We start from the raw sequence: 279,847 nt of genomic DNA on the forward strand, positions 1-279,847 counted from the left end.
TCGGGTTGTTGTTGCAGGAGATGTGGAGGTCAGATGCAGACGTGGCTGCAGGCGCAAAAGAACAGCTGGACAAAACGGGATACCGCCTGCAGCTGGAGAAAGGCCAGGCAGTTAGTATGTGAGTGCACATATGTTTGCACCATATTTGTATCCTTTTGTACATGGTTAGGCACAGCTTTGACTTCATTTGCATGTAACCTCTGTTCTGCTTCTTGTGAATCGCCAGTGACATCAGTTGGGCTTTGAGGATGGGATGACAGCTGCTGGTTAGAGGAAACCTCCTCTGCTACACATCAAGTAGTCATTAAGTCTCCAGCAGAAGCCCCGTATTTCCTGATTTAGCTGACATATCAATGGCAACAAAGCAGAGGAGAGGAGCAGAGCCCAGGGGGGAGAGGAGATAGCAAAAGGTTAAAAAGAATCAACATTTTAAACACAACGTTATCAAAAGAAAGGCAGCACGAAAACAATTTACTTTCTGTGACTTCTGGGAGAAGGAGATTGTTATAGCATTTAGTGATTGACTTAGATTGCTCCTGCGCTGTGTTTCGATGGCCTCTTTGTAATTGTACAAGCGCACACACAATTCTCTCAATTGGGCCAAAGATTGGGCAAGTGCTATGGGAGGAATTGTGTGGAATGAAAGTCATCTATTTGTGCTCATCGATTAAACATTGTTCCCCGGGGTCTTTCAATCTGCAGATTTAATTAACAAGTTTCACGGGACTAACAGGCAGCAGGGGCCTGCAGCTGGGAGAGTGTGAGTGGATTATGGTGGTGGAGAAGCAGAATATGAAGGAAAATGAAGGTGCGAGAGACATAAAGACAATTGGTATGAGAAATGTACAAGGCTTTGGGCAACAGTAGTGATGGGGAAAAGAACAGGTACAAGATAAGGAAGAGTTAGCATTAGAAACACACTTATTTGATAAGAAGATTCAACCTTATCAATACGATTTTACATTTACATGCAACTAACTTGCCACAGCAAATAGATTTCAAGGGAAACTGATAACATTTTCTGTCATTTTCTCAGGAGGTTGGACTTCAGCCTTTGTGCTGGAGGGTTGAACCCTCAATTCCAAGACTTTCCAAAGCCTCCAGACCTCCAGAGTCCTCAGGACCTGAGCTTTCGCACAGTCTGAGGGCTGATATTTTCTAATTTATACAGTAGTTTTCTGTTAGATTTAACTTTCAGACAGTCCAAGGACTGATATCTGCTAAGTTCCTGAGTAGATCTCTGTTAGTTTGAACCTTTAGACAGTCTGAGGACTGAAGTTTTAAAAGTTTCTCAGTATTTCTGTGTTAGTTTGAACTTTCTGGTTAACAGAAGCCTTAAAACTTGTGACCATGAGTCTTGATTTCACATTTAGACCATCCATCTGAGTTCTTCTCAGACCTTCACCTGTGGGTTCTTTAGAAATCCTGAACAAACTTTGATCCAAACTAAAGCAATGGAGCCAAACCCAGCTCAGTGAAGAGAAGCAGAGGAAATGTTTGACTGCAGACATAAAGCAGGAAGACACTGAGCTGCTCAGGTGTTCCTGATAACACCAAGCAGCCACCTGGACAGCCAATAGGAACACAGCTTAGTTGCATCCAGGTGCTTGTGAGGCTGTGATAAAAAATCAAAAGTAAACACAGACTATGGAAGTGTGGTGAGATTTCTGAATGAGCATGAATGAAGAGAAAAGAATATTTCATTGCCCTTCCCAACTCTTTTGTCAGAGCATCTGCTTAAAATGAATGAGAGCAAAGTGTATAATTAGTGAGTGATTGTGGCACTTTGGGTCTAAATGTGGTGTAATTATACAACATGTGATGCTTCATATACTTCGGCCTCCATAGGAGTAAAATTTAATGGGGCCATGTTTCTTAGCCTCACATGCAGGCACACCTGAGCACCCTTGCACACATGGATGTACATTTTCCTCATAAACTCTGCACACAGCGAGTTACTCCCTGTCAGTCCTGCCAAGGTGGAAGGGAGGTCTCGCTTTAATTGCTCAACAGATTGACAGAATAAGGAGAACCCAGGTGCAGAGGGTCCAGAGCGAGAAAGGTGTGACCGTGCATAGAATGCATTACTTATGCATGCCAGCTCCTGATACATTATTGAATGTGTGCCTCTATTTAAAGAGAACAGCTTATCTGCAACTAAGTGCAAATTGCAAGATACAGTACATCCCTGCAATTGGCTAAAATAATCATTTCATTGTGCTAATTCCCTTCACTCCTCCTGGGAAATACAAGTGGCTCTGTCTTGAGGGATATTACCTCCATTGAGCTTTCGGCCAGTGAAGTGGGAGAGGTGATTGCTCCTTAGATTAATCTCGATAGGCAAGGAGGGGTTGTTCTGCCTCTATCTTTGGCTTACAGTTCCCCTCTGCTCATTAACTCAGAAAGTAGCTCCATGGTTGAGACCTGGCTTGTTGATAATAATCACATGGCCACATTGTGATGGTAATTCTCGGGGCAGCAGCATTTACCCTTTGATCTCTTGCACAGGAGAGGATCTGAGGAAAACCGAAACGATGCACTCGCCCCGAACAACTGGAGTAAACTGAATGGTGTGCAAACCTTTGAGTGTTTAAGTGCGATTTTCCATTTGTAGAAGCTGTGCGTTGTGGTTTCTCAGAGGCTTACCAGGTGATCCATCGGTGCAGGGTTCGTAATTGACTGTTCACACAATGGTCTGTCAATAGAGTCTTCACGCTGCATCTGGGCTGTTTTTCTTTTAATATACAAGAGGTTTCCCCAGTTTCATGTCCACATCTTTTTCTCAGCAAAGAACATATTCATTCGGTATATACTGATTTTAAAAGTGTGTTTGCTGAAGTACTTCCCTTTGAAAAATCCTTTGGCTCATCCCCTTTTCCTCTCTTGTTTACCCACACCGCATAACTAGCCATCTGGAACTAATTACACCTAATCACACTAAATGGTTACCACAAATCCTTAGCGCTGCTTATGAATGTTGGTCACGAAACACAGGAAGATCATGTTCCTCAGGAGGCCCCCGATCCTCCTCTTGTTCAATGCTTATCACAGGAGTGAGATAAATACGGCTGGGGATAGCATTAAATTTGACTTTTAAAGAAGAAATTCAAAGCCAAAACCCAATGACAGTAACCAAAATGCACAGAAACATGTTTCTTTGCCTTACTTCAAGTCAAAATGAAGCTAGTAAAAGAAACAGATTGTTTTGTCAAATTTCCTTAAGTATGTTGCTGCATTGGGTGAGTAAAACATCCATCCATCCATCCTCTATTCACCACTTTATCCTCATTAGGGTCGCGGGGGGTGCTGGAGCCTATCCCAGCTGACTTGAGCGAAGGCAGGGGACACCCTGGACAGGTCACCAGTCTGTCACAGGGCTACATATACAGACAAACAAGCACACTCACATTCACACCTACGGGCAATTTTAGAGTAACCAATGAACCTCAGCATATTTTTGGACTGTGGGAGGAAGCCGGAGTACCCAGAGAAAACCCACGCATGCACAGGGAGAACATGCAAACTCCATGCAGAAAGATCCCAGGCCCAACCCAGGATTCGAACCGGGATCTTCTTGCTGCAAGGCGAAAGTGCTAACCACTACGCCGCTGTGCAGCCCGTGAGTAAAACAGTAAAGTGGAAAGTATTTTCATTATGCAAAGTAAAACTGATTCTTAATACATGTAGTTCATTTTGTCCCCAGAAGGTTTCTTGGTTTTCACACATAAATTAACATAAATTTATCTGAATAAAACCATCCTGTTTTGAACCCATCAGCCTTACTGTGATTATACGTTATCGTCCCTGTATGTATACAAGCACATGTAAGTGTTTATGTATGCATATGATTCATTTAATCACTTGTTTGATGTTCAGTAGTTGGTTTACATGTTCAGATGGCTTTCACATTCCCCTTTTCCAATTATGCATTCATTAGATTGTTATGGCAAAAATCTGTTACTGTGGCTTGCACACACAAACGCTCACATGCACATGTGCAAAAATGTAGGTGTGAGTCTGTGTTTGGATGCTTCAGTGTGCCAGATTTAAAAAGAGGATGCATTTGAAGTCAGGGCAACACCTCTTTGATATATATGTAATGTAATGACACTTCTGCTTCCAGGCATTGCATTCCATGTTGAATTGCATTCTTTCTTCTTGATATACATCAATATCATAATGAAACACATTTTCTGTACTCCCTCATTGCTTAGATACCCTCGGTAGTATGAGTCATGGAATGCTTTGAATTTAAAAAGCTATTTCGAGATGCAAAACGAAGGAAGCATTTGTTCGGATCAGGTGGCAACCCCAGAGGCTGAAAAGTGAACCTAACACAGAAAAGCAAAAGCTGTAGTTCCTTGAATAGCCACTAGAGGCTTGCTCCAAAAGCAAGTGTGTCCCCATAGACTCCTAAGTTAAAATGATCAACTTCAAAGTAGAAATAATCGTGTTTATAATGTGGTACAGAAACAGTTTTGGTCTCTATAGTTACTTTTCCTGATAGTGACAGTTGCAGGTCGGCGAACTTTAATACAACTCAACCATTTAAATTGTATTAAGGCTTAGATTTATGTTTAATTAAGGATATGGTAGCTTTGGCCATGGCATGGAGATGTTTGCATGGCTTCAGCTTAAACAAAGAAGTTTCAATGTTTTGACTGTTTACCTTTTGGAGATGCTAATATGCATCCTGATGTGGTTTGATGCTGCAGGTATTTAAGGTGTTCAGAGGAAAGACTCATACAAAATGCTTAAAGCAACAAACTAAACCGTATGTGACAACTCATCTGTCTGTTGTGAAAAAAAAGGACACCTGACATTTCATCCTGACCCGGACCAATCCTGTCTCCATGTCAGGGATAATTTATGATTAGCAATACTGAAATAAATTACTGCACTGTTGGAAACAACAAACTAAACTTTAGCTTCTGTTAACATCTTGTGGGAGAAAAAAATACAGATTACATTTGGTGAGTATCATTAACGTAAACTCAAAGTGTCTGTTTTTATTAGTGTGGATATTTCAATTTGTAACCTAATGGGGTTGAAATTATAGAGCATCTGAATGACAAAAATGATTTATGCTGTTACTTTTGTGCTCTCTGCGATGTTTTTGAAGCAATATTGGCACTGAAATCATTCCACACATTCCGCCAATCCCATAATAAAACTGGGCGCACTTCAGAGGTATGCCACAGATTGCTGCTATGTTGCCGTTAGTGACCAGGGTGCTAATTCAGAGAAGAAGAAGAAGAAACTCTTCCAGTTGACATCAGATTAATAACGGAAAGAGGCTATATTTAGTGAACAGATATGAGAGAGGTATCGATATTCTCATCTATCTCTGATCAAGAGAGTCATGTTATGCAACTCTTTTAACGTTGCAGGAAGGAAATCGTTGTCCCAGTTGACAGATAAGCCTCTATGATGTGACTGTGAACACATTTTTTGCCTCCACGCATGACAGAATGTACTCACTAAAATGATAGCAGTGTTCATGATGCGAGTGTGTGTTGCTACATCTTGACTAGTCCAACTGCCAGAACTCATTTCCCACCATTGCAGGATCAGTTTCCTCCTCACACATGACCCCTTAACCCCAAAATGGCATAAGGTGAAGTGAAAAGGCAGCATGTGAACAGCAGGGAGAGACTGAGAGGGGAGGATGATTATCATGCTGCTTTGACACACTGGTGGCAGGCAAAAAAATAAATAAAATGGGAGGCTGTGTTGAAAGAAGACAGGGGCTGACTAGTGTAGCCACTCCTGACTGTAATCAGCATCTTTATCCATCATCATTAGCCACTGCTAAACGCTGCAAGAGGCTTTCACATCCGTTTTCCACCCCCAGAAATGCACAAAGCCTCTCAGAGCCAGAAGGAAAGAAGCAGGAGCGGGAATGGTGGCGCTCTCGGTCACCGATTTATTTTTTGCCCCGTGTGTTTACCTGCTCAGTTGCAAAGCGGCGGCTCTGTGGAAACTAAAAGTTGGAGCTTTCAAACACGTCGGCGTAATTAGACAGTGAGCTGCCATCACTCAAGCAAGCATCCGCTTGCTTCTGAGACTCGCTGATAAACATGCAAACGCTGTATCGCATTCATCTTTTCCTTCCTCTGTGCCATCCTCAACTCGCAGGAGCGCACTGAGCGGCGCAGCAAAATCCTCCCTCTGCCTTTCACTCATGGATGGGCTCTTTCGATTGCGAGCCTCCCCCCTCATTTAGACCTGTTTTATCATGCACACCGCATAAATGCATGGAGACGGAAAAAAGAAAGCACCTATTGGTGCTTGCAAATACATGCACGCGTCAGACTCGTGTGAATAAGCCCATGCATGTGTTCACCCATGCATGTGTGACCGTAGCTATCCAGCATACATACAGACATCAAGCATTGTGCACACATACAAAGAAGCGCAGCATGAATTGGAGATTGGAGAGTAAACTCTGTTTGCATAGCATTTTATGCCACTAGAAATATTCGGAGGTGTTTGAGAGCACACGTGTCGGGCGTGTTTCTATTTTCGGTCCACTGGCAGCAGCAGTCTGAGGAGGGTCATGTATGTTTGTTGGCTGCTCACTCTGCTACTCCATCACTTTGGTTCAAAGAGTGATTCATCAAAAGCTGCTGGCTAGATCAATGCTTGTCTAACATAATTAATTATGATCACCCATTAGGAGAGATTAAAAGCAAATTAGTTTAAATAACACCATCAAGGACAAGGCATGTATCTTATCTTGAGCGCTGTTTACAATTCACAGCTTAAAGTTGAACCAAACTTTCAGAGATTTTTGAAAAACTCTCTCTCAGTACTGACGGTAAACTAGAGCACGGCGGCTTTGTCATACATGAGCTTGGTCCGTCTTGACACAATCACAAGTTACTGCTTCTCAAAAAAAAAAGTAAAAATACTTTACTTTTTTCCGAACAACCCCACTCTCGCTGCAGTGAAAGCACTAGTCTGGTAATGAGGTTGATTCAACTTTAGTTCTCCTCCATATTTTGCTACCTTGCCATTTGTGCACCACCACCCCTGCATTGGGGTTAGTCTTAAAGAACACAAAGACAGAACTGACAGAAAAGTCTTCACATTCGATGGCTTGGGGCTTCACTGGGAGGTTTCAGAGCACACAGAGGTTTATATGAAATCCGTGCAGCTCCATGAAGCATTCCCATGAACCAGCAGCAGTGCAGCAACAAGGACTTTGAACACTGTCCAAAGTTAAGACTCAACCTAAGCTTTGATGTCTACATTCATATTCATACTAACTTTACACTGTTTTTCCCAATGTGACAATTTGATGTAAGTCATGTAAATGGCATATTCATTTTGAATAACCTGAATGAAGCATTTTCCGATAATAGATGCGCAGATATCATTTGGATTTTACCCTTTCTTACCCTCTACCCTTTCCTTTCCTTTATGTATACAGCACATTTGGAAAAATCTGTTTCAATTGTTTTTTTACTGCAGCAACTAGTCAACAGTTTGAAGGCTGCTGTAGAGATGAATGCCGAACAGAAAATCCTACATTTCTGCCTTCAGGAGCAGAAATGTGAGCAAAGAAACAGCAGAAACACATCTACTTTGAGACATTATGAAAGACTGGGATATTAACAGGTTTGTCGATAATGTGAAAATGCACTGCCGACCTTTTCCAGAAGGTGTTTAAAGGAATGAAAAATGAAAGCTGTGTGCACTACCGGTGGGGGGAAAAAAAATCCTATTCTGATGCTGGCACAAACAGCTCCAGTTCTCTGTTTTAGTTTAATAAACACCATGTCAGGGCATGGACCTCTGTCGTACACAACAAGTACAGTGTTAATGTGGGACATGGTGATGCTTCTAATGATGCACACCTACATGTAAATAGGAATATAAGTGGAAAACAAATTTGAAGTTGTCAAGTAAACAGCTGAATTGAAGTAGCTTTTCTCAGATGGACAAAAATTGGAACATTCTGTGCATATAAATGTAGTCTGTGATGAGTTTTTCCTCTGCGCCTGTGTGTCAGACATGTAAGGCAAAACATTTTTATTTCATGCAAAATACATTATTTTACAGGTGTGTACATTTTGTTATAAGTTCATAATGGCTAGTTTCTTTGAAAAAATATGTGATTTATTACCAATTAGATTTAGATTTTGTTGAAGCGCAGTGATTTGCTTCATTCTATCTCAGTTCAAAATCCAACTGGTTTGGAGAACGCTTCTGATTATGATGTCAGGATAAACATTGTCCACGTAATTACAGACGCTCACTAAGCTCTCATTCCTGCTTTGCCTCCAGGACAAAATGTCTTCTGATGTAAAAACAGATTGCCATGAAATTGGATGAGCATGTCCATGATCCCAAAGGGGTGAACTCTTTTGTTTTTAATGACCCTGTAACCTTTCCTCCAGCAGCACTGAACAACAAATGAAACATTTTTAGTGTCACTGCTGATAAAGAAGCATAGCCGCATTGTTAATACATTTGTTCCCTGCAGTCGTTTCACATTCTTCTGTGTAATGAACATCGCACCCTTTAGAGGCTTCTCAACGGACGCTCGGACTTTGGGGCTTTAATGAATGAATGTGTGCTTTTTTATTGTCTCTGAATTAGTGGGAATAATTTAGTGGCGCGCAGCTGTGCAGTATTTACACCATAAAATATATCTTTAATTAAATTAATTCATATTCAGATTCAATGAAAGAACAGAGGAGCAAATCCCCCGTGTGATCACCATGCAAGCTCAGCTGCAGTTTGTTTTATGTCCTGATTAAAGCCCTGTAAATATGCATTTATTTAATTCATTACACTGAATTATATATTGATTTCAGCTGCATGAGGACAGATGTTTTTATTTTGATTATTATCATTATTGTTAAAAGAAAGCATAAATCCACGCTGTGGGTTGTTGATGTTTGCATTATGATGATCACAAACTGGATGTTGCTCTCACATCACAGCTTGCTACCACACACACACACACACACACACACACACACACACACACACACACCTGGTGCGTCATCACCATGAGCAGCCTCAATGGAACGAGCTGATTCAGTGTCAGGGGAGCAGGTGTTTATGCCTCTCAGAGAAACAAGAGAAGCTGAGATGTAGGCTGAGAAAGACCAGCTCTCCCTTTTCTTCCCTCCTGCACCTATCCACAATCCATCAACCTTTCCCCCCCACTCCTACAGTCATTCATCTCTTACCCATTTTGCTTCAGCTCTCCCATCAACCCTTATCTCAGTTTTTCTCACCAGCTTCATGCTCCTTCTGTTTCTAAATCTCCCCAAATCACCAGCTTAGCTCCTCTGTGGTCTTCCCAACACTTTTCTACACCAACATCTAACAGCGTTTTCTTTTTTTAAAATCACAAAGCAGCATTCAAATGCATACATGAGCCTGGAACATGCTTCATCTTTTTTTTCTTTTTATTTACAACACAATGCAGTAAATGTTCTGCCCATGACATACCTGGCCACTTCATAATTTACAATCCTGCTTGATTTGTGAAGACCGCAAAGCTTCTGCCTACATCCAAGCAGCCAGCAGGCAGCTCTAAATCACGGGGAGGGTTGCCAGTAAACAGACAGTCCCTTTGAAAAACATTGAGAATTTTTCCACTGTGCATTACATCAAAATCTCACACTTGTTTAAAAATTCTAATTAAGACACACTGAGCACAATGCCTCCACATCAATATATGTATGACAATCTTTGAAATGATGTGAGTCTTGGCAGGGAGCGGTACGATCATTTCGGTATAATTCAAGTACACGGTCGTGAATTTTGACTCGCGCGTGCACCGGTGAGTAACTGATGGTCATAGCGATGAGGGTGGGGGTGCGTGGGGGAGGTGAAGAACATCAGTTAATGCACACAGTGCGGTGGCAGTGGGCCTCCGGACGAAGTGGCCTGCAGCTCTACGATCAGTTTGTCAGCCTTAAAGCTCCATCTTTTCAAAGAGCCTTTAAACCATATTGACCTGAAAGTCCTGAACTGAGGAACTTGTGCCAATGAGCAGTACACATACTGTACAAGACATATCCACGAGCAAGCTATCAATCAGACCGTGTGCATGTGAAAAGTCTTATTCGAGGAGTAACACTGTTCAGTTGTAATCCCAGCCCTGTTGAGAAAGAAGAAAGTCTTTGTTGGAGTCAGAAAAGTAAAAAATCCTCTTTTGTTTATTGCACAATGCAGCGTTGGTCCGTTTCCATGCTTCACCTTGCTGCTACCGTTTAGCTCCTGCAGGATACAAAATGAGTTTGCTCCATTTGATCGTGACCTTCTGTGGTCACTCTTGACTAAATGTGCTACGCCTGAGTTGGAGCACGAGTGCACAGCCTCATTTCCACGTTAATGCGCTGCCGTGTCTGCTTCCTCAGCAGCTGAGGATCTTGATGAAAGCCCGCCTGAACTCGATGTTGAAGGTCGTGTAGATAACAGGGTTAAGGGCGCTGTTGACATACCCCAGCCAGGTAAAAGCACTGTAAAGTGCAGGAGGCACGTAGCATGTCCTGCAGTGGGTGTTCAGGATGTGAGTCACAAAGAAAGGCAGCCAGCAGATGAGAAACACCCCTGGAGCAGCCAGACAGCAGAGAGGTATGGAGAAAGGACGACAGGGAGTTGCAGTTGTAAGTAGGACAGAGTGGAGGGAACAGTAGAGGTAGCAAGAAAAATAAAGCAGGTGGAACAGAGAGTAGATGGAAAAACATGAACGTGGAATGGAGGGAAATGTGTTTGAAAAGTGGGAAGAACATGGGGAAAATAGAAAAGGAGAGAGAAAAGAGACACTTCATGTTAATCATGGTCACAGCTCTTGTTCATTAAAAGCTCCCCTGACCACTTATCGTCTAATCACTGCTCAACAACCTTACAGTTTCAGAATATGACTGCTGGGCTGAATGGTGCAGCAGGAGTAAGAATCTGGAGAGTGGTGTCTGCTTTTAGCTTTTCCAAACCCAAAATACTGGTTTTATCTGTTTCAGAGTAAGCTGTAAATGCTACTATCCCCAGTTTTCCTACCTACAGAGGTGACTGCAGACGTATTATTTCCAATGCTGCCTAAAAATGTCATTATTTGTAATTAATGTGATCATCAACTAACTACATCAGCTGTAAAGCAGGTGGCATTAGAAAGACACCGCCATTGTGTGGGAGAGCAACAAGCGGTTGGATTGCTTGGTGCTTTTTAAACCTTTCCAAAATGAAAAACCGTGTAAGTGTTAAAATGTGTTTATTTGCTCTAACATAAGCTGCAATCAGCAGGCCCAGATAACCAGCCTATTAAATGAGCACTGCATCCAAAGCCCGGATTAGTTACCACTGTAATGTGCAATAATTGCTGCAGTCAGAAGTCAACTACATTAATAACTATGTGGGGCTGCAGGTGATGAACCAGCCCAATTAGAAACATTTGTAATCATGTACTGAAAAACATTAATGCTACTCTGCAATACAAACAATCTACTGTTTGTTTGTTTTTTTTTTCTAACGTTTCCATCAGTTGGTGAGAAATCTGATTTTCTTTCAGTATTGTTTCTTGTCTGTAGCCATCGTATTCATGTTCAAAAACTATGCATATCAGATAAAAACATTTTAAAGTCTGCCGAAGAAGAGAAAACCAACAGTTGCTTGCTAACAACGAGAAACCTGCTTTTATTTCCTTCTGTGTTCTATGTCGCCATTATCTTTAGCTGAAAATGTGTTTTGCTAAAAAGAAACACTTGCTAAAGCCAGTTAATACATTCTCAACCTTTGCTTTTTGTGGTATTCATATGCACGTCTAACCCATCAGCAGGACACAGTTTATTATGTATAAACAAGACTACAAACTGTAGCTGTAGAAGTTGCAGTCGAGCTCAAACGCTCATTAAATCCAAGCCCTATAATTGGGGTCACAGCATCACGGGGAAGCTGCGGTCAGGCGGCTGAAACGCAGGTGGGAAGCTGGCCGGACTGCGATCACTTTCTGTGTGTGCACCGCTGTTTTCACTGACACCAGTGTAATGTAATCAGACACCTCTGATTACGACTTTTGTCAGTGAGATCTGTGCTGTGCCAGCGCTAAGTCGACCAGGCTTGAAGAAACCTGGCTGATAACTGGAGCGTGGGCAAGCTGTGTCAGGAGCTACAGGCACACACTGCGAACATGACTTTTCCTTATTTTGGCACTTCAGCTTGATTTATTGTAGCTCTGCAAAATTTTCAGCAAATGCAGTCAGAGTAAGTAAATGTAATGGTATTATCATGGCCAGGCAAGAGTGCAGGTGGCCGGGTGTACGTGGCCGAAAAAGTTCATCAAAAAATGTTAAAGGTGTTGAGGCTGACTAAGCAACTCAGTCATATATTGCATCTCTAAAATTGCCTGCATTATAAGCTGCTGTGACATTTATAGTTTTATTTCCTCTGCTTATCCCACTTCTACTCACCAAGCACAATGGCCAGCATCTGTGTGGCCTTTTTCTCCCGAGCGTGCATGCTCCTGAATCGGGGATTGTTGATGTGAGACATCGGCCGCAGTGACGTGTGTGTCCGTCCATTGGACAGGTCCTTCACCTCGCAGCTCATCCTGACCGTTGGACGCTCGATCTGGTTGCTCTCCTCTGCGTCCTGCCCCCCCCGGTCCTGCTCCAGATCCAGCTCGGTGCGGCCGCAGGAGGCGTGGCTGATGCTGCAGTAGTTCTGCGTGTCCACCGGGGGCAGTCCTGAGTTCTCCACCGGTCCTGTCTTTGGGCGTTTGCGCCACAGACATCCCGAGAGCAGGTTGGGCTTAGAGGGACCCGTTGGTTCTACACTCTGTTGGAGCGATCAGTCACACACAATTATCCACAACTTGGAATCAATAAAGACACTCAAAAATGTAATGTGTGATATGAATGGTGTCAGCTGTTCGAGAAGCATCTGAATGCCATAGCAACTGTTAACATGGTTTTTCTCTCTACAGCTCTTCAAATATTCAAATTTTCTTCCACACAGCCCAACAGCAAAATCTAGAACTGTATTCTCTCTTTACAGCTCTTCATGTGTCACAACATCACGTTTAACCCTGGTCTTTCCCCCAGTAATGTTTTTGAGTGCGATAACAGACGTGTGTACATTATCCTCCATGCCATACCTGTACATATGTAACTTCATTAAGTCATATATGTAAATATCCATATGTTCACTCATCATGTCATAGCTGGACTTCTCCATATGAATTCACTATGTCGTACACATACACTACCAGTCAAAAGTTTGGGCACACCTTCTCATTCAGTGGTTGTTATTTTACTATTTTATACGCTGTAGATCAATACTGAAGACATCAGAACTACAAAAGAATACATATGGAAGTATCTTGTAAACAAAAAAGTGTTAATCGTCAGTATTAGCCTACAATGGAGAAAATAATACGAATAAATGAAAAGCATTTCATGAAAAGGTGTGTCCAAACTTTTGGCTCGTAGTGTACATATGTATATTCATTTTGCCTTATATATTACCTCTATGAGACCTTTATTACTATATATTCATTTCTCAGCCCTATTGGTGATTCTTATCCTGCTAATTTCAGGTCTTTTCTGTATCCAGCTGCTGTAACATAAATTTCCCTGGTGAGGGGTCAATAAAGTCTATCTTATCTTATCTTAAATGCAGTTCCCGCTCAGCTCTAAGGAGCTTTTCGTGTCTTTTAGCTCATTGTTTTGGTTTTCTAGCCTGCTGTTTTAGTGTTTTGCTTCATTCTCAGCACCTTCAAGAACATCAACTGCAACAGGAAGCAGCTTTTCAGAAAACAAAAGCTCTCTCTGCAAGTGTCTATGTCAGACAAAATCAACAGATTTTCTTGTAAACAGCAGAGCATTTAGCAGCAAACGAGACAGATATTTTCTTCTGGAGCTGATGATGAAACAAAACAAAGCTTAAAGAATAATCCTAGTCATTTGGCATGCATGAAAAATAGAAACACGAGTACAAATGTTGTTGTGCGAGTCCTGAAAGTGCAAATTGGTGAAGGGGATGATGGGTCTGTTTGGTGTTTTCAGTTTGCTCTGCAGCTCTGAAAACAAAATAACCGCACCTTTAATGTTTGAACTAAAATGGATCACATTTCATCACTGTAATGTTTTTATTCCCTCAAATCTGCAGTTTAATATCTATTGAAAGATTGCCTTTAGCTTATCCTCCTTAACTGTCACAGTTCCGCTCCTCTGTCCTGTCTGTCTGTCTGTCTGGTTGTCTCCCATCCGCTCCTCTGCCCTGTCTTTCCCCTGCAGCTCGGTGCCTGAGTGGAGTCTAGCTTCTCAAGCTGACTCCACTCAGGCAATCAACTATCTCCACGGCTCCCGGACAGCTGATGATCATTCACTAACGACTCACCTCTGCAATAAGTACCGGCTCAGCCTTCCACTCCCTGCCAGAGTGTTAACCAAGAACCACGCAGTTTGGTTTGCTCTCTAGCCTTTTGCATTATCTGTTTGAGTTTCTACCCTGTTTTTCTCACGTTTGTTTTCTCCTGCCTCCACTCAGTCAGCTGTCCGGGATCCCCCGCCATCCTCCTTCCGCTCCGGCTCTCCCCCAGACCAGCCTTCACCGGTTTCCCCATCCTGGACTCCCACTCCTGCCTGGACCCCCCACTCCTGCCTGGACCCCCCCATTCCTGCCTGGACCCCCCCCCATTCCTGCCTGGACCCCCCACTCCTGCCTGGACCCCCCCATTCCTGCCTGGACCCCCCCATTCCTGCCTGGACCCCCCCCATTCCTGCCTGGACCCCCTCATTCCTGCCTGGACCCCCTCATTCCTGCCTGGACCCCCCACTCCTGCCTGGACCCCCCACTCCTGCCTGGACCCCCCACTCCTGCCTGGACCCCCACTCCTGCCTGGACCCCCACTCCTGCACCCTGGTTTTCCCCCACCTAGCCACCATTACTCACCCCCGCACAATAAAACACTTTCTCCTCAACCAGCCTTGGTAGTGTGGCTCTCTGCTCGGGTCCACCAGCTCAGATCGTGACATTAACCTCAAGTGGAAATTATTCCAAACTAAGTGCCAGTCCACTAAGCCGACAAAGTGGTGACTAAGGCTCAGAAAACTGGAAGTTACAGCCAATTCATGTTAGAAGTGTTGTTCAGACAGGCTAAAAGCCAACCTCACGCAAAGTTTTTAAAGCTCCATAGTCTCTCTGTCGTATCTGTGATCTTTCATTTACCTCTTGAAACATTAAATACTTCTACTTTCTAAAACTCCAGTGAACGTTTTCTTTCTTAAGTCCATTTTAAGTATTGTGCTGTGTGCCACAAATATGAATATCCATGGTTTTCTCCTACTCATCTCACCATTTACCTCAAGGGCAGATTACAGATTGTTACTTCCTCTGCCTTTGTGGATTATGCAGGTGCTGCAGTGCGTCACCCTCAGACTTTGCTCAGCTGACTAGTGACCAGGTGACACAGGGCACGGTTCAGAATCACGATTTGCGATCTCGTTCTCAGACCTCTGGCCTGGCCGAATGAAAAACTCACGTTTGCATGAACATACAGATGGACAGGCCCCCAAGAAAAGCTAAAAACAGAATCTCCTTGCGTGCCACCACGTCACAAAACGCCAACTCAGTCATAAGGAGACTCAGCCAGGCATTAGGCTGTGCTGCAATCTGCAAAACTAGAGCACTAGAAAAAAAAAACTATTCACAATTCTCACAGTTGTTTAAAATAGCACCTACCACTTTAATCCTTATAGGCGACAGGTCTTGCTTCGTCTTGGGAGTCTCTTCTTGCAAACAGGTCTCCTAGGAGATCAGAGGGAGGTTCAAGACAGAAAACATTTTCCAGAGAAATGCTCAACCCCGTTTATCCCCACATCCTTAACTCCATCAGTCTACAGGTGAATCATTTTTGTGCCAGTCATTTGAAACTCAGGATTCATCTCAGGAGAGGCTTTTATTCAAATTCAAACAACTCTCAAAGAGTGTCCCTCACACACAACAAATCGAGACAATTAGGATTCATGTCTGTTATGTTTCAGTCGCTCTAACTCCTGAGCCAAACGCTGTGCAACTCAATTAGAGCTCACCACAAAAATAAAGATAGGTGTCTTTGAAACACGGTGAGGCAGAAATGAAAGACTCCTCCTTCATATCAAGTGTTCCTTCACTTGACTGAGTGAGAGTCCTATTATGTTATTTCAAAACACTTTTCCATTATTACTCTCTGCCTGAACTCCTCCAGAGCTCTGCGACTGCCAATTATCTATAACCTGGTGTTAAAACAGAGGACCTGACTATAAATTTGTGCGCATTGAAGGGGAAAAACAACATGCAATGAATCTGGCCACATTACGCAGGAGGCTTGTGCCAGAGTTGGTCAAGTTAATAACTAGATTTATCTAACAGTGTCCCCTTATTATTTTAAAAATAGGGCAGATACAGATGCACAGAGCATGACCTGGTGTCTCCTTGCCCATGGTTATTAAGACAAAGCCATCATTTGTACGATAGATGTAACTGGGACAAACATTAGAGTGACGGATCTGATCAAAGAACTGACAGCTCGTTGAGGAGCAAAAACTCCAAAACTGCATTATAATAAGAGACCAGCATTTTAAAGAACAATGTCACTCTGGTCACAAAATCACTAATAGTCGAAAAATGAGACGATGTTACGATCATTTTTGAAGGACTAAAATAAACCATAAGCTTGTTTCTCAAAATAAAAATGAAAGATTATGACCTTCGTACTTGTTTGATCTATCTATCTATCTATCTATCAGCATCCTAATAACAACCAGGTTACTTTCTTATGTTCTGCCTTGTGTTAAAGTGTTTTATACTTCATTTTGCTTCTTATATCCCACACTGTTCCATTTCTGTTTGCTTCTACTGTACTTTGCATTCATTGCAACATACCAAACGACCAATGAAGACATCAACCGTCTCAGGATCCTAAATCATTTTGTTATTTATCAGCTGTTTATAGCCCTGAAAAAATACGCAATAGAGCCAAAAGACTAAATGCAAATATTACTTTTGTGAGTCTCTGAGGCTGTAACTGAGGCTATTTGTTTCTCTCAGCGCATATTGTAGCTTTTCTGCATTATTTTTTTACTTCGAAACTGACAATGTGGTGCAAAGCTTACAGACAGAAAAGAGATGTAAGCATAGAATGTGCTGTCATTAAACTCTATTTTTAACTCAACATTTTAATTAGGAACTGCCTTAGTTTTGCAGTGACAGCAGGTTCAGCTTCATATGAACACCTATACATTTATATTTCATCTTTCACCTGTGTTGTCAGGACTTCCTGTTGCACTTTACAGCGCACCCGAACACACAAATCACATCATTTTCTCTCATAATCCTGTAACACTACTCGCTATTCCAGCGCTTCCTCTGACACTGGCTCTGAACCCTTTTACCTGCAAGTGATTCATAAAATAAAAAAAGCAACTCCTGCATATCAGAAAACAGCTTTTACTGAGGCAATTTCTCACCAGCAGTGTTCTTGTCTATCACTCTGTCTACATTTTTTGCAACAAAGAAACCAGTTATGAGGTTTTTAAAGGAGCTTTTGCTTAGGATGTTCGTGTACATTGTGAGTATATCAAACAGAAAAGGTCCATATAAAGGTGAGCTGTAATTTGCAAGTTATTATCAGTGTGCATAAAGTAGGAGAATGTAAATGAGGGAGAGAGGCTGTAGCTACACGGGAAATATAAAGTCGCTGTCAGGGGAAGAGGGAGCGAACAAATAGTGGAATTATTCAGAACTGGACCAGGAGGAGTTTTTAACTTTACACAATCACACGCAAAAGGTTATAAAAGTGGTGGAAGAAAAAAGTCGCGGCGTTTTCATTAATATATTGTCAAGGACGTCTCACTTTAGGATAAATCTGACACGTGAGTGGTAAATGTTATTAAATCAAGGATAAAAATTTATGTTTTAACATGTACATATGTAAGTTAATAATGCCATGGATGAGCATTTCCACCTAGAAACCTGACTGTACCATCCAAAAACACAGATTTGGCTTCATTCAAGGCAAACATAAGGAACAAATCTCATCAACTTGGGATTTTCATACCATTATTTGTCTTCAGATTCGGATTTCATCTCACTGTTTCATCTCATATCTCACTGTTTCCTATTTGCATCAAATCTTACACTTTTATATCCCTTTAGAAACTCCATTGCCTGGAAAATCCAGACTGACTTTATTTATGTATTAATATAAATATAAATAAAGCCAGTCTGGCATTGCGATGATACGAGACGATTTCAAAAAGGAGGGGCTAACGAATGCAGCTTAAACGAGAAAGAACCAATAAGCGTAACACGGATGTGACGCACAAACAAATCGACCTTGTAGTCGTGTAATGGGTCTCTTCTCACAATGTGGCACCATAAATCAGTAAAAGTGAAAACAGGAAGCAGCATCAAGGTGTTGGTCTCACCGCAGACGTGGGTGTGGGTCCTGGCTGCACCTTTCCGCTGGCCTGTCCGAAGGTGATCCTCTTCCTCCTCATCCTGAGGAAGACGTAGATGCGGATGTAGACCAGCAGAGTGACGATAAACGGCAGGTAGAACGACACCACGGAGGAGTAGATGACAAAGTCGGGGTTGGAGATGGAGCACACCATAGGGTCGTCTGCAATCATCAGAGAAAAAAATCACTGTGCAAAACGGAGCTGAAATCACGACATAATATAAGAGATGGAAGGAATAATTTACAGACAACCTCTGACCCTGGACCAGCTCATCCGTTTCCATATTCTGCACACAGACTAAGCTGTACATGCACTCACAAGGATGGCTGAAAAAAAAGCTCTGACAGCAGCTGTTGACATGCCATATGTACATGACAAGAACAAACTGGAATGGTTTGCCTCTCTGTACCTTCTCCTCGATCAATACCGCATATACATAATGCACAGAGAGATGGATACAAGGACAGGCAGACACAATCTATTTGTAGCCACTCTCCAAGCTACCTTCTCCTTCTAGGATCACATCATTTAGCAATTTTGAAAGGCACTCATGCAGCTTTCCTCTTTACCAATCCATTGCTTTTAAAGAAGTTGGTGATTTGGTGGCATTGGTGGTGTTACACAGTGACAAAACAGCTGGATTCAAACAATCAGTAGCTATTGGTTTACATTGATTGCAAGTGGATGAAACTAAATGACTGTATCCGAGTGGCTCTATATTGTGCTTTACTAACGCTCTTAATTGTGTGTGCAGTCGTGCATCTGTGTGGCTGCCTATTGAAGTTAAAATAGCTACTGGCGATGTCCATCACACGTCCTTGTTTTGTTGTGGATTTTTCTTGTTTTCATGTCACAGAATATGTTGTTTTGTCACTAAAGAAAACATGCACTTTTGTGAATAATTCCGAAAACATTCCTTCGGAAGCATCAAAGAGACAAGATGACACTTTCTCTCCACCCATTTAATTGGAATACAATGCAAATTTAGGAAGAAGTCATTTAAATGTTTCTCTGCTGCTCCAGCTGTCCCTCTGTCTATACATACAACATAATACACATTCATTTAACAAATAACTGAAAATGAAAGGGTCACAGCTGAAAAGTACAGAATGAGAAACTGAGATAAATGTGACAAATTTTGGGAAAGGCAACCAACCATCACTTAAAGGTTTAAAAAAATCCCCAGCAGTGCACCAAACCTCACAAAGAAATGATCTAATGTAACATTGCAATGTAATATTGCTCTTAGATCTAGACAGCTTTACAAAAATTGTTAAAAACTGAAGTAGCAAAGACAAAGATATCTGGACATTTAGTCCCTAGTGTGGATCACGCCTCGAACTCACTGGATCTTACATTTCCTTTACACGATTCATGGAGCTAATTAGTTCTGCTGCAGAACTGAAAGAAACAGGAGAACCTGCCTTACACTAATTTATTCCCACCATGGTTGCCCACACTGCTAGTCATTTAATTAGTCGAAATTAGCTCATTTCCAATTAGCTGAATTGAATGAAAAAGTGTTCATATCTGATCTTATTAAGCTGCAGTTGCCACCCGTAGTGGTTTTACAGCACTGTAGCCTGCGGTTTTTAGAGGTATTGTAGCTGCTAAAAATTCCCCATATCTCAAACAATGTGACAAAGATGACATGAATAGCTTTTAACAGTGAGCTGCTCGTGATTACGGCCAAATTCATGTCATGCAGAAGTGCTGTATTAGATGCTCCCTGGCTGGTAAACATCCACATCCTTCCAACTCAACATGCTGTAACATTAAAAAGTTAACCCTCTTTAGTGGCTATTTTCTCAGCTTTGACAAAGCCAAAAACAGAGTCCCACCGCACATCTTGTTCTTACAGGCTGAGTGCATCTTCACATCATTTCAAATCCCAATTAAACCCTGTAAGCAGCGAGCAGACTTGAGTTTGATTCTGAATTTCGGAGCGGCACGCTGTCTCCCACCATTCTGTTTTGAACCCTGCGCTACTTCTCCACCAGAAAAACATCAACACTGGAGAACAAAATGCTGTTGACCTGACCTGTGGTGTTGAAGCCAAACAGCAGGGGACAGGAGACAGCGAAGGCCAGGACCCACACGGTGGCAATCATAGCAAAAACTCTTTTCCTGGAGCGATGGGTGGTGTTGTACAAGACGGGCATCACGACTGCTGTATACCTGCAGAAACACACACACATAATAGAGCTTTACAAGCGTGTGTGTGTGCACAGTGGTGACATTTGAATGAAGGCAAAAGTGCTGATATAGTACAGTAGAAGGGAATAATTAGGAGGAGAGAATGAGCGTCCTTGGAAAAAAAAAAAAACAGTTCTTATGGGAGAAAGCAGATGACAAAAATACCAACAATGGAGAAGCAAACCAGGCATATTTAGAAACAATTTGGGTATTCAGCAATAACTCTAGAGGGGCTTTGATTTAAGAGTTAATCAGCACACTATATGCCAAGAGAGTGTATAATAAGCCTGGAAAAACTACGTTCAGCAGTGGCTCTGAAGAAGCAGCAGTTATGTTGGACTTCAACCCAATATGGATGTAATGTTACGTTGGTTAGAGCCAGATAAATGCCATGATTGTTTATCCTCATCACACTAATTACTCCGGTTCTTTTGAGGGCAAAATGCAGAGTAAAACCCGGAGCCAAACAGGCACAGACGTTCACTAAAAATACTCTGCTCTCGTCGCTTTGCTCGGTCTTTACCCTCCTGCCACGGCGCTGTCTGTTTGAATGAGAGTGTGGAGGAAAAAAGCAGAGTGTTAAAAAGGAATATACATAGTTTATAGATCAAGTGCTGCTTTAAGTTACTGTTTTAGTTTAGAATGAGAACAAGGCTCATCGGCTCCGAGTCACTGCTTAAAACATGACCTGCACTGTAAGTACTTTCACAAAGACGATTCACCTTGAAGTTCGATGCTGAAAGTTCTTTTCTGGCGTGTTTATGCAGCTTTTGTGCATCTCAATTTGACTCTTGCGTTTAAGAGTCAGCAAATCTTCCATCTTATGAAAGAAATATTTGCTATGAACTTAAAAATAAACAATGCTGTCACAAAAGCAATACAGGTGTGATATACACCATCAGCGCCACAGATTGCCCCCGGCGCTTCACGTTAATATAGAGCCTCACCAACATGATGCTCTGGAGGACTCGTGTAATAATCAATCACAAAGAACCACGGGGCTCTGAGTACCTTCAGCGCTTAGGTGCAAATTATGTATCGTACAAAGAAAAGCAAGCATATAACAATAAGCAATTAGAGAGACAAAAGATATTACAGGTGCTCAGGAATTTTTTGTTGGCAAATCAGTCCCAAGATCAGCTCACAGGCTGCTGCTGAAGGGTGTTTAAATTGTTTAGTTGTGACTGTCATGTACTTGAGAAGGCAGGAGGCAGGCAGATGAGGCCAAGTTTGCTAAATTCCCTCAACACACAGAGTAGCAAAGCCTTCAGCAGGACAAAAATAAATGAATAAATAAGTAAGCACATTTAAAAATCTGAAGAATCAGGAACCTTTTACATCACATGGCCACTGCTAAACGTTTCAAAGCCATTTGCAAGAACTTGCTTTTGGACCTCCCACTAATCTCTGCATTGCCTCGGGGTTCATAACTGCAGTTTTTCCACTTTATTAATTAAATTCTAATCATTTTTTGAGCTGCTTAGTGATAGCTGACACATTTGTTGAACCCCACATTGACAGCACACCATCTTTTAAGTTTAAAGGATTCCTATTGTGCTCATTAACAGGTTCATAGTTATATTTTTGAGGTCTACTAAAGTATGTTTGCATGCTTTGTTGTTAAAAAAACATGCTATTTTCCTCATACTGTAGTCTGTTCTTGTCTTTTTATTGCCCTCCTCTTAAAAAGTCCAGTCTGCTCTGATTGTCATTTGGCCCGACAAAAGCAAGTCAATGTTGGTTACGCTCCATAACCCCAGACCTCTGAGTAGAGAGGCAGAGAGGTATGGCTCTAGAGAGGTGTGACGGCCCCCATCCGGCTGCTAGTGTGGTGGTCCTAATGTCTGCTTTGCCTTTAAGGAGCTGACAGCAGGAGGCGACCGAGGACGGCTAAGGGTCCAGCTTGTCTTCCGGGGCTCGAGTATAAAAGCTGGCTTCCGCTATCGAGCTCGGGCTCTCTCTCTCCTTGCACTCACTCTGCGGCTGTTGGGGCGAAGCCCACATGGCTGGGTTGTTGCTGACAGCGGCTTGATCTTGCACCTTATAAATAAATGCTCTGGTAACGGCCTTTAAACTTGCTCGATGGTTGTGTAGACTTTGTCGGTTGCGGCCTGTCGAGCCGGGTCGTAACATGAGGAAATGGTGCGAGGCAGCTGATCATTCTTTGTTTGAAGCCATACTAAATTAGCCACTCGTCAGATTTTATGCAAATGTGGTACCTGGTAACATAGATAAGTAACCGAAGAAAGCCTGAAGTTCAAACAAGGCATTTCAGTCAGGTACAGGAAAAGCTTTCTGTGGGAGAGAATAACTCCCTTTGGTGTGGATTTTGTGCTTTGCAGACCTTTCACATGCACAAGAAAAATAAGCAACACACCAAAAGAAAGGAAAAAACCCAAAACGCACAACGTGGGCCCTTTAGCAAAGTTGCTCGTTCACAAATCCAGCAGTTATATCTGGTTCTCAATCTGCCACTTTCTTTACTAGCAGGTTGTCAAATTTGCTATTTGTTGCTGGGCTGCTACTGTATAGGAAACTTCCAGAGCTTTATGAATGAAAACAGCTGAATCCTCTTGCCTGAAAGCGATGCTACGAATCTAAACAGCTAAATAATTACCTGCACTTCACCAAAAAGCTCTGTAAACATGAGTGCAGCTCCAGGTTTCTTTGCGCTCCTCAAGTTGTCACTTTGTTCTCAAATTGTCATTTGTTATAAAGATATCTGGACCCACTCTCATTAATCAGATGTATTTTCTGTACAATGAATACAATAGAAACCGAAAAAATACGTTTTGAACCTATATTTTGGCCATTTGCAATTAATAATATCACTGAAAATATACACAGACACACAGTGAAGCTGGGATTTATGGAATATTAATCACTATGTGATCTTAAGAAAGCATTCATCTCTCTCTGAAGCCTTACTAACTGCAGAGAAAGACAAATGCCTCAGTTACAGCCCATACAGGCAGCCCAAATAGATCCCCCTGACACTTCTACTTCTTATGTACTACTTTCTTCATTCTGCATTTGAACTCTTGATGCCTGTGGGTTACAAGTTCAAAGACCATAGAGAGATATTAAATATTAACGCTGACACACAAAGACGGCAAAACAAATAAATAATGTAAAACACTGATGCACATCTACAGTAAAGATTCAAACTCGTGCACAACACAGTCCCTCCTGCATTAATGCAAACAAGTGTACGGAAATTAGACGAAAACAACCAAACCACGCAGTGTGCAGGTAACCTGTTCTGTCCTGTCATTTCCTCGAGGACACTCATCTGGCAAAAAAGTATGAACAACATAGGACAATACTGCCTTCCTGCACCCAGCTTTGAAATATCTATGAGATGAGGTGATGGGAAGAAAGCATCTGCAAAAATGAAAACCCTACATGGATGACATTTACACTGGCGATGTTATGGCTGCATTAGTAGTCATACAATAACTCCAGCAGGAAGGCGAACACTCGTTCTCACAGTTGTGTATCTACGACTTCAGTGGACACTGAATTGAGTGACATTATTTTTCATATCTCCTACTACCTTAAAACATATTTTCACCTTAAAATTCAATAACTTGCAATATGTGGATTTGCTTTTTGTCCCTAGAAGGAACACACTTCCCCATAATGTGACTGCAGATTCAAGTCCCCACAACGTGAATAACACCTGGAGCTCGCTCACACACACACACACACTCACCTGTCAATGCTGATAGCACACAGGTTGAGGATACTGGCGGTGCACATCATCACATCCAGCGTGACAAAGATGTTACAGTAGAGTCGGCTGAAAAGCCAGGCACCGCCGACCACCTGCACAGGACAGACAGGCAGATTAACAAAGCACGTTTCTCTTCCCCTTCTTCACCGTGAAGTGTGACGCACCTGTGAGCGCACACACTCGCACAGGTGACAAATAGGGCAATGAAGGCGATAAAAGGGCACGTAAGCGACGGTTTGGAAAAACAGGCGTGAGCTGCCAACATCTGCGCCGTAGTCACGATGATATATTGAGCATTTATGTCTATAGGGATATCAATTAGGCTAATTTATGCGTGTGTTTACGTCCTCAGAAAACATTAGCATCAAGGTGCTCTGACGTAGCCAAGTGTGAATGCTGTGTGGCGACGGTGCCATGATGGACGACACGCAAGGAGGGAACCTGTCTAATGCAGGGTCTAATTACCTTGAAGGCGGTTTTCAATTTTTCAGAGAGTACATAAACCCCCAGATAACCCAACAGTACCACAAACTCCCACATCTTCACCATCAAACCCCGCCCTCACGGCACAGTCCTTCTCAGGCTGACAGCCTTTAACTTAAGCTCCATAATGTCTGGTAATAACTGTCTGACAGAGATAAATGGGATCCAAGCACCACTGCCTGACTACTGAATCTCTCAAACCCAGGATGAGAATATACGCCTACCTACAGAGGGAGGCGGTGGGCACACATGGGAACAGCACAGACATACAAAGATGTAAATAGACAGCATTTTCTCTCTTGTATGGGCCAGTTTTACGAACACACTGATGCTTTTAACATACTGATGTGGATATATTTCGCTGCTGATATTCACATACCTCACCTTAGTCCAATTTATTGTAAAGGCACATTCCACCAATTTTCCACATAAAAATCAGTTTACTTGTCCTTAATAGTATCTCTCAGTCTGTGAAAATGGTTGTCTAAAATCTATTGTGTCTCAGAAAACCAATCCGAGTGATTTTGTGGTGATGCCATGGAGGCTGGTTTGGGTTCTGGGACAATAAAGTTCAAACACAAAACCTGCAGGAAACTGAATAGATGGAGTTTGAAAGATGTAGGTGTTCAGCAGATGGGGAAGTTGGAATGGAAGATACGAGTGAACGTAGAAAATGTGCAATCCCGTTTTTTTTCTGACCCATAGGAGCAGTGTGTTCTAGTTCCCTGCTTCAATACTACAGGCCGTTTCTGAGCAGGTTTGGGGTATTCTGCTTGTTTACATGGGAGAAATGACAAAACAGTGACACTGGCTGCAACATTTGCACTGCTTCCTGCAACTTTAAAATGGTAAAGTTATCAATTTTTGCACAAACTAAATGAAAACCCAGTACACTTTGACCATTAGGCATATCTAAACTGCATACATTTAGCATAAAGTATGCAGTTGGAGGGAAAAAAACAAAATATCTCAATCTTTGCTCCACACACAATATACTTTACATAATGCATGCATGCAGCACTTGTTTGTACTCAGTCACCCCCCACACACAAAAAGACTGAGGCACATATTTAATACCGTGAGCACAATGTGTGATGGTGACTCAAATGGGCCTCTGTGGATATGCTCACTGACTGTGTTTGAACATATGTGATGTATTCTCAGAAGTAAAGTGTCTTTGGAAAAAGATCGGGTGCAGAAATAGTTGAGACACGGGGACGGAAGATCAGTAAATGGCAGTTTGATGAGATACCATGGGTAGAAATTTGGGTTTAAATGTCTTTTTCAGGAAGTAAAATCAGATAGATTTACAAGAAAACTCAATTTTGTACATATGTCATGCACATTTCATTCTACTTGAAGGTCTGATGAGGAATAAAACACATGACTGACTCGGAGAAGGATGACATACACGCTACACATGGGGCTGTTTCTAAAGTGAGTCCATATGTTTCCTGAGGTTGAGCACCATCACTGAGGATGAATTGTACAAAGTGAGCACTCAGTCAGTGTTGCCAATACGACCACATTTACCTCAAGTACAAGCAATGGATCAACTGTACCATAAAGGAAAGAGGTGACTTGCTCAAGGGCATGCACTGCAAAAACTCTAAATCTTACCAAGTCTATTTGTCATATTTTTAGTCAAAATGTCTTTGAACATGTTTTGGTGGAAAAAAGGAAATGTTAAAAATGTTTCTTTAAAAACATTCACAAAAAATCAACCAAAATCCAGCGAAATTCGCTGGATTTTGGTTGATTTATTAGAAGTTTTACTGATATATATGCAATCATTTTAGATATTTTTTTAAAATTTTTTTGCAGAATTTTACTCTTTTTAAAAAAAATATTTGCAAGAACGTTCTTGCCAAATTTGTAGGATTTTTTAAAATAAAACATTTAAGGAATTATTGGAATTTTCTTCTTGTAGGTTTTGCAAATTTTCAGAAATTTGGAGAATTTTTTGCTGATTTTTTGGAACAATACTTTTGGTGTCCGTAAATGAAGACAGCAGGAGGGTTAATACATCTCAAATTAGTTACATGAAAGCAAAAATCTATTTTTGAGTGAAAAACTGCTTTTTTAAAGCATATCTTATTTTAAGACACCTAAGCTTGGCAATCCTGGTAAAATACAGCTTAAAATAAGTTTTCCCAGCAAATTTTAAGATCTCAATATTCTAAACATATCTTACTTCATTTTTCACTTGTTCTATTGGCAGATTTTTTTTCCCCACTTCTTTCAAGGTAAAAGTTCCTAGAAATAAGTTTTTTATTTTTGTTTTTAAGAGGGGCATGTTTTCCAGTGCACTACTAGTACCTACTGAGGGCAGGGACAGCGATACTCAGTCACTGTTTAAAGACAGAAGCAAACCAGCAACCTCTTCACAACCAGCTAATCCTACGTCCTTCAGATTAGAGCTCGCAGGGTGATGGTGCTCACAGTGCCAGTCCTCAGAGTTCAAAGTCTTTGCTGTTGATGCTGAACTAATATGTGTTTTTTTACAGCGTTATCCAGGATATTAATTACTATTGCACTTTTATGTCACACTATCTTTTAATGACCCATTCCTTATGTATCTCTTCTCAAATGAAGAGATACACATTGAAATGAAAAATGTAGCACGTGCTCTTACAGCCTGACCATGGAAGTTAAACTCATGACCGAATCAAGCTGATGCTCCGGGGCGACATGAATTTACCTTTCACAGGCTGTAATCAACTTTAATTTGTCATCTTCTGTTCACTGGGTGTGCTATTCTTCCTCTGGTTGATCTGCTGTTGAATCTTCAGTGAGAAAAGTGTGACTTTTTGCTGGCACTGAGCAAAGTTTGGGCTGCAAATTAAACAGAGCTCGACTTTCATCAGATGATTTTTTGGGGTCTGTGGGCAAACACTTGCCCTTTAGTAACACACTCTGTCCTTCCGAGTTTCAAGAATCCATCATGAGCACACTGTGTCCGTATGCTTATACAAACAGAATGCTGCTGCTGTATATTTTCAATGTGCTCTATATTAAACTGATGAAATGTAGATGCCCGAGGATCAAGTCTGTCTGTACACTTAAGAGAGTTGCTGAACAGCAAGTGGTATGAGTATATAGGCTGGGGAAATGAATGAGCAGACTAATTATGCTACACAAGTGAGAAACCTGTAAAGAGCAAATAAACTTTAACAGTACGGATAAATGGCTATTTACTCTAAAGATTTGATAAAAATGAAATTCAGTTCACAGGTTGCTTCTTTGTCATGTGAAATCAGCTCCTGACCTGAAGTAGATGAAGTCATTATTTAATATTCAATATGTCCTTCAGCAATTATGTATAATCTACATGAATAGTGAAGCACTATCTAAAATATCTTTCATCTTCATTACTGTCTTCTGATCCCCCACACAGTTGACACCACATAATAAGCTGCAAACGACTCTCATCCTTTTTCTCTTTGACTTTCGTTCCTTTTTTTGTGCATCTCCCACACAACTTCCTCTCCAGTGGCAGATCTTCACTCACTGCCAAGCATCTGTATTTCATTTCCTTCCGCATCCTCTGTAGCTCGAACATTTCCTCTCCACTTTCTTACCCTTCTGTCCTTCAGAGCTCTCTGACTGATCAGCTCTGTTAGAGGCACTTGCAGCACAGGGGATAGATTTACTTCTGCAGTTGTCGGGGAAGTCAGAGGAAACATTGTGGAGTAGCTGATAATTACAAGCAATTGATAAATAGTGGTGTTTAGGATTAGGAAGAAAAGTAAACATCCAATTAGGATGATAAATGATTGCACTTCTGATTGTAAGCAAATTTATTGTCTCAATAACTGGTGAAGTAACAGCTACACAACTTTTGCTTGGAAATTAGTTTTCAAGGGAAAAGAAAAGATGATATTGTGGTGCACATTAGATTTAGGTCTCACACACAAAGGGCAGTTTTATTGTGAAGGGGAAAAACTGGGTTTTGAACCTCCAGGTTTTGGCGGAGGGAAGTTGTTGTGTCCCGCCTGAGTTGTGGCAAGAAGCAAGAGTGGAGAGTGGAAAATAAAGTTGTTGAGACTCTTGGCGATTTTCGTCTCCTTTTCTCCAGCCTCCACAATATTGTACCAATCATTATTCATCCAACAGTAACAATTAAGACTGATTTATAGACTACCTCAACTTTACAGATTAGTGTTTGAAATATGTAGAAGTGGTTCAAGGAAAATCATTAAAATTATAAAGTCAAAATAATGGATTTTGTGATAAAATAATTAACTAAAATAAGAAAATGGACACATTACAGTTGTGCGTGAGCTAAAACTAAAAGATATATGTTTTTAAAATACTTAGTAGAAAGCAGTGAATAAATATATTAAATAGTTAGACAGTTTTCAAGTACATTATAAGCTGTGGAAATTTAAATCAGCCAAAGGCAAACAGTTAAATAGTTAGCTAAAGGATAAACAATTGACAGAGTAGGCAAAATGTAATGATTCAAACTGTTATCTAGAATTGTAAAACAGTTGAAACAGTTATAAAAAAGTAATGGATTATTCATTAGCATAACATTAGCTTGAGAAAATAGTTGAAAAAGCCTCAATTAAAGAATAAACAGTTGCATAGTTAGCACAAAATAAAAGATTTGGAAAGATAAAACTGATAAACTGTTCGCCAAAACTACCGGATTACTGATTGAAATATCAGTTTTATAATGTTGGGTAAAACAAAAGTTAGGTCGAGAAACACTAGAGATAAAGGAAAGCAATGGAAATATTTAGTCAAAAGTAATGGATTTTTAATTAAATAACACTAAACTGCTGTTAAACAGTGGAAATAGCTCAAGTAATGAATGAACAGTTGAAAGAGTTAGCTAAAACCACTAGATACCTGCTATCTGTAATTAGATGAAAACATGAGTAATCTAGCATTAAAATGGCTGACAAAATAGATAAAAAGTGGAAATATTCAGCTCAAAGTAATGGATTGTTGATAGAAATAACAGCTAACTAGTGTTAAATGAATAGTTAAAATAGCAAAAACATGAATTGTAAAAAAATAAAAGATTTCAAAACTTAGCTAGAGCTGAGATCATAAAACAATGGGTAGTGGAAATTACTAGCTAAAACTAACGTATTACTGATTGACATAACAGTTCAGTAGTGTTAAATAAATAGCTGAAATAGCTAAAGCAATGAATAGACAATTTAAAGGGCTGAAATAAAGGTTAAACAGCTAGCTAGCATTAAAAACCATTCATAAAAAGTTGAAATAATTTCCTAAAAGTAACAGATAAATGGCTGAAAGTTCAATAATAACTGAAAAGCTGAAATACAAAGCTAAAGGTAATGGATAAATAGTGTAATAATGACCTAAAAGTACATGTTGTCAAGTTTCTGTCACTCTGAATACTGGTAGTAGGAACGCAACGTTGACCAAACCAACCCAAACACCGAGCCAGTTCAAGTGTATGAAAAAACTTCTTCACGTCACTGGTAAAGAAGGGCCATAACTCCCATTTTAGTGGATAACCATGTACAATAAAGCTTTATATCACTGTCCACAAAAACTAGGGAAGGGGAAAGCTTCGACCTGGTTGCTGTTGCTACAGGACAATACGTCTGTCCACACAGCATCAGGTGGCAGAAGCCATTTGAACTATTGTCCCATGAAGCTTACTTACACGACCTGCACCATCTGACTTCCAAAACTGAAATCCCATTTTCCCGCCATTTTCAGGCGGGAAAATGGATGCATGAATTCATGATGAATTCATGCATGCTATTGAGGAGAATCTGGAAGCTTAAGATGTTACCTTCTTTCATAATGCGACAAAGAAGCTTCAACATCAGTGGACCAAGTACAGTGATGTTAAAAGAGAAAATCTTTCTCCTGTGAGGTTTTCTGGTGAGGCCGAGAACTTTGTGAAGTGCCCTCATATGTACGTTACATTAGGTTTCAAAATCTATCGACATGAACAGGTGGAACATGAAGAAGTGAGAGGAAAGTCAATCTTTCCATACTTTCCTTTCACGTCTTTAAGAGAACAGATACTCGCCTCCAGGTACACAGCCCAGGGCATGACCAGCGAGGCCACCAGCAGGTCAGCGACCGCCAGGCTGACCACCAGGTAGTTTGTGGTGGTCTGGAGAGAACGTTCCCTCAGCACAGCCAGACACACCAACACATTCCCAAATACGATAGCCAGGATGAGCAGGGAGTACAGCATGGCGTAGTAGTTGCGCTCGTCCTGCCCTGTTGCCTCCGAGCTCTCGTTCCTCTCGTCCCATCCGAGGCGGTCTGACTCGTTCCAGAGCCGCTCAGCGCTGCTAAACATCGCCATGGAGACGTCCCGGTGACATGGGAGGTGAGATGTTTGGCAGACCTACCCAAAGAACAGATCATATTTCATGTTTACCCATTACTTACATCACTTCCTCTCTTTTGGATTTGCGTGTAAACACAGACCTAACATTTTTCACATCTCATCAGTCGGGTTAGTAAAACATATCAGCCCTCGGATGATGTTGCCATGCAGCATTTCATGCCAGAGGCCTGCTGGGAAACATCCCAGCTTTTAGCAACAATAGTCAAATTAACAAATAAATAAAAGATAATGTCTGAAATGCATCCCAGCAGTAGTGCTCTCTGGTGAGCATTGCTGCCGCTTGCTTTCACAAGTGCTTTATTTTTCCTACTCAATGAAAAATGGAAGCACATATTGATATGGCTGTGTGGTTCCTATCAAGACAATCACCTCCATAAAGACTCAGCAGAAATCCATGCTCTTAACAGCGAACTTTGACTGCGCAGTGCATTTATGATCGTTCCAGTCAGCCTTTCAAATGAACCCCCTTCCTTCCAGTAATGGCATTTAACACAACTAATAGAAACCGAGACTACAAAGCAGAGATGGTACCTTTAATGAGGGGCTGGCTGTGTGCCTTTGAGCAGTGTCAGTGAGGCTAACTCATTGGGGAGGGCTAATAAGTCTGTGCTGCCACCCTGAAAGGTCCTGTTGGCTCTGGTCCCATTCTCTATTCCTTGCACTCCATCCCTGCTCTCATTTATCCCCAAACCTCCCTATCTGGCCGGAGTCCAGATAACGGTGCTGTGGTAATGCTCACACCTGTTTCTGGATGGTAAACAAACTGATCCATCTTATTCCTCTCTTGCAGTGACGGAAATAGGTAGAAAGACACTGAGAAAAATGGATCATTTTTAGATTTGGCTCCAACCCAGGAGGCTTTTAAAGATTTCCTCAGTCTATAATTCCACTCAGTTCCTCAATGGCTTCGGTATCATATTATTGTCCACAAGAGGAGCTGGAGAAAGCTGAGGAAAACCAGGCACCAATACCGATCACCTTGAAGTCTCCTCAGGAGGGAGTGCAGCAGGAAGTTCATCACAAAACTGGAAATGCAAATCATAAAACATTTGAGGAAAACCACAGATATGCACACACAGAAGGAGAGGCCCATGAACCCACATGCATTTTTAATCTGAGGGCACTGATGGTGTGATGCAAGGTTGCACACAGCTCCAGCGAAAAGGTTTTGTTTATACTTGTGGAACAAGTGCTAATTGAAACAGATTGTCCACTATTGTTCTTCAGCCTCCCTCTCATGTTAACCACTGATCCTGCTCATTCAGTGTGCCATTGTGCAACACACTGACCTCCTACAAGTGTGTGTGAAATGGGCATCAGCAGACTCTTCAGTGCACAGGAACAATCGTGAATCCCCATATGCAAACAGTTCAATCCACATGCTCTGGACTCATTAGTGCACCACAGTAATGGGGGATGGTTTCACCGTGTAAGACTGCATGTAAGACTTCAAGAATTAGAATTTATTGTGAATCAATTATCAGGAGGTTGCTGCTAAATTGCACTTAGCTGACAGCTTCTAACTGATTTTTCTTATGTTCATTTGTTATCTAGAATTTATTACAGCTGTCAAGGAATCTTAATTTGCCAGAGTTTAACCTTAATCAATTAAATCCTCTGATTGGTTATCAGGCTCTGCAGCCAACGCTTCGAGAGGGGTTGGGGTCAAATATAGTACAGGAACGCAGAGGAGAAATTACGCAAAAAAAAAAATCATTTTCCCAATACATGCAGCATATCCACAAAGAAACACTAAAGAAACCAAAATATTCACCACAAACACATGAGCGCAAAAATCATTTCAACAGCACTGTGTTTTTTCCTCTCCAAACAAAACGCACACACACCTACGTACCTGTTACTGTGTCCCAGTGAAGGATTCATCAGATGCCATCGAGGAAAAGCACCACCCGTGCGGAGTTAAAACTTGTCCGGTCACTGCGTCCTGCGCTGCGCGGCGGAGCGGGAGGAGCGCTCGGTGCCATTGCGCGCAGGCGAATATGAATGTAGGAGGCTCACAGATGAAGCGCCTGCTCTGCCAACCGCTCTCACTTACTTCATTCAGCCCCAAATCTCCGAGGATCCGCGAACACGCGTTGAGCCAGAGGCGCGCGTACGTGGTGGAGACGTCAGGTGTCTCCCCTTTCTGCGCGTCTAGCGATCTAGTTACGCTAAGTAAAAAGCACTAGTTAGTACATTGGGGGGGGGGGGGGACTTCAGGATTATGGTATTTTACGCATTTTTTTTAATGAAACAAGTGTCTGCATGTGTTGCGTAAAAACTCGCCCAATGGCTGCATTCCCCGGTGTGACCCTGAGCCAGTCTGGGTCGTGCTTTCCCAGAAGTGACATTCGCGTAAAAATAGCCCTTTGGTGGCCTCATGAAACAACCAGATGAGAGAGCCAGTGAGATCTACAGAGCGTAAATTAGGTCAGTGTGAGTATATTGTGTCTCCAGCATCATGTGGGCCATTTCATAAGCCGTTCACACAATACATGCCAAGAAAAAAAACTGCAGATAAGAGTACCTGGAGCATGTATCATATCTCATGTTCCCAGCCAGTGTGCTTTGTTTTGCTGTCTTCTACATGGCATTTTAAGATAGGAGCACTCGGCCTTGGAGGAGCCCCTGCAGAGCACAACAAACAAGTGAGATCTGGACCAAACCATACAAAGAACAGAGAAGGAAGGTGTTATTTTTCTTCCTATTATGATCAAGTTCCAACTCAGGATTGAATTTATCTTAAGAATGAAAACCTAGAAGAAATTCAGTAGATGCTGATACTTCATGTGGGTACATTTTAGTACTGCAGTCACCTGAGAGCCACACGATGGCCATAAGGTTCACATTTCCAGATATTTTTTATCTTTAACTAATCACACACAACAAAAGTCCACCCATGCTGCAGATTTTATTACAAAGCCTTGAAAAAGTGCATTTTTAAAGAAAAAAAAGCACTGAGCAGCGGGACATTGATGGCCTGTTCTATGTAACCGCAGTAGCTGACAAACAACCTCTACCTGATAATTTTTCACTTCAAACCACACGTCAGTTTGTGTTTTAACTAATGTGAAAGTCTCCAAATGCCCTTGGTCCGCATTGGAAATTTGGCCCATCCTTCTTCTCCACAGCGGCACGCTTTCAAATATGTCTGGCTCTGTGCAGAGCTGGAGAGATTCCTAAAATGTAGGCTACCGTAGCTGGCATGGAACTGAAACCTGACGGAACTGATGGTGTGTGACATCCATAACACATGTGAAATTTTGACTTTGGTTGATATTACATTGCGCAGTGATTCCTCCATTCGTTCATAGCCAGTATCCAATAAATTTTGATTTCCTTTGCACCCCATTTATGTATATTACGCAGCATTCAGGGAATCAATCACTGTTTCTCCTCATATGAGTAGCAGCTAGTGGAAGTGTGCAATATTTCCTGGAATGAATACCGCCTCTTTCACCTGGTGATTGATGACAGAGATGGACAAAAGAAAGGTGTTTGGGATGGAGCCTACTCCAAATTCATGACTTAAGACGTGTAAACCCACATCACAGCCTTCTCTGTCCTTCCTGCAGAGATCATAAAGGCGACATTGATTTCTCCACCTCTGCAAGCACACACAGACACACACAAAGCTGCTGTAGTGATGCTTTGCAAATAGCCCTGATCACAGAGAATGAGAGTGGAAGGTGGGGAGTGAAGTGCCTTCTGCTTTCCCACGTGCCAATCGAGCTCCTGACAGCCGCTTGCTCACAGAATCTATACCTGCCTGGTGTGAAGGTCAGGACTGAGAGGGCATCGCTGAAATAATGATAGAGGACAGGACAGTGGTGGTGGGAAGACGTTTTTGAGAGTTGGTTGAAAGTTTGCTGCCATCTACTGGTTCACATGTTGAACTGCTTTTACCCCACAACGAAAAAGCTGCTAGCTGAGTTCCAAATCCATAAGCCTGTATGTAGGGGCCTGTTCACACCGGGAAAGTGGCAAAGAGAATTAAGCTGAAAAAATAACAGTGAATGATGGTGAAACAGCTCCACAAGATTACATTTTAAAAAAAAAAAAATCACTGTGCTGTTCAGGTTTAACTGGCTGTTTGACAGTATAAAAGAGTGAAAATGTTATATTTACTATTAATAAACACAACACTTTTGTTTTTGCTCCCATTTTTTTATGAGATGAACTCAAAGATCTAAAACTTTTTCCACATACACAATATCACCATTTCTCTCAAATATTGTTCACAAATCTGTCTAAATCTGTGATAATGAGCACTTCTCCTTTGCTGAGATAATCCATCCCACCTCACAGGTGTGCCATATCAAGATGCTGATTAGACACCAAGATTAGTGCACAGGTGTGCCTCAGACTGCCCGCAACAAAAGTCCACTCTGAAAGGTGCAGTTTTGTTTTATTGGGGGGGGGGGTGTCCACTCCTCTTCAATGGCCGTTTAAAGTTGCTGGATATTGGCGGGAACTGGTACACACTGTCGTATACGCCGATCCAGAGCATCCCAAACATGCTCAATGGGTGACATGTTCAGTGAGTATGCTGGCCATGCAAGAACTGGGACGTTTTCAGCTTCCAAGAACTGTGTACAGATCCTTGCAACATGGGGCCGTGCATTATCCTGCTGCAACATGAGGTGATGTTCTTGGATGTATGACACAACAATGGGCCTCAGGATCTCGTCACAGTATCTCTGTGCATTCAAAATGCCATCAATAAAATGCACCTGTGTTCTTCATCCAAAACAGACACCCGCCCATACCATAACCCCACCGCCACAATGGGCCACTCCATCCACAACATTGAAGCCATCCATGTCAAAGTAGAGAAGCCATCTCTGAACAGGGGGGGTGGTCTGCGACATCATCTTTCGCCAATTTACAATCAGGTCCTTTCAGAACTGCCTAAAAGAACTACTCAGCAGACTCATGCTAATGACCACCATTGGCACACGAGGGCTCAGGGACATCTGTGCATTTCAACGACCCCCACCGATTCTCACAATGACCATCGTTGAGTAGTCAGATGAGTTTTGGTATTGGTCGTTAGAATAATAGCCCTGGACAAATCTCACAGAGGTTTAAAAGCTGAGGCAACACCAACCACCACCAGAACTGAAGAAGCCTCTTGGATGAGAGGTGAAACGTCTTCAAGGAACTTTCTTCAAGTCCAGTGGATTGATTTAAACTACTTTGGATAACCATCACCTGGATGTATGAGAACCTACACAGACACATCAGAAAACCGCTCACCCACACGATGCCACACACACTGTCTGCCATCTGCCCTGAACAGTGTAAACCGGGATTCATCAGTGAAGAGAACACCTCTCCAACGTGCCAGATGCCATCGAATGTGAGCATTTGCCCATTCAAGTCGGTTACGACGACACACTGGAGTCAGATCGAGACCCCGATGAGAACGACGAGCATGCAGATGAGCTTCCCTGAGACGGTTTCTGACAGTTTGTGCAGAAATTCTTGGGTTATGTGAACCGATTGTTTCAGCAGCTGTCCGAGTGGCTGGTCTCAGACCATCTTGGAGGTGAACATGCTGGATGTGGAGGTCCTGGGCTGGTGTGGTTACACGTGGTCTGTGGTTGTGAGGCTGCTTGGATGTACTGCCAAATTCTCTGAAACGCCTTTGGAGACGGCTTATGGTAGAGAAATGAACATTCAATACACGAGCAACAGCTCTGGTTGACATTCCTGCTGTCAGCATGCCAATTGCACGCTCCCTCAAACCTTGCCACATCTGTGGCATTGTACTGTGTGATAAAACTGCATCTTTCAGAGTGGCCTTTTACTGCGGGCAGTCTGAGGCACACCTGTGCACTAATCATGGTGTCTAATCAGCATCTTGATATGGCACACCTGTGAGGTGGGATGGATTATCTCAGCAAAGGAGAAGTGCTCATTATCACAGATTTAGACAGATTTGTGAACAATATTTGAGGGAAATGGTGATATTGTGTATGTGGAAAAAGTTTTAGATCTTTGAGTTCATCTCATAAAAAATGGGAGCAAAAACAAAAGTGTTGCGTTTATATTTTTGTTGAGTGTATAAGCAAATTAGTGCATACATTTAATCATGCATTGGAGCTAGGAAATGACAGCGGTCTCCTAATTCCCATGATTCATTGTACAAAAGACATGAAAAAACCTGAAACTATTTTTGAAAAGAGCTAAAACATCTTTGTGAACACTCCACAAAATAAACAACAAAAAGCAAGCAAACTGAAAAATCCCCAATAAATTAATTAAAGGAATAAAAAAAATAAAAGGCCTCAAAGTGCTGGGGGGAAAAAAGCAGCAGCTCATTAGAAATAATGTTTTAAACCCATGAAACACATTTATTTGTCTTTTCTAATGAGCTTCTCTCTGTTTTTCATTTTTAGATTTCTTTTTTTGGCTGATAATTTGGGCATGTCTTGTGTCTTTGCTTGTTTTTCCAAACTGCTATGAGGTATTTCAAAAAAGAAATGGCGATAAAGTGATTTAATAAGTTGTTTTTTGACATATTGCTGCTGTGACAACTGTAAACAAAACAGACTACGCAAAGATGTGTTTAATCTTTATTCAAATTTATTTAAAAGCGTTTTCACATTAACCAGTTTGCTGCACATTCTGTTTCTATGCAGAATAAAAGTACACCTGTGGTTGAACAGCTGATATAAATCCAGTGTGAAACTTAGAAAGTCACAGGAAATGGTTAGTTTAACTCAGAACTTGAAGAGCTTGTACTTTGGTCTCCTCTTACAGTCCAACAACATTCATTGCAGGTTAACTAGAGATTCAGAATCACTGATGGAAGGCGAGAACAACTTGTAACAGTCAGTGTGATATAAAATCGTACTACTGAGGTTGCTCAAGTGTAACATCTGTTATGTATATTGTGTAGTGTTGCGTCAGCTGTGTGTTTCTAAAGACGAGGAACCTGCCGTGCAGATTTCATCCCGGGTTCACTTTCCTTCTTTCTCGACCCACTCAGTGTAGCCTCCTTTGTAATGTCTCGCCCTGAGAACAGGAAGCATCGAGAGAAGAACTTAGCTGCTGTTTGTTTTTTCACTAAAAGGCCATGCAAACACACGAGAGGCCAAAGCAGCCTCTGAGGACTTTGTCTCCAGCTGCACAGCAGGACTGACTTAATAATTAATTACTGGCACACGCCATCTACGACTCGTAGCTGTAGGTGAAGTGATAGCTGGACCTTTGGATGCTTCTTGCGTGCCGTTTACCTGCTAAATCCCAGCCGATGGGCGATGTCCAACGCTTTCAGGCTCCTGTTGCCCTTTACGCAGTGAAACACAATGTTATCGTCGTCCTTTTGAGGCGCCTTCACTTCAAACTTCTGCTGAAAGAGCTCGGGGGAAAGCTGCAGAGACTCCTCCAGGGTGCCCACTGATACAAACGCACACGAAACATTTCAAACACAGAAGAGCTCAGGACCAGACTGCATGTGTGTTTTCGCTTACGTGGGATGTTGACAGCTTCCAAAATGCGTCCTGCCTGGTGTTCATCAGGATTTCTCACGTCAAAAAGCTGAATGTCACGGTTTGACAGCATGGTCTTCAGCTGCGAGTGGGTCACCACTGAGGCTAATGGAGAAACACAAAAGGAAGCAAACACTTTAGCGAAGCAGCAAAACTGGACCCCCACTGTAAAAATAAATACAGCTAAAATCTTAGAGTAGTGAAGTGGTTTTTTTTTCTTCCAAAAATAGGTTTAATGCCATAAAATCTGACGGTTTTTAGAGCCAAAAACAAGAATGACCAGAAACAGCAGCTCATTCTCAACACACTGTTTAGACTAGAGGCCTGATTTAAGCAATAAGAATATCTATAACTTTACACTGATGCCCTAGAAAGGTCATTTTCACATGCGATTACATTAAGAGAAATTACGTTTTCTTGTTTTCGAAAATATACTCAACAGATTTGAACTTGTCACCCATTATTGCCTTTAAAGAAATGTCCCCAAATACACCGATTTAATGCTCCTTCTCCTTTATTGTTCTACCATCCACCATTTACTTTCGTGATATGTGCATTTTTAAATGTTAAACAGACTTGCTCGATGTCAATTTTTGATCACAAACATTAAAGGCACATTGCTAGTTATGAAATATGTCTGCCATTCACAGTAGACAGGTTTTAACAGAAGAAAATGTCATTTACAGACAACCACAGTTATGGTTAATAATTGAGTCATGTGGCAACACTGCATAAAAATCGTAAATTATTCTTAGTAAGTCTAGATACAGCATTTAACAGTAATATTCTACTGTGGAGTGCTGAAATCAATCCATAAATTCCACTAATATTGGTAACCACTGCCCCACATTCTACCTTAGAATACAGTAATAAATTAACAGCAGGCTAATGAAGTGTTTAAAGAACCCTTAAAGTCTAACAATTGTGCACCATGTTTCCAAAAAAAATAGGGCTAAATAATGTAACACGGGATGTTTTTTGGAGCCATACATAAGAATGACCATCAACAGCAAGGTACTGTAAAACTGACAACTGAACAATTAAGCAGCTATGAATATTATTGCTATCTTTATTATGATGTGCTGAGATAGGACCTTTACACATTTGTTCTACAATAAGTGAATTGCTTTCCCTTGGTTTCTAAAATATATATTTAATAGGCTACAATTTGTCACACATTGCTTTGTGTATGTAAATGTAACTTTCTTTACCCTTTATTGTTTTAGCTTTTTTGGTGCTACAAGCATTTTTAAACAGAGTTGGTAGATGACAATTATTGATAATAAACATTAAAGACACATTATTAGTTGTGTTATCTGTCTGCGATTCACAGTTTGTAATTTACAGACAACCACAGTTCCGGTTAATGATTGATAACAGGGTCAACACTATGTTAATATATTGGGATATTACCAGAAAGTCTAGACACAGTATGAAACAGTGAACCTCATTCTGCTACGTAAATTACACTTATTCTGGCAACCACCGCTGCCAGCATTGTACTGTAGAATTCACACTGTACAGTAGAAGAAAGTAACACATCTTACAGTTGCTTAATAGAGTGTTTAAGGAACTTATAATTGTAGCACTGCAAAAATATGAATACTACAATTTACAGCAAAATGGCTACACTGTAGGCTTCTAACGCTTTTTAATTTGTAAAATCGTATCAACTTCACCATCCATTGCTTTAACTAGAACCACCAAGTCCTCCTGCTGCTGAATGCTGTAAGTATTTCCCTGCTTTAGGCCTAAACTGAACCTGAACACAGTTAAAAACCACTGGCAGACTATTGTTTTCCATTTCAAACAAAAATGCCAGAGTCAACCAAACTCTCACAGGTTTCCAACAATCACATGAAACCCCTGAGTGGGCTGCGCAACCTGCAGTTCATTCAGCTGGAAAATGCTGGCAGCAACTTCACATAAAACCATAAACGCCTTCAGTTATCGAGGCAATAAATATCTTTATGAGCTCCCCATTAGGCTTCAGAGCAACAGTTCCTCTGTGTTATCGGTTTATTAAGACAGCCAGAGTGCTATAAATTCATTATAATGAGATAGAAACATGTAGGTCTACTCTGGCACCCGCTCACGACACCACGAAATGCATATATCTATGGAAGTTTGATTGTGTTTTATTACCATTTTCGGATGCTTCTCCGCATTTGGGACTTGAGGTTGTAAAAGCTCGAAAAACCAAACCAAGAGTCGGATAAAGCCTGCTGTTGGCTTCAGTAGCAACCTGGCAGAAGGCTTGTGCCAAAACACAGGACAGCATGATGAAGACGCCGGACACGCCGTGAACTGAAAACATAACCTCCAGCTGCTCCGCACTACCGCAGACGTGTTCTCTCCTTCTTCTTCAGAATTTCAACCCCAAATAAATCCTGCATTTGTCGCCATCCTCAGGTTGGAAATGTAATAGCTCCAGATACGGCGCAGGGTTTTGATGAACAGAAATTTTGGGCATCACTCTCTTCATTTCTTGCATTCTGGTAACGTTTACGCACCAATTCATACCTTTTCGGATCAAATTTAAGGTGGAAATGCCTTTTTACATGTAAAAGAAAGCACAGAAAGCTGCTGGGATTTTACTCTTGTATCTCTTGCATTCCCCTGACATCTACACTTTTACCTCCAAACCTCATTTACCCCGAGGAACAGAAGCAAACAGCAACCGAATGAATGAATCATTTTCAAATACGTGTGTTATTTAGGCTATATTTGACAGTAAAACTAAATATTTCCTCATTCAGTCACATTAAATGCAGTAGAAACTGAAATAATATGTATATTTTTAATCTTTAACCCCAACCATGTATTTTAAAATGAATGGAATCCCTGCAGATTGGTTAAAAAAAATAAATCAACCAGAATCAGCTAATGAGAAAGACTTATTTTCAGTCATTTTTCATGTTGCCGCCTGGCTCCATGTAATACAGAGTCTAAATTCTGAATGCTGACACTTTATTGTCCCACTGAAGTCCCTGGAGCTGCATTATTTCACACACTGTGCAGCAGGAAGCAAACATCAGTGTGAGGAGTGGGCAGCAGTTCAGCAGGCTCCGAGCGCTGCTAGCAAGTGTTCGACAGCTGCTCTCTCAGACTATTTAGAAAAAACAAATCTTGTTTGTTTTGTAGTTTAAAACAGCCTGAGATTTGCTGGTTAAGCTCCGTGTCCTTGGAGTTTGGTTTCACAGCTTAAAGCCAATTTCATGTATCCACATCTCGACTGAATTTGTGCGTTTCAGCAGCCATCAGCCGGGACTGAAGTCAAGCAGCAAACGTCACAACAAGCACTGAAGGCTGCAGCTTACAGTTCTGTCTGCAAATCCTCCAAGTCAGTTTTTCATCAAACAAAGCCCACTGATTCGGTCTTAGATGGGACTCAGATGCCACAAATATTCTTTGAGCTGCATCTGTCTTGTCAACTCACTTTACATCTTTACACACTAAGCTCTAGTGCAGTTTCCTTGAAGGGTAATATAAGATACAAGGTGAACATTTCAACTTTTTAAAAATTCAAACAGTCCAAACGCTTTGCAGTGCGCTTTATATTTTCTAGAGTCATGCTTCTTGCAAGGTTTTTTCTCTGTAAAAATTGCGATACACATGCTTCTTTATTTTCCATTATTTATCTCAGTGTAGCCTCCATTCTCTTGGCGTTTTTTTAAACTATCGATAAAAAGAGAATTGCTTTTTCCCATCAGGGCACAATCATTCTTTGTGTTTCTTCCTGTTTTCGCCATCATTACATGCATTCATCTTCTTGGCAGCTTCCAAAGTTGTAACAGGCAGAGAAAGCAGCTCTCCAATGACCACCCGCCTCCTCCCGATGGAAGACGATTGCACGTAGCTGAACTCATCGTCCCCTTGGGGAAGTTTTGTCCACCTGATGGCATATTGGTGAAAGAATATATTTGGTGCGGCTTCATTATCAGAACTGAACTTTGTCTTTTCACTGACCCTTGAGATCCCAGGATGCATATTACCGCAGTAACAACCTGCAAAGTCTCCAATACTGTCAGTTTGTGTGTATATCAGCACTGTCAGATGATGTATAATTGCTGAAACATATTTATCTTTGCTGTCAGATTTTTGCAGACCACTATTTTTGCTGCTGTGGACAGAATACAGCCAAAGCCGATTCTATTTACAGTCTGTATACACAGTTACATACATGTATATTATATATACAGTTTATATACAGTTTCAGTCCTGTGGTCAGGCAGTTTCAAGATAAATCGGAGAATTTGTGAGCTAATTATTGAGATTGAGAAAAATATTTCATTTAAAATGCTCTCTCAAAGAGACTTCCATCTGTACACCAAATATGTTTTTATATATTTACCAGCTGACAGATTTTAACAGGGAAGTACACTTGGCACTAACTGAGGTCCTGTTTTAAGACAGGACCAACAATATATAACCATCCCAGCAGCTCCGTGAGATTAAATTGCAGCATTAGCATAAATTGTAAAAAAAAAAAAAAAGTATAAAAAAAAACAAAGAAATGAAAAAAAAACAGCAAACAACGATTTAAATCTCAACCATCTCACACACATTTAGTGATTTTCCATAATTAAATACATTTTTTTAGCCCTAATTCTACATGAGATGAGTGTTTTTTTTTGGATTTTTAATGTTTAATGATGATATTTATATGTGTAAAAAAAACTTTGAAATTGCCTATAAAAAAATCATCTATCTCCACAGAAAGACGGATAGATCTTATATAATAATTAAAACATATTTTCCTATGTACTTATGCAATATATCTTTTATTTTATAAAGAAATCTATGTGAAAGTACAGAACCATTCATTCTTTTTCTTGTCTCACTAATTACATTTAATTTATATATACATATATATGTACGGTATTACACTTGAATTTAATGGTTCAGCCTTTAAATGAAGAAAACAATTATAATAGATTTGCAAATATATTTTAACGGTCTTTTTAGGGGGGGAAATGGTTGCAAATATGAAATTTTAACATTATTTGCAGTCACTTGTTTTAATTTTTTACATTAATCAACGAAATTATTGGTCTGTTTTTTGTCATTGTATTCATATTATGTATTTCAGAAATACAGAAAAAAGAATGAAAAACTATAAAATCACCTTTTTTTCTTATATAGTGCTAACATGTTGATGCTTAGCAGGAATAATATAAATTTGTCTTCACTGTTTGCTGGAACTGGTTGCAGAAGAGGTACATGGCTAATAGTAAAGTTTGTTTGACTATAAAAGGCTGCTGACAGCTACCTGCTCTTTGAACAAGACTGCTGATGTCTCCTTCGGGGATTTCCTCCAGTTAAATTTAATCAAAACTGTCGGTTATTCTGAATCCTGACAAGTGTTCTGTCTGTTCCGCTGCATGTTTTTGTCAGCAAATCTTAATTGGCATCAGCAGGAACTGAACACAAAAAGGCTGAACACCGTGTTGTGAATCTGGGTCAGGTGGCCAAATTTAGAATAAGAGGTCTTTTATTCTATGTTACACCAATGGATCTGCTCGTCCATATGGAAGAAAATCTGGATTATAATCATGGTAAGTAAGAGTTAAATTTCTCCAGCAGATGTCCTCATTGTTGGTCCTGTGTGGGTCTGAGCTGTCAAATTCTCTATACAAAGGGGGTGTTAAGGTCAATGGAAAGCTTGGTATAAAGGAAAGATTACTCGGTTGTATGGCAGTACACTCTGTACACAGACTTGTGGGAAAAGTTTCCACATCATTTACTCCCATTAGGCCACAGACTCATTAGTCATGTTGGGTGAGAAGGTCGGCGCACAGCTGCTGCTGTTTCATTTCATATCTCAGAGGGTTGAAGCTCAGGTCAGTCAGACTAAAGAATACTGACCGTGTTACAATCACACTGTTATGCTAATATTGTACACTGGAGCATTAATAACTGCCCTAATTAGAGCCAAAAGTGCTACAATTACACACAAATTACATATGACGGTTTACGTTTTAGCTGATTTCTATTTTTGGGGAAAGACTTTAGGCTGTATGTGTTAAATAAACGATCAAATCAAGTTTAGAAAAAAATAAGTGATCTGTCTTAACATACTTGTATGTACATATTCTGTGTAATTTAAAAAACACCACTATAAGTCTCTACGTTCCTGTAAATGTTTATCAGTGCTCAACATCCAGGAGTGCAAAATCAGTTAGAGTATGGTTGCTTTAGAGATCGTACTACATATGACAGTTTTTTCATTTATATTTGCACACCTTATTTCACCTTTTTGTAAATTAACTGTTGTCTAATTGTGTGAAAACTCTGATTAAACTGATAAAACTAAAGTTAAAAAAGTGTAGTTTCCATTTCTGTCTGGCAGCAAATCTTTTAAAGTTTATGCCTTTGAATGTTTGTGGAAATTTATATAAAGCAATGCACAAGACATTAAGAATATTTCTGTTTTATGACACACACAAACTTGGGGCTGACGTGGAAAAATATATAACAGCTAGCTAAGTGGAACCCAATAAAACGCTCTAGTTTTAACAAGCTGATGCAGTCAGATTGTGTGGGAAAAATTAAAAAGTGTTCTACTATAATAAATGTCAGAAAACAGGAAAAACTTTGTTTTAATCTTAAAATCTGACTTTTACCAATTATGTTCCAATAAATTATCAAAATATCTGAGCATTGATGCAGTAGTCCACGATTTACGGAATAACTGTTGCAGCTCAATTCTTTCACAGGAGCAGAGGTGAGTTTTTCTCTTTGGAGTTGTCACGTTTTGTTTTTAATGATATACTAACTTCCCCCTTAACCTCAGCGTAAATCTACAAAAGAGGAAACAAAAGAGGACAGCTGTATGTCACAGAGTTAACACAGCATTTATACACATCTGTATGACTTTGAAATGGGGATTGTTAACTTGAAAAGAGTACTAATTGTGTCAGTGAATTCAAAGTTATTCGACAACATTGCAAATAGTGGAAATGTGTATAAAGAAGTGAAAATAAATACATTCCTGTGGCCTGCCTATTAAAATAAAGGAGTTGGAGAAACATAAATTGTAGAAAGCTTATTAAACGCTGATTGCTACGTAAACAGTGAACAATTACAAAGTTTTTAAAGTCATATTTAGCTACAGTGAGAAAATTAATCCTACAATAGTATCAACTCTGTATTTTTTGGAACTGTGATCATAATCTGCTTCATGGCTAAGTAGGTTTTCATACAGGAGTGAACACAGTGAACACTAGCATATGGATAACAAAGCTTTTTTTAAAGTAAAAAGTCTGGCAAGCTAGTGTCCCCAGACAAATAAGAAATCAAATCAACAGCAAGTGCAGCAAATCCAAGTAAATGACACCTAGTTATAGCAATGCTTCCAGGGTGTAGGAATGTGCAAATTAAACAGCTGACAACGTGCAAGTTTACATGAGAAGTGTTCGGTCCGGTGCAAACGGAGGAAATGCAGGAAAGACCGAGAAAAGCTTACGAAGTTGTTTGACATGTCAGTGACTCATCTTTATTCCCCCCTCCAGTTTTTCTAGTCTGGTTTCCCAGCAGTGTTTTGAACAGGAGGCTCAGCTGTCACCTGGTAACACAGCCGCTCCCCGGACTGACCCACATGCCAGTTAAAAAACGAGAAAGAATTAGATGTAAATATTTGAAGTTCCTGACTTCCTAATCATTCTCAGAGTTTTTAACTAGATATTTAAAATGAATTAATACTTTTTTCTCCTTACAGCCAGAAGCATTTTGTTGTTTTTGTGTTTGTGACGTCGTTTAACATCCTCGACCACCCCTCCGCTCGCCACGCTGATGGTACGATCCAGGAACTCATGTGATCCAGTGACTCAACCTGAACGCCGCCTCATATAAACACTCCGTTTCGCTCATTTCTTAGTTGATTTGTGCAACTAAAACTGTCACAATGCTGTGTGGAGGAACCTCCGAGGCAAAGGAAGCCGACCAAGAGATCCAGCAGCTCTGTGATTCAGTGAGTAGAAGAAGGATTATTTCTACTCTTTGACTTTGTTCCGTCAGAACTATTCACACTGGGCCTGTGTTTCACTTTCATGTTTCTGTCTCCTCATTGTTGCTCAGGTGAAGCCTCATGCAGAGCAACAAACAGGGAAGACCTATGATGTTTTCGCTGCCAGGAGCTACAAGAGACAGGTGGTGGCCGGGACCAACTACTTCATCAAGGTAGTAATTGTTTTTATAAGGCAAATAACCCCAGAAGTCTCCAAACATGATGATTTCTTAATAGTGTGCACTCATGATAGTATTAGATCTTTTTTGGTGGTGGCTCCCAAGTGAACCAGGACTATACACAGCCTTTATTCTCAAGTCAGATTTAAAGCTGCTCTCGGTAGTTTTTATGTAGACAACAGATCGTGTGCCTCTTATCACTGGACTCTGTAGTTGCTCTTATTTTTGTGGAGGTTGATTGCAGTAATTTTTTATTTCCAGCATGCATCTTTAAAGTTATAGTTCACCTTTCTTCCTTTCAAACCAAATTCACTCCAAATTTACCACAGATGTTTAACAAATTTCCTGAAATTGGTTAGAAGAAACTGTATTTTTATCCAAGGAAAGTTGTAATCTCTTGCTGCAATTACTTATTATTCTCCCTGTTCAGTGATCTGCTGATTGTTTTCTTGTTTGATCAATTAGTTGTGAGGTCATAAAATTGCGCAAAATGGTGAAAAATATTGATCAAGGTTTTCCAACGTCCAAGATAACATCGTCACGTGTCTTGTTTTGTCCACAACCCAAAAAATTTCAGTTTAAAGTCAATTGCAGAGGGGTAAAGAAACAGGAAAGTATAGAAATTTTAGAAGTTAGAATCAGAGAATTTTCATTTTCATAGCCGTTTTCACAAAAAAGCTCTTTAAATCCACTGAAAGTCAAGCTTCAGACTGTCTCTCGAGCATGATTTAACATTAGGTCCACAAAGAACAGAATCTTTTTTTCTTTTTGTCAACAGAGCTAAAAGAATAATAAGTTAACTTTGCTTGTACATACTTGCAGGTCCATGTGGGAGGAGACGATCATATTCACCTCTGTGTTCACAAAAAGCTGCCGTGCAATGGAGGAGAAACTTCGCTGAGCGCTCTGCAGGAATCCAAAACCCATCAAGACCCTATCGAGTTCTTCTAATGGAATCGCAAACCAAGCAAAGCATCAGTGCCTACAGGCTGCAGTCTCATTATAATCCTGGCTCTTTATACAAAACAATGCAGTTACCATTGCTTACATGTAATAACATACTGTACATGTACTGTACAGATGTCAAAATGGAACATAACAGGAAATGGAACTATTTTGTATGACTAATAAAAAAAAAAAAAAAACAGATTTGTTGTGTTTCTGTTCCAGCTGCTTTTCTTTCTGTTGTAGTTTCTGATTCATAAAATAACCATACACTATGCAATTAGCTAGGAGACAATCTGGTGAAAATGGACAGTGACACAGAGGCAGTGAAGACAGACAGACATGTCTTGCACAAGACTTTGTCTCTACTAAATGTGGCAGCATGGCTACAGGCACACGATTGACTTATTGATCGTAGGATTACAAAGTCCTTTCTGAAGCTGTTCCAGTTCGTCTAGTGTCACATGAGTGTTCAAACCCGCAACTCTGAAATCACAGTGGAGACAGCAAATTTCTAGAGATACCAAAGCAAACTCTTCCTCAGCGTCCTTTAGGATTTATACAGCTTTCATGCAGGACACATTTTAGCTTGTCATGCATGTTTGCTGCTTCACAATTTCATGTCTTACTGACCCCCTTCATGAACATGAGCCATCTCAACTGGAGACCTATCTGACCCTCTTTTTTTTGGATTCAACCAAAGAGCAATGCCTTCTTTTTGATATTTCACCTTGATGTGATCAAGTACAAGACAGTCCAATCTGCTCTCCAGGACATCATGTACATATGCCACTCAAGGACCTCCTAATGCTGGTAATAAGCGAAGGCCATGGATGGAATCGACGCCAATCAACACCCATTTCTTCTACTTTTACACATTCAGCAGCTTTAACTGTCACTTCCTTGTAAAGGTCTTTGAAATGCAATCATTTTTAGGGTGTGTATCCAATCTACATAACTTAAACAGGCAGTGTAACATACTTGTGGTTTAGACTTCTTGATATCACAAAGCTTTCAAATGAGACAAGCCTCAACTAATACAAAGTACAACACCAAAAAGAAGAAGAGTAACAATGTCACAATTTAACAGATTATGTTCATTCTTAATATACGTCCAACCACTTCATATTATAACAGATTTGTATTGATAAATAAATTACTATATGCTATACACACACATCACATTCATAAATGTGGCCTGCAGTGGTGATACAGTCATGGTATGTTGTCTTATTCTACAGTATTGCACTATAAATTGAATTATAGCACAAAAAGAAGAAAAAAAACTGCATAAAGTCTTCTGACAAAGGTAACAACTGAATAATTAGGTTATCTATATAATTCTATAAGAAAAAACGGAATAATTTAAAGGTAAATTCAATCAGTTGCACTATAAACTGTCATTCTGTAACGTGTGTGATAGTTAAACCCCATGTTTTGTATGAGAGCAATGAGCTGTGAAGCGCACCACACCCTGAAGGTTACTATAGGAGGTACATAAGTGCATATATTATTCAATTTGAACAAAAGTAAATTGTGTAAGTTAAACATGCATTTATGAATCACACCCACTGCACTGGACGTGAACCATGAGATTGATGACTAACAGGTATGTAACCTTCCTCTTGTGTTAGCTTTCTGTTACTCTCTCTTATGTTAACAAGCGGCTTTTGACCCACGTCTTAAATCAGCCATAAAATACCCTAAACACAATGATTTACTATCCAGTTTTTTTTTCCGAAGCTCTTGGTTGCCCCCTGGGCCTTTCTTTTGACAGCATACACCTTGTTTCCAATATATAAAAAAAGTCAAATGAATCTCAAGAGAATTGTATGAATAAATAAAAGGTTGTTATGTTACCTCACTCTTACAGAGGGGTATTAGAACACATTTCTTAAATATTTGACCCCCAATTTTTATTTTTTTTTTAATTTTTATGTTCTTAATGATTGTAACATCTATGGTGTTACGGGTCAATTTCGACCCATGTTCGTATGCGTTCAAATCTACATTTTAGTGACTTTAACGGCACATCTCTCAGAAATTCAAATGATGATCAAATTTGAAACAAGGGAAACTTTTACAGAAACAGATGACTCATCAAAATCAGCATGCCAGGTCACCTTAGAGGAAAATCTGCAGATACAAGTATGAAATAAAAAACCCTAGGGTTTCAATAGGGTCTTCGCACCGTTCGGTGCTCGGACCCTAATAAGCGTACCTTAGTGCAAATAAGTCTTGAGGAGTCAGACACAGACTGCTGGGAGTCACAGTTTTCAGCTGACTTGAGACTGTTTTCTTGAAAAACATAAAGAGCGAAAGAAAAGAAAGCAATACAGAAAGAGCATTAGCGAAACATATAATTCTCATGTTATCACAGGATTTGTTTAGAAAAGCCGAAATGCAACCCGCTGTGAATTTTTTACCTTCAGTCGTTGCTTTGTCTGTTATTTGCTCTGCAGGCCCAGCACAATGTTCTCCTTTCCTACCGGGATGATCTTCAACTTGTGCTTTTTCTCTTTTGCTGCTTTTCTTTGTAGACCACACTGCAGGCCAGCAGACTCACATCCAGCAGCAGCATCTGCTCTTTGGAGCTATTACAGCACTGCGACAGGCAAAACCCACATGAAAGCGACAATCCTAGAAGTTCTGATAACAGGTATCAGGTGAGCAGTTTAACATGAACTGTACTTTGTAGAATTGTATTTAATTCAAAACCTGTGCTGTCATAATAGAGCCTTTGATATTGGTACTATCTACAGTGTTTTTAAAAATACCTCATAATCCATTATTATTCAGTGCTTAGCAGATATTAGCATTCTTTATCACAGAGATAAATGATTTCAACCTGATCCTCCTGTGATTTTCTAAAGTAATAGTTTCAAGACAAAGATGAGAAGTCTGAGACGTTGCTAAATGGTTCAATAGTCCACTTCTCAAACCAGCGCTTCTCCAGTTACTGACTAATTGATGAATAAAAGGCTCTTGGTGATGGAGGCGCAAACCTACCAAATCACAGTCAGGCAGAAAGAAATTGAAACGAATCATATGTTTCCTGATCTGAATCCTGAACAATCCGCTTTCCCAGCCGATATTCGATCAAGTAATAAAACCGCAGGTGTAGTTAAAAACATTAGAAGAACAGTGCAACATTACAAGAAATGGAAACATTTTGTTTTGCTGTAGAAAATTACATTAGAATATGGATACCACTCATGCCTACTATTTGCAAATTAACTGAAACCGAGAAGTGAAAACAAGAAGTTACAGTCTGACGGAGTGTTATGAGTTGTTAGTGGCCTATTTCTTAGCAAACAGTCAATGAAATCATCTGTTTTCTATGCATCTCTGCTGATTGCCAGGGAACCTCATTGGTTTAAATAGTTACAGCACATAATTGCTCCTAAAACCACAAATGTGTGAGTTGCCCAATAACATGCTTATCGGTCATGTATACGTCAATATTGCTGTACATGTTGCCCAATATATGATGATACGAAAATTTTCTTTTACAGAACCTAATACAGAAAAAGATGCCTGGCGTATGTGTTATCAAGGTTTGTCCCACAGAACAGGTCTGACTCCATTATTTACAACATTCACACGTTATGTTGGTATTTTGAATGCGTTTTCTAACCCTTAGGCCATGTCCACACGTATCCGGATATTTTTAAAACCGAATATCCGCCCCCCTCCGTTTAGGAAAAAAATCTGCGGCCACACGTCTCAGTTTTCTACAAAAATCTCCGTCTACACGTATCCGGATACATGCACGTATATATCAAGCTTATCCAACCAGAAGGACGTAGACGTGGAATGGTTGTCAGGTGCAAAATAGCGGAAGTCAGAGCAGTCCTCCTTCTCCGATGCTCTTCGAGCTGAAGCAGTAAATGAGATTGTAAGATCAAACAAGCAAAAAGCGCCTGTAGTATTGTTGAAACCAGTACACTTTTGAGCGCGTCCATTCTGCTCCGATTGTCTACAAAGGTCGCATGTCTGACATCACAGCAGTTTTGTCTCAGGCAGTGTCGTCCGCACTCCTAAAACTCCGGTTATGTCTGTCCACACGTAAACGCATACCCGGGGTTTTTCCCAAATCTCCACTTTGGCCGGAGTTTTCAAAACCTCCGTTTTCAGAACCAAAAACCTCCGGTTACGTGTGGATGACAGGCCGAATCGGAGAAAAATATGCGTTTTCAGACTTATCCAGATACGTGTGGACAGGGCCTTAGTCTCCGTGTAGTTTGATGTATGTGCTGTGAGGTTTTTGGTTTTCTGTCAGCTCACCAAGCCAATCCTATCAAATATGCTGAAGTGACAGTTAGCTATTGAATGTGTAGATGTTCTGGTATGCAAGAAAATAATCTACAGCCTCATTTCTACTCCGTCCCTGGGTGGTGTCCATGAACTAAAGTGCCTACTTTACTGTCTCCGTAAAACATCTGATCTAAGCAGTCCTACTGATCCTAAAAATCCTGGTACTTTTTGGTTAACCACCAGTCTGACTTCACTGTTAGTCACAACTGTTAGCTACATCTTGTGACTCCTGTTCCTCTTTGTCAACCACGTGCAGCATGATTTCCATTAGTAAGTGAAATATCAAATATTTGACCTCTGTCTCTGCAGTCTCCATTCATAAACACATTTTAACATGTGGAGGACCTAAATGCCCTGCTCAGACCATTTCCCTGTGAAAAATGTTTAATTCATTCCAACACCTCAGTGAAAAATCTGATGGTAACTCAGACTTGTATTCCACACCTAGTGGACTCCACTGTTTTACTGTAAATCACACCTCTGCAACATTATTTGTTTTTCGGCCTGACTCCACAGCCTGACAGTGGTGCTTTAATCAACACAAGAACATGAAGACAGAGTGGTGCGCTGAGCTAAAGACTAACAAGCTTTTGATGACAATGAAAATATGCGCATATTACGCAGATTTACAATCTTCATTCATTGTAATTGCGCTTCATTATTGGTACAAAGTACATCTTCGGCTGAGGCAACCATTAGTGTTACAAGTTAAACTGATTTTTGGCCTCATGATGGCGCTAGACACAAAGTTATGAATTACAGCAGCTCTAGCAATTCATCCTAGAAACATGAACATCAGTAAGAAATGTTAATGAACTGGGCACAATCTCTGCTTTTCTAAGGATTTGCATTTAAATCTGTTGACAAATGTTCTTACAGAGCTGCTGTAGGCTGTCAGTCTTGTTAGTCTTTTCTGTTTTTGCTTAATTCAAGAATTTTAGAGGAAAGAATGAGAAATAACCGACACCAAGAAAGTGTTTTAAGACAGAAAATGCTATTTAGCACCACCACTAATCCCTTCAATTAACCTATACACAAAAAGAATTTTAAACTTCTGATATCTTGAAGTTTTATACTGTTAATGTGAATGTGTTTCGTTTACTTTGTACGGTTTCCTTGGGTGTTTGGAAAGGCGCCTATAAATAAAATGTATTAGTATTGTTAGAAATTAACCTGAATCAGTAGACACACTAAAATCTGTGTCCTCAGTTAGGGAAATGCTAGTCTACATAAACACAGTGCGATTATAATTAGATTTTAGAGACCACGAAAAAACACACAAATGTGCAATTTAACCTTCATGTGGTCTTAGCATCCTGTACACTCGCCTTGTCCTAAGGGTCAAAAATGACCCACTTCCACTGAACCTCTAAAATGAAGCAGCTTCATTAATTTTTCAACCAAAAATCTATTTTACTTGAAAAAACAACCTGTTGTGCATCACACACTTTGTGAATGTCTGGATTTTCCCCCGCAGTGAGATTTAGGTTTATTGCATTTTTTTTACGTTTTTCACACTGACGTCTGTCCATGACTTAAATGTGCAAAATGAATCGGAATAACGAGGACACCTTGATATCTTTCCTGGAAACCTGACATTAGCGTGGACTTTAATATGTTTATATATTAGTGGCAGATAGTAAACAACGATATAGATCCACGGATCCACTCATACATCGTTTGATTTAGCACCTATCCACTCGTAATGTCTCATACGATAGCCCATAGACATACCTTAGGGCTGCAGGAGGAAGTAAACAAAGATACACAACATGGGGATTGGTGGGAGAGTTTTCAATTGGGTGAAGGATTTTCTGTTTGGACGGAAAATACAGGTACGCATAGGGTCAGATTTGTCAAACCAGTATGCAGTGGGAAACGGTACACCACAAGGGAGTGTGATAAGCCCACTGCTCTTTATTATCATGATAAATGATGTATTTTTAAAAGTTCCAGTAGATATAGGGAGATTGCTCTTTGCAGATGATGGGGCATTATGGAAAAGAGGAAAGAACATGGAGCACGCAATAAAGAAAGCCCAAGGTGCAATTGACAAAGTGGTAGAGTGGGGGAATGAATGGGGGTGCAGGTTCTCGGTAGAGAAAACACAAACACTCCTTTTCACTAGGAAAAGGATTGAGGAAGGGATGAAGTTGAGGATGTATGGGCACATGTTAGAAAGGGTTAAATCATTTAAATTTCTGGGTGTTTTGTTTGACGCACGGCTGACATGGGCAGAGCACATCAGGAGAGTTGAAGGAAAGTGTAAACAGGTAATTAATGTAATGAGGTGTTTGACTGGTAGGGAATGGGGAGCAAGCTGCTCAGCATTGAAGCGGTTATATGTAGCGCTGATAAGATCAGTGATTGATTATGGCAGTGTGGCATATGGTTCTGCATCTAAGTCCCTATTATGCAAACTGGATGTGATTCAAGCGCAGGCTCTGAGGGTTTGTAGTGGGGCAGTCAAAACATCACCGGTTCCTGCTCTACAGGTGGAAGTGGGAGAGATGCCTCTAGAGATTAGGAGAAGGCAGATAATTGCTAACTACTGGACTAACTTGCAAGGGCACAGTCAGTCTCATCTGACAAAGGGAGTTTTGCAGGGGTTCTGGGAGGGTGGAAGGAGCCGGAGGCAAAACTTTGCAAAAGAAGCAAATAGCATCGCAAAAGAATTTGGAATACTTAACCTCAAAGTTAGTCCTATGGTAGTCTATCCAGGTGTGGCCCCATGGATGCTAGTGTGGCCTGAGGTTGATTGGGGTCTATTAGAGGCTAAGAGGAGGGGAAAAGGCATGGTTGATTTGGTTGGTGAATTTAAGTGTCACATATTAACAAAGTACAGCAATTTTACTTGCATATATACAGATGGGGCAAAGCAACCTGAGACAGGGGTGACAGGATTCGGGGTAACAGTACCGGAAAGAGGAATTGGGATCAACAGGAGAACATCTAATAATCTTGCAGTATACACAGTGGAAATGGTGGCGGTTTTGGTTGCGCTACAGTGGGTGGAGAAGACTGGTCTAGGAAAGGCGTTCGTGTGTTCAGACTCATCATCAATGCTAGCAAGCCTCAGGTCGTTTCATTCAAACAGCTGTCAGGACATCCTATATTCAGCCCTTGAGTCACTAACAAGAATTGTTCACCAGGGGGGTCAGGTAAAGTTTCTGTGGGTACCAGCACATGTACACACGTGGACAAAATTGTTGGTACCCCTCAGTTAAAGAAGGAAAAACCCACAATTCTCACTGAAATCACTTGAAACTCACAAAAGTAACAATAAATAAAAATGTATTGAAAATTAAATAATCAAAAACAGCCATTACTTTTGAATTGTTGATTAGCATAATTATTTAAAAAAACAAACTAATGAAACAGGCCTGGACAAAAATGATGGTACCTCTATAAAAGATTGAAAACTATTTGACCAGAGTGACATGATTAACTCAGGTGTGTCATTTAATTGACATCACAGGTGTTTCCAAACTCATAATCAGTCAGTCTGCCTATTTAAAGGGAGACAAGTAGTCACCCTGCAGTTTGGTGAAAAGGTGTGTACCACACTGAACATGGACAACAGAAAGTGAAGGAGAGAATTGTCCCAGGACATCCGAAAAAAAATGATAGACAAACATCTTAAAGGTAAAGGCTATAAGACCATCTCTAAACAGCTTGAAGTTCCTGTGACAACAGTGGCTCATATTATTCAGAAGTTCAAGACCCACGGGACAGTAGCCAACCTCCCTGGACGTGGCCGCAAGAGGAAAATTGATGACAAATTGAAGAGACGGATCGTTGGAATTGTATCCAAAGAGCCCAGAGCAACCTCCAAAGAAATTAAAGGTGAACTCCAAGGCCAAGGTACATCAGTGTCAGATCGCACCATTCGTCGTTGTTTGAGCCAAAGTGGACTTCATGGGAGATGACCAAGGAGGACACCACTGCTGAAAAAAACTCATAAAAAAGCCAGACTGGAATTTGCAAAAATGCATGTTGACAAGCCACAAAGCTTCTGGGAGAATGTCCTTTGGACAGATGAGACCAAACTGGAGCTTTTTGGTAAGGCACATCAACTCTATGTTCATAGACTCAAAAACCAAGCATACGAAGAAAAGAACACTGTCCCTACGGTGAAACATGGAGGAGGCTCAGTAATGTTTTGGGGCTGCTTTGCTGCATCTGGCACAGGGTGTCTTGAAAGTGTGCAAGGTACGATGAAATCTGAAGACTATCAAGGCATTCTGGAGAGAAATGTGCTGCCTGGTGTCAGAAAGCTTGGTCTCAGTCGCAGGTCATGGGTCTTCCAACAGGACAACCATCCAAAACACACAGCCAAAAACACCCAAGAATGGCTGAGAGAAAAGCGTTGGACTATTCTAAAGTGGCCTTCTATGAGCCCAGATCTGAATCCCATTGAACATATGTGGAAGGAGCTGAAACATGCCATTTGGAGAAGACACCCATCAAACCTGAGACAACTGGAGCTGTTTGCTCATGAGGAGTGGGCCAAAATACCTGTTGACAGCTGCAGAACGCTCATTGACAAATACAGAAATCGTTTAATTGCAGTGATTGCCTCAAAAGGTTGTGCAACAAAATATTAAGTTATGGGTACCATCATTTTTGTCCAGCCCTATTTCATTAGTTTGTTTTTTTAAATAATTATGTTAATCAACAATTCAAAAGTGATGGCTGATTTTGATTATTTAATTTTCAATAAATTTTTATTTATTGTTACTTTTGTGAGTTTCAAGTGATTTCAGTGAGAATTGTGGGTTTTTCCTTCTTTAACTGAGGGGTACCAACAATTTTGTCCACGTGTGTAGGGGTGAGGGGGAATGAGAGGGCTGATGATCTGGCCAAGAGAGCTTTACTGAAAAGGGAAGTAGAAATGCAGCTGAGGATTAGCAAGAAAGAAATCAAAAGTATTATCTGGGAAAAAAGCAACTCAGTGTGGCAAGAAAGGTGGGATGGAGAGAAGAAAGGGAGGCACCTGAATCAGGTACAAAAGAGTGTCAGAGATGGGAGGATGAGTAGTGGACACAGGAGGGAGGAGAGTGTGATGACCAGGTTAAGGTTGGGGCATAGTGCACTAAATAAAACACTGAAACTGATTGGGAAGCACCAGACAGGTTTATGTGAGGGTTGTCAGGAGGAGGAAGAGTCAGTGGAACATGTAGTTCTGAGGTGTAGAAGATATGAGGTGCAGAGAGGGGAGCTGATGGATAGGATAAAGGAGTTAGGGGTGCAGGAATTTACACTTAAAGAGTTGCTAAGTATGGAAGAGAGGGCACAGGTTAGGGCACTAATGGATTTTTTAAAGGGGACCGGGGTTTATAATAGAATATGATGGTTAGGTAGGGATAATGATAGGAATAAGGGGTTGTAGTTGGCTTGGGTGTGGAGAGTGCAAGTTAGAGGTTTTTTTTGTCTTTGTTTGGTCTTTGTAGTGTGCGTGTGGGTGTGTGTTTGTAGATATGACAGTTTGAACTAGGTCGGGTAAAGGAAAGTCTGTAAGTCTACTGTCTGGTCCACACTCCGGAACAGAAGGTGGCGGTAATGCACCTAGAAGTTGGATGCCAACTGCCGTAAAACAAGAAGAAGAAGAAGAAGAGGAAGTAAACGCGCGTACTTCCTGCATTCAAAACAGAAGAGCGAGTAGTCAGCTGCGTTTTCTCAACATTTTCCCCTCGGAAGTCTTTTTAAGGTATTAGCAAACGGTGTGAAACTAGAAAACATGTTGGTGACATCTTCACTGTGTCTTAGTTTGCATGTTTGCATATTTTGTTGTTTTTGTTATCTGAAAAGTTTACAGTAACTCGGTAAGTAAGTTTGTTACTGGCGACCTCGTGGTTTAGAGTCTGACTGCTCAGCTGTTGTTTGTGTTTGTATGAGTCGTGTTTATGGGCATCATTGTTAATGTGCTCATTTTATCATTTTTAAAAACTCTGTTCCCATACAAGCCAAATAATTCATATACATTTTGTGATATACGATAAGTTTTATGATAAAAGCTTGACAAAAAACAAGTTTAACAATTTGGAAAGAATTGAAGAGATAAGTTAGACGGCACGTATTAGGACCGAATGCATTCGTTTGAGAATAATTGTGTAGTTCTTCAATGCGTTTGTTGAAAACGGAAGATTTTCTCTGCGTATTAACGCAGACTAGCCAGTGGGCAGAGAGTGTGCTGTTGTCTTCTCCCTGACCCCCTTTTAAGGGGCACATCATATCCAGTAATTATATGTCTGCATTGAAATTCAGTTAATCAAAAATGTTAGTGCAGTTGGACTTAACAGAGCTAGCTAACCACTAATAAAACGTACCGACTGGAGCTAGCTAACTAGGTAATAAAATGCACTGAACGGAGCTCGCTAACGACTAACAACATGTACCGAACGGAGCTAGCTAACGGCTAACATGTAACGCGCAGTTGCAAGCTGAGTAAGTGTCTGTTAGTGTCACACAGACAACACTGACTGACTAAACTACGTCTATTGAACGTGCAGCTATAAAATGCGGTCTGACTCTCCTTGTTGGAGAAATAGCAGAATCTGTCGGTAAGAAATATGTAAAGTAAACCAGCCGCCATTAGCACAGTATCACTGGTCAGGAGAATAGAAAGCTGCCGGTTCCTCCTCCGTTTATAGCAGTAACTAATTTGGAGAATGCAAAACGTAGGAGGAAAACAACCCAAATTCACTGTATTGTGATTTTCAGGAAGACACCTACTGTAACTTCAACCTCTCAGTGACTTTTGATACATCGCAGATCTCCCGCAACTTACTGTAAACAAGTTCTACAGTAGATTTTTGGCCATTGACTGTACTGTTGCTGTAAAAACTGCATAAATTTGTGACAGTGTATGAGTAGAGTATGTCGGTGTTGTATAAAAGGATTGGACACAGCATGTCCTCTTCCAGAATGAATCAGTCCATCTTCCTTCAACATATTTCCTGGTTCCCCCCTCTAGATCTGCACTGTGAGGACTGGTGGAACCAGCGTAAAGTGGAAAAGCTGAAAGGCCACATTCACTGCAGGATCACACTAGTTTCAGCTGGAAGAGAGAGAGAAAATGGCTCAGGAAGGAGTTCAGCTGGACCAAGAAACCTTCTCTTGTTGCATCTGTCTGGAACTACTGAAGGATCCGGTGACTATTCCGTGTGGACACAACTACTGTATGAAGTGTATTAATACCCACTGGAATGAAGAGAACCAGAAGGGAATTCACAGCTGCCCTCAGTGCAGGAAGACTTTCAGACCGAGACCAGTCCTGGAGAAAAACACCATGTTAGCAGCTTTAATGGAGGTGCTGAAGAAGACTGGAGTCCAAGCTGCTCCTGCTGACCGCCACTATGCTGGACCTGAAGATGTGGCCTGTGATTTCTGCACTGGAAGGAAGAGGAAGGCTGTCAAGTCCTGTTTAGTCTGTCCAGCCTCTTACTGTGAGAATCACCTTCAGCCTCACTATGATGTACCTCCATTAAAGAAACACAAGCTGGTGGAGCCCTCCAAGAGCCTCAAAGAGAACATGTGCTGTCGTCATGATGAGGTGATGAAGATGTTCTGTCGTACTGATCAACAGTGTATCTGTTATCTCTGCTCAGTGGAGGAACATAAAGGCCATGACACAGTCTCAGCTGCAGCAGAAAGGACTGAAAGGCAGAAAGAGCTGGAGGTGAGTCGCCTGAAAATTCAGCAGAGCATCCAGGGCAGACCTAAAAATGTGAAGCTGCTTCAGCAGGACCTGAAGGACCTCAGTGTCTCTGCTGAAATAACTTTGGAGAAGAGTTGGAGGATACTAGAGACGCTGGCTCGTCTCATCCACAACAGTGACAGTGTGCTGCATGGGCAGATCAGATCCCAGCAGGACACTGAAGAGATTCAAGTCCTAGAGCTTCGGACGAAGCTGGAGCAGGAGATCAGTGATCTGAAGAGGAAAGACGCTGAGCTAAAGCAGCTCTTAGATACACCAGATCACACCAAGTTTCTCCACAACTACCCCTCAGTGTCAGCACTCAGTGAGTCCACACACTCACCCAGCATCAACATCTGTCCCCGGAGACACTTTGACCACGTGCCAGTTGTTCTTATAGAGCTCAAGGAAGACTTACAGAAAAGTTTGAGGGACGCCTGGAGAAGCATCTCAGAGATAATCTGTCTGCCGGATCTTTTAGTACCAGAACCACAACCAAGGGCCATGCATGAATTCCACAGATATTTACGTGACATTACTCTGGATCCAAACACAGCATTCAGATCATCGGTTTTATCTTGCGGAGACAGAAAAATATCACTAGTGAATCAAGATCAGGGTTATCCTGATCATCCAGACAGATTCACTGAAGAGTGTCAGGCTCTGAGCAGAGAGAGTCTGACTGGACGTTGCTACTGGGAGGTGGTGTGGACAGGACAATGTTTAATGGCAGTCGCATACAAAAGTATCAGCAGAACAGGACATGACAGTGGATTTTGGTACAGTGACAAATCCTGGGCATTAGAATGTTTTGCTAACCGTTTTCAGTTTTGGCACAACTGCAAACAAACCCCCGTCTCAGGTCCTCTGACTGGCAGAGTAGGAGTTTACCTGGATCACAGAGAAGGTATTCTGTCCTTCTACAGTGTCTCTGACACCATGACTCTCCTCCACAGAGTCCAGACCACATTCACTGAGCCGCTACATGTTGGACTCTGGACGGAAAAATCTGTTGAGTTTTTTCTGCTGACTCGTTTTTTAGGATAGAAGACAGACTACTTCTCTCCAATTAAGCTGTTTATTTAGTAAATATCAGTGTCTCAAAAGAATCTTCTACTAGGACATTTTCTGTTTGGAACAGCCTTCCAGAAAGTCTGCTGTGAACAGAGCATTTTATTCAGTATGGTGAAATATGATTGGTTATAGAACACAAATATTGAAGTGCGATTGGCTAAAGGTGGGGATAACTGTGGTTTAGACTCAGTTCTCCCATTAGCTGGTGCACAGATATGTCCATATCTCTTGGTACACGATTCATCCAATCAGCAGGAGCCACACCCTGTGAAAAGAACCTCCTGCACACTTTTTCCCGTTTTCTGCCAGTTTGTATTACTCTATTGTTAGCTCAGATATGATGCAGCCATTAGTGTTATCTCATAGGAAAGATTATTATGGCTTCCTCCCTTAAACAACATTGAGTTTGCAGTTCCACTCAAATTAATTGTTGCATTATGAGAAAATAAGAACGTGCTGTGTATCAAGGCCAAAACTTTATCTTTGTTAGTGTGTGTGCCCTTGTAGCAGAAGCTGTAACTTTCAAGCCTGACCTGTCTGTGTCCATCATGTGTTTTACCCTTCAGAGCCAGGGGTTAATGCTGTCTATTCAGGTCAACACAACTCATACATTAATTACACAGCAAATGGTTAATATCAATATTGTAATACTTATATGTGATAGCAATTTCAGTGTTCAGTTAGTATGTTAAACAAATCTAACAAGATCTTTAAACGGAGATGAACTCACATCTCTCACAGATTAGGGGGTTAAATCAGAGATTCGGCTCGTGATGACTTATTTTAAACATGAAAACATCAGCTTCTGTGTTTTGAATGTCTGATGAACATTTGTATGGATCTGTTCGTATGCTGCAGTTTTTCTTCCTCTTCATGAACCTCAGCAGAGAACTCAGCAGACCTTCTTCCACCACAGATATTTTATTTGTAAATTTGTGAAGAAATCTTGAATTGCATTTGTTTTGAATGATTAAAATGATTACGTGATCTACAGCTGATATGTTTTCAACCTGTAGTTATTCTGTTTGGTTTTTTTTGACGAAGAAATCGTTGATTAACTGAGGTTCTGGGTTTAACAGACGGATTGTGTTGAGAATTTTACTGTGAAATCAGCAAACAGTAATGTTTTTACGTTTAATGCGTGAATAAACTGTTTTTATTTATGAATAAAGCTGATTTGAACCTTGGTCTGTTTAGAAAGCCTTTATAAAACCCTTTATTGGTGTTGGTTATTTCTCAAAGAAGTAAGGGCGCCCACCTCTGCTGGCTGGGCGAGCGGTTCATGAACAGGGGCTGTAGTTCCAGCTCATGGCAATTTACTTTATGTTGTTTCCCCCATTATTCTACCCATGTTTCCCGTCTCTCTCACACTGTCCCAATAAAGGCAAACATGGCCAACAAGTAATAACTTTAAAGGTGGAGAAGGAAAAGATATTTCAGGCAATGCAGAGAAACTGAAGTCTTTCCTCTAAATATCCTGAATTGCGCAAAAACAGAAAAGACCAACAAGACAAAGTCTGCAGCAGCTCTGCAAGAACATGAAGACGGTGGTGCCCTGAGGTGAGGACGAACAAGCTTTTGGTGACAAAACATTCACATATTAATCAGGTTTACGATCTTAATTCATTGTTACCAGTTAAACAGATTTTTGGTTTCATGATGGTGCTAGATGCAAAGTTATGAATTATAACAGCTCTAACAATTCATCCTGAGAGAAATATGAACATCAGTACAAATTGTCAATGAACTGGGCACCATCTCTGCCTTCCTTTTCCATTTAGACCAGACTTATTAAACTCCACCGTTTTGAGTCAATGAATGTGGAAGAAGCACCAAGTTGCAACCGACTGAAAGCGCAGACAAGATGCATCACTCGAAAACGTTTTATTGTCTTTTTAAAAAATTCTTTTTGTACAATAGTTCTCAATATTTCACAAGGGTGACTGTTGGACAGCGGTGGCAATGCAACACAATAATCACAATGGAATAGATGGAGAAGAGGTCAGAGAGGTCTGGATGCTGAACCGCCTGCAGTGAAGTCAGGACTCAGCAGCAGCTCACAGCTTCAGCTCCAGTCTGGATTTCAGCCTCGAGTGGAGTCGCTCCTTTTGTCAGCCGGAGCTTCACTTCACCTTCGGAGGCGTGTAGTGGATTCTGCACCTTTCACTGAAAACCTGAACAAAGGCAACGAGCAACATTTAAGATAAAGACAACATTGTGGGTAAATTGCCAGTGACACCAGCAGGCATACTGTACCTTCAGACTTCTATCATTGACGACCTCCTCAACATTCAGCTCTGACTGCATGAGCTTCAACTGGAAACAAGACAAAAGATGCATTACTTTGCTTCTCATGTTCGCTCAAAGTAAACAAACATATTAGTCTTGCAGTCTAATTATCTGCCACGTTTTCTGTCCCTTATGAACTAAAACAGACATGAAATATCTGGATGTTTCTTTCGTCATTATGGGTAACCCTGGATACTTCATTACCCATAACGCAACTAGAGTTTATCACTAGATTCCCCACACCACCTCAATACTACCTCTGTAGTTCATAATTCAGATGCTTCGTTAGGCTGAGTTCAATGTAACAATGTGAGGGTTGTAACTAAGTAGATTTACTCAAGAACAGTACAAAACTTTGCTGTACTCGTACTTTGCTTAAAGACCAACAATAAATGTGTTCTTCTAAGTTGTGTGCAGGAGTCTTTTTGAAACTTTTGGCATTACTCATCACTCACATGTATCAGTCCTGTGAAAAAGATGTGTAATGACTTCTGTCTTCCACTTCACAAATACTGTACTTTGTTCTTCGCTACATTTATTACAAAGCTTTATTTTTGAGTTATTTTGGACATTCAAAGTATTAATATAAAATACAAACTGACTAATGAAATATGCGGTATTTCTGCAGATTGAGTCATCTAGTAGTATAAAAGTGATTAAAATTAGCTCCACCTGCAAAACTGAAGTGATGCAAGGAAATTGATCAACAATTATAATCCGATAAAATACTATATAAAATTCCCAAATGGGGCATTCTGGATGATGAGTATTTTCACTTCAGGTACTTCAAAGATAGTATGATGCTAAGGATTGTCATTTTTACTTAAGTTTTGAATGCTAGATTTTCACTTGAAACACTTTTTATGCTGTAGTATTGCTACTGTTATTTAAGGATCTAAATATTTCCTCCATCTAGATTTTTTCCAGACTTCATGAATTTCATTTATAAAACCAAAGAATTGCTTGTTAAAAAAAAATATACCAGAAGTGTCCTCCTTCCTTTGGAGAACACGTTGACTGAGCTGTGGTCGTTTTCACTCAGACTTTCTATAGAAGAACTACCCCATGAAAACAGCCCGCAGTGAGATCAGCATATCACACAGTATTGTGTTTGTAAATATGATTTTGATTAGCAATTATAATACAAACATTAAACACGTCTTTTCTTAGAAGTATCTAGTTCTTATTGTCTTCTCTCCTCATGTAAGACTGATCTGCAAGATGATACTGCAGCACATTTACTTTCTTCACAGGCTTCAATTCTATGGAGCTGACAGAATGTTCATCTGTTTTAAAAAAATCAAGTGTTTCAGAGTGCTGTGTTGTAATGCAGCACTGGCTGGTCATACCAAATCTGTATTTGCTCAAGGATTATTGACCAAACTCTTTTCAAACACTAGCAAGAAGCTCAGATTTGCTTTCTGAAGTGCCAAACATCTTAAACAGTGAGGACCAACGTCTGCCCTCAAAAAAATTATTTAGAGTCCTTCAATTTGAATACATTTGGCTGAAGCGTATTCTGTTGCTTAACCAAGATCAGCGTGATGCCAAATGGGTTTTTTTTTAATCTAATTTGGGTGTTACAGGACTTACTTTGGTCTGCTCCTTCCTGAGCTGTTTGATGAGTGCCAGGTTTTCGCTGTCTTTTGCCCTCTCTTCACGCAGGTGTCCCACCACCTCAGATGTTTGAGCTATACAGGCCTTGATAGCTTTGTCTCTGCTCAGATGAGCCTCCATCATCTGTGGGATGCAACCGGAGACGTATGCGGCACACGCGTTATTATCCAGGGAATCCAGTGTTTGCAGTTGTGACAAACATATTACAGTCAAGAAAATGGCACTCACAGATTCGTACAGCTGTTTGCAGGTTTGTGTGGCATCCACTTTGCCTGAGAAGGAGACTGTGGGCACGGTGGTGTTCAGGGCATGGACGATGCGGTCATCTATGGTGCGCATCACCTTCAGCACCTCCTGAAAAACACAAACAGATACACAGTCAGAACCCTCACTTCAACTGAAGCCATCAAAGCAATGAACTGTAGAGTATACTGCAATAACTAACCCTTTTAATTCATTTGCCCAGTCAATGAATAAGGCTGTCCTTTGTCATAGGTTCAGTTTACGACTCTCATGAAATGAATCTCTAGAGGCACCAGAGGAGTGAAGTCGGATACCCTGCCCAAAACTTGTTGGAAGAGAGTTGATTCCACAGGTATGTAAGCTTAGAGTTTAGGGATCTTATTCATGGGAAATGGGAAGATGGAGCATTAGATCAGCAGGTTGACTGGCATAATGTTTCCAATAATCAGTAAACTGCATAGTTATGGTGAAAATGTCATTCTAACTGCTGATATGCCTTCCAAAGACAATCTGAGCTACTTAAGTCTGCTACCAATACACACAAATGTTCACATAAAAGTATTATAAAAAACAGTTTGATTATTTAGTCAATTACATGTCAGAAAGTCATCACTATGGTCAGACATTAAACCTCAATGGTTTTATGGTATGAGTTAATATAAAAACACCAAAAAACATTCAAGAACTACTTTCAAGTAGTATCAAATTCATAATGAATGTCCAGTCAGAATCCTAAAGTTGTTTATTAAATTCTGTTCCTGATGATAAAAACACAGTTGTAGATACTTCTATATGAGCAAAGATCCTACAGAGCTGATTGTGTGTAAAACGTTTGAGAACCTTTTTTTAAAAATATGAAAAAGGAGTTTTTGGGGTAAAAATCTTGTATTAATTCTCGAACTGAAAATTTTAAAATGATACCCAGTCCTATTTAGCATAGCATGTTTTCTTAGTAACAGTGTATTTTATCTTGTGAACAAGTAAAAAATGAACGTGTTCAGATATTTAGGTAAAGCTCTACAATACCACTCATGCTGCACATCAGAACTGGAATTTCGTATTCTTTTATAAATAATTTTAATCAAAGTTTTTTGTGTCCCAATGCCTTCTTGGTGCCCGCATGTACTGTGCAAATTAAGCATACAAACAAAAATTCATCCATTATCTATACACCGCTTAATCCTCATTAGGGTCATGAGAGGGCTGGAGTCTATTCCAGCTGACTTAAAGCGAAGGCAGAGGACACCCTGGACAGGTCACCAGTCTATTGCAGGGCTACACAAAGACACAAACAATCACACTCACATTCACACCTATGGACTATTTAGAGATATCAATTACCCTCATCATGTTTTTGGACTGAGAATTAACTCAGTGATTGAGGATTTGGCTCCAGTTGAACAGCTCAAAAGATGTTAGTTCAAAACTTGTCTAACCAGGATAACAGACTTGTTGTACACTGCATAATGACAATAAAGCACATTCTGTTCTATCCTATTCTGGATACGAGATTTTCAACTTTTTCTCAAATACCACTTGCATGTTGCAATTTTTTTTACAGGTCCCTTTTCTACACTTACAAATCCTTGTTTCCTCCCCACAGCAACCTTTGAAAGTAAGTTCGGGACCCTCGCTGCGCCGCCATATTGGAGGTACTCACTGTAAACAATAGTACTGAAAGCAGTGGCGACTTGTATTTTTGGGAAACGTTTTTTAGTGCGTAATGCCATGTCGAAAAGACTCAAAAGCTCGGCAAAACGCATCAAAGATGCACTGGAATATCGGGCATTTGACAGAAAAATAGCAACAGGGAATTTATATTTTTGTGTAACAGTGACGCTCATTGTATTCTAATCTTTTTGACCAGCTGGAGTCCCCTCGACAGCCACAGTTTTACACAACAATCGTGTGATTTTTTTTGTTTTATTACCTAGAAATAAAAGTATGCCAGTAGTTTAGTTGGTTAGTTTTCACGTGTTGCCCGGGTTTATTATTTTTGAGTCTTGCGACAGTCGCTCTTCGCCCACATGTGGCCAGTTTTCCCTGAGTTCATCCAGTGTTGCTCCTTGAACCTTTGCAGAGCAGCCTTTTGATCAGCAGGGTCACCAATTCACTGCAGAACACGGAAAATACACAACACAGCGGCCCAACTTTCCAGAGGCCACGATTCGGATGGCTGTCAATCCGTGACAACTTTGCACAGAGCTGAGAATGTTTGGTTAAAATTACCTGAAACATTGAAAAGTCCTCACAGTTTAAAGTTCCACCGGGCGCCGCCATAGTGGGCTACAGGGTCCTCCGCTGAACGACGCGGGGTGGCTGTTCAAGACGGTGCCTGAATATAAATAATAATGGAAAGGTCAAAACACCGTTATTTACGCAACACATTTAAAATAACAGCTGCTGTGCCAAAGTGCTTTCGAGCAGAGAAATCATACTGGCGTTAGTTGTTTACGTTACAGGTTTAATTATTGACAGTATCAAAAAAGTAACTTAAACTTAAGTAACTGAAATTAAACAATATTATATACTTTTTATATTATATTATATTAAATTTAGAGTACATAATATTATATACAATATTATATATTCTGAAACATTGCACCAGTCATAATAATACACATTTTAAAAAAATGCAGTTAATACTGTACAAAATTCAAAATGATGCATGAAAAACTCAGCAAATATTAGAAAGAAAAAATCCCTTTTATCAAGCATATTTTCGGCTGTCAGGTGAGGGTAAATATAGAATTACATTACATTATATTTACTGAATTTATTCCATAAATTAATCGAGAGTACTGTAACTCAAAAGCGATGTCTTGGTAGAAAAAAAACGTAGATACTTAAATTTGTTAGAGACCGTTATATAACGCGATTTTGTACCATGGTGTTGTGTCGAAAACGATTCACCCTTTACTGATTTTATGAAATGCTCTCCTAAATTCAAGCTTGACTCCAACCAGATTATTTTGGTGAAACATAACTATAAACGAAGCGTGCAGCATCAGTCTCAAAGTACACACAGCAACGAGGGAGCGGACTTTAATGCGACATATTTGGTTTTCGATCAGGCAAACTGCGCAGCCTCCTGTGATTATCTGGCGGGTCCTGGTAGTCTGTGTGTTTAGTTGACTTTCAGCAGCTGAAGGGAGGCTGGAAGTGTGTTCACGCACTTTGATGGCTTTATAGACACGCTGGATCTCAGCCACTTCTTCAGAAAACATGAATTTCATCAGGTCTCGCCTTTCCATCGGCAGCCTCCTCGGTTCGTACAGCTAACTGGAGTTTCTGTGTTGCTTTCGGCTAATAATAACTAGCTGGCACTGTGTTTTCTCCCACCTAGCACTCAGAGTTAATGTTAAAGTAGCTACTGTGAGCCAGCTGTAATTTTACTTATCTATATATGTAAACATTTGATTCCTTTTACCTCTTGTTCTTTAATTTTAATAATACAATCCGATTGAATGTGACCATTAGAAGTGTGTTTTTTGGCACGTAGGTTATGGTGACGGGTATGTTGACAGTAAACCTGTTGTGAAATTTGGTTTTCTGATTTAATGTAATCATAAAATCTTTTCTTGCCAAGACTTTGACCTCGTTAGGCGTACACACCCACTGAGTCCATATTGTATGTAATTGTGCATCTTGTGAGTATTTAGTGATGTAAATGGATTCTTAGTTGTAATGAGTTGTGATTCTGTTTGTCTTATGAGATAGAAAATTGAGTTTGTCTGGATTGGGGTTGTTGAATGAATAAAGTAAGCAATTTAAAATAAGGCTTTGGGAATTTCTCATAACTTGTCAGAATTGTCTGACATCTCGCAGAATAAAACAATGAAGAAAATAATCACCAGCGTAATCAATCTTTAATTGCCTCAAGTGTCCAAGGTTTGGGTTCAGATCCGACACTAGAGTTGAAGTGATTAGTTGATGAATAGTTTTGTTGCTACTTTTATAATCGATTCTTCCGTTTTCTTTCTGGCATTTTTGGTTTTATAGGATAGTTGCAGTAGAAAGTGACCTTCAATGTATAAAAGGAGAGCAGAGAAACAAGCAGTCAGGTTCCACGTATCAAACCAGAGACTACAGATAATTTGTATCCATGTGTTTTGAGCTCTAATAAATTGAGCTTTTCTCTGCTGATCCTGCTTCACTAATGTGGTTTATGTGCTTTTGTTGTTTTTATATAATATAAACTAAATATCTTGGAGATTTGGGTTAGTCACTTGATAAAACAAACAGTTTGAATGAGTCACTTGCACATTTAGGAAAGTCAAAATCTTTTTTTTTTTTTTTTTTTTTTTTTTAGATAAAATGATTAATCAAGTACAATCTGTGGATTCCTCAAAAATAATGATTGGTTGTATCTCTGCAGTACGCTTACTGTAGTTTTGTTTTCTGCCCCAACAGGTCAAAGGTGCAGACAGGTCACTGTGAGTCACAGAGGGATGTGCAATAAACTGCCAGATGCAAAATCAGAGCCTTCACCTCCAGCACCACAAGCACAGGGTAAAGTTTTGTATCATACACAAACTGTCCTGTCCTTTTTTTTTTTTTTTTTTTTGCTTTTTCCAGGGATGTGATTTTTCCGCGAATTCCGCTTTTTTTTCAGGGATGGGAATTTACCGCGGATCCGCGGATTTCCGCCGATTTCACAAGTTTGAACATTTTATTGTCGCTGATACTCCCGCGCGATGGTAACGACGTTAACGATAGCTTGTTAACGACGATTGTAAACGGCCCAGCGATTGGAAGTCGCCGCCCCCCCCCCCCCCCCCCCCCCCCCCCCGTCAACAACTTTCCGCTAGAATCAGAACTTGCTGATCCCATCCCTGTTTTTCTCCCACTTGCACAGCTCCCCAAATCACGGCAGAAATCCACCGCCATTCCCTTGCTCTTTCTGCTTTCAATGCAGAATACCACTGAATGTCTGATAAACTTCAAATTTATTCATTACTAGCTTTCAAATTTAAACTCACAGCTTGAAGGGTATGGATTAATTAAACAAATGACTACAAACTACTTCTTAAATAGTAGCTAATTTCTCAGATGAACCCTTTTAGGAACTGTTGAGTTGATTTTTAATATATGTAATATATATATATATATATATATATATGTAATATATTTGTAATATATAACAGGTCTCAGGGTATTTGCAAAGTGTGAGAAAGTTTTCTTTAGTCCCAAAAGTAGGGAGACAGGAAATGGGGTCACAGTCAGCGGGCGACTTAGCGAATCAATGTTTTCATTGAGGATGTGAATTTTGGGACTTGTACCCTGTTTGTTTGTTCATCATCATGTGTGCTTTGTTCTTTCATACAGCTCCACGTCCTCTGTTCAGAATCCCGGGACGCAGACCCTCGGACATGGACAAGAAGATTTTGGTCTGGGCAGGACGCTTTAAGTCAATAGACCAGATACCAGAGACTGTGTCGTAAGTAGCCTTTTCCTGTTTATGCCAGACCTCCCAGAACGCTGGTGTCCGATTGGCTGTGTGCATGATTGAGTTAAGTTACATCGCAAGAACAGAGCTAGCTAACTGGATGAGCAGCGGTAGCGTGTGTAGCTGGTCCTCTTACAGTTCAAACAAAGCGTCTGTTTGTGGCTGGAGGTAATTACTTGGGCTCCTGACATCAGGGTGGAGATCACATCTGATCTGCTGCCGCGATAAAACATCTCCTTGTCATGCACAGAAGCTGCAGTCCTCCCACCTCCTGCTGTCTTGTCTAAAACAAAACACAAAGGACTTGTGTTATTTTAAATGCTCATATAAGATGTTGAGAAAAGCTTGAATAGCTCATGATGATGCTGATGTGTGCTGAGCCTAAAAAAACGCACAAAGATCAAGACAGAGCTTCAACGCTGATGTTGGAGTGGGTTAAAGAGAATATGTTCTGATGAGTGTTTGTACACCTGCCTTTTCCACAGGTTTGAGATGATTGATGCGGCCAGAAACAAAATCAGAGTAAAGGCTGCCTATTTGATGATGGCAGCCACAATAGGGGCCTGTTTGGTGATGGTGATTTTGGGCAAAAGGGTGAGTGACAAAGTAAAAATGCATTTTGTGTGCACACATTGTTTTTCTTTGGGACTTGATAAAGAGAGAAATGGATGAATGATTTACAATAGTGTCAAGCAGCAGATTTTTCCCCATACTTACCATTAAGTCTGTAGGCAGTAATGTAACCTAAAATTGCTATTTTGATAATTGATGCATTTGTTTCACTTGGAATTCTGCTTGCAACATCTTAAAACGGATTATTTTCTGGATTCTTTCCACCTGCATGACAGTAAACTCAATATCTTTGTGTTGTGGTTAAAACAATACAGTTGAGGATTTCAGTTTGGCCTTCAGGAAACACCGATTGCCATTTTCTCCTATTTTATGAACCCAACAACTAAATAATCTAAAAAGTAATCAACAGATTAATCAGCAATGGAAATACTAGTTAGTTGATGCCTTTTAGAAAAAACTACATGTATTATTTATTAGAGAACTGTGAAAGCAGAAAAATCACTTTTAGCTCGCAACAACCAGAGAATCTCATCCTATTGTTTTTAAATGTGAACTGATTGCTTTAATTCATGTTTGCGCACATATAAATATTAGGACCTGCATTTTTTCTTATTTTTGCAGGCTGCACGAAGGAATGAGTCTCTGACCGCTCAAAACATGGAGAAGAAAGCCAGATGGAGGGAGGAAGTGCAAAGAGAGAAAGCTGCTGCCCTGTCTGAGAAGACCCAGTGATCGAAGACGTCCAGACTTGATCATATTTTCCCCAAATACTGGGCTCATAGTGTCCCTCTTCCTGCTGTTTGTACCACGACTTCAGGGCTCTTCACTCCCATCCCTTGGAGAAGTAGCACGACGGAAAAATATCAGAGCAGCTAGTAGTTACAGACTGGCCTTAACACATCCCATTACGACTTATTTAAAAAAAAATCTGACACCTTAAGAATAGTTTACTGACTGAATGTATAACATTTTCAATTATGAAACTGGCACCAATCATCTTTGCGGTGGCAGTATTTGGTTGTCTCAGAGGAGCATGGAAAGCAGGACTGAACCCGGTACTGTGACAAATGATTTAATAGACTATTTTAATTTCCCGTTGGGATCAGTCAAGTTTTCTCATCGGTGCGTCTACTAAACTTCAAACACTTACCTCTCATTTATTATTGCCAAAGGCAGCCTGTTTTTTAAATTTGCATCAGATGGAAAGCCACTGCATTAAACTGCCTTTTGAAGACGTGTCAAGTCTTCAGTTTTTTTTGGAACTTCAAATTGCGGATCAGAAACAAACTGTCCTGACCTGATACTCATGTAATTATGCTTGTTTGTTCACAGCCGGTGTGGCATCTCTTTGTATATAGTGACCACAAAAAAGAGAAAAATAAAGAAATTCTTCTTGGGACGTCTCATCTGGTTTAATGATCACATCTGGTTCTGGCTCATTTAAACGCCACAGCTCAGCTTAAACACTGAGTGTTTGGGTGGTATTTTCAAGGCTGCTGGATTCTTAAAGTCATAGTGTCCCCTGTGTCCTCATAAATGCAGCACAGCTAACTCTAATTTACCTTCTCCAATGAGAACATTAGTTTCTTAATTTTATTTGATAGTAAATTATTTAGTTCTTTGTACGGCTTGAAAGCAAAACCAGCACTGTGACCTTTTTTCACTATTGTGTATCAAAACACTTGAGAAAATGATCAGAAAAATAAGATTGAAAACAACTGTTACTTGCCGCCTTGCAAATAAAGTTCATGATTCTTTTATAGCTGTATACTTCTCATAAAGAAACTTTCCTGTGTACTAACTACAATGAAACCGATTCACTGAACACAGCAGTTCATGAAACGACTTTTATGCAAATGGCATAACGGGACAGACGCACAAACCCAATACAACAAACAGTAATGAACATGTAGAGCTGGTCATCTCTTGCTGAGATATCGACAAAAGTAAGCAATTTAAAGAGGACTTGGTAAACAAACATTCAGCTTTGCTAACTAAGGTGATCACCAGGATTTTCAAGTTTTAATCTGGATTTTCATTGAAATTATGTGGAAGGATTTCTGTAGAAGGAGGATTATGGCACCATCAGCTACATGACAGATGCTAACCCCAAATTAAAAAAAATCATGTTTTCTTCTTTTAAAAAGAAAAAAAAGACCAACGCCAGGCCTAACAGCTGATATATGTGATAATGATTTGGCATGATCAAATTGAAAACGCACTACCTGAACATGTGTTGGAAAGTCTCGTTTTAGACTGCTCACAGCTAAACAGCCAATTTTCCAGATACAGTCCGATTGGTAGAATAAAGTTCTCCTAGCTTTGCCGAGGCAGAATGATCCTCTGATTGTGATAAGTGTGCTAAGTTTCAGTCCACAATCTGCTTGCGTCCCTTTGTGGGAGGGGTAAACAGTGTAATCCTTGTCATACCAGAAGGGGACCGAGGATAGAGACCACCCCTCGTTACACCTCGCTTCCTGAGGAGGGAAGAGCCGTGTCATCAACCAATTAAATAGCTAATGTCAGAACTACGGTATCTGTCGACGAGCAGGCATCAGTCCTGAACTAAAGTGCTGCAAATGAAATGAAATGAAATGATGGTAAGATAAGAAAAATTCCCGCTGGTCTACTGCTGGACAGAATCCAGCGTTAAATAGTCTGTTTTGTCTTGTCCAAGTCTGTCTAATTGTCTCAGTGCGAGGGAAGACTCCAATTCCCATGGTTCCATGGGATTATTCACATCACACCAGAAGGCAGGAGGCAGTCGAAACTCTTCGGGATGGAGCCTGTGCAGGTGGAAAAGTCCCGTTACTGGATAGAGGAATGCAAGATATGAGATCCAGGAGGGAATGCAAGCAGCCTGGTTTGTCACTGACAAGCTCCACCCTTCAGCCACACAGTCAAGTTTCTAATTTGTCCATCTGTGGTTGGAGACGGGATGTGAGGGAATCCGGCCTCCATGTTTGAGTCATTTAAGTGCCTTTTGTAGAGGTCAGTTCAGTCCTTGGTTCGAGACTGGCCACATGGCCCCGCTGTGGGCAGCTCAGTCCAGTGACCACAGTCAAACATGTGGTCAGTGTCTCATGGTCAGTCCAGTGTTTAGGTTAGATCATTCTTCTCTATGTGTGTGGGAAAGGGGTACAAATCACGTCCATGTTTGTCTGTCTTGCGAGTCCTTAATGCTTCAATCAGACAAGCAGTGCAGTCCGAACGCTCACACCGACTCACAGATAGCAACTGCCAATCCTACAGGAACGTGGAGAGGTGCTTTTCATTTGGGATGAGTCCAAGAGGAAATCCAAAACAAAATACGAGGATGGCGTTACAGGGACAATCTGCTAGTAGGAGATGCTGGGGCCTGAGCAGGTAGGAGGGGTTCAGTTGCTGAGGAAATCGGCGCAAGACAGAATGATGAGTGAAAACCTTCACAAACTGGCTGACAAGACTGCAGAACTTGACCCAAGTTGGACGTACGCACACACATGTGCTCCTGTAAAGTTACACTTTTTTATAATCATGATGATGATTAAATCAACCTCTCTGACAATGAAAAGGGAGGCCGAGGGCTGTTGTCACCCTGGATCATGGCAGTGGGCAGAGAGTGAGAGAAGTGAGCATAGGTAAGAATGAAGGTGGAGCACGGGGGGGGGAGAGGGAGGATTTAGCATTATAGCTGGAAGCCCTCCATGGGGGCCTCGCACTGCTGGAAGAGGAACTGCTGCTGCTGCAGGTCGACGGCCGGAGCCAGAGACGGGTCCTCGTCTTCAGTGTTGAAGTAGCGCTCGATCAGGTCAAAGGCTTTCTGGTAGATCTCCTGGTTCTCGTGGCCCTGCAGGAACTCCAGCTTGTCCAGACCTGAGAAGAAGAAAAGAAGGCATTAATGAAATGATTACTCCGACCACAAAAAGGGCCAGCAGTTATTGACTCATCATTTAGGTAATAAGTGCACTAACTAATTAGTTATCAACTGAAATTAATTTGTCCTTTTGAGATCTGTGTAAGTATTTTTAAACAAAAGATATTTTTGTGATATTAAGTTATCAAATATGATGATTTGCAGCATTTGTTTGTCGTATTTTAATAGTAAATAGAGGATGGCTTTTAAACAAATTTTTTTCCCCCTTTCGTTTCCTAAAAGCTTTGATTGCAGCCTTTAAACTGTTAAACATAATTTGTTTTCAGCTTCTAAAATATAAAGATTTGATTTTCTTACACAATGCTCAATTTAACATGTTTCTGTTTGGAAAAACTGATGTCACCTGGGACTCAGGTAAATATTTCACTATTTTTCTGTCAATTTAATTGGAAAAAACACACACACATCAGCACATAAAACGGTAATAAAAATAATTAGCTGTAGTTCAAGATAAGCATTCAGATTTACTGAGGCTACAATACAACTTATGAGGATTATTACTGATAAAATGTTTCCCAGTTTTCTATGACATGCATGTTGACAGAATTTTTTCAATACGTTTCCGAACATAAGTGTAACCACAAAAGTCAAAGTGTCTCTGCTTTGTTTATGAAGCCTACATAATACACTATAGTGGACAAAAGTGTCTCAAACCAATTAGGTGGTACATCGGTTGATAAGCTGTAAGAGTTCGGGCCTTTTTACACAACCTCATATCATCACTGACAGGAAAAACACTCAACAGCTTATTTGGCATTTTCTAAGACGTGCCTTCCTGATTAGAATAACTAGACTTAGAACAGTTCTCCTGTAAAGTGAGAAAAATACTTCAAAAAAAGAACGATGATTGTTTTTGCTCTGCACTGTTGCTTCTCTGCAGGGTTACCAACATGTAATATTGCTTTGTTTCCTGAGTAGAGAAACACATTTGTTGTGATGGAGCGCACGCTTACCGTAGGCCTCTTCGATGAGTGCACAGTAGGGGTTGATGCCTCCTCCCCTCTTGGCCTCCAGCTCTCCCAGTCGCAGGATGTTCTCTAGGCCGTTTAGAGCCACCTGAACTATTTTGGAGTCCATCAGTGTGAGCAGGTCACACAGAGGTTTTATACAGCCGAGTTCCACGAGGTGCCTGCAGGAGGCAGTGAACACACACAGACAGAAGAAGACTTTCATTACTCATGCAAAACAAACAGTTGCTTTTGGATTAACAATGGATACAAAGCATTAGTCAGTAAACCACACACTGCTTCAAGAGATACAACTACACTTGAGGTCTGAGTACCAATTCATGAAATGTTTCCCTCATCCCACTGCCTAGAAAGATGAATAGCAGGATTCAGACTAATAGCTCATTTCCTATTGTCTAGGTCACATATCCTGAAATCATTTTATAATGGAGTTTTGGGATTTTATTTGTGGTTATTTCTACATTTCCTAATTTTAAAATAACTTCTGAGAGTTAAAGTCGCATTAAAATTGTACAGCAATGCCATGAATAAGATGCAACAGAGTTAGGATGTCTTTTTATGGGTATGAATTCTGCTCAGAGGAGCCAAATGTTAGCACTGTATTACTGATCTGTTACATGAGTTCAACTATTACCCTGGCACTGAAATGTGTCAACTTTTATAAAAGAACAAGACACATTTCAGTGAATACACACTGTGTTTCGTGCATCAGTGTCTTACCTGATCTGCTCTGCGGAGCCCCCCGAGGTGGCGTTGGTAATGGCCCACGCTGCCTCCTTCCTTGTGCGAAACTCTGCTACTTGCAGGATACTGATGAGAGGAGGCAGCAGACCTGCATCAATCACCATCTACAAAGAGAGAAGTCTCATTACACATGTTAAAAAAAATACTCAAACGATCAACTTCCAACACTCTGTGAAGAAAAATAGCTATTCCACAGGATGCCATGCACACAGACACACCTGTATTTGTGCTCGGTTCCCTGCAGTGATGTTGGAGATAGTCCAACAGGCTTCCTTTTTGATGGACTCCTTGGGGCTGCTCAGAAGGTGAAGTAGGGACTGCAGTGCCGAGCAGTTCAGAATCACCTGTAAAAAGGCAAGTTACACAAAGTTAGAAAAATTCAGCCACCTTCTGCATAAGTACTGTACGTCTGTTTGTCTCGATGCTGCTGCTACCTGTGTCTGTAGATCATCTCCAGTGACTATGTTTCCAACAGCCCGCAGTGCAGGAGATACCACTTTATAATCATTGTGCCTGGAGGAAAGCAGAATTGCAGTGTGTGATCACTCAGACACTAGATATGAAGCTAAAAAAAAAATAAAGGTTTAATCCCCAGTTTCAGGGTGGTTTCATTAAATGTGAAGCCATATTATCTACAGTAAACACACAACACTGGCATGGTCTTAGTACAATTACTATAGAAACCTTTTGAAGTGAATCTCTGTGAATTGTAATTATATGTGTTTATGGTCTCACATCAGCAATTCGACCAGCCTGCGACAGACTCCTGAGTCAATGACAGCCTGGATTTTGTCATTCGGGCCATCAGATAGGTAGGAGAGAGCCCAGCATGCGTCAGCCAGGATGTCTGTGTCATTGACAAACAGCAGCCAAGACAGCACACTGAGACAGGGGGACACCTGGAAGAAACAATGCGAGACAGAGAAGTGGTGGGAGAGCACGTGTTGTGTTAAGATCTGTGGGCGCAACTGTTTTCCAGTTCAAACATAAGCAACTTTATCCAGCGTGTGACCTTGAAAAGTGAGATATAATGTACTTTAGCAGTGTGAGAGGTGTACAGTTGCCATAGTGATACGTTTATCTTGGCAAATTACCTTAGTAAAGTCTGGAGGTGGGTTCTTTCCTCTGCACAGGTTTGAGAGCGCCCACACTGCATTCCTCATCATCGTTAGGCGATTCTGTTTGGCCAGTAACCTGCAAGAGGAATCATACCATGTATAATTTACCATGGATATAGGATCAGAGCGCTGTGTTTTTAAAAGCATAATAAGAACATTTAGGAAGAATACAAAGCAACACTGAGCTGCTGCTACTTACTGCACCAGTGAAGGCAGAATGTTGCAGTCTATGACAAAGTCTCTGCATTCTGTGCTATCTCCTGCTATGTTTCCCAAGGCCCACACTGCCTGAGGGGCGAAGCAATTACTCAAGTCAGACAATAAACAACATTAAAAATGTACGATTTCTAATGATAGGACTATGCCTAATTCAGCCTGATTAAGACATGCAGGCAGGAAAAGAAATAGCTGACAAAACGGTGCAATGAAAGTCAAGAAATCCTCCTTACTTGTTCCTGTACATCTTCAAAATCTGAGCTGAGCATCTCTATGAAAATGGGCACAGCTCCCGCCTGGATTACCACGCGTGTCTGGTGGGATGTACCTGAAGCAATGTTGGTCAACACCCATGCAGCCTCAAACTAAAACGATATTCAAAAGGCAGAAAAGTTATTGCACCACACCTGCATACTGAAATGAAATGTTAGGGCAGGAACTGCACACAATAAACAACAACAAAACTTGACTGTAAACTGTAATAAGCATATGTACCTGCAACGTGCAGTTTTCTCTTCTCTTCAGGAACTCAACAAAACGCTCCACCACGCCTGGAGTGGCAATGACTTCATCAATAGGTGGATTGGGTTCTGTGTGGAAAAATAAATGAGGGGAAGGTGACAAGGAAGGAATTAACTTGGTGTTATTCTTCAGGATTTTACAGAACATATTATGCTATTTCCAGAAATGAAAATGTAGCACAACACACATGAAAGCTCTTCCAGCAGTGAGACATTAGTCACAGCAGCAGATTTTGAACATTGTGTATGTTTTATTGTACAAAACGCCCATGTAAGTTAATTAGGTGATTTATTAAATGTGTACATGAAACAATGCATAATTTCTTGTGCTGAGGGCATTCAATGATCATCCAACCCTTGTAAACCATCATGCACTCCGATTAATCAAGAGCACAGGCGAGTCTCATGACCAAGTGAGAAACATATACATACACGAAATAATGACATACAGCCAGAGCACCCTTACCTTTAGAAAGAAGTTTCCTAAAGCGCTGAGTACCTATTAGCTGCTGCTCAGGAGAGCTGGAGAAGATCATTTGAGTCATGTCTTCAGAGATGACCCCGCCCTGCGCAGCAAAGTGATGGAGAATTGACAGAAGACACATGAAATGCTGTCATATCTGACTGTGTATGTTTAGTGAATGATGGCATCGCATGTATATGGATTGCAGGGATCTTCTTAATGGTATAGTGGACTGCCTGATGAATGACTTCTAACCATGAGAGGGTCCATGTTGTTAGCCTGTGACTCCAGGTAGCCGCTGTCGGCCATTCCATCGTCCTCCAGGATGCCATCATCTTCCACAGTGGCGACATTCCTCCTCTTAAAAAGCTGTAAATACATAACAAATATATATTTAAGTTAATATTGTCATTAAGAATGCTACAGCATTTCTCTCTGACATTAGCATTTCAGTATCAGTAGGGCTGTTGATGTTTGACGGTGGCCTGTAAGGAGCAGCCACAAGTCCTTCACTTTTACATCCCACACAGGACTTTCTCTGCACTTTACTCACCTGTTCGTCCTTCTTCTGTTTGCGGAGCTGCAGGCCTTCCTCTTCCCTCCTTCTTCTCATCTCATCTGTGTTGAGAGACTTGTTCTTGTAGCTCTTGAGTCGTGCATTGTCCTTACCCTGACTCATTGTGCAGCCTGAGAAGAAGCAGAAGTCTATTATCAAAGCAAGTTTAGACATTACTAGGGGGGAACTCTTTAATTTCCTAATTTGCAGCAGAGCACCGTGATCATACACAGCAAAATCCTCTTTTACAGCGTCAACAGCATAGCAATACATGCAGGGCACCTTTCACTTGTCGATTATAAGAATTAGCGGGACAATCACTAACTAAGGTAACAACGTGTACATAAAACCTTCACATGTAGTTTACATAACTAAAGGAGTTGCTAACACGCCATTTTGCTCTAAACAAAGACTGTTCAACAAATGAGGGCATTTAAGGATACAAGCTAGCAGGTTAGCATTCTGTGACTTGACACTGCGTTATTAGTAAGCAGCCAAACATATCATTATCTACCGACTTGGGCAAATGATAACTATTACTGATTCACAAATCAGCATTTGTGGATCGATAATGGATGTTTCTTTGCACAAGGCAAAGCCATATTGTTCAACAACTGGTCCGCAGGGAGGCTACACTTGGTCAGCTGGCTAATGTCAAAGCCGCTGTTAGCCCCATTCTACTCCCGAGAGCTAGCAGGCAAACAGCGGCTAGCTGCATTAGCTACTGTTAGCTTAGCTCTGAAATCCAACGTTAACGTTAGCTCACGCGGCAGTCCAACGTTTCCGAAACGTTTCTGACTTTAAGAAATCAATCCCCCTCTCTTTATAAAGCGTTGACAAACATAAAGTGCAAAAATATGCGCATTTATTGTTATCTGACCTGTCAGATTGGACTCCGTAATCCCTTTAGTCGCTAGGCCACCGTTTGAACAGCCGTCGCCGGTAAGATACTGCGCATGCGTGATACTCAACACAACCCCCCTCTCCCCCGTAGTTTTTTGCACTCCGCCCCACCCACGCGATAAGAAACCAGCTTTTTCATACAAACAGAGCGTAACTGGTGCCGTGCACTTAATCGATACAATATTTAACAGTTTTCGCTGCACAGCCTAGATATGGAGCCTGCAGCTCAGACTTTTTTAGAGCCTGCGCCGGAGATGAAAGGCAAAGCAAGGCAAATTTATTTCTATAGCACATTTCAACAACGAGGCGATTCAAAGTGCTTCACAAAGACATTAAGACAGAAGATGACAACAGTTATCAAAAGAAAAACAAAAGAAAACATCTATGAAATCATTAAAAAAAGGAAACCATCCATCCAACTTCAAGGAGACGCATCCAAGTCTGGGGCTGGGCTGCAGGTGTGAGACACTTTTTGAAAGTGGACTAGACACTGCGACGCCAAGAGGTCATCAGGAGGACACATGGATCCTCTACGACAAATAATACCACACATCATCGTTTTTACAGACGATCACTCACATAGACACAAACAGCAGTGATGTTAGACAGCAAGCACATTGATCAGAACTGAGATGACAACAGCAACAGTGCATACTTCAATTAAATGAAGAATTAATCACTGTATAATGACATTTGACCTTATCTTTTGGTTCACTTTAAACATGTTCTTTTACACATATATCTGCCAGAAGACCCGCGGGTATTGTTCTATTTGTTTTCTTGCATTTTTTTTCAATGTAAAGCACTTGATATGTACGAAAAATACCACAAAAATAAAGTCAGATTTATTGATTAATATACTTATACATAATCACTCCTTCTTTAAATGCATGTTTTTTTGAAGTTGTTAGGAAAAAAACAGTCACATTCCTTGTATGTGCACGCATATTTGACCATTAAAGTTGATTCTGATCGTAATTAATGTCATTACAACACATCTACCCCAGCAGTATACCTGTTCTTGCAAACAATTTACAAACAATTCAAGCTTATAAACATAACAAACAAACAGATAATAGGAAAAAAAATTACTTAGCATACTTATTGTACACTTCATCATTTAGGCTATAATAAATAAAAAAAAGTCTGTATTATTTTACATTTAATTACTCTTTATTTGTGGCAGAGCACATTCTATAATCTTCAAATCAAACAATTAGGGTAAACATCAATGGATATGTTTAAAAGAATGAACAAAGTCTTCATATACAGTCTAAATAATGAATTCATGCATAAAACCAATTATGATCCACAGCGTTTAGAGTTGGTGTTTGCAGCACCATAACTTTATAGCTATTACTATCATTATTATTATAAATATAATCGGTTTTATTGCTGAATTATCTAAATTATAGCCTATTTGAATTCAGTGTGTGTGTGTGTATTTGAGATGTGCTGACAGTCACAATCATAGGCATGACCTCTGTTTGACCCTTTGCAGCTAAAGACAGATTGGTGCATCTTCTGCAAAAATTGGAAACCACATATAAAACCTATTCGCTACACATGTCAGACCTCTGCGCATTTTTGTTTGTTTGTGTTATTGTGCTCCATGCCATGCTTCAAGAGTTGCTTCAACTGTTCTGAGAGAACTTTTCATGTTGATCCATCCATCAGTGGTGTCTAAGGAATACCTGTTTATTGTCATATTTCAAAATTTGGTGCCATACAATATTTCATTTGTGTTGTCTAAGATGAGTTCCAGATCCATCCATTCTCTATACACAGCTTTATCCTCACTATGGTCGCGGGGGGGGGGGGGATGGAGCCTATCCCAGCTGACTCGGGCAAAGGCTGAGTTCAAGATGTTACAATTTAAAAATGTATGCACTTGTTTGAAGCAGAGGATTTTCTAAAAGGGCAGAGGTTAAAAAAAAGGTTGATGGGTCATAAAAGGATAAAAGGCAACTCCCCAGACTAAAAAAAAAAAAAAAGAAATCTCACACCTGGCACCTGTTTGTTCATTCCAACACTGTTGCACTTTAAAGCACCCTCCTGACATCTATAAATATAAGACCATCCAACACAAACCCAGCAGGAATTTCGTCCAAAGACACAGAGAAGGATGGACGCGCAGCGCTCTCTCCTGACTGGCGTGCAGTATTTTGACATGTGGCACGACTACATGAACCTGTCCAGGCTGCTGGAGAAGCTGTGCGGCAGGAGAGAGGTGAACACCAGCGGGGACACCGAGAGGCCGAAGAAGGAGCCTGCAGCACTGTGGATCCAGAGCGCACCGCAGGGCCGGGAGGGCAAGAGCTCCGCGGAGACCAGCTCCTCCAGCAGCCTGTCGGACTCCAGCTTCAGCTGTGGGGCCTCCGCAGCGGAGTGCCGCTTCTGCCGGCAGAACGGGGAGTCTGCACGGGTGTACCGGTCACACAGGCTCAGATCGGACGACGGGAGAGTCACCTGTCCCATCCTGAGGAATTACACCTGCCCCATCTGCGAGGCCACCGGGGACCAGGCGCACACACGGCGCTACTGTCCGCAGGCGCAGGACCAGGAGATGGCCGGATGGATGCTGCCGGTGGCCAAGTTCTGGTAACTCACGATGATGGCCAGCTGACAAAGACTGTACATAATTAGAAAGAAAAGAAGTTTTTGGACATATGTTCCATGTTTACTGAGACTGTTTCCCTTCCAGAGCTGCTGTTTGATTTTACTGGAGCATCATTCTGCTGCAAACAGTCTGCTTTCATTACGAATCTGTTAAAAAAAAACAACATGTTTATAACAGTTCAATATGTGTTTTTAAATGGCTTTTTGTGCAGCCTAAATGAATAAAACATGAATGTAGAAAGAGTTACTGTTTTGTTGTTTGAACTGAGGTTCAAAACAGAATGAGGTAAAGTTTGAATCATTTAGAGATGTTGTTGGGCTACAGAGAGACACAAAGCAGGTAAAACAGATTATTATTACTAGAATTCTTATTAGATTATTGACATTTCACTTCTTATAAATACTGAGATTTCCCAATAGTCAGGAGACATCCAAATAAATAAAATGTTCGTAACATTTTATCGAACTGTTTAAACATAATTTTTCTCTGAAATATGGTGGAGTAAAATATAAAGTGCAGTCAAATATGAATGCTATTCAACATTTTTTTTATCATAATTTCATGAACAAATTACTGTTGTACAGATTGTCTTTGTTTTGCTAAATTATAGATAACTCGTAAAAAGTACAAAAAATGATTAGCTTACATGTTCACCCTGTAAAAAACAGAACAAAACTGTAAATAATGTCCGAAACTTCCAGAAATTTATATTTTTACAAATTGTAATTTTTTCTTTTGGAACGCTAGAGTCTATTTTTACTTTATTCAAACCAGTAAAAAAATTTAACTGTAATTTTAGCGATTTCTTTCCAGTTTGTTAAACTGCAGATATTAAAATCACATTTAAAAATGTATTAACTTACACAGTAACTTTAAAATGAAAGAATGAATAAATAAATAAATAAATAAACAGGACACTTTAAAACTACAGTGTATTGGTAAAAACAGTAATTTGCTCCTTATAATGTGTGACTAAAACATTATACAATTTTTATGAATTGAAATATATATATATACACACACACACACACACACACACACACACACACACACACACACACACACACACACACACACACACACACACACACACACACACACACACACACACACACACACACACACACACACACACACACACACACACACACACACACACACACACACACACACACACACAGTGGGGCAAAAAAGTATTTAGTCAGCCATCAATTGCGCAAGTTCTCCCACCTTAAATGATGACAGGTCTGTAATTTTCATCATAGGTCCACTTCAACTGTGAGACAGAATATGGGGGAAAAAAATCCAGGAAATCACATTGTAGGATTTTTAAAGAATGTATTTGTAAATTATGGTGGGAAATAAGTATTTGGTCAATAACAAAAGTCCAACTCAGTACTTTGTAATATATCCTTTGTTGTCAATGACAGAGGTCAAATGTTTACGGTAGTTCTTCACCAGGTTTGCACACACTGTAGCTGGTGTTTTGGCCCATTCTTCCATGCAGATCTCCTCCAGAGCAGTGATGTTTTGGGGCTGTCGCCGGGCAACACGGACTTTCAACTCCCTCCACAGATTTTCTATGGAGACTGGCTAGGCCACTCCAGGACTTTGAAATGCTTCTTATGGAGCCACTCCTTTGTTGCCCAGGCGGTGTGTTTAGGATCAATGTCATTCTGGAAGACCCAGCCACATTTCATCTTCAATGCTCCCACTGATGGAAGGAGATTTTGGCTCAAAACCTCCCGATACATGGCTCCATTCATCTTTCCTTAACACGAATCAGTCGTCCTGTCCTCTTTGCAGAAAAACAGACCCAAAGCATGATGTTTCCACCCCCATGTTTCACAGTAGGTATGGTGTTCTTGGGATGCAACTCAGCATTCTTCTTCCTCCAAACTTGACGAGTTGAGTTTGGAGGAATGACCAGGTCATTCACCAGGTCCCCCGTGTAGTTCTGGGATCTTTGCTCACCGTTCTCATGATCATTTTGACCTCACGGGATGAGATCTTTTGTGGAGCCCCAGATCGAGGGAGATTATCAGTGGTCTTGTATGTCTTCCATTTTCTAATAATTGCTCCCACGGTTGATTTATTCACACCAAGCTGCTTGCCTATTGTAGATTCACTCTTCCCAGCCAGGTGCAGGTCTACAATTTTGTTCCTGGTGTCCTTTGACAGCTCTTTAATCTTGGTAGAGTTTGGAGTCTGTTTGAGGCTGTGGACAGGTGTCTGTTATACAGATAACGAGTTCAAACAGGTGCCATCAATACAGCTAACGAGTGGAGGACAGAAGAGCTTCTGAAAGAAGTTACAGGTCTGTGAGAGCCAGAGACCTTGCTTGTTTGTAGGTGATCAAATACTTATTTTCCACCATAATTTAAAAATAAATTCTTGAAAAATCCTACAATGGGATTTCCTGGATTTTTTTTCTTCCCATATTCTCTCTCACAGTTGAAGTGCACCTATGAAAATTACAGACCTCTGTCATCACTTTAAGTGGGAGAATTTGCACAATTGGTGGCTGACCAAATACTTTCTTGCCCCACTGTGTGTATATATATATATATATATATACACACACACACACTATTTTTATTGATTTTTTTCATAGTGTAGTATAGATTGCACAATATACATGATATGTAAGTGAGGTAATGTTTAACAAGCGTATCAACATTTCATGACTCATGTTGTTCATAAAAGTACAATCTCTGGTTGTGCTTTGATCAGGTTATGAAGTGTTGCTACCAGACCAGTACAGTATAAACAGAGACACTTTTACAGAGAGAATTATCATACAGATTTATATCGCAACTGCCACTTTAATAGAGATTATGTATTTTATTGCTGCAATTAGCTGAGGAAGCGGGATTTATTTTGTCACATTGTGGCCATCATAGGCTTTCTATTTGAAATCCTGAACTGCAGCCTCCATACGGGATTATTGTCTTTATAAAAGTGTCCCCATCAGCATAAAAGTCTGCGCTCTGTCATCTCAGTTGTATCTCAATACCTCTGACAAGAAAACATTTGCTGACTACTGCAGGTTGCATTGGCTGGATTGTGCAGAAAAGTGCAGAGAGAGGTGGAGAAATAAATGTTCATTTGTATTGCACTTATTGAAGCAAATTTGCAAGAACAAAAGCAAATATCACATTCAGCATAACATAAAAACTCAGTAAAAGAGATTAAAAATACTAAATAAGCCAAAATAAATGTAAAAATGAGAATGAGATGCAGTGGAAGAAGTGCTTAGATCCTTTATTTCAGTAAAAGGGAAAATGCTTCACTATAAAAGTACTCCATTACATGAAAAGGTCAGTCAAATCAGCCTAGTTAATCTGCTAATCAACTTGTTAAAACAATTTTAAAAATATCGAAACAACAATAAATACAATTTTTGAAAACGGCTTCAAACATTCCTACCACACTGAGAGATTTTGACAATGTTAAGGCAGCAAAACCACACTAAAATTACTTTCAAAAAAGAGGGGGAAATGTGTGTTCTGTGTTCATTAAATATACTGTGTAAAATTATTACTAGAGCAACTACACAAAACTATACCGCAGATTATTTACTGCAACATTTCCTGAAGATGGAGTTAAAATGAGCACGTGAGTGAAAAAGACGAGACGGAATTAAAGACAGACACAGAAACGGAAACCCAGCAGGGGCCTCACACATGAAACGGTTTGATTTCTTGTTGGTAAAGTGAATCAATTAACTTAAAAAAGAGACATAAAGCAACTACAAATAGACTCCAAGTGGCATAAGACACTAAAATCAGCAGACAGGAATGCAAAATTACCACAAATAGACCACAAACAGACTTTAAATGATCATAAACTTTCATTCATTTCAATAATAAGGTAATGCAGTGAGTCACTTGCTGTTATTTTGCTTCTTTTTCCCCTCACATGCTGAATCTTGTTCTGGTGTAAATAAAAGAGTGTGAATCCTTCCACGTATTTGTGCCCAGTGGGGCCATTGTCTTACAACAAATCCATGATCTCATGGTTTTATATCTACTCTGTGCTTATAGAACCTTAATCCAACCATTTTGTTATGTCACCCAGTAGCAAGGCCGCCATTGGCTGTTTTTACTCACTCACAGAAGATGACAAACCACAAAACATTCCTTTCGTCTGGCGACAACTCAAGTTCTCATAACCTTGAGCTTGTGTTGCTGCTCCCACCTGTAGGCCTCAGACCTAACGTGACCTGTTACCAAACAGAACCCCCGGGGCAAAGTCTGGTTCTGTGATATGAAATCCAGCTATAAAACCGAGTCAGTTTAGGTGACAGACCGTGTTTACATTAAGTCCACCATTTTCACAGTGAAGCATGCATACAGGAAGTCTCTATGCGCTGATGATGTAAGCTACAAGTACACGTGCACACGTGTCATAAAAGCCGACAATTACACAAGCAGCTGCTTTAAATAAAGAAAACCGCTCCCAGACAGCATTCTTTGTGTTCGTTGCGTTTTCTCAGGCACACACACTAAATGATAAGTCTGAGGCGTCCTCATGCAGGCTTGTATTGATTTTATTCATGCAACTTCTTTTTAAAGCTAAATCGTCAACATCGTGCTTCCAAAACTACAGCAGAACTTGCTAGTTTCTTTAATTCTAAGCTGTGTTGATTTTTAATACTTGTGTTTTTCGATAAGCTGGCTCATCAATAATGGCAAAACACAACATTACCCTCGCGACCGCCATGGTGCTGGCACTGGTCGTCTTCATCATCACAATGGTGTTCAGTGCTCTGGCAGCATCAGGAAAACGTAAGTCTGACTTTTAATGCTCTGTTTATCTGCATTACTTTGTATTCTAAGCATTAAGTATTAAAGTGGCTAAAATGGAAATGTCTCTTCTGCTCTGTAATTGTTGAATTTCTGACCCCAGAGCCATTTTTGGTTAGCACTGGGAATATTTCAGATGAGTTTGTGACAGAGATCACACCTTCAGGATGGACCTTCGCCATCTGGGGCATCATCTACACCTTTCTGGCCTTAGTCCTGGTGTACGTCCTCTCAGGCTTCTTTAGGAAGTAAGAACAGGCACAAATGAAGCTTCTTTTTCTTTAAACAAAAGCAAATAACCAGTCTCATACACTGTATTTGGATGGTTTGTGTTTACTTTGATCTCTCTGTGATTTCCTCTCTGTAGGAATGAGTATGGTTACGTCTACTGCAGCCCTGCTGTTCTGTCACATGGATTTTTTGTTCTTTGGTGCCTTAATCTGATTCTCAACATTGGATGGCTTCTTCTTTGGGACAGAAAGTGAGATGGGAACTTTTCTTCATGTGCAATATTTTTGAGAAACCATGTTTAGTTACTTGTTACAGGCAAACATTTGACCATGAATGTGTAAGAAGCACAGCACATTTAAAGAAATGCTGTTTCTATATCATTTTAATGTGCTAAGAAGAAGAAAAAATGACTACTGCATTTAGCTAACCCCATGGCTGACACTTGGATCAGTTTTATCAGGATTTGGGGTCTCTAGACAACCTAAACTGCATGTATATGTCATATAGGAGAAAATGTGAAACTGTAAACGCAGGCCATCAAAAATTATGATTTTTATTGAGAATAAATGAACACATAGAGGAGAAATTGGGCAACAAAGTCAATGAGTATTACAGGAATATTATACTGTATATTTCAGACACAATTAGGTATTTTTCATGCTGGGATTTTACCGTTTCCTAAGTACACATCACATTCATTGTGAGAAGGATATATTCTTCAAAGGTGTTTTTTTCCCCCAATTTCAACCAAGCGCTTGAAGATAGATGTGATACAGATTGTCAAGACCTATGATAGATTTGTTGTGTGTGATTTGGGGCTGTATGCGACCTGCCTTCATGAAATATCAGAATTTAAGTAACATGTAGAACCATTTGCTAGTATGTCGTTTAGCTGTGTCACAAAATGTACTTTTATGCATTTTATTAATGCATTCTGTTTCTCTCTCTGTCAAAGGATCATAGTTGCTTCACTGATTTTCCTCATCTTAGTTGCCTCGACTAACTACGGCGTGATATTCTTCTCCTGCTATGGTCTCCATAAATATGGAGCCTGGCTCAACAAGTACCACAAAGTGGACCTGTGGCTTCACCGTGTGTTGGTCGGTACACCAGCTGGATGACAAATTCTGCCACCGTCTTCTTTTAAAAGATACGCTGCATTCATTTCTGTGCGTTTCCTGTTTGTCTGTGTTGCAGATTCAGAACGGTGTTGCCATATATGCAACCTGGACAACCATCGCCACCCTGGTTAACTTGGCTATTGTGGTTAGTTATGATGGAAACATGTCCCCTCCAGATGCTGCCACTCTCTCACTGTCTATTCTGACTGTAGTGCTGATTGTTTGGTAAGTGCAAACAAGCAGACAAACTGTGGCAACTTTAATAAATGAAATGAAGCAAACATCTGAAGAAAATGCGTTTCGCAGGTTCGTCCTGGAAAACTTCCTGCTCGACAAATACGTGAGGTTCATTCTCTCCATTTACCCTGCTGCGATTTGGGCGCTGAGTGGAGTGTACACCAAAAACTACAACCCTGCAGCTCCTACTCGCAACAACATCTTCATCGGTGAGGAAAAGTATCCAACTCAGTCTCAATTAAACTACTGCACTGACTGCATGTGCTGAAAAATACTTAAAAATCCTCTCCCCTACAGCTGCACTGCTGGCTATAGCCTGTGTCCTGTTTGCTGCACGGATACTCCTGGTCGTCTGGAGGCAAAAGAAAAGGCCGTTTTACAGAGATGTAAACCCGGATGCAATGTCTCCAATGGAGATCGCTGAGAAATTGAAAATAATATATAAATGAGCATAGTGATCATATATATTTCTAATAAACCTTTTGTGGAACGAGGTGGCATGCTTTTTGTACGATATGCACCTCTAAATGCTTTGTATGTTTTAAGTTAATACACTATACCAGTCACTACACTGTATAATCATGTGCTTCACTGATAGATCTGAGTTGATAAAAATTTGCTTAATGTACATTTCATGTGTTAGCTTATCTACTGTCATTGGTATATTTGTGTTTGTACAATCTGACTTTTTGTTCAGTTTATATGTAAAACTGTTCAAAATAAAGATCGGTGTTACTTGTACGCTTTTGTGGAATAATTTCACAGAAAACAAACAGAACACTGTTGAGGGTAATGACAATATAAGGAATAATGAGGATGGATGATGGGACGAAGCACTCTTCTGGGACTAAGCTGACAAACAGACAGGTTGGAATAAAATCAGGCTACATTGTGTTGCTACTTGTTTGCTCCTGCTGCATATTTACCTGCAGAATAGTATTACAAATACCTGACTCTTTCCAGCAATAAAACATTTCATGTTTTTTTCCCCTATCCACTCCTTTTCACAGTGACTTTCTGTGTTTCAAATCTTCTTCCTCTCTGCTTCTTCTCCTAATTTGATCAGTCATTCTTGGCTAAATGATCCATCCTTCACTGACTTTCTCAATATTAAGAGCTTCAGCCCATGTAAATAAAACCAGTTGAGGCTTCACATACATCTGCTGTTGTGAAAAATATCTGCATGTTTCATCCTTTTCTGATTTCTTTGTTGCTAACTGCAATAACAAGACAAGATTAAAGGTTTACTTTGGATTATATCTAGATTAGTGGAGTCACTTTCTGCTTCAACTCCACTTGCTACAGACCACTTGTCCGGTGCGTTGCCTATTTACACAATTTTGTTTAAGCCAGCAGTTACAAAATTATTGCACTAGCAAGTTATTTGGCAGAAACATTAACAAAAATAATACAGACACAGGCAAACACATGCAGGGACTCGCACCTATATCTGTTCAGTGTGTGTGCATTTCTAAACCTGCATACATATGCAACAACAATTAAAAAAATAATAGGCAAAACAGAAAGAAGGGTAGTTTGCACATCAACCAAATCAGAAATATTGTCCTGTACAGTGCACCATCCAGCTGCAGCAGTGGTCACATAGATCAAATCCCTCACCATAAGTACATGCATACAAAAGAATAAATACAAATTTAGAGTGCAGAGGACTTCCATTGTATCAGAACTAAATGTCTACCCAACAGAGTGGTAAAGGCAATTACATCTTTTTTTTTTTTTTTTTAGCCAATTGCATTGTGGGAGAGGAGATCCCAAACAGTGCAGGTAGAGGGTAGGGTTCAATCAGTGTGCCAGTTATTTCTGATATTGTGTCAGAAATATTTGTCCAATAGTCCATGAGTGATGGGCAACACCAGAACACATGAATATGATTTGCTGGAGACTGGTTACATTTTAAAGAATTAGGTTCCACCTCTTGATTTTCTTTAGATAATCTTACCTTGGTTCAGTTTACCCTATGAATGGTTGTACATTGTAAAAGTCCATGGCAGGCATAAATAGAGAAAGTGTGTACTCTAAGTGCCTCTTCCCATTGCTCTCCAGTCATTTCCTTTCCCAACTCCGTTTCCTATGTGGATTTAGCATTATTTACACAACTATAAGGTTTAAACTACTTCTTGACTGTCAGTGATTATAATAATCTCTGCAATTTCAAGTAATCAATTAATATTGTGTGGTTTTTGCAGTTTTGCAGGTGTTACCTCGGGTTTTTCCCAAAGTTTTACTATGCTTGACGCTAAGAATTACAAATAAACTCTGATCCAAAGACCTCGGTCGCCTCCACCCACTGATAACATTATGTCATCAATTACACAGTGTGGGAGTTACATGATCAAATGCATGACTGCTTACATGACTCGCCCAAAAAAAAAAAAAAAAAAAAAAACACAAAATGCAGGACATACAGAAACACACTGTAAGATAGCTTACAGGAAGGCAAACGCACGGTGGAAGACAAGGGGAGAGCTGAACGTGGCAACCTGCTCACACAGGCTGATAAGATAGATTCTGTGATGCATGTGGTGGGGAATGGGAGCTGTGTTTATGAAAATGCACGACTCCTACGCTTCAGCTGACCTCAAGAATAACTCAGCTTTTTTGTACTTTCTGTGTGGTTTACAGTAAGTGAACTGTGATCTCATTTTCAGATTCAAGAAGTACTGCATAATGACATGCCTGCTGTATATATCATGTACACTTTTGCTTTGATTTTGTCATATCTGAAGAATAAGTCACTTAATAACCAACAAGGTAATAAATGAACCTATGTAACATAATGAAGCTACATAATTACACGATGATATAACAGAATGACGCTGTGCATTTTCTAATCATGAAACGTATGGGGAGACGTGGTTGCCAGGGTTTTATGATCTACTGCACTGGGGGAGAAATGCATACAAGATAAGAGATGCACGTGAGGCACTGAATGGTCGTAAAACATTCCTGTTGCACAACTAGTTATTGTATATAACAGGGCCCAGACCCCTGTCCTCTGCACAGTTAGTCTTTTACTCCATGCTGGATCGCATAAAGAGAAGCAAAACAAGGTATGTCCTGTTTTTATTCTGATCGAAACTCGCAGATGCTGTTGAAATTATGTTGCTCATATTTTATCGTTGGATGAAACTCAGTCGCGGCTTGTGGATGTTACATGTAATGTTACAAAAGCAGCTTTGAAATTTGAGTTTTCAGTCTTTTATTAGAATGTCTGATTTGTTTGGCTTTTTTAAGGTTAAATAAAGATTGTTAGAAAGCTGGTGATTTATGGTAAAAGTTGACCGATTACTGACTTAATGGGTTCTTTGCGAGTTGTATAAGGTGTTTGTTATCAAGCTCATCACCATCTAGCTCAAGTACACTTCAGCACATTTCAGTAAACACATCCTGTCTGTCTTACTGTAAATAACTGTGATCCCTTTTCCACACCCATTGTCAAGTGTCCTCCCACTTTCAATGACAGGTGATTCTCATTGATGATTTTTCTCAGAGTTTGTGCAGTTTCCCCACTTGAAAAAGGCCGTTTCATCTACCCAGGGTTTGAGCAGGACTCCACTCATGAATCAGACAGTTGGCTTTCTTTTCCCTCTTTATTTTGCAGTGGTCACAAATTCATGAGATACAGAGGTGGCAACTTCCATAAGTCGATATGTTTAGTTGATGGGTTAAGGTGAAAAGCCTTTAAACAAAACACAAAAGAACACTGTTCGCATCACTGTATTCAGAAAATAGTAACAACCATTCCCTTTGTACATTTTCACCACATTGGCAAATGCTACTCCACTCAATTTATGTTTGTCAACCTCAACACCACCTAAACTGAAGCGACAAACCATGGCATGAGCAATATTCAACCCAATACTATACCACACATGAATTTATCTGCATTTTAAAGAGTTGTTTTTAAATCAGTTTAACATTATTCTTAGCATTTTTAATCAGAATTTAACCATTTTATACTTTTTACTTCATGTTTTTAAAATTATTTAAAGTGCATAAAGTGACTTTTAAAGTGCAATCCTTTCCAGATTCAATAAATAAATCAAAGTGCATCGTAAAAAACCCACCATTACAAACAGGATGAATTCACTGGACTTAGCTGGAACCCTCTAATTAGCACCAATTAGCCTGCAATCTTATTTTTAGCTAAACAATTACAAAACACACGGCAAATTATTGGTAAGCAGACAAAGTTGACAGCAAGCCGCTCGTGGCTGACGCCGATCTCCGTGGCTGACGCCGATCTCCGTGGCTAATGCTAATGCTAATGCTAATGCTAACACATACTGCAGTGGCACACATCGGCAGCTTAAATCTTAGAGTCTCCATAATTCTGTTCTTACCGGCTGCAACCCGGATTTTGTAGATGAAAGCAATCCTGCACAGTTTGCCGCAGAGCTTGATGCTTTTCCCAACAGAAACTCACGACCACTTTGTTTGAACGCGGTCATTCATTCTCCGTTCCTCCTCAGTGCTGCGTGTCTCCCCTTTTATGCCGCCGGTGGCGAACCTGCAGCCGCAGAATGGTTCCGCCTCAGCTGAGTGTAGCACTTGTGTGTAAATGCTTCTCCTTCTCTGATTTTTCAGCTCCTTCCAGTTTGACTTGACACCCATCTTTCAACATAAATATTACTTGTGTGATTACATATATTTGTTTTATCACAGTGGACCACGATGGCAAAACACAATCCAGGGCGTCTTGCTGCTATACTGGTGTCTGTTGCTGGCTTTGCAGTAAGTTTGGTGCTTAACGGGCTGTCCGTAGTTGGAGTTGGTAAGTTAAGGCTTTATGAATCATCTCTGTGTTGAGTTTAGCTTGCCTTGTAGAGGATAGGCAGAAAAATAATGAAAGAGTACTGCAGGAATTCTGAAAAGTCACACATATCACTGATATACTGACTCAATATTTGCATTTTTCTCCATGTAGGTCCTTATTATACCACTACAGCAAATGTGTCTGCTGTGTTTGACACCCAGCTCACACCTTCAGGGTGGACCTTTAACATCTGGAGTGTCATCTACGTCTGGCTCACGTTGATGATCATCTACATCGTGACGGGTCTTTTCAGAAAGTTAGGACCAATTTTTATACTTTCTTGTTTAAAGCTACAATAAGGGACATAAATAAAGCTTGTAACTGAATAGTGTTTTGTGTTTCTCTTAAGTAAGGATATCTGGAAACACAATTTTTAGGCTATTCCTGTTTGAGCTATCAGACATTATGCATTTGACCATAAGCAGATAATGCACAAGTATGGCATTAAAAGTAACTTAAACACTGTTCCCACATTCTGACTGATGATAAGGCTCTTTTGTCTTACAGGAATGGATATGGATATGTTTACTGCAGCCCTGCGGTGCTGCCTTATGGATTCTTCACTAGCTGGTGTGTCAATCTGTGTTTCAACATTGGCTGGCTGCTTGTTTGGGACAGAGGGTAAGAGTCTCCAATGAATGGAAGCTTTTAAAGAGCAGCTGTGATGATTTATTTCGTCTGTTTGCAGTAGGACACAATTTTATTCCACTAAATAGTTTACAGTGAACTAATATAAAAATAAATATAACAAGCAGTTTAATAGATAAATTGAAAGTGTGTTTTTCTGCTGTTTTTTCCCCTTATGAAGACAGATGATTCCTGCACTGATTTTTCTCATCCTGGTCATCGCCACAAACTATTCCATGGTGTTCTACATCTGCCATGGACTTCATCTTTACGGACCCTGGCTCAAAAAATACCACAAGGCAGACCTGTGGTGCCTCCGTATTTTGGTTAGTATGACATTTACATTCATTACATGAATATATACTAAGGTGTTAGTCTTGCATGTGTCAAGTTATGTAGGCCTATTGTGGTCATGCACAGTTCATACAATGTGGTTTAATGTGCAAAACACTTCTTTTACATTACATTTGCAGGTTCAGAACGGTGTGATGATCTACACGACATGGACAACCATCGCAACACTCATCAACGTGACCATTGTGCTTACGTACAATGCAAAGATGTCCCCAACAGACGCTGCTACGATTTCATACTCTGTTTTATCTGCTGTGCTGCTTGTGTGGTGAGTGCACTTGATCTGAAAAATACTTCTTCAAAAGGTAATATAGAAAATGATCAGTGAGATTCTGAAGCGGTGCGTTTGGTGTCTTGTAGGTTTGTTTTGGAAAATTTCGTCCTTGATAAGCATGTGCGGTACATCCTCATAGTCTACCCTGTTGTGATCTGGGCGCTGTCTGGAAACCTGGATAAAAACTTTGATGCTCAGTCACCCAGTCGCAATGGCATCTTCATCGGTAAGAAAAAGAGGACAACTTTACTTGTGAATTCCCCATATAGAAATCACATCAACGACATTAAATAATCAAGTAAAATGTTGACTTTACCACCCATAGCATGAGGAATTACTCGAGCCTTTGATGACTCCTTCAACATATAAAAGTTTAAAAGCTGTACTAACTTCAGTTTCTTCTCTTAGCTGTGCTGCTGAGTATAAGCTGTGCGCTCTTCGTCATCCGGCTCATTCTGGTGATATGGAGACACATCAAACAACCGCTCTATGAAGATGTCGATCCTGAAGCCATGGAGCCAAAGGAGATTGCTAAGAAGCAGAAAAAGATATTTCGCTAAGCATTTTTAATACATAGCACAACTCATGTATAAAGGTTCATAAAAGAAATTAATGTTGAATTTAATGCAATTTTTTCCCTCAGTGTTTTGTAGATAGTCATGAAAGAAAGTGTTTTATTTTGTAAATGGTGACACGTTAAAATGGGTAACTGGCATAATTTTCTCAGATTTTATCAACAGTAATTTCCTCAACTTTGACCGACTGATCTATGAACCTTTTACGGCTTTTTTTCTAAGAAACTGATTACTAAAACGCACATTAGCCTCAGATAAGAAGACTATTACATATAACAGTACAAAGTGGCAGAAATATTACAATAATTTAACTCACATTTAATCATTTGTAAGATTTGTTTTTGTTTTATTTTCAACTTGCATTCCATAATAAACTGTATTTGTGTCATCTTGGTATATGTATTTTTTTAAATAAAGTGCACATCTTACATGATATCAAGTCCTGTGAAGATTTAGCAATGTGATTTTTTTTTTTTTACTCTAATGTGTCAGACAAACCAGAATGTAACAACAACAAATTTATGTTTCTGTTCAAGTTCAAATTTTATGAACAATATCATATATATTTTCTGGATGATGACCTTTTGCCAATTTGTAAGTGAAGTTGTTACTGGTATCAAGTGAAGGAAGTAAATTAAACAAAATATGCAACACGTAAAAAACTAACCAAAATTAGCATATTTCAAAAACTTATGTTATGTGTATATTTTCAAGCATGTGTAAGAACCCTAGTTCTATCAAAATTTGTATGCCACAGGTGATTTTTTTTTCGTTTTGCATTTGTGGAGTTGATATCAATAAACTGCAGGGGACGACAGAGCAAGCGTCAACTTCAGGTCCAGTCAGTCGGAGCTTAAAACATAGAAGAAGAAACTTCTGCCTTTGTTTAGATCCCTGAGCTTGATCTTTCAGGAATCGACTCCGCGATAAGCCTTTACTTTATTCGAAACGAACAAGCTTAATCAGCCAGACAGTTATTTTTATTTTTATTACAATCACGTTCATGTTATCATGGACACAGACTGTGGGTTGGGATGGGCCAGTTTAGCGTCGCTTTTGCCTGTCAGTCAAGAGACAGGGCGACAAACATCCCCTTACTCTGGAGTGCGCGGGTCTTTACAATTTGTCAACAGCGCCATTGTTTTGCTAACGCTAACTGTTGGGTAGCAGTTGAAGAAATTAGCTCGTTCACTTTTTTAACATCGATACATACTTGTTCCGAAATATTTATTACAAAGCGGATTCACATTAATGCATTCGGCTGGTAATCGAAAAAGCAGTTATTGGAAACGGAATGAATGCTATTGTTAGCTAACTGTTAACTTGGGCATCGCTGACGGTAACACTAGTGTTACACTAGCGGAAAGACAACGAGCTAACCCAAATGGAGACAAAATATCCTACCTTGGTAAGTTAAAATCCTCTTCTGTGTTGTTTTTTCCCCCAGTTGTGCTCTGGGGAACTAAAAAAATTGAACGTTAGCTTAGCTTCGGTTTCTATCATAGTCTATTCATAGTTGGTGTTTCTACAAGATAATGGGAGTTTTATTGATGTTTACAACCCAGAGACACGTTTTGAAAACACTTAAAGTTGTTCGTAATGGTTTTCCATAATCCCGAATGACTTTGATAATCAACACGATGAAACCATATTTAGCACGATAAAGGCTATTGTTCAGTTTCTTAAGTTACGACTCAGTTTCTTACCCACGTAACTGCAGTCCGCCATATTTGTTTTGATCGGGAAAAGCAGACGGAAACTGGGATTTAAGTTAAACTTTATTCTGTATCGTTTTTGTTTATACAGCGGTGTTCGAAACAGAGGGAAACGAGGAAGCTGGTTGATCCCACTAGAACAAAGGCTTATATGCAGTCATTTGCCAGCATACTAATTTTATGTAACATGGTCGAATTACAAACGTATTGCAATAAATGCTATATCAGTGAATGCTAAGATCATAAGAACTTTTTTGAGGAAATGTTGATCCAGCTGCTGGTGCTGTTAAGTGATATTACATAATACAGAATTATATTTTTTGTTTACCTAAATAACATAAAGGAGGGTTCTCTTACATAACAGACTTATTATTTTTTTAAAGTTTAAATAATATTAGCTGGCTGCGAAGATTATTACTTCAGTGATGTTGATGTTATTGATCTTTATTGTTCCTAATTTACAAAGTGGTCACATCACAGTAGCTGCAGTTTAACTCTCAGTGAATATTTTCTGTTTGTTCACAGAAGAGACCTAAGAGGAAGCTCTGCTACGCAACAAACAAGGAAAAGTATGCTCAAAAATCTCTTTTAAAAAATGTTTCAAATACAGTGTTTTGAAGCTTTGTAATTTGTACTTTTTGTAGTTTCCATGTGCTCTTGATTATCTAACCTGTTGTGATCTAGAGAGCTAAAATATTAAATCGTAAACAGTCTAATTTTCTGCCCACTTTTACTTTTTATGCCCCACTAATTGTAGACATTAGTCACTAATAGTTTATATGTTGTTTGTAAAATGACTTTATCCAACACTGACTTTTTGGGCGGTATATATATTTCATTTTAATGCAGATTTATTGTTATTGGATAGCTCAGCATTGGTGGAGGAATTATGAATTGCTGCTCTTTTTAAACTCACTTGTTTCAGTCAATATACCAAATGGCCAGCACCGCTGACGTTGGAGGATGTGGACAATATCTTCAATGACATCGGTGAGTGTGATTCACTTGCCTTAATTTTGTGCAGTTAGTTTTGCATTTTTCTTATGCCAAACTGTGCTGAACTATTCTTTTTCAGATTCATCCTCAAATGATGATCTTCTTCCAACATCTCCTCTGCTCCAGACTTTTGATGTTGAGACAAATGAGAATAAGGGAGCGGCTTCTCCAGTAACACGGGAGGGACACGCAGTGGAACATATTGTAGAATACCTCATGGTAATGTATAGTCAATCACTACAGGGGCCTCTGCTGATATTACAGACATATAGTCAAATACTGTCCAATCCTGCTGTGTTAAAAATGTTGTATTTGTTGCAGATGATGGTCTTCTGTTTTCTTTTCGCCCATTTTTGGCTTACCTTCAGATGTGTTGAGTTATTAAATGTATGCTTTCAAACTCTTAGGGTCCTGAAGAAGTCCTACATTCTGCAACACAATCATCCACTCCTAAACTGGACACTGGTAAGAGACTGTAAGCCTGTATTTTACTCAGGAAATATGTGGTCTTTCAGAAATCGGACTCATTACGTGTTCAGCCTCTTGTTCATATTTCCTGTGTCAAAGCTCGTGTCCAGAGTTTGAATCGCAGCGTCTCCCAAAACACTGTTGGTCCCTCCCTCCCTCTGATTTCGCCCCTTTATTTGTGCATGTGCGCAGTACCTGACAGGAGTGCCCGGAGTGCTGCAGCATCTCGCCTGTTTTGTTGTTTTCCACTCCTCTACATTTAGTACATTTAGTAAATAATAAAGGAATTACGTTAGAATGCTGTATTGAGTCTAACTTGTCCTAATACCAAAATAACATGAATCTGCTAGGACGAACGAGTAAAGTTTCAATATGTGATTACATTCGTGTATCCCTCTGGATGACGTTGTTTATCAAACTTAGTGCATTTACGCGTGTATATGTGTTACATTGTTTATTTATTTCTATCTAGAGTTAAGAATTGCATGACTCCTCTGACGAAGAGTATGTCCCAGACGCCCCAACATCTTCCTCCAGAGGTCGGGCATCGAAACGAAGCCGTCAGGCGGGCTATGGAGGCCGTGGTCGGGGAGCGACGCGAGCACCCCGAGCCAAAAAACGTCCTGCAGTCTCTTGGCCTGACAAGCCGTGGGGTTGGTAACTTTTCTGAAAGTTGCTGATCCCTGATGCTCTCTCCTCCACAAGCAAAACAAATGTGCGCGTGGTTGCATAGTGCGTAGCTCGCCCACCTCTGCATGGGCTTGCTTGCTGTGCGCGTAACCGTTGATTGACAGCATGACAAAGCTGAAGCTCAAACTTGATTGGTCGGCAGCGACCGGCGCTTTTTGGAATAACATGGGGGTCTATGAGAGGAAGGCGGAGCTCAGGAATAAATTTTCATATCGCGTTATACTAACATTATATTATAGTATCGAACTAGACTAACACATTTAAGCTTTGTTAAAAAATGATACATAAATTGAAAACAAACGGAAACTCCGGACACAAGCTTTAAAGCAGGGTTATTTTCCTTGTTGCAGATTGTGATATACCATTTAAAGCACATGGGCCAGTAAAGACATCCAGCCCCATTGAACACAATATGGGCAGCAAAGGCAAAGGAGAAAAGCAGGATGATGAAAAACATGAAGTTGCGTCCGCAATTCTCTTTCCCTGTGAAGATGAGGGAGAAGAAGAGGTGAAGACAAAACCTCTACCCATCCAGAAACCCCAGTGCAATGGACATATCAGTGAGGAGTAAGTAAATTTGTACAATATTTCCTTTATTTATTAAAATGTGGGAATGAATTAATTCTGCACATGCTTGCTTGCATCTCTGAATGTTGTGTTTTTCTAAATGTTTCAATAATTCTCCATAGGTATGATGACACTGACTTGGAGTCTCCTCCAAGCAAGGTTGCTTTCACCAAGACACCTAGTAAAAGGAAGGCAGAAACATGGTAAAGTTTTTTTTTTCTTTTGAAATACTTAATATTGTGTTTTGTTTGTTTTCCGGAGCCAATGATGCTCACGCTTTAAGTAGGACTACATGAGACCATTCTACAGTAGTGTGCAGGCTCTGCTGGTTTGCTGATGCTTGAACTCGAACTGTTTGTTGCCTATGTTCTGCATTTTCTTTTTTAAACTTTGCTTCATAAATATATGTATATTTACTTTCATATGCAGCAAAGAATGCCCTGCAGCCAAAGAAAAAACACCCGTGAAACCTCAAACACCAGTTTTGAAAAGCAAAAGCAAAATCCAGAGGTATGAAGTGCTGAGTTTTTGCTGTTTATATATCATAGATTTTGTGCTTTCTCTTGAGCTTTAGTGCCCTAAAGATAATCCACACTGACAGTATTCACATATGGCAGTAAAAGAACAAAGTGATGTTTTTATGGGTGCTGGAATTTACACATACTCTTTGTTTTGGATAGCAGTAGATTGCGTTAAATTACACTGTTATATGTAACGATAAATACATCAGATGTATGGCAATAATCAAAATAAACTAAACCTCTAAAACATGTTGCATTTCCAATATACTGTATCAGTGATAAGCCAAAGTCACCTTTATTTCTATCCACATCTCTTGTTAGAAAAGTGTTGCGGCATTTATTGTAGCAGCACATTGTGTCCTTTCTAGTACAGCTGTTAAACACTATTCTGTTTTTATCAGTTGTATCTTTTTCTTTGTGTTTTTTAGCTATCAAGATAACACAGAGCCGACTGCTCTGGCAGCAGGACAGGAGTCCGAATCTGCAGCTCTTGGAAAAACCCCAGAAGCTGTTCACAAGCAGTCAGTCATGGAGGTTTCCACACGTATGGGCAAAGACATGACCGCCTTTCTGCAGAAGGTCAAAGATGCTGGACGGTCAAAAGCTTCATAGTGAGTTGAGACAAGAGTGCACCTTTAATATTTTCAATCCGTCTCCATTTCTAAGTGACGACAACACACATTGACAAAGTCAGAGACACAGCATTACGTGTAGTGTTCTTCTTCATTAAACGATGAATAATCATTCTATTGTTTTGTTTTTTTAGTTCCAAGAAGTCTCCAGTTAAAGCACCCATTCCTCCTCCTGAGCCAGAGGATGATTTTATGATTATGGAGGATGATACACCTCTTTGGGTCGCTATTCCACGTAAAAATGCCGCCAGTAAGAGACACGGGCACAGCAGGACCTCCAGCACCGAGAAAGACAGCTCAACAGACAAAGGAAAGAAAGATAGCTCATCAGAGACATTGGAGAAGCTGCAGGAATTGGAAAAGGCCAACGACAAACTGGAAAGTCAGACCGTTAATCAAAAAAGGAGGAAGAATGTAAGGAAAGAGAAGAACAATGAGGAGACTGAGCCTGGAAATGATGAGGGTGATTTGGCCGGTCCTCAGGATCTTCCTGCAGCCGACTTGATGGAAGAAGAGGAACCAAAGAAAAATAAACAACAGCTCAAGAAGGTTCCATCGAAGGACAGTGAAAAGGCAGTGGATCAGCCTGAAGACGCAGCCAGCAGGGAAACGGAAAAAGAAAAGACTTCCCAAAAAGTGAAAACAAAACAGAAGTCTTCTGAAGTGAAGAACCCAAAGTCATCAAAAGATGGTAAACAGAGTACCAAGACAAACAGGGCTAAGTCATTAAAGGGGACCAGAAAAGAGCGAGAGGATTCTGTTGATGCAAAGGAAATGATGCAAGTTGATGTTGAGGAACAAAATCAGGAGCAGAACAGAATGGAGCGTGCAGAGACGGAAGATCTGGGTTCTCCCATAGGTAAGGTCTTCCTCCTTTAACCATTGTGCTGTCCTGCGGGTCAAAATTGACCTGTTTCCGAGTTTGGAAATGTGGGGAAAAAAACAATAGATTTTCACAGTGAAACTTCTGATGTTCACATTTTCAACATTTTTAGGAAATCTTTGAAAATTTATTTGGTGAAAAAAAAGAAATATTAAAATGTTTCTTAAGAACATTCACATAAAAATCAACCAAAATCCAGCGAAATTTGCTGGATTTTGGTTGATTTTTTTGTGAATGTTCTTAAAGAAAATACTGGACATATTACTGATTTATATGTAATCACTTTAGATATTTTTAAAATTTTTTGGAAGATTTTTACTCATTTTTTGAAAATATTTACAAGAATTTTCTTGCCAAATTTGGGGGATTTTTTTAAAACAAAACTTTTAAGAATTATTGGAATTTTCTTCCTGAAGGTTTTGCAAATTTTCAGAAATTTGGGGATTTTTTTTTTTTTTCCAGACAAGGAAACAATATTTTTTGGTGCCTGTAAATCAAGACAACAGGAGGGTTAAATATCCTCCTGTGTGTTGGCATTGAACCTTTGCTAGTTATCGTCATAGGTTATTTGCTGCTAATGTTTTGTAAATGTTTATCGATGTTTTACTTTTGTAGCCCCTCAGTGTTGCCATCTAACATCAATATTTGTGAATGGAACAATTGCTGTAAAGCTCGAAGCTGAATGATCCCCATTTCCAGTTGCGTTTAGGTTGTGAATATTTGATTCAAGTTTTTTTGTTGTTGTTGCTTCAGTGGAACCAAAACACAGTGTAGAAAACAAAAATATCCATCCAAAAATGTTTTTTTGATGAAGTATCGACAGTTTTTTAATGTTTTGTTATCCTTGACTTATTCGCCTGTGGCTCCTCTTCAGCCTTCACAAAGTTACTTTTATTACCGAACCAGATAACAATTTCACTATCACTAGAAAAAAAAACCACAGTATTTTATGGTCTGAAAATTTTAAAAAAGCATTGAGTTCTCTCTCTTCAAAAAGCCCTTAGAAAGTATACAAAATCTTTTATTGATAGAGGTTATGGATGTTTTCTCTCATCTGCAGAGATTTTCGAAGTCAAACTGATTGCGCTGCCGGAGGCTGTTCTGCTCTTTCTTGTCGATTTTCAGTCTGTTATTGCTGGCTGTAATACCTGTAGATAGCTCTGTCTCATAATGGGAAAGTGGACATTTAGGGAAAAAATTGCTATTTATTGGTTAAGCCAGCAGTCTTGTGGTGTTTAGGGTCACATTCATTTGTCACATTAAGATGTTCAATTATATGTATAGGAATTACTGCATAAAGCAATGGAAGCACTGAAAGTATATGGTATAAAATATCCATTGTAAAACATGTTGCCATTAGTGGTTCTCCAACACTTTCATAGTTAACAGTTATGTTAATTATTTAAGCCTTTTTCAATAAGTTAAGTACTTTTACATGTCAGTTGGTAAACAACAGAAATCTTCAATGAACATCAAGAACAAACATCAATGTATCTGATCACTTTTCAGTATGACAGTATGGGTTTTTTGGATGCATAATAGATGTTTTCCTGATGTCCCACAGACAAAGAAATCCTGACATCTGAAGCAGATGGAAAGACTAAACAAACCAAGCAGCCGGTTGTGTCTGCAGAGAGCTCCTCTGAAGACAGTCCGGTTTTTGGGAAACGGAGAAGGCGTCAGACGGGACAGTGGTGGCTGAATTGCGATCACGCAACAGATGAGACAGAGAACCAGCAGCCTACACCCAAGAAGACTAAACAGAATAAGAAAGAGCCCAGTTCAGCAGTAGCTTCACCTGTGAAGGTTAAGAAGGTTTATAAAAAAAGAAATCAGAAAGAGTCTGTGCCGTCGTCTAGTCCGAACACGAATAAAGCTAAAGGAAAGAAAACCAAACGGAACAAAAAAAGAAATGCAAGAGTAGACACGCCAGGTAAGAAAACAAGAGATGAGGTATTCAGCATGAGTGAGGCAGAGCAGACTGAAGAACAGGAGCAGCAGCAGGAGGTTCCCCATCAAGACCTGGATCCGGAGCTGTCCAGCCCTCTGGTCTTTGCTCACAGAGACCACAGCCTTAACTCAGGTAAGATCAGTAGTGGAGGAAGCACTCAGGTCCTTTATGTTATTAAACGTACCAGTAGCACAATTTAGAAATTCTGCACTGAGATCTCCCTGTGACTGATGTATTGTTGATGATGTTAGATTGTTAACCCTGCAACTCTCTGCCTTCACTCCAGTCACAGTTTTACTCATTGTAGGTGATTTTTTTTTACTGCAATATTAAGTCTTGTATCTCTATGGAAACAACACAATCATGGCTAGAAGGTGAACTCAGAAATGTCCTTTGTGCAGTGTAGCACAGTAAGAATGCCATACATCATATAAAAAAGAAAACGGAACTTCAAAATTTATTATATAAAATTGAAAAAATTGGAAGCAATGTACATTTTTCCAAGTGCCCACACATGTAATCAATACTTTGAAAAAAATGTTAGCTCTCCACACTAAAGATATTTTAATATTTACTCTTACATTGCTTCCATACTTGCTTCCTATCTCTTAATGCACTGACTTTGAAAAATCTAATTTAATTTTTCCAATTTTAAGCTTAGATTTCACTAAGTTTTCTGGTAAAACGGTTCGTCGCAGATAAGCACTTCAAGGACTGTTGGAAGGTTGAAAACGTAATTCTTTCTGTCTTTACAGGTTCTGTGATAAATGACTGATTGTTTTGTTGCTGTCTTTTTAAGATAGCATGCTTTTTAAACCTGAAGGCAGATTTGGGGGTTCAAACGATTAATATTGCTGCATTATTATGTATGTAGCATTTTCTGTAGCTGGTTGAGTTAGAGCTAGTTGAAACAACTTTCCGTACTGTTTAGTAGTTTTAGCCTCCACCATACAAAGTTGGGCCTCTCTAACATACTCAGGAGGTAAATCTTGATGGACTATGGGGGAGGAAAGAAAATAAAACAAAACTTCTGCTACACAAATTCTTAAAAATATCCTAATCTGCAAACTATGTAGTAGCTATAAATATCAGATAAAGATAGTAGAGTTAAAAGGGCATTCCCCCCTAAAATCTAGTGGAGCAGAAGTATCATGCTGCAAAAATGTAAACACTGAAGTTAAGTGCCTCTCAACTGAAGTAAGTGTCCTTTTCTTACAGGAGATCAGTTATTTCAGAGAATATATCATCACACCCCCAATAAAAGCCTATCCGTCACACCAGCAGCGCCACTTTCTCCAAGTCGACCGGAGGAACAGCTCAAAGAAGCAGAACCGACGAAACGTAGGAGGAAACCACCCGGTAACTGGTGGATGACTGACGTCACGGCTGAAGATGTGGAGAGCGTCCCAGCGTCCCAGCCTCAGCAGCTTCATCCCAAGCAGCCCAAACCTCGCAAGGAAAGAAAAGCAAAATCTAAGCCGAGCAGATCTCCTGGGCTTGGTGTTCCCAAAAATGGCAACATGGCAGCCTCACCAAAACCACTGGGTGGAGCTGCTGTGCCTCCTCTGAATACGATGCCGCTCTCGGCTCCAAAGACTGTCAAACGCTCTCTGGCAACATTTAAGGACATTTTCACTTCAGGGACAGAGACTCTGACTGTGGTCAGCAGCAGAAATGCACCTCAGAAGAACAAACGTAAGGTCAGTTCACATCCTGCTGGGGACGTCTCTGCCACTGACGACACGCCACACAGAAACACTGACACAGATGTACTCGGTACTGATGCTGACAGAAGATCACAAAGCGGCCACCACAACGAGGAGAACCCACAAAGTAGAGTGTGTCAGCCTGACAACACGTAAGAAAAAGTCTAAACACTCAACGTCGGTCTCTCTTATTGCACGTAAGTGTATGTTTTAATTGTTTTTAACTCTTTTCAACTTGCTTTGGCAGGTTTAGAGTCCTCAGAAGTGGGCCGTCCTCCATGATTGAGCTGGAAGAGCAAGAGAATGACGACATGAGTACGTCCTAAATGACATCAAAACATTTACTTCCATCTAGATTTCCTGCATATTTTTGAATTTAATCTCACCATTCAACCCTAAACTTACCACACTTACCCCCCTAAAAATACTCTTTATAATTGTGAAGTACAATTTTCCACATTTCTTTTCAAAATATATTGATAAAGCAAAATAATAATGTTATCTACTAGCGCGCTTTTATAGATTATTATAAAAGTAAATGATATTGCCTACGTTTTGAAGCTTGAACAGGATTCTCCTCAAACACTGGAAAGGCACAAGTCAAAAGTAATCACTGTATTAGCTCAGAGTATTTAAAGAGTTGTTCAGTTATCATGAAAAAGCAGAATAATCAAGAATTCAAAAGTCGTGTGGTTGATTTGAAAGCGCAGCAGCTGTAAGGATTTGGGTAATGAATGAAAGACATTTTTTGTAGTTAAAAACTTAACAAGAGATGTGTTTTGAAATCCGGTCACATTTTGGATTTAGTTTTAAATTGGTGAAATACTTTGGTCTCTTCAGTTTCACAGTCATCAGTTCTTTTATTCACAGTCTCTTTTAGTCTCTTTCTGTCACTACAGACGACAGTTAACAGAACTGACTGACTGACTAAAAAGGTGCAACATTGTGAATATAAACATAGCATTCATATAGCAGTAAATAACAATCTGCTATGTTAAGAAATATCCGTTTGCACTCACCGCTCTGTGTTTCTGTTTTCACACGTGCCCACTCCTTTATTTAACCAGGAAGTCCTATTGAGATTAGAGATCCCTTTTGCAGCAGGAGGTGATTGGGCTGAGGCAGAGATTTACACGTTTAAAAGAGGAAAACAAAGATCACAAAGCAAGGCTTCAGCTTTATGAACCTGTAACAAAGGATGGAGGTATAGCCAGCTAGACGACAGCAGCACTTTGGTTTCATAAATGTTATTCTTCATACCGAAGCACAATCCTGATTAAAAGCTGTCAATACTTTAATCCACTTCTAATGGCATCTTGACGTATGGTTAGGGGTGTGAAAAGCTGCACTGTTTTGCTATGTTTTCCAAGCCTGACATGAAAGAGAGGATTTTTTGTGCTTTTACAGTTTTGAAAGAACCCCAAAAAATATATTGCAAAATTCTGCAGCAACCCATTACAGCCAGTCAGTGTGTTTAGCAGTGGTAGTGTGGGCTAGTAATATAAGTGAAGGGAGGAAGGAGAGGTGCTGCCGATGTGTCAGATTGATTTTGTCTGAGATGCTGCTGCTCGAGCAACATCCAGTAGTTCTGCATGTTGCTCATAGAACACTTCAGTGTTTTCAAGTGTAGATGCACTTCTGCAAAATCTATGAAACCAAACAACAAAATGCAGGTTTTGTGTGTGTAAGTCGTGATCAATGATGCAATGACAATTTGGTGATTTATGTAATTGATATGCACTAAATGAGGGCTCTGTTTCTGCCTCCCAGCAAGGAGCAAATGCCATTTTACTTCACAGTAAACGCAAAAATTAGTCCTGACTTGGGTAGTAAATGTCACAGAGCAGTGGAAAAATAAGAATTTCAGTGTTGGTATGATACTGCGTGAAATAAAAACGGTGTACTTTATTTGCCAGCGGATGTCCTCGTTCTCCAAACTACCCAGGAAAATCCAACAGGGGATTTGAAAAGCGGCCAAATGAAAATGCCACAATCGACAGTTATATGAGGTTCTAAATGTTGGCATCAACCCTGAAATGTTTATTTAGACCTGTGTGACTCACATCATCAGACTAGACAGCTCCAAATAATTTCATTGTTAATTGTCGAATGTGAAAAATAAACAGCGGAATATATGAGCTTTACTTGTGTGCATGTCTGGATTGGTGAAAACGGAAACATTTTCTGACTGATTACCAAGCTGGGTCCTTTTTTCTAAATAATTTTTAATGTCTGCATTTGTCTTTACTGTGTTTCAGCTTTTCCCTCACCCAGAGTCCAGGCTGTTCTCTCTGTATCAGACCTCTGTGGTCCTCCTCTCAGACCTCTAGTGTTACAGAGGAAGGATAAGGCCAACCTGACTGAATGGTTTAAGAGTCTCTGGTCCACCGTTGCTGACAGTAAGAGCATATAAAGTGTGAAAAAGCCACTCTTTTAAGCAGCTCATACATGCATTTGAATGTGACTTTACAGATACACACAGGAGTGAGAAGCATTTAATGCCGTTTTTTTGTTAAGGTGGAATATTGGATCTCACAGCAGCTTATAAAAGCAGTTGTCCATTTTTCATTGTCCAGCATTTGCCGAGTCACTGGCACACTTTATTGAGCTGAGCAGATTAGTTTTTATATATCTGTTAATTGGATTCCTGTGGAAGGAGAAATCCTTCAGAGATGCTTTATGCCCTGAAAAAGTCCCAAATATGGTATTTATCGCTGTGGTTTGTTCAGTACAAACAAATGAAACCATCAAATGAAATCTTAGAAAGTAGGAAGGCAACAATGAATACCGTGTATGAATTCATTTTTGTCAGAAAGCATCAAAATACATGATATGATTCTTATACCTCAAAATTAAAAGGAAGTAATTATTCGCTTTTTATCTGTAATGTAAACATTCTAATAAAAAGCTGGGTAATTACTGGCCACCCTGCCACTGATTATTGTTTATTGCTGTTGCAGACAGTGCTGACATCACTCCAGACCTGTTTGACTGGTACTTCTATCAGGACAGAGTTATTGGCTTCCAGGCGGACCTGAACAGTGGTTCCATCTGCAGTGGAAAGATCCTGCTGGGCTCCCACGCCAAGAAGCCTCTCTGGGTCGATCACAGCGCTACAACAGTCCGTATACGAGTTATTCTGATTTTCACACATCATTCTGTTTTTTATTCCCCCTCTCAGCCCTTTCATATGATACAAAAATCTTAACAACTGTTCATTGTTCACTCTCTTATGTATTTGATTCATTTCTTTCAATCTTGTCTTTTCGAAGGTCTTTAACTTATTAACAAGTTCTGTGAATGTGACCATTGACGGCAGTGAGTCCCACCTCAGCCCAGGACAATCCTTTATGGTGGAGTGTGGTAAGAATGTGATATCATCTTATTCACTGTATTAATGCTAGCATCCAGTTTTGTAGGTGGTCATTTTATTAATTGTGACTGCGTATCTCCATCTTTTTTAGTGGTAGCTGTACAGGTTTTGATGTATACTTAGAAAAATAATTAACTTTCTTCTTCTTTTCTCCCAGGACATGCCTACAGTATCCAAAACACAACAGCTCAGCCTGCAGTGCTGTACTTCACCCAGATATTAGCAGAGAGTTTAGTCTGACAATGTGATGATTTAAATGGTCCTACTTTCACTATTGAAATATAGAATGTAAATAAAAAATTAGCTGTAATTTTACAACAAAATGTTTTTGATCCTAAGCTATGCTGCAAATGTATAAGATTCTTGTTAATAAAATTTCCTGCTTTGTTTTTTATTGAATTTTTTTGACCATTTCTCATGACTGCATATGTAGGTTTTCAGCCCAGTTCATGCCCTCTACAGTAAGCCGTGTGTTAATCATCACACACCAGTATAACACTGAGTTGTCATACGTAGTTATAGTTTGAAAACGGTATTTAAATACATTATATTGCCAAAAGTATTTGCTCACCCATCCAAATAATCAGAATCAGGTGTTCCAATCACTTCTATGGCCACAGGTGTATCAAATCAAGCAATTAGGCATGCAGACTGCTTTTACAAACAGTGAAAGAATGGGTCGCTCTCAGGAGCTCAGTGAATTCCAGCGTGGAACTGTGATAGGATGCCACCTGTGCAACAAATCCAGTCGTGACATTTCCTCACTCCTAAATATTCCACAGTCAACTGTATAATAAGAAAGTGGAAGTGTTTGGGAACGACAGCAACTCAGTCACCAAGTGGTAGGCCACGTAAACTGACGGAGCGGGGTCAGCGGATGCTGAGGCGCATAGTGCCAAGAGGCCGACAACTTTCTGCAGAGTCAGTCGCTACAGACCTTCAGATTAGCTCAAGAACAGTGCTTCAGCAGAGAGCTTCATGGAATGGGTTTCCATGGCTGAGCAGCTGCATCCAAGCCACACATCACCAAGTGCAATGCAAAGCGTGGGATGCAGTGGTGTAAAGCACGCCGCCACTGGACGCTAGAGCTGTGGAGACGCCTTCTCTGGAGTGACGAATCGCGCTTCTCCATCTGGTAATCTGATGGACGAGTCTGGGTTTGATGCTTCGAGGAGAACGATACTTGTAGGACTGCATTGTGCCAAGTGTAAAGTTTGGTGGAGAGAGGATTATGGTGTGGGCTGGGTGTGGGGTTGTTTTTCAGGAGCTGGGCTTGGCCCCTTAGTTCCAGTGAAAGGAACTCTAAATGCTTCAGCATACCAAGACATTTTGGACAATTCTATGCTCAAAACTTTGTGGGAACAGCTTGGAGCTGGCCCCTTCCTCTTCCAACATGACTGTGCACAAAGCAAGGTCCATGAAGACATGGATGACAGAGTCTGGTGTGGATGAACTTGACTGGCCTGCACAGTCCTGACCTCAACCAGATAGAACACCTTTGGGATGAATTAGAACGGAGACTGAGAGCCAGGCCTTCTGGTCCAACATCAGTGTGTGACCTCACAAATGTGCTTCTGGAAAAATGGTCAAAAATTCCCATAAAGACACTCCTAAACCTTGTGGACAGCCTTCCCAGAAGAGTTGAAGCTGTTCTAGCTGCAAAGGGTGGACAGACGTCATATTGAGCCCCATTTATTAGGAATGGGATGTCACTTATGTTCATATGCGAGTCAAGGCAGGTGAGTCAATACTTTTGGCAACATTGTGTGTAGACTGTAGACTGGAACATACAAGTCTGTTTAATGAGTTCTTAGCTATGCATGACATTTTGAATCAGGACCAATTCCATATCAGAATGAGTTTTATTGCCAAGTAGGATTTTACACTTACAAGGAATTTTCTCTGGTACTCTTGGTGCAAGTATTTTATTTGTACTTGCACCAAGAGCACCAGAGAAAATTCCTTGTAAGTGTAAAAACCTACTTGGCAATAAAACTCATTCTGATATGGAATTGGTTCTGATTCAAAATGTCATGCATAGCTAAGAACTCATTAAACAGACTTGTATGTTCCAGTCTACTGCATTTGCAGTCTGAAACTGTCAAATATGCTGAAGAGGCAGTAGTGGAGGAAGGGAATGGCTTTTTTTTTTACTGAAGTAGATTAATAGTACTGCACTGTTAAAAAGAAAAACATCAGAATTACTGCATTTCTTGCAAGTATTGTAAGTAAAATTTCTCATATATTTTAATCCAGGTCAGTTCACATCTAAGCATCATTTTGAAGCTGTAGCTGTTCAGGTAAAGTTTAATTTTACAGAAAATGGCATCCTGTTTGGTCATTTATTCTTAAACAGAAGGTCATCGTGTTTATAGGTAGCATTTAATCTGCAAAAGATCTAGGTTTCTGGTAATCAAATGTGTTCATTGGAGAAAAAAGTTCAGTATTTTGCTTTGACATGTAGTGAAGTGCAAAGCAGCAAAAAAAAAGTAAATCTCAACTACAAGTACTTGAACATTGGAAGCAAGGTTTTTACCTTTTTACCATGAAATGTAGTGTTTTTGTGTTGTCACAAGAAGTGACTCTTCACTACAACACACCATTTAGAAGAGTAGATGCACTGAGGGTTGCTATTCGACTGGTGTTGCAGAGAGATTCTGTAGAAGTTCACTATCACAGAAGCAAGGTAAGGTATTAACAAAATGATGCCCCCATAATTTTTAGACCAATTTTTATATCTGTCAGCGAAACACTGCCATCTTTTTATATTCAGGGATTACTTACAGAGACAGATTTTGATATGTGTGACGGCACATAGCTTAGTGTATAACGCTTTACCTGATATCTGATACTTCTGTCCTAAAGCCACAGAATGATACGTTTCCATACAGAAATGGCTTTCAAAGTCTGAGATTGCATCTTGCTGCGAGTAAAATGGTGTTAACCATTGACGTACTGCACAAATTGTTGATCAGTTCACACGATCGGAAGATGGATTTCAGTTCAGAAATAACACGTTATCATTGATCAAAGAGCAGTAAGTCAACACAAGGCTGGTATGAAGGGGATAAAAATCATCAAATATGGTAAACAGTAATGTATGTTGGCTATATGAGGCAGAGGCCTTGGTTTCACTCCAATCAGGGCAGTCAGTCATACCTGTTGCTCTGTCATGAAACATTTACTAACCGACTCCACAAACGCCAAATTATACTTCTGTAAGAGAATCTGATTTTTTTTCTCCCTCTTGAATAGTTTATGCTATACTGATACTCGCGTTTCTTAAACCATAACCTTGAGTTTTTACTCTCATATTTGAATACTCGTCACACAGTTCTGTAGCTGCTTCTTCATAATGTAGCACAAAGGCAGCATCATTCTGAGAAACCGTCATTGTGTTATCTATTAGAAATGCTTTGTCTGTTTCTGCAGGCTACAAAATGCCCATCGCTAATGTGGACACCCCAATAGAGCCATTTGAATTAAAGTAATCAACATCCATGCTTTGAATACAGATAAAAAGAGTCCACAGTAGAACAGCAACAAGCTGGTTTGATAATTTAGCACTTCTGAATGTCTAGTTTTAGCTGTGCACCAGCAGCCCAGCTCGCCTCAGGGCAGGATCTCCTTCAGAAGAGTAGATGCTGCTTGGACCACTAGAGCATACACTGGAATGGCCTCCCAGGTCTTTAATTATAAACCATGTCTGTGACCAAATATGCTGCCTGTGCTGCAACATCTGTGCAGAGAAATGTCAGAGATGCATCAGCTCTGCTCTTGTGGAAAAAAGGAAGGGTTGAAGTGAATTGTTTGTGAAAGGTTTCATGTTCAGAATGAAGATTATAAAAAATGGCTGTGTTGGATTATGGCACAACTACAACTAATTACACTTGTTCAGGGTGTTGTAGTGATACCAGAAGCACGGGGAGTGAACGATCTAAGACGAGTTAAAACAGCACTTGCTCATATCCTGGAGAGCAAAGGAGAAACCAAGTTTGTCTTCAGTTTTACTAAGTCAAACTGTGTTTATTGGAAATACTCAAAATGGTGTACACATGACTCATCACATTTGCACTTCTTTTTGTAACCTTTTTTTGCACAAGTCAAAATTTGGTTTGTTGTTTCTGACTAGTAAATTGCAAAACTAACAGTATTCACTCCAGCCTCGGCTTTAATTTGTATTCAATTACCAAATGTTAATCAAGATGCTAAACTGAAATGGCTATCACATATTACCTGTTAGTTTTTTTTTAAAAATCACTACATAACTTTACTTTTTTATACAAGCTTTGCATTTTATGTTCTTTTATGAAGTTGTGCCTCAATCCTGAGAACAAAGCACCCAACATTTCACCTGATTAACTCGATTAGTGATTTTTTTTTTTCACCCCAGTAATGCTATATGGTTGCTTAAAAATGCATTACATAACTGTATTACAGACAAAATGTGATCAGATCACAGCAATGTGCTACTTTGTGATGCATTACTCCCAACATCGCCGTCGGGGAAACATCTAAATATTGCATTTCATTCCATAGTTGGAGATATTTTAGTCCTCAAAATCAAGAACTATGCTGCAAGCCTGGATATAGATCTCACCTAATCAGTATCGGAGGGAAATAAAAGGGCTGTGCGTCTGCCTTGAGGTGAAGGCAGAATCCTATCCTCAGATAAGTCGGTTTTAAGTAGTAAGATAGGCACTGAATAATGTATTCCCAAGAGTCTGCCTAACACAGAGCTTAATCTCAGCCCTCTCTGACAAAATGCACTCTCTTCCTCACTCTGTTTTCCCTTAGCGCATCTGACATGAGGGTATCTGAAACAGTAATGTCTCATTTAACCAGGACAGATAGCACACTTGTTTCTCTGGTCTGTTTATGGACAGAATCGATGTGCATTTTGATACGGTTTCCTCTCACATGTCGAGTTACGAAAGTGAACAGACGGTTTTTGTTTTAATCGGCAGAGATATCACTCCTGGAACATGAGTTAAACTTTTGTAAGATCGAACTCGACACTAAAAATTCGGTTGCAAGTGTAAATCAGAGGTGTTCTGCTTCAAGCCAGCTACGAGAAGCCTTTTATTTTAACTCCTTCCGGACATAAATGTTTTGATGCGAGCAGTTGTTGTGCGATTTCTTCTGCAAAGAGGTGATTTATGGGTGAAATGGGCAGAGAAGCAGAGTGCATTTGTGATGTAGCTTAAGTCCAAAAGGCAGCACAAATCAATGTAAGCCAGTGTTTACATTCTCCAATAACAAATTTGACTGGCTGCATTGTAAGTCTGCATTAAAACAGCAGGAAGAAACAGGGTCGGTGAGAAACCTGGCTGCATGCATATAAATCACACAGTATTTGCCTTCACTGAGCTTTGCATGCCATGAATTCATTTGCTCGAACAAAGGCTATACAAGTTTTCTGTGACTAGTCTGAGTCTCGGTTCTTGGAACAGACTTCAAGCATTCAGTATGATTTCCTTCCTTTGTTCAAACTGGCTCTGAGCGTTTATTTGGAGCTGCACTTTCGCTAATATATAAACTCGGCGACAATAAAGCTGTTGTGTTGCTCCATGAATCATCCTCAGAGTCGGGGAGTTCTTTCAGGGTTTAGTTCAAATAATTTTTTAATGCTCATTTGAATTTTTCACACAAAGACTCAATTGATAGGGCAGGGAAATTGAAGGCTTTTAATGCTTTCTGACAGGGGTGTTTTGGTGGATAAATATGTACCCCGAATTAAACAACAAACAGCAGACAGAGCTGCATACCAGAGGATAAACTCTCCTTTCCCACCTCTCCCTGCTCCCATGCAGCTGCTGTACCTCCAGCGTGTCTTACATCCTGTTTACACCCTTGTTGACAGAAGATACTGACACATATGGCACAGATACAGCAGGACTTTCAGTCACTTTCGTTGACAAATTATCCACAGGAGTCAGTGTTTGAGACATCGGGACAATAAATGATATACACGTCCATTGTGCAGCACAAAAACACCATTCGTGTCCAAAAAAAAAAAAAAAAAATCTGTTTACTGTATGACATTTTGAGGGACCGTTTCCACGTTGTCGTACTGTTTACGTGCTTTAGGTATTGAACTCTGAGTTTGTTTAGCGTCAGATCCGGAAACTTCACCTTTTTCAAACATTCTCAAGCACATGAAGTCACATCTGTTCAGGATGGTGTCTCCAGAAAGCTGAGGAGAATGTGTGTGTGTGTGTGTGTGGAGGCGAAATACACCGTCCAATCCCCCCCCTTGAGTGCATTAACTGTCATGTTGTCCTCATTTACATTCACCAAAAAATATTGTTTTTGTCTGAAAAAAAATCCAAAAATTCCTCAAATTTCTGAAAATTTGCAAAACCTTCAGGAAGAAAATTCCAATAATTCCTTGAAAGTTTCTCTTAAAAGTTTTATTTTTAAAAAAAAATAAATAAATCCCCCAATTTGGCAAGAAAATTCTTGTAAATATAAAAAGAGTAAAAATGTTATGAAAAAATCCTAAAAATATCTGAAGTGATTACAGTAAAAGTTCTAAGATTTTCTTTAAGAACACTCACAAAAAATTCAGCAAATTTTGCTGGATTTTGGTAGATTTTTTTTTTTTTTTTTACATTTTTGTCCACCATAAAATGTTCAAAGATTTCCCAAAAATGTTAAAGAATGTGAACATCATAAGTTTCACTCTGAATATACTTTTTTTTTTCTCCACATATTCAAACTTTAAAACGGGTCAATTTTAACCCGCAGGACGACATGAGGGTTAAAGAGTAAATCTAGGCCTGGAACAGATAAGTGCAGACAGTTTTATGATTTTGTAGCTTTATTACTGCACAGGAATCTTTTTTATGGTAGCATTCATGCAAGGAGAATGTGAGGAATTTTGTCAAACTCTGGGAAAACAGGACAGTGTCGTAGTTGCGCCTGTTGACAACAAAAATAAATTGAAAGGTTATACTGTTTTGAATTACATTGCATTAAGTAACCAGCAGTGACAAAGTTACACAACTACAAAGTCAAGTGAAGGAGGTTGGAGTGGATGGATGGCTCCATCAGTGTTGTTTCTCTTAAACATGACCCACTCATGACATGAGCTGCATTCCTTTAATTCTAATTATGTTAATGAAGGTAATCTAACTTTAACAAAAGATTTATTTTAAGACCTTACCAAGTTTATTTTTTGGCCCTTAACATTAATTATGTTAATGAAGGTAATCTAACTTTAACAAAAGATTTATTTTAAGACCTTACCAAGTTTATTTTTTGGCCCTTCACCTTATCACAGTATTGTCAAATTACAAAAGGGTTGTTGATTTTTTTTTTTTTGTATTTTTGACGGTCATTGTAGGAACAAGTAGTAACAAACAACCTATACAGTATGAACATCATTGAAAATAAACGCACAGTGCCTTTTTTTTTATTATTTCTTGTTTTTTAGATGCATGCAGCAAATAACAATTTTACCTACACAATGAAGTTTGAGCCCAGGAGAGAGGTGGCATTGACTGGAGTGACCAGTCTTGTCCTTGTTCATTCAAATTTGTTGAAAAGAATCTGTGCTGGAAAAATTGTGCAGTTTGTATTTGTCATATAGTGCAGCATTATTTACCTAGTGTGGGCAAAAGCAGCATGTAGCAGCACTGACCAGTTTACTTTTAAAAATAAATAAGAAAGCAAGCAAGGAAGGAAGTGTTTGGTGTGTTGGTAATTTGTAGAAATGATAATTCTTACTTTAGTTTATGGAATCCAAAAGTCAATTGATTCATCTCAGAAATACAAAGACAAAATGTTTTTTATCACAAAAATTATGTATTCTGAAGAATGCAAACATCACTCTTTTCAGAATTTCCCTATAAATAAAAAGATCAGTGAGATATTTCTGTCTCTTGAGTATTTTAAGCACATGTAGACGGTTCACCCTAATGAGCATCTCCCAGCTTATTCTCATTACATCCACTCACAATCTTATCTAATCTTATGATTAGACAAAAGAAGGATTCTCAGAGGAAAAATGCATGTTAGATCTATGTTGGATCAGAGAATGAAACAAAATGGATTTTACAAAGTACAACAGGGAATCGTGTTCTGAGTTGCCATCTTGATGAGGCTTCTGGGAGCAAAAACCTTTGAAAAAGCCTTTGTATCTAAAATTCCAATTACCTTCTGACAGCTGCTTTGACATCTTCAACCAAGTATGTTCCCATGTCAGCACAGCACATTCAGCAAGAATAATCATTGGTAAGAAGAAATCACTGAGCACAAGAGGAATTTTCCTCTCTCGGTGAAATGATAAAAGGTTGATTTAGGGCAAAGTCATTTTTCATGAGTGTGCTAAAACTCTACAAACACTTTAAGAATCCTCTGTGGAGCGCTCATTCAGAGCTCTCCAGCCTTGAATTCAATCTGCCTCCACTGAACACTTTCAGAACTGGAAATGGATGATGACAGCCGCAACTCCAGCCACCTGCCATCCGCTCAGAAATAAAGTGAAATGTAGAAAAGATGACAAGATAAAAGTAGATAGTAGTCAAGAAGAGTATTTCTATTATTTTTTTTAATAAACATCCCACATACATTTTCTTGTAGAAATGTCGAGTCAATTTATTCACGAGCACTTTGACTAAAGTGCTCTACAAGTAAGACATTATTTTATTATTTTTATGACCAAATGACATTCCTGTTTAAAAAAAGCATGCATAAATAAGACAAAAATACAAAAGCAATGCCATGAAAAAATGAATAATAAAGAATTAATCTGAAATGCTGCATTAAAAATTCTAAAATGATCTTTCTGAACTAATAAAATAATGAGCAAAACATGTTCAAATTTGTGAATTAGATCACAAAACATGTATGCATGTTATTTAATCAATTAATTGTTGCTTTGTGTAGGTCTTATTTTCCTACACAAAGGCTTATAAGTTCATTTTTAAAGTGTCCTCGGCAGCTTCACCCTGTGGGACATCCTGCAAACTATTAGAAAATAGAATCCCTTCTCAGTCCTTTTCCAATTGGCAATCTAATGAAATTGGCATCAACAAAATGTCAAGGTGAATTAGTCGTTTTCAAAACGCCATATCTTCACGGCAGGAGTTGATTTCACTTTAGTTTCACCATCTTTCCACTGTGATCTACATGCATATTAAACGTGACACGGGGGTTTGAACTTTCCCCGCGCCGTCTCGGATAAATGAAAATTGGTTGTTGATTTCCAAAAGCTTCCTATCGGCGACGGCAGCGATTTACATTTTCTGTTGTCTCGCCGCCTTTATAACCCTGCAGTCAGATCTTTCTGGTGATTTCATTGCAGTTCGACACCGGAACAATCTTTCTCTCTTTCTCTATCTGTGCTTTCTGGTAGCACCAAAAGAAAAGTCTCTCAAAAAAGCTTTCAAAAGCAAGATCTGAGAGTGAGTCAGAGCTTTAGTCACATAAAGAGGGATGAAAAGAAAGGGGATTAATTGGTGTTTTTCTGTGCCATCAGTTCTCAACCATGTGCTACTGACGACATTCAGCCGAACCAAAACAAGCTGAGCGAGTGTCTAACGGTTGAGAAGAATCGCCGTCTGAGTCTGGACTGTCTATTTCTTACAATTAAACCAATTAAAGAGGGATGTTCTGGTGGCGTGTTGTCATGACATCCCAGCTTCAGATCAGCCTCAGAGCTGAGCTGCATGTCAGCACCTCCGTCCCTTTTAGTGTTCCTGTTCCTCTTTGCTATCATGATCCAGTTAAAATTCCCCGAAAGTTACCTTTGAAAAGTTTCCATGTCTTCTTTTTCTCTGTAATACTCTCATTGCACCAACACATTTCCCCCATTTACCTCCCTCATGTCTCTGTATGAAAATAATGTGACATCCTTCTTGATCCCAGTCAGTCTAAAACAGTATAATTTATTTTAAACACTGCTGCTATTTGTTGCTTATTCTGCAGCAACAACGCGTATCTGAGACGTTCATTTTAACATGCACGGTGACTTGAAAAGTGACGATATCAATCCAGTGATTTAGTGAATAAACATGCTAGCAGTGGGCATGATCCCCCGATGTACCTGCCTCCCACATCCCACTGTTTATCTTCCACTGAGACGGGCCTGATTTATCTGTAAATTCACTGCGGGGGGGATGAAGGATCATGGGAGAACGTGGATCCCAGGAGGGCGAGATGCTGCCTCTGACATGTGGGCTGCAAATCCAGAAATGCAATCTATCGTGCTATAGAGCTTAGCATTTTCTAAATGTCAGATATAAGCTGTCAATAGATATCTCCTGTGACAAATACTTCAGAGAAATATGACACAACACTCACAATCATAACAATGGCACACGGGGGACAAAAGCTGTGACCGGAGAGCAATGTTCTATTTCTGAATGCAATTAATTTACAGCAATACGTGAATGAAAAGCTTTTGTATTTGAATTCCTATTTATGAAGACTTACTTTCCGTGGGCGATGATGCTTTTCAATTTCATTTATTGGCCAAATCAAAACTTAGCCTCTAGACTTATAATACAGTCAATTTAATCAAACTTGAGCTCACAAACTTTGAAGAAAAAGTTAATTTTTAATTTGAAAAGTTCGGCTTGCATTATTATATATTTTTCTTATTGTGAACAAATCCATTGACAATATTGAAACCAACAATGAAGAAATCCTAATAACTACCGTTTTTGTATCCAAATCCTGACATCTTATTCTAACAGACCCAGAGTTTCATTGTTCTCCAATAACTAAACAGTGAGGAGCACAGTTGCACCGGCTAACCTGTTGCTCCACGACTATTAAAAAAAGGTGCTGTTGCTTGTTTTGAATTAATCCCAGCACAAATTAGGTCCAAGAATGCACCTCATGATTTTTATTCTGTGCCAAAGTTCAGTATCGATACAGGAAGCAGTGTGTCTTTTATAGTGAGATGTCAGTGAGGCTTTGTGTTTGTCCGTCCATCCATATATTCTTTTTCTTCTGCTTGTGGAGGATGGGTCGCTGTGGCAGCAGGTGAAGCTGTGCATTTTGGATTTCCCTCTCACCAGCAATGTTTTCCAGTTCCTCCTAGAGGATTCAAAAGCATTCCCAGTCCAGATAAGATATGGAATCCAAGGGGCGATCCAGTGGCACGTGTCCAAGAAACCTCTAAAGAAAGCGCCCAGGAGGAATCCTAAATAGATGCCCAAACCTCCTCAACTGGTTCTTTCAATGCAAAGGAACAGCATTTCTACTCTAAACTCTCTCCGGATGTCCAAGCTCCTTCCCTGATCTTTAAGGCCGCCCAGCCACCCTACGGAGGAAGTCCACTTTGTCCACTTTTATCTGCGATGTCACTCCGTTTATCACTACCCAAAGCTCACGTCCAGAGGTGAAGGTAAGAACAACTATCCTGGATATGGGATAGTGGACCCACTCCTTGCCCTTAGGAATTGCTGAGGGGACTGGCTGAGACTTTAACCATCCAGTCTACATGAGTTTAGTTGGGGAAGGCCTTTGACTGTGTCCACTGGGGAACCCTGTGGGGTTAACTGTGGGAGTATGGCAGGATGGAGCTGTTATGAGCCACCCAATCCATGTACAACCAAAGTGAGAGCTGTGTTTGTATCTTTAGCACAAAGTCAAATGTTTTTTTGGGACTCTGACAAGATTGCCCCTTGTCTCCGATCCTTTTTGTGATATTCATGGGTAAGATTTCAAGGGGCAGTAGAGGGTGAGGAGGGTATCTGGTTTGGGAACCTTCGAGTTATATCTCTGCTTGTTGCAGATGGCATAGCTCTGTCGGCTTCATGAGATCATGACCTTCAGCACACACTGGGGTAGTTTGAATCTGAGGGCAAAGTGGCCAGGATGAGAGTCAGCACCTCCAGGTTTAAGGCCACAGTTCTCCTCCAGGAACCAGAGGATTGCTCCCTCTGGATTGAGGATAAATTGCTACCCTAAGCAACGGAGACAAGTACCTCTGGATATTGTCCACCTTCACTTTTTGTTTGTGGTTGCCTTTATTTTTTTTCTTATCTGCAATCATAATCTTTCTCTGACCTATAGTTTTTAGTTGCTCAAGTCTGATAACAAATGCATAATTCAATACTATGAAGAGTTTTCAAAATCATCTTATATCAATGCTTTCACTGGCATAAGACTTGGCCCTTACTTCGGCAAGAAATGAGTATCAGTCTGTGGCTGAAAATGGTCCGTAACAGAAGTACTACTGCTAATGTTTGAGGAACCTTTTCTAAACACAATGACCAGCAGTTTTAGGGAACTATTTACTCTTTTTCAGAGATAAAAGTACATATTCTAGGGCAGTTTTTTCAAGCTTTGTGAGAATCTGTGGTGCCTCAGATCAGGTAGGGAAGCTGGAAAGTCTTGACAGTCAAACTAACACCTTGTTGACTTTGGTCTTTCTGGTAATGGCAGTAGAAAGACCTGAATCACATCTGTGGTTTCTGGATTTTTGCTGCTCTCTCCCTCAAGCCTGTGCTTTCAGACAGGATGCTCACTTTAGGAAACTGAGGACACGAAAGTCACGTTCAAGTTTATTTCTGGCGACAATCAAAGTTGGGCAGCTGGCGCCCCTGTGGAGGGGTGCTGTGTCAGGAGGCTGTTAAAGCAGGGCTGCCCACTCTGTCTGTCGCATTCATAAAGCCACCAATTAGAGTAAAAGCTCTGTGGATCTTCCCTCTTTCACCTTGTGAATGTGACATTTTGAGCCAGATATAATGGTGTTGAAAAGCAGCCAGCAGCCTCTGAAATCCATCTGTGGTCTGACTGAATAAATTAATCTACAACAGATACTGACTCAGCCTTCTCAGGTACCTTCTGCATACTGAGCCAGAGATTTCTGCCAGAGATTTTTTAAAAAAAATGTATGAAGATGTACTTGTTGTAGAGTGAGGAAACACGCCTGCTACAGCTTTAATGGTTATTGATAAAAGCACAATGTTTGAGAGAGTAAATTCTGGAAAAAAAAATCCAACACTATTGCACACACTGCTCCCCATAATCATCTATCTATAATTATTGTATTCTGGTGCAGTGTTGTAATTTATTCCCACCTTCTCCTGGCCTGCCTTTTCTTCATCTTTTTCAGGTGTGGCGATTTCCTCAAAATGACTTCTGACAGTGCCCAATAAAGGATGTCAACTTGTGTCTTCAGCTGTGTTACAGATTTTAGCTCAAGGGTTGAGAACAAAGTAGTGGCATTTCTTGCTCATGATGCACCATGTCTTCTGGCTGTGTTGCATTATGGTCTGTTGATGCTGCCGTCACAGGAGATATTGATTTTTATTTTTTTTGCCTGTGCCTTTTAATTCTGAGACTGACTGTAATACCTGACTTTAACTAGACACCATGGACAGCTGAAAATATGTCTTTTTCAATCTTATTTAAGGTGTGATGGAAACGTGTAGTAAAATAAGCCTGAGTTCACAAAAGGCATGTTGTACTTTGCTGCTTTAAAACATTTAGGGTGATTATATCATAAAATTGGTACTTATTTGTTGTACTGTGTGTGCTGTGGACACTTTTTCTACAAAAGCGAAGAGAACATCTCCAGATAATGAGGCAGGAAATTGTATTGTTTGTGCGATGTTCCCCAAACCAGACTTCACATATCAGCAGCAGCTGGATTTCTCATTTCCTGATAACTGTCATCTACATTCAAGTCACAACATTATATTTTTAGAAAAACGGTCTTGGAGACATTACCTGCTTCAGAGGTGCAATTATGTGGCCCTGTTATTATCTGTAGGTCATTGAATGACTTCTGTGTTTGATGTGAGGGCTTCAGTGTAGAGCAAATGACACATTAAGCAGTAATTGTATCGGATGTTTCTCCCCTGGGTGCTCTAAGATGTCTAACACAGTGATGGCGCTATTGTGACTGTGTACTATGGAGCATATCCTGAGGTACAGCGACAAATTTGTATTCTGTTATTGGAAGGTGACGGATGATCTTTTGTTCTTTAGAAAATAATTTGTAGCTGTAAAACCTAATATGGGATATTATTTTTGTGTACCATAACTGGTTTTGATCTCAAGGCAATTACCAGAGATATCAACTAAAACTTCACATTTTGTGAAGACATTTGTCTTTATCGACCGTTTTGTTGATTAAACCTGCATTAACTGACTTTACTATTGCCGGGGAGCAACACAACAAGCTTCAGCACTGATATTATTACCTTATGATGATATGGCCACAAACCAGCAAAAAGTTTCTCCATCCAAAGACAGACACCAGCATTAGGATTCACTTACATGCACTTGTGGATTAAAGTTCAATAGTCACTCTACTTTTATTTTTGCATTTACGATATGCTGTGCCAACTAGCTGCTGTGTCTGTCTGTCGTTTGGTGCCAAGAAAGTAGCATCTTTCAAATTTTTTGCAGCTGGAAACAAGGTCATTTCATGGTTGTTTGCATGATATACAGACACTGAAAGTGGACACGGTTGTACTCGCACTATGATAGTTATGAGTCATCTGCTGCAGGCTGTCACATTGCCTCTCTTATCAAACACAGAAACGGTGCTTCCCTGGATGTTTCTTTAAGGCAGTAAGTTTTACAGAATATACCAGCTGGCTACGGAGTGGGCTGTACAGCACCAAATCAATCATTATTCCTCGACTGTGTCATGCAAATTGTGTAGACAGATTACAGGAACTCTGGAGAATTTAGAATCTCCAGCTGTGTTTGGGCACCATTAATAGAAAACCTCTACAATCATTTAATCAAGATTTATTTATAGAGCACTTTACAACACTCAAAGGTGACCAAAGCGCTTTCCAGTTAAAAATCAAACTGTAAAATTAGAATAAAAGAAAGGAACAATAGAGCACATGTCAACAAGTAAAATAAACCAAAGCTCAAAAATCCTACAGTGACTTTTCTGCTTATGAATTCTAAATTGTGTGGATGTCTCTACCTATAGCAAACATTTGTTTTGAGCCTCATGTTTTCCTGGCACATGCACAGTTAGCAGGCTTGCAGGGTGGACAGTCCACAGAGGGGAACCCTTGCAGATCCTTACAGACACATAGATGCAAAAGCTTAAATTAGCCTTTAAGAATGAAATAAACTAATAAAGCTGTGAGCTGTAAAACTGAAATTAGCTGAAAGCTGCTTAAATGCTCCTTATTGTTAGAAGGAACTGCAGCAGCTGGTGATATATTTCTGGGGTCACAGTATTTATATTAAACGTCAGAATTTACTCTTTGAAATGGTGATAAGTGAAGTATTAATTTTGGGCGACTAAAGCTACTGATTGCAGTAAAAATTATGATCTTGTTTTAAAAAAAAAGACTCTTAGTAGAAGATGGGATAGAACAAGTTCATCTGTCAAATTCAGACACACTGTTCTTGTTTTGTTGTGCATTATAACAATGTCACACTTCTTTGTGCCTGACTGACATAGTTAGTTACAGAATCCCAGGAGGTTCTTCAGCAGGATAATTGAATCGTGTGTTGTTTTAAGGATTTGGCCACTCATTCAACTCTTATCTCCGTGCTGAATAAAATGAACAAACAGGAATGCATAACAAATGGTGCCATCAGCACAACGAGAAAACGGAATGCTTCTGAGGTCAAGCAGGTTTAACTATTCAGTCATTTCAAAGTATTTCCAGGCCACTTATTTTTAACCCTTCAGATTGCAGTCACCATTTGCACGTTGTAAAGGGAAGCAGGCAATCATATACAGTGATCCAGAAACAGCAAGTGCAAATCTGCTTGTGCGACCGTAATTGAAGTGACAGGTAACTCGAGCAATCTTCCGGAGGGGTGAGAGTGTCAGGGGAGAGATGGCTGCTGGCGATGGGTGAGGAGTGGCAGGCGTGTGTTAATTCGGCAACCAGGTCCGTGACTCTATATGTGCACAAAGGGGAGTGCTCATAATGTATTTTGTCCGACTATCTCCATGTTCTTTGGGAAGCTCAGTCTTGCTGGACACCTGTTCCTTAATAAGCAGGAGGCCGTTGAAAGATGTTGGGCGAAATTTATTTTTTTCAATCTTCATGGTGCTGCGCAAAGGTGTGCATGCAAATTCATGAGTTCTGGTTGCGCTGATAAGGAGTTTCACTGAGAGCTGACATCAAAGACTGCGAAAGTTATTATTCTGTCCCTCTCCGCGAGCTGAGCTGTGTAATGTGAGGTGACAATATAAACTAAATGGACGAGAGGAGATAGTGTTGTAAAAGAAAGAGAGAGAAAATACACAGTCATGCCTTTTTGGATTTGCCTGCATGGCATTGTCAGTTTGCATTGATATTCTGTGGAGGTTTGGCTGTCGGACGGCCACGGTAAAGCGATGTCTCTGGTATTTTTTATTCTGATGCTGTTCCTGCTGTGGAGGATAGAAATGCAGAGCCTGACTGACAGGTTTGGAATTCAATTCAATTAATCTGGCTTGCAGATGGTTTTTTGGAAAATGAAAGTTTTGTTGCATTGGAATCCAACTAAAGATGCACCACAGTGGCATTTTTTAATAGTTTTTTTACTCGGAAAAATGATTAGAGAGCTTAATTCAAGATAATGAATAGGGCGTGACGGATGAGCAGAGAAAAAGACTTGAAAGTAGCACAGTGTTTGTCTGGACAAGACCCAGAAGGATATTAAAATATCTAAGTGGTCTGTCGAGTTCGTTCTCTGGCACCAAAAAGCAATGTTGATCTATGATGTAATCGCGCTAATCCAATCGGTGTGAAGATGGAAGAGCAGCGGGGCAGCACAGCACCAAACAATGTCTTTCCATTAGTGAAGATGTCAGTGTAGAAGAGACTGTCGACTGTGCTGTCTTTTTTAGATTTCTTTTCAAACCTCCTCTAAAATTTTCAAAATATGATACAAATGTGAAATACTCAATAAGCAAAGCTGAGTGCTCTCATCCTGCAGTTCATTTTTTTAAAAAAAACATTGATTTTCTCTCTGCTGGAGTTAGAGCGATGAGGCGAGGCGTGTCTTTTTCAGGCTGTCTCGGAGTAATTTAGAGGTGAGTTTATCCACTGCATCTGATAAACCCTTTAATCTGGTCTCTTTAATTAAGCTAACAAGCTCCTATGACTGACCCCAGTCAGTCACCAACTCTGCAGGCACAAATTCAATACGCTCCGCTGACAGACGTATGATAAAATCTTGGCATTGCCTCAGTAATTTGTCAATGTTTGCCTTAAGATGCAGCGATACGCACATAACCGTTATCGCTGTGACTTCTGCCCTTGGATTAACACAGCTAATTTAAATGAAACACACTGACTGGGGCTGAGCAGATCATTTGAGCAGTTAAGATTACTATGATGGTATCAATCATATTTTAAGCAAGATCACTGGGACTCTTCTGAAACTACAGGGTAGCAACATAAATGACAAACACAGCATCCACTTTGTAGCTTTTTATTAACAATTATGGTAATTTGTTTTACTACGACATAAAAGCGAGAAGATGTGGCTCAGTGCAGACAGCCTAACAGCATGTAACTTCTTAGCAATCTAACTGGAAAAGAAAAAGAAGTGTAATTATCTGAAGTGCATGAGATTAAAGATGTCTGCTTTTGGCTTCCAATGACTGTATAGAGGCATGGAGGATTGGCCACAGCTGCCAACCTGGGCTCATGTGGACAACAGTACTTCAAAATGCAACAAATGGACCAGTTCATTAGTTCACAGCTACTTTCCAGGGAGTATGAAAGAAACAAAAACGTAAAATTCATCTGCTCATGTGGGATTTTTATTTATTTCATTTTTGCAGCAACAGTAATGGAATGTATATTTGAAAAAGTACCAAAACAGCTGATTACTGAACTGCAGAACTAACACAGTATGTTACAACAATGGCAAGTTTGTCTATTGCAGTCCTATGCTTTTTTCTTTACATTTGATATTACACTGAGTATTTATTTTTATTTGAAAAAGCACATCACAAAAACTGGGGAAGGATTCCTTTTCCATTACCTGCATTTGTGTATGCCAGTTAAACATGAGAACTCAGGTAGCTTATTATACACTATTTGCTGAAAACAGAGTAATATGTCGGACTATATCAATAAAGAGCAAATAATCAAAACAATTATTCCCACCGTCTTCTTACTGTAGCCTTTGGAGGATGAGTTCAACAAAACAATCCAAAAGAAAAAAACCCTTTCTCTCTTCATACATTCATGTGTTGATTTTCCAGCCTGCCTTTCCATTTTGGAACTACCACACAGCTTCACTGTGTCCTGTGTAGTGACTGAATCTAAATAAATTTAGTTTTTTTTCAGTCAACCAGCTCCTGCCTGTGAACACCACTGACTCTCAGGATCGAAACTGTGACTGACAGCACCGAAGCTATAGGCAAAACAAGGCAAAGTTCATTTTCAGTTCAGAGAATATAAATGTCTTTCTATAAATCTATTCAATGTGCCTTTGGCTTGCACCAGCTGTCCGTGGCCGGGCTTCAGCAGGCCTGCAGTCAGATCTGTTTGTTTCCACAGACAGAGGAACCAGTGATGTAATTACACCAGACAGTCCCATAAGCATATTTTGTCATCTCTCTTCAAAACAGGAAAACTTTGGACTTTAAAAATGATCAACTATCATCGAGTATGATGTAACATCTCGTCCTACTCATGCGGCTCTTGTAGTGCTGGAGGTGATTCTCTCTGCAGACTCTGAAGTGGCTGCAAAGCGGCAGCAAGCAGGCTCACAAAGTTCCAGCTAGAAACTTTAAAAGCAGTGTTTCCACTTCTGAACCATCACAGTTTCTGTTAGTCTATAAGTCCATGAAAAAGAAAAATGTTCAAGTCGATGATTTGCTTCTGGAGGCTGTGCATGACTGAGAGAGAGAGGAAAAGACTCCAGTAGATATTTTAGGATCCTCTGTTTTCAACATGTCTTGAAGGAAAAGGATACGGCCACAACCCACTATTATGGTGAGAGGAATTATATTAATGCTTCCCAGGTGAGTCAGATGGATTTTGTTTAAGAATAATGAGCAAGAATAATCTGAGTTTAAAGGACATTTGCAGACATTTAACTGAGGGTGAAAGAACAACATGCATAAAAAAAAAAAATTAACAATCACTGTCAAAGTACAGCAAGTTAAAAAAAAAAGTTCCAACTGAGCAACACTGACTCACTGAGATGGTTTCAGAATCCGAATACCCGTGTCCCAAAGCTGCTCCTGAACTGCAAGTCCATCGTCAGTTATTGTGCAAGTCCAAACATCCAAAACGAGGCCATATCCAGGTTTATTAACTTTCCATTTTATGAGTCCTCTGGCGAGTCATTCTTCTTCACGTCTGAATCCTCTGCTGGCCTGCTGCTCATGGACGTGTCTGACTCCCTGCAGTTTAAAAAAACAACAACTCAGCAGTGAACTTAACCTACAGCAAATAGGTGTCTCATTTCATTTTATCAGGGAGATTATCTGATGTTACACCGGTGAGATATTTACTCTATTAAACTTGGCAGTATGGGCCAACCTTCTGACTGCATGGACACAGAAACACAGACTGTGCTGCTATGATAGTCTTTGATTATTATTATTGTGTACATGAATATGAAAATACATTTTGGTGACAGTTTTTGCTGTAGCAAAAACAGCTTCTGTCATTCATTCTGTCATTCTGCTAGGCTATTGAAAATGTTGGGGATTATTAAAGTGAAACATTTCATTGTACAAATGTAGCTTTGTACATAAAATACTGTGATTTTATGTACCAGTTGTCACAACTCGCTGCATTACTTTGTGTAATACCTCCTGAGATACATGGTATTGAAATATATATATTACTTTCCGTTTACAATACAACAATGAACCTTCCGTACGCCCACATATCAGTAGAAATTCCTGTCCTAATAAAGCCATGATTATACTCCTTTGTTGAAGTGTACAAGGACAGCTGCTAATGCTATGAATGCGTAGTTGTTGTTTTTATACCTCTTACTAGTCTGCATGGAGCCAAATCAAATAAAAACAAATTTGTTTGTATAAGGCACATAAATGGAAAAATAAACCGCTTGAGTTGATCATGTTAGCACTCAGGCAGCAACAAAAATATGTGCAAAAAACATTTGCAGAATCAGCTTTGTAAACCAAATTGCAAAATACCAAGACAAGGCAAGATAATTTCTAATATAATATAAATAAGAATGCTATAATATTAGAACCATTAAGAGCAAAAAAAAGCCATTAGCTAAATCTTTGTCTAGAAACTTTTCTTTAAAATGTCAGTGAAGGAGGGACATTTGATTCCGTGAGGAGCTCATTCAGACGACTTTGTTCTAAACATGTGCAGCTGATTGATGTGTGAACAACTGTGCTTGTAGCAAAGTGGCTGCAGATTGCAAAATCTATCACTAGAATTTTCGAACTCATTGTGACACCGAATGGAATCACCAGTTATTTGAGACATCATTTATGAATGTTGGTGTAAAGGTCAAGATCTGGATTCGAAGGTGCTGTGAGAAAAATCACCAAAGTCACAATGATGCTCTAGGAATCACAAAGACACAGTGGGCTGATGGATTTAAACAAAAGGGAAGCAAGAGCAAAAATGCACCGATCATCCTGATGCACTGCTTCCCCTGAGCCACTTTTTCCAGTCTGGTAACAGTCTTTGTGTCTGGTTAGGGTGTCTCCTGGTCCTGGTCCCTTTGGAGGTATTCCAGGCATTACTCCGAGCACCAACTGGAAATAAACACATTGGAGGATTTATGTGTCCCAGGTGGACTTTAATGCTTTGGGATCCCCTTGAAGATGCAGGAGGACGTGACTTTTCCTAACGCCAACACAACCAAGACCAGAATAAGCAGTAGAGAATGGATGGATGGATGGATGGATGGATGGATGGACAAACTGGCAAACCGGTCTGATGGTGGTGGTTCAGTGTAGCTTAAAAATTTCAGTTATTAAAGGCCTATAGCTGCAACACCACTTGAAAGGTTTGAAAATGAAGCCTCATTTTTCAAATACAGTATGTTCATCTTTTCATTCGCACAAATGTTTAGCCACTAACAGCCTTCCATACAAGCAAGACCTCAAGTCCCACGACACTGAACCCAAAGTTTCAAAGTTCTTCTGTTCACTTTTCCTTTTTTTTTCCAGACTGTGTAAAATGTCACAGCCTTCAATTACATGTGTTTGAAGGCTATAACCATTTTACACTCTGGAAACAAGCTTATATTGGGGCAAAAGGTGAAGCCTCACTGTGAAATAGCATTCAGCCGAGCTAATTTTACCTCCGGGAGGAGCAGCTCTCTGTCACAGATGGACACCACTTTTCTCGGCTGCAGCTCTAATCCCCGTGCAGTACCTGGAGGCTCTGATGAGTTTCAGTGGAAGAGGAGAGGCAGACATCGACTCTGGTACAGTCGCATTGTTCCCACTATGAAGCATCACTTTCAGTCCTTCTGCTAAGTGTTCGATAATCTGATCAGGGCAGTTAAAAACCTCGTGTACCGACTGGAGCTACACCTCACGCTGTCTCGCTTTCGTCAGCTCACATCAGGAATAGAAAAGCTTTCACAGCTTTCTCTGCGGCGTCGGTGCTGTGTTTATCATAATGGTTTCTTGACTGCACTCTTGCAGTACATTCGAAAAGGAGCCTCACTGTTTGTCCTTGAAGAGAGGCTGCAGTCATACCATCACCCAGGCTGAGACTGCTTATCAAGCCACTGCTGTTTGTAATTGTGTGCTTTGTCACTTTGCCAGTGATGAAAAAGTCACCTCTGAAAACAAAGGGAGTTGTTCTCACCAGTGGCAGAAGAAGTGTTCAGATCCTTTACTTTAAGCAGGTATAGATGATTTTTTTTTATAATAATGTATTGAATTCAAGTGAAAACTGTTAATCTGTATCTTCTTACCTTTACTGTTTTGGTTGACTCTCACCTAACTATTGGCATCACTGGCACCATTTTCTGAGAAAATAATTTTTAAAAATCAAATTTTTAAAATCAATCTATCACTGTGCTTGCTCAGCACCAAATGCAGACCGACACAGTTAGCAACTGGTGAGTGAACATAGTGGAGCATTTTAGAGCTGAAAAGACAGACGAGACCAAAAAGGAGCTAAAAGAGAGAGATTCGGTTCAGTAGTTTTGTTACAAACCATGAAAGCACTCAGAGAGCACAGTGCTCTGCCACAGCTGCTCAGTCATTGTATGATTTCTAATGGATAAGTCCCGATAAGTCCACAATGGTGGATGTGTAGTAAGGCTCTCAATCATGTGATCATCAGCAGGCAGCTAACAGTGATCACTTGTTGTCATGGTTACAGTGACGCCGTGCCGCTATCTCACAATGATACAGAAATCTTTAACAAATTCGTGGATCCAGACTATACGTCACATCACTGCCAAAATCTAATCACTTCGTCTTTGTGTTATTTCTGACCTTCCCTGAAAATTTCCTCCGTATCCGTTTGTCCGCCTTTGAGTAATGTTGCGCACAGACGGAACGACAGATTAACAGAAGGACAAACGTACGTCAATCGTCACATAATTGCACCGTGTTCCTTGGTGGAGTAACAATAAACAATGTCAAACAAACTGCCATAAAGCTGTAGTAGGCAGTTTTTCATTGTAATTCAAGTTGTCTGAGAGGAAACTACCCTTCTGCACCTCATTTTAACTCCTCAGACTTTAGAAATCACAATCAGAGGGCTTTTCACCTAGAACACATAGTGAGTTAGCCAGTATGATAGACGGAGGACTTTGACTTTGGAGAGAGGAGTTTGAATCCTTGGTGAAGCCACAGATACGTGGTGACATTTAATTTTGGCATTATTTAACATTTTGATGATTATTTTGACTATTCCATATATATACCTTTGGCAACATAATTCAGGATCCACTGAGTGGCTTTTCACAGAGCCCTCAAGCACAACCATCAAACAGAACTATAGGAGGCAAATCCAGTTTGGCTTAAAGTGTCAGAAAAATATCATTGGGCTGCATAAGAAAGTTGCAATCTTTAAATGAAAAATGAAAAAGTCTTATTTTCAGTGTCAATAATGCACTTTCACACTCACTGAAAATGTTTAAGCAACTGACTGCAGAGAATCTTGGGAAGTGGCTTGTCTGCAGGAGTTATAAAAAGACCATTTTAATGTCACAGTTGGTCAAGGTGGAGCTTATTCCTGCTATTTCACATCATGTTATCTGGAAGACATATATGAGAATGTGTGGCTATAAAGTATAAAAGATGACACCTGAGTGGCTGCACCACAGCTGGCAGACTGCTCTCTCAGACCTCGGTAGAGAGAAAATCAAGTTGGCTGTCAACGTGATTGCTGTCACCGCAATGTGTCTTCATTATGATGCACAACGCACATTGCATTTTCACATTTCACTCCTTTCCAGCAGCTTGCAGCATGTGTTAAGAACATCTTTGCGGCTTACTGTGTAGCAGCCAAGCTAAAGTGCAAACTATCCCCTAAGTTGTGGTAAGCCTTTCATTAAAGATAGCTTATCCTCAGCCACCAGACCATGTGGAATGCTGGAAGTTGAAGTTTGGCAGACAGATGTAAACGGATGCTTCCATTTCAAAAATGCAAACAGCCTCCTGAGGTAAATTTCAGCCAATCAGTTGCTGCACTCGCCTCGGTGCCAATTCATGTGTATGGAAATGTATCTCCTGGAAACCAAACAAAAGCTGAAAGATGACAGAACAGCCATGAGAAAATGCTTTTATGCCAGTGATGCTCAACTTACGGCCGGTGGGCTGGTGATAGGGTTCTGGCTGGTCCACAGCCTGTTTTCTAAATGAAAGTTCACACTGGGATTTTTCTGTTTAGCAGATACTCGGGTAATTATAAAATAAATCATTTCAAAGAAAAATGAGTGATGGGCCTATTTTCTTCCTGGCCACCTGTTGTTTTCCAAAAGTTGCCCCCAGGTGAAGCAAGTTGAGTATCCCTGATGTACATAAGCTATTTTTCTCCCACAAATAGTACCGCATTTGTTACTTTGTGTGTCACCAGACTGGTCCTTTTGCTGGGGAAACAACCCGGCCACCGGAGCAAAATTATAGTTATCATCAGTACTGCCTTCTCTGCTAATTGTGATATTTTGGTGATTGCTTTCATTTGAAAGGGTGCAGGAGGTGGATGCTCAGTTTGACCACTGATTGGAGCAGATCGGCTGTAATCATACCAATACAACAATTTACTGGAAACTGTGTGGAGCATTGCCTGATTTTTGGATTGATGGCATGAAAAAAACACGCATGAATGCATGAATCCTTTATTTTTTTGCCTTCTGTCAAATTTTACATTTGCAGTGAAAAACATTTGCAGTCCAAAGTCGGTTGAAAAGAGACGTAAATGACAGAAAAAGTTTCCTCTTAATAGGTGCAATTTGTCGCAATTTGGAGAAGCACCAAACTTGAAGAAAAGAAAAGACTGAGACATAACTGAGACTGTATCGACTTGAGTTACAGCTCATTGCTCTCCTCTTTTGTCTGAACTGATGCAAAGCTACCTTTCCATCAGTCTTTCATTCATTCAAATCCATTTATTTTTAATTCAGTTTTACATTCACAATTGACTGAACTTGATCTGAATGAACAAGGACATACTCATTATTCTCCCATTGTTCACAAATGATAAAGGGATGTTTCTAAATGTAACACACCTTTGTGCTGACCAAAAAAAGCAGGTGCAGTTTCCAATTTCCTCTCACTGATCAAACTCAGCTGGCTGATGTGATGTTTGAGTCACAACCTGCCCATGTTCATGCACTACACTAATAGTCTCACCTTCACCTTGGATCGAGGCTCTTTTTTTATATCAGTGATAGAAAAGAGACACTGCCTGATGCATCGATGAACCGCAGCCAGTGTGGTGGTGGGAGGATGACTGCTGTGTGTTCATAACAGCCTGGATTATGATGACTGTTAATTTTAGTGTGCCATTGTTAAACATGCAAACAAATGAAATGTGGATCTGCTTGAGGGCAAAACTCTGAACGCAATTATTCATGTTTTATATTACATTTGGTTTAAATTTCACGCTGATCTTCCAAAAAAAAAAAAAAAATTTCACATATAAAAATGACTGACTTGTTCAGGGAGTAGCTGGAAGATAAAGACAAAATGAGAATAAAGAGAACACAGAATCAAGATTATGGTGCAAAGGATTTACAAAAAAACCTCCTACACTTTATAACTTTCTACAGATCACTCTTGAAACAAATGCTTCCATATTAAACCATTTTTGGTGATCTTAAGAAGCCTTTCCAGTGCAGGAATTTTCCCCACAGACAAGGAGCCTTTTGGAGGAGGTGTGTTTCTACTGCAGGGATTTGGGTCTAAATCAAGGCTGTATCCCAAATCACATACTTCTTCTTTATACTTAAGTACGTATTGCAGCTGCTCTACAAAGTATGCACCATTTCATGTAGTATGCATACAAATGGGTCTTAATGTTGCACCTTAAACTTTGACCATTGTAGTCTGTCGTATGAAATGAGTCGTCAACCTTCTGTGTGCTCTCAATTGATCAAACTCATTTTGTTGCATGAGATACAGCAGTTTATGTGATGCAGTTTTTGCCAGAAAAGCATGCTGGCTTGATAACTGCAAAAAACATCCAAATGTTGTTGGACATCTGGGCATTTTTGGCTACAGGGACATGCTAAATCGTTTTCTCACCTGAGCTGGAAGGCAGCTTTTGATCGGGTTCCAACCCTTACCTATTGGTATGAGCTTTGGGTAGTGACTGAAAAAATGAGATACAGGCAGCCGAAATGAGTTTCCTACATAGAATTGCTACCTCAACCTCAGAAACAGGGCTTGGATTCTAGTCCGTGCTCCGTCGTGTTAAAGGGAACCAGGTTCAGTGGTTTGAATATCTGATTAGAACGCCTCCTGGCCGGCTTCCATTGGAGCTTTTTGTGTTCATGTCCAGTTTGGAAGAGACCCCAGAATAGACCCAAAACTCACTGCAGGGATTACATATCTCATCAGGCCTGAGAATGCCTTAAGATCCCTCATAAGGAACTGGAAAGCATGGTTTGAGAAAGGCATATCTGGAATTACCAGTTTTATCTGTTTCATGTGCTGTCTTCTAAACTGATCACTGACCTGATAAAGGGAAGAAAATGGATGGATGGATAGACATACTGACAGATGGATGATGCATCTTGTCTTCATTTTGGATATTGGAATGCACCCTAAGTTCTGGGAATATTAGTTCCTGGTTGGACTGTAGCACTTTCAAAAAGGACAAGAGCTTTGAGAGTGAGGCTTGTATTTGTCATTCTAATTTTTCAGCTACATTTAATGTAGACGTTTAAAAATCTGTAGCTGTGTGTACAATTGGTTTTTCATCCATTGTGCTTGGACACAACAACATGCTGTTACAGAAGAAAACATGACAGGTGTACTGACAACGAAGTATAGTGAGTGTGCAAAAATGATAACTAAAACGTATGACACTGGACTAATCTACTCACTCTTGAAACACTGGAAACCAATGATCTGAAGGAACCGTTGTTCCCAACCCATCAACAATCTGTAGGAACAATTTATTGCGACTGTCTTTAAAGAAAGTTGAGGGAGGCTTGGAGTAGGCACAGCCACAACCATGACATTTAGTTCTTTAAAAAGAATTACTTAGACTAAAAGTTCCACATATTTTGGGTGGAAATGCAACTTTTGTACACATATGGCACCCAAAAACTGTTCATTATACAGTAGAATCACTTGTGATGAGAAGCCGTTATGGATAAAAGCAATAAAAGGTTATTTTAGATCAAAGATAAAGATCATGGGTTAAATATGATGATGATGGTGATGATTGTGATAACTTTAAAGCAAAACTATTGTGAGTTTGCTGAGAAGTAGCTACTAAGTGACATTAATACTAAAGTAGCCACTAAAGATTAAACTACTGAAGTTATCTGGAAGTAACTTGCCAGCTATAATTAGCACAGTTCAATTCATGCACACGCCTTAGATTAAAATTATGAAGTGACAAGAAAAGACTAAAAATGAGTGTCTCCACTTATTCCTCTATTCTCCCAGGCCTAGAGGAACAGTTTATCCTACTTGTAAATAATTTGGTACTTTCATTTATTATCATCCATTTCCTCTTCAGTGTGCATCCCCACACATGGAGGCAGTCCGGGATTAATTAAGACTGAAAGACACTTGACCTTACCTAGATAGAAATCACATTGTAGGGGTCCTTTAGTTTTTCATGGTGTGCTGGACTAATATATCACTCTCTTGATGTAAAGGTCAGATCTGTTTCAAATCCTACTAGTTAGAAGAAAATTTTAGCCTTATTTTCTTCTGATGACTCATACAATTGTCTCTTCCAGCACAAAGGCTGCTCTTTGTCATCCATCTGAAAGGAAAGAAGTGTGTTTGTTCATACAGAGACTTTTTGCAGCATTAGCTCTTTACAGTAGCTTAGAAATGAAGACTTGTAAGACCATGTGGATGTTGTACAAAAGAGAAACAAATGTCATCAGTGTGTGCGCCGAGTGTTCCGGCATATATCAGCCTGATGGTGGCTGCAAAAGAAACGCTACAAGAATGACATCATCTGGGAATGATTGCATCAAATTTCATGGTGATTCATGCACTACTGGAGCCACGCTGCTATCATCACACATCAGATGATGAAATTCCTTCATTTAAATAGCTTGTTCCTCTTTTTTTCATAAAGGTATGTTTTATCTGGCTAAGGTTTGAACGTAACCATTTTAAAAAAAAAAAACATTTTAATGCCATCATGCATGTGTGCCCAGGCGTTCCTGTCTTCAGCAACTTCCTGCAGCTCCTCTTGACAGATCTCCAGGCCACCTGGTAGATGTAATCCCTCCTGGGTCAGCCGCAGGGCCTCTAACTAGCTGACTGTCTGATATATCATCAAAGGAAGGTGCCGAGGAGGCTTCCTTATCAGGTGCCTCAACTGACACATCTGGCTCTGCTCAAAGTGGAGGAGCAGGGGGTCTATTCCATATGCTGCATATAAAATAGAAAAAATTGCTGAAACTGATAAGTGAAGCCAATACAAAGGTTGTTTCTATGGTTTCATAGATGAGTTTTGGAATACAGCATGATGTTCCTGCTGTAAGTTATGCTCAAATTAAGAGTCGAATAGATGAAACAAAATTAGTTTTCAAAAGACTGAGATGTTGACGGCCAAATTGCCAACTCAAGTCTTCAAAACATTGGTTCACTAAGCAGTGGGTGACACCACTGTAGCTACCTTCATCTTTGTATACAGCCTACAGCTTTTCTGTATTTCCAAACTTCTACCTTGATTTTGGAGAGTAAGTAAAATCACCTTGTGAAGAAAGCAGTTTTATCCACGATCTTGTTGTTGCAACTCAAAATTCATGACCACACTCAAGGGTAGGGGTGTACACTGACTCGTAAATCGGAAACTTGACAGCAACTGCTTCATTGCAGAACCTGCAACCAATCTATCGTTGGTCTCATGGTTCCTTTCAGACCTTCCATCTTCACCTGAAGGCGGAATGTCATCTATTTCCAGGAGAGAACCACGGCTTCAGATTTTGGAGTGCTAATCTGAATTCCATCCACATAACACTCAGCTGCAAACTGAGACCCCTGGAGGCCCTTGGTGCTCTAAGGAAAACATTGTCCACAAAACGCAAAGCTGCAAATCCCCGGTCCCTCTATATGTAGCTTTGTGCTTGTCTGTCACATTAATATGCATTGCTGCACTTACATAGTCTTGTAGTAACCCTAAATCACATTTCCACAAGTGTTCATTGTGCACTTTGTAGTTACTTTAAAATCCATGATTTGTTCACCCTGACAGTCTTATTATATTACATTATATAGTATGACTGCACACAGGTATATAGGAAAAGAAGCTATCATTGAAAAAGGAAAGCCAGCATGACAGCTTTCAAGCTAAAAATAAGCCTGGGACATCAAGAGAAGCCATACAACAGAAATAACCTCTGATATCACGAAGGGAAAAAAAAATGTAGAAATAAAACAAGGCTATTTGTGGTGGTTCATGTGCTTGGTGCATTATGCTGGCTTGCGCAAAGCATATAGTCCCTCAGTATTTGTCGAATGGAAACGGCTGACAGGGTGGCTGTCTCTGAGGCTGACGAGGACGCAGCACTTTGAGGTCCAGTCAGCTGTGAGTGGAGGTCGATCCGAAGTGACACAGACAGCGTGAGCATGGGACCGCAGCTCAAGAAGACGGAGGAGATGGACGTCTGATGTTGCAGCCGGGATTCATGATGAAGTTCATTTGTGTGACAGCAGGGGAGTGGTGCAGGGAGAGGCAGGGGGATTTTAAAGCCGCAGAGGCAATAAAGACAACTTTGTATCCCTCACTTTGACCTAAAAAGCTGAAGCGTTGTCGCCACAGTAACCACCTTTCGCTGAGTCAAAAAGTGACATTCACGCTTGAGGAAAGGAGTTGATGCAAAGTCTGTTTTCACTTCTTTACTGCCATGCTTTAGTGTTTTATTGATGACTACTAAAGGTTTTCATGGCATCTTGTTTCTTAACACACTTCTCTCATGTTTATGCATTAGCAATTACATAAGGATGCACCCGTGCAATTTGCGTAATGGACTTTTTGTCATGGAAAGGAGGCAGCTGTTCAGTGAATTGCTCTTTCTCTATTTCTTGGCCTTGCATCACATCAGGATGCTTTATTCCCACATTAGGGGAATGAGCTATTGTTAGAGTACAACACATGATCTCTGACCTAATTGTACTAGAATTGTTGTTTTCAAGACATTTCCAAGACACTCCTGTTCCTTCATACATGAAGTATAAGGTTGTAAGAGTGACCATAAGATGATATGTATTTCCCAGATAAGCGTATGATGTCTTCAGGGTTGTGGCTATATGATTATGGCAGGTATTTGTCATGTCAAACTAAATTACTGTGAGCGATTCTAAAAGCTCACAATGGCTCTTTTGATGCTTATCAGCCTTGTGAGAAATATATTGTTATCTCATGTGGCAGATGTTGGCAAGGTTCAGGTTCTCTGTGAGTTTTCTGGAAAGTAGGTTTTTAAAACATCCTCGACAACCTGTTCACATTCCTACAGCGTCAAATACAGATTTTATTTTTGTCAAAGCTGCAGGGGTCTCACAGATGCACACAAGGTGTCCTTTGCTGTTGCCACCACCTGCGTCATATGTGACGTCAATAGAGATTTACACTATCAGTCATAAGCTTGGACACACCTTCTCATTTATTAGTTTTTCTTTATTTTCATGACTATTTACATTGTAGATTCTCACTGAAGGCATCAAAACTATGAATGAACACATATGGAATAATGTAGTGATCAAAAAAATGTGAATAAGTTGAAACATGTTTTATATTTTAGATTCTTCAAAATAGCCACCCTTTGATTTGATTACTGCTTTGCACACTCTTGGTATTCTCTCATGAGCTTCATGAGGTAGTCACCTGAAATGGGTTACCAACAGTCTTGGAGTTCCCAGAGATGCTTAGTGCTTGTTGGTCCTTTAGCCTTCAGTATGTGCTCCATCTCATTCCAAACCATCTGCTTTGGGTTCTGGTCAGGTGACTGTGGAGGCCAAGTCATCTGATGCGGCACTCCATTACTCTCCTTCTTGGTCAAATAGTCCTTCCACACTCTCCTGTTGAAAAATAAATGATGGTCCAACTAAACACATACTGGATGGGATGACATATCGCTGCAGGATGCTGTGGTAGCCATGCTGGTTCAGTGTGACTTCAATTTTGAATAAATCTCCAACAGTGTCACCAGCAAAGCTTCCCTACACCATCACACCTCCTCCTCCATGCTTCACGATGGGAACCATGCACGTAGAAACCATCCGTTCATTTTTTCTGCATCGCACAAAGACTAGGCGGGTGGAACCAAAGATCTCAAATTTGGACTCATCAGACCAAAGCACGGATTTTCGCTGGTCTGATGTCCATTCCTTGTGGAATTGTTGTTTTTCCTTAGAAGTGGTTTCTTAGCAGCTATTTGACAATAAAGGATTGATTTGTGCAGTCTCCTCTGAACAGTTGATGTAGAGATGTGTCTGCTACTAGAACTCTGTGGCTTTAATCTGAGGTGCTGTTAACTTGCAATTTCTGAGGCTGGTGACTCGGATGAACTTATCCTCAGCAGCAGAGGTGACTCTTAGTCTTCCTTTACTCATGTGAACCAGTTTCGTCGTAGCACTTGATCGTTTTTCGTCTTGGGGATACATTCTATTTTTTTTTTTGCAATTTTCCAGACTGACTAACCTTCAGTTCTTAAAAGTAATGATGGACTGTCATTTCTCTTTACTTAGCTGATAACATAGTATCAGTAACATAGTATGGATACAGTGGTAATAGTATGGATTCTAACAGTTGTCAAATAGGGCATTCAACTGTGTACCAACCTGACTTCTGCACAGCACAACTGACAGTCCCAACCTCATTAAGAAGGCAAGAAATTCCACAAATTAGCCTTGACGAGGCACACCTGTGAATTGAAAACCATTTCAGGTGACTACCTCATGAAGCTCATCGACAGCAGCAGTTCATTGGTTTTCAGAGCAAAAAAGCCCATTTCTAACAGCCTTAACACCAGTGGTTATACAGTCATGGTGAAATGAACCACCTTTGCAGTAGTTTGAGCAAGAAAAACAAAAACAAAACTTCAACAACACACTGTGGGGACATGTGAGACTTAAAAGAGGCACAATATGGGAGCCTTAAAGGTTAAAGTGCAATATGGTGTTTGTGCCACTAGTGGTGCTACTGAGTAATCTGAGCCCATTTTGCTGTCACTGTGCACGTTTAAGAAAATACACATTAATTATCACTGTTCCAATTGACATTTAGTGGCAATCATAAAGAAGGTAGTAATACATCAACCAAGGCAATGAAGAAGAAAATTGAAAAGGAGTAAACATATCTACAATATGCACAATTAAGAGTATTCACAAAATGAGCAAGGATGTTTTTTGATCAAATAAAAGCATTAAACACGTTGTTTTTAAGCGGCATTTAAGGGGAACTTAACTTCACTGCACCTTTAAAGCTTGCACATATTTATTCCTGATTCTAGACTCAGACCCTCTTTAAATGAATTTTATTTCTGGTGGCATAAAGAAAGATTTAGGTTACGTGGTACTAAATAAAAGGAAGCATGGTCGTTTTTATTTATTTATTTATTTGCAACATTTTAATTGTCCACAGCAATATATTTTCAGTAGATTCTCCTTGAAAGGAATGCTCCATTTACATGCAACATGCCGCGAAATCTAGCAACTCCATAAACAACATGAAAAATCCGTTAACTTGGACTTACAGGTTTATTCCTGGCGTCAGATCAGATCTTTAACCTTCATGGATGGTTGTTCCACAAACGGAATCACCACCTGACTCTGGTGTTGCTAACCTCATTAAAGAGGATTGGAAGGGGGTTACACTGGAATTAATTAGAGGTCTTCTGCCTCCCACCGTCCTCCTCTGACAGCCTGCTTAACAAACAGCCTCCTGGGACAGGCGGTGTGGAGTTGTGAATGGACGAAGGGGCGGGTTCAGTCCGACGGACGCAGCTCTCCCGGCGGAGGAGCGCACAGAGCAGAGCGCAGACGGATGGAGCGGCTGCTGCGCTTTACTTCACACATCTGAACACACTTTGAGCAAAGAGCCTCGTTTTCTTCACAGGAGACACTTTAAGAGATTAACAAGGGAGTTTCTTTTCTTTTCTTTTTTAATTTATTTGTTGCCAAGATCAGGGAGTCGTGAATAGGAAAAGTCCAAAACTGAGGACAGGATGGATTCTTCACATGTGCTGTGTCTGCTGCTGCTGTACGGATACCTGCCAGAAGTAAGTGGCTTTTTTAATCCTTTTTAACAGTGAAATTATATCATGGTCTGGACTTTAATACGTTTGCAAAAAGTACATAAATGACACCTCTAGATCTAATCATCCATCATTAGCTGTATTTGCAGAAACATGTAAACTTGGGGGAAAAAGACAAAATTGAATGTTGTGTTTAAAACCATTCAAACATGCTCTCTGTTCATCTCCTCCAAACACATCTGGTGTTTAAACACATTTTGGCCCATGAGAAGGTGAATGTCTTTTAATCCCACCCAGCGATTTACACACAAATTCAAGCTGAGTTATATAAAAACTCAAATTAATTCAACTAGACTGCTCAAGTCGAGGTCACATCAGCAGCAGTTGTGATTCAATGTGACTCTCAGTTAACACTCTCTTCCAAAGCAGACTCTTGTAAATGAAATGTGGCTACTGCTTCTTTGTTCCGGTCTGATTTGTTGTACTATGTGATTAAAAAGCCTGTACAGACATTCAATTATCAGACTACTGGTTCTCCATTGTGTTTATTTTATAAGTACTGGTGATAAATCTGATGCAAATTAACATCTGGTAAACACATGTATATACGTTTGGTACAGCGCTCACACTGTTTGGAAGTATTTTCTCCCAGTCAATAAGCACAGTAATTTACCAGGACTTTGTTCTCACTGGACTTCAGTAAATACTTGTTCTCTCAGCAGGCATATATAATTGACTGGAAAGCCTTTGAGCATTGCCACATGGTAATATGTCACGTTTCAGTGGCACCGTGTGTTGCTGCAGGGAGTTGTAGGTCTGTGATTTCTGCACTGTGGGTGATAAATCTACTGACTTTCCTTTTTTTTTTTAAAATGACACACAAGCCTATAGATGTTTCTTGAAGTTAATGAAACCGCAGCAGCTTGCCTTAAACCCACCTACTAGTGAGATAAGAACATCTGCGTGGTTTTGTGTTTGCACAAAGCCCAAGCCTCACTTACACATATTTATTTTTCAGAAATGCTTTTATCTTTTTTTTGTAAACACATGTTCTGCTCTTCTCGACCAGGGAATTACTTGTGATGGTCACTTATCACTGTGAGTTTATACTTTGAGGATAAAGATGCTTTTTGTCACAATTTGGGAAAATCAACAAGAAGCCTGGATCTAAGAAGCTTAAGATTTCTGATTATGGTAATGGCTGCATGTTGATGGATTGGAGTCATCCAGCACTTTGCAATGTTTTCTTTGAATGCCTCCTTGAGAAGCTCTTTCCAGGCACAATAGGCTGAGAACATCTGAGTGACTGTGTGAAAATTTCCTTCTCCTCACCGCTGACAACTCTGACACGTGGCCCACCCTGACACTTTAGATCAACCAGATACGTCATGTGCTGACATACTTTAGTCGCTCTTACACGGTTTGCTGGTGTGCCTTTTCCCAAGTCCTCGGTGGCTGCTTCACAATAACACACCCTGACGTGTTTCGTCAATACATCCAGTGAGAAAACGTGGCTTTAAGGGGAGAGCAGAAAATCCCATAAGTGGTTAAAGAGTGCATGTCAATGGCCGGATGTCACCGTTATTGATTCGACGCGATGCAGATGGGAGGAGGGAAGAGCAGCCAGGGTTAGTGATAATGACTTCTCTCCATCACCTACTAAAGCAGCTGATGGGAAGCGAGAGGAAATTTTTGAACAGATAATCATAGTGCTGTAAAATAGCGTGGTGTGTGGGAATGCAGCATTTCCCTTCTTTAAGCAGATTCTCTTTAAGTGCTTGTGGACAATTTTCTGCGGAGGTTCAAGTCTGAAAATCTGGCAAATTTGTTGGACAAATATACATCGTTGTATGACAGTATGAAAGTTTAGAGAAGCAGCTGAATGCAACAGGTCATGAAGGATTAATGTCACTGAAATCAACACATATTAGGCTATTTGTCCAGATTGAACACTTTAAAACCAACTAAAATGTGCTGTTTGGACACTGGACAGTGTTCATTGTTGTAAATGAGGTGGTGTATCTACAGGTGCATTCATATTCTGCAGCATTTCTCCTGCTGCTCCAGTCTTTTTCTATCTTATTCAGACTGCCCTCACGCTTGTGAGGCAGCAACTCACCCATCAAGTACTTGACATGAAGGGTATAAGCACAAAATCTATGCACACAGATGAGACAGTTAAGATGGACTTCAATCAGAAACATAATATCGTGTTAAATGCGTCTCACCACCACACAGTAAGTGGTAATCAGAGTGCACATGCTAAGCCTTTTGATTTTTATCTGGTTCAGTTTTGTTGTTTAGAGGGAGATAAATATCTGCGATTATAGCTCTGCTGGTTGTCCTTTAGATGTAGGAAAGGTGCCACACATCTGTCGCTGGTTTGTTCTACACATTGAAATGCGTGTCCGTGTATTTCCCCACTGGACTACGCAGCCTCGTATTTTTCCCAGGGGTTAGAGGAGAAGATCAATATGACTTTCATGTCTCTGTGTTAAAAATGAAGCCAAATAACTGACTCACAGTAGGTTAACAATGGCCGGAAGCAGAGGAAAGAGGTAGCCGGTCTGAGTCCAAAGTTAAAAAGTAAATACCTGCACCTCCAGCTCATGATGGAACATGAATCTAGTTTGCTTCATTTGTGCCCGACAAGAACGTGTGCAAGCTCTTCGGAACTATTAAATAGCTTCAGGCTGTAAATGCGAAATTAGATTGCCCCATTAACACCTAAACATTTTTAAGATTAGCTACATAAACTAAAGCCACCGTATACTAGTACTGGCAATAACTGCCATACTGATAATAAAGCAAGTTAATAATACACATATAATAAAATTGTAAATAATCCTGGACCAGTACCTATCTGGCTGACACTCCAACAGAGAAACAGCATACAGTCATGGACAGACAACGTCCATTTAATTGTATTTTGAGTATAACTCCTTTGCCAAAAAAGAGATAAAACTTAACAGTAGTCAAAATTAAAGATGAACTTCTGCATTTTCTCCCCAATTTGTCTGTAGACATCATTATAATATTATATTGAAAATTCTTTAGACAACAATAATGTCGCAAAAATGTATTATTTTGTTTTTTATAAATCCATACATGAAGACGTGTGTGTGCTTTGCAGGATGACTATCCAATTAGCCAACTTATTCATCAACACTCTTTCTGGTGTTTTTGAAAAATATTACTTACTGACATTTTCAACAAGCATCAGTCCAGTTGTGTAAGATATGTGCCATATAATCCTCATTTTGAAGCTGATTTGACACCGGTTCTGTTCAGGCAGCTACTGGGTGCAAATATTAAGCATCAGCTACTGTGTCAGCTCATTTGTTAGCTTTAATTTAAATTCCATTATTAATTATTCATTTAAATTGAGTGACGATTTAATTAAATTTGCATTTAATTAACACTTATGAAATCAACTGGAAATTACAGCTTTCAGACATAATCATACGTTAGTGTGCAGTTAAAACAAATGTGTTTATTACTCAGCTTTATGAAGCTAATCTGCATATTTCTAAACACTAGGCAGAGCCACATCAGGTCTTTTTTCCTGCCTTCATTCTTTATACCCAGTTGAGCTTCAGCCTCTGACTGTAGTTTCTAACTTCATGCTCAGACTTGAGGACGGCATTGATTTTTTAAATACTTTTTGCAAAACACAAATAAGCACATTTCCCCAAATGTGTTAATGACATTTCAGAAATATTCTTATTCAGAGTGTCACTATTACAGATTTGCTGTCAGTTTTTCAGAGTCAGAAACCCTCCTGTGTTCTTGCCTTTTTGGATGGGAAAGTGTTTAATCTTTAATTCGCTGTTCTCACTGGTTAATAAACCCCCGAGCGTTGCAGCAGCAGAGGTATGATGTAGCTGCAGCTCTCCAGTGAAGTGTAGGGTAGATATAAACACATTAGTCTATTGTCTGGCCACACACAGACACAAGCTTCTCCTTTTATTTTCCTGTCAGCTCTTCCAGGTTTTTGATTTGATCATTATCTCACACTCAAACAAGGCAAAGCCTGCAGCCATTTGAAATGACAACAGTCGCTGAGAACCTGAAGCAGCACCCTGGCAGCCCTCGTGATGAGCTCTGCGCTAACAAACTATCAGAGCTGACAGGTATTTATGTGATGTTTTGCTCACTGAGACACTGTGTGTATATGTCTGTCCTTAAGGCTTTGCAGAGGTCCACTTATCATCTACAAAGTTTGGGATTGACATTTTGATTCATTGTCCAATACGGCAGTCTTAACGGCTGGGCTGTCCAAACTTTCTCGATCCTATAGATGCATTTTCAGCATCTCCGGTGGCAGCTGGTTAATGGAGCATTTTGAGCATGAGCATAAATCACTGTCAGGACTACTCCTCTTGTTTCCTGTATATGGATAAGGAAATTCAGCCTTTCCCCAATATCCCATACTGTGAACTCTGATGACTGTTTAATCGTTGGTCTCCCTCTTTGTGTATTCTGGCTCTATTTGCCGTATACAGAGTCCTATGAACTAATAAACTGCCTCCATGCAATGAAGAGGGCTTGATCCCCAGCAGCTTACAGTTTAAGGCGAAAAATTCCATTGTCATATCTGTTTTCCTACCTGATGAGGGACTTTGTTTCACTTTCTCAACTGTTTATGCAGCATTAATGGTTTTTGGGAAACTTCAGGTTGAAACTGGGTTGCATTTCCCTAAAGCGAAACGAAACAAAGCAATGTCCTAGTTTCGTATTTCACAATTAAACTGAAAATCTGGGTTGTTAGCTACATTTGTTTTTAGTTTGGAGAAAGCCCACATGATATGCTATCATTTTCACATTTCAGTATTCTGATGTTTCACTGAAAGCTTGTTAGGGCTGAATTAAAATACCTGTTTAACGTGATGGCTTGATGATGATATACTCAAGTGGCTCACTAATGAGTGAGTCCGTATTCTAGCCGAGGCCTGAAACTGAAGCAGGTAGAATGTAATTATTTACACTAGTGCTCTGTCCTGCTGTGACATGTGAAAATGTCCTCAATGAAGACAGTTTTCAGGCACTGTGTGGGAGGAGAACAAACTGAAAATAACACATATAGGTAACAAATTAGCAAACAATTGTTGATTTTCACATTTGCATTTATTTGGCACTGTGTTTCTATAAATGTGATGAGTGGGAGTGATATTTCTAGTCTCATTTTAGCTCCATTTTTGGTCTCCAACAGTTAGCTGCTAAATTCTCCACTAAATGTTCACTGCTGAGTCATTCCATCTCATTTCAACAAATCTGAGGAAATTTTGTTGCATGACCTCCTCTGATCATCTCCAAACTTTTTTTTAACTATCCCAACATAAGAATAGATTACTTGCAAAGTTTTAACATCATATGATTGCTATTTGCTAAGTTATAAAATATTTAAATCCCTATTTTTCCACTCGGAAATTGATATGTTAGGTAGAAAGGCTTGATTTAGGAAGATAATACTGGGAACTGACTGATGATATAGACTTACAAGTGATCTGAAGGGTTCAAACACCTTAACAATAGAGCAGGAAAAAAAAATTTGGAATGAATATACCCATTTCTCTGTGGTACAGGGCAATTTAAAAATTTGGCGAAAATGGCATTTTTCAAGAATTTAGGCATTTTTTTCACAAATTTTAATAAGTAACAAGGTTCATATGTTATAAAAATCTCAAAGTACCTTAAAAGTTCTCTCTAACCTAAAAATATCCAAGAGCTAGCTAGTCTCCTTAGACCTCAAAACGATGCCTATTTATGAAACAGACTGAAAAACACCATACATATATTGGCACAGAAACCAATGTGGGACATGGAGTAGAAACATGAAACTTTGTCTGTATAACAATAAACATCCGAATAATTGATATCTGAAGTATCAACATTGTTTCTTGAATCCTTCATGGCCAATTTAACCAAGAAATGCACTATGTTTTATAGGCGTTTTTTTAGGAATTCTAACTAATATATTGCAGTTAAAATGAGTTATATTGCCTTAGGTCCCATGTAAAACATGTAATTTGTCCCCAACTTATCACACCACTATTTCTGTCCTTTGAACTGCTTGAATTTCTCTGAAATCAGGCCATCATCTGCACCAGATATGTGGTACTGTCCACCACGGCGTGTTGAAGGAGCAGTGATTGGACAGAGGATGTGGGCTGTAGGCACCCACACTACGTCATCCTTTCTAGGCCATGTGAACTTCTTGCTGGGACCTTTTGGGTGCATGAATTTCACTTGCAAATCTTCAAATTCAGCTGATAAGTCAAATACGATACCGAGGCTGTCCTGAGAATGCAGTCTGGGAGTGATGCCATTTCTTCTTATTCAGTTACTGTATGAAAGAAAAAACAATGTCTATATAATAATTAACTTCAGATATGCCCTTTGTAACTTATACTACGATGCTGATGCTTCAGATTCATCTTTCATCTTTAGTTGGTCATGTAAATGGTTCCTAAAAACAAAAACGAGGATCAAAATGTATAGTAAATTGATTCAGCAGTTGCTCATCTTTGGCACAAGAAACAAATATGAAAGTAAGTTCACACATACTTCACACATACTAGTTCCTCCAAAAAAAATTTGAACCGCGTACCATGTATCCCACATGCACTTTTTAATGCCTAAAGTTAGGCTATTTTGGGTCTACACCTGAGTTCAACAGCCTATAAATCAATAAATAAGCTTTATTTTAATGTTTTAAAACTTTTACCTTATGCAACTTTCATTAGTAAAGAAGAAAATTCATTCTTTCAATGTCTTTTCACAAGAATAAGTCCTAAAATAGAGGCATGAAAAACCCAAAATAAAGTCGCCCATGAAATAATAAGGATATTTTGGGAAATTCCACAGTCCAGTATTTTTTTATTTTCATTCATTTCTATACTTTTCTCACCAGAAGGGTAAAAGTTTTGGAAGGGGAAAAAATTCTGACCATGTAAAAGGAGTATAAATTGCTTTTTTTAGTAGTTTAAAACCCTAAAATCATAGGCGAGGATTAAGTTTGGACTGACTATGGGTATTAGATTAGATCATTACTGCTTATACTGTATGTTTATAACCATAATACTTTGCATTTGTTCATAAAATTACCCAAATAAAGCCCAAAAAAATTTTTGGGAGGATCTGAGAAAGTGGTGCAACAAGCATTTGTTGAATTGACATGGAATGACTCTGCTTAGTTTGGTTCTGGTAATGTATACAGTGTTTCTTCAGTGCAATTAGCTTTCAATAGAACAGATTTAGCTAGACAGATTGGTTGGGTTGGTGCATTAATGAGGACTGGATGATATTTCATAATTCATCAACTTTCAACAGAATCAACACGTTTGTAATAAATCATATCACCAGGAGGAAACCTTAAAACCTGAAGCCCAGGGTCAATTGTGCATTTGACCAGCTAGAATATTCCAGCTTCACATAATATGATTGTGTCATTTACTGTAACAAAAATGAGTTTTGTGACATATGCTGCGGAATCAATGCTCATAATTCAATGCACTGGACTTAATTTGGATTATTCTCTCCTCAGTTTGGCATATATTTGACATATTGTGGTGTACTCTGATAAAATATTTTTAATAGTGTGACTGTTAACACAAACTTCTTGTCAAAAATAGCTTCTAACCGTACTTGAATAATGCTACAGTAGCTCTACTAGCTATTAGGATTACAGCAGTGATAGTAAATCAGCTCCACACAAGATTAAACTCAGTGATAGATCAGGTTTCACAATATTGCATTCTCTAACTTTCGCAATGATAATATCTTCCCCTGAGAGGGATTTTGGAACCAAATCCTCTCTAAAGTGCTCCGTTGCCCTGCTATCAGTTCCATGCTAATCAAAAATAAGGTTACCTAAAGGTCTGACCAACATGAGATTTCCTCCTGCGTCCGAGTTTCTCTGCCCAGATGAAGTTAACAGAATAATCTGCTGCCTCCCAGCCAGTTCAGCTGCTATTACTCCAGGATACGTAGTAATCCGCTGCAGGTAAAGCCTCCCGTGTACAAAGCTGTGTGGCTTATGATGGTGTCAGGACGACCTCATTCACAGGAGGAAGAGTAAGAGCGAGTGAGGCAATGAGTTAAGCCCAGAAAGGCAGAGTAGAGAGGTGAAGGTAAATAACACGGAGGTATTACAAAGATGTACTGTTGGGATCATATTTCCACAACATGATTGGTTTCCAGTCCAGATACGATGTCACAGAATCATGCTTGTGCCATAAACTTAGAATTGAAACTTTGAAACACCTTTTACTGTTAAACTCTGCACCTTCTGCACAGTGAAGCAAACAAGCAAACATCCAAGTGAAGCAACAATAAGAAGAAAAGACAATTTTGAGAAGTTTAACATTTCTGACATTGGTGATACTTAATGGTAGCACTGAGAGGGAGGAAGAGACTGTTCCTGCCTAAATAAATCGAGATTTGTCTAAAGGAAAAAAGGACTCAGCCTGTTTTTTGTATGAATTGATGAAGTTATAACCACAGCGAATCGGCAAATGGCTTTGAATGATTATTTTTTATTATTCATTTCAGTGTATTTTATGTTACAGCTGGAATCACAAACTCTAAGATAAACTGTCTTTCTGCTCATTGAGAATCCAATCAAAGACTGCTATACTATTTAGCTTCCTCTTACCCTTTTGTAAGCTTATAAACTGCACCAGTTGCCACCAAAAATCCCATAATCGCACCGATCTGTTGACTGCGTAACAATTTTTGAACTGACTTCCTCCAGGTAAGACAAAGCACGGCAGGTCAACTGAATTATTTGCCCTTACTATTTGATTAAATGAAGAACCTCTGACTTTGCTCTGCCTCACTATGCTTCTGTGGAGATACTCATGAGTTGTCCTCTTTCATTAGTGACATTTTGCACAGTTTGTCTCGTCTGCGGCGAGTTTTGCATCTTTTCAGAAGCTCAATCTCGGACTAAATATTCCCGGTTGATTGATGAGGATCATTTTCACGTCTGACAGCTCCAAGGTGCCGGGAGCTCATTAAAGAGACTACAAAGACATCTACGAGAATCAATTAGAGGACATGACTCATTGTAATTGTAAATGCATCGTGGGCTTTGTGCTGCGGAGCTTATCGCGCCGTGACCTTTACTGGTTTCAGTCCTGCAGCATGTGCAGGGTGAAGCTCTTTTCTGGGAGTTCATGAATGCTCTCGGTCTCACGCTGACTTCCCTTCATCTCCACTGACCTTCTCAAGCTCCCTGCTGCTCGTCTTACACATTTTCATTGACCCAGCGGCTCTCCGCCAGCGGCTGTCAGCCCGCATTTCTCAGCCCTTGTTGACACAGATGAACAATCGCAGTAGATTACTCAGTGGCTCCCTTCTCCACTTCCTAATCCATTTGCATGATAGCATCTATTTTCCCCGGCAAGACGGAGCTCTGTTTGGATTTCAGACTTAGAGAACATTTCTGTGTATTAACTGTATTATTAGCCAGGTGTTCTTTCTGATAGGAAAACACAACATGAAAGGCCAAAGTTGCAAGAATGCGATAAAGGGAAAATGTTTGCTAAAATATTTATTGCCACATATTTTCTGGCAACTTTCTACTTGGCTCGGCCTCACAGAACATAAATGACTGCAAAAACTAATTGCAGTGCTGTAATGGAAGCTTGTTTCTTTCCTAAATGGGCTTTCTGCCTCTTCCACAGGTGTCGTCGGTGCAGATGTGTGATGTGGTGAATGAGATCGAGCTGGAGAAGGAGCGCTGCGAAAATAGTACCTCCGGGAACGTCACTACAGGTGATTCTTAAAACATTTGTTCGTCTGTGTGGCTGTAAAGGTGTGCAGGAGCTGTGTAGAGGAAATGGGAGGCAGTAAGAATGAATAAATGTTGAGGTAAGGTCATCCAGTGTGGGAGTTCTGGATAAAGCAGAAAAACAGAGCACATATTTGCCAGGGACGTAATAGAATTATCTTGACTTTGCCTCAGCCAACTATTACAATAATATATCAACCTTTAAAGACTATTTCAGCCACACATCTGAAAAGAAACCAAAGCAGAGATTTGTGTAAATCTGACCATTGTGAGAACATGAAAGATGCTGAAGTGAAAACACGTTAGCCTTCTAAACACAAAGCCAACCATCGCTAGAACTAAAAAAAAAAACCCATGTCTTTAATGTAATATGACAAAGTTATAATGCCATAGATCATAAAAAAAGGAGAATTTCTTTGATTATTTATTTGACAGTAATGTAGAAACACTTAGGCTCAGTATGTACAACACTTTCCAAGAGCCCACGTGTGTTGGAAATACCGTAAGACATGGTGACTCTAGATAGTATAGATATGATGCTACTTGGATCTTGTTTCTTCTGTGTAAACGCATCCTGCAGTTCAACTGAAAAGTCCCTCAATGTTTGTCATGTGGTTGCTGGTTGCAGTTGGTTGAATTTCTTTGCTAACTTATGGTGCAAAAAAAAAAACAACCCAAAATCCTTGAAGCAACTTGTACAAAACTTTCCTCACAGTTCCCACAAGTGTTACCAATATGTGGAACAAGAAAATCTATACTTACAGCCCAGTACAGGTGAAAAGTCCTGGAATTTTTTATCACATAACTATTGGTTGCAGCTGACTTTGTCATGGCCCCTCCCTCTCCTGTGCTGCGCTCCGGCTGATTAACCTGAAGTCTTATCAAAATGATTAAAAACTCATCTTTTTGGGCGTCCACTGCCATTAAAGCCAACAAGGTCAGGCCTTTTTATCTGAAGGTTACAGCATAAACATAATCATAAAATTCGATTACGTTTCCTGGTCTCATTTGTTTGATGTTATTTTTCCATCATGTGTCCTCAGATGAGTGTTAAGGGTGTTCAAAAAACATGGGGAAAAAGAGGCCAGAATTAAAGCATTTTTTAGCCACCTTTTTTGTGTTTACTGGAAATTATGTTTTAAAGTTTGCTGAGCTCATGTTTAATCAAGTTCTGAGTAATAATTTTTGAATTTATTGTAAATTAATCAGATGATGAGCAGGGGATCAGCTCAGTCTTTGACGTTATGTTAGACCTTAAATCAGAACTAGAAATGTTTTGTTACTTAGTTTTGAGTGAGGATAAATCAGCCAAATGAAGGCAGCAGAATCAGCAGCTGCAGTGTTGAGAATTGGACTCTGAAATATGTGAGTCAAGAAATGAAACCCTATTATGGTGGCACAGTGGAAAATAAACAAAAAGAACAGGTTGTGACAGGTATAATGGGGGTTTTTATTCAACACTGACACTCAAATTCAAGCAAATACACAATGATTAGATTGTGGTCTGACACCATGATGGGGTGTGTATACAGAGTCTGGCCTCTATTGAATAAAGGTGCCTCTGTAATGCACTTTTACCCAGTAAAAATGAGTAAAACTCTAAGCCCTTCAACGTGTGCACCACAGAAGTTTTTAAACTGCAGTATCCAGTTTGTTCTCTTTCCTGTGACTTTAAGAACACAGAGAGAAACTCATCCATATTAAACTTCGCCCATGTCACCTCCATTTGCTCCCATTTTAATAAAAAATGACGACACACCGTGTGCATACTGAATGTTGCATTACGTGAAAATACAAGATCGGCTCGCGTGGAAACAGTTTTTCTTATCTCTGCAACGACCCTCATTTCTCTGCCTTCCTATCTGCTTCCTCAACAGGAAGGTAGTGGAAGTCGCACTCAGAGGTCACGTCCCGAATAAATGAATTAGCAGCTTGTGTGAGAAGCCATACGCTCACAGCCTATACAATGAGGATTTTTCAGCTATTCCTTAGTTTTCCTGGAATAGAACAGACATAAAGATAAGTATGCTTTGACAGTTTCTGTATTCTGGCATGTAGCTAACAACAAGCATGTCACAAAATGACTTTTGTTACAGACGGAAATACATCCTGAAAAAGACAGGAGCTGTTTGATTTCTGAGCTTTAGAATTCTCAGAATTAATTCCTTGCTTGTGTTTTTGTTTTTGACACCTTCCTAAGCTTCACTCTGGTGTTACAGGTCTGCTGTTGACTGACACTTTCAGGCTGTGACTTTTATTTAAAATACAGAAAAATGTTCAAAAAAGACTTTGAAGAAAGCTCACAGAGAAGCTGGTGCTTTTAGATGCCTCAGTTAGACGCTATGTCACATATCAAAAAGCCAGTTTCACTGTTTAGGCGAATGTTAGTGGAATTACAGGAAAGAAGATTAAGAATCAAGAGGACCAAAAGCTTAACTAAAGTAAGAAAAAGATGAAGCTGAAGTGTTAAAGTTATGGTTTTAAGAGTTAATAAATGGATGGAAATACATGTCTATAAAAACGTACAATATAATATGCTTTTCTTGGGCTATTGTTGTATTTACCATATGTTTTAAAAAAGAAAATGCACAGACATATAGTAATAAACTGCCATTAACAACAGAAAATTAGAGTTAGGCAACATGTTTGTGAGACTGAATATTGCACAACTTGAACAGCTCTCGTCATTGTATCACTTCCAACGGAGAAGTCCCGATAAGTCATCAGTGGTGGATTTGTAGTAAGATCGTAATCATGTGATTGCCAGCAGGCAGCTGATGTGTTCACTTGTTGTCATGGTTACAGTGACGCCGTGCCGCTATCTCACAATGATACAAAAATTTTTAACAAATCCGTGCATCCAGATTATGAGTCACATCACTGCCAAAATCTAATCGCTTGGCCTTTGTGTCATTTCTGACCTTCCCTGAAAATTTCATCCATATCCGTTGTTCCATTTTTGAGTAATGTTGCACACAGACAGACGGATTCACAGATTAACAACATATGCCAATTGTCATATAACTCTGCTATGTTCCTTGGCAGAGTAATAAAAAAAACAAAAAAAAAAGCAACTAAAATATACTTAGAATAGTGATTGTTACGGCCACAAGTAGTTGTGTGCCGTCCTGTTGTTGTGGTGTCCTCTTAAGCCTTTGTATGGGGGAGTTTGCATGCGTGGCTGTTTCAGAGTCTCTCCAGCACCCCAGCTGCGAGCCATTCCAACTAACGAGTCTGGAGTTGACGACCTGCACTGCAGCCCTGTTCTCCCCGCCTCCTGACCTTCCTGATTGGGCCACCCTCCAGCTCCCCTCCACCTCTGACCAATTGGCCCAGCCATCACCACACCTGCAGACTATACACCTGCAACCCCGCTCTTAGTCTGAGCGGCTGGTGTCTGTGACCAGTCCGTTCTGGTGCCTCTCAGTGTTTTGTTGTTGTTTGTGTGATGCGTTTCGGTCTGTAGGTTCTTTTGGTGGGTACCACAGACACTTGGGGCTTCTGCTGGCGGCTGCTGCTTTGGTGTGGAGACTGAGGCTCCAGGTAGCAGTCCACCAACTTAGTGAAGAAGCCATTCGATTTTTGAGTGTTTGTGAGCTGTGTGGTCAGTATGTGTGAATATGAGGCACCAGTTTTTGTTTAGTTCGTTTTTGCACTTTTGTATTAGTTTTGCCGCTGGTGGTGGGTGTTGCTGATGTACTTATGTTTGGCTAGGGAGGTTAGTGACTTTGTTTGTGTTTAGATAAGTTTGGAAACTCTGTTAGCCTTCATTTGGTTTTATTCTGTTCTTTGATTTAGAAGCACTCACCAGTCTTGTGTTCTTTATCACTTTTGTGTTCCTTTTGCCACTAAGCAATAAATTCATCTACCTTAACCAATAAAACTGTGGTTATTTTGTTACATCTAGACAAGAGGTTGGACTACAGAGGTTGGATCGTAACAGTTATAAATAATCAAACTTTTTGTTGTACGTTTCTCATTTAAACTGTATTCTGCAAAAAGTACAATATTAAGATGAAGTGAGAGGAGTAGCTGAGTAAATGTACTGAGCTACTTCGTCTAATCATTTTTACTGGGAGTCGTGTGTTTATCCACAGTTCAGATAATTCAAGAATAAACTTCCTACTCTCCGTCTGCACTCAAATCTCTCATCCAAACACTGCAGTTCTTCTTTCCTTCCTTTCCCTCCTTACCCCTTTACTTTCTTCTCTCAGCATTACCTTCCTTCCTCCTAAAATAAAATCTCTGAAGCAATTTTGAGTGTTCTAATGCGCCTTCCAGTTGCAGCATTCGGTAAGCAGCCTATGAATGAGTTTCTGATGTAAATCACTGACAGAACGCAGTCGCTGCACACCGTTGATTGTCAGCTGTGTCCTGTTGAACACATCATATAATTGTGTCAGTGTATGGTTGTGTGAGTCACACTATGAGTAATGTCATTTTAATGTTGTTGTTGTCTTGTCCCGGCAGGTTGCCAAGGCATGTGGGACATCGTGGCCTGCTGGCCTTCAGCCAGGGTTGGAGAGGTGGTTACAATAACCTGCCCCACGTACTTCAGCTACTTCAGTGACCAACAGAAAGGTAAAATCATCTACATTCATTAATACTCTGAACCAAGCAGTGTCTGTGTGTTTGTTTGCTCCGTGTTTGCTGTATTTTTACTTACTGTGGCCTCATTTTTCACTGCAAGATAAAGTCCTGTGCCTAAATGGAAGCAGCACAACCTGATATAAAAGTAGGGAAAATTCAATAATGTGTTCTGTGCAGTGCAGCAACTTTATAATAGAATAAATCACAACAAAAAGAAGAAATGGATGTTGAGTTTCTTTGATTACTTATTTATCAAGAATGGGGGGAAAAAATGGACTCGGTGTTTACAACATTTTTCCAAGGACTCCTAACTTTAACCAATACTTGAAAAAACTGGTGACTACATACTCTAGACGTTCTACTGCTTACATTTTTCATTTATTTACATACTTACCTCCTATCTGCTCTGGGTAAACACAGCTTGCAGTTCAACCCAGTTAGGCCAAAAAGTACCTGAATGTTTGGGTTGTCGCTGCTTGTGGCAGCTGAGATAGTTTTACAGAATCTGGTCAATGCAAACAATTTATTTAAGGCAAATTTTAAAATGAGATATGTATAATAAAGTGATTTTGATTAAATCTGCAAAATTTAAGCTTAGAATTAGTTAATTTTTGTAATGGAGTGGAAACATGGACGAGTAGAAATGTTTTTTTGAGATTCTACAGTTTCTATGTTACAAGATGTAAATTTGACAATTAAAAAATAAAGCATGTCTTTTACACCCACTGGGAGGTTCTAGAGCTTACAGGGTTAATGCAAATACACAATGCAGAGAAATAAATATTTTCTATGTGATATGTTTGGTTGATTATTTGAGCAGACAAAGTTGTTGTGTTGCCATAACATTGTACAAAACTAAGATTTTCCACTTGAGAACAAAAAAAAACAAAAGAATCATTTAAAGGTATGGTCAGTCACTTTCATCCAGTACAGTTTTTTTATTCCTGGTTCTGTAAAGTGGCTCAGATTAATTCCCACGACACTATCACAGTGTGTCTCATGCACACTGAATACCAACAATCTTTCTTCAGATTTATAGGAATCGTTTATTTTATCCGGCACCTGTTTCGGTGCAAACAGGTCTACAGGTGTTCTAACAGGACATTTATGTAACTTTAAGACATTTGCATATTGATTGATTGATTTCTGTTTCTCTAACTGTGAGTGTTTTGACATTTAAACATGTGTTTGCATACGAGGAATGTTGAAATAGCGACTGTCCTGCCTTTTACTGATAAAGGTCCTTGATACTGGTTGACAGTTGCAGAGGAATCTGCAGCACTCTGACAGTCATTATTTTTTTCATCTCTTCTTGGCCGTTGGCTCTGTTCTTGAAGAACACCTGAGTCATTCCATCTCATTTCAACAAATCTGAGGAAATTTTGTTGCATGACCTCCTCTGATCATCTCCAAACTTTTTTTTTTAACTATCCCAACATAAGAATAGATTACTTGCAAAGTTTTAACATCATATGATTGCTATTTGCTAAGTTATAAAATATTTAAATCCCTATTTTTCCACTCGGAAATTGATATGTTAGGTAGAAAGGCTTGATTTAGGAAGATAATACTGGGAACTGACTGATGATATAGACTTACAAGTGATCTGAAGGGTTCAAACACCTTAACAATAGAGCAGGAAAAAAAAATTTGGAATGAATATACCCATTTCTCTGTGGTACAGGGCAATTTAAAAATTTGGCGAAAATGGCATTTTTCAAGAATTTAGGCATTTTTTTCACAAATTTTAATAAGTAACAAGGTTCATATGTTATAAAAATCTCAAAGTACCTTAAAAGTTCTCTTTAACCTAAAAATATCCAAGAGCTAGCTAGTCTCCTTAGACCTCAAAACGATGCCTATTTATGAAACAGACTGAAAAACACCATACATATATTGGCACAGAAACCAATGTGGGACATGGAGTAGAAACATGAAACTTTGTCTGTATAACAATAAACATCCGAATAATTGATATCTGAAGTATCAACATTGTTTCTTGAATCCTTCATGGCCAATTTAACCAAGAAATGCACTATGTTTTATAGGCGTTTTTTTAGGAATTCTAACTAATATATTGCAGTTAAAATGAGTTATATTGCCTTAGGTCCCATGTAAAACATGTAATTTGTCCCCAACTTATCACACCACTATTTCTGTCCTTTGAACTGCTTGAATTTCTCTGAAATCAGGCCATCATCTGCACCAGATATGTGGTACTGTCCACCACGGCGTGTTGAAGGAGCAGTGATTGGACAGAGGATGTGGGCTGTAGGCACCCACACTACGTCATCCTTTCTAGGCCATGTGAACTTCTTGCTGGGACCTTTTGGGTGCATGAATTTCACTTGCAAATCTTCAAATTCAGCTGATAAGTCAAATACGATACCGAGGCTGTCCTGAGAATGCAGTCTGGGAGTGATGCCATTTCTTCTTATTCAGTTACTGTATGAAAGAAAAAACAATGTCTATATAATAATTAACTTCAGATATGCCCTTTGTAACTTATACTACGATGCTGATGCTTCAGATTCATCTTTCATCTTTAGTTGGTCATGTAAATGGTTCCTAAAAACAAAAACGAGGATCAAAATGTATAGTAAATTGATTCAGCAGTTGCTCATCTTTGGCACAAGAAACAAATATGAAAGTAAGTTCACACATACTTCACACATACTAGTTCCTCCAAAAAAAATTTGAACCGCGTACCATGTATCCCACATGCACTTTTTAATGCCTAAAGTTAGGCTATTTTGGGTCTACACCTGAGTTCAACAGCCTATAAATCAATAAATAAGCTTTATTTTAATGTTTTAAAACTTTTACCTTATGCAACTTTCATTAGTAAAGAAGAAAATTCATTCTTTCAATGTCTTTTCACAAGAATAAGTCCTAAAATAGAGGCATGAAAAACCCAAAATAAAGTCGCCCATGAAATAATAAGGATATTTTGGGAAATTCCACAGTCCAGTATTTTTTATTTTCATTCATTTCTATACTTTTCTCACCAGAAGGGTAAAAGTTTTGGAAGGGGAAAAAATTCTGACCATGTAAAAGGAGTATAAATTGCTTTTTTTAGTAGTTTAAAACCCTAAAATCATAGGCGAGGATTAAGTTTGGACTGACTATGGGTATTAGATTAGATCATTACTGCTTATACTGTATGTTTATAACCATAATACTTTGCATTTGTTCATAAAATTACCCAAATAAAGCCCAAAAAATTTTTTGGGAGGATCTGAGAAAGTGGTGCAACAAGCATTTGTTGAATTGACATGGAATGACTCACCTGCTCGTTTTTTATTCACTTTATTCTACCATCATGGTCTTGACCTAATGCAGCACCACCAGTTTTTCCTTGATTTTTTTAATGTATTTGCGTGCAGTGAAGCCTTTGGGTGGACACTGAAAAATGAAATTATTTGCATGCATGCAAATGGCCATTTACAATATTGATTGGATGCCTGACCACTGGCTGCTCCATTAATGTTTAATAGGGGGTGGTCAAATGCGTTCACCAAATATGTTGTGGTGGCACACGAAGACCAAAAATGTAACGACTGAATTTCAGGAGTTCTATTATGCTGCTATAGTACAGATACCAATTAAAAAATATTTCAACATGAGAGTTAGAAGACCACATGGTTTCTTATTTTACAGTTAAAAGAGCTGATTTATCTGATGTGCATAGACTAATGGAGGTTATTTAAGTTAATACTATTAGTTGTTGCATTTATTTGGAGGACCACTGCTCAAAATAGTCCAGGAGAAAAGATGCTGCAGAGTGTTTGATTTATTTATGATTCCCTAAACACTGGAAACTCTTTCCCTGTGTGATGATAATTCATTTGACTTCAGCTACCTGTTGCCATATTTTGATAGTTTCTATAACAGTCAGCTCCTGCTCTATAACACATTCACAGACAGAATAATTTTACTGCACTTACAATCTCCCAATACACTATAACTTGATATGACAGAAAATTATTTTGACTTTCGTAAATGGATCAGACTTCTATAGTAAAACAATATTCAGCTTAGATGAGCTTGAGGTTCATCTGTGTAGCAAATGATTAAAGTGTGCACAGTGTTTTTTTTACCACTGAACAATGATCAATCCTGTCTCCATGTTGGGTTTAATTAAGATTATAGTGACTGGAGATACCACAGTGTTGTGCATAAAGGTGTGCAGGTCTTCTTTGGAGACACTCATATGGATTCTGTTGCTGTTTGAGGCTGCAGATATGTACTTAATTGAGAGGAAAGACTCCTATAAACAGCTGGAGGCAACTAAACTTCAGCTGATGTTAACATTTTGAAGTCTGTGTGTGCACTTCTATCATTTTAAAGGCATGCAAACTGTGTCTTTACTGCCTTCTGTTAACAGCTGATTGCTACACATCTGTTTTAGTCATCAAATGCTGCTTTCACTTGAACTCGTACACCACAGTTGCATTCACTGAAACTTGGACGTCGGCATTCCAGTGAAAAACCAGTCAGACCCAGGGTGGCCACATGGCTCACTAATGAGACATCAGTCGTTGCTGTGGTTCCCCTTACATCCGCCTTAGAAGTGTCTCTGCACCCACAGAAAGCTTAAAAAGGCAAGAAACTCAAAGGAATGTAGATTTAATCTTTTTATGAGCCTCATAATGAGCATCAGTTCATCATTAGTTATAGCACTAGTCTGTAAGATTTCAGAGCTTTTACTTTTATGCAATGATCCCGTCAAAGGCTGAGAAGAACGGGCTGCTGTACTTCACGTGTCCTTGTACAAAGCCCTGGAAAAACAGAAAAACAACAGTGCTGACCCTGTGAATTAGTGCGGTGCATTAAAAGAAAACAGATGACATGTCCCTGATAGATTTCACGGTACATGAAACTCGGGATAAAAGTTCATCCAGGTTACTGTAAACACTATGTAGTGTTTACAGGAGCCAAATAAAGGAGTAGATTTAAAGTCTCCATGTAAACTCAGTCACAGATTACACTCTGGGTTTAAGAAAACAAGGAGGAATCCAGCTCATCCTTTAACCTTTATGTTGGAAGAAGCACAGACGCAATGAGATGATTCACGGGCTGCAGATAAGAAAAAGAAACAACGTCTTAGTTCTCAACAGCTTTTCTCTCGGCTCTCTTTATACGGTAAACATTACTTCATTGACTCATTTTAGATCATTATTTATCTTGTTTTTCAAAAACTAGATTTTTTTTTTTACATGGATTTTTTTTTTTTTTTTTTTTTTTGCAATTTTGTCTTGCTTGTCTGATTCTGAGTACTTTCTGGCATTTCTTCCTTTTCTTTTAAAACCTTCATGTGTCCTTGTTTGCTGCTTTCATGACATCAGCTCCTCCACCGCATGAAAATTTGTCTGAGACCTTCAGATTTTTCTCTGACACAGCTTCACATTCCCGGCTAAACTGAAGCTCCTGACTCTGTGACTCTTGCATGAAAATAAAAGACAAAATGACTTTAAGATCGTCACCACCGCTCTGTTTAAATGGTGACGCTTGATGATGCTTTTCAGCGCATTTGTGACATAAAGGTGGTGGCTCTAGATATTGTACATATTTTGCTGCTTAGATTCCAGGCTTGTCACTTTTCTCTTCAATGCATACACAGCCTGCAGTTCAGCCAAAAAGTCCCTGAACTTTTGTCATGCAACTGCGTGTCACAGCAGAGTCACTGATGACTGACCAGTGCAGAATTTTCATTTGCTACAGAATCAGGTTAATATAAATGTGCTGATTTTTAATTTTTTTTTTCGATGAGACTTGTCCAAAAAAGTAGTTTTTATTTAAAAAGGCTTAAATTTGGATGAGGTCTGCGTAGTGCTATGGTGGTTAGCACTGTCGCCTTGCAGCTAGAAGACGTCTGGTTCAAATCTCAGCCTTCTTGGGATCTTTCTGCATGGAGTTTGCATGTTCTCCCTGTGCATGTGTGGGTTTTCTCCGGGTACTCCGGCTTCCTCCCACCGTCCAAAAACATGCTGAGGTTAAGTGACAATTCCAGGCGAAAGTGCTAACCACTACGTCACTGTGCAGCCCAAGATTCTCTTCGTGTTTACGATTTCTGCCTCGGATAAATGATGCAGTTATTTAGAATTTTCAAAAAGATAACATGCTTGTCAAACCCCTGAGTGGGTGTTGGGGTTCTGAGACTTTTCAGTTGCACCAGGAGCACAGGATTTTTATTTTTTTACAAGACCTGAGTAGACCAAATTATTTATTCACGATGAATTTTTAAATGAGTCACATAAAATAAAAGGATTAGTATCAAGGATAATTCAAACATGTTGCAAATTTCAGTCACTCCAACAGCAGAGCACTTCTCTATTCACTCCCTGCTCTTCTTTCAATGCTCTGCAACAAAAAATGCCAAACCAATCATGAGTTGTGTTCATTCTCGGAGCTGATCGCTTTCTTTTTTAGACTGTCATCCTTCCTCTGAGTTAATTTTTTTATCTGGAGCATCAGAAACTTGTCTTGAATGCCTTCTAGGTTTTTCTGTCATAACTGTAGCCTTCTGATGTTGCCAAAGATACAAGATTTTAAACGGGTATAACGATAAACCTTCACTGTAATCAGATTCATTAGAAAAAACAAAAAGTTCCTCGTTCCACAGCACAGCCATAAAACCATTTATGACTAAGCTGCAACCGTCACAGGACAAAAATTCAGGGACTTATCAGCTAAACGACCGGCTGTGTTTATACAGAGCAGAGAGGAGACAAGTATGGCAACAAATTAAAAAGATAAGTAGTAAAACATCTGTAGTATGTAGAGTTGCCATTCTTCCCCAATATTGGTAATACCTGTGGGTACTTGAAAAAATGTTGTACGTGTTGAGCCCGGGTTTTAAGCCCAAGTAATTTCTGGGATGTGAGGTTACACGGGAAGGTGCCATCTGACAGTTTTAGTGAGGTTTAAAACAAAAAAGTGAGCCATCAACTAGTAAGGTTTCCTTAGCACTCTTTTTGGTCGAGTAAATATAAATTCAGATTTGCTTTTTGGTTTACTATTAATAATGAATTTTTGTACTTCTGTTGACTTGGTGCTGCTGAACTGCTGGTCTGACTGTGGGCATCATGGTGCCTTCAGATACGTGGACTATATAACATGACGAAGTTTTATACAAGCATAAATCATTTTCGTAAAATCATAACAGTTCAGTTATTGTCATACCATCAGTGATCCATGCTTTGAGGATAAAGAGGCCATATTTTGCCCTCTTTCCAGTGGATTATGGAGTGTTTTATCTGTTTCTGACCATCTCAGCTTCATATGGAACCTGTAATTCCTCTATTTGACCTCCAGACCTCCCTATCCTTCATTTTTAGACACCAGCCAGTGCTCACTTATTGTCCAATTTAAGGGCTGGTCCTGCTTTTGACCTTGTGGACGGCTTCACAAACAGATCAACTTGATTTCTTAATTCTCCTGCTTTTCCATTTTGCACTATCTGGTGTTTCATTTTGAACTGTTTTTATTTTTTGAAACGTATGACGATCTACTTTGATGAGTTCTTTTAATTTGAATAGTTAAATGAGACCTAATCTGCAGTTTTCTTTTATCAAATCAAGCACGTGTCACAGAGGTAGGCCGTGATGCAGCAGTTTAGATAATGTTTCCTGACCCAAACCTCAACAAAACCTTTTTCCTCTCCTTTCTGAGAGTCATTTTCAAATTGGTGCAGATGGATATCCATTTCTTTTTCAGCACCTGTGAGCTTTTTCCCCCGATCCTCTTGAGCTCCTGCCTCTGCGACAGAACAAGTCAGTGCTCATTTTTGCTCCCTGGCTGAGAGAAGGACTAATATCCAACTGTCGACAGCAGCATTAAATCCAAAATGATGGAGCTTTTATCTACTCCCAGCAGCAGATGTTACCTCATTTTAAAATATATAATGCAGATATAGATCATATACAGACCCGACAACGAGATGAGTGAGATACTAACTTGGAAATATTTTTGCAGCTGAAATGGATTGCAGCAGGTTTTCACAGAGAAAAGATCACATTTGCAAAAAAGACCAAATCATCACTTTGCATTCCATCAGACTTCAGTGGAAATGGAAATGTATAATTCCCAGGCCAGTGTCCGTCCTTCCCTCCCTTTGTACTGCACATCCCCACCCTGTTATCTTCTGGTTATCATATAAATGATTTATGTCCCGTATTCACCTCAAAATATAACAAAAATGGCTCACTTCCACTCATCCTTCTTCCACCAGAGAAATAATCATAGATTTCTTTGAATCTTGGTCACAACTATTTCAATTTGCACATTTTTGGTCTTGCCAGGAGTTACATGAGAAAGTTGATACCATTCTCGCTACGCTAAATCTAAACCCACAGGTGGCAGCTGGTTTCCTATACCAGTCAGAAATTGCTCAACAACAAAAAACTAGAAGAAATTGTGCAAGTCTGTGCAGAGGTTTAAAAAAAAAATCGGCTTCCTGTCACCTGAAAAGGAACCACGGTCACAGTTTTGACCCGTTTCCAGGCTTCAGGCTAAGCTAAGTTAATGTTCTTCATGTTCAATGGACCTTGGAGTCATAAAGAAAGCGAATAAGTGCAGTTCTCAAAATGTTTAACTCGCCCTTTAAACTGTGGTGAGCTTGTGATGAAGTGTCTCCCTGCCACTGAACCAACTACAACACTACTTTCTATTTTCGTCTGTCAATCTGCCGCTTTTGATTCTCAGCATTTGTCACAGTTTTGAACATTTTCACTGCTTTTCATACACATTTGTCAGTTTGTATCCAAAAACCTTGACTTGCTGTGTTTGAGCTGTTTTACCGCGAGCATATTTCCAGCCTTTAAACAGCCAGTAAAATTACCATGAGCCATTTGTGAATGCTCAACTGTTGAGGATGCACTCTTTTAAGCATGAGCACTTCACAGATGCAAAAAGCATATTAGAGACTCGGGGAAATGTGACACTTCAGAGATGAAAGATGTACTTTCAACCCCGTATGTATTGATGCCAGCATGAAAGAGGATGAATTCACTGAAAATAGCAAAAACAAATAAATAATTCCTGTAATGCTTTGAATGGACTTGGAAGTTTAAGATCAACACAAATAATGTTATTAATCCTGCAAGGAGGAATTCTATTTTTGCATATCCCAGCTTGTTCAGATGCCGAGGTCATAGTGGAGCATCAGGCATGGTTGGGTCCTTACTCAATTTTTTTTATTTTAAAATATATTGCCTATTATATGAAATGCAGTTCAGGCATTAAATGTTTTTGTGTAACGTTAAGAAAACCCTCGTTTTTCACAAGTATGGTGCACACAAGCAATCCACTCACACGTTTACAATAAAAAAAGAATTCAATACATTTAGATTGCTTCACATTGTTACAAATGGTAACTCTAATAAGAACAGTGTGTTTTCTTTGTAAGGTGGAGACATAGTGGTAGTTTTCATGAAGCTGGGAGCAATGACAGCTTTGAAACATTGTGCCGGACAAGGAAATAAACATCCAGTTTTCCTATAAGAGAAATTATTTGTTTTGTGGTGCAGAAATGAATACATCAGATTAGTATTCATAGTCCCGAAAGCTTTGTTTTCTTCTAGTTCCACAGTTTTACAGTGTAGTTTTAGTTTGAAGAAAAGGTTTAGGGTCCAAATACTCACTCAGATCTCCTAAGATGTGGCTGTATGGAAAGTGATAAAGTACTTTGTTAGATTTCATTCTGGTTCTGCAGCAGAATTTGGTTCATTTTCAAATATAAGTGTGGTTTGGTTTGATAACTGCCAACATTTCAAATTAAGCGTGTCAAATGAATCATCCTCAAATTATAAAGCTGCAATCAATAATTTATTTTGTTTATTTGCTTCTGAAAACATCAAATAATGTGTCAGTAGAATAATGTGTCAGTAGTGTGTTTATTAAAGCAAAAATAATATTACACATGAATATTATATTTTTTTCATTAGGCTAGGTGGATCTGGTGCTGCAAATTGAGGCAAATCTCGTCTTTTAAAAGTAAATTCTTCACATGTACTTCCCTCTATACTCTCATATGCACAGAAAGTCCAAAAATATTCATGATCTTTTCTTGATATTGAGCTTGAGGTGCTTTTGCTCATCTCATATGTCTCTTAGATTAAAAACACAAGTTGAATTTCATCTAGAGCTCCTCCTGTGTAACTGCTTCACTTTTAATAGGAGAAATGAATAAAAAATATCAGCTTTAACTGTTATTTAACTCATATCTTTTCCTGTGAAAGTTAATTTGCTCACTTGGTCACAGGTTTTTTTTTAACTTGTCACAGCAGCTCGGTTATAGTTGACGCCACCGTCGGGCGTCAGGAATAGAGCCGAGTTAACCAACCATGCTCCCACATCCAGAAATAAACAGGTTTCTGTCAATTCAGTGGACATTACATTCATTTATGCACCCAAATTTCTATTTGCCCAACTTCTCTGACCTACAAGTCTTCACCTGCTTGCTGAAGTGTTGCTTAAAATTACAAGGACTTGCTTTTTGTTTCCAAAAGGGAGCGTGAAAACAAATCTACATCCTCACAGCATCAGTAAACACACAAACATGCTGCAGATAAGTGAGAAAAACATCAGCAGGGAAGATGAACACCTACTAGATTCCCATCCGGTTCTGAAGCTGTCACCTAACACAGTGTTTTTTCTGTTTTACCTCCTGTGACTGTAATTGTTCTGACATTTTGAGTCCCTCTTGTCAGTGAACCTTTCATGATCACAGGAATTTACTACTTTCCAGTCATTTTTCCCTCAACTCTGCTGGACATCAGCTCTATTTTAAAAAGCATTGGATGCATTTATCACAGATTTAACCTGTACAGATGTGTCTGCAACATGTTATACTGCTGATTATAAGAGGCCAGTACATTAAACCACAAATGCAACAGAATTTTCAACATAAGAAAGAACAAACAGCTGTTCACTATTTTTCTGGCTGCTCCACTGAGCAATTAATCTTTCTTTATGAGAGCTAAATATGGCTGCTTATCTGTGTGAATAATCGTATTCACAGTCGTAATACAGTTGTTTAAACTTCACTTACTGTCTCCTACATCCGCTTTTTTGTATTGGAGTGCAGGTAACCATAGTGATCCAGCTTCAGAGTGACCAGACTGACACCGTACTCATAAGAAAAAAAAGTCATTTTTTAAAATGCTCAAAGCCAACAAATCGTGTGACTCGCCTCCAAAAAAAACTGCCGCAGTGATTGTATTGTATCACACCATTCATTTCCTGACCTTAACCAACCTTAACCATGGAGGTGCCAAGGTCAGAAAATGAGTCATTATTGCAGCACGACTGAGCAGCAAAGACCTCAGGTGCCAAATCCCTACATGTAACCTCAGAAAATGATTCCGCTTCTGGCTGTGTTATGGCAAGAGAGCTTGACAGAGTGCACCTGATAAAAAGCTGTAGTAGAAGCATGAGATTTGGTTTGAAAGTCTGTTTACTGACAAGCCTGCAGGACAGATCGCCAGCTTTGGGTGTGCTGAGCTTCCCGAGCTGTCAGAGTTTTTCACCTGGACTGCGGTTGATTTCTGAGCAGCAGACTTGACAAAAACCGACATTTGAAGCTGTGAAATTCATTTAAAATCAAATACTTGTTGGAAGCTCTGGGGAGACCCGTCTTAGCTACTGCACCGCGCTGACATGGGAAATGAAAATGAGTTTCTCTGAGTGTAGGGGACATTCACACATCAAAATTCTGCTTTAAGAAGTATCTATTTTTCCAGTGTTTGTTGAGCTTCTTAAAACAATAATGATTCAACTTTATGTTTACTATTGAGGCCATAGTGGGTGGTATTATTGGAACACTGGACTTCATTACATTTAAAAAGTGTTGCTCACCTCATTAACATGCATGAGATGTTTCTTTTAAATCCAGGTTTTAGATTGGATTAGGTTTCACAGATGCTAAGGAAGTAGCCAGCAGAATGTATTTAACATTTTTGAGATGCCATCGAGAAAGTAATAAAGTTCTGAATTATATACAATGACAGTGAAGTCGTGAGGAGCTTTGTGGCCAGTAATTGAATGTGGGACTATTTGGAAAGACAAACAGCTTCATAAAATACAATTTAATAATGGAGCGGCAGGCTCAGCAAAAGTCTGATGGCATTATCGCCCGTGAATCCAGCAGCGCCGCTAACAAGAAAAACAAACAGCCCATGCAAATAGCGCAGCGCAGGAATTCACCTTCAAACTCCAGACAAATAAGCCGAGATGGAAACGGCTTGAAGTGAACTCTTCTGGAGGCATGCAAAGACGTGGACGGAGGCTGCAGCTCTGTGACAAATCTCTCTAAATCCACAACTTCAGAAACAAACTGAAAACTTTCTCCACACATACTGAGGCAGTAATGACAGGTTGATATGTCAGCTGGGCTTTCACCATTTTGACATTTCCAGGCTTAGAGGGCGCCGGTAAAATGTGACCGAATGGCCTCTGGGAGCAGATGATGACCTGTCTGTCTGTCTGTCTCTACATATACTCTGCAGTGTTACTTCATATGTACTTTACAGTAAAATACAAAATAAATGTTTTTCCTCCATTAGCAGTCCACCTGCATGGACCATGTTGTTCCACATATTTGGTGAGAACTCAGAAATCGAAACTCGGTGAAAAACTGATTAAATCTGTGCTCAGTACTTTGTTTTATGATCTTTCCATCAGTTATACTTTGTGTTTAGTGCTTTTCCTATTATATTTTCCACCACTTCTTTATGTTAAAGGGATTTGTGGAGGTTTGGCGCATTTTGCTTTTCCAAGTCCAAGGTTTGAGGACAGAGGACGTTGTACAGTTGCAAAGCAAGATCGTCTTCTCTCGTGTTAATTTTGGCAGTTTCCACTCATGATAGCAAACATACTTTTGCACGAGCATGGGAAAGGACTGCAGAGCTTGTTTAACAAATTACTTTAGTAAAACAGGCCCCAGACTCTAAACCCCCTTGAGGAAAACTTGTAATTTGCAAAATATAATTTGACTTTCTCGTTAGCAGATGAACTATGAGGGTGAGCCCGGTGAACAACATGTCTGCTGAAAATCAGCGTGTTAGCACTGTGAGCATTTGAACATGCTGATGAGCTCTGCCGTGCCTCGGCTTCACAGGAAGAGCTTGTATGGCTGTAAACTAATTAACAGGATTATATTCACTCTTGTTTTCCATCAAACTATAAATCTGGTGTCAAAATCGTCGTCAAACTTGGATCTGTTACTGCCGAGGAAAACGCCAAACCTAAGCTTAAAAGGAGCTTGTTTGAATTTTTCTCTTAAAGTACAACAACATGATTGCATATCTTATGTGGGTGCAGAGGCAGACGTGTATATTTCAGCTTTTCAGGAAAAAATATTAGGAAAAATCATATAGATCAAATGAGAGAAGGATTATTTTGTATTCCAGCACTTAGCGGGTTTTCAGGAAGGCAGAGGCACATTTTCAATAAAGAAAAATCTATATTGGACAGAGCTCCAGTGAGCCGATGCTATCTGTCACACTAAGAAACCACATCTGAATGCATGCCATCATCGCTCAAGCTACACTATCTGTGAACATATCTGATCAGTCAATCAATGCCGTCACATGAGTCAAGCGAGATCTGGGGACAACATGCACCTCTGAGCGCTGAGAGATTGGCATCAGGCAATTTACCAACGCAGAGACGACCACAGCGGTTAGAAGTGGTTATCAGCAGTGCTATTTTTTTGCAGCATGAAGGAACAGAGTTTCACTTTCACTGCAGGTTTGTTCTGAAATCGCTGCTGAGGATGCTCCCCATGCGAAAAGACACATTGTCTCGGGTGACCATGACCCAGTTCGGTGGAGTTGTCTTTTCCTCTCTGCAAATGGCTCTACGCTGCGGCCGATGGCGGTGTTCCACTTACACAACCTGACAGCATCCTGACAAAACCTTCCTCCTGCATGAGAATTCACAGATTAAGCTGCTAGCGACGGTAATGGGACTCTCGGAGGAGGCAGCCTGTGAGCTTCTCCTCCTCTCTGCTTTGTCTGCGCAAAGGAAAACAAACAGATTAGCAGATTATATTATACTTACGAGCGTGGGCAGAAGAACAAGCAGAGTTTGTTTATGCCATGACTTTACTGCAGTGTTTATAATGAGAAACTCAACAAGAGGAAAAGTATCTTTGCAATGCTTTTCTGCCAATTTGTTTCTCAGAGGGTGTTGAAGATGATACTATTTGTTCTGCAAGCATTGGCTGATTGCAGGGTTTATAGAGAAATATTGCTTTTCTTTTACTGAGTTGTTTGTTTTCAGGGTGTGTAGTGGGATTTGATGGGCTGTTGGGTAATATTGCATCATATTTAACACTCCACCCTCTGAATCGCAAGCAGTTTCTCAGCACCTTTGCTGCTCCTATCACATTTTTACTCACTGTGGCCTCATTTTTCACTGCAATATAAAAGCTTGCGCCTCTATGGAAGCAGCAGAGCCATGACTACAAATAGAAAACAATTCCAAAATGTCTTTTTTTGCAGTATTACAAAGTTATGACATAAATCATGATAAAGGAAATAACCAAAGTGAAATGACTTTGATTGTTCATCTTCCAAAAATTAAAAAAAGAATCAATGTGTATAATATTTTTTGAAGTACTCACAGGTGTTACCAATGCAAATAAGAAAAACATGGTGTTTCCACGTACTATAGATATTCTGCTACTTAATTATTTTTTAATATTGCTTCCATACTTGTTGCTCATTTGATCTGTGTAAGCAAAGCCTGCAGTTCAGCCAATACTTGAGCATAGTAATTGTTTTGTAACATGACTGTTTGTCACAGTAGGGGCACAATTAGCTTCTCAGTTGTATCAAGGAGTGTCGAATTTTTTGTCTTTTTTTGTCTTTTACAGAATGTAGTTATTGTAAATGCTTTGTTTTTTAGCTTTTTAAAAAAATGAGACCTGTAGAGTAGAGTGATTTGGATCAAGTATCATGCTTTTATGCTTAGATTTGGTTGCGTTTCCTGATGAAACAGCGCATGCCAAATGGTTAGTTCATAGACAGCTGGAAAGTTAAAAAAAACACTCCTCTCAGTTTTTTGGCTCCGATAAATGGTATGATTTGTCATGATTTTTAAAATGATAACAATTGGAGTGCGCCCAGACAAATGTAAGGCTGTATTGATATCATGACTCTACAGGGATACAGAATCAAGTGTCTCTCTGTTGTTTGTACATGAAAATATCTAATACGTCAGAAACTCCAGACAGATTCATATCAGTGTTTTATTCTCTGAAAAGGCCTTAAATCCAGGTGACGTCACTCAGCTTAGAGGTGCTTTTCTTTCCTCCCCCTTTCTGCCATTCTGCAATACTTTGCAGTGCAGCAATAAATCTGAAGTTTACCGCTGAGACTACAAACGCACAAAGATTACTTCACGTCAGCTTTAGTCAATGTTTTCGTTCGGGATCCTCAGGGGGATTCAGCCCACTCCTTCCTGCAGCAGCATTTCAAAAACCCGCTGAAAAGTTCTCTGCTGACAGGAGAGAAAAGAGGAGGATGTTGGTTTAATGAGACTGATCCTCTGTGTGGTTAATTATGCATCCATGAATGTGTGGTTCACAAACAGAAAAACTGAGAAAACGATAAAATAGGAGAAGGTAAGGGAGAATCTGCAAGCTTCAAGTGAGCGTGATGCTCAGACGCAGCCACAGCAGAAACAGACAATCTTACATCACAATCACATGACCTCTAGCTAACAGAGCATGGTGCTTTACCAACCTGCTGCTGCACAGTCTCTCCTCCACAGCTCATTGCCTGCATATGGTAACATTTAGTCGCAACTGGTGAACACACTCAGAGCCGCTTGGCTGTCAGTCCACATTGTGGTAAAGGCCTCATTTGGATTTAAGCTGTTTACACGAACCTTTGATGCCCCAGAAATGAATAAACCATGAATAAAAACCATGAATAAACCAGATCACAGACTATTTCTGGAGCTCCTTTCACAGGGCATTTCAACCGCAATTAACTGCAGCAATGTGTTTCTTTAACTGAGCAAAAGGAGGTTAATGTTATTACAACAATTTGTTGGCATTTGTGTCTTTCTAGGAACTTTTGATTAATTGCAGTGCATTCAGGAGTGACACGCAGAGGTGAGGTGACCGCAGAAGCCCATGAAGGAAATCTGCAAAAGAAGAAAGAAAAATAACTCCACTAAATTAGAAACAAACATAAGAGCACAGTTCCAAACACAATCCAGTAATGGAGAATCAATACAAATCAAGTAATGGGAAGCAGGTTACATCACAACCGAGACAGTCGCAGCTTCAGCTAACCTCGTTTTCTTATCTTTTCATAGAGTCGGGATTAAACAGAAAATAAAAATAGAAAGAAAATTAAACAACTCATTCAGAAAACAAACCAGACAACCATTCTTTTAGTCAGCAGCTCCACTACATTACCACAGTATAGTTTCTGATGATCCCAATCTGTCGCTCGAGCATGAGAAGCTTAAGATTTTTGGCTCTAGCTTGTGATATTGTCATTGTGGTTTATAACTAACCTTGTCTCCCTCTGTTGAAGTAACGTGCAGCAGCAAATGAGTTTTTAAAGAAATGTAAAGCTGCATAGGTATCATGTTATATTGACATAATGTGGAGTTGTTGGTAATAAATGTAATTTGCTGAGACTAAATGTATCAGCGAAATGTTCACAGACAATTTATTTCTGTTCTTCTTTTGTCATATCTGTTCTTGAAATACACCATCAGCTCGTAGTAACCAGTGGTGGAATGTAAGTAAGTTCACTTGCTCAAGTACTGCACTGAAGTACAAATTTAGAGGATTGTCCTTTAGAGTTCAATATTGTCCAGCTTTTTACTTCTACTTCACTACATCTCAGAGATCTTTCTGCTCCTATCCGGTGAAAATCTTCAGGCTTCAAAAACTAAACTTCATTTTTACTGATAAACTAAAAGGTTAGGTGTTCCATTTTGGGTTGAGGATATTCTCTTAAATCTATCTAATGATAAAAAAAATACTCTTAGATTAGCTGGAAAATGTCACAAAGATAAAAAAAAAACAGGGCTGTTTATCTGAGCTCATAAAAAGCTGACTTTTTAAATATATGCATTTCTCACAAGGCTGCGACGCTACAAGCATGATTATCATCTAGAATATGATGCGTCATTGCAGATTAAACTATCCAATAATCTTTAGAGTAGAAGAGATTAGCTTAACTCTAAACATCTACAGCAGAAAAATGCAACATACACATTAATCCAACAGTAAGATTAATCACATATAATAGAAACAAAACTGACACGGAACATTTTTCTGTAATATAATCCAGTTATTTTTAATATTTTTAGTGAATTTTGCTGATTACGGTTGCGTGCTTTTACTTAAATGCGGCTTAGAATGCAGGACCTTTATTTACAGTGCCATTTCTATTGAAGTAAATGTTCTGAACAGTTCACTGGTAGTAAAGCAGGCTGGATTTGACATTTTAATGGTTATGTTTAGACACTCACAGGGCTTGGTTATCATCGTCTGGCTGCTTCTTGTGCATAAGCTGCCTGAAATGCACTCAGGATTCAAGTCTTTGTCTCCACAGTCACAGTGCTGCTAGTGCTTTGTGCAACTACCTTCCTATGACTCTTTTGTAGCTCCTAAATATAGCACTGCATTCACCTAAAAAAATGTGTTTCAACATAATCCAGAAGGTGACACATTTCTCACCACAAGGCAATGGGGAAAATAAATAAGCGTTATGTAAACTGTGATGTTTTAACCATGTCAACACTGATAATTCTATTTGACCAACATTACTCCATCCTTCTTCTGACGTCATGCATACCATTTCTTGGCTGTAGCACATTCACCTTTATTTGGGGTTCTATGAGTGACAAGATAAGAATCAATTTGTCAATATGTGTAACAACCGAGTGCCCTTCTGCAGATCCAGATAATGCACGAGTCAATAACGCCTCGCATTAGCAGGAGAGAATCACCCAGCACTTTGTGAAGTTTGAAGTTTTCTTGTTGTTCACAGCGACCTAACAAACCCACTATCAGGTCACTTGCAGTGTCACAGAGTGTCTCACGCAGCGACAGTCGGACCAATTTTGCACTAACTTGGTGAGCTGATAAAAGAGGAATCTTAGCGCTCGGGTGGCTGTGACCTCTTTATGTCGTCTCCATCTCCAGGGAACCTCTCCAAAACCTGCACGGCAGACGGCTGGACCGAGATGCATCCTATTGACATCGCTCTGAACTGTGGATACAATCTCAACAGCACGGGCGATGATGTGAGTAAACCGCTGCAGTCTGTAAGCGGAACAGCGAATGAAAACAGCAGCACAGCAGGAACCCATGTCAGGAGTCAGTGGGCAGGAAGAATTGAATGAGAACATCTTTTCTTTGCTCTGTGGGTGGGTGTTGTTGGGTCCATCAGGAAAATAGCTGTATTGATCACTGGCTGCATGACCCCAGCACTTTGCCTCATGTTTCTTCTGTTCAATCCTTTGTGTTACGTAGCCTTAAGTGGATCATTCACAGCTAACGTGAATGAATGTACTGTACAGCATAATGCTCTCAGTATGTACTATTTGTATGTACATGTCAGAGCTTTCAAATGGAGGTAATTTACATTATTGTACACAGCATTACTATGGGTGGAAGAAGCATCACATTTACATGAACATCTCTTTAGAAATTCCAGGAAACAATCAAAAGAGGAAAGTAAGACATGCTTTCTCAGAGTTTTATTAGAGAAACATATGTCAGAAATTTCACTTATTGGCTTTCGTGGCACAAATTTGGTCACATTTGATGAAGCTAGTTGGTGATTAGCTTAGCCTAGCCTAATATAAAGGCTTGAAAAAGGGAGTCAGCTAGCCAGCCTAAAGCTAAAAAGTGCAGTAAAGCTCACAAATTTACACATATTCTATTTTATACATTCATGTGTTGATTCTCAGTTATCCAGGTCATTGTCATCTTTTTGGTTATTGAAGAAGCTTTCATTCAAGAAGCTTTCCTTACTATTTACGAACCTGAGACTCAGGTTCAATGGTGTTAAAACTGACCGGAAAGGGACATCAAGACTAAGTACATGATAAATACTCCTCACCTGTTACGAGACAATCGTTCATGTCTGAAGTCATGTGAGTTGATGGTCATAATAAATTCCTGGAGCTATTTCAGCTGCCTTCTACTGAATAACTTATGAGTTTATGCTGTGCTTTTAAAAACTGTCAGTCAGTTTTTGGTTGCAGCAGTTACTGGTTGTCGATTCACCACGTAAACATTACTGTGTGAACTGTAATATAGCAAATTATTGTTTTTGCATTTCTGTTTGTACTAATTCAACAACATGTGCTGGTAGATGTATATTTGAACCACAAAGAGAGCCAGGCTAAATGTTCCCTGACTGTTTACAAAGCTAAACACCAGCTAGTTCAAGTTACATACTTAGAAGTAGCTAACTTTTAGGCTACTTTTAGCAAAGTGAAAACATGAGCACCCCCTTTAAATGTAAATCACAATAACACTTATTTCACATATCAATATATCAATAAAACCAACTTCTCATTTTACACAGGTTACATTTATGTTTTGTTATTACAAGAAAAATCAAATAGGACATTAAAATGACAAAAAAAAGGCTCATCATTGCCATTACCACAGTCATGATCACATAACATGACTGGTGATTTTTCAGTGGTATTTCTATGAGTTGCTTTTGTTTGTATCCTTGAAAAATGTGTTCCCTTAAACTAAAGAATTCATGACTTTAAAGCAAGAACCTTCCGACCCCATTATAAAAGAATATACCGACAAGTCAACATTCTCCACTCTTTGTGAAGCAGGGGCATGTCTTTGAAGCACAACAGGCTTGATTTTCATTGACAAAGCCAGGTTAGTTGATAACTCCTGCCTGTGTTATCAGGCATTATGAGTCATTAGAGGTTATTCATGGTACCTCCAGGGGAAGGAAGAGAATAAATACATCAAATGTTGGCCTTATTTAGCTCAGCTTTACAGCAGGCAGGGCTAATCTTGTCTGTGTAGACGACAGTGGAACAGGGTGAAGAGTGGATGAGCGCTACAGGGTGGTAAAAGCTTTCTTCGTGGGCACTCTGCTCTCTGAGTCACATTATTTCTCATTAGTATGCCACATTGGAAGTCAAGAGGGACCCGGCTAGTGAAGTACTCTAAAAGGAATTTGATGTCCATCTTTCTGCATACTTGATGTCTCCGTGTGTCACAGGATACGAAGCTCTTAATCTCATTTTCATCAAGCACATAACATACAGTGTCATGGCAGTAACATGGTTTAGCTGCTCTGGAAGGATCTCAGAGTTCACATGCTAACACCAGCACTTTCTAAAACCCAGCATGCTATTAAAGTACTTTTAGTTTGGAGTGTGTCAGTAAGTCAGTTTGAATTGATTCTTAATCTTTACTTAAACACTTAATGGTCATTGGAGCTGAGAACAAACACTTTTGATAGCTGTAGCTAAGGGCAACTTAAACTAACAATGTTAAGAGATCATTTAATTTCTGATTGTTAAATGTAATAAACGTCACTGCACTGGTGTAAAAAAAAATCTGTGACATCAGACTTTTTCAGAATTGTGTGTATCAACCTCCTTCACTTTGATTTGTTTAGATGTTTTTTTTAAAATCTTTCTACAGGGAAAGTTTTTCTGGCAGGTGAAGATTGGCTACACCATTGGCCACAGTGTTTCACTCATCTCTCTCACTACAGCTATTGTGATCCTCTGCATCTTCAGGTACGTAGAAATGAAAAGGTGGGACAATTTTATAGCAGGACCTGCAAGATTTCTGAAAAAACAACAACTCTGTTTTCTAACAAAATTGTTGGGTGTCTCAAGAAAGAACCATCTAGTTGCTGAGCTTAAAATTTGTCATGCGAGATGCTTACTGAAAGGTGCTATCAAAAAGACTTAAAACTGTTCGGGTTTTTAAGTCTTTGTCAGATTTTATAGCATTCAGCAGCTGTGGTGCCACATTTGGTAAAATATCTGCAACTCTCTACCTTTCTGTGTCTCTATGCCACAGTCAGGATACAAACTATGGGTATTGCAGTACTTACCCCCATCTGCCATGGTAGAATAACAGACAAAACCTCATTTGACATCATAATTATAACGAGTTACAACATACATTTACAGAATCGATATGTCATCCAGCAGATTTTAAAGAGAGCATATAAAGAAAAAACTGAAGATGGAAATGCTGATTGAGGTCGAAAATTACTGGAACCATGGCCCCTCCTACTCCATGATATTTCTTTATAGATTAATGTGTTTTCTAATTTCTTGCTGTTGGCTGTTTAGAGAAAAGACAAAAAAATACAAATGAACAAATAAAAAAACAATCTCTTACCCCCGCATGACCCTGCTTAGAGCAAATGTGAGCATTTTACCACAAAGCACAGGGATCTGACCATCTCTTATCCATGCAGCTTCACAACCATGTATAAATAGCAGGTTTATTGTAACCTGTGAAAGACGAGAAAAAAGGATACAAATGCTTTCTAAATTCAATAAATTGTCACTCAAACTTGAAGGCGGTTGATCTTTTGATGGTGCAGATCTGCAACAGTTTGGTTTGGCAGCTATAAATCTGAAGTATTGAAGATGAGAAGAGACTGATGTGTTTTCTTTTTGACAAGTCAGGGATTTATTGTATGATCCTCAACAGCAATTATAGTTTGATATAAAAGAAATAACTGAGGCTGCAGCTTTAGAATGATGCATCTTCTTAACCCTGAGGTCAGTGAAAAGACAACGAATGTGGTGACTCACATAATATCGCTTTTTTTTTTTACACATTCTGATCTTTAATTCTCCTCTCCCTTGGTTGCATGAAATGTGAACTTTTGACTCTCTCTTACTTTTTAATGTATAAAAGTGAATGGACTTTTGTGCACATTGCTGTTCTTAAATACATTTTTTTACTAAGCAGACTGCAAATAAGTGATTTGCTCTGCTGCCAAATCCTCACGAGTACATTAACTGTGAAATAATTCTTCAGTAGTACTCTGTGTCCACGTTCTCTCCTTCCATTCTTAGAAAAAGTAATGCGGTGCAACTCGTATATACTTTTCTCCTCCAAGTGCCCACTCTACAGGGCTGCAGTGGTGCACTTATTTTGCCTTTTTGTCCCATTTTTCATGTGTCTTGTATAATTTGTCCCCTCCTCTGCCACTGCAGTGGTGAGTTACTTACCGATCAGAGGTGCTTTTCATGCTTTCCACAAACTCTAGGTGTGAAAGTGTGTCCACCTGAGAGATTTATTCACCCTTCCGCGTTCAAAGCCCCAAAGCAGCGGCAAGGTCAAAAGGATAAAATAAAGGTGTGAAATCAAAACAGTCTACAGATTAGTGCCAGAAGGAGACTTACGACGGGGCAGTGGGATGTGGGTAGAGGGAGCAGTGAGGGGTATCAATGGGAGATAACAGACCAGGCAGCATCACACCTGTTCCTCAGATGTCACCAAAGGACAAAAAACATGCCCACAATATCTTACAATATAGAGTTTATCAAAAAGTGTGTCGGGCAACTGCTGACCATTTGACATTTCATGCAAGTATCCTCAAGCATGAAATAGAGGGATGTTTTATCACCGACATTATTTTCTGTCATATCGGAGAGGCAAAGTAACTGTAAGGAATGAGGTTTTCTCTTGAAATGTACTTGTAAATATCAGTTTTTATGCAGATGATGTTATTTTAATACTGAAAATTGCCACAGGCTTACATTCAGTGATGATATGATGCCAGTTTTTTCTGCTATTTGCCTTCAGTTATATTTATTACAGCAATAAACCTGAACAAACCGTGCCTTAAAGAGATTTGTAACCCTGGATTTTGTCTGTCAGGCTACACATAGGCTGTCCTACCTTATTGGTAAAAGTCACAGACACATTTTCCACAATGGAAATTTTATTACCAGGACAAGCACGTGCATTGTTAATCGCATTCAGTGTCGCGGTGAGCAGGTTTCAGGGTTCTGATATTCTGCACACCTATTGGGATGCTGCTCCATTACTGTTTTCAGTCATACCTGTGATTTTCAAGTCAAAATATTTGCCGTGAAAATGGATAGTTGGACCTGAACTGACAAAAAAGAGCACTACCAAGAGTGTTTCCTGTGGTATTATTTTTATCCATGTTAGCATTTTTTCTAAAAAGATTCCAAAATTAAACACAATTCAAGGCAGATCAACATTTTTTTATATCAGAAAACATCAGAATATGTATTTATACACTTACATAAAGCGAATACAGACTAATGCCAAAATCCTACAATAAGTCTTACTGTTACGATCCCTGCTTTAGTCTCTGCCTTTTCCTTGCCTAGTCCCTCCTTTTCCCTCTTTTTCCTTCTTTCTCCTATTGCTTCTGATCTGTTTCTGTCCTGACCTGTCTCTCTTTGGCTCCCTCTGTCTGTCATCTCTCCCTCCTGTCTCTCTCTCTCTGTTTATTTGCCCCCTTGCTCTCCCTCTTTCACCTGCCTGCGCTCTACCTGCTGATTACTGCAGTGAGTGTCAGCTGCAGTAATCAGTTAACTCACCTGTTCACTATCACACCTCCTGGTATATAAACTCTGTTCATTCATTCACTCCCTGCTGGACCATAAAATTGGGTTCCCACATGGACTATTGTATTCTGCATCATCTCTGTGCTTCATGTACATAACTCTGCCCCTGAATTCCCACCGGTTCCTGTTTATTTCCCCCACCTGGATTTACCTTCACTGTTTGGATTCCCACCTGTTTCCAACCATGTCTCCAAACTGCTGAAACTCTGTTGTGTTCCACCTTTCCCGGATTTCCCGAGCCCGCTCACCAGCCCCTTCAGTTTAGTTTCTTCTTGTTGTAAGTACTCGGTTTTGTTGGGTTAGTTAAGTAATTTGTGGTTTGCTTAGACTTCCCCCTCTGTTATTAGTCTGGAGTTTTTGTGGATTTTGGTAGTCTTGCCAGTTTTCCCAATTAGTTTTTCTTTGTCAGCTTTCAGTCTTTATCCCTGCCTATCCCTAGTTCCTCCCTAGTTTGCATCCCTGGGTTTTTGTTCATTCTCAATAAAGTTCCTTTTTCTGCTAAAACCACTGTTCTGCCTTTTGTGCCTGCATCTGGGTTGTCTGACTCCCTTGTGTAACACCTACAATAATGAAGTTTTTGTTAAAACTGTGTCAGAGATAATCAGTGGTCATTTTGGAAGATGCAGTTTCCTATTGAATTGTATGTAATTGTAGGGATTTATAACTAAAATTCAAGTTTTAAATTTTATGACCATGCTTTGGGAGTATGGGGGCATAGAAGAATAACTTCTGATTGAAAGAAAACTCTTTTTTTTTTTTTTTTTTTAAATGTAGACCACAGAATAATTCATTTGAGCTGCTGCTAGATGTTAAGTTACAAATAATAGTGTTTGGTTTGTTGTAGATTTGCTTGTGAATGTGAGGCATGAAATTGAATTCATTGTGCTTTCAGCAGTGCTTCCTTAGCAGAAAATGTTTCGTCTTGGTCTGGTCACCAACGTGCATCACATCTTTCAACAGGAAATTATACTTGTAAGCCAAAATCAGAAATAAAGTGCTGTGGAAAATTGCAGTCTTTGGTAACAAATACTGTTGAATATTTGCGGTTCCAGCAAAGTGGCATTAGACCCTCAAATATAAGAAACAAATAAATGTACATGTGGCATTTTAAAGCTGTCATTCATTCACAGGTTTTTGCTTTCTTGGTTTGTTTAAAAATTCAGTTAATGTGTAAAATCAGTCAGGAAAACAAGCTTCTAATGAAATAGCAGTAGCAATTTGCAGTGAGCACAAAATCTGACTAACAGAAAACAGCAACAGTATTTTTTTCCCCCAGCTGTGACAGGATGTGAGCGAGCTCTCCTGGGTTGATGAAGCTACGGTAAATGAAACCGTAATGACTCCCGAGGGGACTTGAAGTGATTGGGCTTGTACATTTCCACACCCTGGGAACGAGCACAAAATAATGATCAGAGCTATTGTCTCTCTCTGCAGCCATTTAATCTTATGTGTGTTAGTGTAATCAGGAAGCGACAAATTATTCAAAAATTGATGCTGCAGAATTTTAGAATGTTTCTAATCAGCTATTTGGAAATCCATCGCTCTTGTCCCCATCGTCGAGGCATGTGAAGGACCATAGAAGGCATTCATTGTGCTCTAAAGCAGATCCACCCACACAGCGACAAAAGGAACCAAGGCGCTTCATTACGATTTAATCCACTCTGTCATTTTAAGCTATTAACTCCAAGGACATTGGATAATTGGTATGAAGGCCCTCTTTATCGGATTGTGCGTGTTTTGTCTCTTTGTCTTGATCTGTATTCTTGTATCTCCTTTTCTGTCTGTGTCCCAGGAAGCTCCACTGCACAAGGAACTACATCCACATGCATCTCTTTGTGTCGTTCATCCTGAAGGCCATCGCAGTGTTCATCAAAGACGTGGTTCTCTATGAGGTCGGCGAGGAAGACGACTGCTCCTCAGGCTCTGTGAGTTAATTGTCCGAGACGCTGCTGTTTGATGTGGCAGTTTTGAGCTGGTGCTCGTTGTCCTTGAACCTCAAAGAAGTCAGTGAGGGCCAGCGGCTTGTATTTACCCAGCAGCCAGTTAATGGGTTAATCTGGCCGTGCAAATTGGATATTCCTATCTTTAATCATCATTTTTAAAACGTCTCATCACAACATGTTTATTTGCAGCTGCTGGAAGGCTTTATCATCTTTACATTGGATCTCTTTCTATTTTGAAATCAATTATGCATCTTAATTAGTATTTAAAAGGCTCTGAATTGTTTTCCATCTCCATATTTATAGCAACAGCCTCTGCCTCACTCTGCAGTATGTAGAGACAGCCTTTCCTTATCAAGATTCAATACTCAAGAGTTGCTATTAGTCACTGCTCGGACAGTTTGTGCCGTAGAATGCAAAGGGACAGTTCTCGAGACTGCAAGGACAAATCTTTATAAAAAAATATATAAAATATTAGAAAAAAGTAGCAATATCATAAATAAGGAGAGAGATCTTAATGTTAAAGTGTGCAAGATTGCAGTTGTTATATTATGCATCAGGGCATGTGTGTACATACCTGTATGTTACATATTACTGTTGACCCATTGTAGCAGACAGATGAGATGTTGTGATTTAGTAGAAGGAACAGAGTTCACAGTCCTGACAGCAGGAGGACAGAGTCTCTCTGTGTTCCCCTTGATGCTGGGCTGTCTGCTGCTGGGGTTGTGGGGGTCCTCCATAATCCTGTTTGCCCCGATCACGCTCCTCCTGGAGTAGACGTCCTCCAAGGTGGGGAGTGCTGTGTCCATGGTGCGCTCTGTTGACCTCAGCACCCTCTGCAGGGCTCCTCGGTCGGGGTTCTCGTACCACTGGGTGATGCTCCCCGTCAGAACAACTGTGAAACACCCTTAAGTCACGTGACATGAAACTTAAGTACTCGTCTTACTTTTAAATAATTTATTTTCCCAAATCTATTTGATTAAATCATTATTTTTTGTGAACCTATTATTAGATTTTAAATTGAATTTTGCCTCCATTTAAAAATTGCTTTCTATTTTGTGTTAGAGCTGCTTTTTTTTTTTTTTTTACAATTTAAAAGAGGACATTTTATTAATTCATTTATCATACTGGAGAGGGATGCTGGCTCTGCATAGAATCAATATTTTGCTGCTTGCATTTCTGGTTTGTTTCAGTACTTGTATCATATTTGCTTACGTGGTCTGTGGTTCAGTCCAGTTCAGCTGAGGGGTCCCCAGATTTTTGTCCTAGAACTGTCGTTTGCAGTTGATTCACTAATGCTACATTTTTGCACTGAAAAGTGTGCAAATTTCTTCTTCTTTCCTCTGTTTTTTGCAGGGTCTGGTTTGCGCACGTTCAGTGTTTTTGGCTATTTGTTTGGGTGAGACATGCAGAATACAGTGGGCTTTATGAAATGTCACAATTTTCAGCTTGGATTTGGATAAGCTTGGATCTTGAATTTATCTAAATCTATGGATTTCCATGTCTATAAAGGTATGGTGGCAGATCTTTGTTTTAGTTATGACTACATTTTCAGATAGTAAGGCAACCCCTGTGAGCCAAAAACACAACTTCAGAAGGATCTGAATACTCAATTTTCAACCTTTTTTTCTACTTCTGCTGCTGGCATAGCACAGCCTTTTTTACAGTGAAACACTATAGTCATTTTTAGTATTTTACTGGCAGTATTACCTTTGGTATTTCATGTAAGAGTGCTGTCCACTTCTTTCTATATTTTCTACACACTCTCATACGTCTTTTTTCTGCTTGTGGATGAAAGATTAAAAAATGAAAATAATGAGGAATGTTTTCCGAACAGAAATGTTCTGCTGTAATCTTTGATGCTGCAGATGTTCGTACTATCTGTTACTGTATTTCGGATTTTGGACAAGAAATGGTGTTATCAGGTTTACAATGTCCTCTCAGAGCTCACAAACAAAGGTTTCTGAAAAGCTTCCCAATCCCCACAAAAAACTATGCTTATAGACAGAGAGGTGTTAAACAGCCTGCAGCTGATATTTAACCGTTTTCAGGAAGAGTCTCAACTGAGCGGCTCTATTTCAGGCAGCAAAGGATGACACATGGGGATTTTGTCTGAACTGTGAATCGTACAAAGCTACTCTTGTGATATCTCAGAGAATCAAAATATGTCCAATTAAAGATAAAACAAAACATAAATGTAGTTATCAAAGGGGGGCCTATTGAGTGGGACATTTTACAGTTAAAGAAATAAACTCCTCAGTCTTCCCTGTTGGACAAACTGTTTGAAGTTGATGCTGTTTGAAAAGACTTTGCAAAGAAAACAATCAGCTGATAACATTGGCATTGCCGATGTAATTGCCAGACTTAACTGTTTATTCAGATGTCCAAGAATTACTTACATATCCAGACACTTGTGTTTGTGAAGACTTTAGTTTGATAAAGACTTTAGTCTAAAGCCAAATTCACATTTGCTGTAATGACTTGGCCAGAAAGGAGGCCAACAAGCTGAAAATTTGAATACATATCAAATACGTTGGCTAAATATGCAACAGATGACCTGATCTTCACTGTTCCTATAGTTAGAGAATCTGACAAGAAAACAAAACAATTTCTGGTGGTGGAATTATGCAGATCCTGTACTGAGGTAAAAGCAGAAATGCCACAATATAAAAGTAGTTGGTTATGAGGAAAGTTTTGCGTTCAACAATATTCGTATGTAGTTGTTGAAGTTGGAGACATTTGTATACTATAGCGACTATTTACTGTTAATGTTTATGTGCATGCATTATATTTCAAGAAATTGGCTGTATTTGTTGTTTTCAGTCATACTTGTTGAAATAACTTGTACATGTAGCAGGAAGATGAATACATTGATGTGAAATGTGAAATATTATATTGAAAAAATATGCATTAAATGCATAAGTGTAGTACTTGAGTAAATGGACTTTGGGCGCTTTTCCACTGGCACCTACTCGGCTCGACTCTACTTGGTTTGTGAGGTTTTCCTTTAGAGCTGAGTGGAGCCGATAATGTGACGTCTACAGAGTGCAGGCCACTGATTGGACAGGGAGCGACGACACACGAGGGCGACTCCTGCACCAAAACCAAGCGCACCATTTTTAAAAAGAAAACAAAAGGTCAACAGCGACGGTGCGTATTGCTCTTCGTAGAACTTCTTTTACTTTAAATCGACCGAGGAGCAGGTACGCCATTGCCTCGACGTCCTCCATTGTTGTTGCGTTTGTGTCGCACACAGATGACATTAAGTGATTTCAAGGCCGCCGTGCTAGGACTACTCCACCCATGATGAGGTGGTGCTCAATTGTAATGGAAAACGACCTAAACCAAGTCGAGTCGAGCTGAGTAGGTGCTAGCTGGCTGACTCGCCTTTAGCTACATTTCACCAGTGATAGTTACACACATGCAAAGCTTTATTCTAACATTGCACCTGCCCGGCATCCTTAAAGATTATCATTTAAGTTCAGTCTCACTCTGACATTAAAATTATACTAATGCAGTTGGTTTAGCTAAAGATTTTGTATACTATAGTAACTATTTACTGCATGCATCATATTTTGAAAATTCATCAGCATTTTTAATTTTCTGCCCTAATTGTCAAAGTAAATTGTACATGTAGAAGAAAGATAAATATAAATTTTTAAAAGGGGCAATATTTCCTCCAAAAAAGTCACTCAAACTGTACATAAATGCAGACCCGAAGTAAATGTACTCGGTTACAGTTAGCCACTGATAATTGCAGAAGTATACATTTTATTTATAACATTCTGCCTGACCAGTACTCTAAAAATCTTTGATTTAATTTTACTTTTGATCTCAGTTTAAACAGAACAATTCCACACAGTAACTAAACATGGTAATTTGAGGCGTACAAGCCACATCCTTGGATTTATGTCAGCCTGTGATATCTGGTTGTCGTCCTTCGGCTCTCCACTCCACCACATGACACTGATCTACAGACCAGCAGCCACAGTCAGGCTGCTGAGATGAGGTTTATGTTACACAATGTGGCCACACGACGAGTGGAGCCTCACAGTGTATTTATTAGTGAGCTCTCTGCTTGGCTCCACTGTGTTAATGGAGCTATTTGGTTGACAGGAGCCAGCCGCTGTCATGTGTCGACTGAAAAAGTCATTATAGAGACAGGTTTGGTGGTACAGCGACATTACTTCCATTACAACTGTTGGCTCAGTGTTTTGTGTGTGTGGGTGTTCTGCGTGCCTGGTTCATTACCCTTCTTCTACAGTTGGATGTTTGCTGTAGTTACCCATTAGATTAATTCATGGTGTAACCTCTCTAGCAAAGCATATAACAAAGGCATTATTTAAGGTACACGTGTGTTTATTCAGCACCATCTTTTTTCCTGATGTTTTTCCAGCAGCAGAATATCTCATCACTCATCCACATGCCACTGATGGCAGGCTTTTTAAATTTGAGGTTCAGCGAACAATTTGGACTGATTTGCACACATTAAACTAGCAGGAAGGTTGATAAAGCCCATCTGGGTCCATTTTCTTCCCCTCAACGTACCAAGTCCCTGTCATCTGTTTTGATGAGCTATCCCAAACTCTCCCTCCATGATGAAGATGGAGCCAGCACAAGGTTTATTTTTCTGTTTTTCCTAGTCGTACTTCAATGACCAACAGCTTGTCAGTGTCTTGTTGATAAATCTTGATGGTGGGAGCTCTGAGCTGTAAGTGTGTCACATTCAGTCATCACTCTGTGCTCAACTATATGAGCTGTGACAGGTGATTTGCAACTATGCTCCTCCAAGGTTCATCCACACACGACATCAACGCAAATCTTTACTCTTAGAGGCAGACTGTTTGGCCCACATTCTCTGATGAAGTCTGAGATTGTAAACAAGCAAAACTCCACTCATGTCTTAAGCATTATTAAAGGTAGATCTATTTTTTATTTATAGTTAATTCTCTTAAGTCTCAAGAACCGATCATCAGTTGAATGCAGCTTGAAGTTTGATTTTTGCCCCCCTAAAAATAATTTTGTGATGAACCCACTTTCCATCTGTCCATTTTTTTCCCCACTCATGAGAAAAAGCAGCAGTATAAGCAAGGCTTTCCAGATTTCCCTTTCCCCAGTTCCACCTGGGGGATCCTGAGGCCTGCCCAAGCCTGATATGTAATCCCTCCAGAGAGTTCTGGGCCTACCGCTGGGTCTCCTCCCTGTTCAGCGAGACCAGAAAAACCTCCAACAGAAGGCATCTTTATCAGATGCCCAAACCCAGCTGGCTCTTTTTGACAAGAATGAGCAGTGACTCTACTCCAAACTCCCTCTGGATGTCCAAGCTTTTTACCTTATCACCAAGGCTGAGCACCTTATGGAGAAAACCCATTTTGGCTGCCCATATTCATGATCTCATTCTTTCTGTTGCTATCCAGAGCTCATGTCCATTTGTGAGGGTTGAAACATAGATTTACTGACTAAATCCTGAACTTTGCCTTCTGCAGCACCAATCTGTCTGTCAGTGTTATGCTCCAATTTTCTGTTACTCAAGAACATAATTCCCTGATTCTTAAACTCTTTTTCCTGCGGAGATAAGTGTCAGGGTTGGATGCACTGCAAGCCAGGCTGCAGATAAGGGTTTGGGTCGGAGGGTTAAATAGTGTCATGTTAACTACTGTCAACTTTTGTGTCATAATCAAAGACTCTGGGCCCAAAAGCAGATTCAGAGACAGATGGCAGTCTAACACAGTTGGATAATGAAGTTGAAATGTGATTAGGAAGGTTGAAAATGGTGGACTGGTGCTGGGGCTAATGAAGGAAGAACAGAGGGTTAGTTGGTGTCTGGTTGGGTAAGCACACTGTTACCCCATGAACCTTCCTCACTCGAAATCCTGCACTGTGGAAATAGATGCATTATCTTGGAGCAACAGCAGCCAGCTCCAAGCTTTCCTCGCCCTTTTTTCTTTGATTACTTCAAATGTTTGTGCTTTTTTTTTTTTTGATGGTCGCATGAAGGACAAATCACACCCAGACAGTGGACCAGCAACAAGAAGCAGCGGGAGGAGATGGAAAGCAGAAACACTTGCAGTGGGAGATAAGGCATCATAATATTTTGTCTCATTGTCATATTTTAAGCTCAGATTCAACTGCTCAAAGTAGCAACTTCACATTTACTCTACTGGCTCTGATTTCATTGTGTATTCTCACTTCAAAAACCAAAACTACACTGCCTGCTAGTTAGAAAATGCAATTTTAATTTAGGTAGCAAAAATACCTGAGTAGAGTGGCCCGTTTCAAAGGTCTTTCCTGTAGGTTGGCATGTAAATAAATCAATTTAAATGCAACTAAATATAGTTTACATCTTGGTAGTTTAATATATGTTATAATATAGTAGACAAAATACCCAATTCTCTATATTTGGATATATTAAAAACTGCTACAGATGATACCTGAGGTCCAGTCATCAGTTTACAGGTTTGGATAGGATAAGACAGATGGTCTGCAGTTTGACTTCCACTTGTTCAGTCTTCACTGATGTCTAATGATGCGTGAGCGTGGCTCCTCTGCAGGGACTTGGGTATTACACTTGAGTTTGCTTTCCCACACATTTATCATTTATAGCATTTGAGTTTGACAGAATAAATGTGGTCTTTTGAGCTTTAGACCACAACTTGCTAGTCCTTCTTTCTGCTTTACTTCCAGTTCGTTAAGCTGAGTCTCTGAGAGATGAATATTGTGCCGCTGTCTAACAATAAATTGCTCCCGTCTATTCCTAATCACACAAAGTCCGCTCAGCCTTCCTCCCAATTCACCCCGTGTTTCACATTTGGTACAGTGCTCGATGTATTCGCTCTCACGGGGTCATTTTGAAAAGGGCATTTTTATTGATTTTCATTATCTGCATGATGTCCTCCCTGGGTGGCTCAACCCAAAACAACTTGCATGTTTCTAATGGCGTGTGTGTGTCAGCCTCGGACCTACACAGTTAAAGTGCGTTTCTCATGCGAGCTGATGAGCTTGTGAAAGAGCAGCATGTATCAGCTCGGCCCAACCTTTTGTAAAAAGTTCACTAGCAACCTCCCTGCCCGGCGTTCAGCAGCAGCAAAGTGGCTTTTCAAAGAATTCACTCATCCTGACGAAAGTGTTACCATCCACCCAGAAGAGAGCTACTTGTGTTATCCTGCTTGGTTGTTTCAGTGTTCCTCTCTTGTCCCTCACTCGCTAAAATACGTTGGAACATTTCTGCACTTTGGTGGCTTTGCAGCTCCTAAATGGCGAGAGACACAGCTCACATTTTTGCTTTTTGGCTTTTATCACTCGGGTGCCTACTACCAGTGCAAAATGCATGTTGTGCCTGATTAAGATTGTAAGAAGCCATTACCAAGAGAAGGATTTTACTAGAACAAGAGTCGCAGTAGTACACAAAACGATGACAATAAAGCATGTATATGTGTGTTTCAGTATGTCTGACTAAGCCACAAAGAATTGCATTTTCTCATTTCAAAGCTGGAATATACACCGATCAGCGACAACAATAAAACCTCTGACAGGTGAAGGGAATAACACGGATTATCTTGTAACATTGGCACCTGTCAAGAGATGAGATATATTCAGCAGCAAGTGAACAGTCAGTTCTTGAAGTTGATGTGTTAGAAGGGAAAAAATGGCAATCTAAGGATCTGAGTGACTTTAATAAGAGCTAGACTGTGATGGCTAGACAATTGTATCTCAGCAGCTCCAGAATAGCAGGTCCTAAGTGTTCCCAGTATCCAGTGGTGACTAAAAGCTGTACAAGGATGGATATCTGGTGAGCCAGCAGCAGAGTTGTGGGTGCTCAAGGCGCACTGATGTCTGTGGAGGGTTTGATCTCTCAGAAAAGCACAAACTGCCAAGACATTAAAGGTAGCTATGACAGGAAGGTGGCACTATGGAAAGAAGACAGCTGTGATGCTCTTGGCAGCATCCTGCTGGGAAACATTGGATCCTGCAGTCATGTGGAAGTTGCTTTGACATGTATCACCAATCTAAACATTGTTGGAGACCATGTAATCCCTGATGGCAGTGACCTCTTTCAGCATGATAAGGGCTTAAAGGATCTGCTGTTGCATCTTGTTGCCTGATACCACAAGACACCATCAGGGGTCTTCTTGAGTCCAGGCCTCGATAGGTCAGAGTTGTTTTAGCGGCATGAGGGGAACTTGCACAATATGGCAGCACAAACTGACCAACAGAGACACTAATGACTTAAGAGATGAGTTTGTATCTTGCATCTACGATATGAACACATAAGATGTTTAAAGCCTTTGTACAGTGTTTAATGCTACAACAGAGACAGAATATGTGTGCAATTGAAGTAGTTTGTTCAACATGCAGAGGATATGAATGTATTGGGTATCTGCACAGTATTAGGGAGGTAGTTTTAATGTTGTGGCTTATCAATGTAGGAATCAAAAGAAAAAAATCAATATGTGCTGTCTGTCTTTTCCAAAATGCTTTTTTTTTGTCACAGCATGCAAAGAAATTACATTTTATCATCCTTATTGCAATCCTGTCCCTGTTCAATATACAAGATATACACATACGCAATTTAGAAGGTCACTGTATGAATTGTGCTTTTGTGTCCATTTTCAGGCTGGCTGCAAAGCTGCGATTGTGTTCTTCCAGTACTGTATAATGGCCAGTTTCTTCTGGTTGCTGGTGGAAGGACTTTATCTTCATGCACTGCTGGCAGTCTCCTTCTTCTCTGAGAGGAAATACTTCTGGGCCTACATTCTGATTGGCTGGGGTAAGAAGGTCTTATTTTTTCTGTCAGATGTCAGCAAAAGATGAGCTACAGGCTGGGAGTCTTGCCGTCGGGATGCAATAATAACTTTCTCTCTTATATTTCTGTCTATGCATTTAATGCCTCCAGGAGGTCCAACTATTTTCATCACAGCCTGGAGCTTCGCTAAAGCCTACTACAATGATGTGGGGTGAGAGAAACACCAGGGAACTGCTGCACCTTTTTTGATTGACTATTTCTTGTACATTTGCATTGCTTCATCTCTTACCAGGTGCTGGGATATAATCGAGAAAACCGATATGTTCTGGTGGATCATTAAAACACCTATACTGGCATCAATCCTGGTAAGTTTCCAAGCATCATTTTATCACTCACATCAACTTTTATGCACCTTGAGCTCTCAAATCCGACTTTTCCAAAGTAGCTGCCACTAAGAGCATCTGTCTCAGTTATCACCGAGCCACATCTGTAATTCCTCTTGTACTGTACAGTATGTTAACACAGCTGAGAAGTTAATACGACCTCAAAGTTCTCATTTCCCTTTGAAAAGTTGACAGGACAATCACCATCAGTGTCTTTTTCTTGATTGACACCTCATCGTCTACTTTCAGAAGATTACAAAACTTTGTAGACAGACTGACCTTGTAGACAGATATGCTCAACTATTCACTGAGTCTGATCTAGCAAAATAAAGTGAGACTTTTGATGTATTCCAGGTATAAGTCTACATGTAAATGGATAAAACAAGCGATAATGTTTTAGTGAGATTTAGATGTAATAATGGTAGATACAGGATTTCTCTGTTCGCTCTTTTGCCACAAGTCATGCAAAGAGTGATGCCATCCTTATTTCTGGACTGTAGATATGAAGCTACAGCTAGCATCAGGTCATCTTAGCTTAGCATAAAGAAGGAATGGGAAGCAAGGGTTAGCGCTCAGTCTGGTCATAAATTATGATTCTTACAGCATGTTTTTACACTGAACAAGTAATATATTTATTAGTGAGGTTTCGAGATGGCATTTGCTGATTTGTTACCTCCATACAGAAGGAAGCTGCTTGCCCCTGTTTCAAGTCTTTGCACAGAGCCACGCTAACACCTGGTTGCTGTCTGTAGCTGCATTATTTTAGGTGTGAAAGCCAAAAGGTCAAACTATAGTTTAAAAAAAGAGTATCTCTCCAGGGTGCCGATCAAAACCCAGTATTTAGAAAAAAAGCCAAGGCGTGACAGCTCACACATGGATTGAACCACTTAAGAAAAACAGACAGTACTCTCCATTGGCTGTGTGTGTGTGTGTTTCAAACACATTTGTGAGTGTATGAGTGAGAGATGAAAACACTTTCAGAGAGGTGTGAAAAGGAGGGTAAAGATGAGTTCAGCAGCTGTGATTTGAGGAACCACAACGGTGTGAAATATTCCTTTTAGTAAAGGGACTGTGTATATGGAGTAGTGTTTTTCTTTTCAGTGTAGATAAAACAAAACACAACAGTGAACTTTATTAAACCCAAATGACCTGCAGTAATTTATGGTAATCTCATTGGATCTCAACATTTTGGCTCCACGTTTGAATGAGCACCCAGGTTGTTTTTCCATAATGCACAAACTGCTGTCTAATCTCATGCATATCTTGTCCACATAGCGTGGCTCTCGTTAACAGAAAACATCAACGTAACATTAAAATAGACATGACCTATATTTAAATGGCAGAATTTAAACAGATTGATGAACCCCAACTTATTATGTATCCAGTGTCTGAAAAAAGCTTACGACTCTCTAGACTATCATGGATTTTATTTTGAATTAGTTCAGGAACATAAATATAAATTTACTGTTGTGTAAAGCAAATAGGAAGAAATCACAAACCCCTGAGAAGCATTATCGTGCCTTAAAAGGAAAGCAAATGCCAGCCTCTCATATACACATCGACAGTGGAACATAGTTAATTTATTAGTGAGCTTTGGATCAGTTTTTCCCATTTTAAATCTTTGTGCTATGCTAGTGATTGCTGTGCAGTGTTCTTGGTCTTTTATATAGATCTTGGTCAGAAAGCAAAAATCATTACTTTAACAAAGCTAATGAAAACCAGCATATTGGTGTGCACAAATTGCCATCCTTTACTGATGCATATTGATGCCCTTTGTGTGTTTAGTTACATCAGCTCTTCCCAGCAGGTTCACTTGTGTTATTTCACATAAGGATCAGGATCAGCAGCCTGGCTGTCAGTCCACTGTCTCTGTCTGTCTGCAGCAGCTGAGTGATGGTGGGCATCATGATGTGGGATGTGTTGCCAGTTCAGAGGTCCAACCCAAATTAACAATTTAGAGATGCTCATTTTTCCACAGGGCAGCACCACAATCCAGTCAGAACTAGTTGAAATTAAGGATTAGGGTGATGAGCTGCGCTTTAGTTGCATTCCTCCATATCTGTTGCATAACATACTGAAAACATGAAGAAGCCATGACTTTCTCTAGAATCATGTTGGAGAAAACAAGTATTTCATTAGCTCCAAGCACTAAATCCCGTTTACACTGTAGAACGCATTAATCAAATGAATGATATTCTCCACAGATGAACTTTATTCTCTTCATCTGCATCATTCGAATACTTCGCCAGAAGATCAACTGCCCAGATATTGGAAGAAATGAGTCCAACCAGTACTCGTGAGTGTACTTTCACATCTTTTTCTTGTCGTAAATTTGTATTGTTTGTATACTAATATGAGATGAAATGTCACTGATGCATATGAGGATGTTGGGAAGAATCTCCATCACTTCAGTGGTTTGTGTCTTGGGCTGAACTTGGTCCACATTCTCTGAATGTTAGTTGTTTTTATGAAGGTAAACATAGATTATCTTGTATAAACTCACATAGCTGAGAGGAAGATAAACACGCGTGTCCTGTGAGTACAATTTTTTTTTTTTGTAAACGTGTCTTTCATGTTCAGGGTGATGCAGGGATAACCAATCCTTTAAGACTTCACAGAACATGTGGTGCTCAGCTCACTGTATTCTCCCTCTGGCAGCTGCTTTACTCATAGATGTAGAGCTTCATGTATTTAAGTGATTTTTTTTTTTTTTTTTTTTACAGCGACGGAGAGCATCTCATAATGCACCGTCTCTTTTCCCACTGACAATTTAAATGGTGTGCTTTTTTCCATCTATGGTCCACTGAGCTGAAGGGTAAAGCGAAAAGTACTCGAGAGTTGCATGTTGTTACTGTTGTTACTGAGACAGACTGAAAATTGGCTTCAGTGGAGGGAGAGATTTTGAATCCGTCTTTCCTTTGTCGTTCCAGGAGGCTGGCAAAATCAACGCTGCTTCTAATTCCTCTGTTTGGGATCAATTTTCTCGTGTTTGCATTCATCCCAGAGCAAGTGAAGACTGAGCTGAGGCTAGTTTTTGACCTGATTTTGGGATCGTTTCAGGTACGATATAAACTTTGAAGGGAAAAAAAATGACTGTAAAAAATACTTATTACCTTTTGCAAATGTCACCTTGAACTCTATTTTTGGATTTTTACATAAAATAGCTTTCCACAAATTAAAAGTAATGATTGGGAAACTTATCATCTCTGACCTGCAAGTGCTTCTATTGAATAAACGGATCTTCACACACTTTGCGGGGTGATGCAGTAGCAGTGTTACTGTTTGGAGTTTCTTCAGTTCATCACATAATGAGGAATGACGGAGAATACAACCAGACAGCACAACTTTTCAGCACATTCCTGTCCTCATTAATGCTAAAAACCTTCACATTAGGCATTGTTCCTGTCACTGTAGCCCATTTACATGTCTCATGAATGCCACATATGTGATTTTTACATTAGCAAATGGTTGTAAAGACAAGATAATGACCATTATTTCTCTCTGTGCTTTTCATCCCTTTAGGGCTTCGTGGTCGCCGTTCTTTACTGCTTCCTCAATGGAGAGGTAGGTACCTAAATCAGACATGTAAACGTTATAAACAAACTGTTTAAACCCCAAGAAAATATAGTTTATCAGTAGCTTGCTCCCTCAGTGGGTCATTTACATTCACACACAGTCCTGGAAGGTGTATGATTTACCAGCGCTGGTCGCTGCTGCCGTCTCTCCTCCCTCGGACCTCCTCGGGGTATATTTTCTGCCTGCAGGGTGGAGGAGGAGTGGTGGTGGGAGGCTGTAAAAAGCTCAGCCTTTTTGGCAGGGAGCTGCTCGGTAATGTCTGCCGAGACTCTGTGGGCAGATTAGTAATGTTCTCAGTGCTGGGCCAGATTGAATCACAGTGATGGGCCTGATGGCAAGGCTTGACTGTATGCCGCCTGAATTTTAATGATGCAATTTTCAGGTGTCCTTTGTTAAGTGTGAAACCTTGGCGGTGTAATGTTATGAAGTTTTTAAACTGCTGAACCTTCAAGAATGGAATATTGTGCTGGACTCATTGTTTGCGATATTAAAGGCGTATCAAGTCACAGCACAACAAATGGAATGTAATATTGACTAAAGGTAGAAATAATGCAGTTTGAAAGCCAAATTAAATGAAGGGAAGGAAAGGAACAGTGCGAAATAATGTGCTAGGAAGCAAATACATGCTTTGTCCATCATTTCTACCTAAATATTGTAAAACAGTTTTCACTCATGGAATCAAAGACACACCTTTATTTAGTACACCTACTGTAGATAAATGTAATTTTAGTTCAGTGCATCAGTCATACGGTTAAACAGAAAGAGAAACGGAACAAGGACATGTGCCACTGCTCTAATCTGTAAAATACTTCTTGTGAATATAAGCTGTTTGTGAGAATTGCTGTGCAAAACTTTCCAGATCAGAGGGTTTCAACTTTGCAAGAGATGTGAAAAGCTGCAACAGATTCTCAACATTAATCCAACATAAGAAAGTCTGCAAAAAAAAAAATCAACTTTCATCCTGCAGAAGGTCCTTTGAGTTTTGAGTTCACTTCCCTTCCTCTGACTTCGGTTTAAAGGAAAAATAATCTCAGTGTTGGAGCTTATTTTTCAAAGTTCCACCTCCGCATTGGTAATCAGTTGTTTTTTTTCTCTGGATGCTTTTACCGTTTCCTTTCTGTCCTTCAGCTTCATTTTCTGTTGGTGGTCATGCCAATCATCTTGGTTTAATGTAAAATGCAGAGCGTCCGCTACGCAGCTTCTCTAAACGACAAATTACAAAGCTTTTATCAACATCGAATGAGCTTTATGGTCATTACGGTCCAATGTAAGCCAGTAGAGAAGAGGAAAAATGAATGGTAAATCTGTTTTGCTGTGTAATTTTACCCTATAAACTAGGCAGCAATAAAATACTTGACAGGATTGACGAGGGAGTAGCAAGTGGGCATTTTCAAGGAAAGGACAATTAAATTATACGTCCGGGAAATAAAATTGAATTGAAACCTTGACGAGCTTTTACGTATGGTCACAAATTGGCTTCAGTAAACAGAATTGTTGTTGTTGTTGTGCTCTCTAAATGATTGACGTCATCGTTCCTGGGTTTGTTCGTCAGTCTGTCTTTGTCGCAGCAGGGATTCATACAGCAGCACTTGTTTCCATTTTAGGTCCAGGGGGAGATCAAGAGGAAGTGGCGGCGGTGGCACTTGCAGAGATACATGGGCTCAGACACCAAGTACCAACACCCGTCTATCGGCAGCAGCAACAACTTCAGCACCCAGATCACCATGCTGACGCGATGTAGCCCGAAAACACGCCGAGGTTCATCGTCCTGTCACGACGACCTGTCAAGCATATGACTCTGAAAAACACACACAAACATGCCATAAAATGCTCTCATGCCAAACATTAGAGAGGAAGCTTATGTAGGTGTGGATGGTCATGTTTGAGTGGAGCGAGGACCAAGAAAAGGGAAGAAAGCAGTGTGAGCAGCTCTGAATCTTCACATTTCTTTCATCAAAATAAGCTTACATGACAACGTTACAAGCTTCACAAGCACAGCTTTTGCACATTTCAATTAGAACCATATGTGTACAGGTGAATTTGTGGGTCACGTCATTACGTTCAGCCAATCAGGATCTGATTCCCTCTGTGCTCTGACACCACACAAAGTGAAATGTGATGCGTTTTTATGTGGCGTGGTGACTGATCCAGACTTGAACTGTGCCAAACGACACACAATCTGATGTGATTGTGAACCGATAACAGGATTCCTGCAGCTCTAAATGAACAAATCTGGTTTGCAGACATTAGAGGACAAAGATCTTTTTTTTTTTTTAACAGGGAATCTTATTTTTTTATTATATTCTTAAAGTTGAAGAAATGCACTATAGGGGTGTGTTTGAGGGATGAATGTGAGCTGTGATGGAAAATAAGCTTTAAAGTGTCCTTTTAGGGAACCAAAAGAAACAAAGTATGTGGAGGAAGACCGATAAAGAAAGTCTGACTGATAAACAGCAGGAAACTAGATTTCTATAAATGCTGACCGTTGACGCTGATTCTCGATGTTGGGTTTGGAGCACAAATGCCCTTCTCTGCACTATCATCGTCACAGGAGACAGATTTGCCCTTCGTTTACCCTTTTATCAGCACAGCTTTTTCCTCTTGATTTGTGTGGTTCGGAGCCTGTGATCGAGTTGATGCTTTTTCGTTATTTGAGGCGCCGACGAATGCCTGGTTTCAGTGATTTGAAGTGACAGTCTAAGTTTTACTGAGTTCTGGGCTGCACGGCAACCTTGGAGAGCAAAATGCCTTTACACCATTCAGTCCATGAATGTTTACATTTACTGTGGATGAGTCACATAAGATACGATAGACAAGTGTACAGTGAAAAGAAAATCAGTTTCAATGGAATTCTGTGCCATTGCATTGTGGCTGCAGTGCCAGTGCGATAGAAAAGAGTGGAATTTAAAACAGTCTTGTACAAGCTTGTGTATGTAGCAATCTGTGGTTTGTTGTCAAGAATAACAGCTAAATAGAAGCTACTGCATTACACAGAACTTCACAATTCTTAACACATACAGAGAAGCTCTTTTAATGAAGCTCATGGCAGACTGAAACATGTCCAGGCTCTTGAAACTGTATTATAAGAAAAAAAATTCTTGAGTTCTCCACTGACTTGTCTGGTTCAAATGTGTCTGTCTGAGGGATTTGAACCACACAAGTCAGCAGAGACCTTGACAAAGATGAGTGACGGTGTCACAACTGTGCTGTCACTCTGCTCATCGGCTTACTGAGGTCAAAGTTTTCCTCGTGTTCATGCCAGAGCTACCATCCAGCAGCTTTACTTGGAACACAAAAGCCATCATCTCAACTCACAGCCATTTAAAGTATTGTGGGTCAATCCATCTTAATTCATTTTAAAAAGTTCACACCTGGCCATCTCATATTTGTCTTAGTAAATGAAATGTGTGCAATTTTTGTTGTAACTTTTTGAGGTGATTCTTCTTAAAGAGGGTGAGGTCATGCCATTTTTGCGTTGTTTTCTTCGTGCCAGTCGGTGGATCAATGTTTGAAGTGCCATAGCTCGATAAATAATGTCACTAGAGTCCTGAAACTGCTTTGATAGAACAATACCAACCAGCTATACGATGGTGCAAATTTGGTACAAAAATGTTCATGTTGCTGTCTGATATTCCACCAACCCTAAGAGCTTTATTTTTCATCCTAAGAGGTAGATTTTTTTTTTTGCCAATGGGAGCTTTAAAAATGTAGAGTATGGTGCCAGTCGGAGGCAAAATTTATGAGAACAAAATGATTCAAATTAAGTTTTTTGCATTTATAGCCAATATTAGGGCAGTCAATTAGCAGATGTGAGGCTGAAACCACTCCAATGATCCCAACTACAAGAGTTCTATAATATTATTACTGGGCTGTAAGAAAAATCATCGGTTTCTCAACTCATGCTGCTTTGAATAATTTTATAAATTGTGAATGTTTAAGAATTTCTGTCAAATTGAAGATGGTGAAATGAGGTGGAATGACCCAAATGTGAAATTCAAAAAACACATTTTTACGTTGAGAATAGCAATAAAGATCTTCATTTGAGATCTTTTGTTGGCGACAGAAGCTCAAAGGCTGACAGTTTAGGAGACAAAAACAGATTCACTCCAAATAGCTTTTTCTCCGTTTCAGTAAAAGGAAACGGCTCAGATTAATTAACCATCTACTTTGCATTTAACAGCTTCGGATCAATCAATTATGTCACGAAGGCAAACAAAAAGTGTATTTTCCACAATTCCATTAAAGCTGCAACATCCTACATTGTTTGGTGCCTGTCTTCTGTTGTCAGTAATGTTCGATGTGATTGTGTGAACTTGCCAACATACCTCTCATCATGGTGAATGTAAATAGATCTGTACATATGCAGTTACAGTTACAGATAATCTTTCAGTGTTTCGGTAACCTGGCATGGTGGTTAAATAATAGTGAGGCAACATTGAAACGGGATACTGTATCAGCAAATATTCTAATGTGCACTTACAGTTTAGTGTGTTATAGATTTGTTTATTTGCAAACTGGATATTGTGTTGTGTATATTTAAGATACTATTGTGAAGCTACAAATGTACTGTATGTATTTATTTGCTTGAGTTCACAACAGTGTACAAATAAAGACACTTTTTCCATTTTAAAATCATAATTGTTGCTCATTATTATTGTCATTTTTCATGTAAACTGGCAGGAGATTAAACTTGCCAAAAAACTTCGACTTTGCTCCGCTCTTACTATTTGAAAATAAAATTATTAGTTGACTAATAGAGGCTTATTTTCATAAATGATACTTGACGGGGGCATGGCCTCAAGTTGACTCATTTGACTCTCATTTAGAGCCTCAAACTCAAATTGTGCACGCAATTATGCTAGTTCCTGCAACTAAAACAAAAAACATGGTCATGTTTGTAGTTATTTTTACATGTAAATCATCATATTTTACAATCAGTGGCTCTCTGACTTGCATTCTGTCTCCATTTAGCTTAAAAACAAATGAAAACATTATCAAATGTCTCTAGTTTTAACACGCAAGCACACAGCTGGATGTGTCAGCTGGTATGAATGTGCGTCAGAGAGCAGAACATCAGGTTCTTTAGCAGGCAGTGTGTTTGTGGCAGACGAACACAAAGAGCCGCAAAATCACGCTGCAGCTCAACTGAAAGGAATTATCTCCGTAAATGACTGTTTCTTTGCTTTATTGTGTGCAGCTACAGGTCACAGTGCCCTTGAAAGACAATAAAATCAAGAAAAATGCTTCTTTGTGGCTTTGGATTGTCAGCTGAACAGTGAAGTGCATCCAATGTAACGTGATTTTCATACATTCAGACAGTGATAAAAAGTCAGTGAAGACATTCATTCATTCACTCACTTTGGCATAGGTTACATGTACTTCGCTGAGAATATGCATTTTGTGCTGCTTTCACATTGACTCCTCTACATATTGAGTGACAAATAGTACGCTTTACTATTCATGTGAGGATTATATATGGTGCCTGTTACATGTCTGTTCCTTTACAGCATAAATTAAATCATAGAAATTAACTTCAGCCTGACTTTCGCACCCCCCCAAGGCAAGAACATTTAAACACCACTGACACAATAAATTAAAGGCACAATGCTGTAAGGCAAAACAAACAGCATTAATGTCGCTCACTAACATTCACACAGGATTTTAGTCTCTTATTGAGGACATACCTGAAAAAAAGTTATTTTTTATGAACCTCAAACTATGAACTCAAACCAAATGTTTGATACTTACGTGGGTTTGTCATTCACACCAAAAAGGCTGTAAAATTCTGAGATGTTTATGTCTTTTAGGAGCTTATGATTTATGATAGCGTCTCTTCAGTTCCTTAGTCCAGATTATATCGATTCCTGCAGCTGTGGGTGGGTAGAAGGTTATTTTTTTTAAGTTTCCATTTGTTCTGTAAAGCACTTTGTGTTCCAGTCTATTTGTAAGAAAAGTGCGACACACATTAAAGCTGATTGATTGGTTGATATTCTCCTAGTGAGACTGATCGCCATAGCAACCCACAAAACATCCGGAGCTTTGAAGTTACCATTTGTTTGGATGTATTTTAACCCTGAGCTTGATGAGTGATTAAAAGACAAAAGTAAATGCTCCTGAAAGAGCGACAAAATGTGAAAATAATTCATAAAAGACTGGTGCCACACATGACCTGAATTCCAGTCTCCTGAATTAAAGTCTTGTGTTTCAGTTCAGCTCTTCCAATGTGGACTTTGTTGCTCGTTTTAAGTACAAAGTCAAAAACACTCACAAGTGATGGGGTGTCTGAGTCACGCAACATAGATGCAGGCAAAACAAAAGAACAGGCAGAAAAATGATTCTAAGCATCTCATATTTTTACAGCTTTTATTGTCAAGTTAATATGTTTTGCCCTGTGGACCAAAGAAGCTATTCCACATTTCCGTTCATTTTGTTTCTGCCATTGTTTTTGCCCAAAGACTCAAAGTAAACAGGCAAACATTGCAAGTTCAAGCACAGGAGAACAAAAACAACACAAAAAGAAAACATCAACTGTAAATGTTTTATGGGTAAGGAGGTGCATTCGTCAAGTTTGTTAGACATTAAGAATCCACACAGTGTGTTCTGAAGAGTAAACAGAACATCTAATATAAACAGAAACAAGTTTTGTTTACATGAGAAGTCTGCAGGACACCTTTAGGTTCAGCTCTTAAGAATGTTACACTAATTCATACACTGCCTGGCAAATAAAATAAAAAGTCGCCACCTGGATTTAAGTAAGCAAACAGGTAAGAGTCTTTCATTGGATAATTACTGCAGTGATGAATACGTTTCAGCTGCTAACAGCTTATTTAACCCTAGCTCATGCAGTGAGGAGCTTCTCATTTCTTAAACAACCATGCTTGAAGACATATCCTGTGCTCGTGGAAAAGATGTTAATCTGTTTCAGAAGGTTCAAATTATTGGCCTTCATCAAGCCAAGAAAACAGCTAAGGGGATTTCTGAAACAACTGAAATCAGGTAAAGAACCGTCCAACACATCTTTAAAACCTAAAGGATAGTTGTGAACGGTCTTCTTTAAGAAAGAAGTGTGGTCAGAACAAACTCTTGGATGATCATGTTCAGAAATCACTGAAATGTTTGGTGAAATCATATCATAAGAAATCAACAGCAGAACTCATGGCTATGTTTAATAGTGAAAGTAAGAACGTTTCCACATGCACAACACAAAGGGAACTCAAGGGATTGGGACTAAACAGCTGTGTAGCTCTAAGAAAACCACTGATTAATGAAGCTAATCAGAAAAACAGGCTTCAACTTGCTATGGAGCATGAAGATTAGACTCTGGAGCACTGGAAGAAGGTCATGTGATCTGATGAGTCCACATGTTTCAGGTGCATCAGGGTAAGACGTGATGCACTCATCATGGCTAGTGCCTACGGGCCTGTGGGGGTTAGGGTTATGGTCTGGGGTTGGTCAGGTTCTGCAATGTTCTGTACCCAAAGAATGAGGTCAGCTCACTACTTCAATAAACTGAATTACCAGGTCCTTCCATCAGTGGAATTTTTCTTCCCTGATGGCACGGGTATGTTCCAAGATGATAGTGTCAGGATTCATGGGGCTCACATTGTGAATGAGTGGTTCAGGGAGCATGATGTGCTGGAGAAGACTGTGCAGCGGTCCGACTCCCATCATCAATGCAAGATCTTGACAGAAAATTAATGCAACTCTGGACTGAAATAAATGCTCTGACATTGCAGAAGCTAATCGAAATAATGCCGCAGTGAATGTGTGCCATGCTCAAAGCTAAAGGCGGTCCAACAAAAGATTAGAGCGTACAACTTTTTTTTTTTTGGACAGGGAATGTATAGTGCAGCAGAACTTCACTGTAATAAAATGACATGCTTACTTTTTAAAAATATAAAATAATGCAAATAAAACTAAATTTGTTGTACTTTAACCATCTACTGCAATAACACAAAGTGATAATATAATGGGATCTATATGGCACCATTTTAAATAAATCACTTCTCCTTTTACAGTGGATTTTGCTGCTTAAAAAGACATTTTACTCTGTTATTTTTTTAGGATCTTAGCACTTTTTCATCTACGGAGTTGAAGATCTGCTCTGAAATCCAGACAGCTCTCGCTCCAGTTCCTCCCCGTGCCGCCTGCACTTCAGCTACAATGTTTGACCGGTATGACTGACCCACTGAGCTTGCTTTGGTGTAATGAAGCTTTGGCTACTTGAGTTCATCCATATGTTGTCCCTGAGCTTTATTGCTTCACTCGCTGCCTATCTCTTGAAGAAAGATGAAGTCAGCCAAGGCAAGACTCTGTGTGCCGTAAAAAGATTAACAAACACACCCCGCTGCCATGCTCGGTTCCTCAGATCAGCCGCTCTGGGGTTGAATGTTTCATTAGCTCTATACATGAAGTGGAAATGAGCTTTCATATAATACAATTAACTATTCATAAGAAGTATAATGATTGTAAATAAAGGGATTGTGAGGGCTGAAGTTGCTGTATGAAATTTCCTGCATAAATCTCCAAGGCCCATGTGTTGAAATGTACTGATCAAATATATACAAAATTACTTTGCTGTTATATATTCTACAATAAGATGACATACTTTGTTACTTGGTTTTGATTTGTACAGAGTGAGTTTTTCACAAAGCTAACAAATGTCTTTCCAGAGTGTCTCATGTACCAGCTGTCAGATTTTGTGCAGACAGAAGATGGATTGAGTTATTTTCAGATTCCCTGTGACTCTTTAAATGTGAGACAGGTGCTCTGCCTTAAAGCATCTTTTAATATTTATGATACTGGTAAAATATTCATGTGACAAAAAAGGAGAAGTTTGGGATGGAGAGTGATTGAGCAAACCAGCAAGTTCTGTCCGAACTGCTAAGAGGCTGCTTTGAGCGGCCGCTACTGCCATCTTCACACTCTCTTTGAAACGCCGTCTCCTGATTTAAGGAGACGACTTCTGCCAGATCCAATCTGATCTGTGGCCGGGAGTCAAACCAATGAGCATCAAGGGTTTGGGTGCCTTTTTTTCCCCCCAGGCACAGCTGTACATCATTGATTTCATGAACTCTGTGGTTGAGAGTGGCACCAATAGCCGGTTGTAACTCAGCTGACAACAGTTCACACTTAATGATGCGAGAATGGTTTCATTCGGCTCTGATCTTGAAACCTGCATGTCAAAAATAGCATAAAACAACCATATTACCTTGAACTTTGAGTATTTCAAACATTACCTTGCTAACCACTACTTCCAAAATCACTGCCAGCTGGGAATAAAGAGCAAAATGGACCAAAGGCTGTACATAAAGATGGACGGACCCTCCAGGATGTCGCCCACAGGGTTCCTGAACAGCAGCTATGAAGCTCAGTGAGGGATCAGTGAGGTTTATCTGAGCTGGGATCTCAGAGGTGTATAGATTCCTCTGATAGAGACTCTGAGGCCCGAGATCAAAACCGGAGCTTTTCCCAGGAGGCTGATTAAGGAGATTACTCAGTCAGCACACCTTTGTTGCATTACGAGCCACATTAAAAGGCCCTGCACTGTGAACATTCCAAGATGCATTACTGATAGCCTATGGACACCCAAATGAAGTCAGCAAAGTCCTGACTCTTATATAAGATGGAAGAAGATTTAAAAAACTTACATCCCTGTGAACATGCATGTCTGACTCTTACAAACTCTAAGAGTTTCCCTGAAGGCAAAACTGTGCTTACAAGTAATCTTTTGATTCATGTTTTTTTTTTTACTAATCATATGTACAATCGCAGACAGTTTTGTTACCCTAATCCTAGCTCAGACAAGACTACCTTAAATAGTGCTGGTCTCATGCAACATAGATCCAATGTAGTCAACACACTGCATCTAGAAAGAGTGAGACACTTAACAAAACATACTCTACTGAAGACAAAGAAATTAAGTTATTTGCTCACAGCTTTGTAAATTTGAAGTTCTCGGTCCACTGTGCATCCTCAGTATTTTAGACATATACACTGTTACTATCCAGCCCGATCTCACGGGGATTCGTGAAACTGTCACGTAAGTTTTAGTTTCGGTTTCGTGCGCACCAACACGATTTCGTCATGTTTTTCGTGCCGCTCACCACGAAATGCGCACCAATGTATTTTAAACGGCGGACTTTTCGTGCCACTCAGAACGTATTTCAAAAGAATGTGTATATTATATTTTTAATGTAAAACCGTGGCGAATCCAACGCTATATTTTGCATGACATCGTCCCTAACCATAACCCTAACCATAACCTAACCATAACCTAACCATAAGCCGGTGGTACACTTACCAATTTGCATAGGAATTTCAAGAATGTCCGGCGGCCGGCGGCCGCAAACGCAATCACACAAGCAGTATACGCCGATGGACAGCTTAGATCGTCATGAATCCGCCAGTATAAACCACTTTCAGATGTGATTACCACAGCGAAAAACATTTCGTGGTGAGCGGCACGAAAAACATGACGAAATCGTGTTGGTGCGCACGAAACCGAAACTAAAACTTACGTGACAGTTTCACGAATCCCCGTGAGACCGGGTTGTACTATCACATCCAGGTTACAAAAGAAGTTTGAAACTTCCGTAATGTCATCTATGGGTTTCCTGTACAGTGGTTTCGACTGCTGATTCCTCTTCACTTCCAAATTATTTTTAAAAATAAAACATACACAGTGGATGGGATGGCGCTGTAGCGTGCCATCAAACATCTCTGAACCATAGATTGTCTTATGATGGCTCCTTACTGTCACTCAAAGCAGCCACACCCTTAATTGTGCATAATTTTAAGTCTTATTAAAATTTAAATGAGTGAATGACATAAAACATTCTGCTCTTTACAGTTGTCATTAACAGGGAAATTGGCTATAAAGACCAAAACAGTTTATTTTTGCCAGGCTCTAAGCATGTTTATTTCTACTGCAAAGTTCTACATTTTAACATTTGAGTCTCACTTTTAGGGCCAGCCTCAAGTGGTCATTTGAGGTATTGCAATTTTGGGCACCTCAACATTTTTTAGGCTCCAAAGTTTGCCACTTGTCCTGGACTCACCAACCAGGAATCACCCAAAGATTCTTTGCTCTGTAGAGTGTCATGTTTTATAGCCCAGTAGGGTTTTCTTTGTAGTTTCTTTTCTAAAATGGATACAGGCAAAACATATGTTTTAAAAACTTACAGTTCAACAAATTTGGGGGTGATAAAAAAAAATCTTGAACTTCCCTGATATATTTATGTGATTTCTGTGATTCTTAAGTGAAGCAGTGCAAAAGCATTAGAGTACATACAGTGGAGATACACATGTAGACACTTACTGAGCTGATGCCTGTGACAGACATTGAAATCAGTTCATTTGTTGTCATCCTGTTAACTCTAATCTGCTGTCCCAGTGCCACCAAATGAGCTGGAAAAAAAAGCATCAGTCAATTTCAGCAGCTTTAAAGAGATGTAATTTTTTTCCCCCTGTATTTCTTTGGCCCTAATGGTGCATTGTTGTTGTTGCGCTGCACTTTCATCTTGATTGGACTCAGTTTTGATTAATGCACTACAGTTTATTGGAGAGCCATTCTTCTCACATATGCCCATGCATTATGTTTCATAAAGCGATCTGCCATTGCCAACACAAACTGTAGGAGAAACCATTTTAAAGCTGCACTCTTTGATTCGTGTTTTACCGGAGTATAAACAAGCTTGGGAACTTGTTCCACACATTTGTACAGACAGGATCTCACTTTTGACATAAATGCATAATTCATTTGGGAAAATATGACTCCTGCAGTATTTAAAGTCTTGTCTGGGTGAAGTGATTGCATTGCATTGTATTTCAGTGACGGCTGGTTGAGCTAGCTCAGCTTCAGAAGCCGTACTGTACAGAAGTGGGTTTTGAATCTCGACATGTGATTTTTCTGTCGCAGCTTGATGTCAAAAACGTAATTGCTTCCTACAGCACAGATCAAACACCTCTCGGAAGCTTTTAATATACTGTAACAGATTCTAATTCAATGGAGTTTTTAGTCTCTCAGTTGCTGTCACAGTCAAATTTAAGTTTACATTTCAATGCAAAAACTAATTTGACTGAGAAAATGTTTTTTTTTCTCTCATCTGATTGCCTTTCTAATATTCTTCTGCAGCTGCTTTATAGATAGCTCTCATAGGAGTGTTGGACTGATAGCAAAGTCAATTTCACCCTATCTCTGTTCTCTGAATTTCATAAGAGGGCATGACTTGGATGAAAGCAAGAAGAATACATGAGCTGAATTATGGACATATTTTCTTAAAACTATATTAAGGCTTGGCTGCAACATCAGAGGAAGCATATTAAACGGCACAGCTCAACAGAACGTGATCTGGGCTTGGATGAAAAGAACTACATCGAAGTTTAGCAGAGTTTATATCCTTCTGACACAGAACAAAGGGTGAAAAGAACAGAGGACATACAGTATATTCCACAGGTCTGTGTTTGACTTTGCAAAGAGCAAATGATCTTCATCGGTTACTGAAATGCAGCTTAAATTTCTGATTAAGATCGAGTGATATAAACAAAAGCTCATGAGCAGCGTGTGAATGAATCTTGTCGCAGGATTATCTAATGGAGAATATTTGATTAAACCCTCCCATGGCTCTGATACGTCCAGAACAATCTATCAAGAATAATAAGAAACTATCAAGAATAATTTTTGACACCAAACGTAGAAAGTTGAACATCTAAACTTTAACACCACCAGGTGAAAATCATGTGATATGATAGTTTCTCAGTTCTTTTCAGCCCAAATCCTCCTGGCAGATGAGTCTTGTATGTGTACATTGTGATGTTGACACATGGTTCAGTGGAGCCCATGAGCAGCAAATATCAAAGGCCCTGATTTTATGAATTGTTGAGCCTCTTATTAAGCATAAGGCACATACTGCATAGCCTTCAGGTCTGAAGCACCAGACTGGGAATTGACACATCACCGCTGGAACATGGTGTGAATGTAAAAGCTGAACCATTATTTTCTGCTACAGCTGTGAAAGCGCTCAGTAAACACCTGAAGAGTGCAGAATGCAGAAGTGCAGCGATTTATGGATTCAAATGAAACTCTCCAATCCATAAAGGCTGCTGTAATAGATTCTTGAAAGGTGATATAAAGGCTGTTTTTAAATTCAGTCGAATGACGTTAAAGCTCAAATTGTGAATATCCCATAGATTGATGGATCAAATGCGCATACATACTGTGAGTCGCTGTGTTGACAAATTGAAATTCTTCTCAACTTTTCTGCATCTCACAACTTTATTCCTTTGGTTCAGTTTCACTGCCCTCACCAGCTTTGTTTCCAGATGTAACCTAAACCTCTTTTAAACCCCCGTATGCTACCTGCCCACCACCAAACAGCAATTACTAACTAAGCGGTGAACACAGTGGAGCTGAGATATTTCCCTCATGAATCAATGGAGAGCAAAACAGAGTTCAGAATACTGGATGGAAATGTGACTCCAAATGTTCACCTAATGCTGCTCCATGTCTGTAAACAGGCTGCTTGCCAACATCACCACAAACTTTTTAAAGAATATTTCGTCTACATTGTGTTGGTTATAGAAAAATATGGCAAAAAAAAAGTCTGTTCTGTTGGCAGAATTCAAGCATCAAATGCAAAGTTTATCTGTGCCCAGTTCACTTGAAGCAAAGGGAGAAAAAGGTAATTATTCTCCTGGTCTGATATTGGACACCTCCACAGAGAGAGACCGCCACACTCCTGGAATGAGAGATGAATGATGCATTTGGAATTAATGGAAAACACCAAAGTGTGGGCTGGGCAGTGAACCTGAGACAAAGATTAAAAAGATCGGAGTGGGTGCCAGAGTGACTCACTTTTGATTAAATCAACCAAGGCTCAGAGTAATTTCATTTCATCCAACTCCAGAAGATTCCCTGCCAGCACATTAAACTATCAGACCAGGTTTGACCTTCTGAGTGAGGTTGTTTTGGGTGGGTTTTTGCTGCCAGTGAAATTAACCACAGAGCAGTGGTTTCCAACCTTTTAGACCCTCACAGCCTGAATATGGATTCAAGTAACCCATCAGGCTCTTGATGTTCTTTTGAACTGATTTAACCTGGATGTTTTGATGAGTGGATACCACATTTTATTTAGTAATTGTTGTTTTTCAAGATTTCGGTCAACACTTTAGGGCAGCTATTAGTTGCCGTTTCTCCTCTCCATTCATTTTGTGGTGTCCATTTATCTACTGTTTTTGGATGACCATTTCATCCAGCCACTATTTTCAGCTCATTTTAGCCACTTATTATGTTTAGGTTCCCATTTTAACAATTTACTTCAACCATATTGTTTTAGTCATATCATTTAGGATGTATAGTTTCATCCTAAAGGATATGTGCTTAAGTGACACATCCATACTTACTTGAACTGTTAATTATTAATTTTAGCTGCATATTTCGACCTTTTTACTTCATTTAGACCAATGTATTTATAAAAATGATTGCATGTCATCACCCATTCGTTTACATCAGAGCCAAACTGAAGCGTGGAAAATGGCTTTAAGGTCAGCAAAATGCATTGCACGTATTCTACTTCATGCTAAAATTGCATTGAAGTAAATTAAAATTGAGCACCATTAAGAGAATAAGCAAATATTTACTTACTGAACAACTGCAACCCTTTGAGACAATTTCCCAAACGACAACAGATAATTACAGAGAATCAAAACCTGATTATGAGAAAATGACAGTTATTCCAACAAACATTTAACTCCTGGCTGTTTAACATCTCCAGATCAGGCCTGCCAATCCAGCTAGTCTTGACCCCAAACATGCCTCTCTTTGAGGCCTAATATAGTTATGGAATCATTTTCAAAATAACGAGAGCACACTAAGCAGACAAAGTGAATTTAACTGACAGAGTAAGTACCTCTACATTGCCGTTTATTGGAACTGCTCCACTTGCTTTCTTTACACACAATTTCAGCATGTTACCTTCTACTGCTACCATGCTGCTTCAAAATGGAGACTGTCCTTGAAAAAATGACCACATAGGTCTTCTGTACACGCCCTTATTACGACCGAGTGTTACGTTTTGAAGTTAAGCGACCTCTAGCGGTTGAGTAAATATTGACACTCCGGTGTCTCAGCTGAAACGTCACCATGAACAAACTTTGACCTAACCCTAACCCTAAACCCATCTTGCAAAAGTGAGGGAAAAGCCGTTTCTCGAATTAAATCCCGTAATGCCTTCCTGTCCCCCGTGGGGGCGCTAACCTAAATACACTCATGGGTCGTATTTCAAGGACACGTACATACGACCTGTGTGGTCGTATGAGTTTGAGGGTTTGTTGGAACTATTCTTGGGAACAAGTATAATTCATTGTGAATCATAGATCTACATTTAGTCTTACTCTACTGTCAATCTACAGCTTGATTATTATTTTTTTTGACTGTAATTCTTCTTCAACTGGTAAAAAATTGTCAGATGTTTAAGTGGCATGGATGCCGATTTCACACCTGCCAGCAACTGTCAATCAGACAAAGACAGGAAACGGCTCAGTGTATGTGTGGGTAACAGCCATCGCACTACTATTCCAATACAGTAAAAATAGAAATGGTCATAAAGGCTGCCGTAAATCACCGGTGAAATTAATTTGCTCTGTATTTTGTTATTGACCACAGCTGATAAGACAAACATTTATGAGGCACGAGTGTTGCTGTTCGGCAAACATGTGGGAGGAGAGGAGGCACTTGTTTGTGGGGGGAAAACTGTGAGCCATAAACAGTTCAGCAGGACCACCCATGCAGCCGAGTCTATTTGTTAGGGCAGAGAGGGCAGCTTCTCAACGGCAAAAGCTTCTGCCAATTGGGATAAAAGCCGTTAGTCCCTGCAAATGAGGATCACATCTGAAGCTGATCTTTTAATTTAGATGCAGTGTCGCTGGACTGATGGCTCTGCGGATTTATAACACCACCATGAGCCCTGGGAGACATGTCCCTTTTGTTTGTAGTTGTAACCTCAAATTTTACCTTCTTACTATGCATGGAAATGCTGACAAGCACTCAATACTTTGTAGCTAATGCCACAAATATGTCAATGTCTGCAAACTAGAGACAAAAATAGCACGCCAATAGAGACAGTCCATCTTAATTATGGAAGGATTTCATGTTTTTTTTCCATATATTAATGGCTGATATTTGACTTTTCTGTGTTTATGAATGTGAGCAACGGACTATTGTATAATTTCCTTCGGGATTAATAAAGTATTTATCTATCTATCTTTATTGGAAGCAGCGGTGAGTGATGTAGATTTAAGTCAAAGGTGATGAAAGGCAAATGTAAAACTCAGAATTGGAATAGAATAGATCTTTATTGTCACTGGAATTTGCAGTGAAGTTGTTCAGTCTTTTAGTGCAAAATAAATAAATTCAAAATGCATCGTTGGGTAGTAGGTACTTGGGTCCAGACGGTTAGTGTGAGTGTTTGGCAGAGTTCAGATCCGTTATGGCTCTGGGGTAGAAGTTGTTTTTCCAGTCTGTTTGTCTGTGATCTGATGAACTTGAAGCGTCTACCTGAAGATAGTGGGTCAACCAGATGGTTGTCCAGGATGGGATTGGTCTTTACCAGTGTTTACTGCTCTACTGAGGTAGTAAGAGCTGAAGAAGTCCTCCAAAGAAGGCAGTGAGCAGCTGATGATCCTCTGGAAGGCTCTACTGTTCACTGCTGAACCACACAGTGATACAGTATGCCAGCACGCTCTCGACAGAGCAATGGTAAAAGGACATTAGCAGCTTTTCCTGAAGGTTGTTCTTTCTGAGGATCCTCAGGAAGTGGAGTCGCTGCTGCTGTGCCTTCTTTACTGCTGCTGTGGTGTTGGTAGTCCAGGAGAGATCTTCATCAAAGGAATCTGAAGGCAGGGACCCTTTCCACACACAGTGGATCAGGATCTGCTCATTTTCTTCAAAAGTCTATGATAAGTTCTTTAGTTTTTCAGGAGTTCAGGACCAGATTGTTCTCTGAATACCGCATCATCATCATCATCTCTTTTGGGGGGCTTGTCTCCTGAGAAAGTCCAACAGTTATATTGGTGGCAACCTTTATGATGGTGTTAGTTATGGATGGGGCACAGTCTGTGAAATTCATCCACCCATCCATGTACTGCATAATCCTCATTAGGGTCATGGGGGACTGGAGTCTATCCCAGCTGACTTGGGGTGAAAGCAGGGGACACCTTGAACAGGACTCTAGTCTATCACAGGGCTACACATAAAGACAAACGAGCACATTCACATTCATATGTACAGACAATTGAGACTCATTGATTAACCTCAGAGTGTTTTTTGGACTGTGGGAAGTAGCTGGAGAACTCAGTGAAAACCCACGCAGACCTGAGAAATTCAAGTAGTTCAAATTTCAGAAGTTCTTCTTCATGTGAGGAGGCTAAAAACTCTTCTTTTTTTCTAGATAAAAACCTTCTCCTGACTGAAGAACCTTGCAGTGAAGGCTGAACGAGGATTGGTGCAAATGCTAGTTTAGAGACATACAAAGTGGTGTATTTTCATTTTAATGAAAGACTGAAAGTTCTATTCATCGTCCTCAAGGTTGCCCTGTACCTTAAACTGAATAAAGACTTAAACCCTTGAAGATCTGAAAACATACGAATGAATGTCAGCACACCAACATTCATCTTCACAACATGCCAGTCTGCAACCGAACGCATCACGTCAGACACTATAACTGCCATGTACGATGAAAGGCTTCCTTCTTTATGTTAACTTCTGTGAAATCCCACTTGAGTCTTTCAATGTGAAAATGACTGTATGTACCTTAACTAGAGCCATGTCCTTCACAGTATTTTTTTTTTTTCCCTAGGCTTCTCTCAAGTGTTGCTTATGAGCCTCAATTTAACTTTTCACTGCACTAAAAGACACGTAATAAGAAACTGAGTATTCTGTACATTTTGTTCCAACCTTTTTGCCCTTTCTCGTCTGGCTTCTGTCTGACTCGGAGGTAAACGATCACAAATAGATAAGCTGAGCGTAGTATCTGCATGGTTTTACAAATTACTGTTTTTCAAGCTGCAAAACACTTTAATTCAAAAGAGTTATTTGGCCTGTTGCCCACAGTGAATATGCTGTGGGATAAAACTGATAAAGCTGACGATGATAAATGCCTCCAGCTCCAGTAGCATTTAATGAACCACAGTAATAGCCTCTGTTGTGGCAAACACACAAACTTTGACATTGTGAAAGGGCTCCATCTGGTGTCATATTGAAAAAATGCATTGATTTGGAGTTGCTTTAGTGGCTAATTCTAAGTTTTGTAATTTATTGCAACATTTATTTCTGTTGGTGCAGGTTCAGAAATTAAAATATTACAAGGCTTCTTATCCACATGTGCCTTACAGACTTTCTTTTAAGGCAAAATTAGCAAAATCATAAAGGAAACTAAATGTTCTTCATGTTGATAACATGTAATTTCTCTAAAAAAATGGAGGCAATTCTGATTTTGCATGCATACACAAATGAAAGTTCAACAAATGGAAAAAGACACTATTTATTAATGAAATGTCAGTTTCACCACAGCAGGATAAAATAAAGCCCTGTGATCACCAGTGTTTTTGGCAGCTATGACAAACGACATGGGTACGTTACTTCTGCAGCCACAGAATCAACCCTAAGTGAGTCGAATTAGATGGAAAATAACTGAGGCTGTATTCCAAAAGAGAAACTGTCGAGGAAATGGACACAATAGATTTCAGATTTTTCTTGTGAACCTGAACAATTTTCAAACTGTTTCCATTTTAAGACTTTTGAGATCAACCAAAGACAAAAATAGGAGGCTGCCATATGTTTCAGTTGCATTTCTACTGTTTGTCGAAAACCTTCATAGTAAACACAGTTAGCCTTCATTCCGAGACCTAAATTATCTTCCACATGATTTGGTTCAACACCTTCAAAGCATTAAGTACAACATTTTGTTACGATTCATTTGGTCAGCGATGTCATTACACACTTCTTGTAATGGAATTGGTGAAACAGTAAAACCTCCTTTTATAACAAAAATATTACAGCATCACCAATTGCCTGCACAGGAAATACCATGTGGCATAACAAATAATAATAAAAATAAAACATAATTACCGTATTCAAACATTTCAGAATTACCAATCAGAAATCTACCTTAACCCTGTCAGAGGAAACCCATGGAATCAAAAAGGCCGTTTACTGAGCCGCTCCAACTCTGTGCTGTGCCAGAGTCCTGGACGAAACAACCTTATTTAGAAATGAAAGTAAATTTACAAGTAGAGCGCTCACACGTGTTAACAGCAGCTGCACTATAAAACTAACAGTGGCTTTTTTGTTTAGACATTTGGATCACCAGATGGGATGCAACCTTCTCCCTTTACTTCAAAACTGCCTTTTAGATTAAATAAGTGGATCGGACATTGAGGGGAAAAGAGGACGGATTTTATGTGATCCCACTTTAGCCACAATGCTACTTGTTTGACTAACACTATAGCCTATCATTTGCTTCTTTTGCTTAACTGACAGTGCAACTTTTTAGTCAAAACAGACTAAATATATAAGAAAAATATGAACTTCAAAGAGAATTATGCTTATTCTACTTATTTAGCAGCACTACTGTGATGTGTTTATATTCAAACAGAAGTTGGAATCACTGCGTTTCTATGTTTCCATTCATGAAAACTCTAGACAGGGAGTGGTAGCACAAACCCTAAAGAAAGACAGAATTTAAAAAACTTAAAGGAAAAACAGGACATAAATATCATTTTAGATAAACCCGTTATTCAACACATTCAAGAACATTTTCCAAAACCATCACAAAAAAAAATCTAAGCTTAATAGTGCAGTTTTTCCAACAAATTATCATCTAACCATTAAATCAGTGCTTCACCCTCAAGTTACTTTTCCAAAATGCAGAAATCAGTAGAAAAAGACAGAACCTAAAAATGTAAATTAGCTTTCATTGTACAAAATAAAGGTTCCACTCGGAGATGATGTGACACAACTTTCTTTCAACTGACAACCATGTTAAAAATAGTAAATATTTAAATGGCCTTATGTCTCATTATCATGCCTTACATGACTAAAAGATGAATATCCTCATCTGAGAATCGACTGAAGTTAAATAAGAATTAAAAATGGAGCCCTTAGATCTGAATGAGTAGCTGAGCACTTGCCGGTGAATCTCCAAAACAACATAACAAACCAACTAAACCGTTTTAAAAACCATCTACTTCCATCGTCACATAGTAAGGCAGGAAACGACTCTTAGCTTCACGTCTATACTTCTGAATTAACTTTTTGTTGCAACCAATAAAGGGAATAACTGAAAACAAAATTAAAAGCAGCATTGCCCACTATCCTTAAATTGTACCTATAGTTATTCAAACTAAACTAAATCACTTCAGTGTCACACTCCTAACAATACAATATGAACTATCTAATTATCCATTAAGTCAGGGTAGCTATTTTAAAGTAGAATTCTATCAATTTGAACTCATAACAACAAACTGTCATCCTGCGGTGTAAACTGATTATACAAAGATAATCAATGGCCTGTGGTTGCAGAAAAAATACTGAGCTGAATGTGAGCAGGAATGTATATTAACTATAAAACTGTAAGCAGCTTTAAAGAGTTTAACACTATTGTTTCTATGTGAAAAACTTTGGTCAGCAACTCTGACAGAAAAAACTCCTTCAACTCCTTTAAAAACTTTTTGGAAAAGATGGGTTTGACTGAGATTTATCAGTATTTTTTGTTCTCCTTCCACTTTGACGTCAACCAAGTATAAAGGATCCAGTATTGACTGTATTTCACTGGATTCTCTTTATCTCTTGAAAACAATGTACACAAAGTGCAAGTACATACTGTATACAAGAAAACAAGAACTTGTAATTATAACTGTCCATGATGACACAAAAATTCAGAAGGTTTTTCATAAAAACCCACACGCCGTCTTCATAACAAACGTGGATCACGTCTTCTACTTCATCGTTGTTCTCACCTGCACTGAAAAATGGAGCGGTGCAACACACCAAACTGTCCTCTGCCCCTCAGACCCCACAGTCATTGGTTCTGTCCTGGAGTTTGCGAGTGAGGATGAGGACGGTGGAGAGGGAGGCAACAGAAATGTGGAAGATGAGCTGCCACGCGTTCCTCATGCCGAACAGGTACAGGTTGCATAGGATGATCACACTCAGCAGAGTAAAGGACTTCAGTTTCTTCAGAGATGAGTGGAACAGGTAGAGGTGGCACTATGGAGGGTCAGAAAGGGTTTGATGTGAGCACATTTCTGTTTGCAAAAAGTTACGCTAACATGTGAAATACAACTTACCTGGAGAACACAGCAGAGAAATGCCAGAAGAAATGCCACAACATTCCAAATACCTTCATAATCATCCTGTGAAAAGAGGGGAAAAAAGCACAATTAAATTAAATTTTTACCTGTCATTTAAGCAAATGTCTGCTTCTACATTTATTTTAGATTATAAATAATCTCAACAAGAGTGACACTGCAGCAAAAACTCAACATTACAGCTTTGTTTTCGTGGCAAAACTCAAATTCACAGCAGTCACTTTAGCAAGATTATTCTATCTGTACCATAATTTCAAAATAAAATCCCAAACTCAACATAACAAACTGCTCTGTTACATGGGGGAGAAAGTAATAGCACTTCTCTTAAGACACATTAAGACATTTGTAAACTAGGAATTAGAATTGGAAATATTTGTGATGGTATACCTGGAATGTGTACTCTATGAGGTGCACCCCACGGATCACATTCAAAGATGCACACATGATATTAAGGACGAGAGAGAGGATTCCCGGTGCTGTCACTGGTTCAAGTCTCTGATTCGGACCTGTTACAAAAGCAATAATATAACATCAATAGACATTTAAAAAAAAAAAAATCTGGATTACTTGAGCATGAGATAATCCACCTATAAGTATATTATAAGTGTTCAATATCTTACCAGATCCAGGAGCTTGCTCCACGTGTCCATTTGCGGTGCCATTGCTGAGCTCCACGTCATCCAAGTTAATTACTTGTGGTGGATGGATCCTCAGATCCTCCTGAACTTCTGCCAACGTCACCTCTAAGGCTGGACCACCGCTCTGGTTGTACTGCTGCTTCAGCTTCTGAATGGTGCCGTCTGTGAATAAGCAGCAGCAACATTTAGATTCACCAAATTTATTTATTTGCTATTTCTGAAATGATTTTTTTTGTCATTTAACACATTGCATCTTGATATAAAACAACCCCATACAATCCTGTAATGTCAAATCGAGATGAGACTATCCCACTTCCCTCACCAAATTCCAAAAATGGATACGGCCTGGCTGCCAAGGCAACCACAGTGCTATTGAAGCATGCTGTGAACTCCCAGCGCAGATCTTCCAGGAAGCAGAAGGCCTTAGCAACAGGGAGGCTGCAGTGGCACACAGTCATGTAGGATACACCCTCCGAAGAGACGAAGCTGAACAGGTGAGAGGAGAAAAGGTGTTTAGTAAACAAACAGCCTGACGCAGTGTGACATGGATGCCCTGCACTCAAATGGACAACACTGTGTCTGTCTTCTGCGTCACAAAATCAAATACGCACTGAGCTGCTTTAGAGTACATATCGTGCCCTGAATAAAGCTGTTGTTGTTGCTTTGTTTCCTGAGTCCTTACTATATGTTGAGCTGCTGGCCCTTGACGGTCCCCCTGTCAGGGAAGCGGGCCAGTGCCTTGCTGATGGTCCTGAGCTGCTGCTTCCTCTCCTGGAGCTCCCGATTGTGTTCAAAGTCTGTGGAGGCTGACAGGGGGAGTCCATCCCTGACCCGAACCACGAAGGCAAACAGGATCAGAGACATGATCTGCTGGGTCCATGAAGAACACACTGCCTACAGGGGGCAGATAGCAAGAGCAGATCACCAGTATTATTATATTAAGATACACTCAGTGAATCTAACATGAGAGCCTTGCAATAAATCCTAAACTGGAGGACATAATACTCAGTCTTATGCTTATCTAAGTTGTTGGCCAGTTTAACTGTATTGAATTTTATTGTTAAGCGTTTCTAATTTAATATATTGCTATTATGCCAGTGACTACTTACTAAATTAGAAAGGAATAAAAAAATTAAATGCTACATCACTAAATCCAAACATAGTGGATGGAATATACTAACAAAAGGTCTGAATAGACTAAGGGCTTAAGCAGAAGACAACTGGACATCTTGTAAATTCTTGAAGATGTTCATCTCATATCTGAGAGAATTCACAGTTCTAGGTTGAACATTGTGGAGTCCCAGGTATTTATTCTCACCTCTAAACCATATGGGTCACGGCCTTGAGGTGTGAATGTTTGTGAAACTTCCCATAGAGGGATGACTTAAGGTGTTAATAGTGGTGTCACTGTTTGTGGAGGGATCTCAGAACTGTGGTATGAGTTACTAATAAGTCTCTATTCAGACACGGCTGATCTAGTTTAAAATGGATCATTTCTGTAACTCCTCTCTCAAATGACCTGTGTTCTCTGTCCAGGCTGCATACATTTCTGTCCTCAAAAGAGTGTTTCTTATCCTTCTGATTAAATGATGTGATTTGGGGATGAGAATAAATGCCTTGGACTCACAACCATTTAAGCCTCTGATGCACAACATGGGTCAAAAGTGACCCAAATCAATGGAAAATGGGTCTCTCCTGATGCAGTCTACACATCAAAGGATTAGATTAAATTGAGAGAGCTTCTTGGAAAAACCACAAAGAGGTTGAGTCGCCTTCTGCTGAAGCATTTCAGATGACTGTGACCTCAATGATTGAGAATCTACAAGGTCTCAATAAAGTTGACTAAATCATGGCAAACCAGGCAGTATTGCAATAGATGATTTATGGGTAACCTTAATGGCAGACTTACTGAGTGGTGAACTTAAACTATACAGACACTTTTCAAAAAACGTGCAAAGCGTAGCAGCACAGTCTCCAAAATGATAATAAAGTTGAACTACCAGCTCCCTAACGTAAAAAACTGAACATTATTGCAATGTTGTTTTAGACTGGATTAGTGTCAGCAGTTGTCCAACAATCTGGCAACTGAAAATATTACTGCGTAGGTTTGAAAACCGTACAGTCCGTCTATTTTCGTTAGTTAAACACCACTTGGAAGTCTACGACCTCTCAGTCTGAGGTAAATTAAACACTTGTGGTAACATTTTGTCACGCCTTACCTCGTTATCAGGGGTTTCATGCTGCACTTGTTACTAAGCTATTGCAGGTTAGCTGACTATAGCATCATTTCAAAGCAACGTATCAGCAGCAGGAAGCCAGTCCTAGCTTTAGATATACGTTACAAGTGCAAATAAAATTTGATATAGAGAATCTAAATAGTCAATTATAACATATATACATAAGTAGTGCAACCAGAATTATCCAGCGAGCTAACTTCAAACCTGCTTCCGGACACAACAAAACCACAACAAATCTTCTACGGTAAGTCGGGAGGGACAAAAGTAGTGGAGACCAGCGCAGCGCAGCAAACCTGAAACACTGAAAGGGGAAGTTAGCCCATGCTAATTGCCGACCGTCAGTAACTAGCTCATTAACTAGCTAGCTACTGTACAGAGGTAAGATATATTATTTGGAATTTTTGACAACCTGTAACTGTCTTTTCAATGTGACCTTACATGTTAATTAGTCATGACTACAGGGAGGTATAGAAGCTGTTCAGCTAACTTTAGCTAGCTGTTAGCTCAATCATTTTCGGAGGCGCTAACGTCTGCGTTAACGTAGCTGTTGTTGTTGTTAGCTTTGTAGCTAGTAGTGGAGATTTGCTGTCGTATTGTTGCTCTTAGCATAGCTTGAACCTACATGCAATGTTAGCTCGGTTTCAGACAAAAAAACAAGGTACGAGTAAAATGTGTGTCGCGCTAGCTAACATTATACAAGTCAAGAATGAGGACATTTTTGGGCTGATAAATGTCAACTCTGGAGAGGAGCAGTTTGCATTCACAACACCTGTGGTCTAATGATTTTATATTTTCGTTGCAGGGAATTTTTCAAAGGGATAGCAAGATGAGGCCACTGTAAATCTTTGAGTGGCACATAAATACAAAAAATGACTGCATTTAAGGAATTCTGTTAGGCTGTTGCAGTGTGAGGGGTGATTGAAAATTGGATCAACATGAGAGCTGAGAAATCAACAGTGAAGTTTCTTAATTGTCTGATGCGCATATTTTAATAAAGCTACAGTTAATATTTCGGTTACTATTGTGACCACAGATGAAGAAATGCTGCAGAAAAAGTTATCCCAAAGCTTTATTTTTGATTTCGATATTAAAAATTCTGTTCACATGTGATGATAAATTATTAAAAAAATAACAACTAGCTGATGGCACAATATGTTTTGCTATTTGTTGCCATGTTTTGGTAGTTTTAATAATTAGAGAGGTAATATTCTATAATGTATCCATAATGTCTCTGCTACAAATATCATGCTGTGAAATGGCAAAATTGAGGTTACAGTAAAATATTTCGATCTTTATAGACTTTAACTGGAAAGTATAATCCTGCTGCAATGGAGCTCAACACGGAGGATTGAATCAACTGTAGCTTTAAGACTGTGACTGTGTGTGTGAGACAGCTGTCTGAGGTGACGAAAAGTACACAGTGGCATTTACCTTCCCCCAGTCGATCTTGTCACCATGTCAGGAATAACTCAAAATTATAAATCATTGATGAAATTACCGCTGTGTTGTGTTGTGTTATCGGTAAATGTGCCCACTTCCCCCCTCATATGGATCCTGTCTCTTTCCGATGCTGCAGGTGTATAATAATTGCAGAAGGAGAACTAACAGGTGGAAAAAGCAAACTAAACTTTAGCTTCTTTAAACATTTTTGAGGTCTCTGTGTGTGCTTCAGTCAACTAAAGGCACAAATTGTGTCTTTTCCACACTAGTTGCATTGGAGTCTCCTCTGATGAGTCAGTGTAGTCTGCATGACATGTACAGTAATACATTTGCCTCATAATACCGCTTGTTTACCTAATTAAATTCTTCAGAAGTCTCAACAATGCTCTGTAGGGGTGGGAGGTCGCCTGAAGTGGGTTGTTGTTGCCTATATTTAGCAGAGAAGATTTACAATCTGATAGCGCTGTTCCTGGTAAATCAAACTTAGTAACATGATACGAGTTCTGCTATGAATACGATGCAGCTCTGTTTCTGGTTTGGTAACTTTAGCCGATGTGTTGGGCCCCATAAGATACTGTAGACACTCATCATATCCACTTTCAGCTTATATTGGTCAGATTTGTGGGGGCATTGACTTTTATTACAGAAGCAATGAGATATGATACACCAGTGACTCTGTTTCTGGTCAGTCATTTACTTACAACACTCCATCCCTGTTGAGTTGCCAAATATTTGGAAAATAGCAGGTGTCATAAAGTGTGTGGCCCCGCTTAATACACAGAATTCAAATTTCACTTGAGTTAGTTTGTAGATCGAGCTTATAATTTACTTTGCAGATCAAAGTTTGTAAGTGTTGTTCCTTGCTGTACATTCCCTTCAATGACCTCAAAGTGTTGCTTGTGCTGGTTACTTTAAAGACTCTCTTGCGTGAACAGAAACCTACAGAAGTAGATCTGTCATCGTATGTGAAAGGGCAGCATGATAGCAGATGCACATAGGCAGGTGTTGCTAAATTAGGTTGCAGATATACGCTATCTTCCTTACAGCCTTCTGACACTATCTCAGAGCACATTCTTTTCTGTTACATATTAATGTTCGATCAATGTTTTCATTAAGTGAAAGCTGCGTGCTTTATCTTGTGATGAGCAGCTTTAAGTGGCTTGAAGTGAAGTTGAGTGCAGTGATTGTTTTATTCCTCTATCTATGCAGAACACTGCCCTTTCCCAAACACATGTATGCACTGTGACAGCTGGTAATTGTTATAGCCCTGCACAGTTTTGTTTAACAATAATCAGCCCTTGTCATGCAAACTAATGGAAGAAAGCAGCAATTAATCCAGATTTTGTTGGAAAATTGCTGACAGACTCTGCTTCCTAGTAACATTTTCATTACTAATGAAGCTATGTTTGACAAGTTAGTATTTTATTTAGTCAAGTATGAAACTCACCCACACAAACAGCAGACGGGCCAATCATTTCCATGTATGTCAGTTAGAATTGCGAATAGTTTAATGACATTTTTTGTGCATAACCTGACCATTTATTCAGGTTTGATGATATACAACATTCAGGTATTTTGCTGTTGATTGTCTTTGCTTTCATTGTTGCATAGGCAAGTTGTCCACATATTGAAAATCAGACATGTTCAATCCAAATGGCCGCGGACATGTTTCAAAGATACATTTCTGTCCTTTCCCAATTCCATGTCATCGATCTGGCTCAGTAGCTGCTGTGACATTTTTGTGATTTTAAGCTCTGACACGCTGATGTCCATCTGACTGTGAAAACTGAGTTAAAAATGTACATCAAGGAGGTTGTGTTGTGCTGTGTTTGGTTTGCATAGCCGGTCCATTTCCCCATAGGTTTCTCTCTCTCTCCTCCCGTCATTCTCTCCTCCCCTTTCTGTTTCTTCCTCCCTCTCGTCTCTACATTGTGCTTCTACACGCTCGTCTGAATATGCTGTGTCTTTCTACTTATTAACCGGATGTATTAACTGCTTAGCATTTTCTGTACACTTTCTATATTTTAGGTCACCAGACTTTGATCGCAATGGGGGTGAAAGACCGCCCTCAGTGTTACTTTGATGTGGAGCTCAACCGGGAGCCAGGTAAGGGAATTTCTTATCAATTTACAGGTAGGAGGATTATTTAGTCATGTAAACACCCTCACCTCACTTTCATGAACTGACAGCATCAAAAACATGTTAAATTTTATGTCTGTGGTTGCTTTTTTAGCATTTGATTGATATTGTCTTGGTTGTACAAATTGAAAGTAGAACACTCAAAAGTAAGATGGCTTTGGCTTCAGACATATCTGTGGTGGAGCATTTTATTGAAGTTTGCAAATGATGTGACCAGTTCAGTGACATTTACCTGAAAAGTGTACGTAGTTCTGCTAAGGCTGGGAGAGACAAAGCAGCTCCCCTTCACACTCGTAAGAATAGCATCAGAATTGCTGCCGGCTATGTAAAAGTTGCTATAGCGTCTGAGCTTCACCACACGGTTCTTGTAATTATGCACAGGAAGCCAATTAAAAATGTGCAGCGCAGTAACACTTAAGCTGCTTAATTGCAGTTTTTAATTGTATCCCTGGCCTATTAAAGATGATTCCCCATTAATAGTTTTTTATGTAACACAGAGTTAATAGTGTATTATTTTTGAAACTTTCTTAAACATTTCTAATGTTCTGTTGGAGCAATGAGGAGTGTTTCTTCTTAACCTTTGTCTCTTTTGTGCTTTTTTTTTTTTTTTTTTTTTTTAGTTGGACGCATAGTCTTTCAACTTTTCTCAGATGTTTGTCCCAAGACAAGCAAAAACTTTCTCTGTTTGTGCACTGGTGAGTAATCTTCACTCAAGGATATGTTCCACTCGCATATCATGCATTTGCAAAATGTACAGCATTATATGATGAAATCATTTAGTTTAAAAGTGTTGATAGCTGAGCAGTGGCGTGCTATATATTTGATGTTTCCATTACAAGATGGTGGTCAAGCTACCTCTATTCCAACCATATAATAATAACAGTGAGGCGATATTGAAGTGAAAATAGGAGAAACACTGCTGCACTCCACCCACCTCTTTGGACATTTAATATCTTGAGGAATGGAGGTGTGGCTGTGGTGTAAATGGTTCAGTGACAGATGGAGCCACTAGATGGGTAGTAGGGGTCCTGGTCGTTCTCTCTGGATATTTCATCCCATGAAAAAGCACAGTGTACTGTAGTAGCAGTGGTCTGGCTAGAGATACCCATAAATCTGCAAACAGGCAGCAGATCGATCCTCGCTCTCATTTTTCACCCCGCCTGGCCAACGGTAGTGTGATGCAGGAATGGGCAGACTTGGGAGATGGCTGGCTGGTCTTTTTCAGAACATATATGCTCTGCACATGCAGAACCAACACAACGGTAGCACAGTAATTATTGCCATTCAGTTGGTGCAATTTGCCATGAGTTTCTCAAAGTTTGAGATGTGTCCTTTTAGAACAAAATCAGCTCACACTATAAGGAAGCAAACCCTTGGAACAATGCTGAAGTCAATGAAGCAAAAATACTTAAAGATTAGCAACTGAAGCTGCTGATTCAAACAGCCAGCCTTCTTTCTGCTGAAAGCAATCTAAAACGCATCAACAAGTCTAATTAAATCTCTTCCTTCACTTCTCCTTTAACCCCAGGGCAAAGGGGAGTCCAGGAAGTAGTAGATTTCAGCTGATTATGTCCCCAGTCGGAATCAGTCCAACGGAAAATTATTAATGAATTCTGCAGCCCTGGAAGTGAGCATTAACAACAGGATGCCTGACCAGCGGCGTATGGTTTACTGTAACCCCCCACCCAAACTGTGATTTTCATTCCTCTGCTTAGAATAAACCCCATGTGGTAACATTTAAGACCTGTGTTTGGCAGCCGGTACACACAGAAGCACTCTGTACAGCGGTACGTTTGTTGAATGTTTTGTGTTTGATATTAACATACATGTAATTGCAGGTGAAAGGGGAATTGGGAAAATCACAGGGAAAAAGCTGTGCTACAAAGGCTCCACATTTCATAGAGTTGTAAAAAACTTTATGATTCAGGGAGGCGACTTCACCGAAGGTAAAATTATGCAAACTGATTTCCTTTGAAATAGTATGTTGAGTGACATTGACTGAATTAAATGTTGTCAGCCTGTATTTACTGCTGCTTTAATTTTCCCATAAAATCCAATGAAAGGGAGCGGAACAACCCACAGCTGTTGCGAAATAGGTTGTGATTTGCCTTGTTTTCATGAAGAATTCAGTGCTGTCAAAGTAAGAAATGTTTTTCCCGTAATGATGGCGCTTTGCAGGGTTTCACAGCTTACAATTAATGACATCAATTAAAGCCAGGATTGAGAAGGCCAGAAACATTAAAAAAAAGCTATTAACATGCACTATGGTTCAGTTGTGGGTGTTTATGGCAGCAATCTGAGAGACTGCACTGTTTTCTCCAAATTGGAACCCATAAACACACATGAGCCATTTCATTTTGTCAGAAATGCTGATAAGACAGGACCTTTTCTGTCATGTGATGCAGTGAGCACAAACAAATATTTAATGTATGGAAGCTGGACTTCAGTTTGTTGCACTCTGTGAATCTCTGCAGGAAATGGAAGAGGAGGAGAGTCCATATATGGCGGCTACTTTGAAGGTAATGGAATTATCAAGTTATCTAATAAGCAGTCTATGCTGATACATAAATTGTCTATCCAAGTACTGAAATTCTCTGCATGAACATTATGCTGCATGTGCCTATTGTTGTAATCGTGGGTTTCTTGTGATTTTTTTTTCCTATGTCTGACTCAGTCGACCTTCCATTGTATAATGCTGTTTTCTGTTTAGTAACAGTAGTGGGTTTTTTCAAATCAGCATGGAGGGTAGGCATTCTCTTTACTGAAAGCTACAATCTTCCTGCCTAAAATTTTCAACATATTCTTTTATTTATAGAGTGGTCTTTTGCAAAATGAGAAGGTAAGAGATGTACACAGCTCAGTAACACCATGTCCACATCGTCCCCACCACCTTCCTCAGTCAGTTTAAGCAGTGCAGACGCTTGCAACGGCGCAGGGGCTCATTTGTACTGAAGGGGTTTCCATTCATACAGCTGCCCTGTTAGTCCCCTTTGGCAGCTCAAATGACTTGTTGTGTTTGGTATGCGGTACTTAAAGCTACAGTATCATTAACATGACTACATGTCACTACCATGATGTGTAGTCAGTAAGAGACTGATGATTTTATTCATCAGTGAGACTGCATCATGTATCACAGTGGAAATAACCTATTTAGACCTGCAACATGGATGTAGAATACCTAGATATAGCGAAACAGCGATGTGTGCATTAGAAAGCATAGCATGATGAAGCGATTGCTTTGTTTTACTGAACTCTTTAAGCACTGTTCACTTTTGTATTGTGTATAGTCTATTGACTACTAAGATATGCTCATTTTTTTCACTTTGGAGATCATCTTTGCAGTTTTACAAACTTTATTAATATTCTTATGCTCGATATCACTGAACCCTTTTTCCAAAGCATTTCTAGAATAATGTCCTATTGGTTTATATTCATATCAGCATTCTTTGAAATTCATACTGCTGAGTCTTGCAACTTGCTTCATATGAGTAATCCTATTAAAGATTTTACCACCTTTAAATCTTGTCAATGTAATGGTTTTACTTGTGTTAGCAGGGACCATTTTACTAATCAGTGGTCCACCAGCTTTCAAAAGTTTTAAACACAAATGTTACACATCTCTCCTTGGTGGTGAACCTCAGAACAAAACATGTTTTGTCATACTTACATATGACTGACATGTTTCCTTGTTGTCTGCTTTCTTCCCTGCTATCTAAAGAAGTCTTACGTAATTGATTCTTGATTGCCATGCAGTCAAGGACACACCTATTTGGTTCCTGCTCTTTTTATGAACCAGATGTAGTGTGCTTTATTTTAACTCCCCACAATGTCAGACTCTGAAGCCCTGAAATGGATTCTCTGGATGATTTCTGCTCAGTTTCCTTCTTCAAACTGTGATGTAACTTTGACTGGAAAGGCGAGATTAAATGTTCCTTTCAACATACAGCTTTTTGCGGTCATGTCTCAGCAAGTGGATCCCCATGGAACAATGAAATGAACAGGAGTAAAGATGGTTTTCTTTGGAAAATGGTCTAAAAAAATATGAGTTGTAGTTTGTAGCTTAGGAAATTTGACGAAACCTTTAAAAACGACTGACTTTATGGAAGGTTAGGTTGGTGAGACAGTGAAAAGTTTCATGGATAATTCTGCAGATTTCTTCCCCCGAGTATTTCCATTTGCACTAATTAGAGGATGCACTCTTAGACTTTGCTCCATGTTTCTCTGCTCCTCACAGATGAGAACTTCACTCTCAAACACGACAGAGCCTTCCTATTGTCGATGGCCAATCGTGGGAAGGATACTAACGGTTCACAGTTCTTCATGTGAGTAACTTTCAGTAAAACAATTCTTTTTGTAACTTGCATAACCATACTATTTAACTGTCATTTCTAATACAGTTTTGTTTTAGTTTTTGCTTTCTGTCCCTTCTTCTGTTGTGAAGCTGTACACTAGTATCTGTCATTGACCATCACCAATCCCCTCTCTGTGTGTTAGATTTCAAAATGCAGAGAAACATTGGATTCATTCTTTTTTACCTACAAATGTGTTACATTTTTTCTCTTGCCGTTTTTGTGTAAAATTTACAGAAACTCTAGCATCCTGCTCTTCCAAGGTAATGTGTCTCAAAGGCTGTGTTTCTCTCTCTCCTGACTGTATATATCATTTAGTAGATTGCTTTTGCAAACATTCTGCTCAGTACAGTGTGTATTTTGGATATGCTTTCACTTTTCACAAATGGCCTGAGGTGACTCTTGTTATTTAGTAGACTTCCTTCATCACTAAAACAGGTTGTCACCATTAATCTGATTATCCTCCATGAATAATACAATATTGAAACATGGAGGAGGCCTTTCTTCGTATCACCTGATTTTATTACACAGAAATATTATATAATTGCTCACACTCTGTTGTTGAGTGTTTTTATTTCAAAAGTGTTTTGAAAATTGATTTAAAATCCAATATTATTAAACAAAGGGTGGTCTTATAAATTGTGTACCTTTTTGAGATTATCCCTGTGGTGCAGTAGCACGCACACTTAGTCAAAGGTATTTGTTTATTCTCACTCCTTTCCCCATTTTTTCCTTTTTTCATGACTCCACCACTGCCATTGGTTGACTCCTCTTCTGGCTTACTGCTGAATTATCCATAAACAGCACAACTAAGATGGCACCGCACCTCGATGGGTAGGTTTGACCGAGCAGTATTTGGGGAAAAAAAGGTGTAAAAGTATTAGATTAGAAATGAGATATTTAGTAGAAAATAAATTGGAGCGAGTGAAACTTGAAGAACTGCCAACCAAAAATGTTTTAACTTTTGTTGAAAATCGTGTGCTCATGTGGGATGCCTTCTGTCATACTCGGAATTTGATTGTTAAAAATGTGTTTTCAGGGCCTTTTAAGATGGTAAGATAAATTCATAGTTCAGCTAAGTACAGCTGCACAGGAGTAAATCTCTGCTGTTTCTGTGCAGAGTCCACGTCGTCTTTGGTCTAGTCATCTCCGGCTTTGAAGTGATAAAGAAGATTGAGGGGCTGAAGACTGATTCAGCCAGCAGACCCTATGCTGATGTGAGAGTGATGGACTGTGGACAGCTGATCACCAAGTCTGCTAATGATGGTAAGTTCAGCAATGAATCTACGTTTTATTAAATTTGAGGGTTACAGTTTTTTGTTATTTTTTTTTTAATGATGACTATTTTAAAACGGCCTCACACTGTAGTTTGTAACAGGTTATTAGCACAGAAGTAAATGGTACATTTGTTGGGGACTATGTTTAGCAAAAACATATAGACAATATGTGATGTTTATGTGTATTTAATAGGTTTTGGACATTATTGTAGATGTATTAAACAAAGGATTAAGCGTTATCAGACTTTGGCATTGCTTGTTAGTAGGATCAGTACATTATTTGTTTTAATCTTCTCTGAAAAGTTTTCACAAGAAAATCTGGAATATAAACAGACATGTCCTTTGAATTCTGACCCTCTGTATCAGATTCTTACCAGTTTGCTGATGACTTGATGTACACACGTGGACAAAATTGTTGGTACCCCTCAGTTAAAGAAGGAAAAACCCACAATTCTCACTGAAATCACTTGAAACTCACAAAAGTAACAATAAATAAAAATTTATTGAAAATTAAATAATCAAAAACAGCCATTACTTTTGAATTGTTGATTAACATAATTATTTAAAAAAACAAACTAATGAAACAGGCCTGGACAAAAATGATGGTACCTCTATAAAAGATTGAAAACTATTTGACCAGAGTGACATGATTAACTCAGGTGTGTCATTTAATTGACATCACAGGTGTTTCCAAACTCATAATCAGTCAGTCTGCCTATTTAAAGGGAGACAAGTAGTCACCCTGCTGTTTGGTGAAAAGGTGTGTACCACACTGAACATGGACAACAGAAAGCGAAGGAGAGAATTGTCCCAGGACATCCGAAAAAAAATGATAGACAAACATCTTAAAGGTAAAGGCTATAAGACCATCTCTAAACAGCTTGAAGTTCCTGTGACAACAGTGGCTCATATTATTCAGAAGTTCAAGACCCACGGGACAGTAGCCAACCTCCCTGGACGTGGCCGCAAGAGGAAAATTGATGACAAATTGAAGAGACGGATCGTTGGAATTGTATCCAAAGAGCCCAGAGCAACCTCCAAAGAAATTAAAGGTGAACTCCAAGGCCAAGGTACATCAGTGTCAGATCGCACCATTCGTCGTTGTTTGAGCCAAAGTGGACTTCATGGGAGACGACCAAGGAGGACACCACTGCTGAAAAAAACTCATAAAAAAGCCAGACTGGAATTTGCAAAAATGCATGTTGACAAGCCACAAAGCTTCTGGGAGAATGTCCTTTGGACAGATGAGACCAAACTGGAGCTTTTTGGTAAGGCACATCAACTCTATGTTCATAGACTCAAAAACCAAGCATACGAAGAAAAGAACGCTGTCCCTACGGTGAAACATGGAGGAGGCTCAGTAATGTTTTGGGGCTGCTTTGCTGCATCTGGCACAGGGTGTCTTGAAAGTGTGCAAGGTACGATGAAATCTGAAGACTATCAAGGCATTCTGGAGAGAAATGTGCTGCCGAGTGTCAGAAAGCTTGGTCTCAGTCGCAGGTCATGGGTCTTCCAACAGGACAACGATCCAAAACACACAGCCAAAAACACCCAAGAATGGCTGAGAGAAAAGCGTTGGACTATTCTAAAGTGGCCTTCTATGAGCCCAGATCTGAATCCCATTGAACATATGTGGAAGGAGCTGAAACATGCCATTTGGAGAAGACACCCATCAAACCTGAGACAACTGGAGCTGTTTGCTCATGAGGAGTGGGCCAAAATACCTGTTGACAGCTGCAGAACGCTCATTGACAAATACAGAAGTCGTTTAATTGCAGTGATTGCCTCAAAAGGTTGTGCAACAAAATATTAAGTTATGGGTACCATCATTTTTGTCCAGCCCTATTTCATTAGTTTGTTTTTTTAAATAATTATGTTAATCAACAATTCAAAAGTGATGGCTGATTTTGATTATTTAATTTTCAATAAATTTTTATTTATTGTTACTTTTGTGAGTTTCAAGTGATTTCAGTGAGAATTGTGGGTTTTTCCTTCTTTAACTGAGGGGTACCAACAATTTTGTCCACGTGTGTATAACCACCCAGTCAGTAGAGAAAGAGAATAATTGCTAATGTATAGAAGTCATAGTTCTCACATTAGAGAACCTGAAGAGATGTCGTCCGTTGTGTTTCAGTGATCTATACAAAAGGTTGCACCTTTCTTCTCCTTTCTTTTTATTTCTGGTGGGAAATAATGTGCTACCTGTGATTGTAACCTGTGATGGCCACATTTTGTGCTCATTCTGGAAGAGGTTGGCATTTGGATGCCAAAGATTTCCCCCCACTGGAGTTAGCGGGGCGTGTAACCTGATCTTCTGTTTAATGAGGATCAGCGAGGTGATCTCTGTGGAGTTCAGTTGGCTTCAGCCCACCTGACTGTGCCAGGCCTGCTTTCATCGCCTCCAACATACCGGGAAGAATCAAACAAAGCCTCTGTTGTAGTAGAGTCATACCACCCTGAAAATCACTTTTGGCATTTGGACTTTCCCTCATTCTTCAGTTTTCCTGAGTATACCAGTGTCGTGTTCTTAAATTTGAGCATAATTGAATGCAATAGCATACATTCTGTTGTTTCTTTTTCCAGTGCTTGAAGGCAAACGGAAAAGAGCCTCCCATTCTGCTGACTCGTCCCTCAACTCCCGTGACTCGTCCTCTCAGTTGTCCACTTCAATGGAGTCTGAAAGTGAATCAGATGAAAAGCACAAGCACAAGAGACACGCAAAGAGTAAACGATCTAAAAAGAAAAGAAGGAAATCAAAGAAGGAGAAGAACATGGATGTTTTGCCTTTGACGCAGTGGTAATTTTCATCCTTGTTCATGGGCACATTTTTACATGCTTACTTGTATCTTAATATACATAGTCACAGTATTCATCCTGTTTAATCTGTATAAATAGAAGTACTGGCATGAGTCACTTTCAGCTTTAAGTGCAAAGAGGCGATATTTTGCATAACAAAATAATGTTTTGCATTGTGTCGTGTTGTTACTGTGCTCTAAGTCCTGTGGAGATGCTGGAGGGAGAGAATGAAATAGAAGATGAGAAGGAGCACGGTGGCAAGAGAGAGAAGCCTGTTGTTCGGCCAGAGGAAATCCCACCAGTGCCAGAGAATCGCTTCCTGCTGAGGCGGGATATGCCGGCTCAGGAAGATAAAACAGAAATGTCAGTTTAAAGCTGGGCTTCATTCATATGGCGGCTTTTTGAATATAGTTTGCATACACACTGAACAGAATACATTTACACTTGAAATCTCATCTTTTCAATTTCAATCTTTTCAGAGTCGAGAAAGAAGAAGTTCCTCTTTCAGCTGACCAGAAACCAGCAGTGTCGAAGTCTGGACGGAAGATAAGAGGCAGAGGAACAATCGTAAGCCCATCACAGCTAAGATCAGAAATAAATAATGTAATGTATATGCTACTGATAACAATCACAGTCAGTTCTTACAAGCTTTTACAGAAGTGAACACTTTAAAGCTATGATTCCCAAATTGGGTACCAAGAAAAATCAGGTGTTATCACAAAAGGATTAACAAGAAAGGCTGCAGAAACAATTCTGTAGCCCAAGCTTATGCAAGTTTTTTCAGTCTTCCCTCTAATCTTTGTGTTATTTTTAATTGAAACATTGAAAGAAAAATCTAACTTTAGGCAAATGAAACACATGTGCAACTGATGACAAGCATGTCCTTTTGTTTTTACTCGTGCAGAGATATCACACTCCCACAAGGTCTAAATCACGCTCTGCATCTGTGGAGGAGCGTGGAAGCAGTGAAACTCCGCCACACTGGAAGGAAGAAATGAAGAGAACTCACATTTATCAACCCCCGAGCATGGAGAAGTGGAGCAAAGGAGACAAGTATGACTTAATATTTCACATCCCAACTTGAAATACCAGATTTTCCTCTATTTTCCTTCATGCGTCTTTTGACTTAACAGATTGAATGACCATTCCTCAAGCAGATGGGACAACAGAAGTGACTCTGCATGGTCCCGGTCTGCTGAACGCTCCTCAGACCGCAGCTCTGAGAGATCCAGCCAGCATCGCCAGCAGAAAAAAGACAAGAAGAAAGCCAAACATAAGAAGAAATCCAAACACAAAAAGAAGGCCAAGAAGAAGAGCTCGAAGAGCAAACTTCAAGAATCTTACTTTTCCGATGGTGAAAGGTCAGTGTCTTCAGGAAGAAAATCTAGAAGGTCTCATTCTCCAACTCATTCTTCTTCCAGTCTGCATCATTCGTCAACCAGAAGGAGACGGCGGTCACTGTCTCTCAGAGACTCACGGTCTTTCTCTCGGTCCTACACATCCAGTCAGTCCAGATCTCGAGGGAGGTCCAGGTCTTACTCAAGATCCAGAAGCCTTTCCAGGTCTAGAAGTCGATCTTATACGAGATCCAGATCTCACTCTTATTCGAAATCCCGGTCAAGATCCAGGTCAAGGTCCCGGTACAGATCAAGATCTTTGTCACCATCCAGAAAAAGGAGTGTATCTAGATCTCCAAAGAGAAGAAAAACAGGCAAGCCCAAACCAGATGTCATGAGCAGTGTGCCTGACAAGCTTCCAGAGAGCAAAGTGACGCCTGTCCCCAGACTGCCAACAGTCCCAGCTCCTGAAAGTGTCCCTGTCATCCCTCTGAGCGACAGTCCTCCTCCGTCACGCTGGAAACCAGGTCAAAACCCTGGAAGCCTTCCTACATCCATATTCAGGAAATTAAAGCTAAAGTAGCACCTAGTATTATTTCTTCTACAGGACAAGCAGCTGATGGTGTTGCAGAAAAAGCTCAGACTTCTGTTACACCAAAGGCTCTGCCAGCTGATTCTGAAAGCAACAAGGCACACAAAGCTGCAGGACGCTCACGTAGCAGGTCGTCCAGAAGCAGGTCCTACAGTCGTTCGTATAGCCGGTCAAGGAGTAGAAGTTACAGCAGATCCAGGTCCAGATCTGCCCATCGTTACAAGAGCAGGTCATCCTCCTACAGCAGGTCTGACTCTGAAAACTCCCAGAAAACAAGTAGCAACAAGAATAATTCATTAGACAAGGAATGGAAAAAGTACTACAGTTCTCTGAAGAGGATAAAAATTTAGATAAGTACATTTCGCTCACCAGTAGTCAAGATGCTCACTCCAGCGCAGAGAACAGGACAGGCAGTGAGCGTAGTGTTGATATCAGTGTCTCAAGGAGAAGTGAGTCTATGGAGAAAGTAAAAGAGAAAGGAAGCTCAAGGGACCCTGAGGCAAAACAGTGTAATTCAGTGCCAGCTGAGAGCTTTAATAGCAGGTCTGAATGGGATAGTGACAGTGATAAAGTGAGCCAAAGCAATAGTGCTGTTCCATTAAAAAAGCAGAAACAAGCTGCACAGCCCGGTGGAAACCTTCACAAGAAGTTGTCTGCTGGCACTGGATGGAATTCAGAAAGTGATTCTGAAAATATAACAGCCAAGACATTAGCAATATCTGAAAAGAAGAAGGGGAGGCTAGTTCAGAGTCTGATTACGAGACTTCCAGAAAGATATCAGAGGCAGTTCATGCTCCAGGAATCACTGGTCTGTCAGAGAGAAGTCCTGAGAAGACTGCAGAGCCAGAGAAACACAAGAGTAAGAAGAAAGGTAAGCGTAAACATAAACGCAAGAGGAGAGGTGAGAATAAATCCGGTTCCCATCACAGTAAGGACAAAGGAAAGAAATCTAAGAGAAAACATCAGAAGCTGAAGGAGACTTTTCACTGGCAGCCACCTTTGGAGTTTGGAGAGGAAGAGGAAGAAGATGAATCCAAAAGGGAGAAGCACAGTCCCAGTAGAGCTGTTAAAGGAAATCTTGGTGTAGATACCAGGAATAAAAGTGAGCAAGATTTAGCCTGTTTAAACAAGAATCCTAGGAAAGAAGAAGAAAGGGGACAACAGCGGGCAAAAGATTATATCAACAAAAACGCAAAACACACTGAGTCTAATCAAGAATCATCCAACAGGAACAGTGCTAGCAGTTCTAACTTGTCGAGTATCAAAGAGCAAGAGTCATTGGATGATATGGATATTTGTACCCCGGAGCATGATGTTGAAATTGTTGAACCTCCAGACACAAATGATTCTGGTTTAACCATAAAATTTACCTCAAAGTCTTCAGATGTGTCACGTAATGATAGTGCTTTCCCTCATAGCAAAGAACAGTCCGCTGTAGCTTTCACAACAGCAGCTGGTGGGCTACAAGATGAAGCAACCGCTGGCAAACCTACTGCCACTGTAATTAATTTGAAATGGAGGCCACTGAAAGGAATGTCAGCTCTACACAACCTAAGCGTGCCTCCTGTCACCGTGAAAAACAGCCAAAGCCAAGAGAGCCAGACCCTCAACCCACAGGGAGTGAGAATGGAGATAAAAAGTAAAAGCCGGATCCGACCGGGATCTCTGTTCGATGAGGTTCGCAAGACTGCACGGCTCAACCAGAGGCCACGAAACCAGGAGAGCTCAAGCGAGGAAAGATCTCCCTCCGTGGGAAAGGCCACACGATCCCCAAAGAAGTCCAGGTCTGTTTCGAGGAAGTCTCGCTCCGTTTCCAGTCACCGGTCACGCTCCAGAGGGTGGTCACACTCCTACAGCAGGTCCAGAAGTAGATCCCGCAGCTCCAGCTTCTCCTCCAGGTAAGAGGGAAAAAAAAAAGGCATGTTGATAAAGTACAAAAAGAGCATGAAGGCACCATCAGTAAATCTTTCTAATGCTGGAAAGACCTCTTGGACATACGTCAAGACTGTTGTGAAGTGATAAATTTGATGGATGTGAAGTATTTAGTGTCAGTGCCAAGTCTGTGATACACACCCTTTGTTCTAGCTCGGGTAGAATGTAACTTATAACAACTTCATTGGTCATTCTCAGGAGTCATAGCAGGAGTCGCAGGAGGCGAGGGAGAGGACGATCTCGCTCTCGCAGCAGCACGTATCGAAGTGACAGGAGTCACAGGTACACAGTGGAACACTGAAGCTGGACTTCCACGATATGTTTCCATTGTGTGTTTTCTAATCATTAATACACGGTCTGTGTTTGTATTTCTTTTCCATCAGTAGGACGTACAGTAGAAGTCATTCCAGAAGTCGCTCGTATAATCGCCGAAGGAGGTCCAGGTGGGTTCAGCTCCTGACTCAGATTCTGAAATGTTCTTTTAATTGGTTATGTGACGGATCATTGAGCTGCTTAGACGTAAACTGTGTCGTACATGAAGTGCACCGAGTTTCAAACAAACGCTGCAGTGTAATTTTAACCGAATCACAGTCAGATTAGGTCTAGACTGCAGAAGTATTATTTGAGAGTGTTGAAATAATATTGAAACACCTGTCAGTTTTCATCCAAGGCAAGTGTTTTGGAGTATTTTTTATTTATTTTTTGGCTGTATGACAGCAGGGAAACAACATGCAGAGTAAAACACATCAGGTACAAAGGCTCTAGTTGACTACTCAGTCAGTTGACAGAGAATTAATTCAGAGTGTTTGATAATTTTCCAAGCAAAATCCTGACCAATAATTACTTAAAGCTTCTCAGCTGTGAAGAGCTCCTTGTCTTGTGTGACAGTAAAATGAGCAACACTGGGGTGTGGACTGCTGGCAGACAAAATGAAATAATTAAAAGGGCTTAGAAAATAATGTTGGGAAGTGCTTTTCTGACATTTAAAGGGCAAAAGATTAATTAATTGATTTTAAAAAGACATCAGCTGAATAATCAATAATTAAAGTAATAGTTGCAGCCCTGGAAAAGATAATTGCTTGAAGCAGGAGAGATTGATAAACGACTGATGAGATTATTATTCTGATTACCAGATAAGGGCAAAAACACAGTATATGCAGGTTTTGAAAAGCCTTGAGCACTGGGTTGAATTTCCTCAAAAAAGACCTTACATGTTATTGCAGAGTTTTTGATTTAATAGTAAAAAATATTTATATTTTCTGTCAAATCTTAAGGCAGGAGCTTCAGTTCTAAAATGTTTTCTATCAGGACTTAATTTAAAATGCGGCTGATAATGACCAGGTCTTAATTTTACAAAATGATTGTCATTTTTTATTGATTGATCTACATAAACATTTTATGGTGTTTGTCTCTGTCCAGATAGCATTAAACTTCATATTTCATTAGGATTTATTGTTGTGTATACCATTGGGAGATGCTGAGAAAATATTAGGATGGTAATGAGAATTTTCATGGCTGTATTTTCTTTGTTGCAGTGGTAATGTGTCTTCACCATATTTCAGTATTTTGGCCAGTATGCTCCTTTATCAGGTGTAAAGTTACATTCTGTTTAACTCTTGAAAGGTTGTAGGAAATCTGAAATTCAGCACTGTGGACCATTGTGAGCTGTACTTGCAAATATGTCAGCAGTTGGTCCTATTTTTCGCAACTTGTCTCTACCACGCAGATCACTTTGACACCATTCTTGTAAATATTCCCCGAATAATATCTCTGTTGTCATCTGGCTGCGTGTTAATGCAGGTCAGAGTCCTACGACAGCTATTCCAGTCGGAGTCGGAGTGTGAGCAGGAGACGAGGGCGCAGACGAAGTGACAGCTACAGGAGCTCAGACCGCCGATCCCGGTAAGACTCGCTGCCCCCGGTGAACCCTGTCAGACGGCAACAACGTGGCAGGTCTCTGTACAACCTTCTACCCTCTCGGTTCTTTCTGTCCCTGGCAAAATGTTAGACGGTAGTTTGACACTAAGAAGTACACTTGTGCTCTTGTTTCCTTCGCTTTAATGTTTGCACTGTCACCTTTCTTTGACCTCTTCAACGGTGTGAGATCAAAAGCAGATATGAAAGAATGTATGAAGACAAATGAACTGCTTTACAACATTTCTGCATGAATGTGATCAAAAACATCAGCAGACAAGACCTGAAAGTCGATAAAGTCACTTCACCAACCAAAAAAAATATTTGTGGTCATTTTTTTTATTGAACAAAATGATTCAATGTCACATATCTGTGAGTGGCAGAAGTATGTGGACCTTTTTCTTTCAGTTTTGCCCACTTGTTGCACCAACAACTGCAGCTAAATGTTTCTGGGAACTGTTGATCAGTCCTGCAGATGGGCTGGAGAGTTTTTTTTCTGCACACAGAACAGCTTCAACTCTGGGATGTTGGCGGGTTTTGTGCATGATCTGCTCACTTCGGGTACTTCACTACATTTCTATTGGAGCAATGTCAAGACTTTGACTTGGCTGTTGCAAAACATTTTTCAACAACATTTTTCTTTTACAATTTTCTTTAGAGCGACTTGTTTGCTCACAATCATTGTCTTGCGGCATGAGTCTGTTTTTCTGAGTCAGTTCGTGGACAGATGTCCTTAGAATTCATTGTTTAATCAAAGCTAGTGAACTATCTTGACCAAGATGCAGTGAAAACAAACCTAAACTGTGACTACCATAACTGTTTGTTGATGAGACTCTGGTCCTTGAATTGACCTTTATTGATAGAGTTCAAAATTTCCTTATTCTTTAGATAAAACAGGGCACCCACTCACACCTGATTGAGAACACCTGACTGTGATTTTACCTTCAAGTCACTGAAACCAGAGATTCACATACTTTTGCCCCCATACAGATACTTAATATTTGATGGTTTTTATCAATAAACCCTCAAGTATAATAATAATGTCTATTTTCAGATGTTTCCTCTATCATTTTGGAATGGTTTTTAACAGGTTTTGAGTCATTGTGATCCATTTTAAAACATATTGAGTCATTTCAGTTGAAATTTCAAGTCATTATGGTCAGGTTTGGTGTCATTTTGGACAACTTTGGAGCCACATCACTGGTTATGTTCTGCAATTTTTGCAAAACATTTTTTTGTAGTTGACCCGTTTTGAACACTTCATGTTATTTTGAATTATGTTTGTTTATGTTTTGTAATTAAGAGCGTGATAGAGAGAAAGGGTGGGGGGGAAAGATCGAGAGTGAGGAGCTTGGGACAGAGGCAGTAGGGTAAAGATGGAGGGTCCAGGAGGGTGAGAAGAGGGGAGGCAGGAGGCAATCTATCAGCTCCAGAACCAGCAGCTCCACAAACTTTGAAAATGATGGTGATGAAAAGATGCACCGGTGTATTGGAAGTGGTTGTAGGTCAAGATAGATGCCAGTAAAGCAGCTGCTTCCACTGACCTTTTCAGGAAAAGTTGAAGAGAAAGAATGAACTACAAGCTCAAAATAAATCAGTAATACAGGATGTCCCTGAAGTCTGGACACAGGGCAAAAATACATATTTTCAAGAAATGAAATTTTGAACAACAGTTTATTCAATAGTCATTTTTAATATGCAGGTTTTAATATATATTTGATATTTAATCAAATATACATGAGAGTTGCAGTGCCAGTGACTCCTAATGCAGCTGAAAAGATGAGACAAGGTGTCAGGACTGAACTAGTTGTACCTATGAGTGATCGTAGCGGATGCTGTGTGTGAGAGAAAATGGCTCACCATGACAGTTTTGTGCAATATGGGAGGAACTTCTTAAGGGCAAACCGCCATTTGATAATGACTAATATTTCCATACAGTAAGACTTGACAGGATTTAGTTTAGAACTCAGTTAGGCAGCCTGAGGTTCATTTTAATCTGATGACATTGTTGGACGCTGAGGACATTTTTAAACCACCTGTATATGTAGATATCTACCTCCAACAAAACAGCTAGTATTTCTAAATAGACTTCACTGTTTATTTAACTGTATACTAGCACATGCTGTCACAATTTTCATTCTGACTTTTGTGTAGTTCTCTTTATTCACCATACAAGCCTTTGCATTCATGAATATCACACCTGTGTTTTCATGCTGTGAACAAGTCTATGCCCGGAAAGTAAAATATTTAATCAGAATCTGTCGTCTGCAGGTCGTACCGCTCCTCCAGTCGCAGTTCTTCAGGCGCAGGAGTCACAGTCGCAGCAGTCGTTACAGTTAAGGTAGCTTGTTGTGTTTGCATCTGCTGGAAAGGAAACAGAACCACGAAGTCTGATCACTGTGGTCGCACAATAACTAATCTGTACTCACAGATCAGCAACTAAAGCTCTAACAGAACCGTTCCAGTCCATCTTGTTTTTACTGTAATGGATGTCTTTTACATAAGCTGACATGTCCATCACTGAGGAAATGAATGTTTAAAAAGTAAATAAAGAAACCGCTTAGCTTAGACAAAGACAGACTTCCTTCTTGTAGGAAATGCACAGCTGAGAACAACCGGGTTAACGTATAAATCACGGCCGCCTCAAACAGAGCTTTGTATGTTAAGTACTTTACAAATAATAGGAGAAATAAGCTGTAAATAATTTGGGATTGTTGTATATTTGTGTATCCTTTTTCTACTTTTGCCTTTTATACACTGGAAATGTGAAGTTACTATAGTGTAAACGTCGAAACCTCTCATCTTGACGTGTTTTGAGGAGTTTATATTTGCAGTTCGTGAAACCTGCCCTTAAGTTTTCAAAGAGAAGTCATCTACTAAATGAAAAGTAAGTTGTTATGCAACGGTTTGTTTTCCCGTTCTGCTTTTTATTACAGTACTATGAATGTTTACTGAAGTATCTCTGGACTTCGATTTTATTCAAACGGTTCTGAATGTTTACACTAAATAAAAACCACCACATCCTGAGCCTCTGCTTTTTTTTGCTGTGCACTGGAATATTTGCGTCTCTACAATGGCGCCATCTACTTGTGGTTCAGAACTGCAGAGTGAGTGCACTGAGAGATCAAAGCGGTAAGCTGCCAGAGATGTCTTAATTATGGCAGGTTTAACGGTATCCATGTCAGACACCGCTGATGCTGCTTCTAGTTCTCTGATAAACTTATTTTGTTGCATTCGGTGTCACACAATTGGAAAAATCTCACTAATGCACATCTATAATTCCAGATCTTGACCATTAAACTGAGGAAAAACTGAGACATTATTACATTTTTTAAGCTTATTGCTAATATTTGTATACACCTAAACTGGTGTGTGAGCTGCTGTCTCTCTCTCTCTCTGCTCTGGGAAGCTTTTCTTAGCTGCATGCCAGAAACGATGAACTGTCCATCAGATACTGATTATATTGAATTGCTACAGCGGCCCGTCTCATTTTTATCTGCATGGAGCAGGGAGTGCAGGTGGTGAATACATCGGCTGCTCGGGCCTGTTTATATGGATGGCTTTCGGTGCGAATCACATCTCAATTTATGGCAGTCCATCATCCGAACAAGCAGGAGAGAGGTACATGTAGTTTTACACCAAAACACATCACGGATGAAATGGTTCGGTGCTGACAGACGGAACATGAAGCTCTTTCTGGTCATATTTTTACACATTCTATTGGTAAAATACTTTTTTTTTTTTTACAGTGACAGGTGAGTTTTCAGAATTTCTAGCATTTTATATAACAGCAAATCGTCTCACTGTTCTAGCAGCTTATGCAAAGACAAATCTCAGGGATACAAACATAAAAAATCATGAGAGAAACAATATATTTATGTGAGGCTTTTGTCGTTGCCTTCCTGTACATGATTTATCTTTCATAGTAGCTGAATCTTTAATATGCAAACAAGCCAATAACAACTACATGGCTTTTATTATTTGCTTCCTTCAGACCTAACATTTAATTCATCACATATTCTCACCTTGATCAATTTCCCTTCATAAAACATGTCTTGGAAGTGTTTTAGGCTTAAAATTTGGTTTTTAGGATCCTTTTTTTAATAAATGTGGAAGCTTCACTTGAGTTCAGCGCCTCAACCTTCATGAAGGAAAATCATTAGCCTGCTGTCACTTTAATCAGGTTTCTCCTCCTCAGGTTTGCCTTTGGTGTGAAATGTTAAACAGGATTAGATCTGAACGCCGAAGCATTTTTTTCCCCCTCCAAAACTGCAAGTGTATGATGAGTCTGTTTCCACGTTCATATACAGTAGCCTGAATAAAAACGAGCTGAATGTGACGGTTGATTTGTCAGCTCCTCTGAGCGGAGTTCACTGATTCATGGAAATGGGATGATAAACAGGACCTGTGCCAGGTTGTGATTCATTTCCTTGCCACCTTGTTATGATCGTAACGACTCTGCTCAGCAGTGAGCAGTGGGGTCCAGGGATCCTTCAGGGGGCCACACGACAAGACTGAATTACAGGGGAAGCTGGGCAACCCGCCGGGGCCCAAAAATGTCACAAGTGTGGAGACTCTAAGTTTTATGTGGCAATCGGAGCTGAGTGAGAAAAGCAACTATTTTCATAAATTATGTTGGCACAAATGTCAAGAGAACTGAGAATTTGCTGAGTTTTGGTCTGCTGGTCAACTTAAACAAGACTTATCCGTGAAAATGGCTGGTTATTTTCACTATTTTCTAAGTTTTAAAGGCAAATGATTAACCGGTCAATCAGGCAACTCATCTACAAATGAATAAACGATTGAAATAACTGTTAGCAGCAGCCCAGGTGGAAATTAATTATGGTCAATTTCTAGAAATGCAAATTTGCTTGGCAATACTATATGCAGCCCTTAAACGCTACATCCACTGACATCACAGCAGGCCTTAAAGGGCCAGTCTGATACACTAATTCACTGTATTAATGAGAGCTGGGGTGACATTCTGCTTTCATTATGCTAATGTGTCTCCTCACTTCCCTGCCTCGCTTCTCTTCCTCGTAATAACAATAACTTTATTTATAGAGCACTTTTCTGAGTTCTGATCCATGTTCTTCACAAGTCAGCAAAATGAAACAGACAAGTCATGAAAACATCAGAATATGAAAGACAGCTGAGAACCAACACGGTGTTAGAAGAGGTGAAAACATACTGAGATAAATACAAGGCACAGGCTCTGAAATAAAAGTATGTTTAGATGAGAAGTAAAGAGATCACTGACTCAGTTGACCTGATTTTTTTCGTGCAGATTGTTCCAGAGCCTCGGGCCTCGACTGCAAACACTCCTTCCACTTAGTTTTCAGTCGTGCCCTGGAGCAGATAAAATACCTCCGCCTGAGGATCTGCATTGTGTATTAGCTCCTCCCAGACCCAGAAGAATCTCGAGATGCGGTTAAAAGTCCCAAGCTTCGAGCTTTGATTAGACCCTCAAAAACTCAGCTCAGTGTGTCAAAGTTATATCTTTTAATGATATTTTAAAATGGCTGATTTCATACTGTTGTTCCTCGAGAATGTGCAGATTTATGAACATCTGTTTACTGAGGCCTCCTCGCTCACTGCAGCTCGAGCACACTAAGATCACCTGAGGGATAAAACACTGAAAAACTCACCGTAAAGATCTCCACAAAAACAAATTAATAATAGTAATACAATTTAATATAGCTCTTTCATCTAATAGATTATAGATTTACATAATAAATAACATTGCAGGGTCTTAACTGTAATATTTAAGTCACTCAGGTACATTCACATAATAATACCGCAGTTTTTTCACCTGTAACATTTAAATTAGATTGTTTTTTGTTAAATATAATTATGTAGAGTATTCACCTTAATATTGTACATTTGTGTTTTTGTATTGTATCTAATTTAGTTTTAATTTTTGCTGTAATATTACATTTCTCTGATAAATTTGGCAAATGAATAATGTGGGGCTTTTACGTCTAACTTTGTAAGGTAAGTTTGTAACATACACATGCACGTTTATGTGGTTTTTATGTGGTAATATACTAGGCTTTAGCCTTAACATGTAACAGATAAAGTTGTATTATATATTATTTTGTAGGGTTTTAGGTGTAGTATTTAAATTACTCTGGTAATTCCACATAATATACTGTGTAATATTGTTGGGTCTTAACCTAAACATGTCAGCTACAGAGATAATTTTGTATTCTGTATAATTTTGTAGGGTTTTCGCTGTAATATGTTAAATTGCTCTGGTAAATCCACATCATAAATAATACTGTGGAGCAGGTGCTGTTTAGAAATGTGCACGCGAAATTTCTAAGTGAATGGTAAAATAGGTAAGTAAAAACATGATCATGATATCAGTTTCTGTGCAAACCCAATAAAAACCAACTGGTTCTGTCACTGAGTTTCTGGTTAAATCCCTGATTGGGAAAACACCCGGTTTGCATTTGTGGACCAGATTTCTGAATCTTGACGCGTTAACGTTAAGAAAGCGCAGACATATGGCGCTAATTTGAGGTAAGAGAGCTATATGTAGCGCAAAAAAACTGAAGTTCCAGTGACTTCTGCGGTCTGTGAGATGAATGAACTCCGTGACCTCCGCATCTGTCTGCGCGCCTGACGTCACCGTGTTGCAGGAGCGCACGGGGAGGCGCAGCGCAGGACGGTTTGCGCCATCTGGCCGTGTGTCCTTCCCCGGCCTTTCTCCTCCTCCTCGCTCCCAAATGTGCCCCCTTTACAGTACAAAGAAATGCGTCTGTCTCGCAACTCCGCGTTAAACAGTACCGTGTCCCTTTAAAACCGTCTGACAAAAAAGCCCATATGATCCCTGAGCTCCAATCACCAATTCCTTCTGCAAAAGCAGCCTCTGCATTTTTGTCTGTCTGAATGCTACAGCAGCAGCACCGGGGGAGAAAAAGATTGAGGGAGCAGGCAAAAGCTGAAGAAATGTGACAAATCAACGGTCATTTTCATGGCGGAGGGGAAACTGGTGCGAAAGGAGTTATTCTGGGACTCCTTTGAGCCTCGAAACGCTGGATCAAAATGGTAGGCTACGGAGCGGCGCTGCATTTTTTTTGTTTATTTTGTGTCCCCCTTCTTGATCTCTTGCAAATTTGGAGCTACTTAGCAGGCCGATCAAACTTGCCACACTTGCGCCTCATCGTGATTCCTCGCCACCGGCTGTCATTCGTGCGTTTTGTGCCTCGTACGGTTCGCGGTGAAGTTTGGAACTTGCCGACATGGCACAAGTTGGAAATTGAAGCTGCCCAAAGAATGCAATGGCTACAATAGCTACATTGATGGAGAGAAGGAGTTAAATTCTTTCATATCAAGGGGCGCTTCTGCAAAAAAAAAAAAAAAAAAAAAAAAAAAAAGACCCAGGTCGTGATTGCTGGTGCAAATGTGGACAGGATGAGTGGAAGCAAACTAAACCTCTTCTTGCTTTTCTTTCCCCCCTTGCAAGCCAGACAGCCTCTGTGCAGGACAAGTTTGTCAGACATTCATGCATACATTAGAGAATCAGCAGCTGAGCAGAGGAGGGGATGTCACTCTTGTTGTGTGTGTAACTTTATTTGTAGAAGTGGAATCCTAGTTTCCTTAGTTTGCTTTTTATGCAATCAAAGCAGAACATTCTTAACATTTAGTTGCATATTTTCTAATTTTATCACATACTTTGACAGCTGCATGAGGTCAGTTGCTTCAAGGCGAATGTCTGATTCATTTTTTACTGACTAATGTCCCTTGTTGCCATGCTTAACTTGCATTTCCAACCAGAATCCCCTGCTGCTTTTATTCTCCCCCCCTCACTCCACATACGAGGAGGACTTGTGACAGAGAGGCAGAGTTGTGGGAATGGAGGCAGATAGTGAGACAGACAGTCGGCTCTGTCTCCAGGGTCATTTTAGGATGCCTCATTAGGAAAGCATGTGGAGCTTGATGCATTGATGCAGTGGCGGAGTAATCCCAGCGCGCGTTCACATCTGGAGGCTTGGGTTAATATCTGGGTCAGGTCAGCAGGGTTAGCCCTGGTGCTCGCTGGGTGGCTTCTGGTGGGAGCAGAGAGGGGAGAGAGGGAGGTTTGGCTGGCTATCGCTGTGTTTTTCTTCCCTTCTTTTTGTGTGTTTTGTTTGTAAGTGCTTAGGAGCAAACTGCGATAAAGTACGCGCGGCGAATGCACACCGGTGATCTGCGATAGCGTATCTTTTGACTGTTTTGGTAAACATGCCCCAGATAATTTCTGCAATTACTTTGTTGACATCAAAAGGGGATTAGTCCTAGCTAATTTTTTTTAATCAATAGCTTCACGGTTTTTTTTTTTATCTCATGAACTCCCTTATTCATGGACGGATTGCTAAACGGGCCCTGCAGCAACGGCACATGGGCCCCTGGACCAAAGCCTCTGTATGACGGGACTTTTTATGTTAGAAAGTTAAATGGCCACAAACAATCACAACAAGACACTAAATGAGTAAAACAATATAGATGCAAAAGGATTAGAGATATAAAATTACCACAAAGAGGCTTAAAATGAAAACATACCAACAAAAAACAAAAAATATGCACAACAATAACAAAGAGATGCAAAATTACAAGCATGACTAGATGCAAAAGTTCACACTAAGACTCAAAATCATTAAACAGAGATATAAAATGTCATTAAAAGACACAGAATAACACTGAAGAGATGCTAAATTCCTACTAATTGACTCTATATGAGTACATATTTGTTGCAAAACCATCAAAAGGGCATCGAAATAAGAAAAAACTGACAGAAATTGATCACAAAGAGATGCAAAACAAGCATAAATAGGCACAAAATAGAAACAAAAGGCCACATAGAAAGACAACATGATCACAAAGCCACAAAGCGGTACAGCATTACCAGTAGAAAATGCAAAACAATCACAAAAAGGTGCAAAATTACAAGCGTGACTAGAAGCAAAAGTTCAGAAGGAATCCCAAAATGATTAAACACAGTTAGAAAATTGCTACAAGAGATTTTAAATGACCAATAAAGACACAGAATGATGCTCCAGAGATGCAAAATGACGTAAAATCAGCTGATAAAGTGGGTTACACTCATTACAAAGAGATACACAAGTGCAGAGAGACACAAAGTGACAAAAAAGAAATGCAAAATATCCACAAAAAGACTAAACATAGGCACAAATTTGATGCAAAGCAGCCAAGAGAGATCAAAATGACTGAGAAACCGATCATGAAGAGACAAACAAGTTCGACTAGAACAAAATAGACGGAAAAGAACACAAAGCGATGACACAAAATGACCAAAAGAAAATGCAGAACAGCTACAAAGAGAAGCAAAACAAGTATGAAGATGCAAAATGATAAAAAAAAAGAGACGCAAAATGACTACAAAAGACTAAATATGGGTACAAAGTTGATGCTAAACAGCCCCAAAAAGGTCAAAATAAGAAAAAGTTAGCAGAAATTGATCACAAAGAAAAGCAAGACACCAAAATTGATGCACTAAACAACTACAAAGACATGCAAAATGAACACAAAATGATCTTTTACTCTGTGATCTGTTTCTTAAGTAATAGGCTTCTTTTTTTTTTTTTTGCCCAGGGGTCTGTTGTCTTATAATCCGTTCATGCCCTTATTCAAATACAAAGATTGCATTTGTTTTTCTCTCTGTTAGGCTGCTTGTGAAAATGTAAATGTGCCTCGGTTGTGTACGCTATAAAGATGTTTATACTGTACATTTCTGTCCCTGTGAAACCGTTGAGCTTCAGCGAGCTTTGTGAGGTCCTGAGTAGCTCCTTCTCTATCCTCTCAGGGTGCTGGGAGTTTTACGTAACTGCCTATTCAGGGCATTCCTGCCCACCCTTGACTTTGAGGCTTCACTGTCTCTGGGTGCTGAGCGAGGAAACTGCCTTTAGTCTTTGTGACAAGTGCAGCCATTCCCGCGACCCGGCAACAAACTCCTGCAGACATCCTCGGCCCCTGCTAGGAGGCCGCTCTCCCTGGAAACTCCAGCATACTGTAGGTGCTGCTAATTTATGCCCCTGAGATTAAGAACAGTGGACAAGGCCGGGTAGCGAGCAAGGTCAAACTCACTGAGCTTATGTAAGGTTTCTGTTGTTCTGTTTGGTTCAAATGACCCAAGAGTGTTTAAAGCAACTTCAGATTGTTTTTACTTCTTTGAATATTGCATTTTTATTGTTTCTCAGTCGTGGCAGTCAGCATTTTGTGTGTTTGTATCTGGGAAAAACTGCTAATTTAACCCAGTGGTACTTAAAAAAAAGACTTTGAACTCCATTATCAAAGAGGCCAAACAGCTTTTCCTTTTTATAAAGCCCGATATGAGGATTTCTATCAGCCTTTCATTGTCAGGCATTTGAAGATATTAAGGGAGTTTAAAAAAAAGCGGCCCATCTAAAGTGTTCTTATAGCTTTTAGCTGAATTCAGGCCAGCAAGCGAGAGACTTAGGAGGAGCTTTAAAGCAGATGGGAATGAGTTTTCATGCCGTTTCCAGAGACTTGCCAAGCAGAAAAGTAGGGATCCTTGATCTGATATAGTCGTCACAAATATTTGTCAAAGATGCAGATTAATGTTTGGGGTTTTAAACAGGGATGACATCATTATCCATTTTTAGCTGCTTAACTGTGGTAGAGATGTACAAAAAATGAAAAGTGTATTTATGCTTCATTACACTATCAGTCATCTGAAGCAAATAACTCATTCAGTTTTAATCCTTATCTTTAAAAGAATAAATTGAAATCTCTCCTTTACCCTCACCCTAACTGGTCGAGGCAGACAGCTGCACTACATGAGCCTGGTTCTGCTGGAGGTTTCCCCAAATGCTCTCTCAAAAGGAATCGTAGGATTTGTTGGATTTGTCTGTGCAACATACCATCATAAGGTCTTGACCTTATGTTGTCACTATTTAATAAAATTGAATACATTTATATTGAATTTTAGGGAAAAAAACATTTATTTTGGTGCAGAGAAGTCGACATAAAGATATTTCACCACTCTTTTTAGCTTATATATGAGGCTACAAACTAGGAGATAATTAGCTTAGCTTAGCATAAAGACTAAAAGCAGGGGAAACGACAAGCACACAAAAATATCATGTGAATGGTTACAGAGTCCTGTGTGAACACGTTAGGCGCTGTATATGTTTATATGTGCATCCATCACATCAGGGAGTCACCAGATTGGTCTGACCGGCCATCTTGAGTAACGAGAAGTACAAAGAGTCCTGCAACAGATGGTCTCCACAGAGTCGTGCTCTCAACATCACAGTCAGTCTGAGGCTGCACAGTCTGACTCACAGGATGTAAACTTGTAGCTTTCTCCTTCTCTTCTGCTATCTGCGTATTAGCATTTTCAAAATCCTATTTGCTACAGGAATCGACAACAACCTCTTAGCAGCAGGGTCAATATATAATTGCAGGACTTTTTGCATCATAGTTGACAGGTGTAATAGTTGACATTCAGATCTAAAATCAACATGGCCGCCTATAACCAAACAAAGATTCTCCTAAATATCATATATGCAATTGAGTGAAATTGAAATTGAGAGTTATTTATAAAGATATTGTAATAAACCTGTTGACATGCCATAAATCCAGACTTGACTCACACACTACTTCATATGAAATAACTAAGAAAGCCTTGGAGTCTTGCCAGTCTTTTCTTCAGGAGGAAGTGACATCATGTGGAGCAGGTCATGTGATCTGGAATTAACACACTTCCTTGAGAGGTGATTTCTAAGACACAGAAACAGTTTGTTATTTTCCATGTAAAATTTGATATATTGCCAAAAAAGAAATATGTCATGATGATCTCAACTTAATAAAAAAACACAAAAGTATTTCTGCTAATTTTATTATTGTTTAGCTAATTAGAAAGTGATTGTTATTAAATTCAGACGGTTATTTAGTTGACATTTTATTGATATATAGTTATTTTTATTAATAAGTGATTGTTTACATGATAAATAATTATGGGATTTGTAAAGACATGATCATAATGAAAATAAAAAAACATTAGTTTTTTATGTTTAATAAAAATGTGTGCAAGATATATCCTATGGACTTCAAAAGTCGCTCAATTATATATAGACCCAGTAACATACATGATGAAAATTGCACATTTTGGACCTTGCATTACGACAGGTGTGCTCAGTTCCTTCGATATATTAGTGATTTTAATGACAGTTTCCACCTCCCTGAGTCCAAATGTTATGACAAAACAATCCTCTAAGACAGTGTTTTTGTAGGGGTGATGTTGCTGCATCCTGGGCTTAGCACTGCCCAGTACAACTGTGATTGATTAAAAACAAAAACAGTGTGTTTATCTGCTCTCTATAGCAGAATCATACTGAGGTGCAGTCAGACCATTCTACAGAGCTCACACAGACCTGTGAACATGGGACTGACTCAGGAGTTATAAGACGGATAAAAACCACAGAATTCTAGCAAATTCTTCAAGAAGAACTGTGGAGTGGTCGCACCATATATTTGATTTGATTTAGCATTTACTGTGTGCAGTTTTTTAATGTTAATTTATTATAAAGTAAATAAAAGCTATTCATGGCATTGTCTTTGAAAGAGTCTTGGCTTAACTTTGCGTCCCTAAAACTTTTGCACAGCGCTGTCTGTCCAACAATGCCTTCTTGGCTCTGCTGACTTACCAGTTGGAGGTCGCTGCTCCCGGCCAAGAAACAGTCCATCAAGTGCTGGAGGCAGATTTTGTTGCCTCTGGTTTTTATTTTTTGTGTCCGGATAAACTTCCCCCACTATCAGTTTTTGTCATTTCAACTCTTCACCACAAAAATCACATTATTGAAAATGTGGAACTATTCCTTTAAGCTCATATTCACCGTTACTCCGCCGTCCACTGATTGGTCGCGGCTATAGAATGCCGTTGCTCCTCCTCTACCTTTTTTTCCCCTCTCTCTGTCCTCTCTGACCTTCTCATCAAACATATCAACTGCCTCCACGCTCACACGGTGCAGACACACCAGAGAGATTCCTGCGATAAGGAGTTCTTCAGAGCCTTGTGTTAGCCTCTTCTCTCTTTGTGTCATGCTATGAAAGGGATAATGAAGATATCACAGTTTCATCCTGTGTAATAGCCCTCGGGTACGTCTGCACCTGCTCTCTGCTGCACATCACAGTCATCTCTTGTCTCTAATAGATGACTTCCAAGGTGCATCTTTCACCTTTTGTATCAGCTGATGGAGACAGACTTGGATTCAATCACCTCCGAGCTGATGTTTTTGTGCAGCTTGCGTGCTGCAGATATCTCTATTTGAACAACCCTCCACACTTTATTGTGCCACAGGTATTTGGTGTCACATCCCCGTGTTTGCTGATGAATGCGTGCGCGGCAGGCGGGCACGGCGCTGGCCTGGGAACAGTGTGTTATGACTCCAGCAGAGCGGCGGTGTGTGAAGCGTTGTAACGTGTGTGTGTGCGAGGAGGAGATGCCAGCACCACGGGCCCCTCTCTTGGCCAGGCTTCCTGACTCAGCGCTTCCTCTCCCAGCTCATTGGCCCAGACACAGGCTTCCTGGCAGAGCTTCAGTGCGGACGCTCTAACCTCATTGCCGCCCTCCCTCCCCACAATCCACCCCCCACCCCCCACCCCCCGCCTCCCGCCTCCAGGCAGGCTCCTTTGATTATCCGACCGCTCGTCATCTCAACTCCAGACGACCGGTCGGTTGATGTCTTCTTTCAGCATCGCTTCTGATGGGGCAACAACACACACTCTCACGCGCTGTCCTCGGCTTCACCAAACTGACAAAAACACACCGTCGCCCAGTTTGTTCGGAGGCTAAAAGTACTTGTGCAAATCATGCAGCCGAGGCAATCCACGCTGTCACATTTTAATGTACTGTACGTCGCCGAGATGCTGTGTTCCCATCCTTATTTTTGTTTGTGCACGCCAATTTCATGCTCGGCTAAACGCATATCAGTCGTAGATTGGCTTGTCACCTGTGCTTGCATTAACATATAGATGGAAATGTGTTTAAATCTAACGGAGGAAGCTGGTGGAGCTCCACCAGGGCGAGGCTGGGGCCAGTCCAAGCTGCTAGATTAGGACAGGGAAAAGCCTACAGTGTGGAGGGGAGATTGGATGTCTGGGATTAGAGCAGCACTAATGCCGATAATATTGTCTTTATTAATTGCAGCCAGCAGTGAATGCCGTGGTTAAGAAAGTTAAATGTTTTAATAGGCTGAAGGGAATAAAATAATTAGCTAAAGTGGTGGAAAGAGAAAGCTGTATAACCAGCAGCAAACTGTAAAGTAATTTAGGATTTGCCTCTTTTCTATATCTGTAATGGTCTCGCTGTACATTTTACCTGAAATCTCACTCAGTTTTCATGTGTTCAGGCAGTTCAGGTTGTTGGGCTAAGTCATATAGAGTTCATTTGGCTTTTTCCTTTTTTAGATTTGCAGTTATTCATCAGGACCAGGGCAGCAGCTAACAATTATTTTAATTATTGATTAAATGACAGATTATTTTTGCCCGTGATTTAGCATCGCACTTAATCAGTGGCAAGAAGAAAAATGAGGACCTCTTTAGAATTGCCTTGTTTTTTTTTTATATTAATTGCTCATAAACTGTGAGCTTATCTTCATCTCAGTGACATGTATAGACAAACGCAATGTGCTTAAAGCAATAACACAAACAATTACAATCTGCTGTATCTTTAATGGTCACATACAGTGCTGGTGCAAAGAAGTGAGTTGGATTTCATTTCCTAGAGCAACAATAACCTTAATCAAGTGTTTCCTGCAGATGCAGATCAGACCTTTATGGAGTTCAGGAGCAATTTTCTGCTTCAGATCTTGACCTCATTCCATTGGGTTCCAGTTTAGACTCTGCTGGTTCAGACCAATAGGCAGATTTTTACAGCTTATGCGTCTTCTAACAAACTAAAGCTGGCAGACAATCATCCCAACATTGTCCTTTAAGATACCTTGATCATGTTACTCTCTGGCATGTTTTCTTTTATTTTCTGCATGTTCCTTCCAAACAGTTCAGTCTAAGTTACATCCGTTTCACAAAACAATTCCTCGGCAGTGCTGTGGAGTGTTTTTGAGAGCAGCAGCAGTTTCCTCTGGAGTGTCCTGCCATGGACACCATGCCTTTTCAATTATTTGCACATGGTAGACTCATGAACAGAGATGTCAACCAGCTCCAGAAATCCCTTTAAACTTTAAGCTGCTATTCTGGGCTTCTATATGACCTCGTTGAGAAGTCTCTGCTACACACCTACATATGAAGAGTTTATTTGCAAAAACAGATAACTCATTTTTTATCAGTTTTGAGAAAACCTTTTTTATTGTTATTTGAGATAATAATAATTTATTTTTCTCTATTTAGTCATGTATTTTTTACTGAGTCAAATTAACTGTGCTTCAGTTTGGTTGATATCTCAAGAAAACAATTAAAAAAATCTGAAAATGTATAAAAATGGAGTTATCTGTTTTTGCAAATAAACTCTTCATATATAGAAGTTAGCCTCATTATTAAATTGATTTGATTAATAGTTAACTATCGATGGACCAGAACATTTTAGCTCATTTTAATGAACTCTCCTGTTATGTTGCAGGTCAAATTGACCCATTTTAAAGTAAAAAAAGCATCTTAAAAAGCATGTAAAACTGTTGTATTTTATATGTGGGTCTTTCCAAAGTACGTAAAAAAAGCTTTAACATACATTTTTTATGAAAAACAAGTGAATGATCCCCATTGATCCTTCTACCTCAAGAACACCACAGCACTAAATATTGATTGAAATGTTTGCTAATGGAACTACAGTGAGATATAAACGATGCTTATTGGGATTTTTTGGTTTCTGCCATTTTTGGATAATTAAACATCATTGATGGTCCTGAGAAACCAACCTAACAGGAGGGTTAATGTCTAAATCTTTCCAGTTCTAAGCACATTGGGGGTTTTTGAGTCACAAGTCGTCTGAGATCCCTTTTTTTTGTTTTTTGTGAGGCAAGATTCTCCTGAACAGAACACTCACAAAGCTGGAGTGTTACCTCTAACCCACACCTCCAGTCTTGTTTCGTTAATTGGACTCCAGGTTTGTAGACTCCTGACTCCAGTTAGGTTTTTGTTGATGTCAGTAGCCTCGGGGTTCACATCCGCACTTTATTTCAACCTTCACTGCGAGTGTTTAATTGATGTATCCTGCGTGAACAAGAACACAATGATTTCTGTGTTAAAAGTTCAAACAGACTGTGCTTCTTTTTGTAACTGTAGCTTACATGTCATTTTAGAACAAATTTAGACACAAATGCAGATAATTTCAATAGGTTAATTCACTTTTTTTTCTCACCATTGCATAATTTTTAATGACTAATGAAGGACAGATTTCAAACACGATGTCCATAATCACCAGAGCACAGGTCAAGATTAACTGGCTAAGCCCAGCAATCTAGGAATTACATTCATTCTGGATGATTTTGCATCACGCGATGGAAATGAAATGCCAGCCATCAGTGCCAGGCCAGGTACCCCTGACATGCAAAGGTGGACAGTAAGAATGCACAGAAAAACTAACTTTAACTGTAATTTCTGGGCACAGATATTGTAAGAAGAGAACAATGAAAATATGTTGGCACTGACAGTGAAATGGGGTTTGCAGAACTGTCTAGATATTTCTGTTTAAGCACTCCATGTAATCATTTTTACCTAAAAACATGTAGTAGGAGAGTGTTTCCTAATAGTTTTTCCATTTTCATTCAACACTGAAGCATTTTAACTTAGCATGTTTGGCATTGGTACTCAAGGTTTGTAGTCCTTCACAGTACAGCTTTTGGATAATTTGTGATTTTTTTCACCACTCTCCATCACATGCGCCTCTAGTTTACTGGATTATTTTATCCCATAGCCTAAAATCACAAGGTGTAACTCTCAGCCTTAATGCCATTATCATGCGATAAACAGTGCCGTCCCGGTGAGTATTAAACTCCACTTTAATGCGGCTCTACATGTGACCGTGCTGTGTTTGACCTCGGTGGCGAATGCGCTGCCACCCGCCGCTGTGATTCCCCCTTTAGTCATTGAACATTGATTTTTATTAGCATTTTTTTTCTCCCAGTGCTGTAATGATCACCATGGGGCTTGTTAAAAGAGAGACTTTGTCACTTGCGCTATTACCAATCTGGGTTGTCTGTGCAACATGTTTGATAACAGGATAATGGCAGTCCACTCACATTTAGATCCCCTTATTCATCTGTGTGCATCAGCAGTGTCATCACGTTTGCAGGATTTCTTTATTTCCTGCTCGCCGGCGTGGACACTACTATGGCGGTGTTGAAGGTATGCATGCATGGGCGTTGAGGGTTGCAGACATGTGGGTGGATGTGCTCGTGCGCCTGCTACGGTATATTCTTCTACCTCAAGGTCAGCGCTGGGTCTCTGTGCTGATTGGATTTAGAGAGGAGAGGAGGGAGTGCAGACTGCAGACAGAGGAGGTATCTTCAGCTAGACACATGGATGGATTACGAGACAACGGGCCCCCGGGCACAGACATGTAAAAGGCCCCGCACTGCTCCCCCGTGAGAACAAGATGCACAAAAAGACAAAAAGTCATTTTGTGTCCCTTTTGTGTTCGATTTATATCTACCTTGCTGTTGTTTTGAATCACATTTTGTGTCTCTTTGCAGTCATTTAGAATCTCCTTGTAGTTGTTTCACATCTCTTTGTGGCTGTTTTGTCTCTCTTTGTAGTGGTTTTGCTTCCCTTTATGGTCTTTTTAGATGTCGTTTTATAGTGATTGTGTGCTTCTTTGTAGTCTCTTTGCAGTTTTTCCTTCTCTTTGTAGTGAGTTTGTGTATCTTTGTTTGCCGTTTTGTTGCATTCCTTTGTGGCTGTTCTTGTATTTTTTGTTTTCATCTCTGTAGTTATTTTGTAGCCCTTTTGTGTCTCTTTGATGTCATTTTGTGTATCCTTGTAGCTGTTTTGCATCCCCTTGTGGCTGTTATGTATCTCTGTAGTAGTTTTGTGTATTTATGAACTCACTTTGCATCTATTTTTAATTGCTAAGAATCTCTCGGTGGCTGTTTTGTAACTCATTGTAGTCATTTTGCTTCCCTTTGCGGTTGTTTTGTGTCTCTTTGATGCTATTTTGTGTCTCTTTGCAGTCATTTAGAATTTCCTTGTAGTTGTTTTGCGTCTTTGTGGCTGTTTTGTCTCCCTTTGTAGTTGTTTTGTTTCCCCTTTATGGTCTTTTTTGTAGCTGTTTGGTGTCATTTTGTGTCTGTTGCTGTTTTGTAGCTCTTTGTATTGATTGTGTGCTTCATTGTAGTTGTTTTATGTCTCCTTGTCATGAGTTTGTGTATCCTTGTTTGCCGCTTTGTTGCATTCCATTGTGGCTTTTTTTGTATTTTTTGTTTTCATCTCTTTGTAGTCATTTGAAATCCCTGTGTTGATGTTTTGTGTCTCTTTGATGTAATTTTGCGTGTCTTTGTAGCTGTTGTGCATCCCGTTCTGGTTGTTACGTATCTCTGTAGTAATTTTGTGTGTTTTTGAACTCACTTTGCATCTTTTTTTAATTGCTAATAATCTCTCGGTGGCTGTTTTGTAATTCATCGTAGTCATTTTGCTTTCCTTTATGGCTGTTTTGTGTCTCTCTGATGTCATTTTGTGTCTCTCTCTGTGGTTGTGTTGTACCTGTTTGTAGTAATTCTCTGCCTGTTTGTCATCAATTTGCACCTCTTTGTTGCCATTGTAGATCTCCATGTGGCACTTTTGGGTCTCTTTATAGCATTTTTGTGTCTCTTTGATGTAATTTTGTGGCAGTCAATTTGCATCTCTTTGTTTTGTATCTCTTTGTAATTATTTTTCATGTCGTTGTGGTCACCTTGGGTCTCAGTATGCTTTGTGTCTCTTTATTGTCGTCTTTTGCCTCTTTGTGGTTGTTGTTTTGTGTCTCTCTGTGGTACTTCTGCCTATTTTTGCTGTTAATGGAGATCTACTTGTAGTTGTCTCGTTTGCCTGTCTAGCAACAATTATGATACTTCACAACATATACAGTGGAGACTCTGGCCAAGTGGACCCTTAACACCTTGGACCTCTGGGTCTGTGTCTAGGATGTCCATTCAAGTATCTATCCATGATGAGACCCAAACACTGACAGCAGGGACACAGTTTGGCACACAGCTTTCCATCCATGCCCAGTCGTATCCAGTCGGTATCCTAGACCAGATAGCACCAGAGTGTTCAGCCATGCCACAATGTTTTCCCAACAGAATCAGAATTTACATCTCTGGCTCAGCATCTCGGGAACTAAACCTGTCGTTTGGCGTCAGCAGCGGGGGCTGGTCTGGTGAGCACACAGAGGACACAGTGTCAGTCATTACCCTGATGACTTTTTAATGGCTGTCTGATTGGACTCCGCCAGAGATGACATGCCCTTGTCCCGTTCTGTTTGGTTGTGTTTACGCGTGAGCTGGTCCGTTTCCCGCCACGTGCACGGACTCTGACATTACTGGGAGACCAAACTTGCTGCTGTAACTGGGCGATCTCTTTGTGGAGAGTTTGCATTCAGGCCTGTCATGCTCCGCTCTCTTCTGCATTGGTGATGACTCAGGGATATGTGTGAGTGTGTGTGTGTGTGTAGGGGTGGGCACCGCTCTGCTACCGTCTCCATGCCAGTGAGTGAGATGAGGCCTGACACGGTGCCCACTCTCCTTCCTCCGGGTGTCAGTCACGTCGAGCCCTGTGCCGGGCCCCTCAGCAGGAGGCCTCGCTGTGAAGAGGGCTGCTGAGTGTGCTCTTTAGTGTAGGTTGAAGTGCTCTGTGGGGGGAAGTAGAGCGTCACACACTCCTCGACCCTGCACCACCCCAGTGGGTGACGAAGGGTTTTCTTGTCATTGGTGTCTGTGTGTGTGGACGGCTGGGTGATCTCTTTCTGTTCCCTCATCTATAAGTGGAGAGACGTCACTGTGCGTATGGACCGCTTGACATTTGGATGGTTACAAGTTGCTCTTATTTCTAAATAATGAGCATTTTGTGAGATTTTTAGGAGTTGTGTTGAGATTGGATGTACGTCTATAGTGTAAATCTTTCATTGTTAATGATCTTGCGATGTGATTAAAACATATCTCGACTGACAGAATTAGGGCTTCAACCTACAGTGGTGTTCATTATAATAAAACTGCAATCAGTCAGATAATCAGAGTCCAGAAAATGTTCAAATATTACAGTTTCATAAAGCTAATTCACTTCTGGTTCTAAAAAGAGTCCAAAACCCAAAGATATTCAGTTTCATGTAATGCAACACAAGTTAACATGTGACTTTCTTGCTTAAAAATGTAGTTTATTTTTATTTTTGATCAGGTCATCAATTAACCATTTTAGTTATCTTCTAAATGTATGATAAAAGAGCTACTGACTATAGAATATAGCACCAAAATACAACATAAATCACCATTTAAAATCAACTAAAAAGGGCTTTATCCATATAAAACAAGATGTAGTGCTGTTTTGTTCTGTTCCCACTAACTCTGAATTAACTCTTTATTAATATTCTAATAACATTATAGTGGTCATCTAATGACAGTAATTACAAAAATACCTTTCACCATCGATTAATCCTTCAGTATAGTAGTAAATGTATGCAAAGTGTGTTCTACTTTTACCCATAATATCCCCCAAAATCCATTTGCTTAAATTTCAGACCTGTTAGTTTGCAAGTCATTAACTTGGACAACAGAAAATATGCAGCTGCCAGTCAGTAATCAATAGTATTGTTAGCAATGTACACTTTCAATCATGCCTAATTTGCCACATTGTTCATTCCGCCACTGCAAAATATTTTGCATGCCAAACGGGCTCAGATATCAGCACTAATTTGAGCCGCTGCATTCCGATATGATGGTGATTCATCCATAATAATTGCTGAGCTAAATGGAGAGGCATATATTTGGTCAGATAAGACAAAATATAGTGATTATTTTGTCCTCATCGTCCAGTCAAATGTGTCTGTTTTAAAGCAGCTGATGTACGAGGACACTGAGTTCAGTCTGAGCAGCCTGTAGGCAGACGGAGAGAAAGCTTTAACCCCCCTACCGTGTTTTCCCCCTGGGACTCCCTCCTGCCTGAATACAACCTGCCCTCCCTCACACTATTGATGCGTCCATGACTCTGTGCTGTGCTCTGACATTGGCCCTCGCTAATGGCTCAGTCTGTTCACCGGTCAGCAGGCAAACAAGACAGCCGAGGTGGCTGTTGTTTGCTTCTCTGCTCATAAATCAGGGTGTGCGCAAAATAGTAACTGAATTAGACTCTGGGAGGATGACTTGTGGTCAGCTTTTTTTTTCCCACGTGAAAAAAATACTAAAAAGGAGAAACACAACTGAGGTTTACTCAGGATACTGCTTTAAAAGTTATCAATTACCCCTAAAACTCATCTCTGTGTATCTGTTACTTATTTTTTGTAAATAAAGTTGTTGCCTCCATTAGAAAATGCAGATCTATGAAGTCCCTAGCTCTTTCTTGACCCTGTCCTCCCCACTTGCTGCAGCTCGAGCACACCAGCTCACCTACAACTCTGCACAAACACTGTATCTATGCAACACAATTGCAAGTTGAAATATTAGAATAGGTTCGCCATGCATTTTGGAGCTGGAAGCAGATTCTAAAGAATTTAAAAAAGCCCCACAGTGCAGGCTAACATGATTGGTTCCTTTGGTTTGTTACATGTGAAACCCAGGAAATCTCAACTTGTTTTTTTCAGACCGCCAATGCTACACTGTAGTTTTAACCTGGAAATGTTCAGCCATGTCCCTGACTGCTTATTGTGTTCCTCCTGCATATCAAAAACAACATATGGGCATGCTAGCAAGGTTAAAAAACTTGATCTTCATCGACAGCGGTCTTTGATTTGGGTGTGCCACCCCTGCAGGAGATCTTCCCATCATTTTTACAGATAACTACATTGCAATGAACAGACAGGGGAGCTTTTAAAATGGCAGCTCTGCAGAGGTCACAGCACATCCACAGTCTGTTGTCGAGCTGCGCAGTGACGGAGACTTTATAGAGTTGTAAATCTGCTCTGACCATCCAGCGAAAAGGTGTGGGAGAGACGAGGCATTCTCACCAGCGAAAGTAAAATTAGAAAGAGGAGTTTCATCCTCAGACTCGACTTCGTCTGGCTCAGGTCCAGGAGTCGAAGCACTGCCAAGAGCAAACCGTCGGCCCTGACATGGATGAGCTGGGGGAGAACTCACCACTTTTTAAAATCACTTTGACTGACACATAAACCGTGATGTGCACCTCGGAGTCTGACCACCGTCTGAAAAAGCAACAATTGGACTAGACTAATTAGCAAAACTTTTCTTCTCCTCATGAATGATGCAGCCTCCTCTTGGGCCGAGTTGTAGCTGCGCATCGTTCATCACAATTTCATCAAAACTGGATTAGTGGTAAAGTAGTTTCAGAGTTTTAAACTTCTAATTTTAATTAAAACGTTGCCATCAGTTTTTTTTTTAAAAGGCCTGATTATCTTCCCGAAATGCATCATCCTTCCAAATTTGGGTAAATTTGACATCTGACACATAGTTGAGTGAAATGTTTTTCCTCTAATGAAGCACCCCATTAGAGCAGCTAAACAATAGCTGGATTTGTATTTGTATGAACTGTAAACATTCAGAGTTTGACATTTAATTAAAGAGCTTCCATCAGGCCAATTAGTATCATATTTTGAATGGAAAATGCAGTAAAACAAGAGTAATAGTCTACAGCGTTGCTAGCAGCTCTGTGCTTTATTCTCACTATTTTAATGTCAACATGCTGATGTTTGGCACCCATAGCATTTACCGTGTTCAGTAATGTTAATAACATGCTAGCACTGACTAATTAGTACTGTACAAAACGTACAGCTGAGGCTGCATTATTAGTTTTGCAGGTTATAATTAAAAGTTTGTGGTTGTTTCTGTTGTTCTAGAGTATGGTGGTTGTTTGGTGCAGAACTTGTCCTGCTCCTCCTCCACTGTAATTGGACGGCTGGGTAAAACGTGACAGTGACAAATGCATCATTTTAACCAAAGTGAAACTATTTTAACATTCAGCAACTAGAAGCCTGGACTATGAAGCAAGGTCAATATATCCAGGATATGCCTTCACACTTCTCACAAGAAACGCAACTATTAATCGAAACCAAAGTGGGAAAATTAAAACAGCAACACAGCTGTCCTGGTTGTGCTGCTTTAACCAAAACCAGTAAAGAAAGCTGGCAAAAGCTTAAGTTAATTCTCTTCTCAGAATTGCTGCCGCATCAGTAAGACATGAGTAGATCTGACTATAGTTTTAAGATTATAGCTATACAATAAAAGTGTAGAAGTCGCTCAGATGTAGATTTCCTTTTAATAATTCAAAATGAGTTTAATCATCATTCTGCATCACAAGATTGTATAACAGAAGTACAGGTGTCGACATGATTTAAAGAATAAGTTATCAAGTAGTAAAAATAAAGCTATTTTTGTGGTGAACTGTGAAGGATGACTGAAGTAATCTTACATTCGGTCTTATTCATAACATGTAAGGAAATCAGCTACTGCATTGAGGATGTTGCTAGAGTAAGTAAAGAACAAATATGAAAACATAATTCAAGCAGACTTAAAGCCAATCTTATAAAGTCAAGGCTTTTGTGTTGAAATCAGTAGGATTATTTCGCTCTACAAAGTCATATATAACAATGAAATGACTTTGCAATAGATTCGGTGGTTAGCACTGTTGCCTTGCATCTAGAGCAGGGGTCGGCAAGTAGATGTGGCTTCGGGCCAAAATGTTTGTAAACAATCGAACAGCGGGCCAACCTGCAGGGGGGTGCGCTCCGATTTCGCGAACAGAGGGGGGGCTGATCGTCGCTGCTTAGGACTCACGTCTCAATTCTGATCACAGATGTATTAAAAATGTACTGCCGACACACACATGTTTTGCACACACTGTTGCTCAGTGAAATCTGGCTGGTACAACCGTGTCCGACCAGTAGCGCAAACGCGGAAATGCCCGGCAGCAGCCGACCACGCGAGTTTCATGTTGCGGTGACGGACTGGCTTGGCTCCGTGCCACATCAAATTTTCAAAATCATCTAGTGGGCCAGATCTTATTCCTGACGGGCCAGTTTTGGCCCGCGGGCTGCCAGTTGCCAACCACTGATCTAGAGGATCCCTGGTTTGCATCCCAGCATGGGCCTGAGATCTTTCTACAAGGAGTTTGCATGTTCTCCCTCATGCTTTCTCCCACAGTCCAAAAACCTGCCGAGGTTATTTGGTGATTCTAAATTGTCCGTAAGTGTGAATGTGATTGTTTGTCTCTATATGTAGCCCTGTGATAGACTGGGTGTCCCCTGCCTTCACCCTAAGTCAGCTGGGATAGACTCCAGCCCTCCCACGACTCTAATGAGGATTATGTAATGTGTAGATAATGGATGGATGGATGGATGGATGGATGGATGGACTTTGCAATAGCTTGCAGTTCTAAAAATGCTTAACTTTCCACTTTTACCACCTGTGCACGGAAATTCATGGAATCTTTTTAGAAAAGTGACTGTTTTACAAGAGAGTTGATTGGTCATAGGCAGTAGTCGGCGCTTTTATACAAGTTACCTTGAACATAATGTGCTCTGGAGCAGATTAGGTTTGCCACAAAAATGAACATGGAAATATACCTTAATGAGCATAGCAATGAAAACTAACGGTTAAATCTTAAGTCGACTCGATGACTTGTGATCCTGTTTTGTAGAACAAACCTCAGAAAGTGTAAACATGCAACCTTTATGTAATTTCAAGGAATCATAATCAAGTGTAGAATCAACAGGACAATAATCATCGAAAACAACAAACAGAAAGCAATTAAAAACTGGTACGTTCAAGAGCAGAAAAGTTTGTAATCATGGTTTTAAATTGGCCCACAGGAACAGTTGTGTTAACTTTTAGTTCAGTTATGCTGTACTTCAAGCATTAGCTTCAGCAAGTTCAGGTAGCAGTTTAACAAAGAAGGTTTGTATGGTGGCATTTTGCTGTTCAGTTCCCTATAAACAAAAATAAACCAATATCTGTTACCATGATACAGCATCTGGGAGTTGTATCATGGTAACAGATTTTGGGAAAATAAAGTGATAAGACTGCCAAAATCAGAAGGATTCATCTTCTATGAACCATGAATAATTGCAAAACATATAATTGCAAATGTTCTTATGGAAATCCTCGAAACTCGACTAAAGTGCTGCACCGACCAACCAACCACTGCGTTTCGCTGCCTGCATGTTTAAAAACATCACTGCTTTGAATATAATCAGGTTGGATCAGTGATTAAGTAGCTGCGACCTTTCAATGTTAAAAGATTCCACCTGCTCCATTTTGGCCAACAGTGCAGTTCTTAAACACTCTGCAGTGCAAAGACGTTCTTATGTTCATGAATTCCTCACATGGTCTTAAGTTTCATAGTTTCAGACGCGGCATTGGAGCTGTAATGGCAACTCTTGGCTTCTAAATCACGTAAAAGGCATATAAATGTTCCACAGCGGTGTGAATAATTCTTCTACGGGACTGAAATGCATCAACCTTGAGAGCCGCCTTGTGAAACGGACCCGCTGAGGTCTCTACAAGGCGAAAGGATCCCCTCCCACTGTTGTGTTTGGCAGATGATGAAATGATGCGTGTGCAGAGCTTTGATTGAAGCCAGTTTAAATGACACCTCTTGTTGGGTGCGTCAGTAATCCCCCCGCGGTGTGTTTGTCACAGGTCAGGCCACATATGAATAATGTATCGGGAGACATCTGACTGAGAGGCTGGTTAAAGGTGGCGCTCCCTCTAATGACGGCAAACAAGCTCTCTCCCTGACATTTCCAAGGAAAAAAGGAGGGAGGCAGGGAGAAAAGAGGAGGGAGGAGAGGGGAGGGAGGTAATGACAAACAGAGATCGGGGGGAGTCAGATTAGTCTTTCAATCCAAAGTACTCGCTCAATTTGTTTGGCTACAGTATGATGAAATGCGACGAGATGGCTTTGTCTTTGATGCATGGTGTGACATTCACAGCAGCTGCGTGCTAACTACAACTATTTGCAGTCGGATTAAATAGTTATGAAGCATCTGTCTACATGAAAATAATGCAATTATTGCTGATTTGAACCCCAGAGACATTTGGAGAATCTATATTTGAATGTTTTTTGCTGCAGGAAGATTGATTAAAACATGTGCGCTTTATTATTTATAAGCTGCAGGTTGGTAGAGAATTAATACCAACTCACTGAAGTCTGTCTGACTTTCTAATGTCTCTACCTTATTAGTTTTAAACCAAAAAAAGACATCGGTGGCCCCATAAAAACAGAGACTAAAACTTCCAGGCAAAAAAGTCGTCATCCTCACCAGCTCATGACCCATGTACGACAAGGAAAAAGGAGTAGCTTGTTCTGGTGCAGCAGAGTAGAGACGTTTCGCCATGTGCTCGTGTTATAAATAAAAATGCAATTAAAACACGCTTCTTGAAAGAAAGCAAATGACTATGAACTGGCTGGGAGAGGAAATTACTGAACACCTCGGTGAATAGCATAAATCGGCGTGTGGAAAAATATATTTTTGTCCTCAAAATGACTCATTGCACATTCTAGAAGCCATACAGACAGTAGTGAAACCATTTGGGAACTCATTTGGGGTCCTATTTTATAGGTGCATATGGCAAACATCATTATTTTGCATTTGAAATCACACCGTTCAACTCCCTGGGAGCAAATTTACACACCCGCTAATGACCGGCCAGACACTGCGATTCCAAACAGGTGGAAAGAAAGTGGAATTAAGGCGCCGGCGCAGTTTTGTGTGAAAGAATGTGAACTGCACCCACAAATTAAAATAACACGTCGCTGTGGATGTTTTGAATGTCTTGATACTCGTCCTCCAGAATGTAATCTTTGACTGCATTGTCCTATCTGAATCCCAGAAGACGAAGAAGCAGATCGTTATCGCTAAAGGAGCATAACTTCCAATCTGCAACTTACACTTGATCTGATTAAGGCTGCTGCGTTTTGCCCTTGGGTGATGTCTGTAGCCTTGCACGGGGAGAGATAACCCGATCTCCACTCCTCTAGCTCAGAGTCCAATTTAGCAGCTCAAAACTATGAATAAATCTAACACTCTATAATTGAATTCTTCAAACAGAGCAAATTTTCAAGGTTAGGCCCAAATGCAAATCCATTTTCCAGCCCGAACAATGAAAAGTCGTTTTCATTGATCCTAAAGAGAAAATATGTTCGGCAGCAGGGGAAGACAAAGTATGTATATTTTCAATTTGTAGGACAATTAAAGTGGACATTGTGGTGTCATTTATGCCCATTAAGAGCCCACTGTTTTCAACTGTAGTCATTGTGGGAGTTAATTATTAATATAATCTCTTTTTCTTTCTTGAATGTCTGACCCTGCATGTGCAACTGTAAATAAACACTCAAATATAAGAGATCCAGAGATGTAATTATAACTCACAGCTGTATAATCTCCAGCAACTTGTTAGCCAAAACAAGGCTTGTATCAATACTCGTCCCATTCTGCCTTCAAAAGACGCCCAGAATGATAATTTCCATTAATTGTATGGCGGGTTAGTTAGTATTTATTCAGCATGGTTTCCCTAATTATTTCTCCGGACGTGTTTTGTCGTGTGCATAATTCGTCATTCCTCAGGGACAGTGTTGTGAGTGGGTGTGCTGAGAGAGCCGGCTAATAGGGGGGAAATGGCATTGAATACCAATGCACAGACCAGTCAGTCCTTGCAGAGAGACCAGACACTGTGTTTGTGTTTGTTCTGTGCGTGTGCATGTGTGTGTGTGTGTGTGTGTGTGTGTGTGTGTGTGTGTGTGTGTGTGTGTGTGTGTGTGTGTGTGTGTGTGTGTGTGCGCATTTGTTTCTGTGCATGGTTGCACATCACATATGCATGTCAGTGTCTGTGTGTGTGTTTGCTGTATGTGTGTGTGTGTGTGTGTGTGTGTGTGTGTGTGTGTGTGTGTGTGTGTGTGTGTGTGTGTGTGTGTGTGTGTGTGTGTGTGTGTGTGCGCATTTGTTTCTGTGCATGGTTGCACATCACATATGCATGTCAGTGTCTGTGTGTGTGTTTGCTGTGCGTGTGTTTGCTGTATGTGTGTGTGTGTGTGTGTGTGTGTGTGTGTGTGTGTTTGCTGCTCTGTCCCCACTCACATCCCGTCTGGATCGAAACCCTGCCCTTCCTGTGCTAAAATAAACCCACCTTGGGAAGTTGAGGACCTTGCACAGAGCGCTGAGTGTTACACCTTTTGATTTTTCACTCACTGGTATCAGGAGACTTGCTTGCAGTCTGTGACTTTGTGCAGAGCGTTTAGCATCACATTAAATACATATAAACCACTGCAAGGGTTTATTTGAACACTGTTTATGGTTCACTTTAAGAACACTTTTTTTTTTATCACAGAATATTGACAGTGTAATTTGACTAAAATGAGCTTGTTAAATTTTATTTTGAGCTTAAACAAGTAATCAAAGACTAACATTCACAAAAGAGAGGACTAAAACAGTCTATAGTCTTAGCACTGACTGCAGCACATGTAACAGAGTACATATCACAGATTTTTGTGAGTCAAGTGATGTCTTTACAATATTCTATGAACTAGTTTGTGAAATACAGTCAATAAACAATGACCCCATCTTTTTCCTTTCCCTTTTTAGCATTGCGCTAATATGTATATGCATATATGTAAACAGAATATGCTAATATATGAATATCTGCATGTTTTTACTCTTGATATCAGCATTGGCTCCAAAGTCCAGTATCAGTCTCGCTCTAGAGGGAAATCTGCGTATAAATGTGCACAAAAAGTCCAGAAAATAGAGCAAGAATCTACTAAGAGTGTTAGTTTTGCTAAGTTTTTACTTATTTTGATGTTTACATATAAAAGATAAAATACATTACATCATCCGGTGCCAAATAGCAAAGCATTTATAGCCTTGGCTAGTTTGCAATACAAAGCACAAAAAAAAAAACACAGTGAAGGCACCACAAAAACATTATGGTGGCCTAACTTTACTTGTGATGGCATGCTACGTTAATAACTAGCATTACAAATAAAGAAACATTAAAAATATATTTATTGATAGTTAAAATGAAATAAAGCAACTTAAATATTTGGCAAATATGATCAAAATATGCCAGAATGAGCCTTTGACTTTGCCTTCACACACAGCTTTGGAGAGTGCAACATGTATAGCTGAACTTTTATGATAAATCTATATTATTTTATGGAAAACAAAATGAAAAATGCCCCGGGTGCCATCCTGACACAGGCAGTGACTCTTGCAGAGCCGATGTAGATCGTTGAAAGTAACGGTTGATGCAGTATTACTTCCTCACAGGTGTGTTGATTTTTTAGAAATGTTGCCAGGTTGTTTGGACAATAGTTAGAAATTTTATTGGGTGACGCACTGTCTGTGAAAGCTTGTGTACAATTCTGATCCCTCATCAAAAACTATCTCACCTTGACTTTTAAACGATCCCACTGATGATTGATTTGAGGTTCTGTGGGAGAGAAGCTGCACATATTGATCCCCGAACAGAGAATTCGTCTGTAGAAAGGAGGTTTTATGAAAACTGAAATCCCCATTGAGGCACCCTGAGTTACAGAGACCCCACAGGGTTTCTCCGTGTCATTGAGCAATGCAGCAGCCTGATTATTTTCACTTCGCTTCCATCAGCAAAACTTTGCATATTTAGTTCAGGACTTCACTGCACTTAAAGCGCTTCTTTTCCATATTGGCTTAAATGCACAATTCCGTGACAAGTGCACAAACTTTAGCTAATTAAGATCATGCAGGATGATGAAAAGCTCCAGAACAGTTAGTCAGTGCACTTTGTGGGGAGTTTTTAGCAACTGTTCAAGGTCAAGAATAAACTTTGCATCTTAGATCTTGTATATTTATACTGAACAAAAATTTAAATGCAACACTTTTGTTTTTGCTCCCATTGTTCATAAACTGAACTCAAAGATGTAAGACTTTTTCTATGTACACAAAAGGTCTATTTCTTTCTAATGTTGTTCACAAATTTCTGTGTTTGTGAGCACTTCTCCTGTGCTGAGATAATCCATCCACCTCACAGGTGTGGCAGATCAAGATGCTGATTAGACGGCATGATTAGGCTCAGGTGTGTCTTTGGCTGGCCACAATAAAAGACGACTCTGCCTTTTATTCTCAAACAATAGTGAGACTTGTTAAGCTTCTTTACTGTAATATTTAAGTTTTTTTCTCACTCTCCCTTGCAGCTCATAGTGGAGAAGACCACAGACTTCCCCTCTGCTGAGTTCTCTCTGGTGGAGGATGTGGCTCTGCACTTCACCTGTTTGATGGACAGGCTGAACGAGCAGCGCCTCTTCCAGCCTGACCTGTGTGACGTTGACATCGTTCTGGTGCGTCAGCACAGCACCTTCCCGGCCCACAAGGGTGTGCTGGCAGCCTACAGCCCTTTCTTCCACTCTCTTTTCGCCCAAAGCAAACAGCTGCGGCGGGTCGACCTGTCGCTGGACGCTCTGACCTCTCAGGGCCTGCAGCAAATCCTCAACTTCATTTACACTTCCAAACTGCTGGTGAGCAGCCGCACTGTCCGCGACGTGCTTAACGCCGCCACCCTGCTTCAGATGAGCGACATCGCAGCCTCCTGTCGTGACCTCATCAGCAGCCACTCGCTGAGAACCACCTGCGCAGATATGGCCAATCAGGAAGGGCTCGGCAGCAGTGACCCAGCTGCTGTAGCGATGCCCCCCGGCCAGCTGTACCGGGAGATCAAGCAGGAGTCAGAGCTGGGCAGGGTGTACACCAGGGAAGGCAGCAGCCCGTTTTCTGTCAGAGTGGAGGAGGCTGGAAAGACGGCCTCTCAGGCGAAGCAGTACTACCAGAAGGAGGAGGGCTCGGGAGGCGGGGGCAGCACAGGTGTAGCTGCTTTGTGTAAGATGGAAGGCAACGAAGAAGAGTCGAAGACCACAGACGGCCATGTCTCCTTCAACCGAGACCAGATCATCGTTGAAGTCAACCTCAACAACCAGACCCTCAACGTGTCAAAGGGATCGGAGGGCAAATCAGCCACCGCCACAGAAACCGCCACCATATTTGGCCGTTGCCATGACAACAACCAAGACTCAGAGGGCGATGAGGAGAACGAAGTGGAGAACGATGATGCAGTTGGAGAAGAGGATGATGAAGACCTGAAGAGGGGCGACATATTGGGGCAGAGCAGCGAGGAGGAAGATGAGGAGGAGGATGAGGAAGAGGAGGAGAACACCTTAAACATTCCAGGCTTGGAGCAGCCAGCCATGATGGAGCGACCTCGCCGTGGCACCAGAGCTCTAGCCATGGCGGGAACCACGGCCTCCATGCGGCAGACGCTCGCTGAGGCCACTCTGGCCAACCAGCGGCAGGGAGGGAAGAGGACGCTGGACGCAGAGGGTCTGGGCCAGAAGGTGAGGCTGGAGGAGAAGCAGCACTTCCCGTGTAAGAAATGTCCTCGAATCTTCAACAACCGCTGGTACCTGGAAAAACACATGAACGTCACCCACAACCGCATGCAGATCTGCAACAACTGCGGGAAACGCTTCCTGCTGGAGAGCGAGCTGCTGCTGCACCAACAGACCGACTGTGAGAAGAGCATCCAGGTACGATTCTACCATGATGGTCAGAGACATCCCACTGTCACTATTTAAAGGCCATAGTGGCGCCATCAAAATTTTAGGTTTGAATTTGTGCCACTGACCAACAAAAAGCCTTTTAACTTGTCATATGTTGCCTTTATAAAGTTGCCAGAATTAAAATTAATCAAAAACAAAAAACGTTAAAAAAAGAGAGAATAAGTAGATTTTCAACTTTCTGAGAGTCCAATTAATTGTCTTTAGCATACTATTCCACCAGGAAAAATACCCAAATTAGTTTAATCAAATTCACTGTAGTTTACTTTATGTTTCATTTACAAATTTGCCGAAACTAAACTGTTTGCACGAGCAAGGCTCTTTAAAAAAAACTGCAATATTGTGGAGGAATTCTGGGACTTTTGGCTGGTAACACCAGTAGAGCAGTAGAGAATTGGAAAAATATTCTACATATTGATTTCAATGGTTTTGCTTTTTTTTTTTTGTAAATTTATGGCATTGTAAGTGTGTCAAACTGAACACAAGACATTTCTGAGTTCTCTCTACTTCTACTCATTATTGTGCCGTTTCCATCAAGGTCCAGGACTTTATTCTGCAGTGAAAAATGAGTCCACAGCGAGTAAAAATGTGGCAGAAGTAAAACAAATCCAGAAAAACAAATTATGCAATGATCTACAAGCACACTGCGAGTGTTTACACTACTTTGCCTGCAAAAGATGCTTCAGGCACATACATCAAGCTTAATCATTCTTTACTTACTAATTGGTCTAAGCACAGTTGCAGTCATTAAAACCGGACAGAGTCAGTAACTCAGCCAACTGGCAGTCGGTAATCAACTTTGCTATGTCTCACTACCTCCACTATTACCCCCTCTGCACCGAGCAGCTGGACTCCTGCTGCGGTTCTGAAGATCATTTGCTGCTTTAATCTAGTGACTCTAATTGCTTTTTTTTTGCTAGACTGAATGCTCAAGTATCTGGATAAACACACACACCTGGATTGTATTTGTGAAAGCGGTTCCAGATAATGATCTTTTTGATATCTCATACCTTAAATAAGCACTATGTTTTTGCCCTCTTTTGTGTTTGTTTCCCAGTGTGTGACGTGCGGCAAGGCCTTCAAGAAGCTCTGGTCGCTGCACGAGCACAACAAGATCGTCCACGGCTACGCCGAGAAGAAGTTCTCCTGTGAGATCTGTGAGAAGAAGTTTTACACCATGGCTCACGTCAGGAAGCACATGGTCGGTGAGTGGCAGTAAAATCAGCCCCCCTGGTTGGCTGTTTGATTCCTGTGTGCTGCTTTCGGCTTCCTCTTCCACGTCCAACTGATTGTTGTTGATTTGGGTGTTGCTTCCCTTTTCCACTTTTTGGGGAGATAAGCATCTTATTTCCCAGAATGGACGGGCTTACCTCATTTATTGTGTGCATCCATGTTTCTTCAGTTATGGAAGGTTTTGATTAAGCATTTAAAGTTCTTCCTACTGCAGAGGTCGACGTGGAAACTTCTGTGGAAATTACTTAGGTAGCCGATGAGACACGTCCATTGTCCTTAGCAGTGTAATTAGCCAGTCAGAAAGCATCTCTGTGTTGTTCTATGAATGCTATTTTGGGGAATGTAGTTTACTTGTTTACCTCCTGCTGCCATTGGATCAAGAGTGACTTAATAGTGAATGGCACTAACTCTTATCTTGTCTTGTGCTGTGTGTGTGTGTGTAGCCCATACGAAGGACATGCCGTTCACCTGTGAGACATGTGGGAAGTCGTTCAAGCGCAGCATGTCCCTGAAGGTTCACTCTCTCCAGCACTCCGGAGAGAAACCCTTCAAGTGTGAGGTTTGAGCTCCTTTTATACTCTGCTGCTCCTCACTTCCCTCGCATGAAGAGTTTCGTTCCACAACTGACATATCTTTCAAATACTTAGATATGCTTCTGTTTGCAACGTTGTTTATATTACACATGTGTATTTTGTCATCTTTTCGTGAACTTTTTCTAGCTAAATGCTCATGTTAAGGTCAAGAAATCCAGATGAGGAAGGCATCAAGATGCGCCTATCTGAACAGACTGAGGGAAAATGGTCATTAGCAAATCATTTGGCTATCTTTATACTCCCCATTAGGCACTTAAACTGTGATTATTGATTGGCTTATTAGTGTTTCTTTCTGGCAGCATTCTCACTTCCACACCACACTCCTAAATGCACCAGATCCCATGCATTTCTGTAGCTTTTTCCTGCATTTGGCAATATTTGATAGCATGATCGTAACCGCTTAAAGGAGTAGTTTGACGTTGTGCATTAGTGTAGCTAAAAATATAACTGAAAATAAGGGACATAGTCATCCTGTCTTTTGTATAGCAGTAAGAAAGGTGCAAACCGATTTCTGACATTCTGCGAGAAAGATTTAAATCCTCATTTTTCTTCATATTGACCACAATAAGTCCAATCCATTGCACTTTGGCCACCAGTTATGAAATGTTTCTGTGTCAGACTTTCTCTCGGTGCCATTTCAGAACTGCAGCGAGCGCTTCCAGTACAAATACCAACTGCGCTCCCATATGAGCATCCACATCGGACACAAGCAGTTCATGTGCCAGTGGTGCGGAAAGGACTTCAACATGAAGCAGTACTTCGACGAACACATGAAGACACACACTGGTGAGTCACTCATTTGCAGGAAATTTGTGAATTTTCACGGTTGAGTTGGTGCTGAATCACAGGAGGGTGTCTTAAACTGTAACCCTCTGAGGTCAACTGACACGCCAACCTGTTTGCTTAATGTTTCTGTTAATATCTTTACTATCACTAATACTGTTAGTGCTACTACTGCAGTTCAGAGTCCCATTTCTTGTGAGATTATACCTGGCAATTTAGTAGGATATGCAAATCATTCAAATACCTGTGGAACTTGTAGGGTTGACAAGTGTTTTGAGGGCAGCAATAATAAATACAGACACCGTCTTATGGCGAGCTTGTTAGCAAACTGTTGCTTTTTTACACATCCAGCAGACACCAAGCAGAATTTTTTTTTTTGATTTGTGTTAGTGCATCCAAAAAGTCCAGTATTCTTTGATTTATGTCTGTTTTGCCCTTCACCTACTGCTGAGTGAGATATGTGGCTCTTTCACTGCTGAATTCCTCACTATGTTCATCATTAATTTTACCTGTCTACTGTGCTGTTGCTGAGTAGGTAGCATAAAGTGAGGTTTTAGAGGTCTTTTACTGAAAACAGCTGCCTGGAAGAGACTCTGATGGAGAGAATTCAGAGTGAACTAACAGTAACGCTGTGGGCCATAAATTAAAACGGTGTTCTGAAAGATGTGAAGCGGTTCAGCAGAACTGAGAAGAACTTCACAGTTGGGTGACAATTCGCTGAGAGTTTATCACTATGAGCAGCCACCTTCACATTGGATGTATTATTTGATGCATTGTCAATGTATAAAATTGATAACAGCCCCTTTAAATATTGCGATCCTTGAATTCATCCATTATCTGTACACCGCTTGATCCTCTGGCGGGCCACAGGGAGCTGGAGTTTATGCCAGTTGACTTAAAGGCAGGGGACACCATGGACAGGTCACCAGTCTATCACAGGGCCACTCAGAAAGACAAACAACAAAGCACACTCACATTCACACTTAGACAATTTAGAATTATCAGTTCACCTCTGCATGTTTTTGGACTGTGGGAGGAAGCCAGAGTACCCGGAAAAACCTCACATAGGTACTGAGAGAACATGAAAACTCCACACGGAGAGATTCCAAGAAGGTCGGGAAGTGAATCCGTATCCTTTAAGCTGAAGGCCACAGTGCTAACCACGTCTTTGCCATGCTATGCTAAATGTTATGCTTAATGCTCAGGATGTTTCAAGTAGGTGTGTTTTCAGCTCTTTGTGTCTCTTTCTGCAGGAGAGAAGCCGTACATCTGTGAGATCTGTGGGAAGAGCTTCACGAGCCGACCCAACATGAAGCGCCACCGCCGCACCCACACTGGAGAGAAGCCGTACCCCTGTGAAGTTTGCGGCCAGCGCTTCCGCTTCTCCAACATGCTCAAGGCCCACAGGGAGAAGTGCTTCCGCGTCAGCAACCCCATGGTCGCCGACGGCAGCGACCCCCTCGGCCTCGACCGGCCCCTGGCCTCGCCGGCCGTGGACTCTTCCGGTCAGGTCCAGCTGGGAACGGCGCTCCCCGCCACATCTGTGACCACACCCGCTGCTTCCTCCAACCCCCACCCGCTCCACGGCACCCAGCTGTCTCTCCCCCTGCTGCACTCCATGGGGGGGCTGCCTCCCACCCCACATTTACCGCCACCGCCTCCCCTGTTCTCTGCTGGTAGGATGAACTCCAACAACTAACAAATCTCTGTAGCATTGAAAGCACTTTGTTACTTTTGTTTCATTGTTTTTCTTTGAGCTTTTAAGAGGACTCCTGCAGCGGGAGAGTGATGCCCCTCAGTGGCGTTTACTGAGGAGGAAAAACTGAAAAAAAGGCTACGCGGAGGCCTCGTAAAAAACACACACCTACCACAAGAAGAAATAGTTATTTTTTACTCTGTTGAATACAATAGCTAACCTCAGAGTCCAGTAGGACGTGTCATCATCACTCTTCTGCTCATGAATTTCACAGCTCTGTCCTGGTTTTCTTTTGAGATTTTTCCGACACCACACACATCTCTCGAGAGCCTTGCACAATGCATTGATTGTAGCGTCTTTTACAAAACGGGAGGAAGAGTTTCCTGAATCTTCACTCATGGGGGGATCATCAGTTGAGCAAGAACCACACTATGATGAGGGGAAAAAATGATTTATTTTTCATTCTCTGCCAAGATGTAGCGAGTGGTTCTGGTCTGACCCAGCAATAACCAATGCTGATTTGTCTTTGAGCATATACATGTGTATGGCGTTGCCAATAACCAAATCCTGTTAGCTCACCTGCTATAGTTAGGTAATGTTATACAGCATTTATAATCGATCCTGCACCTTACATTTAACTCAGTGATATTTAAAATGTATTCCTAACTGTCTTCATTTTTATAATTGTGATAGTGTGTAATTCGTGGCACGTTACGTCAATTTCTAAGGACATAAGAGAAGTTGTGATGTGTGGAGAGTCGGCCGTGCAATGCAGTGTGTGGTGTTTGTGATGGTGTGCGTGTGAGATGCAGAGACTGGAGGTGAGAATCCTCAGATCTACGTTCAGCTAATCAGCGCTTGAGCTTCCCAGAGTCAGGAGGCGGAGGAATTTGTCGACTCTCATCTTTTGCTTACATTAAGCAAGCGCGCTCTTCTCCTGCAGATTTGGCTTCGAGACGATATGGCACTTTTTTGTGACTTGTTAGTAAATAAAAAAACCTAATGTACTCGGACCTACAGTATATTTGTAGGTTTAAATCTAATGTTATCGTCAATGTAACTTCCAGCTCATTTCCCGACTAAACCCGATCTGTATAATTAGTTTGCAGAATATCAAGAGTGTAGGGATAGAAATATTCACAAAAAAACATGCTTATATAGCTGAATTAAGTAATCCATATTGTGAAAGAATAACATTGCATTATATTCCAATGCCTAAATCTCTTAAAGAGCACTGACAATGATTAATTATGGCACAACAGAGCTTGTCACTAAAAGGCCTCCTTACTGTTAAATCGCTATTAAAAGATAGCGATTCTTTTTTTTTTTTTTGTTAAATCAATGATCTGTAGCAGTTAATTAAAATTGGGGATGTGCTGAAAAATATGTGGCTCTGTGTACACTTCTGGCAAATATGTGAGTAGATCTAAAAAGATGTAATCAAGTCCCTTTCAGTAATTAAAGGGAAAAATATGCTTATTTGCTTTCTTGTCGAGAGTCAGATGAGAAAATCAATACCACTCAGATATCTGTCGATCAAACATGAAGCTATGTTTGCACAGAAAGACTAAAACTTACCTAAGAGTGTCTCTGAAGCTCCATAATTAACACATTACAGCATATTTGTCAGATTCACTCACAAAAATTGTAAAAGTGACAATCTCTGGTATCACTGGACGTTGTGTGCTTGACTGTTGATTGACTTTTGTGGCACAATGACTTACTAGAGTCTCCACAAATTGTTGTTTTTAGTTTGAAAATATGTTACTTTAGCTTATCTAGCAGTTGGGTGCCGTTGCCAGCCATTATGCTAATCGAAGCTAATTAGCTGCAAGCTGTAGCTTAAAGAGCCCATATTCTGCAAATTTAAAGGTTCATGATTTTATTTTTTGGGATGTACTAAAATATGTTAATTTTTTTTCATATTAAGACTAACTATTTTTTCTTATAGTGTACTTCAATGCAGCATTTTAGCTCCTGTCTCATCCAGAAAAGCCCAGTCTGCCCTGATTGGTAAGCTGTCCAGATGAAAGTGAGGCAATTTTAGTCATGCCATATATATATATATATATATATATATATATATATATAAATTTAGACAGAGAGACACAGCCCTATCAGAGGCGACTTTACTGAGAAAATAGTAGCTGCTCAACTTTTGTTTGAGGGCCCAAATAGCCACTAGAAAAAGCATCATGCAAATACGTTACATGGTGACATCACTAAGTAACAGAAGAAAAGCTTGCACTTCAATTGAGATGTTTCAGGCTAGGGCTGCAACTAACGACGCGTTGACGAATCGTCTGAGCACGATACGTCATCAAAAGCGAAAGTGAACGCGCAATGCAACAGAAATCTCCGTCCGACCAGAGCGCGGAATACGGACGGACATCGGCGCTGCATCGTGCATATATTATGTATGCACGATGCAGCGCGGATGTCCGCATTTAGATACAGCTGTATAGTAACGCTGACATCTGCGCTTATGATAGATCGCGGATGTCCGCGCTGCATCATGCGAACATAATATATGCACGATGCAGCACCAATGTCCGTCCGTGTCCGCGCTACGGTCGGACACTGATTTCTGTTGCATTGCGCGTTCACTTCCGCTTTTGATGACATATCATGCTCAGACAATTCATCGACGCGTCGTTAGTTGCAGCCCTATTTCAGGCACTAAGGAGCAGTGTTTTCTCTGGAGAGAACAACTCCCTTTTGACTTTGTAAGTTTGCGGACCTTTTACAAACACAAAAAAGCTATTAAGCACTAAAGTAAAGAAAAAAACTCTAAAAGCATAGTATGGGCTCTTTAACAGATATTGGAGTGGTTTAGATTTTAGATCTTGTCGTTTAACTCGCACAAGAGAACAAAGGCAAATAAGATTTCTTCTCTGACATTTAAATCAGTATCCAAAAAGAGTCTCTGTGCATTAAGGATGCACTCCCGCTCACTTTATCCATAGCTAGCCTACTTATTTGTAGCATTAACCTGTAAATACTGTTAAGAGTGTTTCTTCCTCGTGATTAATTCCTCATGTTTACATTTGGAGAGTCAGTTGAATGTGCCCCCACATGTGTCTTGGGCTGGTACTATCGAAAGTTGGAATTTGTGGATATGCTTTTGAAATGTAATAAGCTGTTTTATTTAAAGACAAATTTAAGCACCTTTGTGTAGTCTTACGTCTAAGCTCGTCCCAGATACATGTATTCCTTATACTGCCATGGTTAACCAGTTAGGGCCACATCAGAGGTTATTTAATAATGGTACATTTCTTTCTTCTTTTTTCTTTTTCTTCATGTGTCAAACACATGTTTTGTATTTTTGATTTGCTGCTTTTGTACAGGGTCCAGTTTGAGACTGCCCTTAAATGAAAAGTCTGGAGCTGTTGAATTGTATTGTAATTGAATTATATTCTGGCTGTGATTAAATCCAATTTAGCCTTACTGGACAATGAACCCCAGGGTTGGAAATAAGCTAGAATTTAGACATTTGGAGCAGTTTGAGGAGGTAATTGCCAACATTTTAAAGTTAAAATTAACTTTATTATCATTCAAGACCATACAATGGAGAGTAATTACATTTTTCTACAAGCTACAAGTGCAAAAAAATGAAGAAGACAATACATACACATCTGTAGACATAGATAATATATATATATAAAGCACTATATAAACATTGATAACAAGGATTGCACAATGTAAACTGTAGTGACTGATTGCTAAGAACTGTTGCTCTCTTGTGGCCACATCAGTAACTGCACTCTGTTAGAAATCCTAAACTAAAGAAAGCCTCCCTTAAAAGTATATTATATTCATAGTGTGTCTCTATCATTGGAGAAGCCTATAGTATTTTGGGAACAAGAAAAAGCTAAAGATTTACTCACCAAGGTCTGTTTTTTCCCACTTTACTGTTTTGAGAAGCACTAACCCAAGAGATAATACTGAGATACTGTGGTTATAGTTTGTGTATTTGCCTTATCCATGGAGGGATTTGAATGTTTTTGTGTTCTGGATCGTGATAGTAGCTGATGGTAAAGGAGGAGGGATAGTAGTTAAAACTACTGATTTATGCACTTTGAAGAATTTGTTTGCCACACTTGCCCAGAATGGGGCCATGTATGCAGATATAAGGTGAAAATAGGTAGCAGAGATCCATACTGAACCGAAAAATCAATAACTTTAAGCATTTATGGACATTTTGAATCCAAAGGCAACAATTTTGCTTTTGAATGTACCACGCAGAGAGTGACACTCATAAATTATTAACAAAATGTACAAATTAGTGACATGTCTATGTGTTATTTGTGCTAACCCGATCTGACCTGCATTTGGCTTCCAGAATAACTTACTTGCTGTGGCGTGGCGTCCTGCACACTGACGATAGCTCGGCTGGAAAGAGTCTGCTATGTCAGACGCTAAACTCTGTGTTTCAGTCGGCCTGTTTTATACTGTCCCGCTGTTTAACAAGCACCTGTGACTCCTCTCAGAGAGTGAATGCAGTCGCTGTGCAGCCAGTTTCTGTCTGGTTTGTTCTCCGATCATTACCATTAACGAGAGAAATTAGCTTTCTGTGTTATCGGTTGGCTCCAGTTGAAGGAGCTTTAATATGTGACTGTTACATTTCACGCCACGAGAAAATGTAAAGGAAGGTGTCAGTTGCCAAATTGGAGTAATGAGAAAGATATTAATTGAAAAAGCACTTTATACTTCAGTTCAGCTGGAATGGTTTGAAGGCCGATATAGTAGATTTTGTTCAAATCAAATGTGCTGATGATGTATGTTTTTGAATAGTTCTTTGGCAAAAGATTACAGGAAATCACCAAAATGCAGTTTTTCTGACGTAAACGTGTCCTTGGCAGGTGTTTAGACAAAAGACACATCAAAAGTGTTTGTTCAGATCCTGCTGAAAAAAAATGCGTGGCAGCATTGGAATCGCATCAAAACATCTCCTTAGAAAAAGGGCTTCAAAACCAGTGTAGTATGAATATAAATCAAACCGTCTGCATCCTATCCTTAATATTAGAAGTGAATGATGCTGAGCAGGAGATCAGAGCTTTATTAAAGGTCAAAATATACCACACCCATTTGTAAGCTGTTGATAAATGCTAAAATGTAACTTAAAGGAAAAATAAATTTTATAGCCCACTTTACACACTATGTTGCATATGTAGTGAAGGACACAGTAACCAGAGAATCAGACTGTAAAGGTTTAAATTCACCCTAGAAAGCAGAATTTGTATGTTCTTTACTTGGGTTATTCAATAAGCTAGTCTTCTCTCAATCCATTAGCAAGACAAAAACCTATCTGTCACATAAAAGCAACAATTAATCGATATATATATATATATATATATATATATATATATATATATATATATATATATATATATATAAAATACGTCACAGACCGACACATATTATCCATGGCATCCCCCAAATTCTTATTTACTCTTTTTTAAATTCATATTTTGCAGTTAAATGGCAGTAAAGTTGAGATTCTAGTAACTGAGAAGGGAAATTTTGCACAGTGCACAAGAGTCCTATATTCAAGACAGACTTTAGACTGTATGTGTTTTAATTAGCCAAACTCTCCTTTACTAAGGCTAGCAGCCAAAGGCTTGTATTAGATTAGGCAAAGGTGGACCTGCCCTTGTCCTTAAACGAGGGTTTTGTCAGTGATTAAGTGGTTGCCTGGATGCCACAGTGACTGTGCATTCTGCATTGCACCCAAGACAAGTGTTTGCCACAGAGTGAAGCTTTGAGAAGCGCTTGGCTCAGAGCAGAAAGTGCTCATGGGATCACCAAGTCGGGTGTCTGCTGGGACGTGTAATTTTGGGCTTAGCTGCTAAAGTTGAAGTGTGTATCCAAAAGAATTTGATTCTGTGGCCTTCACCTTCAAGACAAGTGTTGGGAATATTGGTTTTGGAGAGAAAGTATTGTATGTAAGAATTTAAAGAAATGTGTTGGTGTTATTTTTGTTTGTTTTTAATGAGGATTTTTTTTAATCTGCCCATTTTTGGGCAAATGTATGGAGCTCCATCACTGACAAAACTGATAAGTTGTTAGTTAAATAGTTAAAGCGTAAAAAATAGGGCGATGATTACTCAATTATGAGTCTTTTTCACTTATTTATTTTTTAAAAAGGCCAAAATTTGATAATTCCAGCCCCTTCAATATGAAAATATATTGGTTCCCTTGCCCCCTTGTCTTCTATGATAGTAAACTTTTTTTTTTAATTTTACAGTTTTCTGAATTACATTGACAAATAAATAACCTATAAACTGAAGAATGAATCAACAAACTGATCATTCATTTAAATAGTTGCAGACCTAGCAAAGAAAAATGTAAAGCTTTTTACATTATTAGTAAATTCTAATCAGTTGGTTCCGATTTAGGAAAATTGGAAATGTGGTGAGGAAAATGTAAAAAAATAAAAATTAAAGAAAACTGAGGAGCAAATAAGTACTGACATACTGAAATAATCAGAAATCTTCATCTACCAACATTTCAGAGCTAAAGCAGTGTTTTTGTTTGTTTGTTTTTAACAAATCACTTAAACTGAATCTGTCACTGAAATTTATTAGTTCATGGGCTCCATGGAAACTAAACAAATTTCAAGTGTTGCTCCCTATTTTTCATGTGAAAACTTTTGGTTAGTTGTTTTGATACAGTTGGTTAACGGTGACTGTTCCCCTTTTCTGGACAAAGATAT

The 279,847-nt window shown here is 39.9% G+C and overlaps 14 protein-coding genes across 19 annotated transcripts; 9 read left to right on the top strand and 5 right to left on the bottom strand.

Annotated features, from left to right (window-relative positions):
* Window positions 1–9,410: 9,410 nt before the first annotated feature.
* On the bottom strand, window positions 9,411–33,411 carry drd3 (dopamine receptor D3). The gene is made up of 8 exons (XM_022195076.2): window positions 33,090–33,411; window positions 30,905–31,231; window positions 24,376–24,488; window positions 20,506–20,642; window positions 18,432–18,625; window positions 15,706–15,771; window positions 12,432–12,798; window positions 9,411–10,578 (listed from the first exon to the last, which is right to left on the bottom strand). The coding sequence occupies exons 2-8, from the start codon at window positions 31,187–31,189 to the stop codon at window positions 10,382–10,384; spliced, it is 1,359 nt and encodes a 452-aa protein (XP_022050768.1). The 5' UTR covers window positions 31,190–31,231; window positions 33,090–33,411; the 3' UTR covers window positions 9,411–10,381.
* Window positions 33,412–37,803: 4,392 nt separating this feature from the next.
* si:ch211-161h7.8 (thiosulfate:glutathione sulfurtransferase) lies at window positions 37,804–41,104 on the bottom strand. Its single transcript, XM_022195075.2, has 4 exons — window positions 40,879–41,104; window positions 38,716–38,838; window positions 38,479–38,641; window positions 37,804–38,257 (listed from the first exon to the last, which is right to left on the bottom strand). Exons 1-4 carry the CDS (start codon window positions 41,048–41,050, stop codon window positions 38,203–38,205), a joined length of 513 nt encoding a protein of 170 aa, XP_022050767.1. The 5' UTR covers window positions 41,051–41,104; the 3' UTR covers window positions 37,804–38,202.
* A 5,513-nt stretch (window positions 41,105–46,617) lies between these two features.
* On the top strand, window positions 46,618–48,078 carry LOC110945756 (cystatin-B-like). The gene is made up of 3 exons (XM_022187338.2): window positions 46,618–46,705; window positions 46,813–46,914; window positions 47,743–48,078. The coding sequence occupies exons 1-3, from the start codon at window positions 46,640–46,642 to the stop codon at window positions 47,869–47,871; spliced, it is 297 nt and encodes a 98-aa protein (XP_022043030.1). The 5' UTR covers window positions 46,618–46,639; the 3' UTR covers window positions 47,872–48,078.
* A 9,705-nt stretch (window positions 48,079–57,783) lies between these two features.
* Window positions 57,784–62,142, top strand: LOC110961906 (tripartite motif-containing protein 16-like). Of its 2 annotated transcripts, none has more exons than XM_022209702.2 (2): window positions 57,784–57,892; window positions 59,159–62,142. In XM_022209702.2, exon 2 carries the CDS (start codon window positions 59,261–59,263, stop codon window positions 60,926–60,928), a length of 1,668 nt encoding a protein of 555 aa, XP_022065394.2. In that variant the 5' UTR covers window positions 57,784–57,892; window positions 59,159–59,260; the 3' UTR covers window positions 60,929–62,142. The 2 variants fall into 2 exon arrangements, with proteins under 2 accessions (XP_022065394.2, XP_022065395.2); XM_022209703.2 differs by having other exon boundaries at window positions 57,884–58,007.
* A 682-nt stretch (window positions 62,143–62,824) lies between these two features.
* On the bottom strand, window positions 62,825–67,439 carry mix23 (mitochondrial matrix import factor 23). Of its 2 annotated transcripts, none has more exons than XM_022209704.2 (5): window positions 67,334–67,439; window positions 65,090–65,215; window positions 64,838–64,984; window positions 63,212–63,271; window positions 62,825–63,129 (listed from the first exon to the last, which is right to left on the bottom strand). In XM_022209704.2, the coding sequence occupies exons 1-5, from the start codon at window positions 67,382–67,384 to the stop codon at window positions 63,079–63,081; spliced, it is 435 nt and encodes a 144-aa protein (XP_022065396.1). In that variant the 5' UTR covers window positions 67,385–67,439; the 3' UTR covers window positions 62,825–63,078. The 2 variants fall into 2 exon arrangements, with proteins under 2 accessions (XP_022065396.1, XP_022065397.1); XM_022209705.2 differs by lacking the exon at window positions 67,334–67,439 and adding an exon at window positions 67,035–67,263.
* A 765-nt stretch (window positions 67,440–68,204) lies between these two features.
* fam162a (family with sequence similarity 162 member A) lies at window positions 68,205–72,525 on the top strand. Its single transcript, XM_022209710.2, has 5 exons — window positions 68,205–68,372; window positions 69,518–69,616; window positions 70,433–70,544; window positions 71,039–71,147; window positions 71,748–72,525. The coding sequence occupies exons 1-5, from the start codon at window positions 68,330–68,332 to the stop codon at window positions 71,856–71,858; spliced, it is 474 nt and encodes a 157-aa protein (XP_022065402.1). The 5' UTR covers window positions 68,205–68,329; the 3' UTR covers window positions 71,859–72,525.
* Window positions 72,526–72,959: 434 nt separating this feature from the next.
* Window positions 72,960–80,635, bottom strand: kpna1 (karyopherin alpha 1 (importin alpha 5)). Its single transcript, XM_022209707.2, has 14 exons — window positions 80,509–80,635; window positions 79,626–79,759; window positions 79,328–79,441; window positions 79,076–79,175; window positions 78,584–78,678; window positions 78,322–78,453; window positions 78,072–78,160; window positions 77,849–77,948; window positions 77,490–77,653; window positions 77,189–77,267; window positions 76,973–77,098; window positions 76,731–76,858; window positions 75,996–76,171; window positions 72,960–74,981 (listed from the first exon to the last, which is right to left on the bottom strand). Exons 2-14 carry the CDS (start codon window positions 79,749–79,751, stop codon window positions 74,794–74,796), a joined length of 1,617 nt encoding a protein of 538 aa, XP_022065399.1. The 5' UTR covers window positions 79,752–79,759; window positions 80,509–80,635; the 3' UTR covers window positions 72,960–74,793.
* Window positions 80,636–82,399: 1,764 nt separating this feature from the next.
* nanos2 (nanos homolog 2) lies at window positions 82,400–83,178 on the top strand. The gene has a single exon (XM_022209709.2). It carries the CDS (start codon window positions 82,657–82,659, stop codon window positions 83,134–83,136), a length of 480 nt encoding a protein of 159 aa, XP_022065401.1. The 5' UTR covers window positions 82,400–82,656; the 3' UTR covers window positions 83,137–83,178.
* A 4,310-nt stretch (window positions 83,179–87,488) lies between these two features.
* Window positions 87,489–90,880, top strand: LOC110961910 (uncharacterized). Its single transcript, XM_022209708.2, has 7 exons — window positions 87,489–87,941; window positions 88,063–88,207; window positions 88,327–88,440; window positions 89,146–89,290; window positions 89,388–89,536; window positions 89,618–89,757; window positions 89,846–90,880. Exons 1-7 carry the CDS (start codon window positions 87,842–87,844, stop codon window positions 89,995–89,997), a joined length of 945 nt encoding a protein of 314 aa, XP_022065400.2. The 5' UTR covers window positions 87,489–87,841; the 3' UTR covers window positions 89,998–90,880.
* A 6,426-nt stretch (window positions 90,881–97,306) lies between these two features.
* On the top strand, window positions 97,307–110,106 carry si:ch211-161h7.4 (eukaryotic translation initiation factor 5B). Of its 3 annotated transcripts, none has more exons than XM_022209706.2 (17): window positions 97,307–97,623; window positions 98,456–98,499; window positions 98,856–98,920; window positions 99,006–99,145; window positions 99,334–99,391; window positions 100,435–100,651; window positions 100,774–100,854; window positions 101,081–101,161; window positions 101,601–101,783; window positions 101,939–102,663; window positions 104,252–104,770; window positions 105,857–106,496; window positions 106,592–106,659; window positions 108,603–108,743; window positions 109,305–109,465; window positions 109,617–109,707; window positions 109,875–110,106. In XM_022209706.2, the coding sequence occupies exons 1-17, from the start codon at window positions 97,600–97,602 to the stop codon at window positions 109,955–109,957; spliced, it is 3,321 nt and encodes a 1,106-aa protein (XP_022065398.2). In that variant the 5' UTR covers window positions 97,307–97,599; the 3' UTR covers window positions 109,958–110,106. The 3 variants fall into 3 exon arrangements, with proteins under 3 accessions (XP_022065398.2, XP_051796106.1, XP_051796107.1); XM_051940146.1 differs by having other exon boundaries at window positions 98,459–98,499; XM_051940147.1 differs by lacking the exons at window positions 97,307–97,623; window positions 98,456–98,499; window positions 98,856–98,920; window positions 99,006–99,145 and adding an exon at window positions 99,867–100,047.
* A 31,915-nt stretch (window positions 110,107–142,021) lies between these two features.
* Window positions 142,022–199,741, top strand: vipr1b (vasoactive intestinal peptide receptor 1b). Its single transcript, XM_022209712.2, has 13 exons — window positions 142,022–142,501; window positions 152,167–152,257; window positions 156,744–156,854; window positions 175,045–175,145; window positions 177,535–177,632; window positions 182,260–182,392; window positions 191,021–191,174; window positions 191,301–191,361; window positions 191,443–191,515; window positions 193,738–193,829; window positions 194,464–194,593; window positions 195,056–195,097; window positions 196,714–199,741. The coding sequence occupies exons 1-13, from the start codon at window positions 142,448–142,450 to the stop codon at window positions 196,903–196,905; spliced, it is 1,332 nt and encodes a 443-aa protein (XP_022065404.2). The 5' UTR covers window positions 142,022–142,447; the 3' UTR covers window positions 196,906–199,741.
* Window positions 199,742–213,632: 13,891 nt separating this feature from the next.
* sec22c (SEC22 homolog C, vesicle trafficking protein) lies at window positions 213,633–219,564 on the bottom strand. Its single transcript, XM_022209719.2, has 7 exons — window positions 219,333–219,564; window positions 217,796–218,007; window positions 217,436–217,599; window positions 217,096–217,275; window positions 216,863–216,981; window positions 216,455–216,520; window positions 213,633–216,374 (listed from the first exon to the last, which is right to left on the bottom strand). Exons 2-7 carry the CDS (start codon window positions 217,975–217,977, stop codon window positions 216,174–216,176), a joined length of 912 nt encoding a protein of 303 aa, XP_022065411.2. The 5' UTR covers window positions 217,978–218,007; window positions 219,333–219,564; the 3' UTR covers window positions 213,633–216,173.
* Window positions 219,565–219,586: 22 nt separating this feature from the next.
* Window positions 219,587–233,415, top strand: nktr (natural killer cell triggering receptor). Of its 2 annotated transcripts, XM_022209715.2 has the most exons (13): window positions 219,596–219,728; window positions 222,819–222,896; window positions 223,550–223,624; window positions 224,768–224,875; window positions 225,404–225,448; window positions 227,164–227,251; window positions 228,083–228,112; window positions 228,399–228,544; window positions 231,139–231,352; window positions 231,553–231,714; window positions 231,831–231,918; window positions 232,256–232,404; window positions 232,485–233,415. In XM_022209715.2, exons 2-13 carry the CDS (start codon window positions 222,839–222,841, stop codon window positions 233,269–233,271), a joined length of 1,950 nt encoding a protein of 649 aa, XP_022065407.2. In that variant the 5' UTR covers window positions 219,596–219,728; window positions 222,819–222,838; the 3' UTR covers window positions 233,272–233,415. The 2 variants fall into 2 exon arrangements, with proteins under 2 accessions (XP_051796686.1, XP_022065407.2); XM_051940726.1 differs by lacking the exons at window positions 231,139–231,352; window positions 231,553–231,714; window positions 231,831–231,918; window positions 232,256–232,404; window positions 232,485–233,415 and adding an exon at window positions 227,516–227,541 and having other exon boundaries at window positions 219,587–219,728; window positions 228,399–228,502.
* Window positions 233,416–243,922: 10,507 nt separating this feature from the next.
* On the top strand, window positions 243,923–276,884 carry zbtb47b (zinc finger and BTB domain containing 47b). Its single transcript, XM_022209720.2, has 6 exons — window positions 243,923–244,179; window positions 267,415–268,797; window positions 269,885–270,032; window positions 270,504–270,619; window positions 271,295–271,439; window positions 272,690–276,884. The coding sequence occupies exons 1-6, from the start codon at window positions 244,177–244,179 to the stop codon at window positions 273,133–273,135; spliced, it is 2,241 nt and encodes a 746-aa protein (XP_022065412.1). The 5' UTR covers window positions 243,923–244,176; the 3' UTR covers window positions 273,136–276,884.
* The last annotated feature ends 2,963 nt before the right edge of the window (window positions 276,885–279,847 follow it).

Source organism: Acanthochromis polyacanthus, chromosome 20 (assembly GCF_021347895.1).
Source record: "Acanthochromis polyacanthus isolate Apoly-LR-REF ecotype Palm Island chromosome 20, KAUST_Apoly_ChrSc, whole genome shotgun sequence".
NCBI classification, from domain to species: domain Eukaryota; kingdom Metazoa; phylum Chordata; class Actinopteri; family Pomacentridae; genus Acanthochromis; species Acanthochromis polyacanthus.

Bases quoted from the DNA above. Each gene is read 5' to 3' on its own strand.
- si:ch211-161h7.8 (XM_022195075.2), bottom strand. From the start codon at position 41,050: ATGTTTTCAGTTCACGGCGTGTCCGGCGTCTTCATCATGCTGTCCTGT. The intron at 38,642-38,715 runs GTAAGCGAAAAC...CGTTTGTATCAG, and splicing joins GGAAGCTGTCAACATCCCAC to TGGGCACCCTGGAGGAGTCT. The intron at 38,258-38,478 runs GTAAACGGCACG...TCCTGTTCTCAG, and splicing joins CATCGGCTGGGATTTAGCAG to GGCGAGACATTACAAAGGAG.
- drd3 (XM_022195076.2), bottom strand. From the start codon at position 31,189: ATGGCGATGTTTAGCAGCGCTGAGCGGCTCTGGAACGAGTCAGACCGC. The intron at 20,643-24,375 runs GTGAGTGTGTGT...GTGTTTCTGCAG, and splicing joins TGTGCTATCAGCATTGACAG to GTATACAGCAGTCGTGATGC. The intron at 12,799-15,705 runs GTAGGTGCTATT...TCGCTCCAACAG, and splicing joins CGCCTATAAGGATTAAAGTG to AGTGTAGAACCAACGGGTCC.
- fam162a (XM_022209710.2), top strand. From the start codon at position 68,330: ATGAATTTCATCAGGTCTCGCCTTTCCATCGGCAGCCTCCTCG. The intron at 70,545-71,038 runs GTAAGTAGCCTT...CCTTTTCCACAG, and splicing joins CAGATACCAGAGACTGTGTC to GTTTGAGATGATTGATGCGG. The intron at 71,148-71,747 runs GTGAGTGACAAA...TTATTTTTGCAG, and splicing joins TGGTGATTTTGGGCAAAAGG to GCTGCACGAAGGAATGAGTC.
- nanos2 (XM_022209709.2), top strand. From the start codon at position 82,657: ATGGACGCGCAGCGCTCTCTCCTGACTGGCGTGCAGTATTTTGACATG.
- LOC110961910 (XM_022209708.2), top strand. From the start codon at position 87,842: ATGGCAAAACACAACATTACCCTCGCGACCGCCATGGTGCTGGCACTG. The intron at 88,441-89,145 runs GTGAGATGGGAA...TCTCTGTCAAAG, and splicing joins CTTCTTCTTTGGGACAGAAA to GATCATAGTTGCTTCACTGA. The intron at 89,537-89,617 runs GTAAGTGCAAAC...TGCGTTTCGCAG, and splicing joins ACTGTAGTGCTGATTGTTTG to GTTCGTCCTGGAAAACTTCC.
- si:ch211-161h7.4 (XM_022209706.2), top strand. From the start codon at position 97,600: ATGGAGACAAAATATCCTACCTTG. The intron at 101,784-101,938 runs GTGAGTTGAGAC...TTGTTTTTTTAG, and splicing joins GGACGGTCAAAAGCTTCATA to TTCCAAGAAGTCTCCAGTTA. The intron at 106,497-106,591 runs GTAAGAAAAAGT...TTGCTTTGGCAG, and splicing joins GTGTGTCAGCCTGACAACAC to GTTTAGAGTCCTCAGAAGTG.
- nktr (XM_022209715.2), top strand. From the start codon at position 222,839: ATGGGGGTGAAAGACCGCCCTCAGTGTTACTTTGATGTGGAGCTCAAC. The intron at 228,113-228,398 runs GTAGGTTTGACC...GTTTCTGTGCAG, and splicing joins ATGGCACCGCACCTCGATGG to AGTCCACGTCGTCTTTGGTC. The intron at 232,405-232,484 runs GTATGACTTAAT...TTGACTTAACAG, and splicing joins AAGTGGAGCAAAGGAGACAA to ATTGAATGACCATTCCTCAA.
- zbtb47b (XM_022209720.2), top strand. The intron at 270,033-270,503 runs GTGAGTGGCAGT...GTGTGTGTGTAG, and splicing joins CGTCAGGAAGCACATGGTCG to CCCATACGAAGGACATGCCG. The intron at 270,620-271,294 runs GTTTGAGCTCCT...GTGCCATTTCAG, and splicing joins AGAAACCCTTCAAGTGTGAG to AACTGCAGCGAGCGCTTCCA.
- kpna1 (XM_022209707.2), bottom strand. From the start codon at position 79,751: ATGAGTCAGGGTAAGGACAATGCACGACTCAAGAGCTACAAGAACAAG. The intron at 78,679-79,075 runs GTAAGGGTGCTC...TTTTCCACACAG, and splicing joins TAGGAAACTTCTTTCTAAAG to AACCCAATCCACCTATTGAT. The intron at 78,454-78,583 runs GTACATATGCTT...ATATCGTTTTAG, and splicing joins GAGAAAACTGCACGTTGCAG to TTTGAGGCTGCATGGGTGTT.
- sec22c (XM_022209719.2), bottom strand. From the start codon at position 217,977: ATGTCTCTGATCCTGTTTGCCTTCGTGGTTCGGGTCAGGGATGGACTC. The intron at 216,521-216,862 runs GTATACCATCAC...CTCTTTTCACAG, and splicing joins TCATAGAGTACACATTCCAG to GATGATTATGAAGGTATTTG. The intron at 216,375-216,454 runs GTAAGTTGTATT...GACCCTCCATAG, and splicing joins TTCTCTGCTGTGTTCTCCAG to TGCCACCTCTACCTGTTCCA.
- LOC110945756 (XM_022187338.2), top strand. From the start codon at position 46,640: ATGCTGTGTGGAGGAACCTCCGAGGCAAAGGAAGCCGACCAAGAGATC. The intron at 46,706-46,812 runs GTGAGTAGAAGA...ATTGTTGCTCAG, and splicing joins TCCAGCAGCTCTGTGATTCA to GTGAAGCCTCATGCAGAGCA. The intron at 46,915-47,742 runs GTAGTAATTGTT...ACATACTTGCAG, and splicing joins GGACCAACTACTTCATCAAG to GTCCATGTGGGAGGAGACGA.
- vipr1b (XM_022209712.2), top strand. From the start codon at position 142,448: ATGGATTCTTCACATGTGCTGTGTCTGCTGCTGCTGTACGGATACCTG. The intron at 191,175-191,300 runs GTAAGAAGGTCT...TAATGCCTCCAG, and splicing joins CTACATTCTGATTGGCTGGG to GAGGTCCAACTATTTTCATC. The intron at 191,516-193,737 runs GTAAGTTTCCAA...TATTCTCCACAG, and splicing joins CTATACTGGCATCAATCCTG to ATGAACTTTATTCTCTTCAT.
- LOC110961906 (XM_022209702.2), top strand. From the start codon at position 59,261: ATGGCTCAGGAAGGAGTTCAGCTGGACCAAGAAACCTTCTCTTGTTGC.
- mix23 (XM_022209704.2), bottom strand. From the start codon at position 67,384: ATGGCGGCGCCCGGTGGAACTTTAAACTGTGAGGACTTTTCAATGTTT. The intron at 65,216-67,333 runs GTAATTTTAACC...TGTGTTTTTCAG, and splicing joins AGGACTTTTCAATGTTTCAG to GAGGTGCTGAAGGTGATGCG. The intron at 63,130-63,211 runs GTACAGTATGCC...GCCTTTGTTCAG, and splicing joins TCAATGATAGAAGTCTGAAG to GTTTTCAGTGAAAGGTGCAG.